This window comes from Dromiciops gliroides, chromosome 3, assembly GCF_019393635.1.
Source record: "Dromiciops gliroides isolate mDroGli1 chromosome 3, mDroGli1.pri, whole genome shotgun sequence".
Lineage (NCBI taxonomy): Eukaryota > Metazoa > Chordata > Mammalia > Microbiotheria > Microbiotheriidae > Dromiciops > Dromiciops gliroides.
Window position 1 is genome coordinate 205,095,580 of NC_057863.1, and position 288,358 is coordinate 205,383,937.

General features: G+C 36.7%; 1 protein-coding gene and 1 pseudogene across 2 annotated transcripts; both read left to right on the forward strand.

Moving 5' to 3' along the window:
• Window positions 1–27,205: 27,205 nt before the first annotated feature.
• On the forward strand, window positions 27,206–198,204 carry HTR1F (5-hydroxytryptamine receptor 1F). Of its 2 annotated transcripts, XM_043997129.1 has the most exons (3): window positions 181,465–181,521; window positions 189,453–189,497; window positions 196,626–198,204. In XM_043997129.1, exon 3 carries the CDS (start codon window positions 196,663–196,665, stop codon window positions 197,770–197,772), a length of 1,110 nt encoding a protein of 369 aa, XP_043853064.1. In that variant the 5' UTR covers window positions 181,465–181,521; window positions 189,453–189,497; window positions 196,626–196,662; the 3' UTR covers window positions 197,773–198,204. The 2 variants fall into 2 exon arrangements, with proteins under 2 accessions (XP_043853065.1, XP_043853064.1); XM_043997130.1 differs by lacking the exons at window positions 181,465–181,521; window positions 189,453–189,497 and adding an exon at window positions 27,206–27,476.
• A 27,995-nt stretch (window positions 198,205–226,199) lies between these two features.
• On the forward strand, window positions 226,200–260,777 carry LOC122747350 (annotated as a pseudogene).
• The last annotated feature ends 27,581 nt before the right edge of the window (window positions 260,778–288,358 follow it).

A 288,358-nucleotide genomic window follows, 5' to 3' on the forward strand; every position in this document is an offset into this window, starting at 1 on the left:
CTTTCCTATTTTAATAATACCCTAACATCTAGTTACATGATTTTATATTTTGTGAGTTTGATCCTCTTAAGTCTTAAAATAGTTACATGCAAGAGGGATGGACCACCTGTCCAACCTGGATCATCAGTCATTCCATAGTCTTCAAAGAGGTACACTTCTAATTGTTTGTACCTTTGCCAACTTTTTCCCTACACAGTGGTATCTTGGCAATCATCTCTGAAACTCTTTGAATTCGATATTTGATGCATTTTGATAAGAAAAACATACTTCCGCACTCAGTGTTTGCTCAGCATTCATCACACTTGCTAAAACCTGTATGAGTCAAGACCCCACCCTGCACTGATGCTCTAGCCTCACTCACAGTATCTTGAGCTCAGTACAGTACCCCACATATTTTACCATGTACTTTTTTATGCTTTTTTTCATTTCAAGTTTTTTTTTGTTGTTGTTGCTCTTAAAGTCATCATGACTATGTAGAGAACTATGTAGGGACTGAGGATTTTATACCCCAACAAGTTTTCAATTTTGGCAAGACTGGTTTATTTTGGAAGAAAATGCCTAACAGAACCTACATCACTCAAGAGGAGAAGGTATTACCAGGGCACGAGCCAATGAAGGACAGGCTAACTCATTTTTGTGTGTGTGGGAATGCTAGTGGAGTTTTGAAATTAAGCCTTTACTAGTCTTATCACAGTGAAAACCCCCAAGTTTTCAAGAGAGAAAATGTGATAAAAGCAAGTTAAGTGTAATGTGGAGGGCCAACCACCAAGCCTGGGGAAACAAGCAGTTCTTCATTGAATAGATGAATGCAGTTTGGCCCCAGGGTAAAAAAAATGCATGAAAAAGAACTGCTTCTGAGGGCTCTGTTAATAAAGGACAATGCTCCAGCTCACCCTCCAGGGTTAGAGGAAGACTTTCTGGAGGAGTTTAATTTTATTGCATTGAAGTTCTTGCCCCCTAACAAAACTCTTCTACTCCAGACCATGGACCAGCAGGTCATCTCAGACTTTAAAAAACTGTATGCCAAGGCCCTCTTTCATCTTTGAGATGGCCTCAGATCCTGAGTTGACTGGAGAAAGTTCTGGAAGGACCATTTCAATATCCTCCACTGTGTCACTCTGATAGGTAAGGCCTGGCATGCAATCTCTCACAAGACCATGAACTTTGCCTGAAGGAAATTGTGGCCAAAAAGTGTAACTCTGAGGAACTTTAAAGGCTTTGAGGCTGAATCTAGCCCAATTTTGGAGGACTTTGTGTTCCTGGATCAGTGATGAAGACATCAAAAAGTTAGTGGAAGAGCACAAAGAGCTTAGCACTGAGGAGCTGCAGGAACTTCAAAAGGAGAGGCAACAGTGGCTGAGTAACTTACTTTAGATGAGGAGGAGGGGAGGGAGAGAGGATCCCCTATTGAACTGTTAAAAGAAATGTGTTCTAAATGGGTTGAATTAACAAAATTTTGTTGAAAAGTAGCACCCTGAGGGGCAGCAAGGTGGCCCAATGGATATAGAACTGGCCCTGGAGTCAGGAGGACCTGAGTTCAAATCCAGCCTCAGACATGTGACACTAGCTGTGTGCCCTTGGGCAAGTCACTTAACCCCAATTGCCTCACTTAAAAAAAAAAAAGTATCACCCTGACAAAGCCCTAGTAAGAAAAAATGTCTACTTGTTTAATGATCAAAAAATGTCTCACTTCAGAAACATTTTGAAACAGACAGAAGCAAGTTTCTCTTGAGAGGTTTCTAGGTATACTCCCTAAATCAGAGTCTCCAACAGGGTTCAGTGGTGTTGAGACAGAAAGAGAAAGAACCATTGTGCAAGTGCTTGATGCTTTATTGGAAGGGGACTCCCCTTCCAAGCAAAAACCTCTCTCCTCCTCCTCCTCCTCTACCTTGCCACCATCGCATTAGGCCATCAACTCCTCTCAGTATAGGCAAAGTGAAGTTAAATATTATTTTATTCTATCTAATTATTTTTTATTTACATCTGTCTAGTTTTAAGGTTTTGCGTCAAAAAATGACACCATCCATTTATAAATTGCCAAGTAAAATGTGAAATTTCTAGGGTTCAGAAATGGATTATTTCATTTTATATTACTCCTTATGGGAAAAAATTCATTTGATACTCATCATTTTCCTTCTGGAACTAATTAATGAGGAGTACCGAGTTACCACTGCACTTGAATTTTATCCATTTTTAAATGAATAATAAATAGTTCTCTCTGTTTCTTTAAACCACAAAACTGATCACATTAAAAAGCAGGATCATCTTACATCCTTTAGAAGATGATTTAAGGCTTCACATTTATGTCATATCAATGCAGCTTTTGAAAATGGCTCATAAACTATTTGAAAAATGTGTTTATACATTGAGATGAAAAGTTTTTTATTAAACCAAAGTTCTTTCCTTATGCCTTCAAGATACCAAACTGTTTACCTATGAAAAAAGAAGTGTTTTACATCCTTTAAGAATAAATTCTTTTGGGGCGGCTAGGTGGCACAGTGGATAAAGCACCAGCACTGGATTCAGGAGTTCCTGAGTTCAAATCCGGCCTCAGACACTTGACACTTACTGGCTGTATGACCCTGGGCAGGTCACTTAACCCCCATTGCCCTGCAAAAAAAAATATACAAAAAAAATATACAAAAATATAAGAATAAATTCTTTTTCTTAACACAAAAGTAATTTTTCTGTCCCTTTCAACACCAAACCACTCCATGTGAAAGAACAGTATGTTACATAAGCAATAAGACAAAGAGATTGAATAGTTTGATATTGAAAGAGACAATCACTCCCAAATAAAAGATACGGGTTATCAAAAAAGGTAAAAGAGACCATTTATATCACATATACAATAAGAATAATCAGGAGAGTCCTCACAACTTGCTGGAATGGGACATTTTCCTTTGGAGTCAAACCTGTTTCCCTGCCACTGTGGTGGACAACATGCTTGGACCACTTCTGTTGACAATGTGCCTGGCTTCTTGCCTAAAGTACCTGGGTGACCATAGGCTTCTGCCCAGTTTTGTGGCCTTGGTGATAGGTGGGGAGGGCTATGCCAAAAAGGATTGTCAACCAATCAAGGAAGAATTACCTACTCAGTAGGATTAAAGGAAAAGGCCAACATCTCTACCCCCTCTCTCCTTCCTCATTTCAAGCATCTTGGGACTTTATGAGCTCTCCCTTGGAAGGGAGAAAAGAGAGAGATTCCCTTTCCCCGTCACAAGGACCAAGGGAACAACCAGATTACACATGTCCTTTAGCCAGGGCCAGACCATTTATATCAACATAAGTGGGCCAAGCATGGGATCCACCAGAAGAGGCCAGAATTTAGGCTGAGCTCCAAGAGATGCACCCCATTCCAGCCTAGGAGTACAGTGGAGGTATCCACTGATTACCTACAGGTCACATAAGATTTCAAAATATTTATATAATTGAAATCTATAAAAAGTAATGAAAACTTGTCCTGTGAGAAGAAACAAATCAATTTCCATCACTACACGCTTACTAGAAGGAGTTTTCTGAATGTGAATTAGCATATTCTTTGAAACTTATAAACATATCAAATTGCCTGGGAGCAATGATAGATAAATGAATTATCCAGGGACACAATGCCAGCATGTGTTAGAAATAAGATTTGAAGCCAGGCCTTACTAACAATGAGGCTAGCTATCTCCTCCTTAAGCTAGCTACCTTTTAAAATAACTTATGATCTCATATTTCAAATATCTTTGATAAGAGTCCACTGTATAAAAAATAGTTAATTGATGGAAACATATATGATCAAGAACCATTCCTCAATAGATAAGTGGTCAAATGACATGAGTTGTTTTTTTTAAGTTAACTTTTGTTTTTATGTCACCTTTGTTTCCATATATGTCACTTTCTCCTCCCCACAGAATTAGTAATTGTAGCAAAGAAATAAAAAGAAAATGTAGAGCAAATGTAGGTTAGCAAAACTAACTAGCATACAAATGGAGTCTTTCAAAATATTTGTAGTTCTACACACATAGTCAGATTCCTCTGCAAAGAAGGGAATTATCATATCAGAAAAATTTGATATAAAGATATTTTACCATCTGATACTTTTCCTCTTTGGCCTAGTTGGACTGATATTGCTTGTTTTGATTTTATGTAATCAAAAATTACTTTTATCTTTTGTGTTCCTATTTCTTGTTTGGGTTGGCCATAGTTGTAAAAATAGCCTGATCCTGTTCTTTTTCTATTTTTATGGTATCTCTTTATTAATATTTATGTTACGTATTCTTAATTTGAGCTTATTGTGGTATATGGTGTAAATGGTTGGTCTAAACTGAATTTCTGCCAAATAGCTTTGCAGTTTCCCCAGAAATTCTTGTCAACTTAAGAATTTTCCTCAAGTAACCACAATTATACCTTCCACATTGCAATTTTTCCCATTGCAGTTTTGACATATTGTGGGTAGGCACAAGAAATTAAAATGGGAATTTGGGGGGGGGGATTTTGCAGAAGCCACAGATGTCACACAAAGGCTAGCAGAAAATGCAGAAAAAGTTTCAAAACTTAGCATAAAATATATGTATAATATTATATAATACCAACATATTTTAACTTTTAATGCCATAATAATTCAGACTTATTCTCTGGAATGAAGGGAGGGCAAAAAAAAAATTGTATGTGGATTTTCCAAATCACAGGGATGCTATGCTTCAAAACCCCTTAGATGCTGAAGGGATAACTATGGATTTATCAGACACTGAGTTCAGTTATTTCTAATTCTTTCTGATGCAGCTTTTCCCCTCTTGTACTCTAATATTTTAGTCAGTATCAAATAGCTTTGATAATTATTGTTTTATGGTATAATTTGAAGTCTAGACATGTTATTCCCCCTTTATTGCTACTTTTTTTTCATGAGGCACTCTGACATTCTAAACCTTTTGTTCCTCCAAATGAAATTAATTTTACTATTTTGTCTCCATCTAAAACCCAGCTCTTAGGAAATTTATTTGGTTTGGCACTTTATCTTCAAATTAATTTAGGTAATATTATTATTATTATATTGACATGACCAAGCCAGGAATATTGAATATTCCTTCAAATTATTTGTCATTCTTTATTTCTTTGAGGAGTTTTGTAAATGAATCTATGGAAGTTCTGAGTATGCCTTGGTTTATATTTATTCCAAAAATAGTTCATGCATTTTATAATTATTTTGAATGGATTTTCTCCAGATTTTGTTATTGCTAAAAATGTTGCTGACTTTTGTGGGAAATGGCTGAACAACTTATAGTATTTGAATGTAATTCAATATTTTTGTGCTATAAAAAATGATAAAAATGAGAAATTCAATGAAACTTTGAGATAAATGACATGGACTCATATAAAATAAAGAATAAACAATGCAAATCAGACAAGAAGTTCTGTAAAGTTCCTTCCAAGTCTAATGTTCTATGATTCTCTGACATGAGTCTGTTTTTTTAATTTTTTTTTTTTTTTTGGTGAGGCAATTGGGGTTAAGTGACTTGCCTAGGGTCACACAGCTAGTAAGTGTTAAGTGTCTGAGTCCGGATTTGAACTCAAGACCTCCTGACTCCAAGGCCGGTGCTCTATCCACTGTGCCACCTAGCTGCCCCTGAGTCTGCTTTTTTTAATAGATTCATTCTTCCTTAGACAAAGACTTCATATTTAGAAAACCTATAGTTAGGTTAATGTTTAGCAATGGTATGAAAACCACATTATTCTTGTCCTCTGAATCTCCTTTGCCAGGTAGAATGTCTAGGTGTGTATTGTGGCAAGTGAAAGCTAAAATGACTGGGAAAACAAAGGTTTATTCTGAGAATATTGATTTATTAAGCAATGAATGGCAATTGCCCAACAAACCTGGACCAGACCTCCTCAGCTTAGGTCTGGACTCCAAATACACTTGGAGACAGACCTTTATTCCTTAAAAATAACCAAATAAGGGGACAGCTAGGTGGCACAGTGGATAAATCACTGGCCCTGGATTCAGGAGGACCTGAGTTCAAATCCAGGCTCAGACACTTGACACTAGGTGTGACCCTGGGCATGTCACTCAACCCTTATTGCCCTGCCCCCCAAAAAAAATAACCAAATAAGGCAAATTAATTGAAAAGAAACAGCACAACATTAGGTGATTTGGGTTTCTAATTGGAGGAAAGATTAAGGACTTTCCAAGTTGGGAAGGGGACCCTTGAATTCAGAAAAAGGCATATCCTACTCCCCTCAAGTTTCTGTGAACAAAGGGACATGGAAACAGTATCTGATTGATTAGTACAGAGCCAATTTTCACTTAAGACTTATGGATTGCTTAAGGTGTACAATTGTGAGAAAACTCCTTGCATCAATTTTTGGATGTGTAAGGGGCTAAAATTCTAGCTAGTCTGTCTAAAATATCTAATGAGTGGTTGCCAATAAATTATAAGATTTGGCAATAGTTTAGACTTTTAAGCATTTATTAAGGAGAATAAGAATTTGGTGAAGAGAGAGAGAAAGGCCTACATTCATCTATCTATCAAAGGAAGAGCACATTTTTTAGCTCCACTCTCCACCAGAGTCCTCAGGAAAGAGAGCGAGAGAGCCAGCCTCACCCCCTCTTCCTCCCACAAGCAAACATCACTTCCTGATGCCAAAGAAAAGTCACATGTCTTGCCCTCAGGCGCCTTCTCCTCATGGCGGAGCTTTCCTACAGTAAATCTCCAGCAGGTGGCGTCATTCCAATCATTACAGATCTGACTGAGTTTCTGGTCAGTATAATTTAGTTCCTTGGTTAAGGGTCTCTAAACAGCAGATAGAGGTAGTCCAGTTTCCCAGCCACGTAAGGCTAGATTGAAACAACACAATAAGTTTTTCTCCCAGTTCCCACAACTGAATTATGTTTCTCAGAAGACAGAATTTGGACTAGACAGATAATTGACTAGAAGCTAAGCTAGCTTCAGAATTGAGTCACATGATGGAGTCAGTGTGGTTCACTCAAGTCCCATAATTAACCACTTGCTGGCCTAATCTTTGTCAGGGAGGGAATCTTTTGGGGAATGTCTAAACAAACAATGTTATATGAATATAATCAAATATTATTTTGCCATAAGAAATGACAAAATTTTCAGTTTCAGAGCAAACTAAAAAGACCTCCATGAACTAACATAAGTGTAATGAATAGATTTAGGAGAGCAATTTAAACTATAATAACATTATAGAGAAAACAACTTTGAAAGCCTTTAGAAATCTCAGCAGCATGGTGATAAATTACAGGTCCAGAGTAAACACACATTGCTGGCCTCAGTTCCTTCAATTTCCTCAGTATGGTAGGGGGTGGGAAGAGATAGAAGGGTAAAGCACAGGCAAGAATATTATTTCTTATTTTTCTTTGTTTCATTGCTTGCCATCAGGATAGCGATTAGCTTCTCTTAGAATGCAATATTATGAATAGAAAGTTGTGATCACTAGATCCATCAACAACAACAAAAGATTCCTGATAAAATTTGGATAATCTCATCTTAAAATGCCCATGATGAATATAAGCAAACAGATCATCATGAAGGATTTTGCAGCTTTTGCATGAACAAGTATTGTAGATTATGAAGGGGTAAAGAAATGCTATGAAGAATTTTTAAATCTTTTAAATGACTAAGACGGACTTCAAGTGAATCAAACCTTAGACAGAAAAGGTAACCTCCTAAGCAAAGGAGAGGAAAATTGAAGAAATTACCTTTCAGGTCTGTGGATAGGGGAAGAATTCATAACTAAACAACTGATATCAAAGATCACAAAACATAATACAGGCATTTTTATTGATATAAAATTTGTTAGTTTTAAATAAATACATCTAACGCCATCAAATTAGAAAGGAAAGAGGTAACTAGTGAAAAAAAATCTTTACAGCAAGTTCTTCTGACAAAAATCCGATATTCAAACTATATAATGAGCTAAATGAAATTTATAAGATTAAATCATTCCCAAACATAAATGGTCTAAGGATATAAATAGTTTTCAAAGGAGGAAATCCAACCTGTTGCCAACCATATAAACAAAGTACTAAATCACTAGTAATTAAAGAGATGCTAATTAAGGTAAATCTAAGGTTCCACCTCACACAAAAAGATTGTCAAAGATGACAGAAGGACAAATATTGGAGGGGCCATAGTAAAACAGGCATACCAATGCACTGTTGGTGGAGCTGTGAATTGGTCCAGCCAGTCCATAGAGCAATTTGGAACTGTGCTCCAAAAGTTATTAAACTATGCATATCCTTTGACCTAACAATATCACCTGTATCCCAAAGGGAACAAAGAAAGAAATAAAGGACCTATATGTGCAAAAATATTTAGAGCAGTTCTTTTCATAAAAGCAAAAAAAAAACCCAACAACACAGTAAACTAGGTAGGAAGCATCATTTGGGGAATGGCTAAAATAAGTGATGCTATATGAATAAAATAGATTATTATACCATAAGAAATGAGAAAATTTACAATTTCAGAGGAAATTGGAAAGATCTCTATAAACTAATTCAGAATGAAATGGATAGAATTGGGAGAATAATTTATACTGTGATGACATTTTAAAGAAAACAACTTTGAAAAACTTTAGAACTTTGATCAACACAGTGATAAATTACAGGTCCAGGGTAAACATTTCAACCACATTTTGCCAGACAGCTGATGGATTTCAAATGCAGAATGGAACCTCCTAGAACACTGCATAATTGTTATGAAGGAATATTAAACTATATGCCTACTTTCCCATTTCTATAAAATTATAAAGATAATCTACATATATACATATATGTATGCATATATGTGTGTATACATATATGTATGTATGTATGTATGTATGGAGAGCATTCTCAATGAAGGTAATAATAAAAAATAAACAATGGGCTTTCACAAACAGTATTCCTGAGGCGGCTAGGTGGCACAGTGGATAAAGCACTGGCCCTGGATTCAGGAGTACCTAAGTTCAAATCCAGCATCAGACACTTAACACTTACTAGCTGTGTGACCCTGGGCAAGTCAGTTAACCCCCATTGCCCCACGCAAAGAACCAAACAAAATAAAACAAACAGTATTCCCACAGCAGACCACATCTTCATTATAAAATTCAGCTGACAGAAAGATTTTAAGAATAAAAATCTCACTTTGCTTATTTTTTTTATTTTAAAAATTGATTTGGTGGATGCAAGTCCTACCAATAAGATTCTCCTCCAACAGTATATATATATATATATATATATATATATATATATATATATATATATATATATATATATATATACACACACACACACATACACATATATACATATATCTTATGCATACATCATAGTTATCCAGTATTTTGTGGGGAGGTAACACAGAGGAACTTTAACAAAGGAATGTTTACTTCAAAAGGTATGATTGCAAATATATATACTCCCACTCCAACACATGGGAGTCAGAATCTCCTTACCCGCTGTACCTCCTCAGTCTCTGGGGAGGGAAACGGATAAGGTTCATTCATGGTTTAGCTCTGTTTTCATAGATCACAGTTCCAGTTTCAAGTTCCACCCATCACTGGGGTGGATAGTCCTAAGTACCCTGACTTTCAGGGTCTCCATGCTGATATGGCTGTTTTACTTTCCTATCTGTAATCCTGGCTCCAAGGTCACCATGGCTCATAATCCTGACCCTGTGGGAAACACCTTAGGCACCTGAAAGTGAGGATAAATGACACAGAACAGAAACAAATACCCCCAAATCCATTTCCTGGAGGCAGGGTAAAAGAGTAAGAGCAGAACAAAAATTAATTAAATTAAATAATAAATAATTTTTTTTTTAAAGAGTAAGAGCAGGAGAAGGCAAGTCCCTTCTCCCTCTCAGCCTTTCAGTTCACAGCCTCCATGCTGGGAGCAACAGATAGCACAGCAAAAAGAAAACAACCAGGAGCAACCAGGCTCCATGTTAGGCAAATTAGGCATGTTCAAAAGCCAGGTTTCACTTGAAGGTTATATCAGTGGAGAACATTTTGTTTACAATCCTCTCTTCATTAATAGTGGCTGAGGCATAAAGCTCAACAAACTTATTCACTGTTATAAAGAAGATCTAATGCAAAATAAAAGTAGAATAAGACTTCCCAACAGAGAAATAATTCAAATGTTCATGGTTGCAAATAGCATCAACCCTAAGAATACTGTTAAGTTTTTACATATATTTTGGAAAATAAAATTCTACTCAAAAAAAAAAAAAAAGACTTCTAGGTAAGATCTGTAATCCAGGGGGTAGCTAGGTGGCATAGTGGATAAAGCACCGGCCCTGGATTCAGGAGGACCTGACTTCAAATCCGGCCTCAGACACTTGACACTTACTAGCTGTGTGACCCTGGGCAAGTCATTTAACCCTCATTGCCTGAAAAAAGATCTGGAATCCAAAGAGCTTGGCCTGATCATAAACTCAGGGCGGAAAGGTGAAAAAGAATGTCTATTTTCCAAAACTTGGTGTTTTTCTGTAGAAAACATGATGGACAACTGTTCCACACATAACTTTCATATAGTAAAACAACAGAGATTGGACAGACAGGCACACACACATATATCTTTGATACACACTGAAAAAGGACAAGTTGGGCTTGGAATTAAAAAATGAGGAGAAAAGGCTGCATCACCTCCATTAGAGTAACCTCAAAATTCTCTTTAAAATAATTATCTTTTTTTAAATGCTTATATTTACTATTACTTCTAGTCTTCATTTCAATTTTATCTTCTGTATCCCACCTCTACTAAGCAAGCCATCCTTCATACAAAGATTTAAAAAAGAAAGAAAAACAGTTCAACAAAACAAGACCAAACCAGCAATCTTCTCTGATATTTCTTAATAGTACTCTATACTCATAGTCTTCTGGCTCCAAAGGAAAATATATTGCTTCTGAGAGGAAGCTGGGTGATTCTAGTTACATGGTGCTCAGAATTATTGTCATTTTTCCAATGATTTTATTGCAGTCATTGAATGCTGTATCAGTACATGAATAGTTTCCCATTTTTCTCTGAATTCCTAATATTATTCACTTATCGCAATGCAATAATATCCTACTACATTCATGTAACATGCTTGCTTTAGTCATTTTCTAATCAAGGAGCACCTTTTTTTTTGTTCCCAGTTCTTTTCTATTATAAAAAAAATGCTGCTATGAATATGTAAGCACATATGGGAATTTTCTGTCTTGGCCTTCCTGGTACCTAAGGTAAAAACATTTAAATCACTATGAGTATAATTATGTTACTTTTCAGAATCATTAGACTGATTCAGTATGTTAGTTTACATATCTTCCCACAGCGCTTCCAATAATAACCAATTTGCCAATTTGCTAGGAGTTTGGTGGAACTTTGGTTATTTTGACTTGTATTTCTATTATTTGGAATAATCTTTCATGTGGTTGTTAATAGCTTGAATTTTTTTTTTTTTGCAGAGCAATGAGGGTTAAGTGACTTACCCAGGATCACACAGCTAGTAAGTGTCAAGTGTCTGAGGCTAGATTTGAACTCAGGTCCTCCTGAATCCAGGGCCAGTGCTTTATCCACTGTGCCACCTAGCTGCCCCCTTGAAATTCATTTTTGAGGAAAGTTCTATTGTATTCTTTGACCAATTAATTTTTGGGAGTGTTTCTTGGTCTCATATGTATGTCCTAAATACCTATGTTTGGAATATTTGACCTATATCAGAGAAAAATCCCATTCAACAGCTTTGTTTCTCCTGGCTGAATAGTTTGTTAGTGCAAAGCTTTTAAATTTCCATTTAAGTGAAATTGTATTATCTTTTCTGGAAACCTCTTTCTCTTGTTTGCTCTAAGAACTTTCCCCGGTTATAGCTGTAAAAAGATACCTCATCTGGATCTTATCTATTTTTTATAGTGAGACTTTTATTAATATTCAAGGTGCATATTCATTTTGAAGCTATTGTAGTATATCATATTAGAAGGTAGTCTGAATCTAATTTCTGCCAAACTGTTTTCAGTTGTTCCAACAGTTCTTGTCAAATAGAGAGTTACATCCCAAGTAAAATATGCTCTAAAGTTTATTGAACACTAGATTATTGAGTTCAGTTGTTTCTGGATCCTACTTATCTAATTTATTCCCCTGATTCATTTTACTTTTTTTAAAAAACAATAAATGTTTTTGTAACTACTGCCTTAAAATATAAACTGAGGTCTGATGTACTATTCTACCTTATTCTTGTTTTACATGATTTCCATTGATATCCAAGATCTTTTGTTCTACTGAGGGAATTTTATCAAGTACTATGAAATACTTCTGTGATAATTTAATTGATAGATCCCTGAATATATAAATTGATTGAGGTAATATTTTAAAATTATTTCATTGGTTCATTCCAATTATAAGTAGTAAAAACAACCTCTCTGATAATTTAAGATGTTCTTCATTTACTTAAATATTTTGTAATCATATTTATATGCCTTGAGTGACTAGGTATATTGACAACCACATATTTTATGCATTGGAATTTATTTTGAATAAAATTTCACTACATTATTGTATGTTAACAATATCTTCATGGATATTGTTATTCGTCTTTAGAAATACTGATGATGTAGTGAGTATACTTTTGAATATTTATTAATTTTAAAAATCTATAGAATCAGTAAAGAAACTAAGTAAAACCACCATTAATTCAGCAAATAGGGCTAATTTGCTCTCCTCCAACATTTCTCCCTTTCATGCCTCTCTTTCTTTGTCTTATCTATCACTAATATTTCTAAATCCATGACAAATAACAATGAGCAGAGGGGGCATTTTTGCTCTACTCTTATATTTATTGAAAAAACTTTTAATGTTTCACCATTGCAAATACTAGCTTTTGGTTTTAGAGAATTTTTTTTATGTTAAAATGGACCTTATATGCCTTGTAAGGATTTTTTATAAATTGTTGTATATTTTCAGCCTTTTTAATCTCCTAATTTATTTTTAATAGAATTTTATTTTCCAAAATATATGTAAAAACAAAATTTTAACATCAATTTTTAAAAAATTTTGTGTTCCAACTTCTCTTCCCCCCTCTATTCCCACCCCCCCACCCACAAGAACTCAAGCAATTCAAAATAAGTTATACATCAATAGTCATGGAAAAATTCCCATATTAGCTAGTTGTGAGAGAAAACACTAAAAAAACCAAAACTTCAGATTAAGGAATTGTCAAAGAGGAAATGGAAAAAAAAAATTTTTTTAATGTGTTTCCATCTGTTTTCAGATACTATCAGTTCTTTCTCTGCAGTTGGGCTGCAATCTTCATAAGTCTTTCAGGGTTATATTGGATCATTGCCTTGCTGAAAATAACCACATGATTATTACTGTTATTTTGTATACAGTACATTTCACTCTGCTTCAGTTCATGTAAGTCTTTCCAGGTTTTTCTGATAGTATCCTGTTCATCATAACATTTATATAGTACCTTAAGCTTGACAGAGGACACTGGTGTTGCTGCTGATTCAGAAGCAGTGGGGCAAATTCCTCTGGCGGGTGTCTGGTGTTTTGGCCTGATTTCAGGGTTAGGCTTTATTTGTGGCCCAGCACAGCCCCCTGAAATCTATCTATAGCTGGAGAAAACTCTCAGCCATATTTTTGTGTGTTTTTCTGCCCCAAAGGTTCTTTTATTGCTATTTTTGGGGTGATTTTATCAGGAGCCCTGTGGGTTTAATGTCTTTCCTCCGCCATCTTGCCTCCACCCTTAATCTCCAAATTTAATCATGTCATTTTGGAGAAATTTAAGGTAGACTTGTGTTCATTATTTTCTTTCTTTCTTTCTTTTTTTTTTTTTTGGTGAGGCAATTGGGGTTAAGTGACTTGCCCAGGGTCACACAGCTAGTAAGTGTTAAGTGTCTCAGGCCGGATTTGAACTCAGGTACTCCTGACTCCAGGGCCAGTGCTTTATTTTCTTAATATTGAGTCATCCTTATATCCCTGATATGATAACAACTTTGTCAAAGTGAGTAAATTATATACATACATACACACACATATATATTGCTATATTATTTTGCCAATTTATTTGAAAGTTTTGTGTCATTGTGGTACAAGTGATTTTATAGTAATCAAATAAGTGATCTTATGATCACTTCTATCCCTTTTTTAGTTAAGAACTCTACACATAGCCAAAGCAATGAAAGTTATCTGATCTGGTTCTCTTATTTTTTTTAATGATATGACCTTAAATATTCAGGCACATATCCATTTTGAGCTTATTGTGATATTTGATATACAAAATTGGTTTAAACCTAAATGGTTTCATTTTTTACTTTTCCCAGAAGTCACTGTCAAATAGGGAATGCTCCCTTAAGTAATTTATGTTCTTAAATTTGTTTTTTAGTTCAGTTGTTTCTGAACTGAACAAATTTATCTACTTTTCTATATTCTAACTAGTACCAAATAATTTTGATGCTTACTGTTTTGTGGTATAACTTTAAGTATAGAAGTACCATTCTATCTTGATTCTTCCTTTTTTGCTGAATGAAAAATTAAAATATGAACAACATTTCTACATTTTAAAAGTTATATTTTTTAGAAAACTTATTCTAAATTTTAGAAAAGAACATATTCAAATGGATCCAGGATCAGAATAATGTGAGTAGCCATACAATAATGCCAACCACAACCTCTCCCTGCCTGCCCATCTTGTTTGACTTTTGTCTGTGTCCTCTGGTCAGTTTACCTCAGTAGATCAACACAACATATGTAGATCTCCCAAAATGGCTATTGCCAAGCTTTTATTTTTTATTTTTAAATGTTTGTTTTATGGCAACATTGTTTGATGATCTCCTATGAGACACTCAACTGTCTTCTAAGCAATACAATGATTCAAGACAATTCCAAAAGACTCATGACAAAAAATGCTATCCGCATCCAGAGAAAGAACTATGGAGACTGAGTGCAGATTGAAGCATGCTGATTTCCCTTTTTTTTGTGTGGTTGTTCCCTATTGTTCTCTTTCTTCTGTCACAATGTAATGTGGAAATATGTTTACCATGATTGCACATTTATAACCTATATCAAATTGCTTGTCATCTTGGGGAGGGGCAAAGGGAGGGAGGGAGAAAATTTTGGAATTCAAAATCTTATAAAAAGGGAAAATTGAAAACTATTTCTACATGTTATTGGAAAAAATAAAATACTATTTACAAAATAAAATAAAATTATTGTTTTTCCATATTCTTTATTACCTCATTAGAGCCATTATATCCCCCCCAAAAAAAATAAAATAAAAGGGGGAAAAAACAATTCAGAAAAAAGAACAACAAATTAACCAAGTACTTCTTACATCTGAGGGTAAATGCAGAGATTCACAACCTTAATTCCATATATCATCAAAGAAAGAAGGAGCAAATATGTTTAGTATTCCCATACTTCAAGCAGAAGTTTATATACATTAAAACTATGCTTATAAATTCCCTGAAGGCAGTACCGAGTCTTCTTCATCTGAGTATCTATTATGATGTCTCACACATAATGTAAATTAAATCAATATTTGTTGAATTAGTTTCATTATAAAAATAAATTATAATAGAAACGTATAAGTGGAAAAATATAGGCATATATTTCCACTAGAAAGGTTAAGGTCTTGTTCTATAATCCTCTCCCAAACAAGATATTCAATTATTTTGGTCTTAACTTTTATTAAATTTGCTTCCAGTATCAGTAGTTTTCTCTGATCAAGGACTCATACAGCATGATATGTTCTATTTCTCCATTTTTTTATGTTCATGTAAAGGCATTTAAGTAATGAGAGAATTTTCTGGGAGTTTTAAGCAACTGGCACTAAAAATATTAGAGTATTGTACTTAACTAAATAACTGCAATCATCAACTTTCCTATCCTGTAAGGTAAACAATCTCATTTTGTATTAATGATTCAAAATTTATGTTATAAAGATGTATTAAAACACCACTATTTGTACTCACAGTGTCTCAAGTATCTGGATTTAAACCACTGGCATGATAGGGTAGTTTTCTTTCCCAGTGTGAAACACCTGAGATCTATCCTCTTTTATCAATAAGTAAACAACAACTGAAAATAATCTCACTGGGACTAGCTCAATGTGAAACTTTTAAATTCAATATAGGATTTACGCCTTTTTTTTTCTTCTCTCTTGCTGGATTTTCAGCTAAGGAGACCTCAACAATGTTGCTATAGGTAGTGCAAATAGCTTTTCAAAATAAGCTTATGGAACCATAGAATTTTAGAATGAGAAGGGGAGCTTAGGCATCACGTAGATGTCATGGCAGATGACAACCAGAGAGGTTCAGTGACAAGGTCACAATGATAGATGAAAGAGTCAATGCTTGGCACTATCTTAAGAGGCGTTGTTTGTTACAAAAAGGAAAATGCTTCTGTTGATAGAAAATAAGTGTAAGATGGAAACAACTGACTATTTCAATCATGGCAGTAACAAGGAGAATGTAGCACAGTAGAAAAGTCATTTGCTATTTTGTTAAGGGATGCAATTCATAGTCAGCTTTGCTTATGATTGAAATTAGTAGTTGTTTTCATCTTAAACATATTTTCTATCAATACAAACATTTTGTTTTATAATCTTTCTGGGCCTCAGTTTCCTGATCTGTGATAGATCGTTCTAAGGTCCTTTCTAATAATTCACATTGTAATAGCAAGAACAAGTTCACATTTAAAAGAACAGGAAAGTTTATTACATATGTTTTCTCAGCCAGTCCTCTCAAAAACCCTATGAGGTGTGTGTTAGTATTATCTTCATTTTACAGATAAAGAAACTAAGGCAGACATGGGTTAAGTGACTTGCCCAGGGTGGCACAACTGGTTACTATCTGAGGTAGTATTTGAACTCAGATCTTCCTGACTCCACATCCAGCACTCTATCCATTGTATCACATGGTTTAAAAAGAAATTTCCTCACAATAGTCCCCTGAGCTTACTAATATTAGAATTTCTATCACCAAAAATAATCATGTGTCTGTACAAGAAAATTGAATATTTTCTTTCAAAATATTGCTGTAGGGTATTCTAAGAGTAAGAGTGGTCCCTGGCGGAAATAGTTTAAAAATCAACATTATGACTGCTAAGAAGATGAATTCTTGAAAGTTATTATTCTTGCAAATATTTACCCAATTCCAGAACTTTAAGATGACGTCAAAGAGGATAGAAGTTAGATTTAGAGTCCAGAACAAAATAAACATTCATTTCTTATTAGGACTTTAGAGAAACAGGATAGCATTTCCCAGGTCATGACTAGAGGGGGCAGTAGGTACTAAGATCACCAAGTTCGGCACTGGAGATCACCACTGGATACAGTAAAGTTATGGGGAACTATCAGATAATGACTACAAAGACAGTTCTAACCAGCTAATTCCATGTTGATGGAATAATAACTCGGTTAATAGAAAGGCATAGACCAAGACAGTCAAAATAGAATGTGAGCTCTCAGTAGGCAAAAATTATTTCTTCTTTTTTTTTGTCTTTATAGCACAATTCCTAGTACATTGAAGGCTCTTCATAAGTGGTTATAGAATGAAGTATGGTATTCTCAGTATGGGAGAGCTAGAACATTTCAGAATTAAACAATGGTAATGCCAAACTAAAATGATAAAGCAACTCATATTTCAAGGTAATTTTAAGTGCTATAAAGCAAGTACTTTCCTTGCAACACTCTGCTGAATTAAGTAGTGTATGTATTATTATCCCCATTTTATAGATGAGGAACCAGAGGTATAATGAAGTTAATTGATTTTGCCAAATGTCATGCAACTCATTAATATCAGAGCTGGAACTCCTATTCAGATCCTTTAACTGTATATTTCTACATAGACTGTTAGAGTTGGAAGGAACTATAGAGATAATCTCATTCAAGCATTTCATGTTGGTATGAAGAAATTGAAGCTCAGAAAGGATGATTAAGGACAACATTTTACATTTATGAAGAGTTTACAATTTTGAATTCATTTCAAGATAAATGATTTGTAAAAATACTTTTCTGGCAGAGTCAAAAGTAGAATCTGTATCTTAACTCCCCTTTCTACTTTATGAAGTACCTTGGTTTTAAAATGACCACCAAATTTATGTAGATGATAAAAAGAATCATATATAAAATTTTGGTGAACCATTATATATCTTCTGCCACTAATTTGTCAAGTGAATGATTATAGAATGTCTTTTTTGTCCTTCTGAAATTGTCACAGGCACTCTACTAAAAACTTTAAAATATGAAAAAAACAGCAGATATTTTTAAAATTTTGAATAACTAAGTTAAAACAGCCCTACAAAAATATATTAAAAGATACAGTCTAAAGGGAAACTTCATAATGATATCCTGAATGAGTAGCTCAAGAAAAAAAAAATCAGAGAATCAATAATGATGTAAAAGAATAACAGAGATTACATACCACAATTTCCGAAATTCAGATAAAGCAGTACTCATAGAAGTAATTGTCTCTGAAAATCTATAACAACATAGAAAAAGGAGATTAATGACTTGAATATACAATTTTAAATGCTAGGAAATTGTAAACAAGAACAAGGAAGCACCAAGGAGGAAATCTTGAAAATTAGATACAAATGGAAAATAAAAAATCATAAAAAATTGATAGATTAAAAACTGAAGGTGGGTTCTTTGAAAGACTAACAAAATTGATAAGCCTTTGGCTAACCTGATTTAAAAAAAAAAAGAAAGAAGAAAATCAAATTGCTAAAGTAAAGAATGAGAAAGGTAAAAAATCTATCAATAAAAGAATTAAGAATTATCACATCCTTTTTTAAACACATGTATTCTGATAAATCTTAAGAATTTGAAATTAAGGGGCAGCTAGTTGGTGTAGTAGATAGAGCATTGGCCCTGAATTCAGGAGGACATGAGTTCAAATTTGGCCTCAAACACTTAATACTTACTAGCTGTGTGACCCTGGGCAAGTCACTTAACCCCAATTGCCTCACCAAAAAAAAAAATTTTTAAAGTAATGGCTGTTTAACTAAAAATATCAAATGCCAAAATTAACAGAATATGAAATAAAGATTTTTTAAGCAGCCCAATTTCGTAAAATGATACCAAATGGTTCATAAAGGAATTACCAAATTAAAAACAAATGTACCCTAGAGGAGATGAACATATAAGTGAATGCTGTTATTCATTTAAAAACAAATGATACTATATTTTATACCCCTAATGCCTAAGACAGAGAGGAAAGAGCTAAGAAAAGGAACCACAGATCAATGCCACAGTGAATGGGGGGGGGAGGGGGATTAAATAAAATCATGGCCAAAAGACTACATAAATATAGCTCCTCCAAAATGTTCATGAAGTAAGATTTATACTAGAAATGTAAAGATGGTACAATGTTAGGATAACAAATAATATAATTACTTAAATCAAAAGAAATGTAGCACAAAATAAAATTATATTAGTAGATGCCTCCCAGAAAAACCTTTGCCAATATCCAACATTCACTTATTCTAGATTCTAGAAAGCATGGACATAGAAGGCGCATCTTTTACTCTCTCAAATAATCAAATTAATCTGTGATCTTCTTTCAGGAATGTCCTCCAATGATATGATGTACCTATCCATGTCTGCCCATCTGTGTAAGCTTTGTCCAATTTTTCCTATAAGTTTGCCACAGAGGGGTCCCCCAAAAGTAATGAAGGCCCCCTCTGATTTCTACTTACATTTTGATTGGAACAATAGAGTGCTCTCATGGTTTATCTGTCATACAATGAGTACAGTAATAAAATGAGAAGAATGGCCATCATAACAACAACAATAACAGCAACAATAGATAGTGGTGATATAGTGCTTTAGGGTTTACAAAGCACTTTACATATACATTTGTATCCTTACCATAACCTTAGGAGGTAGTTGCTATTATTATTATTTTTACTTTACAGTTGAGGAAACAGGTTAAATGGCACAGCTAATAAACAAACATTTAAAGTGAGATTTGATCTCAGATCTTTTTATATCCAAGCTCAACACTATATCCACTCTACTACCACTTTGCTTTCTGAATAACAATAAAACTGTTAAACTGAACACCATGTAATTATCATTTCCAAGCTGAGGCAGATGAACATGTATATATTGTACTAGACAGATGATGATGTATCAGTTAGTTTTGTCAAAATATATATATATATTTTTTTACTCTTTGTTATGTCATGACTCTCTAGGTAGCAGAGGAAAGAGGGTTCTATTAAAAGTGATATAAAAGTGATATAAAAACCAAATGTTTCAATACAAATTTTTAAAACTTTAAATAATACATATAGCACACAATGAATAATCATATCATTGAGCCTGCGCTGTCTAATGTTTTGTACATGCTCATTGCTGAACAGTATTGTAGGGAAGGATGGGTGAGAAATGAGAAATGAGCAATTAAAGCTTCTCTCTTACCTTCTTTAAAGTTTCTTATGTTCTCTTAATTGCCATATGAGATGTCGTTTTTTCCCCTTCAGTCCTTATCCTTCTTGATCTCTTTTCAAAAATTCACATTGTTGATCATGCTCTTGGATATTCTCTCCTCATTGGGTTTTCATGACACTGTTCTCTGGTCCTTCTGCCTATTTGACCAATCCTCAGTCTCATCTGATTGATCAGAGGCAGATAGGTGGTATGGGAGTAATTAGTTGCTACAGTGAAGGGAGTCCTAGACTGGAAATCAAGAAGAACCTGAATTCAAATCCAGCTTCTGACATTTACTTAGATGTGTGATGCTGGGAAAGTCACTCAATCACTGTCTGCCTCAGTTTCCTTCTCTGTGAAATGATAGCACCTACCTACCAAGATTATTGTGAGGATTAAAATGAGATATTTGTAAAGTACTTTGCAAACTTTAAAGTACTATATAAATGCTATTTTCTTATTGTTATAATTGCTGTTAACATCAAGCCAATTAACTTGATGTATACCTCATGATTCTGTCCTAGGCCTCCTTCTCTTGTGTCTTGGTGACCTCATCAGTTGCCATGGTTTTAATATTTTTGTCTTTTATATTGATGACTGTCAGAAAGATATGTAACCCTAATTTCTCTCCTTAGCTCCATCATCAAGTGCTTATTAAACTGTTCAAACTAGCCTAGCAGACATCTCAAATTCAACATGTCTAAAACAATTTATTATATTTTCTCCAAAACCCACTTAAAAAAAAAAAAACACTTCCCTGTTTCTGTCAAGGGAATCACCATCTTTTGATGACCAGGTCCTTATCCTCACTGTCATCTTTGACTCCTCATTTTCCCTCATCCTATATACCTAATTCATCACCAAATATTAATGTTTTTCTCTATAATATCATTCACATAATCTCATTTCTAACAACCATCTTAGTTCAGGCCTTCAGCAATTCTTGTCTGGCCTATTGCACAGGTTTCCCTGCCTCAAGATATCTCCCCAATCTAAGCCATCGTCCACACAGCATAAAAGGTGATTTTCCTAAAGCAAAAGTCTAAATATTTCTCTGCCCTAGTCAATCCCAGTATCTCTAGTTTCAAACTTAAACTCTTCTTAGCATTTAAATCTCTCCATAATCTGGCCCCAATTCAACCCGTATTATTACTCTCTTTCATGCACAATATGATTCACTCAATCTGGCCTTCTTACTGTTTATCATACCAAGCAATGCAAAGATCTCCATGTCTTTGCATTAGCTGTATCCCATACTTTGAAAGCACTTCCTCCTCCCCTCCACATCTCAAATCCCTAGTTTCCTTCAAGGTTTAGTGTAAGCATCACATTCTACAAGAAGCCTTTCCTAATCCTCCCCAGTGATAGATATCTTGCCTTCCTCCTCCAAAAACCATCTCAAATCTCTTTTTTCTCTATTTATACATGTGTGTGTGTGTGTGTGTGTGTGCACGTGTGTAACTTCCCCTGGCTAGAATGTTACCTCCTTGAGGACAAAAGATGTTTCATTTTAGTCTTGCCTCACTAAATGCCTGCCCAGAGTAAGTGCTTAAGAAATGCTTGTTAACTATCCCTTATTGATTGGGAGAGACTTTGGGTTACAAGATCGAAGAAAATATATGAATGATATTTTAAAAATAGAATTATTCAATTAACACACATACACACACACACACACACATGCATGCATGCATGCACGCACGCACGCAATACATTCAGCGCTCCATGAGCGGGTGTGCCACTTTTCATATATTGGTTGGTCAATATATGAACCAGTTAAAGCGGATACCTACCAGTTAAACAAAAATAAGTTATCTATAAAAGGAAAGAAAAAAAAAGTTGTCTTATCTGTTACTTCAAAAGAACTCTAGCCTTGTAGAATAAAGACTTATCTAGCTATATGCTTGTTTAACATTGCCTTATCTTTCTGTCTGACTTTTCTCCAGATAGGCAGCAATGAAGTAGAAAGAACACTTAATTAGCATCACAGGAACTGTGTTTGAACCTTTGTTTCAAGATTCAACTTCTTCTTCTTCTGTAAAATGAACATGGATAATCCAGGGGGGAAATGGCTTTTCATGATAAAGCTGAATATGTTTTGTTTCTTTTTCACTTGATTATGAGCTATCATTTCACTTTGATAGTATAAACTTGAGGTGTCAAACACATACCACACTACTCAGCTGTCCTCAGTCAGATGGAAATGTAATAGGGAAATATTTTATAAATTAAATAAAAATATGAAAAAGATATTATTTTATAGTTTTCTAAATCGATATATCACCTGTGGGGGTCTTATGTATAGTCTAATGGCCTCTATTTTTTTTATTTTGACACCACTGGCATAGGCCTTGATTTAGAAAGGTTTCTCTGGAGAATAAAAGAGAATTTTTATTTAAGATGGAAATGATCCTTAGAGTAATAGGCCAGGTTTATATTTCTATATTTATTCAATAAAATTCATTAAAGAGAAAGTATGCTTGGTATTAGTAAGCCTCCATTACTCCAAGACTCCAGAAAACATAAAATTCATTGGCAAACTTCCAGTTTTACCTTCACTTTTCATATAAAAGTTTTCTTCCATTGTTCATTTAATACTATAGGCAGCCCAAGAGAAATGAGCATGATAGTTTTAACTTAGTGTTAAACTGAGATCAATATTATCAAAACATCACAATTTGTCCCTAATGAAAATCTCCATTTTGGCAGTGGCCCAGGGATTGGAATATTAGTATGATGCATATTAATACATGAGGCAATCCTAGATCATTTGAGAAAAAGAAAAACAAGACCTGGAAATAGTGACTCTTTCAGAACAGTTAGCTAAAGCTTTCACAAAAGACTAAGTTCCTTATGGACATCATTTAGCCAAGACAATATGCCAAATTGTTGTTCTTCGGTTTGTTTCAGTCCTGTCTGACTCTTCCTGACCCCATTTGGGGTATTCTTAGCAAAAATACTTGAGTGGTTTGCCATTTCCTTCTCCAGTTCATTTTACAGATGAGGAACTAAGGCAAATGGAGTTGTGACTTGCCCAGGGTCACACAGCTAGTAAGTGTCTGAGACTGGATTCGAACTCAGGAAGAGGAATCTTTCTGACTCCAAGTCTGACACTCTTTATACTGCATCATCTAGCTGCCCTGATGTGCCAACACATTGACTTATTCCCTTATTTTAACTGAAATGTGAGACTTCACAAAAGTATGTCTAGTGAAATAACATGTAATGCTTTAATCTACAGTTTGCCATAGGTTGGGGGACTATCTTTCTTGAGTGGTATGTAGTATGTCCAATTCACTGAATTATGCATATGTACACTAAATAACAAACAAATTATCTCTAGGGAAAGGTACATTTTCATTGCAAATGCAAAATAAAACTCTTTCTACCAGCAATACACATTTAGAATTCCAGTCCCCCCCACACACATCCAATCCATTGTCAATTCTTATTCATTTACCTCCACTCCATCTTCAGATGTCATTCCCTTGCAACTTTCACAGTTGCCTCATCACTTTTAGAACCCATGCTGAACCCATGTACTAAGTAGTCATTCTGCTTTCAACCTCTATCCCATCCAATCCAAACTCTGCAAGGCTGCAGAACCAATATTCCTAAAATCCAGGTCTAGTTGTGTCATGTCCCTACTCAAGAAGCTACCCTGTCTGTAAAATAAAATGTAAACTATTCAACATTCAAAGTCTTTTACAATCTGTGTCCAGTCTATGTACAAGCTTACTTCACATTATTCCCTCTTACATACTCTATGTTGCAGCTAACTGGCCTGCTAGGAAAACTTCATCTTCTATATTACACATGCAAATAGCCTGAGAATCAAAATCCAGATTTCAAAAGCATGGAAGGAGAAAATAGGGTCTTATTTACAAGGTAGTAGATTCTGGGAGAAGAAGGAATAGTCAAAAAGGTAACACTGGTGCCAGGGGCTGGGGGACAAGCTTCAGTGGCAACAGGCCAAATAGTTGCACAAAAGACTCATTAAATATATAACTGCACATAAGTTAGTAATAAAAACAAAAACAAAATCATTTTTCCACACATTCTGTCCCTAGTTGCTAAAGCCTGATGTGTGTCCCTTCCTCATTTCTAATCCTTAAAGGCCCTAACTTCACCTTCAAGATTCAGTTCAACAAGGGGCAGCTAGGAGGCGCAGTGGATAGAGCACCAGCCCTGGAGTCAGGAGGACCTGAGTTCAAATACTACCTCAGACACTTGACACTTACTAGCTGTGTGACCCTGGGCAAGTCACTTAACCCCAATTGCCTCACCAAAAAAAAAAAAAAAAAAAAAAAGATTTAGTTCAACAGCCCTCTTCTAAACAAGGTATTTCCTGATGCCCTCAATTATTAGTGTTATCTTTATGTAACTACTTTATATATATATATATATACTTGTATTGACTTTGTAAACATGAAATGAAGCTATGAGTTTATATTCAACTCTTCAATGACTAAGGGACATACCAAAGAGTCTCCTTTAACCCTAACTCCCCCATTCCAGGCTATGCAATAACAGGCACTGTAATATACTTGTCACTTCTTTTACCTAAGCATTTTCTGTATCCAGATTTTAACTCAACTATGTAGAAGTCAGGCATTAGCTGTAAGTACACAAAATTTCAATTAGAACAGAGAGATATATCTCTTTAAAACAGAAATTTACCTAACTGGGGGCTCTGAGCTACTGTGATTATATCAGTAACTTTCCATCTGCTGTAAACTCCAAAAACTACCAGAGAATGGAACCCTATCAACTTGAGGGCTATTCTATTTTTCCCTAGGATAAAAACAAACTAATTTTAAAAAAGAAGGGGGATGTTGTCTGTGTAAATAGCAGAAAGGAAGAAGAAAAGAAGAGAAGGTGATAATAAAAGATTATACCCTAACCTATTTCCCAAGGAAGAGATTCAGTTCCAGCTCTTTCTAGAACAGAGGAGCAAACCAAAATGATGGAGTGTATTAGCCAACCAAATCTATCCTCCATGATGACACATAAGTGTTGCACAGCTGGTACTGGTAATACATTAAGACCATTATTATTGAATGGTGGAAAGTTCAATGATCTTAGAGTTAGGTTTGAATTCTAGCTCTCCTATTTAACATCTGTGTAACCTTAGTCAAAATATTTGATCTTCCTAAGGTTCAGTTTTCTCATCTGTAAAAGAGACATAATAAAACTTGCACTATCTGTCATAGAATTGCTGTAATGTAAGCAAACATATTTTAAATGTTAAAATGATATATAAACGTAAGGTATTATTTCTCAATATTAATAATAATACTGATTTCCTTAGGCAAATAGATTCTCTAGTATGGAGAGTCACAAGATATCAAGAATCTTGAAACTAGTAAAACATAACACAAAGCTATGATTTACTAAGTTTTTGTTATAAGGGCTAGGACTTATTAAAACAGAAGTTATTTAGGAAGTATGTAGTTTTAAGGGTTGAGGAAAGAGTGAGGGTATGGGTTAGGTACTTAAGATTACATGAAGAGATCAAATTTATGGTGTCAGAATGAAATAAGCAGAGCGTATCCTACACAAACCATCCCTCATTTTATACATGCAGATTAAACTAAAAAGTTCAGATCCAGCTCTCAAAGTCATAAGAGGAGAAAATAAGATTTTTTTTTTTTTACAAGGCAGTATCTTCTGGGGAAAGAGAGAGTAGTACAAAAGGGACAACTGTTACCAGGATCTGGGAAACAAGCTTCAGTGACAACAGGCTTAAAGGTTGTACAAAAGATTGATTAAATGTGTAGCTGCACATCCGTCTGTAGGGAAAGAAGGAGATAAGATGGAAAGGTGTCCAGCAAAAAGCACTTCCACCCCAGGGATAGAGCTGATGGTAGAGACTGCTAATGGGTTGTGGAAGAAGGTACTTTGTAAAATGTGCATCCTCTCTATCTGCAAAGAGGGAACAAAGATGAGAAACCTTGCCTAGGTTTGAAGGAGAGAGGATGTTGTGATTTCATGTGCCCAGAGATGTCTCACAAGAACAAATTCAGGTTTCAGGATTAAACACTGATCATATTCTAGTACTGTTTGCCCACCTCAGTTTTCTTCACTCCCTTTTTTCTCCTCTTTCCACTCTACTTTTCAGCACTACACTTTTCTTCTTATAAATTGATACCCTCACAGACTTGAGGAATAGATTGACTCTGACCTAACAACAGATCAAAGGAGTTAGAGCTGGACAGAAACTAAGATCTTCTAGCTCAGATCTCACAGTCTATAGGCTAGGAAACTGAGGCCCAGGAGGTATCAAGTAAAGTGCCCAAGGTCACAGGTAGGAAGTAGCAAAACTGAGATTCAAATTCACGGTTTGTGACTTTGAATGTATCTTGACCCCTTAGACCACACTGCCTGCCTCTATCTCTCAACTCCTACTACAGAACTTGACCTCTCCAATTCCTTTTGACTCCCCTGCCCGACACCCAGGGAAGAAGATACACTTTCACTCAAAAAGCCGCCTGGGAATGAGATTCAAATGTTAATCAAAGCCTTCCTCGGTCCCTATTTTCTCCTAAAGACTGTCATTTCCAGATTCCACAAGCAGCTAAGAGCCTGGGCATCTTTCTTAAGTTATAGACAGTCTCTCTCTATTCCCACCACCCCCACCCTCACGGGCCAGCAGTACAAATGGAGGGAAGGAGTATTAGCAAGAAGAAGGGTGGGGAGGAGTGAAAGCAGCCACAGAAAAGGGAGGACAGGAGAGAAGAGGAAGCCTGAGGGGTGGGGGGGTGGGGGGATTGAAATCGTCGCCTCTCTGCCTGCAGGACTCCGCCCCTGAAGCCAGTGCCCCAAGTATCCCTTGCCTCCTTAGCTCCAAGTCCACTGGGGGAAGAAAGCGATCCGCTCTCCAGCAGCAGCAGCAGAGGCAGCAGCTGCGGTGGCAGCTGCAGTTAAGGGCCATCCCCCTTGCCTGCCTGGCATTTTCCAACTCCCACCCCGTCACAGTTCGCCTCTCAAGTCCTCTGCGGGACCTTTCCCGACGCGAAATTTCCTGCTCAGGAGGCTCCAAGCTAACTCCGCGGCGGGGCGTTCGGGAGAAGCACAGGGCAGGTGAGAACGCGCAACTGGGGCTGTGGGAGAACAGGTGGGGAGGGCAGGCTTTCTCCAAGACTAACGAAGCGCTTCCAGGGTTCAGGAGCCTTCTTTTCTCATTGCCCACCCCCCTCAGCCGAGCTCCCCAATCGCATCCACTTGGAAAGTCCTGGAGCACATATGTGTCTACAGGCTAAGTGGCTGCGACATTGCCGGGACACTGGGGCCTTAGGGACTTGGGGGAGGGGAAGGAAAGGGGACTGGAGAGGAGACGGGAAAGGGGAGGAACGTGGAGAAGAGTATACATCTCTGCCTGCCATTACAATCAAGGCTCCTGGGTATCTATCCTCAGGATACCAGCACAGATAATGAGTGGCTACTAAAGGATTCTCGAGGGACCAGAGGGAGGGCAAAGTAGTTAAAGGGATGGGAGTGGAAGGAGGGTCACCGGAGAGGAATATAGTCACTTGCTGTAGTTTGGGGGGGGGGGGAGGCTTAAAGTAGTCAAAATTAGTTTAGCACACACAGGTAAGAAAGAACTACTTAGATAAAAGGGTTTGGTCGGGATAGAGCCAGTCACTAAAATAGTAAAGCCCAGATACCTTCCCTGGAAGCTGCAAATATAGCTGCCTAACAACCCCCCCCCCGCCCCATATTTGTGTGCGTGCGTGTGTGTGTGTGTGTGTGTGTGTGTGTGTGTTGGGGGGGGCGGCTTGGATCAGAGAGAGATTGCAAGTCTGGAAAATGAGAGCAGTAGTTTCACTAGGAAGAGGGGGGCGGGGGGCGGCGGCTTGCAGGAGGTGGGGTGATGCTCTGGAAACACGGAATTAGCCTGATGAGGACATTGAAGATCCTAGAACCGAAAAGTTGTTGGGCTTGAGAGAGGAATGAGATGGATGAGGAGTGGAAATTGGTGAAGCATTTAGGGTTGTTTTTGAGATGCATCAGTATCAGTTTGATGTACCTAGCATTATCTTTACCTAAAAGAGAAAGTGGCTCTAGTACTGTGGTGCTAGAGCCCTGGCTGGGAAAGACCTAAACTTCCTCTGGCTGTACGATATTCCACATGATTTATTTTCTGTTTCCCTGCCTTGGAAAGTGCTTGTCTGGAATCTTTGAAAATAGGGCATTTTTGTTATACGTGGGTGCTATCAACTATTTTTTTTCTAGATTTAATGTGTTAGATTTGTGTCATGTTGAACTTTTTTGACAGGCGTTCTCATGGAGGAAACTAGAAAAGGCACATATGAAACAATCAATAAACATTTATTAAGCACCTCCTATGTGGCACACACTGTGCTAAACATTGGGGATACAAAAAGAGGCAAAAAACAGTGCAAGGGAGTTTCATTATTTTGCTTAATGTTAAATTTAAAACTAGTTTAAAATTATTGAGTATTTTAATATTGGAAGATAAATTGGATTTCAAACTTCTGCTTGTGAGAGGAAGCAAAATATGCTATATTGTGAACCTAACAGCAAGGAGGAAGGGAGTGGGGGATAAGGAAGATGCTGTAAACAAAGGAAATTTGTTGAACAGAATGAAGTTAAGGGTTTTTGACCTTCTTTCTCTCTCCTTCCCAATGCAGTTTCTCCTTCTGATCCCACCCCAGGCATCCAGTTTTATTTCTATTATAGCAATTGTCTTTTTCATCAGTTCCCAATGACACCAATACTAGCTTTGTATTGCAAGGTCAACCTTGAAATACAAGGTTGTTATCCTTGTTCATCCATGCTAACATAATTTCAGATCCAGATTACTTTGTAAACCAGTTGTCTTTCACTAACAGACTAAGATGCCTATTAAAAAATAAATAAATAAAAAGGTATCCTGCCTACTACTAACTGAGTTACCAGATTTCAAGAGATTTGTTTTGTTTTCACCCAAGGACTTATATTCAGCCCTTCCCCTGAATGTACTTCTAATCTGCAGTATTAGCTTGTGCAAATGAAGAATGAAAGACAGAAAGGTATTTGAAAGGGTGTAGGCTTACATTAGATCCAGCAGGTTGTCTACCCCTCCACCATGCCCCTTTTTTACTGATGCACAGGAATGTTTGAATTGTTGCCATTAAAACTTGTTTTTTAAAAATAGGGTGGCTTTTTACTCACCTTTCCCATCAGTCTAAGTGTGTAGATAATAGACTGTAACATCCTTTAATGTATGTAATATTGATTGGCAGACAGTTGAGACCATTAGGAAGCTGCTAATCCTCAGTAGCATGTTTTAAGACACCACTGTTTTTGTTGTTGCTTTGAAATAAAAATTATCATTTTTTAAATCAAATTACCCAAAATTCCTGTGAGTTTTTATTTGAAAACTAGGAACAGTTGTGGGGTTTTTTTAATGTCACTTTCAATGAAAGAATCTGATCTTGTGTGTATGTGTATGTTTTGTAATTGCTATTGAACTCCCACATCAAGTCTGTAAAAGACACATCTTACTCTACTCTTGAATGCAAATAGATTTTTGGGGGAAAAATAAGATGGACAGGATCACATATGGTATACTATCTCACACCTTTTCATTTAAAGACTTTAAAAAGTCAATGGTGGGGGCAGCTAGGTGGCACAGTGGATAAAGCACCGGCCCTGGATTCAGGAGGACCCGAGTCCAAATTCGGCCTCAGACACTTGACACTTACTAGCTGTGTGACCCTAGGCAAGTCACATTGACCTGCAAAAAAAAAAAAAAGTCAATGGTGGCTAAGAAAACCTTTATTACTTTTTGGAGCATGGGCCTACAGTGAATCTACCCTCAATCCCAAATGTGAGAGGAGAGAAAGAAAAGAAAATGAAAGAAGTTGTGAGGCCTTTAGTTTCCCATTTGATCAGCCTTAACCTAGGCAAAAACAGGAAATATCCTTTCCTGTTTCCAAAACGAAAATATCTGGAGACCTGAATTAGCAGGTTACCTCTACTTGACAAGAACTAACCAGAAAGTATAGGTGTGAATTTAAATTGGTAGTCATTGTGACATGAAATCCACTTAAATAATAAATGATTATGTCTAGTACTGAAATCAAACTCCTAAGTGAAGGAAAAGGTGTCTTTAATTGAGATAAATAGGGTCTCAATCCTGGGACACTGCTACACATCTGATGCGGGTGTCTACCAAAAAAAGTATCAGAAGGTTTTTCTGCATTCAGGAAAAAAGGCAGGGAAGGGGCCAGTGTGATATGAGGAGTGTAGCTTGGTCATGATAGGCAATCAGAGCAAGAAAACCCACTTGTTTACCTTCAAGATCCAATTTGCCCCAAGCCTTAAGTCACTTTTGGTGACTACAGTTAGCCCTAGCTAGTTCCATTTATGGGATAAACAGAGCTAAAGATTACCAGGGTGGACCCCAGCCCAACCTAACTGAGAGCAAGCTCCTCAAGAGCAAGAATTCAAGGATATTACTAGGACCCTTTAAAGGGAGGGACAGGGAATATTACATTTGATATTACCAATATTAAAAAGTTAACTTTCCTGTCAATAATAATATTATATGTAGATATGGATATATCTTCAGAATCATTGCCTTGTCTTCTGTATATTTTTATTCTATTTATTCTTCAAGTGTCTGGCACATCCTAAGAACTTAATGAATACTTGTTGCTTTGTTGATTTCTGATTCCTCCCCTTCCAAGTTCAGAATGACTGACTTTTAACATTAGTTTGTATTTACTTTGTATGTGTTCTCTATGAGAGGAATCATGATGTAGTGGATGGAGTTGATCTTCAATACCTGGGTTCAAGCCCCTCTGACACAAACTGCCTTTGTGATTCTGGGCAAAGCATTTAACCTTTCAATGCTCTTTAATGCTCTTTGCTTTTAGAAGTTGCAGGGAAGGTTGCTAACTGACATTGGTAAAGCCCTTTTTCATTTTTTTAATCTGGGAGAAACCCCAAACCAACAAAATCATAGGCTAAGCTGTTAACCCCATGTATTTTTGTATATACCTTGTTCTGGGGCAGCCAGGTGATGAAGTGGATAGAGTGCCATGTTTGGAGTTAGGAAATTTCATCTTCCTAAATTCAAATCTGGCCTCAGACACTCACTAGCTGTGTTACCCATGACAAGTCACTTAGCACTGTTTACCTCAGTTTCCTCATCTGTAAAATGAGCTACTCTGTTATCTTTGCCAAAAACAAACAAAAAACAACAACAACAACAACAAAAATGTGGTCATGAAGAGTCAACCATGACTAAATAACAAAACTCTTTATATGTCTTTCTGTTGTTTCCCCTCCTGATGTCATGGTCTTCTTCGCAAATAAAGGACAAACAATAATAAAACTTTGTCATAATTAAATTTCATTTTGTGACTTTGTACTAGAGTTCCACTCTGTCAAGATCCTTCTGAATCTTGATGCTGTATTAGCTATCCCATCTAGTTTTGTGTCCTCTGAAAATCTGATGAGAATGCATTATAACTTTTAACTTTTTATATTACTAACTTGTATGAAATCCTACAGCATGGCACTAGACCCTCTTGTTTGAGACTAACCACTCTTTGGGTATGGTTGTTGAGCCAACTATGAATGCTCTTAACCACTGTATTATCCAGTCCATATTTCCCTGTCTTGTTCTAACTGAGATCATGAATGATGAAGTGCCTAACAGAAATCTAGATATGTTATTTGTGTGTGTGTGTGTGTGTGTGTGTGTGTGTGTGTGTGTGTATTATTTCAATAGCAATGGTTCTCACCTTATAGACCAGGACCCAATTAAAGTTGTTATAAAAGATTTTCAAATCCATATTAGTCATTCAGTCATGTCTGACTCTTTGTGACACCATGGACCATAGCATGCCAGGCCCTTCTAGCCTCCCCTATCTCTCAAAGTCTGTCCAAGTTCCATTGTTTCCATGACACTATCTATACATCTTATTTTTTAACCATACCCTTTTCCTTTTGCCTTTGATCCTTCCCAACATTAGGGTCTCTTTGTGACCCCATTTGGGGTTTTCTTGGCAGAGATACTAAAGTTGTTTTACCATTTCCTTCTCTAGTTCATTTTACAGATGAGAAAACTGAGACAAACAGGGTTAATTGACTTGCCCCAGGTCATACAACTAGTAAGTGTTTAAGATCAAATTTAAACTCAGGAAGAGGAGTCTTCCTGACTCCAGTCCTGGCACTCTGTGCCACCTAGCTGCCCCTTCAAATTCATAAAAAAGCAAACATATCTTCTATAGACTAAACAGATACGTACACACATGTGGGTTATTTTCACTTGTATGAAGATAGTTAGGATTAATGAAATATGAATTAATTTAAAAGTCTTACTGAATCCATAATGGTTTGTTGTTGTTGTTGTTGTTTTGCAGGGCAATGAGGGTTGAGTAACTTGTCCAGGGTCACAAGGCTAGTAAGTGTCAAGTGTGTGAGGCTGGATTTGAACTCAGGTCCTCCTGAATCCAGGGCTGGTGCTTTATCCACTACACCACCTAGCTGCCCACCATAATATTTTTTTGTTATCTGTTTCTTCAATCTATAGATAATAATATAAAAACTACTTTTGGTGGGAGTCTGTTTTTTTCTTTTTTGACATTTGCATTCCTCATGCTAGAAAAGGGGCAGAAATTACTTGTCTGTGATATTGGTTAGTTTGGCATGATTCTTCCTTGTAGACAGATCCCTTTCCTCAAAGAGAAGTCCAGGATTTCCAAGAATAGGAAGAGTTTACTATTTTTTTTTACTGCTTTTACTGAGTAGGATTTTGGCACTGAGTGTCAACAATGATGCTTCCTCTTCTCCCATCCTGAGTGAGTGTTCTTTGCCCTCTATTGGACCAGTTCCATAAGGTTCTGCCCCTCTGTTTCACTCCCTGCCATCTGCCTTCTCACACCCTTGCATCATCTGGGGGTTCGTTGGCTTCACAAAACCCATCTAAGACCAAGAGGCTTTTCCTCTAAACTACCTGACTCTTACTCAATTTACCCTAAGTTCTAGAATTGCACATTGTGGCTTTGGGTAAGAGAGAGGTGTGAGCAGCCTATAAACTGTCTGATTGCCCCTCTGTACTCTAGTTTATCTTTCCAAGTGCCTGCCAAAGGAATTCTATTAGCATTTATTTCATTGATATGAGTCTTTGGTATTCAGAAACGTACTATTAGAATGCAAATATCTAGGGAAGTCATCACACCTTTAACCTACTGATGTAGGGTTAAGATAGCAACCAGGAGAAGTCCCTCCAAGAATGTGGCACAAAATGGGCAAGAGGAGGAATTATAAATGCCAGATACTTGATAAGGCACTCTTACAGAGAAAAAAATCTCCTTCTTTACTGTTTTTCAGCGAGTAGCAATCCTGATCAGAAAAGAGTCTCCATAGATACCTCAGGACCAAAAAAAACCCCACTATATTGCATGGAGAAAAAACCATTCTTGCTCAAAGCAGAACCAGCTTTTTCTATACTTAATCATGTCTACTCATGTGCAATAATTTTTCTTTAAAATATTTTTATATATAATCTAAGTTCCTCTTGCTATAATTTCATTCCTCTCTTTGGAGGAGTTGGGGGGAAAGTAATTTTATCCATCTTCCATGAACCTCAAGAGAATCAACTAATATGTTTTAGCAGTTTCAGTAAAAAACAAAACAAAAATTAAAACCCCTTCATTTTGTAGTTTTTTTTTTACCAAAAAGAAAATCTGAACTCTTTGTTCACTTTTAAATTTTCCCTTTCTGTTTATGACTTAATTCCCCATTTAGAAATTTAATATGTTCTGCTTTCTTACCTCATTAACAGTGAAAACAAATAAGAATTTTATCTTGGAATAAAAGTATTACATAAGTATAGGACATGCCATTTATTGTAAGTCAGCGTTACTCTCATGTCCCCAGATGTTAAAGACCCTAACCATATTATTGAACAGTGATCATATTCTTTTTGGGCTGAAGTCTTAACAGTACATTGATTCTTCTAGGTCTCATGTTTTTGAAATGATTTAAAATAATTACTACTTGTAGGGCTCTTTCTTTTAATTACCATAACTAACATGATTTCTGGCATTAATAACAAGGTCATTTCAGGAAAAAAAAAGTTCTTAGTTTTTTTTAAAGGGTCACTCAGCATGATACAAGTAGGATAACTAATAGGGCAGTGATACATTTTCACGCTTCCTTGTTAGTTAATGTCTGAAATAATAACTACAAGACTTGGAAAAGAGTCATTTCAATATTCTCTTTGCATATTATCTAGTGCAGAGACAATGATGCGGCACTAATAATTCAAGGCATCTCTTTGACTGTTCTTTAGAATCCTGGCAACTATTCCTGACAAGCCAAGGACCCTTCATTCTTTCCATTTAATTTTAACTGAAATTAATACTTCAACATTTTTCTTCTTCTTGATTCTAGAACTTGGACCTTTTCTTTTCTAGGGGTATTTTAGGGGGGAAAGGTAGAAAGAAGGGATCAGAGCTTTATGCAGTAAGTAAAGACTTTTTGCAGAATTGGGGATCAGTTATTTCAGTCTCACTTAAGAACAACTCTAACACCTAAGCATCTCATCTCTTCTGGCCCTTGCTTTAGTTTTAGCTAAAGCCTTTTAGCAGTTGTTTTCTTTTCCCCTGGGGAAAGAAAAACAAAGCAGAAGAGTCAGTCAGGTACTTGAGGTACAGTCTCACATCTGACTATGAGAGCAGTGTCTGGGGGAGAGAAATCTCTTCATTCTTCATTTGCTGGAAGCCCAAGGGAAAGCTAGCATTTTCTGTGTCCTAATGAAAAAGCCATCTCAAAAAGAAGCCAACTCAACTCAATCATTATAGCCCACGAAGTGGGCAGATCTTCCTGACTCCATTGTCAGTCTGCCTTGAATTGTCTACTCACATGTGGACCCACAAGAAACAAATGGTTACACATGATCTTTAGAAAGGAACCATAACATATCTTCTTCCCCAAGGAACCAAAGTAGGCATGCCCAGCTCTCTAAGAGCTGTCCTAGTCCAGCAGGTTAGGGACTTGCCTAGTTGCCCCTATTATACAAGAAAACATCTTTAAAGAAATTAGGTTAAAGGATAGTTAATTTCCTTCTCTTTTTTTCAGTGTCCTAAAAATGAAAAAAAAAAACCTTTTGTTTACCTTTAGTTAACAAAGTTTAGTACCTCTTTTCGTAGACTGTCCCAATAAGCATATCTAAGGAAGAAGAAAAAGAAAATACTAAGATGGTGTGAATATTCATTAATGTCCCTACATGGCAGTAGATAATTTTATAGTCTTCAGCATTACATTTTAAAGATTCTGTGTAACAGAAGATAAATGATGGTATTCCAGTAAAAGAAAAGGTTCTAACAATAAAAGTATTTACTGAAACAATTCTAAAGTGACTGATAGGAAGTCCTACAACTGGTTATGAACTAGGAAGCTAATAGAAAAGGGTTGGAAGGTGAATCATGAAACCTTTAAATTTGAAATATGCCTGTGTTGTCCCAGTAGGTAAATGCCATAAGAATTTTATGTGGTAACATATAATGTATTAAGTGGTAAGACAACAAGAATATACAAGTACATATATATATATATATTACACATGTGGATAGTTTTATTGTATACATGCACACATGTACATCTCTACAGAACTTTAGAAATTTGTGCTGCAACTTTGTGTAAATATAATAGCTATTTTTTAAATTAATATAGGTAATTTCAAAAGTGTCTTACTTTTCTGTATCTCCCTCCAACATCCTTCTGTTGTCTTCTATACATTTAAATTTTTTTTTCCTATCACTGCCCCTCCACTCCACAAAAGTCTCCTCCCTGAAAAAAAAAAAAACAAAATAAATAAAAAGCCTCTTTTGTAACAAATGAGAATGGTCAAGCAAAACAAATCCACATATTGTCTGTATCTGAAAATGGTTGCTCTGAACCTCCAGTCTGTCACCTTCCTGGCAAGAGATGGGAAACATGATTCACTATTAGTCTTTTAGAGTAGTTATTGACAATTGTGTTCATCATAGTTGTTAAGTCTTTCACAACTGTTTTCCTTTATGATATTGTATTCATGATAAGAATTGTTCTCCTGATTTGGCTCAATTCACTGTGTATCAGTACATACATCTTCCCAGTTTTCTCTGAATAAATCCCTTTTGCCATTTCTTACAACACAATAATATTCCATTATTTCATATGCCATAACACACTACAGGGACAGGAATTTCTATCATTTTACAAGTGAGAAAACATAGGCTCAGTGAATTGACTAAGGTCAGAGGCTAGGTACAAGAGCTGAAAATAGAACCCAAGTCTACAAGTTCAATGCTCTTTCTGTATGAGTTTGATGTGATTTGCTCCTTATCTTCTTTCCTTTCTATGCTCTTCTGATCATAACTGGAAGAATCATAATAGCTTTTCACATATTTCTCTCCTTCCATCATCTTTGTTCTCCCCTGTAACACTAAATGCATTGAAGCCCTTGCTAAAATTCAGAATGCAGTACTCAATTTTTGTTTTTGTTTAATGCTTTACCTTCAATTATTTTATTCACATTACAATATGGTACCTTGTAAGAGTAACTCATTAACCTTTCTAGCCATTGACTGTATTAGGTTAGATTAGTTTGCAAGATTAGCTAGCTTGTGAATTGGGCCCACAAGCCATAAACAGGTAATTATGCATGACAAGAAGGGAAATTTTCTGGTACATCTGGTGCTATTCAGGTGAGTAGCTCTGGTTGCTATGACTGTGTAGGGTGACCTTGAGCTACTAGGAAGCACAAAATGACCATAAGTGTTTGAAGTTTTTAAACATTTTAAAGATGAGCATAACCATCTTCACAATTTGTTTTCCCTATCCCTGGTAGTTATTAAGAGCCTACTAGAACTCTTAAGGTTTTCTTTGAAATTTAAAACAAGATAATACAATTTTTAGAAAGCTATGAAGTGGGGGCAGCTAGGTGGCACAGTGGATAAAGCATTGGCCCTGGATTCAGGAGGACCTTAGTTCAAATCCAGCCTCAGATACTTGACACTTACGAGCTTTGTGACCCTGGGCAAGTCACTTAACCTTCATTGCCCTGTCCCCCTCCAGAAAAATAAAAAGTCAGCTTCTGACTGAATGACCAAGGTGGTTCTTCTCCACTGGCTCTAAGAAGGAGCTTCCTTTGAAGGGATTAGCATCTATTAAAGCACCACCCTTCCTTTAAAGACCAACTAAAGTTCTATGTTCTCTGTACTCCATAAAGCCTTCCTTGGCCCTGTCCAGGTGAAAGTAAGCCCTCCCTTCATAGCACTTTGCCTGAGTCTATTCCTTAAACTTATATCATTCTGTTTTGTTACTTAATTTCCCCCCATAATAGCAGCCATTTATGTGTATATCTATTTGTCACATTCTCATGTGATAGCTTGAATGGTGTGTGTACATATACACACATGTATATGTACATATATATATATATATAGAGAGAGAGAGAGAGAGAGAGACATACATATTTCCTAGAAATTCAACTCCATCCATTCCATTCAACAAACCTTTATTAAATAACTATCTAGGGTTATATCTAAATAGGTATGTGCACATAGACATATGCTTAAATGGGTATTGCATTTATACAGGTGCTATATAATATTGCCTATACAGGTATGTACACATGTACATACAAGTATGTGCACACATATGTGGTGGGTGATGTTTTCATTTTTGTCTTTGCATTCCCAGCACCCATCATTGTGTCTGGCCATCTAGCTCTGTATCCATATCTATGATTTGAAGGGATTAAAATATTGTAGTCCCACCCTTCTTTCAAGCCCTAACTAAAGTGTCATGTCCTCCATGAAGCCTATAATATGTCAAAAACACTATGTCTATTCCATATAGAATAGCTATAACCAAAAGAATATATTGTTAGCCTTGCAACAAATCCAATATTCTTCCTACTATAGCCATACTAAAGCCAAATTACACACAAATACACACCCAGAGGTTTGTGTGTGTATATATACACACACGATATCTACCCATGTATACAAGTCATATTTATGTGCATATACATGCACAAATATGTCTATGTATATACAAATATGTATTCACACACATGTGTATTATATTTATCTACACATATTTATATGTATACTTGTGCATATTGTTGTTGTTGTTCATCCTTCATTTTCTAAAAGGACCAGTGAGGTTTTGACTTGCGTGTAAATTAGATTTAAGGGAGACAAAGTTGCACAAAGTCATTAGCCTCACTCACTCTCCCTGACTCAGTAGCATGACAAAAGTGAAGACAACTGATGATGGCCCAGGTTGCAGTCGAGGGCCTTGATATCTTTAATGCCTGACCAACCTCTAAGTGCTCCACAGCACCTACTTCAGCCACCTTCATGGCTGTTGGAATGTTCCCATTCCACCTAGGAAAATTTTCGCATGCCTAGAGTAGATGCCCCCCTAAGTCACCAACAAGTCTGAATCCTATCACTTACCTTCAACCTGGTTTAGCCTGTCTGCCAGGATGTTTTACCAGGGTGCAGCTGCTGTTCATGCTACAGCTTCTTGGAACCACAAATGAGAGATAGATGAAGATGGATAAGAAATCCTGAAAAGGATTTGGAAAGACCTCACACCAGAGGTGCTAGTACTCCTTGAACAACCCATACACCTCACTTGAGCATACACACATGTATGTATATACATGAATATACATCTCGGAAATATGGACATAGAGTTAGATGATGAGATATAGTGATTGGTTTTATCATCTTAGGTTATAAGCTCAGGGGTAGGGTGTGGTATCTCTGTAATGTGCAACTCAATAAAGATGCATAAACAAAGTTGCATTGTTTTTAATAAATAAAATTGTTTTTCTGATAGTCTAGAATTGAGATTGGTAGTAGTGAAAAGTATGCAACAAGAGAATTCAGAGAACTGCTTCTTGATCTCTCCATTTGACAGTTCCTTGATTAGAGTGATATAAAGCTGGACTTTTTTTTTAATCATCCTTAAAAACCATAGTACTCAGGGGTGTTGAATTTGTTGCAAGGCTGAAAGTTTTTGTTTCTTTGTCATAGCTACAATATATAGAATATACATATTGCAAACTGTTACTTTCATTATTGAAATAAATGAGATGCATAGCTGTAATATAGCTTGACTTATATTGCCACTATCTTTTTTGTTTCCTTACTCTGAATGCTACAAAGGGAGTTTCAATTTTTAAAAAAAGAGAGAGTAAAGAAAACAAATGGTAAGATTTCTGAAAAGTTTGAAACGCTTTTAAAAAATCTCATCATTTGTTGGCTTTACAGATGCAGCCTCAACGCTATTACTTGGATTGCAGATGAAGCTTTGCTGTATAAAGCTAAGCACTGTCGAAACCAAAGGAGAAATCAAGACATTCTTTGTCAAAGATTAAATTCAAATCGTATATGTTCTATGGAAATTCACAGATAACCTTCAAAGATTGGTATTTAAGTGTCCTGGATTTCAAGGATGCCTCATTAATAAGAAGGAAAAATATAATCTCCATTTTACTAATAGGTGTTTTTATAATTTGTTCCTGATTACTGTAAAGAGTTACACATGAGCAGAGTGCCTTTGGTCTACCTGGTACTAGTATTTGTTCTGTGTGTATATATGTCTGCACCAGAGGAGCCTTTAGGAATGAGCACACCTGTTTGTTAAATTTACCAAAAATCTTAGATAAATATCCTTAAAATTATATATTAAAACAGAGGTCTAGGAGATGAAATAATAATAATAAAACAGTAATGTAAGTGAATAAACATCAAGATGATACACATGAATATATGCTATTAATATCTATGTTAAAAATTTTGAAATAATCTGTATAGAATGAAGAACCCTTCCCCAGCCCCTCTTAATTCCAGTGCCTTCACTCTGTTAATTATTTCCTATTTCTCCTGTTTATGGATATATGTGTGTGTGTGTATATATATGGAGAGAGAGAGAGAGAGAGAGAGAGAGAGAGAGAGAGAGAGAGAGAGATAATGTTGTCTCCTCCATTCAAATGTAAGCTCCTTAAGGGCAGGAATTGTCTTTTGCCTCTTTTTTGTATCCCCAGTAATTAACACATTACCTGAAATATACCAGGCACTTAATAAATGTTTATTGAGTAATTGATTGATAAGAATAGCATAGAATAGTAGAAACAGAAATTAAATTAAGAATGAAAACACTTGAGTTCAAGTTCTAACTAGGTGACCTTGAGCCTGGACCTCTGCTTGTCTCTTCTGATTTTGCATTTAAGGTTTTTTGCCTGAATGTAAGCAACTTAACAGCATCCCCAAGATGGACAGGTACAAGTTTGTAGGCAGCTTCATGGAGGAGGGGAAGACAAATGAGTAGAAAGATAAGTTCAACCCCTGTCTTGGTTTGACAAAAGACAAGGACCTCCTGAGAAAAAAAATTGAAAACTCCTAGGAATGTCTTAGTCCAAATACAGAACTTCTAAGTCAAAGAAAATATGCTGCAAGTAGGCAGAAAGATAGAATTCAAATATAAAGGAACCATAACAGAATCACAAATGTCTATGATGCAACTGCTTTAAAGGAAAGAAATTCTTGTAATATAATATTACAAAAGGCTTACAGGCAATCCTGAAAAAAAATGAATATTTCCTATTGGAAAAGAATAGATTTAAAGTAGCAGAGAGGACTTAAAAGCATTCCTGATATAAAGACCAGAGATAAGTAGAAACTTTGAGTTACAGACACTTAGGGACAATATCTTTAACAAAAGATAAATAAGAAAAAATAAAGACATGAGTGGAATTTTAGAAAAGTTAGATATGATAGCTCTTCAGCAAATATTGATGAGAAACAAATATAAAAAGCCAAATATTTCTCATATATATGTGGCACCTTTACAAAAAATGACCATATGATGGGGCATCAAAAACCTCATGAAAATGCAGAAAAACAAATATGTGTTTAGCACATCCTTTGCTGGGCAGACCACAAAAAATTATAATTAATAAATGTCATTTGAAGAAACAATTTAAACTTAAATGGAAACTAAATTTAATTCTAAAGCATTAGGGAATAAAAGAATGATCATAAAAATGATAGATCATTTCACATAAGAAAATGACAATAATGAGAAAATATAACAAAATTGTTGCAGTGCAGTTAAAGTAACCCTTAGGAGAAGTTTGATATTGCCTATTACTTTCATCAACAAACAGAAATATAGATCGATAAATTTGATGTATAACTAAAAAACCCAGAAAAACAACATTTTACATAAAATAGAAATTCCGAAAATCAAAATGAGATAAACAAAAAACACAAAATGAGTGATGGTTTTTTAAAAATAATCAATAGATATAAAATTAATTATTATAATTGCAAAGAAGAGAGGAAAACCATATTGCTGATACTTTAAATGATGAAGCATAATTCTGGGGAAAAATTAGAAGAAACAAAGAAAATAGTTTGCATAACCATATGTTAACAAAGCTGACAAATGGAGTGGATTAATATTTATATGATATAAAAACCCATATAGAAAATTTAAATGTGAAATAATTCATCCATAAAAAATAATTGAGCAATCCACAAAAGAACCCCTGGACCACACATACACATGCACATACATGTGTGTATGTGTATTTCCAGGATCAGAAGGATTATTTCATATGATTATATCAATACATGAGAGAAATTTTGACAAAGTATAATTCTCTTTATTTTCAAATAAATATTCAAATGCAAAGTCATAAAGTAATACAGAAACTCCCAATTTTTTAAAGGACCAGATGGATTTAAAAGTGAATTCTGAGAACCGTTCAAAGAATAATTGCTTCCAATATGACATAAGTTGTGGACAAAACAAGGAAAGACTTTACTCAAAAAATATCAACCTGATCAATAAATCAAGAAGATTTAAATCAGAGAAAATATATACCAATAACTCAAATTAATATTGATATAAAAATCTAATAAAATATCAGCAATGAGACTATAGAATATAAAAACATACAGTGACCAGAATAAATTTTATACTATTAATGCAAGGTTGATTTAATATTAATAATAACAAGAAATAACAATAGTAATTACATAGAAATACAGAGAATTAATTTGACCAAAACACCACTAATTTATGTTTTTAAAAAATTAAAGTATAGAAGTACATTTTTTCTTGACCATACTTAATACACACACACACACACACACACACACACACTGCCTGTATCATTACATTATCTATAATGGAAAAAATGTTAAAGCCCTTTCCAGCACAACCAGGGTAAAGCAAGCATGTGCATTGAGAGCACTGTTATTTGAATTTGTGCAAGACATACTGGCTATAACAATAAGAAAAATAAGTTGAGAATAATCATAGCCAAAAAGGAAACAAAATTATACTTTTTGTAGATATTATAGTTTAATTAGTGAACCCTAAGGATTCAGCTAAAATTAATTAAAACTTTAGTAAAGTAACAGGATATAAAATAAATTCACCAGAAAATCAGCTTTTTAAAAATTTTACCAACAAATCCAACAGGTAGGGATTAAAAATAAATTCCACTCAAAATACTACATACATAAAATTTCTAGGAGTCTAGCTATTAAAACACCCAAAGGATAAATATATAAATATGGATGTAAATAAGAATAAGTATATAAATATGACTACAACACACTATAGATATTATGACTATCATAAATAAATAGGAATATTAATTGCTCAAGGTTGGGTTGTACCAATATAAAGAATGACAATATTAAATTCATATTAAATTAATTCACAAATGCATCACCATATCAATATAACCATAGACTTATTCTAGATAGGAGTGGGCCAGTGATTCATTGATATAAGGAACTTCCAAATGATTAAAACTACCTGTACTAGTACTGGTTTAAACCTATTCTGAAACTTTGAGTCTAGATTATTGTCTAGAACATTGAATGGTTACATGACTTGTCCAGTCACAGATGTATGTATTGGGCTAAAGCTCAGCTCTTCCTGTCTTCTAAGCCAGCTCTCTCTCTATCCACTATGCTAGGTTGCCCCTCTTACTTTAAAGAACTAGACAACATATAGATTCTTTTCCTTTTCCGCTAATTATCTTTGGAAATAGACCAAGCAGTGGTATTGCTGCGTCAAAGGGTATTAGGCAAAAAAAAAAAAAAAAGAACCTATATGTTCTAAATTGTTTAAAACAGATTTCTTTGTTGAGGCAAAGATCTGGATATTGCAGGGAATGGCTGAACAAATTATAGTATATGATTGTGATAGAATACTATTGTCCAATAAGAAATTATAAGCTCAATGACTTTCGAAAAACATGAAATGACTTACACAAAATAATTGAGGAGTGAAATGAGCAAGACCAAGAGAACAATGTCAACAGTAATAGCAATATTGTTTTAAGAACAATTATGGGGCAGCTAGGTGGCACAGTGGATAAAGCACTGGCCCTGGATTCAGGAGAACATGAGTTCAAAATCCAGCCTCAGACACTTGATACTTACTAGCTGTGTGACCCTGGACAAGTCACTTAACCCTCATTGCTCAGCAAAAATATTTAAAAATTTTTTTAAAAAGAACAACTTTGAGTGAATAAATTATTTTGACTATCATAAAGTGCCAAATTAACTATAAAGGACATACAAAGAAAGATGCTATCTGCATCCACAGAAAGAACTGATAAGTAGAAGTATGTATAGAATAATTATATATATATATATATATATGTAAACACAAATCTATGCCTATTTGTGTCTAATGGTAGGCATCTCTAGGGCAGGTATTGGGGGGAGGGAAGAAAAAATAAATTTATATGATAATTTTGTTGTATATTTGAAAGGAATAGCAAGTTGCAAATATAGATTTGTATTTTCATATGCAATCATCTTTTTATTGTATTATGCTATGGAAATGCTTGTTTTATTCCAAAAATCAAAAATATTTTTTAAAAGCTAGAGAAAATAATAACAATTCATTTCGAAGAGAAGAAGTCTAGAATCTCAAGGGAAATAATGAGAGGGAAAAAGTAGGCGGGGAGAGGGGGCGGGGTAGGGTAACAGTCCCAGATCTCAAAATATAAATCTTCCAAACAATTTGCAACTAGTTTAAAAAGTTTATCTTCAGGATACATTAGGTATACAAGGCCCAGGAAGGAATTATTATAATAGTATAGTATTGAATAAATCCAAGCACTTACTATTATCCAAATAGTGAACATTCTGAGGAAAAAATAGGTTCTATTCAGATTACTACAGAAAATTTCTAAAAATCTAGCTCCTAATTCGCATCATATACCAATAAGTTCCACATGATCAAACATAAAAATTCATATCGTGAACAACATTAGGGAAGAGTTCTAGATGAAATAAGGAATTGAGAGAATCACAAAATAGAAAATAGAAAATTTTATAACAAAATTGGTGGGAGGATTACATATACACACACAAAAATCAATGCAGTTAGAACTAAAAGTGAAACAGTTAAGTAGAAAAAATAATTCCACCAAATTTCTCATAAAAGTAGTGTGTGTGCATGTGTAAAAAAATAATAAAATACATAAGAATATAGTTTCAGCTATCAAAATGAGCTTTTAACATGTATCTGACAAACTCCATTGATTCTCTATTATTTCCAGGATAAATTTAACACCCTCATTTAGCTTTTAAAACCCTTCATAACATGACCCTTTCCAGTCTTTTTATATTACACCCCATCACCTTATCACTCTGTGACTTGGTGACGCTGGCTTTCTTATTGTTTCTTGCACAAGATACTCCATTTCCTGACTGAACATTTTTACTGATAATTAACCCATGTCTGGAATTCTTTCCCTCTTCATCTCTGCCTCCTGGCTTTCCCAATCCCCCATAATATTAGTGTCTTTACTCAAGGATTATCTCCAATTGTTTCTTGTTATATTTCTTTGTATCCCAGGTACTTAGCAGAGAGACTAACATACAAAAGATAATTAATAAATGCTGGTTGATTTGATTTGTTAATAGAAAAAGAACCACTCCCCCAACAGACAAGTGGTCAAAGGATAATTTGATCAACTAAAATCTTATCATCACATGAAGATTGACTCAGCTTTTGATGCAGAGCACAGGCCCAGCTCCTTCAGTTGCTTCTTCCCTCTGAATAGAAGGTTAGAGAGCAGAACAATAAACATTTCCCAAAGCCTTCCTTTATTGGGGGCTCAGAACTTTCCAGATAACTCTCCATTCCCCAAACCAAATACTCTCCCTCCCTTATAGCTTCCTTGTAGGACAACTAGGTGGCACAGTGGATAGGGTTCCAGCCTTGAGTCAAGAAGACTGAATCTGGCCTCAGATATTTACTAGTTATGTGACCCTGTGCAAGTCATTTAACTCTATTTGTCTCAGTTTCTTCATATGTCAAATGAGTTGGAGAAGGAAATGGCAAATCACTCCAGTATCTTTGCCAAGAAAATCTGAAATGAGGTCACGAAGAGTCAGGCAGAAATAAAAATTTCATGAACCTACACACATGTATTTTTTTCCCCATTAGATTGAAAGCTCCTTGAGGGCAGGGACTTTCTTTTTATTATTATTATCCAATGACTATATCATTGTAAAGACAATAGTCAAAGACTAAATAATTGATCAATGCAAATACCAATCATTATTCCAAAAGATTGATGATGGATAAATCATGTCTTTTACCTCTTGGCATAGAAATGATATACTAGAGGTAGAGAAGGATTCAGATGGGTTGGGGTTTTTTTTTTGCTTGACTATATGCGTGTGTTATAATGGAGCACTTTAATATTTTTAGAGGGCAACAGTATAAGAACTAGAGTAGTAGTGATGCTCCCCAAAAAGGAAGAAAAGACCTTCAGTGAATAATGAAGAAAAAAATACACAGAAGTGAACAGGCTGAAGTACCAAAGAGTGAATAAACACGCATGTTTTATACTAATAAATTCTTTCTGGGCTTGACCAGAACACAGAAAAGGCGATATCTCTGTACAAACTGAGATCCAAAATAAATCAGATAGTTTCCCTTTTCTCTATTAAAAATGACATGAATAGCCAAATGCTTGGATTTTTCTACATAAAACAAACTTTGATATACCATGTATCTTGCTTTTTCTAGTATTAGAATGAACACAAGAACATAAAATATTCTCTACTGAGCTAATAGTTCATTCGAACAATTCCAAAATAACTAAATACTACTTTAAAATAAATTGTTAAATATATAAATTGATATTCAATTGAAACAACATTTACATTTGCATGTAGGTTTATTTGTATGTATATGTATGTATACTATATACTTGAGTGTATCTGTCATATGTGTGTGTATAATAAAGTTTACCTCCTTTTCAATTAAAGCTAGGAGGTTGTTGTTTTTTTCTTCCAGATTCTGGTAAGAAAAGGCAACTTTTTGTGGTTGTGCAGAGAGAAGGGCTGAAGTAATTGGATTCTCTATACTATAGAGAATACTCTATCCTGTAGAATCATTAGGATAGTCAGTAATCAATAAAAATGTATTTATCAACTAGAATTTCAAGGCACTATGATAAGCAATGAGGTTATTTAAAAAGGCAAAAGACAATCTCTGCCCTCAAGAAGCTCATAATTTAATGGTGAGAGTTGACACTTTAAAAAAAAAAGCTGAAAAGCAAAGGATGGCAAAGAGGGTAGATGGCACAGGAGTATGATGAAGTCCTTCAGCTAGGATGGGAATTATGAGGTGACTTCCCTGGATGCCTTTCTTAACTGGAGCACTAGGGAGGATCTGTCTACCCTGCACTCTCCAGAGTCACCACAAGAACAGGGGATACTGAGGAGATATGAATTTCTGAGTTGGCGCTATCTTGATGGATGATGAGTTTTTGGAGATTATGAAGTCCAAGCAAGCAGCTGGGTGAGAAATGAAGGCTCTTTAAGGCTCAGATAATAAGGAAGTAAGAATCTCAAAAGAGTCTATTTTGAGCAAACTGGATGAGTTGCTTATAAGTAGGTGGTAGTCAGGCTGAAATATTTTTTAAAAATCATCATGCCTCCAACTGTTGTTGTTTTTCTTGTTATTTGCAGATTTAAACAACTGAGGATATAATGGTTAGTGTTAATACACATGACTGTCAATATTTTGTTTTAAGACCTTTAATCATCATTTTCATATACTTGGTAGTTTTTAAAACTATAAAATTGTGCCTTTTTTAGAAATTCCTTTATGCTAATGTTTATCACCAGGTTTTAGTGACTCAAGTACACTTTTCAAAAGTTTAATTTTATTTAAATCAAACCTAATTTGAACTGATGACAGTAATGTGATTACCACATGTGAGAGAACTTCATGTAATCCTGAATCTATGCATACTCTGAGCTCACTGTTACCTACTATACATAACAAACAAGAGTGTTGTGCCTTTCTTTGGGACCAACTCATTCTCAGTGGCTTCTTTTTCTGCTTCTAAGTTGGCAACTGACAAATCTCCACTTCTAAGATGGAGATTTGTGACTAGCTCACAATTCACATTCATAGGTCAAGTTCCTCTAGGAGATGGCTACCACGAATTCAAATTACTCTGTGAGTCCTTACTCATAGAATTATAGCTCATGAACAGCTTCTGACATCTAAATATGCTAAGTTGTCTTGTGGACATCTTTACCAGGGAATCCACTGACATCTCAAACTGAACATGTCCAAAATTGAACTCATTCTTATCCTCACTAAACATTAGCCTTTATAGATCCCCTATATCTAATGATGATTATATCAAATTTCCATTTTCTAGGCTTAACACTACATCCAATTACCCAAGTCCTCCATCTCCATTTATGATTGAAAAAGGATTGATTTTATATAACAGAATATGAATACTATATATGAAATATACTTAGAAATTAATTTTGATCATTTTTAAAAGTTCATAAATTTTTATGTATGCATATGTACATATGTATAACATTTGAATAGTACTTTAAAGTTTGCAAAGAATTTTATAATTATTAAATCTTTTAATTCTCCACCCCAATGGGATATGCTATTGTTATATCCATTTTTTAGCTGAGGAAACTGAGACTGAAAGGAATTAAGTGACTTACCCAGGGTCACACAGCTTAGTGTCTGGAACAGGATTTCAATTCAAGTCTTCTTGACTTCCAAGTCCTATACTTTATCAATTTTGTCATCTATCTCCTTCAAATATGTTTTTATTTGATCAACTCTTCCAGTTTTATTAATTATCATGTCATCAATTTCAGGATGGAAATATGTAATTGATCATGTTATTAGGCATTCCTTAGGACAGTATTCCTAAAATTGTGCTGCTAGGGACCCTGAAACACCTCAAGTTTATTGTTGTTGTTCTTAATGAGCCTTGTATTGTTTATTAATAGGCATTGAAAATAATCACGTAAAAATATTTTATTGCAAGTATTCTTCCAAACTTTTGTTTATATTGAAGGGTTTTATTACTGGAGAAAAGATTGAGAACCAGAGCTTTAAAGTAATCTTGAAAATCTGTACTGTCCTATATTCTCGTAGTTTATACATAAAGCTTAAAGAAATGCTAATGACAAATGTAAATTTGAATAACCAAAAGTCTTGATACAATTTTATACCCATTTAAAATAAGTCCTATCAGCTCTAGAATATCGTATCTAGGTAAAAGGATGATAATATGTTGATGAGCCAGATGTTTTTATTTTTTTCACTTAATAGTATTTTATTTTTTTCTAATTACATGTAAAGATAGTTTTCAACATTCATTGTTGTAAGATTTTGAGTTCCAATTTATTCTCTCTTCCTTCCTACCCTACCTTCTCCCCCTCTCTAAGAAAGCAAGAGATCTAATATAGTTCATACATGCAGTCATGTTTAACATATTTCCACATTAGTCATGTTGTGAAAGAAGAATCAGAACAAAAAGAAAAAAAAACATGAAAAAGAAAAAAACAAAAAGAGTGAAAATAGTATGCTATGATCTGCATTCAGATTCCATATTCCTTTCTCTGGATGTTGATAGCATTTTCCATCATGAGTCTTTTGGAAGCCAAACATTTTTTAAACAAATCTTACCCATTGAGTCCTACACCATCCTTTTTAGATATGTAGTACCACCTTAGACTTTCATAAGGGAGATTTTTTTTGAATTGCTAAATGAATAACTCCTTTATCAGATTTATGATATCCATTTAAAAAAAATAGTTGGCTCAATTTCTTTACTATGAGGTAAGTTAGGGCAAAGAATCTGAGACTTTTTTTTAAGCCTGCCTGGACTGCTTGCCTTATCAAGGTTTCAGTCCAAATAGCTCATCCAACACATGAGACACTGACTTCTAAATAACCCCAAGTACCTAATTCTTTTGTGATACCCCACATATTTGGGGAGCTTATCTGGTATTATTTTAATTTATTTTTTGGTCTGCCTAGACATTTCCTTAAGAGGATATGAATTTAGATGGTTCATTCATGATTACTGGAATTTTTTAAGCATGTCTGGACTGCTTTCCTTAACAAAGTATGAATCAAGATGACTATCTAATGTCCAAGATTTCATGGCACTAGAAAAGAGTTGAGAAAATTATTTCAATAGAAAGGTAGAAAATCATGGATGCAGAATGTTGTATATGCTCTCAGAATAAATGATTATGTGAGTTGGTTACTTTTAAATTGTTTTTCTTTGTTACAAAGAAGAGTTCTTTGAGTTTTGGTAGTGTGGAGAGAGGAATAAAATCCAGAAATGACTATGATATAAAAGAAAAGGGGGCAGCTAGGTGGCACAGTGGATAGAACACCGGCCCTGGAGTCAGGAGTACCTGAATTCAAATCCAGCCTCAGACACTTAACACTTACTAGCTGTGTGACCCTGGGCAAATACACTTAAGCCCAATTGCCTCACTAAAAAAGAAAAGAAAAGAAAAGAAAAGGATATGTGTAAACTTATTTTTGAAGAGTTATTAATGATAAAATTCATCAAATTAGTACTAAAAATATTTCCTTTTATCTTTTTATACCAACTGTTTTCTTTTGAAGATGATTTTACCAAGGTAGGAACAGATTTTGAATAATGTATAGTTGGACAGTCAATAAGCATTTATTGGGGGGCAAATCCAAGTTGGGAGATAAAAGACAGGAATTCTCCTGAGCTCTCCCAAATTCCCCTCCAAAAACTTTTCAATAACATGTCAAATGAATTCTGGAGTGGCTGAACTTATAAAAGGACAGGATAAAACAATTTTCCAGCCAAAGACAACTCAGAAGGACTGAAGGGAAGATTTACTTTGCTCTGGTAAAAGAGGAATGTAGCCCATTGCTGGTGGTGTCTGGACAAGCTAGTGAGAGTCCCTTAACTCCAGCACAGGTCAGCAACTGAGACCCTGAGTCCCTGGCATAAGAGACCAGCAATATAGCAGGCTACCTGTGAGACCACTAACCCCCAGTAAAGCAGATGAGTAGGCAGGCCTAGCAGGCCTAGTAGCCTCAGCACAGTAGTTAAGTTTCCAGGCCCAAAGAGCCCTGCTCAGCAGGCCAGAGACCAGGCCCTGGACCCTGGTGCTAGAAGCTTGGGCCAATTACCCCTGTATTCCAGGAGCAGAGATCAACTTTTAAAGTTACAAAATAAGCTAGAAAGTAATAAAAAGCAAACAAACAATAACCCTGACCATAGAAAGCTATTATGGCAACAGGGAAGATCAAAACACAAATTCAGAAGAGGACAACAGTATCAAAATGCCTATATGTAAAGCCTTAAAGAAAAATTTGAATTGGTCTCAGGCCCAAAAAGAACTCCTAGAAGATCTCAAAAAAAAGATTTTTAAAATCAAAAGAGAGGTGGAAGAAAAATTGAGAAAATAAATTAGAATTATGCAAGAGAATAATGGGGGGAAAGTCCACAACATGGAAACACAAAAAAATGGGGGGGGGGCGGTGTTAAAAAAAATCACTAACACAAACAACTGCTTAAAAAGCAGATTAACCAAAGGAAAAAGAAGTACAAAAGCTAACTGAAGAAAATAATTCCTTAAAAATTAGAATTGGACAAATGGAAACTAATGTCTGTGAGACATAAAGTATCAATCAAATTAAATAAAAAGAATGAAAAAATAGAAAAAATGTGTAATATTTTATTGGAAAAATAACTGACTTGGAAAATAGTTCTAGGCAAGATAATTTAAGAATTACTGTACTACTAAAATTTTTTTAATTAAAATTTTTTTTAATTACTGTACTACCTGAAAGAGCCTAGACAGCATCGTTCAAGAAAATATCAAGGAAAACTGTCTTGATATCCTAGGAACAAAAGACAAAATAGTCTTTTTTTTTAAATCTACTGACCACCTCCTGAAAGAGATCCCAAAATGAAAACTCCCTGCCAAATTCCAGAACTCTCAGCTCAAGGATAAAAGGTTGTAAGTAGCCAAAAAGAAACAGTTCAAATACCAATGAGCCATTGTTGGGAATATACAGGATTTAGCAGCTTCTACATTAAGGATTGGAGGACTTGGAATATAATATACTGGAAGGCAAAGGAGCTTGGATTAAAACTAAGAATCACCAATCTAGCCAAACAACATAACTCTTTGGGGGGAAAATGAACATTCAATGAAATAGAGGACTTTCAAATATTCCTGATGAAAAGACCAGAGCTAAACAGAAAATTTGATTTTCAAATACAATAATCAAAAGAAACATAAAAAGGTAAACATGAAAGAGAAAACATAAGCTTTTCAATAAGGGTAAACTGTTTACATCCCTATATAAGATGATACTTGTAATTCTTAAAAAGTATATCACTATTAGGGTATAATGGGTATACATAGATAGAGGGTACAGGTATAAGTTGACTTTGATGAAATAATTTTTTTTAAATTAAGAGAGAAGAAAGAGGATTGCACTGGAGAAGAGAGAAGGGAGAGGTAGGATGAGGTAAATTAGCTCACATGAAGAGGTACAAAAGATCTATTACACTGGAGAGAAAAAAGGAAGAGAAATGAGCTTCACTTGAACCTTACTCTCATCATATTTGGCTCAAAGAAGGAATAACATATAAACTCAGTCCAGTATAGAAATTTATCTTACCCTAAAAGAAATTACCAGTTATCAAAAATTAAAAGAGTAAATTCACCAAATGAAGAGGAAATTAAAGCAGTGATTAGGAGCTTTTTTGCCTGATTGTATGCCAATAAATATGACAATCTAAATGAAATAGATAGAAATTTACAAAAGTGTAAATTGCCCAGATTAACAGAAGAGGAAATATAATACTTAACTAAGCCCACCTTAGAAAAAGAAATTGAACAAGCCATCAATGAACTAACTCCCTAAGAAAAAATCCTTAGGACCAGATGGATTCACAAGTGAATTCTACCAACCATTTAAAGAAAAAATCATTCCAATACTATATAAACTAGCTGGGAAAATAGATGAAGAAGTAATCCTACCAAATTCTTTTTATGACACAAATATGGTACTGATACCTAAACCAGGAAGAGCCAAAACAGAAAAAGAAAACTATAGACCAATTTCCTTAATGAATATGATGCAAAAAAATTAATAAAATACTAGCAAGGAGATTACAGCAATATATCACAGGGATCATACACTATGACCAGGTGGGATTTATACTAGAAGTGCAGGGCTGGTTCAGTATTAGGAAAACTATCAAAATAATTGACCATATCAATAATAAAAACAACAGAAATCATATGATTATCTCAATAGATGCAGAAAACAAAATACAACACCCATTTCTATAAAACACTAGACTTTCCTTAAAATGATACATGGGACTTTCCTTAAAATGATAAGTAGTATCTATTTAAAACCATCAGTATTATCTGTAATGGGATTAAGTTAAAAAAAAAACCTTCCCAATAAGATCAGAGATGAAGCAAGGATGTCTATTATCACCATTGTTTTTAAATATTGTACTATACATGTGAGCTATAATAGTAATAGAAATAAAATAAATTGAAGAAATTAGAATGGGCAATGAGGAAACAAAATAATTACTCTTTACAGATATGATGGTATACTTAGAGAATCCTTAAGAATGAACTAAAAACACTACTGGAAATAATTAACAACCTTAGCAAATTTGCAAGATATAAAATAAACCCACATAAATCATCAATATTTCTCTATAGTACAGTAATCTAGTGTTTGATAAACCCAAAGATCCCAGATTTGGGGGAAAGAACTCACTATCTGACAAAAATTTCTGGCAAAACTGGTAAACAGTATGGCAGAAACTAGGTATAGACCAATATTTTACACTGTATATGAAAATGGGTATATGATTTAAACATTAAGGGGTGATACCATAAGCAAATGAGGAGAGCAAGGAAGAGTTTACATGTGAGATCTATAGAGAAGGGTAGAATTTATGACCAAATAATAGATAGAGGGCAGTATTGGATGTAAAATGGATAAATTTGATCATATTAACTTTAAGATTTTCACAAAGAAACAAATACAACCAAGATTAGAAGAAAAGGTAGAAAGTTGGGAAACAATTTTTGCAGCTAATTTCTTTGAAAAAGACCTCATTTCTCAAACATATGGAGAATACAAATATTATATATAGAGATATTTTATATACATATAGATGAATACAAGCCATTCCCCAATTGATAAATGGTCAAGGGATATGAGTAGACAATTTTCAGATTAAGAAATCAAAGCTATTTATACTTACATGAAAAAAAATGCTCTAAATCACTATTAATTAGAAAGTCCAAATGAAAACAATTCTGATACCACCTCACACCTATCAGATTGGCCAATATGACAGAAATGGAAAATCACAAATGTTGGAGGGGATATGGGGAAATTGGGAAATGAATGCACTGTTGGTATAAGTTGTGAACTGAGCCAACCATTCTGAAGAGCAATTTGGCACTATGCCTGTATCCCAAAAATATTTTTTGAAAAAGGGGAAAGGACCTACCTATTTGTATAAAAGTATTTATAGCAACTCTTTTTGTGGTGGCCAATAATTAGAAATCAAGGAGATTCCCATTAATTGGGGGATAGATTTACAAGTTGTGGTATATGATTGTAATGGTTGATGAGGCTGCTTTCAGGGGCAAAAGACAGACTAACATGAACTGATGCAAAGTGAAGTAAGTATAACCAAAAAAACATTGTACACAATGATAGCAATACTTTACAATGAACAACTGTGAATGACCTGGCTATTCTCAGCAATACAATGATCCAAGATAATTCCAAAGGACTCATGATGAATAAAATCTATCCACTTCCAGAGAAAGATCTGATGGAGTCTAAATGTAAAACAAAGAACACTATTTTTCACTTTCTGTATTTTTTTTTGGAGGAGGAGGTCCTGTGTTTTTCACAAAATGAACACTATGGTAAAAATATTTTGCATAATTAAACATGTATAACCTATATCAAATTGTTTATCATCTTTGTGAGGGAAAAGTGAGAAAGGGAGAGAGAAAATTTGAAACTCACATTTTTCTTTATATGTAATTGGGGAGAAAGTAAAAAAAAAATTACATAAGCTTGGATTAAATGTTTTGTTTTGTTTTTTATGTCCCAGATACTGTGCTAGGTTCTGGGTATACAAAAAAACAATAAAAAAGAAAGACATTTCCTGCCTTCAATAAGTTTAAGTTCCAGAAAGAACTTACCAATGGGAGGAGTATGTACAAGCAGAGTTAGGATGTAGCTGGGGCATGGTGGCATAATCTGGAGAAAGAATATTGGTTTAGTGCCATTCCCCAAAATGAGCGTTCCCAGAAAAAATCACCAATAGGAAAAAAACTTTTAGGAGTAGAATTAGGAGGTAGCTGAGGCATTGTGGATAAGTCCAGAGAAATTTATAATTTGGTCATACACTAATTGCTTAAATTTAAATTGAATAGGAAATGCTATTCAGAATATGACTGTTCATGTGACATTAACCATGTTTTTTTTTATTAAAAACCAGTGTAACTAATTCCAGAAATTAATATAAGACCATAGAAATGATAATGAATCTTTTCACAGGGAGTGTCCCACTATAAGAGTTCCAACATTTTAGTAGCCATAGTAGCAAATGACACATTCAGCATATGGCAAGAACAGAGGAGTCATTTATAGCAACTTCAGAGGTGGACAGAAGCAATAAATCTTCAGCATATGATGTCTTCAGAGGTAATGTAGAATATCTCTAGCAAGGGAGTTATAGGATCATGCCAAGAGAGTTGCAAAAGGACAAGCCAAGAAACAACAAAATGCAGATGAGTGCCAGGAAAGATAGCTGTGAAAACTCAAGGCCAGAGGAATGAGTTTCCGATGAAGTTGTTCCCTTTTCTCACTAGCAAAGTGTGAGATCACATCTATTTATGTACAAGAAAGAAAGAAGGGGATTAAAAATGAAATTGCTTCTTGATTTTCTCCTTTAGTTTGCTATTCAGTCCTGATTAAATGTTTTGTATTTAATTTATGGTTCTTACCTGAAATGTTAGTGGGTAAAGCAGACTTGAAATTTCTATCAAATAATAACTCCAATCAATGGGTGATTCCTTAGTTTAGTGGGATAGCCACTGAACAAAAATGTAGCTTTATAATTATGAAATCATGGTTTTCTTAATGGAAAGAAAAATGTATTATTTTAAGCAGAACATCATCATATGTGTCATATTTCAAAAATGTCCACCACCCCTGGTGTTCAACAGGCACTAGAATCTCTACTGTAAGGGATTGCAAAGTCCTGTCAAAGATAACTGATGGGCCAAAAATCCATTTCTAAGTTGGGGGGTGTCTACCCCTAGTCTGTGAAGACTTCCCCCAGTAGAATGGGTAGAAGAAAACAGTTTGTTCCAATGACCATGAAGGCAGGTGAAGCAGGCATTCTGAAGAGCCTAAAGCTTGGTCAAACATTGAAGATGCCAAGGTCATTCAATGCATCCTAGGCCATAACTGGTCATCCTGATTTCTGTCTTGCCATTGGCATGACTGGAGAAGAGTAAGGCTTATAACTTGTGCAGTACTGCATCATTAAATCTAATTCATTCATGAGTCAAGATGATACCCTCTGGTGTCATTGGTCCTCTTGAAAATGAAGGACAGAGACTTCTGGGGAAGAGCCAAGACATTGGAGGAAAGGCAGTGAGCTCTTGAACTCATGACATGATGGCTCTAAAAAACATGCAAATAATGCCATTGGACAATGCCTGGAGCAGCAAAACCCACAGAAGAATATTCTGAAATCATCTTCTAACCAAGAACAGCTTGGAAGGTCAGAAGGAGGGAGCTGCTGTGCTGATACAGGAGTAGAGCCCAACCCCACAGTCACCCTGGCACAAATCCAGTCCTAGGAAGGCCTCACCAGAGAAGGAAACCCCCAGAGCCTCTGAATCAGCTGCAGCACCAGTGTTGTCTGGAACTAAGCCCACAGTCTGGTGAGAGGGCTGAGCCCTTGGCAGGGGGGAGACTACAGGGGTCTATGCTGGTGCTGAGGCAGAACTTGGGTTTTTCACCCCTGCTGAGAACCAGGAGGTAGGCTTGAGTAGCAAGTGACAGCAGTATTGTACAATGAGCAATTGTGAATGACTTAATTTACTCTCAGCAATGCAATAGTCCAAGACAATCCCAAGGGTCTAATGAGGAAGCTTACTATTCACCCGCATAGAAAGAACTGATAAAAAGAGCACTTGTGCATTGTATATATATAAAACCTAGTTGCAATCTTGTGGAGGGGGGAGGAAAGGGAGGGAGGGAGGGAGAAAAATTTGGAACTCTAAATCTATGAAAATGAATGTTGAAAACTACCCTTACATGTAACTGGAAAAAATAAAATAAATGTTTGTTCCTATAAAAAAATTTTTTTTAAAGAAAAGAAAAGAAAATGAAGGGCAAGGAAAGTGAAGTGGCATAGTGGATAAAACACAGGCCCTAGATTCATTCAAATCTAGCCTCAGACACTTGACACTTACTAGCTGTGTGACCCTGGGCAAGTCATTTAACCCTCATTGCCCCGCAAAAAAAGAAAGAAAGAAAGAAAGAAAGAAAGAAAGAAAGAAAGAAAGAAAGAAAGAAAGAAAGAAAGAAAGAAAGAAAGAAAAGGACAAATAGCAACAATAACAACATATCCTACACATTTTTGTTATAGGATGCGGGATAAATGAGAAGTGATGACTCGTCACCTTTCTAATAAACACTTACTAATATCTACCTCATACGGGCAGTTCTGGTTCACCTACAAACAATGAAAGATTTTTTAGGAGCTCTACATAATACATGCACAATGGGGTTTCATGGCTTCATCCCCATTTCATGGACTGTTGTAAAAGACAGTAGTGATGCTATTATACATAGGTGGAATACATGGTTGAAAGGTAGCAGGATTAATTCTTTCCCAAAATGGTATCCGACACCCCTTGTTTTGAAATATATTCCAAATGTAACACATTTGTATTTATAATCCTCTTCAGAAATGAAAATACGTTAGAATGTATAATCCATTTAAACAACTATTTATTGGTTACCTATTCTGGATTGGTACCATGTCTAACCAGTAGTTGGTCCTGGTGTCCTTCTTGCTCACTGATTATACTTTTGAAGTTCCATAAAGAATTTTTCTCTTGATGGGAACTATTTGGCAGATGTTCATCAATGGTAGAATTCAGGAGAAGAGCAGGAAAGAATTTTCTACCTTATGTAACTGGAAATACATTTTACTTCTGTCTTCCCCAGTACAGAAATGAGAATTCTACATTATAACTATTAATAACACATGCTACAATAGTAATAGGACATAAATAGGTGATTATAATAAATCTGGGGTTTTTTTCATTATTTTACCTTCCCTAGTATTTTATCCATTCTAACAATTGTACAGCCAACAGTCATGTTAATTATTCTTTCTTGAGTAATTCATATTTCTCTCTTGAGAAAAATTATGCCTAATTCAAAACCTGCTGTTTTATTACAACCTTGAATTTGGTGACAGGGACTTTCATAATCTACTATATTGTTGTGTTGTGTCGTTCTCAAATAGACTGAGTTAACAAAAAGCTTATTAGCTGTGTTCCACTGTGATAGGGTGTTTGAAGCTTTTCACCATTCTTATCCCATATTAATCACCAAATAACTTCATGTTTCCTTAATGTCAGGTTCAAAGTCTTTATCTTGACCTTCAAAACCTGTTTTACCATTTCCTCATCTTCAGTTCTATTCTCACCTTCTTTTTAATCAGAAAGTCACCATTTGATTTTTCTCAGACTGATGCTGAGCTTTAAGTTCAACTATGCTCCCATTCTGTAACAGCTTTCCTTGGTTATTTTTGCATATATTAAATCTCTAATATTTCAAAATCCATTTTGTTCCCCTATCATAGCATTCTCAATGAGTCCTCCAGAATTAGTGATACAGAGAGTATTTTCCCCCAATAGGTCTGCAAATTGGTCTAAGAAATAAAAGTATACTCTGAGATTTTCAGTCAAAAAAGGTAGAAACAATAGGAGTAAAAATGTTGTTTAGGCTAAAAATGCATTAATTAGCGATGCAAAATCTATCAATAACAATAAGTAACATAAGAACATCAAATATATAACAATGATTCATGGGATTTTTTCCTGATCCAATGGTATAAAATGTATAGTCTGGGAATTGCTGATTTGTAGTGAAGACACATTTATATATTATATTACATATATGATATACATACATATACATATATATTCATTTGACTTCTTAACAGAATCTTTGTAATCCTTTCATTCTTTAAAGAAGATACTGCTCCTTCTGTGGACAATTATTTATTGAAAAGAGCAGAAGTAAAAAAAAAAAAGAAAGAAAAGAGCAGAAGTAAGACATATGAGTGAGAAACAGAGAAAAACAATTTGATGAAAATTACATAGAGTTTTGAGGACCTTGACCTGAATGAAAGCATCTTCTTAGAGCCAAGAATATTGAGTGAAGGTGAAAATAGCTATAATGTACTGTTTCTTAGCAGTTAATTTGAATATGACAGCTTTAGAACTTTGAAGTTTTATTCCTGGGAAATTCTGAATCAAATGCTTGTGGACTGTGGGGTGATTTAACTGTGTCATATCTGAGAGAAATGTAATTTTTTTAGTTTCTCAACCAAAGATAAAAGTGAGTAACAATATGTGAGTAGGACCTGATTTGAGGCACACACACACACACACACACACACACACACACACACACACACAAAATAATAATAGAAGCTGACAGAAGCTATATATAGAAATCAGAAACTGAAAAACCAAGAAGTCAACAGAATGTTGATGTGGGGAGATGATCTGATTGGCAGAAAACTTTGATGCTGAAAGTTGGTTTGAGAAATCAAAAACTTCTACTGTTTAAAGAGCTGACCTGGGAAAGACTACCTTACTCATTAGTGATATCTATAGTTTTAGAGAGAGGACATCCCTCAGAGCCTTGCCTACATTGCCCTTTATAGACTGATAAAGGAGAATCCTTCAAAGTCCATAGAACTACTCTAAGTAACTTTGCAGAAATCAGAATTAAGGGAAGTAGTTTTCACTGAAAGAGGAACATGCTGCCTCAGCATCAAGGAAAGGGAGTGCACCTGTGAAGTTCGGCAGAGCCCAGGTTAAAAGCTGTATTTTGCTAAGAGGGCATCATTGCTTCAGAAGTCCAAGTGTAGGCACAATGGATAAAGCACTGGTCCTGGATTCAGGAGAACCTGAGTTCAAATCCGGCCTCAGACACTAGACACTTATTAGCTGTGTGACCCTGGGCAAGTCACTTAACCCTCATTGCCCCCCACCCCAAAAAAGAAGCCCAAGTGTAGCATTAAAAAAAAGTATTTTTATCTAAGAGCCATCAAAACTATCTTTGGTCATTGTTTTTTTTAAGTGAGGCATTTGGGGTTAAGTGACTTGCCCAGGGTCCCACAGCTAGTAAGTGTTAAGTGTCTGAGGCCAGATTTGAACTCAGGTACTCCTGACTCCAGGGCCGGTGCTCTATCCACTGCGCCACCTAGCTGCCCCTTTGGTCATATTTTTAAAAGCTCAGTCACTATTTATTAGAGAAATTCAAATGAAAACAACTCTGAGGCATTACCCCATATTTATCAGATTGGCTAATATGACAAAAAAGGAAAATGACAAATGTTAGAAGGTGTGTGAAAACTGGAACACTAATGCACTGTTGGTAGAGTTGTGAACTGATCCACCCATTCTGGAGAGCAATTTCAAACTATGCCCAAAGGGCTATAAAACTGTATGTACCCTTTGATCCAGGAATACCACTACTGGGTCTGTATCCCAAGAAGATTTTTTTAAAGAGGAAAAATACTTATATGTTAAATAATATTTATAGCAACTTTTTGTGGTGGTAAATAATTGGAAATTGAGGGGATGTCTGTCAATTGGGGAATGGATGAACAAGCTATGGTATATAATTGTGATGAAATAAGAAATGACAAGCAAGATGCTTTCAGAAAAACCTGGGAAGAATTACATGCACAAATACAAAGTGAAGTGAGCAAAACTGGAGAATATTGTACATAGTAACAGGATTATATGATGTTCAACTGTGAATGGCTTAGCTAACGTCAACTATACAATGATCCCAGATAATTTCAAAGGACTTACGATGAAAAGTACTATCTACCTTCAGAGGAAAAAACTGATGGACTCTGAATGCAGATCAAAGCATAAATGTTTAACCTTTATTTTTCTCAATTTTTTTTTGTTTGGTATGTGTTTTTTTCCACAAAATGACTAATATGTTAATATGTTTTGCATGACTGAACATGTATAACCTATATCAAATTGCTTACCATCTCTGGAAGGGAAAGTGAGGGAGAGAGAATTTGGAATGCAATTTTTTTAAACCAAATGTTTAAATTGTTTTTACATGTAACTGGAAAAAAATATGTTTTACAAAAGAGGAAGAACCCAGCAGAGGCTTGACAGACCATTCCCTAAAGAGACCAAGGACATCAAGGTTTATGGTCCAGAGTTAAGCTTGTCCTGGGCACATGGGTCTTCTTCCCTATCCATGTCCTTTTTTTTTTTCTTTTTTCTAAATTTCTGTAAGTTTGTATCTCCTACTTGGAAACTGTGTACATTGATAAAAGAGTGTTATCACAGGCTGATGATGAGGCTATGATTTTTTTTAATCATTTCCTTAAATATTTCATGGTTAAGAGTTAGGAGTATCAACTTGGCTATTTTTGTATAATGGGAATCCCACAGATTAGGACTCAGGATCTACAAGTGTGAATAGTAGATGAAGAGCTCTCCATAACAGGATTACCCACAGGACCACAAAAGTGAAATGCAACAATATGGTTACCCCTTTGAGAAATGTCCTCCAAAGTGGCAGCATTTGTGTACATGAAATGAGCAAGCTAGCCCCATTCTAGAGAGAAAGAAGAGTTAGTGGAGGATTGGGGGGAAGTTGTTCTATGCCCAGTGCTACATTTCTATCTGTATATCATTGAGCAAAACTTCCATTATCTTCTCAATTGCGTATTTAAATATTTTAATTGTGTTTTTTCTGTTTTGGAATTTTAAAAAACACTTCTCTTTTATCATCTCTCTGCTTTTAAATATTTATATCTTGAATGATATTTGTTTTCTTTATTCAAGGCTGTGTTTATTTAGGATGAATTCATCGAAAGTTATGCAAAATTTTCTCTTATCTCTTACCTTTTTAGGTTAAGTAGAACCAGTGTTTATCTCTTCCTTAGAAATTTATTTTAAAAAGCTTCAAAAATTACATTAAAATTACACTTTTGAGGTTTGTTGGTTTTAAAATATACTGTTTTCAATGTAAAATAAAAAGAACCACATATTAAATTTGAGTCAAAATTGAGAAACCAAGGAAATCGCACTTTGTTGGTTTTTTGGTTTTTGGTTTTGGTGGGGAGGGGTTTGTGAGGCAATTGGGGTTAAGTGACTTGCCCAGGGTCACACAGCTAGTAAGTGTCAAGTGCCTGAGGCCACATTTAAACTCAGGTCCTCCTGACTCCAGGACCGGTGCTCTATTCACTGTGCCACCCAGCTGCCCCAAAGAAATAGCATTTTGATAAATTAGACCAAAGACCAGAATATGTGTATATCTATCTTTTTTAAGGTAAATCAGATAAAAATATTATTTTCAGTTCCATAATTTGCAATTTTAACAGTCTTCAATTTAAGCTTAAAGTATCTTTCAGATTGACCTATGTGCTTTGAAGAACAAATGATAAGTTTTTATAGGTTTCAGTTAATTAAATAAAATAAGGAAATTTCAATATACTCAAAATTACTTTTCAGAAACATTAGTATTCTTTTTTTTGTTTGTCTTAAATTATGTGGACTGGATGATAGTATAATGTGTATACTTAAAGAAAGTCCTTCACCTTTATGCTAAAAGTTTTTAAACCTCAAAATTAGTGCCTTTCTTTTTTTCTTTTTTTTGTGAGGCAATTGGGGTTAAGTGACTTGCCCAGGGTCACACAGCTAGTAAGTGTTAAGTGTCCAAGGCCGGATTTGAACTCAGATACTCCTGACTCCAGGGCCAGTGCTCTATCCACTGCGCCACCTAGCTGCCCCAAAATTAGTGCCTTTCTAAAAATGTACTCTTTTCATGAATCCCTGGTGCCAATCCCCTAGTTTTGTAAAACTTCAAACACTGTAATAAGGTAATATTTTGTAGGAAAAAATAAAGTTGAGAATCTTGACAATTTAGAATTCCCTCAGAGGAAACTGACTTCCAAGCATCCCCATTTCTTCACAGAATAGCTATATGTACTGAATACCCCAATGGCCTATTTCCCAATTCCCAAGCATAATTACAAGAGCTTCTAGGGCTGCCTTCCAGATAATGTTAATGACTGAAGTATGTAGGAGAGGCTCACTTCAACTTTCAACCACTCTAGAAAGTGCACCAATCTGTACATCTGAAGAATTTTTCCAAGGAGTAATCAAAGCAATTATATTGCCTCCATGGGATTCTGATTCACATTCAAGTGAGTTTAAATAAACATTAGATAATTTTTAGATCTTCATTCATAGAATGGATGGTAACTCCCATAGCAGTCACAAAACCCACAGTCTCTACTCATAGTGCCCAGATTGGGATCTTGTCTCGGCCTGACCCTGATTGCACTGCCCCTTTCTAGTTATTCAGTTTCTATGCCTGCTTTTGTTGCATTTCAAACTCTGGGGGCAACCCCAAGACATCGGTGTATTAAAGATAGGAACCCTATCATCTGGTCCTGTGATATACTAAACTGAAGGAAGAGTGTTTAGTTTCTCCAGTGGCCTCTTCCACCATCTCCATACAGGCCTCAGAACTATTTCTTAACCTTACAAAGTTACTTGATACCTCATGCGTCTGTGAGAGAAGGAAAGTCTGATTTATTCATTCAACAAATAATTATTAATTAATTTATTATTAAATAATTATTAAGTTCTTACTATGTGCCAAGCCCTTAGCAAGCCACTAGAAAGACAAAGACAAAAATGAAATGGTTCCGGTCTTCAGGAAACATATATTCTCTTGGAAGTTGGGGGACTACATGTTTGCACATAAGTAAGTGCAAAATAATTTCTGTGGTGAAGGCGCTAACAACTGGGGAGATCAGAAAAGGTCTCTTGAAGGAGGTACCTTGAACTGAGCCTTGAAGGAAGCTAGGGCATCTATGAAGTAGAGGTGAGCAGGAAGTATATTATAGGAATGAGGTACAGCCTATACCAAAAGCATGGAGATGGGAGATTAAATGCCATGAACAAGGAACAGCAAGTGCTCTAGTTTGACCATGATGTAGAATGTGCAATGACCCCCTGGAAAGCTAGGCCATAGCCAGTCTATAAAGGACTTTAAATGCCAAATGAGAGTTTGCATTTTTCCACGGAAATAAGAGGAATCCAGTGAAACATCTTGAATACAGGACTCACATGGTCAAACCTCTGTTTTGGGGATATCACCCTGGCAATAATGTAAAGAATGGATGGGAGAGGGAAGAAATTGAGGCAGGAAGACCAATTAGGAAGCTCTTGCACCATTCCAGGCAATGAGCTCTTAAATAAGGGTGACTGAGCATACAGAACGGGACAATTGTGAGAAATATGGAGGTAGAGTCCATAAGACTTCACAATTGGCTGGATGAGCTGAGGATAGTGATGGGAAGGGAGAGGAAATAGTGGAAGATTGCTCAAAAGGTTTGAAGCTTAATGCCTGGAAGTATGGAGGGTACCCTCCATAGAAATTCCAGAAGTTAGGAAAAGGGGAGTTTGGGTGGGGAGATAATAATGGGTTCTCTTTTGGACATGTCAAGTTTGAAATGTTTAAAGGTGAAAGGGAGAAAACAAGCTACTATTTCTCAGGCTCAGGAAGCTCTTTTTACAAATATTACTTCTTTTGACCCTGATAACAACCCTTTGAAGTAAGTGCTATTATTATCTTCATTTTATAGTTGAGGAACCTGAGCAGACAAGGGTTAAGTGACTTGCCTAAGATCACACAGCAAGTGTCTGAGGCAAAATAAACACAGGTCTTCTGACTACAAGCCTAGCATTCTATCCATTGTGCCTTCTAGCTGCCTTATAGGACATATCAATAGCCTCAATTAATGCTTTTTTGAGAGTCCCTTGACTGGAATGATAAATGCTTATTTTCCTTAATGTGTTTTTTTTTTAATTTTCAAGGCTGGACTATAAAAGATAGGCTATACCTAAACAAACCTGATATTTTGTATTTATATACTCTGCTTCAAGCTGGCAGACAAGTAGAATAATGTAACTTTAAAAGCATGAGCACATTCATGGCTTTATAATGGCAATCTTGTAGACACAGATGCAAACACAATTTCCAAAGGGTTTTCCAAAATCCATTCTGTAAAATAATTGATGAAGTAGTGAACTTCTGCCACTCAATAGTGACATTTGTTGTTCCTGTTCTTCAAGCTTGTCAGACTTTAGCAGAAAATTATTTCTTAAAAATAAAAAGTAAAAATGAGTTTCATGCAGTGTTGTGGTAGGATAAACTGTTTTTTCTACTAACTTTAAAGCCATTTCTCTAATAAATTTCAATATCCCAAGCATTAAGTATATAGCTCATTTTTGAATAGGTATTTCAGTGAAAACCAGAATTATCATGGATATTAGAAATTAACTACAAGAATCTAAGATTTTATTTTAGAAACTATATTTTCCCTTCTTCCCTACCTTCCTCTCCCTTCTATGAGATTTCATAGTAGAATTTAAACTTCTGACCTTCATGGGAGAAGGTCATGGGTTGTTGTTTGTCCTTCGTTCTTGAAGAGGACCATGACATCTGGATGATGTCTTAACTTGTACTGAATTGGATTTAAGTGAGGGAGGGCTGAGCAAGGTCATAAACCTCACTCTCTCCTCCAAAACCATCTGGGTCCAGTGGCAAGATATACATACATCAGGACAATTAGACCTGGCCCCGGATGTTTAAGGCAATTGGGGTTAAGTGACTTGCTTAGGGTCACGCAGCTATTAAGTGTCTGAGGTGAGATTTGAACTCAGGTCCTTCTGACTCCAGGCCCAGTGCTTTATCCACTGTGCCACCTAGCTGTACCAACCTTCTCCCCTACCTTCCTCTCCTTTCTATGAGATTTCATAGTAGAATTTAAACTTCTCACCTTCATGAGAGAAGGTCATAGGTAAAGGAGTAGAAGAAGAGAGAACTTGAATTGAATAAGCTCATCATGTAATTACCTTGAAGGGATATAGACTGGAGAAGTAGGTCAGAGCTTGAATTTGGAGAAATTGCAGAAAATCTTAAGAACCAGGTTCAAGTTTAGATGCTGATCTAGATTCTACTAGAACAATTAACAAGAATGTAAAAGAATTAGGTAAGATTGGGGAATAGAAACTAAAGAAGATTCAAGATGGAAAAGAAAATAATAGTGGGCAAGAAAAAGTAAGTTATTTGTTTTTTAAATAATTTGAAAAATTAGAAGGTAACAAATTGATAAAGTGAATTGGTATTGTGGGCAAAATTGGTGAAATGGGAGGTTAGAATAGGTTTGGATGGAAGGTGGTTCTAGCTGTGGAGTTGTTTTTGAGACTAAGGAAGAAGTTTAGTAGGGTGCTCAAGTTATTAAGAGGTCATAATTGACCATAAAAATTTTCAACTAGTTTAGTATTAGTACAATCCATGAGTAACAAAAACAAAGGCTAAAACAAAATCTCAACTAGTATGGGGAGGATTTACTTCCATTAAGTATAAGATGCTTATCTTCTTGCTATGACCTGTTGTGACTGTTATCTGTCTTTAAAGGATAGGCCTACATCCCTTCTAGAGAAGAAGGTAAAGGGACTCAAAAAATGCATTCCCATACTTCAGGTTGTTAGGGATAGTGAAGGGTTCCTAAAGAAAACAGAATCTAGACTTTAACAGGAAAAAGGGACCTGAGGTAGAGAAGAGAAAGCTTGGCCCTGGTCAGGATGTTGTAAAGCAGAAGAGTGTTAGAGGAAAAAGGAAAGGAACAAGAAATATTATAATTAGAACTTTGAAAATAAAGTTGAGGGGCAGCTAGGTGGCACAATGAATAAAGCACTGGCCCTGGATTCAAGAAGACCTGAGTTCAAATCCAGCCTCAGACACTTGACACTTACTAGCTGTGTGACACCGGGCAAGTCACTTAACCCTTATTGCCCCACAAAAAATACATACATACATACATACATATATACATAAATGAATAGATAAACAAACAAATATATAAATGAATGAATAGATAAATAAATAAAAAGATGATAAGCAAACAAATAAATAGATAGATAGATAAATAAATGAGTTGAGCTTCTTGCTGAGAGGATGGAATTGGATGCCCTGAGGAGGAAGAAGCAGCATTTTGTCCTCCAAATAATTGTATTGTAGAGCTTCTGAAGCTATACACTGTGCTTTCACAGAACATGGCACATAGTAAGTACTTTATTAATGTTCCCTTCCCCTTTCTTAACCAGTGATAGAGATCATGCAATAAGACTTAGAGGGAAAAGACAGTAGTTTATCATTTCCAGTTTCTAACTATGGAGACATCTATTGTCTTCCCAGAGCATGTACAAGAAATAAGAAAGGACCTTCCAAAACTCATCAAAATATGACAACAATCCCCTTTTGTTGTACAAATATATGGATATAAATGATATGCCAGAAGGAACCTAAAAGGTTTTATCCACCATCATAAAGACTTGGGCAAGAAACTGAAGGTCACAGGTAACAGAAGAGAAATTTTAACTTGGGATATGAACAACTGGCTAAGAACATTGTATCTGACAATGATATTTAATTATTAAGATTCCTGACCAGAGATCAAGTATGCCTAGAGACAGCTAGTCATAGTGGAAAGTTCTAGACTTAAAATCAGGAGTACCTGAGTTCAAATACTGGCTCAAACATTTATTACCTGTGTAACTCTGGGCAAATTATTTAACCTCTCTTGGCCTCATTTTCCTTATTTGTAAATGGAGATGATAGCAAACTCACAAGTTGTTATGAGGATCAAATGAAATAATAGATGTAAAGTGCTTTCTAAAATTCAAAGCAGCATAAATACCACCTATTATTATTATGATATCTAACAAAGGCTGGTAAGATTGTATCTTACAAATCTAATCAAAAGGACTTTAAATTTAAAAGGATATGAGAAGGAGAAAACTGACATTGTTTATCACCCAGGTTATATATCATAAAGAGTAGCTATAATAAAAAAAAAAAAGAATACAGTTTAGAAAATCCAAAGTTCACAGAAGACAAATCCAAGAAAGGAGCCAGTAATATACACAAGTGCCTAAAATTTAGGCAACAAGAAAAACTGGAGATTATAATGCAAGGGGGCAAATTAGACCTCATAGGTATCTCTGGTAGTATGAAAATCATGACTGTCATGGATGAGTGTAATTTATTTAAAATATGTGTGTGGGGGGCGGCTAGGTGGCACAGTGGATAAAGCACCGGCCCTGGATTCAGGAGTTCCTGAATTCAAATTTGGCCTCAGACACTTGACACTTACTAGCTGTGTGACCTTGGGCAAGTCACTTAACCCCCACTGCCCCGCCAAAAAAAAAAAAAAGGAAAAAAGAAAAAAAAATGTGTGTGTGTGTGTGTTGTGTTTGTGTGTGTGTGTGTAGGCCAAAATCACAAAGGGTTTCAATATTTAATAACTTCTTTATTTTTTGTTTTTAATTTACAATACCATAGAATCATATACAGTATATTTAGAAAATTAATTTATATTACAAGTGAAAAATCAAATCTCATAAGTGGCAAAAAATAAAGAAAATATAATTTTCCAAAAGTTATAGATAGGTGATAGATAGATAGATAGATAGATAGATAGATAGATAGATAGATAGATAGATAGATAGATAGATAGATAGATAGAATGAAGATAGAATATCATTGTAAATGGACTGGACCTGTGATTTAACTCCTTCCATAAGGAACCCTCTTTTGCCAATGCAGGAGTAGCCTGCTCTTCTTTTCAGTAATCTCATCAGCTCCTTTGTGTTCAATTATCAACTCTGTGAAGATGATCCTGAGATTTATCTCTCCAGCCCAAGTCTCTCTCCTGAGACTTATCTTAAAACAAGCACTACTTGATGAACATTTCCAATTGAATGTCAACTTTTTTAGAAACATTTCTTACATAAGGAGAGGCATACCTGTTCAAAAACATTTCATATGTAGAGGATTTCCAGAAACTTTCCTATCAAGTGGTCATTCAGAACTCTTAATAATAACACTTTTGTTTTTATTTTTTTGTTTTGTTTTGGTTTTTTGCAGGGCAATGAGGGTTAAGTGACTTGCCCAGGGTCACACAGCTAGTAAGTGTCAAGCGTCTGAGGCCGGATTTGAACTCAGGTATTCCTGAATCCAGGACCGGTGCTTTACCACTGCGCCATCCAGCTGCCCCTATACCATCTAGTTGCCGCCAATAATAACACTTTTGTATAGCACTTTTAAATTTTACAAATCACATTCCTTACAACAAGCCTGTGATGTAGTGCAAATTCTATGGTACAACAAGATTGGGAGATTATAGAACCTCTAAAATAACCGTATTTTACATTTTGATGATATTATTGTTTGAGTCAGGGCTATTTTTACTGGAGATAGAAAGGACTGGTTAGGAAAAATGACTTGCTGTCCCTTATTTATTTAGAGCTTTAATCACCTAAAAGTTTCCTAACCTGAGTTGTCTATAATGGTCCACTAAACATCACGGAGCACCTAAATTCCTCATGACTGTTTTGTCAATAAGGCAATGAAGAAGACTGAGCCAATAATATCTTGATGTTGGTTTCAATACCTTTTAAGGAAAAACTAGGCTAACTTTTGTAATGGAAGTTTGTCATATGTGCAAGCTAAATCAAATTGCTCCACTGATAATGATGGATGATACTGGAGAAATGGCTTCCAGGAGAATCATGATAATATGTAAGGGAAGTATCTTGCAGACACTTTGGAGCATTTATTGACAATCTTTAACTGGTTCAGGTTGATGAATCATGTGTTTGGGAAGAGACTTTTTTTTTCTTCTATAAGCCATGTAGCTGAAACTGACTTTGTCCTCAAAGAGGCCTCTCAGCTTTATGATTTCCTTGTTGCTTCATTTGGATTTGTGGCTCTTTCAGTGAGAGGCACCCAGTGAAAGAATCCAGTAAGCAGCCTTAAGGCCTTCTTCTTCCCCTTAGGGCTATGTCCTCCCCAGCCCCAGAAAGGGCCCACAATCCCTGGCCTTTTCTCTTTTTTTCTTTTCTAGATGGAACGAGAAGAGCCTTATCAACTAATAAGTTTCAAAGGTCATCCCAGCATCCAAGCATTTAAACTCTAAGGAGTTATATGTGAGAATGGCCTTCAAGACTCTATCCAGGACTCAACTAGCAGTCATATTGCATTTAGACATGTGCTTGGTGGCACCCATGATATGTTGGAATTGAGCTAAATTTTGAACCACTTCCTCGGGTTATGAGGTGGTAATGGAAGAGAGTGAGCCCCAGAGGTATTGGAAGTAATGTTCAGATGTTTATTCTTGCTATATCTGTGAAATAAATATCCTTTTATGCACTCTACCCAGTGATAACTGTTTAAGTAGAACTAGCATGATAGTTAATAGAAATCTAACAAATCAGGGAGAACACAGCTGTTGGGGGTTTGATCTGATGTCAGTAGAGGAGAGATACCTCAGCTCTTCAGGATGCCCTGTATACCTGAGGGGTGATGTAGCCTACCAGTTGCTGAGAGAGTAGTGCCAAAGATTCATGATATATTTGTATGGGGACAGTAGTTATGTTGCACAATTATGGTGTTTGTTAAGCACATAATGAAAAGGGAAAACTTAAACATTTTTTAACTCTTTGATCCCAAATGATTCATTTTCCAGTAACCCAGGATAACAAAAACCTTACTGTATGGTGTGACAGGGATTAGATGATGAGCACAAAAAAAAGCTATGAATGTTTTTAAATTAATAACCAATTAGGAGTGATATTTTGCTCTTACTATATGCATTACAATAAAAAACCTTCTGAAACTGAATGTATTCAAGCTTAAGTCACTATCTTTTATTCAAGAAGACCTTTCATTTAAAGGTTATATGAATTTATAAGAGAATTGCTTTCATTGAATTCATACAGTGGGGTAAGACAATGATGAATATTTTATGTAATAGAATTTGTGAACCTGGTTTTTTTTAAATGATCAAAATGCATGTTCAGTTATTGAACTCATAATGAAAGAACTCCAAAGGTTGCCTCTTAGGTGAATTAAACTATATATATATTTCTTTCAAGTGGTACTAAATTGTGACATTATCAGTGCTTTAGATTATGGTGTATGAAAATTATTAGTAAAATATTCAGTGTTTTTATTAATATCTCAGGAAGCCAGAAGCTCCTGATTAATATGTGAATCAAGAAAAATAAGCCCATATCTTTTTTTTTATCCCAAAGCAAACTCCTTTTAATGGTATAACAAGGTCAGTAGGTTATAGATCTATACCTTAAACTTTGAAATGTCACTGTGTTAGTCAAGGGTACTTTCTCTGGAGATAGGAAGGGTTGGCTAGTGAGTTATGAATCCCTTTCCCTTGTTGTTTGGAGCCTTTAAGTATCCAAAAGTCTCATTATTGGGGGGGGGGGGAGGGGAGGGAGAGATAGGAGGACTCCGTAAGCTGTAAGCTGTGGTAAAATAATGGAATTTGCAGACACCCAGGGGTCTTACTTGATTGATTTAGTAGTTTTTGAATTGGGTGTGAATGAGAAACTACTAAGTACCTGCTTAAGATGATTAGATTTTGAGCCACACCTGGCCCACTCTATTAAACCTAGTTCAACTTGGCCAACCCTAAGAAGGAGTGTCCTCAGAGGCTGTGGACTGAGTCATCAACAGAGGACCCATCTCAGCCACACAACTTGAAGGACCTCCCCTTTGGGGGATGGAGAAAAAAGTAGAAAAAGGGACCCCCCCCAACAGGAAGTAGCTCTCTCTCTTGCCTTAGAGAAGCCTTCCGAGTGGACTGAATTAGCTGAGCTGAAAGCAAGTTTGGGTTTGAGACAACCTTTGCTAGAGCCAGGAATATTATCCACTTCCCTCTTTCCCTATTCCCTTGTCCTTGACCTTATTAATTTCACCTTTTCTGTGTATTTTATTCCTATTAATAAAACCTGATTTGTTTGTGGAAAAGAGGCTATTACTCTCCTTTCTTATTGGCCTGGGAGAAATAACGAAAAAAGGTAGTTAGGAGGGGAGGAAACTTTGGACCTAGAGGTCCCTCATTATTTTCTGAACCCCAATATTACAGCGAGCCACCTAATTAACTCTCCCCATATTAAATTTGGCCCCTACAGAGCTGAGAAAGGATGGTGGTGGAGGTGAACAGTTTACTGGGCCCAGATGTATGGGAGCAGGTGACAAGTAACAAACATTAAGTTCTTAATATGTCCTGGACATTGAGCTATGTAGGTGCTAGGCATCCAAAGAAAAAAGTGAAACAGTTCCTGCCCTTAGGAAGCTTATGTCTAAGTAAAGGAGACAGTGTATGTGGTGTGTGTGTGTGTGTGTGTGTACATGCATGTGCACATGTATATAAAGGCATAGTGAGTATTCTATATGACCTCCTTCTCTCATAGCCAGCCCAGCTACTTATATGGACCAATTGTAGGAGAACCTGTGAGGAGTCTCTTTCTCTAGCACTAATCCCATTCTGGATCTGGGTTAGCCACAAGTGACTAGCATCTCGGTGCCATTTAACCAATTCACATCAATCAGTTTTTTACAGAGGGGAGTTACTTCAAAGGTATAGCAAGAACAGAAATACAAACATCCCCACCCCCATATCTCACAGGCATACTCTCCTCTATACCACCTTGAGAACTATTGAGAGAAGACTCAGATTTAACTCAGTTTCTCCTTAGCATATGTCCCACAATATTCACATCCTAATGTGGCTGTACTGCAGGATGAGTCTTCATCTTAGCTTCAAATGGGATCTACCTTGAAGGTAGATGCTTGCTCCTTGGGATATTGATAACAGGCTAGCTAAAAAACCTAGGAGGGACTCAACTTCCATATTCCAGACAGGTGGCTGTGTCCTGATTTCTCACTCTTCTGTCTTTACCTAAAACAAAACAAAAATGTAAAAATGTAAAAACTGGGCATCTAGGTGGCACAACAGATAAAGCACCAGCCCTGGATTCAGGAGTATCTGAGTTCAAATCCGGCTTCAGACACTTGACACTTACTAGCTGTGTGACCCTGGGCAAGTCACTTAGCCATCATTGCCCTGCAAAAAAAAAAAATTGTAAAAACTGAAGCAAAGAACCAAAAGCCCTTATTCACTGAGCTTTGAATGGAAAGGGTCCAAGTCCTCCTCTCTCATAGCATTGTGTCTCACCAAAATATTACCAAAATGAAAGAAGTCAAACCAAGAAAAGAGGCTAAGGCTCTTCTTGGCTAGTGCCTTTTAAATATACTTCCCAGGCCAATTAAAAAGCCCTCTTCTCACTATATGGTTAGCAGACCAAAACTAGTTAATAATACTATTAATTATATATTATTAATAACTAACATTTATATAATGCTTACTATGTACCAGGCACTATGCTAAGCACTTTACTATTACCTCATTTAATTCTCACAACAACCCTAGAAGGTAGGTTATTATTATTATTATTATTATTATTATTATTATTATTATTATTATTACTACAGAGGTTAAGAGACTTACCCATGGTCACACAACTAATAAGTATCTGGGGGTAGATTTGAACTCAAGTGTTCTTGACTCCAGAGCCAGCATTCTGTCCACTGTGTCAACTAGCTTATACTATGTCTGTGCAATACTGTAAAATGTCTCCTAAATGTACTTCCATTACACATCTTCATAACTTCCCTCAATGTAGGCTTCCTAGTCACTTCTACATGGCCAGTTACATCAATGGTTCTTTACATATGTTCATAAAGGCAGAGGTTAATAATCAGTTCTCTGTCACACACCCATATTCAAACAATATAAGGTAGTTGAGAGGGGTAGTAATAACAGCACATGTTTTTATGTTTGTACTGGTTTCCCTTTAAGAGGACAGAGAGGATACTAGGTTCATTTGCTTCTGTGTCCCTACTGAATTGATTGATATCTCTCTTTTTTAAAACCAGTACCAAATTTAAGATTTTGTAGCTTGGTTTGAGATCTGGTACCAGTAGAACCCCTTTATTCCCACTATTTTTCCCCACTATTTCCCTTGAGATTCTTGACCTTTTCTGCCTCCATATGCATTTTGTTATTATTTTTTCTAGTTATTAAAGTAATCTCTTGGTAGCTTTATTGGTGTGACATTGAATAAATAAATATACTATCATCATTTTATCATATTGACTTGGCCTACCCATGTTCAATTAATATTTCTCCAATTATTTGAACGCTACTAAACAATGCCTACCCTTTGACCTACTTATACAACTTCCTAGCCACCCTCAAAGAAATCAAGGAAAGAAAATAAAGCTTTATATATACAAAAATATCTATAGCTGCTCTTTCTATGATGACAAAAACAAAAACAAAAAAACCCTGGAAAATAAGGGGATTTCCAACAATTGTTGAAAGGTTGAGCAAATTATGGTATGTGAATGTAATGGAATGCTATTGTGCTATAAGAGATAAGGAGAAAGATAGTTTCAAAGAAACATGGAAAGATTTATATGAACTGATCAAGAATGAAGTAAGCAAGGGGAAGCTAGGTGGCACAGTGGATAAAGCACTGGCCCTGGATTCAGGAGGACCTGAGTCCAAATCCAGCCTCAGACACTAGCTGTGTGACCCTGGGCAAGTCAATTAACCCTCATTGCCCTGCAAAAAAAAAAAATTAAAGAATGAAGCAGAACCAAGAGAACAATTTATGCAATAAAAGCAAGTTTGAAAGCCATAAGAACTCCAATCAACATAATAACCATCTGTGATTCCACAGGATTTGTGAAGAAACATTCTATCATCTGACAAAAAGGTAATATACTTGGTACAAAGTGAGACACTGGACACAGTTATTGAGGGAATTTATTTTCCTTGTCTGCATACTTGTAACAAAGATTTTGTTTTTCTTTTTCCTAAGTGAAATGTAAGGGGAGAAAGACAAAACAGATTTCTGTTGCTTTTTTTAATTTAATTTTTAAAAAGAGGACAGAGGGGCAGCTAGGTGGCACAGTGGATAGAGCACCGGCCCTGGAGTCAGGAGTACCTGAGTTCAAATCCTACCTCAGAACATTTACACTTACTAGCTGTGTGACCCTGGGCAAGTCACTTAACACCAATTGCCTCACAAAAAAAAAAAGAGAGAGAGAGAGAAAAAAAAAAGAGGACAGAGAGGTCATCATTGATATTTGACCAGCCCTCAGGAGTAGGGCTTGAATCATTGGTTTGGCTTTCTTCCTTGTAAGGAAATTGGGAGTTGGTACTCAGATCTTATTGGAATTGACCTTGCCCTGTAGAGATGCCTTCCTGATGAGTTTTGCTTACTGCTGTAGTGAATGGGAAAGTAAAAGACAATGTCATTTTATTTAAATTTTATTAGAAATTATATCCTTCTTAATTTTATCACAAGCAAAGTTGTTTTTATGGTACTTTATAGACCATGAGTGTGTCATTGAGTTATAATCCTAAGTATGCTTCCCTGGTTTGTTAGGCATGAACCAGAATAAGGCCAGGCTATAGCAGCTAGGTGGAAGAGCAAAGACTTCATTCATAGAAGGTACCACTGGATGATAGAAGGTTCCACCTGAATGATAGAAGGGAGGATATACCCCCAAATTTATCACCAATAGAATTTGTACTCCAAAAAAATTGAGGACCTCTACTCAGGACAACTAAAAGTGTTAAGTCGTAGAACAGGTAGCAACCTGCTTTGGCAAAGGAAGTTTCCCCATCCAGGATTTTCTTAAATCAGTGAAATCACCGGCATAGTTCCTGTCTACCTGAATACCAAAAGAAAAATCTGCCTCATCAAGGAAATTCCTTTATGTTATGAAGGAGTATTTCTCTTACATGTTCTCTGTTTCTTTTTGTTTTGTTTGTTTTTGTTTTTGTTTTTTGGCGGTGCAATGGGGGTTAAGTGACTTGCCCAGGGTCACACAGCTAGTAAGTATCAAGTGTCTGAGGCCGGATTTGAACTCAGGTACTCCTGAATCCAGGGCCGGTGCTTTATCCACTGTGCTACCTAGCCGCCCCCATGTTCTCTGTTTCTTAAACTACATAATAATAGCTCCTAATAAATAATGGTCCCATAATGACTTTTATTGTCATAACTGTAAATTAAAGCCAAAGGATTCTTCATAATGAATATTTTTACTTAGAAAAGTGGTTGAATTTGTTTCAGTGCTCATCTGTGCATGGTAATAGAATGAAAAGATTTTGATTAAAATGCCCGGATAAGGCAGCTAGCTGGTACAGTGGATAGAGTGCCAGGTCTGGAGTAAGGAAAACTCATCTTCCTGGATTCAAATCTGGCCTCAGAAACTTAGTAGCTATGTGATCCAGGACAAAAAACAGGGCAAAACCCTGATTGCCTCAGTTTCTTGTCTGTAAAATGAAATGGAAAAGGAGATGGCAAACCACTCCTGTATCTTTGTCAAGAAAACCTCAAAAGGAGTTACAGAGAGTCACATAGGACTGAAAAAGGACTGAACAAGAATGAAGTCCCAGCAATAAACTTGATGCCCATCAATTCAGAGAGGATTATCAACAGAAGGGTGGTCACCAGATAACAGTATTTATGGTCATGGCAACTAACAATGAGTGTTGGTGACAGTACAGTCAGAGTGTAGTGCTATTTGTGTTGGCACCAAATCATAAATGAAGTCACAGATCCTTGAAATACTGAAGGTGAATGGTACCTGTTTTTCAAAAAAAAAAAAAAATCAAGAGATCTATCAATTGCTTTACATGGTACATTAACCCATGAATTAATTTCCCCCAAATGCTTCAACTTTTTCATCCAGTATCTTATGTAACAATAGGAATGTGTAAAAACTAAAAATTTCTAAATAAATCATTTAAATTTAAATTTTTAAAAAATATTTTAAATGATTTTTCCATAATTAACATTACAGTTTATCAGTAGTAAACGAAATACTTGTCTCTGGCCTTGTCTGCTATAGAATCCATAATGCTTATGACTTTAAAGGATCTCAAGAGGTCATTTGGCCTCTTCAGGTAAGCTATTGTCCCCAGTTTCTAGATTGGGAACTTGGGACCCAAAGGGTTACCTTATGGCAGAGTTGAGCCTAGAATTAATTGTTTTCAGACCTCCTAGTATAGCATTCTATATATTTTGTTTGGAAAGGGAGTGGGGCACATGTGCAGACCTTATAAGCTTGCTCAAGTGATACAGCCTCTCCATGTGGAGGACACTGGGGAGATGGCTTTCAGGAGAATCACCCTGGTATGTAAGAGAAGTAAGTGCCTTGGAGAGACTGGAACATTCATTGACATCCTATACTTGTTACTGGTTTGCTAACCATGTAATGGTAAAGGCTTTCTGATTTCAGAGATGTTCAAAAAGGCCTATCAGTTACTTCTTTTTTTGCTACATTCATTTCTGAGAGAGCTCAGTGACTCTCTCACAAATCATGCAATAAGGTGAAGGATTTGGGGACCTTCTGTCCCTCTGAGACCACAGGGCTCTTGGCTTTAGTTATTAGCCTTTTTATGCATTATTATCTGTCCTGGGTTGAAGGGAGTGTTGAGTTTCTGACCTTGGGAGTTTCCAAGGTTGTGAGAAAAAGCTACAGGAAACTAGAAGTCAGAATCCAGGCCAAGTTGTACAGCCAGCTCAGCATTGATGAACTGAGGAATAAAGAGCAATCTTAAGGAGTGATTTCATGGACCTCAGCCCAGTTGTGAAGAACCTAGCAGTCATATTGGATGTGAACTTAATGGGCCAATGCTATGAGGAACTGAGCAAAGTTTTGAGCTTAATCCCACTTAGAGACCAAAGTGGTACGAGATGAATAAGCCCAGGATGGGCTGGGGGGGGCGGGGCACGGGGGCTTCAATGGGGGGGGGGGGAGAATGCTTGTAAGTTTGCTCTTGCTATATATTTGGAGTAAATATTTCTTTGTAACAGTTATCTGTTATAAGGTGAAAGGAGTGTGTTAGTTACTGTGTCTTAACTGTGGGAGAACCCAGCTGATGATGGACATTCCAAAAGCAACAGAGAAGAGAAAGATTCCAACCCCCTCCCCCCGCCCGGGGAAGGAGGGAAAGGGGGGAAAGGGGGAAGCAGACCTGGCTCTGGGGGGAGAAAGCCAGAGAGTACAACCCTTATATTGATTTGTAGGTCAGATTCTTACTCCATTGTATTTAAGATCTCTCTCTCTCTCTCTCTCCAGATATGTATGTATATGTATATGTGCACATGTATGTATTTATATGTATATGCACATACATATATAGTTTTATGTGGTCATATAAGCACAAAAATAAGCTTTATATCTTTTAAAATGCATGTATACATACAACTATCTACATATCTAAAACCTATATGCATACCCACATGTATGTATAGTGTTGTCTTCTGTTCATGACAAAATACTAACATACCAAACATTTAGCCTTTTGTACATATATAAACCCCATGAGTTACCTCCCTGCTGTAAGAGCAGTGTGTACCCCACACAGCTTAGGCAAGTTTTCTTTAAAGATATTGAAACCATCCTCAATACTTCTTCATTCCTGGTGCCCCAAGTATAAAAGCCAGCACACACAGGAAGTCAGAGACTCCTTCCTCAGGCTTTATATATGCTTATGACTCACATGGTAACTTGCAAAGTACAGACAGAATCCTGGAAGCTATGCCTAAATGAATCAATTCTGTATACTTACTGAAAATCCTTTATTTTTGTTAACTTCACAAATAGGTGAAAGAATAATAAGCAGACTGTATAAAATTATCATCTGAATGCAATTTTTAAAAATAGAAGCATAAATCAATTGTACTTAGATCTGGGAATTAAACATAGGGTTAGATTCAAGCAGTGATCAATATTGAAGATTTCTGAGAGATGGAAGATACTTGTATTTGGTGTTTATATTTCCTTTAAAATTGTGATCATTTGTTTGTAGCAAGATTGTTTACAATATTTAACTGTATAACCCTCAAAAAAACTAGCAAAAAGAGAAAAAAAAGTAAAAGACCACAAAATTGTACATAAAATCACAAATTTTTATCATTTACATTTCAGTTGATATATGTGAAGTAACAAAATAGTATCAAACTCATGCTAATTATTTATGTTCTCCTTTTCTGTATCTGTATATTTTCCAGATTTTTTATTTATTATCTATCTGTAAATATTTTTGTTTTTATATCTTCTCTGTATTGAATCACCTCATGTATTTTCATATTTCATCATGTTTGATATATTATGTTCTAATAATAATCTGTGTAGTAAACCCTTTATATCTTAGCTGATTAAAAATGTCTGGTATAATAAAATGATGATGCCACTTCTGGCTATACGAAACATTGAATGTTAGCAGACCTTCTGTGCCTGAGGGAAAATGCCCTTTGTATAGTGTCAGTTGAGATAATCCAGAGCAATGAAGAAATAGCCCTACATAGGTTGTTCTACTAGGTCAAACCATGTGGGGACAATAGCAGTGAAGACACTTCTCTCCTCTGGCTAGAATCAAAACTGGCAGAGTTTAACTGTGACTAAAAGCAAGAAAACTGGGAAGTTGTAATTAAAAATCATGGAATATTAATAATGGCATAATAAAAAGTAATGATTTTATATAGTAATGGAGGGTCTATAAAACACTTTACTCACAACAACCTTGTAAGCAAATATAGAGAAAGTATAGAAATCAGGATAATGTGATTTTAAGTCTTACTGAATTGTAAAATATCTAAATAGTTTTTTTAATTGTACGATTAAAACAGTTGTTTTACTTCAGAAGTAGATGTTTCTCTAGTCCAATTAGGCTAGCATTGAGATATATAAACTATCTCAGTCACTTTATCAAGTCTTTGGAGTTGTCTCTAGCAGTAAACAAGTTTTTAAAAAACATGGTTGCAATTGTGTGCTTTATATAATTAATGGTGATGATGGTGATAAATAGCTAACATTTATATAGCACTTTAAGGTTTGAAAAGCACTTTAGATATATTACCTCATTTGATCCTCACAACTACCCAATGAGGCAGGTATCATCATTATGTCCATTTTACAGTTGAGGAACAGAAGTTAAATGACTTTCCCAGGGTCACACACCTAAAAAGTGTCAGAGGTAGGATTTAAATTCAGATCTCCTTGGCTTCAATCAAAGGATCTCCACTTCTGAAGAGACTGCATTATTTTCAGACATCTGTTGATATTTAAGTCAGACAGAAGGTTGTCATTTCTCAATTTCCACATGCCTCTCTATAGCCTATATAACATCCCACCTAATCTTATAATTAAACTCAATGCCTTATAGGAGATGATAACATAGTTGGAGACAGGGGATGGTGGTGAGAGGCTGCAGGTGAAAAACACAGAAAATCATATCGGGAAAAGGTAACAAAGAATAATAAAGGAAAGTAGGTACCTATTCTTAATTTTTTTTTGGGGGGGGGGGGCTGGGCAATGAGGGTTAAGTGACTTGCCCAGGGTCACACAGATAGTAAGTGTTAAGTGTCTGAGGCTGGATTTGACTCAGGTACTCCTGAATCCAGGGGTGGTGCTTTATCCACTGCGCCACCTAGCGGCCCCCTAGATACCTATTCTTTCCCACAAAATGGAGTTTTTCTGATATACCTCCCCTTTTTTGTCTAAAAAAGTTGTTGGTTCTTTTATGTGTGAAAAAGAAAGCCTATCAAGACAAAATGTACATCATTTACTAATATAGGTTTTTCATTTCACAGAGGTATGTTTTTCATAATACCTGTTCTTCAGAAAAATAGTATTAGTCATTTTTAAAAGTTGAGAGCATCATATATGATTTCAAAAGTTAATAAGATACATAAGGGAAGAAAGTATTATATTACCCTTTATAACATAGATGTAATGTCTTATTTACAAATTAAGCATTTCATTTTCTTACTCACAGACACACATACCCCTCACCCCAAACAAAACAACTTTCTAGAGATCATTCCTTCCAATGTTCCAAATTTAGAACTCTCTCCAATTTTTAACACACCTAACAGGACATAAATAATCTAATCAGGGTAAAAACAAAACCTAAATTTTGCAATTAGCCCATTTTTCTGAACTTTATATGCAGTTAGCTAGAAGCATATGTGTACTCTCTATTGGTTTTGGAGGAAAAAGTTGCCCGCCCCACAGGGTGAAAATACTAAATCCCTTGACATTCAATCATTCCATTCAAGATGGACAGTAAAACAGAACTAAGAAGAAATCTCTATTATTAAACAAGCAATACAGCTAAGCCTAGACGTTCTCATAGATGTTTTCTACTCCCTGATTAAAAGCCAACATAGGCAGACCGTTGAATGCCATTAGCAAAGGTGATTCTGACTCTTGCTTTGTTCCCTCTTTGTGATGTTTTCATAGAGAAACAGTGTGCATTATCCATTTGTATCTTTGAACTCATTAGCGCTTTTTGTTCTCCATTCCTTTCCTTTGTGATCTGGATACACTTCAGGCTGTCCTAGAAACTGAGAAACTATCTTAGCATGCTTTAAAAAAATAACTGCCAGAAAAGTACAGGGAATACAATATTACCGGGCAGACTGGAAGAATTCAATTGAAAACAAGAAGACATTGATTGAAAACTGTAAGAAAATGCTTCTGCTCATCCAAAAATCAAACTTGACAAATATTATTTTGAACTGATTAACAGAAATATTTTTGACAAAAAGAAAGTTCTAGGAGCTCTTGTATGGCTCCAATGGAGAATAATACAGGTGTCCAAAGAATAATGTTTATGTTTAATCTCAACTACATAATGTGATAAGCAGTACAATTATAAAGAATATGAACTTTTGGGCAGCTAGATGGCTCAGTGGATCCATGGGCCCTGGACTCAGGAGGACCTGAATTCAAATCTGGCCTCAGACCCTTGATACTTACTAGCTGTGTGACCCTGGGCAAGTCACTTAACCCCAATTGCCTCAGGAAAAAAAAAAGAATATGGACTTTTCAGGTACATGATTTAGACATAAGAGGTGATACCATAGGTAAATTAGGAGAAAAAGGAATAGTCTACCTTTCAGATCTTTGGAAAGGAGAACAGTTTATGACCAAACAAGAGATAGAGTATATTATGAAATGCAAAATGGATGATTTTGATTACATTAAATTAAAAAGTTTTTGTACAAACAGAAGCAATGTATCCAAAATTAGAAGGGATGCAGAAAGCTGGGAAACAATTTTTATGGCCAGTACTTCTGATAAAGGTCTCATTTCTAAAATATATCAGGAACTAAATCAAATTTATAAGAATCCAAGTCATTCGCTAACTGAGAAATGGTCAAAGGATATGAACAGGCAGTTTTCTGATGAAGAAATCAAAGCTATCTATTGCCATATGAAAAAATGCTCTAAATCACTATTGCTTAGAGAGATGCAAATTAAAACAACTCTGAGGTACCACCTGACACTTATCAGACTGGCTAATATGACAAAAAAGGAAACTAATCAATGTTGGAGAAGCTGTGGAGAAATTGGAACACTAATGCATTGTTGGTGGAGCTGTGAACTGATCCAACCATTCTGGAGAGCAATTTGGAATTATGCCCAAAGGGCGATAAAGCTGTGCATACCCTTTGACCCAGCAATACCACTTTTGGGTCTTTTTCCCAAAGAAATCATGGAAAGGGGAAAGGGACCCACATGTACCAAAATATTTATAGCTGCTCTTTTTGTGGTGGCAAGGAATTGGAAATTGAGGGGCTGCCCATCAATTGGGGAATGGCTGAACAAGTTGTGGTATATGAATGTAATGGAATACTATTGTACTGTAAGAAACAATGAGCAGGAGTTCAGAGAAACCTGGAAGGACTTGCATGAACTGATGATGAGTGAGATAAGCAGAACCAGAACATTATACACAGTATCATCAACATTACGTGTTGATCAACTGTGAAAGACTAGATTCTTCTCACCAATCCAATGGTACAAGAAAGTTCCAAAGGACTCATGATGGAAAAAAACTCTCCAAATCCAGAAAAAAAAGGAATTGTGGAATATGGATGCTGATTGGACCATACTATTTCTTTTGGTTTTGGTGCTGTTGTTTTTCTTTTTTGAGGTTTTTCCTTTTTGCTCTGATTCTCCTTGTATAACATGACTAATGCAGAAATATGTTTAATGTTATTATATACATATACATATACATATACATATACATATACATATACATATACATATACATATACATATACATATACATATACATATACATATACATATACATATACATATACATATACATATACATATACATATACATATACATATACATATACATATACATATATATATATATATATATATATATATATATATATATATATGAGATTACCTGCTGTCTAGGGGAGGGGGGAGGGAGGGACGGGAGGGAGGGAGAAAAATTTGAAATCGGAATTCTTATCTAAACAAATGTTGAAAAATAAAATAAATAAATAATTTTTAAAAACCATTCAATCAGAACAGAAATACATATGAAGACAATGAAAACAATATTAGCATACTCCCAAAAAAAGAACCTGGACTTTTAAATAAATAAATTAGTGTGTATATAATATATGTAGGGCAGCTAGGAGGCCCAGTAGATAGAGTGTTAGGCCTGAAGTCAGGAAGACTCCTCTTCCTGAGTTCAAATCTGGTTTTAGACACTTACTAACTGTGTGACTCTGGGCAAGTCACTTAATCATCTTTAGTTAACCCATCTGTAAAATGAGCTGGAGAAGGAAATAGAAAACCACCCCAAATGGGGTCACAAAGAGTTGAATATGACTGAAACAACTGAATAACTAAAATAGTATAGACTCAAACAGGGATCCCTGGAGCACTCCACTAGAGACATCCTGACAAGATGACATTGGACAATTATGACTAATTTTAGAATATGGCAATTTAACCCATTTCAAATCCCTACAAATGAATCACAACATCATTTAACCCACGTGTCCATCTTTTTCCCACAAAAATGGTATAAAATTTCTGTCAATTTTTTTTTCAAATTCAAGATAAATAATATCTACAGTCCTCTATTCTACCCTGTCATAAAAGGATATAAAGTTAGTCTGGCATGACCTCTTTTTGATCAAGTCATAGTGGCTCTTTGTAACTACTTTTTTCTTTGTAATATTCATTAACCGTCACTTTAATGATCCTTTCTAAAATTTTCTCAGGAACCAAAGTAAAATTCACAATCCATAGGTTGTAGTCTCTATTCACCTACTGTCTGTGAAAATCCGAACAATATTAGCCCTTCTCTAGGCCTATGATTCCTCTTTGGGTCTCCACAAACTCTCACTGTCATTGGCTCAGCAGTCATATCTGACACAAGGATGTAGTTCATTTGGAACAGATAATTTTACTTCCCCAGTGGTAGCTAGGCATTCTCTTGCTACACTTTTATTTATCTCAGATAGACTTTATTTTATTCTGTAATTTCTAATGCAAAGTCCCCCTCCCCCCAACCCTACATACTCTGTGATATAGTGACACTAGCCTCCTTGCTGTTCCTCAGAAAATATACTCCATTTCTCAGCTCCTGGGCTGAAATGTTCTCCCTCCTCATCTCTACCTCTTGACTTTCTTAACTTCTTCAAAGACGCAGTTAAAATCTCACCTTCTTCATGAAGTCTTTCCTGATGCCCTTTGATTCTAATGCCTTCCTTCTTTTGATTATTTTTAACTTATGCTTTAAATATCTTGTTTTTATATAATTATGTGCATGTTCTTCCTCACATTAGACTGTGAATTTCTTGTGAACAAGGATTGTCTTTTGTCTTTTTTTCTGTATCCCTAGGGTTTTGCAAAGTATCTGAAATATAGTTGGCTCTTAATAAATATTTGTTGACTGGCTGCCTGAAGAAATAAAAAAACAAAAACTCAGGCAGAATTCAGTAGCATTTCTTCCTCTATATTTTCAATTTAAGTAATCTCATCTATCCTGGTCAGTGGCCCTAACCCTTCCTTGAAACAGAATGGAATTATCCAACCATTGGTGGTTCCTTCAACTTTTTCTGGATAAAATTATCATTAAGGCAAGTTAAAAAAAAAAGTCTGCTCTGCTTATGGCTGAGAAAGAGATCTAGATGTCTGAATAATTTAAGTTAGCTATCACTATAATATTGTGCTTTTGCATCAAGCTCCTGAAAAAATGAGATATTATATGTAACATATTTGGCAAATCTTAAAACGCTATATCATGCTAGTTTTTACGTATTTTTATTGTTGCCTATGCTTTAGACATTTGTGTATAGACATCAGAGACCACAGGTTTTAAATTGACCTTTTCTTGGATTTTGTGTCTGTAAATTTCTGAGTGACTAGGTTTCTATTCTTCCTTTATTGTAACTATTCTGTATTGGATCTCATTATTTGGTAGGCAGTTTTCTCTCCTATCCTTTTCCACCTGCATTTTATCTTCAGGTCCTTTTGATTAGATTTTTAGGACTCTAGGCAAATACATTCTCTCCAGCCTTTATTAGGTGTGCTATATCCCTGTCCTGGAGCCTCTTATTTCTGTATTTTAAACTGTGGCCAAAAATCCACATCCCATTTACATAAACCATCTTATTAACCAGTTGTTTACTTCTCAGATTTTTTTTTCTCTTCTGCCTCTTTTGCAATGGGTGATAACAAGAAAAATACAACCTATTGCTATAATTTTCAGTTTCTTGCCTGACTTCATAATCTTTGGAAATACTTTCTAGTTGCTTATAACAGTAGCCGTTGTGCTCATATGAATCACCAGAAGTGGGTAGTAATCTAATTCATTTTTTAAATTATTTGGTGATTAATCATGCATGATTTTGTGACATCTTTCCTATTGTTTATATTGAAATAAGTTGTCACCTCCACAAAAGTCTTATTTCTGTGATGTATGAAGAATTTGAAAGAGATAACTTCTGGGTAATTAATAATTTTATTAATTATGGCTAGTGAATAATTAATAAATGGGTGATCATTTGGCCTTTTCTTATAAACCAAAGACAACTCATGGAGGCCTCTCAATGCTTATATACCCTTGCAAGAGTGAGTGTTCCCAATAGGCAGAAATCAACTCTGATTGATTAACAATTAATGGGAGAATTCTGAGCATTATAATGAGGGGTAGATCTACTCTAATGAGGGGTTTGGGGACAACTTTAATTATGTCACTCTTACTCCCAGATCAGCCCCAACCCTCAGCAATCTAGACAAAGGAATCTACCCCTTACCCAAACCTATCTATGTAGAACACAATGGGATAGAATTCACCTAGATTAAATTCTCTTTGTAAGGTTTTCTAGTTGGGTAGGGTAAATTCTGAGGGGCTAGGTGGGGTAAATTTTGGGGCAGGTCAGTAATGTCCTTCAAAGGCTGCCTACATAACCTACAGGGGTTTATTTCTGAATAAGGAAATAGAAAAACTCTTAATCTCAATAATTGGTTATTAGTATAATAGAGAAATAATAATTTCTCTCATCTCTGATCTTCATTGTCACATGATAGACAAGCTATGAGGTTTCCATTCAATTGATGTCATATCTTTAAAATGGAAATTCATTTAAAATGGAAATTCATTTGGTCTTGCCTGTGTCAAATTTGTCAAGCCAAATACTTCTGAATGGCCATAGATGCTTCCAGGAGGATGTATAACAGCCTGGGGTTTGTATTTAACTACTTTCAACCAGAACAAAGCTATTAATAAAAAGGAGCATCTCTAGAACCTTAAAATCCATAAGGATTTCTTCTTGACCATGATCTCTATCAGAATCATAAACACTTTTGGCAGGCAACTAGGTAGTTCAGTGGAAAGAGCACTGGCCCTAAAGTTGGGAGGACCTGAGGTCAAATCTCACCTCAGACACTTACTAACTGTGTGACCCTGGATAAGTCACTTAACCTCAATTACCTTAAAACATCCAGGGCTATCTCCAGTCCTACTGATATATATCTTGCCACTGGACCCAGATGATAGCCCTCCCTCACTTAAATCCAATTCATTGCAAATCATGACATCTGTCATGGTCCTCTTTAGGAATAAAGGACAAACAACAGCATACACTTTTGGTAAGCATGCATCTCTTTTATATCTCACCTAATATTGAGACAAATGTGTTGTTTAACAAGGATATTTCTGTTGTTACTTTTTAAACAGTCCTTTGAGTGAACTTGATATAGGGATGGTAAACATCTTGATGGAAGAGAGCTTTTGTGTAACATTTTGTTCTAATAACTTTAAAACTGTTTTTTAATACAATCCACAAGCCAGGAAAGATCTTGTATTCTCTTCATCTTACAGGTAATTGCAAGAATGTAAAGATATGGTCCACTGTCTGATGTTGTTGTTTGTCCTTCATTCCCAAAGAGGACCATGACATCAGGGAGATGTCATGACTTGCACTTAATTGGATTTGAGTGAGGGATGTCTGTCCACTGTGTAATATTCAATCATTAATCAGCTAGTAATTGTTAAATTCTATTCTTGCTGCGTTTCAGCCATTGTGCTCAGTGCTGGAGATATAGCTACAAAGAATGAAATAATCCCTACTTCTAAGGAAATTACATTCCAATGGGGAATATAAGTAAATATGTATGTGTATGTCACAAGCATAGAATAAATAAAAATATATAGAAAGTAGTTAAATACAAGGTACCATGGCAGTGAGCTCAGTTGCAATTGGGGGGAATTAGGAAAAGCTTCATGCAGAAGATAGTGCTTGAGCTGTATATTAAAAAAAGAAAGGGACTCTATGATGGGGAAGTAGGAAGGGAGATTATTTCTAGCATGTGGAATAGTCAGTGCAAACCAATGTGGAATGCATAAGAAACAGAAAGGATATTTTGACTGACACTCAAAATATGGGTGAAAGAGTAACATCCCATGAAGCTGGAGAAATAGGCTGAGACCAGATTGTATAAGGATTTAAAAACCAAACAAATTAGTTTATTTCTTATCCTAGAAACAATAAAAAGCTGTTGAAGCTATTGGAGTGGGAAAGTCACAAGGTCATATTTATACTTAAAATGTATTTAGGTATAGTGTATAGGATGGTTATTGTTGTTTGTCTTTCATTCTCAAAGAGGACCATGACATCAGAGTGATGTCATGACTTGCACTGAATTGGATTTAAGTGAGGGAGAACTATTAACCAGAGATGGCACTGGATATTTAAGGCAATTGGGGTTGCCCAGAGTCACACAGCTAGCAAGTGTCTGAGGTGAGATTTGGACTCAGGTTCTCTTGACTCCAGGGCCAGTTCTTTATACACTGGACCACCTAGCTGTCCTCATATATAAGATGGACTGGATTTGTGAAAACCTTGAAGCTAATATCCTTATCGTGTGCCTTTACTGAATGGCCAAACAATTGTTAAATTTTATATACATGAAAAACAAAGGCATATAGGTCAGTAGCTGTCATTGTTTTACTTACTTTTTATATGAATAAGGCCTAAGTTTTGGTTTTGTTTATTTTTTTTCAAATTGTTGTTTTTTTTCCCTCCAGATACCCTGTAAAATCATCCTTGAGCTCTTTCAATACTGTTTTGCCTCTAGGACATATCTTCTCTATGTATACTTAAACTAATCTAGCTTCTTTCCCCATCTTTGTTCCATTTAGAGTCATTCTATCTCTTCTCTAGACACATGCAGCTCTGTGATATTAGAATACAAAGACTCTACAGTCTTTGCTCCCACAAACAGTATTTAAAATCTTTAAAATTTTCTGTTTTCCTCCTTTCATTTTCATCTTTAAATACTTTGGGGATGACTTTGATTGGGAGATTCTTTTGCCTAGCTTTCTTTAAAATAATTTTGTCCCACTCTGATTCTCTCTGCTTGATGAGGCAAAGCTGCTCGTAATTTTTCATCAACCATCTTCACATAATATTATAAATGTGTTTGTATTCTATACTAGCACTTCCTTTGGATGTCATCATTCTCTGATTGGCGATTAAGTCATATGTTTGCTAAGGTACTTTTTAGACTTTTTTTAGTCTCCTTGTTATTGCAATAGATTTGCATAAACTTGTATAACATCAGTGTAGATGTCCTTTCTTCTCACTGTTACCCATGTTTTATCATTAACAACTTTTAAAAATAGGTCAGGATTGAGTTATTTCAATCACAAGCCATATTTTTTTCATTATTATTCTTTCCTGTAACCTTATATTAATCCTGATTTTTGCTCTAACAAGTCAATGGTTTGTCTGGAAATACACAGATGCTTCTCACTTCAGCCATGAGTCTTTTCCTATTTGCTAATATATAATCTATTTTCTTTTTATAATGTTATTTTGTGCTCACTATATCCAGCCCCTATCTTTTTTTTCTTTCTAAAAGAATCCATGACATGGAGGCATAAGGTTTCTTCATAGTCTGCAAGTCTCTGGCTTTTTTCATTTCTCATTCATGACCTGCACTTTCTAAAATAATCATCACCCTCACCTTTTCCTCCTTTTGCATCAAAGTGTAAATTGATTTAATTCCAGGGGTCTTAATGAATTCTTCACACGCTTTATCTACCATTTCATCCCCTGAAATAAATGTTGATGCATGAACTACAATTGTTTTCATAGTGGTCTACATTTCAGATCTTTGGAAAGGAGAACAGTTTATGACCAAACAAGAGATAGAGAATATTATGAAATGCAAAATGGATGATTTTGATTACATTAAATTAAAAAGGTTTTGTACAAACAGAAGCAATGCATCCAAAATTAAAAGGGAGGTAGAAAGCTGGGAAACATTTTTTTTAATTTAATGTAATCAAAATAATCCATTTTGTATTTCATAATATTCTCTGTCTCTTGTTTGGTCACAAACTGTTCTCCTTTCCAAAGATCTGAAAGGTAGACTATCCTTCTTCTCCTAATTTACCTATGGTATCACCTCTTATCTCTAAATCATGTACCCATTTTGACCTTATTTTAGCATAAGGTGTGAGATGTTGGTCTATGCTTAATTTCTGCCATACTATCTTCCAGTTTTCCCAGCAGTTTTTGTCAAATACTGAATTCCTATCCCAGAAGCTGGAGTCTTTGGGTTTATTAAACAGTACATTACTAATGTCATTTGCTGCTATGTCTCCTGTGCCTAGCCTATTCCATTGATCCTCCACTCTATTTCTTAGCCAGTACCGGAAAGATTTGATGACTGTCGCTTTATAGTAGAGCTTCAGATTTGGTACAGTTAGCCCACCTTCCTGTGCATTTTTTTCATTATTTCCCCTTAATATTCTTGACTTTTTGTTTTCCAGATGAATTTTGTTATTATTTTTTCTAGCTCTATAAAATAATTTTCAGGTAGTATGATTGGTATGGCACTGAATAAGTAAATTAATTTAGGCAGGATTGTCATTTTATTATATTAGCTTGGCCTATCCATGAGCAATTGATATCTTTCAATTTTCATATGCTGCTTCTTTTAAAGAAGAGCTCATGAGACACCTCCTACGTGATCCTACCACCCCATTTTTTTGTGCTCTCTCCCTATTGAAATTATATTGTGAGGGGCAGCTAGATGGCGAAGTGGATAGAGCATCGGCCCTGGAGTCAGGAGTACCTGAGTTCAAATCCGGCCCCAGACACTCAACACTTACTAGCTGTGTGACCCTAGGCAAGTCACTTAACCCCAATTGCCTCACTAAAAAACAAAAAAAGAGAGAGAGAGAGAGAGAAATTATATTGTGTTGGGGCAGCTAGATGGCACAGTGAATAAAGCACCAGCTCTGGATTCAGGAGGACCTGATTTCAAATCTGGCCTCAGACACTTGACACTTACTAACTGTGTGACTCTGGGCAAGTCACTTAACCCTCATTGCCCCTCAAAAAAAATTATATTGTTTTGCTTTGTATTGAACAACTCACTTGTGTACATGTTTCTTCCTACAAGTAGAATGTAAACCTCTTGAGGGCAAGGCTTTTCATTTTTTTCTTTGTATCCATGGTGACTAGCACAGTACCTTAAAATATTAAGTATTTTATAAATGTTTATTAAAATTAATTGAACTAGATTGATTAGCATTAAAGTACTTAGCAGGAACCAAATTGTCACCAATGAATTTTAATGTTATTTCGTCAACTGACAGATGATAATAGAATCATAAACCTAGGGCTAGAAAGAACCTTGGAAATTATCTAGACCACTCTCTCATATTATGGATAAAGAAACTGGGGTCTTAGGAAGATTAAATGATTTGTACACAGTTGTATAGTTAGCTAGCAGCATAGCCTAAATTCAAATTCAGGTCCTTTGGCTCCAAGTTCATCATTCTAACTACATTTCATGCTGCATTCCACACATGAAAGAAACTTTGAAGAACCTATAGGTGTGTGTGTGTGTATGTATATATACATATATTATTAGAAATGTTATTTTTAAAGGAAGCCTGAAAACAAGCTCTCAGCCATGAATGAACCTTTGAAAAAATACAATATGAACCTTTGTAAAAAATATAAAATTAACATTTGACATGTCATGCATACTTATAGAAATTTGGAGAACTCTGCATAGACTTAACACTTTCTCTAGCAATATGTATAATAATTACTTTTCTGCATATATTATTATTGACATCAGCGACACTTTCAGGAAATACACAATTTATTTTTAGAAAAAAGTATTAACAGGAAGTTTTGCAGCATGTAGGGTGGATTTTTTGCTATAATGGAATCATCATGGAATTAAAACCAAGGTAAAAGAAATCAACTTGCCTTCTCAGTTTTGAAATCCACAAACAGGGGCAGCTAGGTGGCTCAGTGGATAGAGCACTGGCCCTGGATTTAGGAGGACCTGAATTCAAATCCGGCCTCAGATATTTGACACTTAGTGGCTGTGTGACCCTGGGCAAGTCACTTAACCCCAATTGCCTCACCAAAAAAAAAAAGAAAGGAAAGGAAAGGAAAGGAAAAGAAAAAAAGAAAAGAAAAGAAAAGAAAAGAAAAGAAAAGAAAAGAAAAGAAAAGAAAAGAAAAGAAAAGAAAAGAAAAGAAAAGAAAAGAAAAGAAAAGAAAAGAAGAAAAAGAAATCCACAAATGGGGCAGCTAGGTGGTGCAGTGGATAAGGCACCAGCCCTGGATTCAGGAGGACCTGAGTTCAAATTCGACCTCAGATACATGACACTCACTAGCTGTGTGATACTGGGCAAGTCACTTAACCCTCTTTGCCCTGCAAAAAAAAGAAAGAAAGAAAGAAAGAAAGAAAGAAAGAAAGAAAGAAAGAAAGAAAGAAAGAAAGAAAGAAAGAAAGAAAGAAATCAACAAACATTTGTTTTTACCATGCTACTGAAGTAGTGTAAAGAATGATGTGATTATTATTAACATGGTACACTGTAGTTCCAAAAGAACTGTCACAGCCATGACCCTATTGGAAAGAACTGCATTAAGACAAGGGTGGGGATAGAAGCTATCATTTGGTCACTGAGGGAATGAGAACTTAGTATAGCAAGTATCCACTTCTGAGTTCTAAGTCTATTCTAAATTCTGCTGTAGCTATTTCTTTAGTGTTTGTATTATTCATGCTTTTTGTTATTATTTCCTAGACCCTGAGTCATCCTTGGTTTTGTGAAAATCTAATTTATGTATTGGATCACTTTGAAAGCCTTTTCCCCTTGTCATCATTAATCTAATAAATAACATTTAAATATATCCTTTATGTGTTCAGAAATCTCTGGAAACCTCATTAATAAATTAAAGGCCAAAAATATTCTAAAATCAGTGACAAAGTGACTTTACTTGATTTGTACCACACAATTCAAATATTTATAACTTGAAAGGAAATTAAAAAGAGGACTCATACCTAAGACAGTTTAGAGTTCTTTTTACTTACAGGGAGGCAAACCTACTACTTTTACTAGATACTTGATTCACCATTGAGAAGTAATTTCTTTAAGTTCTTGCCACTTTTCACTGTAGGCCCATTTTAGACCAAAAAAAAAAAATTCTTTTCTAAATGGAAGTGTACACTTATTCATTAAAAAATGAAGTACCTATTATGTGGAAATGTGCAGAGCACTGTTCTAGGCACCTGACAACAGAAATAGATTTAAGATGTGGTCATGCTTAAGAAAAGACAACAGTACAAATAATTTCATTCATAATTGTACATAATATGTGTGTTGTTGCTCAGTCACTTCAATCATGTTCAATTCTTAGTGACCCCATTTTGGGGTTTTCTCAGCAAAGATACTGGATTAGTTTGCCATTTCCTTTTGTGGCTCATTTTACAGATGAGGAAACTGAGGCAAACAGGGTTAAGTGACGGATTAAGTGACTTGCCCAAGGTCACACAGCTAGTAAGTGTCTGAGATCAGATTTGAATGCAGGAATTCCTGACTTCACACCCAGCACTCAATCCACTGTGCCACCTCGCTTCCCCAAATACATGTGTTAGAAAGTCATATAACAAAATAGGTTAGAAAAAAGGAAAGACCGAAAACAAGAAAACCAACTGGGAGATTATTGAAATAGTCCAGATGAGAAATGATGAGGATCTGAATAAGGCTAGCAGCTGTGGAAATATAAAGGAGGACAGTGGTGCAAAATATATTGTTGAGGTGAAATTGACCAGACATGGCAGTTGATTGGATTTGGAGATTAAAGGGAAAAAGAATCAAGGATGATTATCTAAACTTGGCTGACAGTAGGGATGGTGTTGCCCTCAACAAAAGTAGAGAACTTTAGAGACAGGACAGATTTAAGTGAGAAGATGATGAATTCCATTTTGAAGATGTTGATTCTTATAACCCATCCAGATATATTTTAGATTCAGAGATGGAGGAGACTTTAGAAGTTATCTACTCCAAACCTTTCATTTTATAGATTAGGAAAGGTTAAGTAAATTTGCAAAATTAACTGAGATTCAGAGAGGTTAAGGCACATAAATATTAAGCAGTAGAGGCAATATTTAAACCCATGTTTTAAAATAGCCAGTCTGGTGCTCTTTCTACCACAGGGCAGCTATGTGGAACAGTGGATAGAGCACTGGCCCTCAAGTTGAGAGGACCTGAGTTCAAATCTCACCTCAGACACTTACTTGCTGTGTGACCCTGGGCAAATCACTTAACCCCAATTTCCTTGAACATCCGGTGCCATCTCCAGTTGTCCTGATAACATATCTTGCCATTGGACCCAGATGCTCTATAGAAAAAAGTGAGGCCTGTACTGACTTAAATCCAATTCGGTGCAAGTCATGAGATCTGTCATGGTCCTCTTCAATGGACAAAGGACAAACAACAACAATTGTCTACCACACCTCCTTGAGACAGTGGGCAAAGCAGAACCTGGAGGTCAGCAGAGATATGTTTGGTTTTTTTGTTGTTGTTTTTTTTTATTTTAGTGAGGCAATGGGGGTTAAGTGACTTGCCCAGGGTCACACAAGTAGTAAGTGTCAAGTGTCTGAGGCTGGATTTGAACTCAGGAACTCCTGAATCCAGGGCCGGTGCTTTATCCACTGCACCACCTAGCTGCCCCGAGAACAGGGATTCTTTACCTTGTTAATGTCATGGATCCCTTTGACAGTCTGGTGAAACCTTTGAACCCCTTCTCAGAGTAATGTTTTTCAATGAATAAATTAAAACACATAGAATTATAAGGGAAAACAATGATATCAAAATCCGATTATTAATTTTTTTTAAGTTCACAGACCTCATTATAAGGACCCCTGGTGTAGTGAAGAAAAAGAAAAGGGCCAAGAAATGAGTCTCTATGGATAGGCCCAGTCAGGGAGTAGTAGATAAAGATCTAGCATAGGAGAGAGGTATAAATACACCCAGGAGAAACAAAGTTCTAGAAGCAAAGTAAGAAGAGTTTGTTTTGGGTGGTGAGATGTACAGGTAGTGGTCAACAGTATCAAAACTGAAGAAAGATAAAGTAAGATGAAAATAGAGAAAAGGCCTTTGTAATGAAGAGATGAAATGGTCTAGAGCAAGCACTGCAGAGACTGGACAGATAGAAGTAAGAACAGGTACATTGTTGCGAATAAATACCCCAGCCCAGGCTGCCTCTATCTTAGACAACAACATAGAATCACAGATTTAGAACCAAAAAGGATTGTAGAGGTCATCTAGTCCAAATATCTCGTTTAGTAAAAAGCAGTCAGCAGACAGCAGCAACACTCCCCTGCCAAATGTCATATTCTGCCACTAAGCATCCTAATATCTATGGATAATAAGGATTAAAATCAGCTCAAATTCATGACTAAGCCAAAATCCATGGATATCACAAGATGAGACTCTCAAAAATGGAAGAGATTTACAATTTGTCTAAGTCTACACATACCTGAACAAGAATCACCTCTAAAACACTCCTAATCATTGGTCAATCCAGGTTTTGCTTTTTGTGACAGTACCCATGGTAATAAGGTCTTCACATCCCACTAAGGACAAGCTTTAATGACATCTCCATTTTCCCCTAATTCGGTCATCATTGCCAAGTCTGGTTTGAGTTGAGTATACGCACAACCAGCCAGCTAATTATCAGAAAGTAATTTTTCATCAACTTAACACCTCTAACATTTTCCCAGTAAAAAAGAGAATTAAGTTATCAGTTTAGAATTTCTCCTGTAAGTGACAGAGCTTAGAGAAACAGTGAAAAGTACTGTGACTGTCATAGCAATAAACACCACGTACAAGAGTTTTGATTCTGTCTGGTTGTTTTACTTCTGTTATTTTTTTCCTTGAGGCCTTAGGAATCCTAATTTATGTATATCATAATGGAAAATTCTATCCACATTCAGATAAAGAAATTATGGACTCTAAATGCAGATCAAAGCATACTATTTTCACTTTATTTTTTGTGTCTTTTTTTCCCTTTTGGTCTGTTTATTCTTTCACAACTGTGTCTAATCTGGAAATGTGTTTTACATTATTGAACATCTCTAACCTATATCAAATTGCTTACCATTTTAGATAGAGGGGATGGAGGTACAACTAGGTGGCACAGTGCATAAAGCACTGGCCCTGGATTCAGGAGGACCTGAGTTCAAATCCAGCCTCAGACACTTGATGCTTTACTAGCTGTGTGACCCTGAGCAAGTCACTTAACCCTCATTGCCCTGCAAAAGAAAGAAAGAAAGAAAGAAGGAGTGGAAGATAAAAAGAGAGAAAAATTTGTAATTCAAAATCTTATAAAAATGAATGCTAAAAATTGTATATATCATTGGAAAAATATTAAGTTATGTAATTCTGTACAACAAGCTAATAAAATACATTTCAATGCACTTTTTGAAAGTCATATCTTATTCAAATTCTGTGCACAATATAAAAGGTCGTTCCATTTCAGGAATGCATACCTGAAACAGAGAAATAGGGACCTCATACCATCCACTGTAAAGCTCAAAGTTCCTTTGCCTAATAAAAATTATTGGGGGCAGCTAGGTAGCACAGTGGATAAAGCACCGGCCCTGGATTCAGAAGGACCTGAGTTCAAATCCAACCTCAGACACTTGGCACTTACTAGCTGTATGATCTTGGGGAAGTCACTTAACCCTCATTGCCCCATCAAAAAAAAATGTTGTTTTGCTTAAGTCTTATCAAATTGTACCCTACCCAAGCAAATGTTTTATATTAGACTTTCAGTAGAAGAAAAACTATTGCATTCTTAACATTTGCCCTCTATAACACTGTTATGACGCCTCATAGTGGTCTGAAAATAATGCTGACTTTAAGATTCTCTCTTGGGAAGACAAGCTTCAGCAACTTCTGCCAACCCCCCACCCTGCACCAAACAAACAAACAAACAAACAAACTTCCAAATGAAAGTAAAAAGAAGAATGGGTGGAGATACCTCCCTCATCCAGGCTTCCAGATTAGGGCTTAGGTCAAGACCTCCAATGCTGAGAGAAGAGACAGGTATCCCACTCTGCTCAATTGCCCCCAGTCTGTTTTCTTTGTGTTTTTTTTTTTTTTGCAGGCAATGGGGGTTAAGTGACTTGCCCAGGGTCACACAGCTAGCAAGTGTCAAGTGTCTGAGGCCGGATTTGAACTCAGATCCTCCTGAATCCAGGGCCGGTGCTTTAACCATTGTGCCATCTAGCTGCCCCAGTCTGTCTTCTGTCAGTCCCTGCTTGGTAGTGGGCATCTGTCCCTGAGCCCTGGGGGATGGGGGAAGGCATTGTGTCCCCAGATGGATGTCCTGTTTTCCTCCTCTTACTCTGGATTTTCTGTCCCCAACCCCATATCCTTGAACCACGTGCCAGCCCCCTCCATTCATGGTGCACAGCCGCTTTCCTGACTTTCTGCCTTCCCCACTCCCTTCCCCGAGTCCTCTGGCAAATTAACATTATGCAAAAATCAATTTAATTAAAAAATGGCTTTACATAAAGTAAGACCTGTCTGTTAGTGTCTGAGTATATGTACACGTATACTTGGACAGATGCTATATTCTGTCGAATTAAAAAAAGAAAGTTATCAGGCTAAGGGGCAGCTAAATGGCGCAGTGGATAGAGTACCGGCCCTGGAGTCAGGAGTACCTGAGTTCAAATCTGGCATCAGACACTTGACACTTACTAGCTGTGTGACCCCGGGCAAGTCACTTAACCCCAATTGCCTACCCCCCCCAAAAAAAAAGGTTCAGGCTGAATTATATTCCAGAAACTTCACAATGCTTTCAGTAATCCTAAACTGCTCATTGCTGCCCCCACCCCCCCACAAAAAAAGAAAGAAAGAAAGAGAGTGAGAAAGAAAGAGGGTGGGAGGGAGAGAGAGAGAGAGAGAGAGAAAATTACACCAACAACATCATTTAAGTGCAAATATTGTCCTGATGATACTGACTTTGGCATTTATAAAGCACAGTGGATAGTGCACTGAGCCTAGAATCAGAATGACCTGAGTTCAAATCCTGCCTCAGACACTTCCCAGCTGTGTGACCCTGGGCAAGTCACTTAATCTTTATCTGCCTCAGTTTCCTCATCTGTGAAATGGAAAAACGAATAGCACTTAATTCACAGAGTTGTTGTGATGATGAATGTGATAATATTTGTAAAGAACTTTGCACACTAGCTGTAGCTGTTATTAACATCATAATCACAGATTACAATTTTCAGATGACTCTGAAGATCATGGAAAGTTTTATAGTAGTCATAAATAGGCTGCAACATATTACTGATCATGCTTTATGTCCTAAAAATGGAAAAAGACATAATGAAAGTCATATACAACTGTAAAATAATCAACTAATCATGTAGCAAGAATAGGGAATGATGGATGATGTGCAGCCCATTTGCTTCACTGGTTTGCACAAAATATTAAAAGAACTCATGGAAGGTCTCCAACTCCATGGAGAGATCATCTCTGAGGATGATAAAAAATAAATAGATAACAATAACATAGGTCGAAAAGGCATAGATGGGTTGTGATCTGAATAGATCCAAGTGGTGACCCCAAATCCATTGAAGTATTGAGGCAAATAAGAACATTTTGAAATTATTTGCATGTGAACTTAAGCAGTATGTTATAGTGGAGCAAGCACTAAACTTTCAGTAGAAAGACCTAGTTTTGAATCTCCATCGCAGCACTCACTAGCTATTGGTTCTTTGCATTTTACTGTTCTCAGCTTTCATTTCCGCATCTGTAAAAATAGGCACCATATAAGGTGCATTAATTAACTCAAATGGTTGTTGTGAAGAAAACTTGATGTTAACCTACTTTTCCAGACTTAGTATGCATTACTCCCTTTCATAGTTTCTATGGTTCAGGCAAACTGGCTTCTTCCTATGAAATGTCCCTGGGCCTTTGGATAGGCCAGGTTGTGTTTTCTTTCTTGGAAATAATTGATAACATGAAGTAGCCCACTAATGACCACTATATGCTTTTCCATGGTCTATAATTCTTTAATCTTCTGAGATGATGATGTGGCATGGTTTTGAATCAGAAAGTATCACCAGAAGAATATTTGTGCTTTAAAGATGTTTGGATGTAGGGCAGGTGGTGCTGAGGGGAGCACTAAGCTGCTTAGGATCACTGAAGGCATTGTATAGCTTCCCAAGTCCAGTTCAGCTCGATAGCCTTATTTAATTCAACTCAAGGTAGCAACTGTCCAAGTATGCCTGCATATATACTCAAATACATACATGGAAGGGACGTTTCAATGACCTACCTGTCTAATATCATGTCATTACCTAGAAAATGCCTTCCATTTGCTGGTGATTTCCCCGGCCCCATCCCCATTCCCTGTCCTGTCGGGTATACTTTGAATATATATTTTAATGTAGTAATAATAATGGCTAATATAATAGTAATAGCTAGTTAGCATTTACATAGAACTTTAAGATTTGCAAAGTGTTTTGGAGATATCTCATGTCCATCTCACAACAACCCTGGGAGGTAAGTACTTATTATTATAACCATTCTACAGATGAGGAAACTGAGGTAGACTGAGGTTAAATTGCTTTCCCAGGGTACAGAGATGGTAAAGATATCAGCAGGATTCAACCAGGACTTGCTGACTCCATGTCCAACACTCTATCCAAATAACCACCTAGTTGTCTCTATATTAACATATGTCTATGATGTTGCCTTCTCTGTTAAGAGTATAAGCTAACAGTATCCAAAATGGGAAAAGCTAGGGGGCAGCTAGGTGGCACCGCAGATAAGGTGCTGGCCCTTGGATTCAGGAGGACCTGAGTTCAAATCTGGACTCTGACACCTACTAATTGTGTGACCCTGGGCAAGTCACTTAACCCTCATTGCCCAGGGGGGAAAAAAAAGAAAAAGAGACAAAATGGGAAAGGCTTCCTCAGGAAGTAGTAAATCCCCATCCTTGCAGGTATGTGAGCAGATGCAAATACCTTTGTTGATATAACTGCATGAATTGAACTTGTTAAAAATGCATTCTTCAGATAGGGGTTGGACTAGACCAGAAGTATCAAACACACAGCCAATACCTGACTGTGGCCTGAATCAAATTAAAATCTAATGGGGAGTATTTAACAAAATGAATAAAAATATAATAAAATATGCATGATGTTAATATGTGGTTTTCTGAGTTGATACGTGGCTGACAGGCATCCTTATGTATGATTTAATGGCCCCTGTTTCTATTTGATTTTGACATCTCTGGACTAGATTATTAATTTTCTTCCAACTATAAGATTTTATAGTTAAAGAATATTGACTCATTCTCATATTTTGCGAAATGTCTGAAATATCAGTTTCTTTAACTCCTTTTTCTCAGTTTTGCCTTGCATTTGTTAAGCTGCTGCTAGCTCTTGTTCTCTATTACTCATCCCACCATTTAATTAGCTGTGTCAATTCGTCAAATGAGATGTGTACAGCTCCTGACACATTTTTAGGAACATAATTTTGTTGCTAGGATGTATTTTAGCTCAAAAGTTTGGATTTGTTGAATCTGATCCTTTCTTATATTTCTTTTTCCTAGGAAAGACAATGAATTTTGATCAGATTAACAATTAAGAAGTTCTTTAAAAGATTATTATTAACTAATCACTTTTACTTCTCTAGTTGACTTAAGTTTGCACATGATTGAAAGATATATGTAGCAAAAATTATATCATTCTAAAATGAGGGAAAAAATACTTCGTTCCAAGTATTTGCTTTAGGAGAACACAATGTCTCAGAAATTATAGCATTTATACTAATTGGCACTTCTGACAGTTTGGTATCTCTGAGTCTATGCTGTTGCCTAGGTTTACCTATCTTTTCTTTTTTTTTTTTTTTTTAGTGAGGCAATTGGGGTTAAGTGACTTGCCCAGGGTCACACAGCTAGTAAGTGTTAAGTGTCTGAGGCCGGATTTGAACTCAGGTACTCCTGACTCCAGGGCCGGTGCTCTATCCACTGCGCCACCTAGCTGCCCCTTACCTATCTTTTCTACCTAAAATGATGATGGAGCTATTGATTTTTCTTACCCTACAGAAAAAAAAAAATTGAAATCATTCTTCCCCCTGAGGATTACATCAAAAGCATTAGTAAATTAGGCAAAAAAAAAAAATCACTATTTTGTTTCTAAATCTATTTCTATAAAGCATGAAGTCAAGTAAAGATGTGACAAATACTACATTTGCTTAAGTGGGGAAAAGACCTAGGTTATCTAATTTTGGCATTATTATATTAACCAGATAGTTGCTAAGTCCTTAAATCATAAAGAAACACTAAGATATCAGCATTTCTAACTACAGTCAATATTTCCAGAGCAGCATGAGGCCTGGTTGTGTACTTAGTATTCTGTTCCAGCCTAGTGACCTTGAGCATTTTGCTGGCTCCCTATATGACTCCTTAAATAGGAAACAATATCCATCACAGTACTCCTCGTGTTAAATACAGTCAGATTTAACTTACTTTTAAGTACAAGAAGTGGGATTTGAACCAAAGTCATTCAACTGAAGAATAGGTCTCTTTCCACAGTATCATACACCCTCATGATGTCACTCCCTTACTCAGGTGGAATACTTCTTTAGAGGATATGTCTCTTGTTTTTGTTGTTCAGTCATTTCTTTTGTGTCCAACTTTTGTGACCCCATTTGGGATTTTCTTGGCAAAGATACTGGAGTGGGTCCTTCTCATTTTACAGATGAGGAAACTGAGGCAAACAGAGTTAAATGACTTTCCCAGAGTCTCACAGCTAGTAAATGTCTGAAATCAGATTTGAAGTCAGAAAGATGAGTCTTCCTGACTCCAGACCTGATGCACCATCTGCTGTGCCACCTAGCTACCCCTATTGTGTAATAGTTGATGGGTAAATCCACTTTTGCACTGGGTCAAGCAGTTTATTCCTCAAGGGACTGAGCTACTGTAGATATCTGTTCTGGTATATAATAGCAATAAAGAATATGATAGTAATAAAGAAGTTCCCGAGAAGGAAGGATTTCTGAAGAAAGATAATGGATTCAGTTTTGGAAATGTTGAGTTTAAGATGTCTGTAAGGAAATTCAGTTGGCGGCATCTCATTGACAATTGGAGAAGTGGGAAAAAAGGTCAGGAGCACCTGGATAAATAGATCTGAAAATAATGAAGATGATGATATTACCAAGGGATATAGTAGAGAGAAAAGAGAAGGGGGTTCATGCTTGGGAGATACTCATGATACACAACCTGAAGATTCAGCAAAGGAAACTGAGGAAGATTAGTCATACAGGGAGGGAGAAAATTAAGAGGGAACTACAGTGTTAAAGGTTTCAAAGGTGATATTTATTTTTATTCTGTGTGTGTTTGTGTATATATATGTATATACCTCACTATTATTATACTTATTGTTTGTACCCATTCTCTCCCCACACCAACATACTATGTGTGTATATATGGGAGAGTGTGACCTGGGATTGGGGGAAAATACTTTGTAACTTATGTTTTACTATGCCATTTGAGTAAAAAATTGCATTTTTTAAAAAGTTAATTAAGCCTATTGACTAATTAGTAATGAGAAGCACATCTGTCAGGGTGCATGAGCCAAGTGTGGGGGAGTAGCCAAGAAGACATACTAAAGAAAAAGGAGAGAGTAGAGTCTACAAACTATAGATCAGTGAACTTGACTTCCTGTCAAAATCCTGGAATGTATTACTAAACATTTAGAAAAGGACGCTTTTGTCACAAAGCCAGTATGGAATCATCAAGAATAGGTCCACCACCCTAAGCTCATTTATTTTTTGATAGGATTACTAGATTGGTAAATTAGAGGGATACTTAGGTATGATTCACCTAGATCTTAACAAAATTTATTGCAGCTTCTCATGCTATTTTAAGGAAAACCTGTAGAGATGTAGATTAGATAATACTTTGGTTAGATGAATTCATACCTGGTCAAATGAGTATCACCAAAGAGTGGTCATTAATAGTTTTTTATATCATTATAGAAGAATATCTCCAGTGGACAGTCTAAGGGACCTGTGACTTGCCCTATCTTTTTTACTCTTTTGATAAATGACATTTTTCAGTCAAGAAACATTTATTAAGTGCCTACTTTGTGCAAGGCATTATGTAAAGTGCTAGGGATATAAAAAGGAGTTCACAATCTAATGAGGGACACAACAAGCAAAGAAATATGTCCAAACAGGCTATATACAGGATAAATAGGGGAAAAATTAAAAGGGGGAAAGAGTTAAGAGGGGCTGGGAAAGACTTCCTACAGAAAATTTTAGCTGGGACTTAGAAGAAGCCAGTGAAGCCAGTAAGTGGAGATGAAGAGGTTGAAAATTCCAGGCATGAGGGAAAGCCAGAGGAAATTCCCAGAACCAAGAAATATCGTGTTTTGTTCTTGGAACAGCAAGGATGCCAGTATCACTGGATGAAAGAATAGGTAGTGGGGCAACTAGGTGATGCAGTGGATAGAACACTGGCCCTAGATTCAGGAGGACCTGAGTTCAAATCTGGGCTCAGATCCTTGACACTTACTAGCTGTGTGACCCTGGGCAACTCACTTAACCCCAATTGCCTCACCAAAAAAAAAAAAAAAAAAAGAGTAGGTAGTGAGGAGTTAAGTTATGGGAGGCAGAAGGGGACTAGGTTATGAAGGTCATTGAATGCCAAACAGATGATTTTGTGCTTCATCTTGGAGGTAATAAGGAGCCACTTGAATTTATTGAATAAAAGGATGACATAGTTGGATCTATATTTTAGGAAAATCACTTTGGTGGTTGAATGGAGTCTGGATTAGAGTGGGGACAGACTTGAGGCAGGCAAACTCCTAGTGAGCTACAGCAATAGTCCAGGCATGGAAGTGTCAAAAGAGAGAAGAGAGGAATATATTCAAGAAATGTTGCAGAGGTGAAATCAACAGGCCCTGGCAACAGATTGGTTATGATTGATGAAAGATAATGAGGAGTTGATGATGACATCTAAATTGTGATCCTGAGGGACTAGGAGGCTAGTGTTGCCTTATAGAGTAATGGGGAAATTGGAAGAGGGGAGAGTTGGGGGGAGGACAGGGTGGGATGGGGGGGTGGATAATGAGTTCAGCTTCGATATTCAGTTTGAGATAACCTGAAAGGCCGTTAGAAACGCAAAAGTGGAGGTTAGCAGAGAGGTGGGGGCCAGACAGATTTGAGAATCATCTGTATAGTAGCATAGATGGCATTCTTATTAGACTTACAGATAACACAAAACTAGAATCATTAGCTGGCACTTTGGATTAACCATGATTTAGATCATGACAGTGTAAAATCTTGTGATGATTTAATAGGCAGGAATGTAAAGTCTAACATTTGAGTTTAAATTAATCAATTTCACAAATACAAAATGGAGGAAGCATTAGGAATAAACTTTGTAATTTGATACCTAAAAAAGTTAACATAGTCTTAAACTGTCTTAATAAAAGCTTGTTGTCCAGGACCAAGAAGTGACTGGCCCACAGTACTAGGCCCTGTTCAGACTACATCTAGTATATTGTGTTCAAGGAGAGAGCTTCTGAACTTATCCTGGAGTCTCCGGCTCTAATTTCTTTGCAAGAGATTGTTGAATTTTCAGTTTGAGCATTTATACCTCAGAAATTGGTCATTGCTACAGATTTGGGCTTGATTTATTGTTTGATTGATTTTCAACTAAAGAAAGTATTAATAATTCAAATTAGGCTTAAAAGTGAGTATGTAAACTTTTTTTTTTTAATTTCTGGAGAGCCTATTTGTTAAACATTTACTGTCTCTTGAATGCAGTAGAAAGCTCAAACAATAAAATCATTGCTTTTCTAGAGGCCTGTTTTATAGGGATAATAATAAAATAATACAGTTATACCTTCTACAATGCAGGGGCTAGTGGTACAACATTCATGTAATCTGAAAAATCCATGTAAAATGTTTTGGCCCTCCTTTTATATCAAAGATTTTTTTTCTTTATTTTATGAGGTATGTATAGTACCTTATTGTAAAATCTGGCTTAAGCATTTGGTCATAGGCTGTGTCTTCTGAGGGCCTTCACATGTCATCTGTGACTTCCTCAAATCCCCCCCCCAAAAAATTCTCATTTAATTTCTTATGCTGACCTATGATATATTGAAACTGCAATGGGGAAAGTCACGATGTGGAAGTGATAACTATAATAATAAATGACATTTATATAATGCTTTAAGAGCTGCAAAGTGCTTTCCATATGTTATCTCATTTGAACATCACAGCATTTGATTTCAAGGGGCATACAGGGAAGGATTGATGACAGTGGTGAAGGACCTCAAGATCATACCATATGTTCTAGACCAGTCCAGCAATCCAGACTCAGGACTCCATATGGTTTGCATAAAATTTGAATAGAAATAAATAACAATGAAAGGATCCAATAACGGATTCACAAGAATATTGCTCCAATCTGCCTCCACATTTACCATATCAGCCACCCTAGTGGCAGAAAGACATCCTGCCAAACCTCAGGAGTGGGAGTTCCCCATGGGCTGCACTCTTTATGCCTCAGGGGACAAGGAAGCATATTAATGACTCAAAACCTAGTCCCCCAAAGCAATCAAGTCCTGGGGACAATTTCCTTGCCCTGAAAAAGGAAATCAGCTCATTTAAAGTAAAGTAGATGGGGCAGCTAGGTGGCGCAGTGGATAGAGCACCAGCCCTGGAGTCAGGAGGACCTGAGTTCAAATCCGGCCTCAGACACTTAATACTTACTAGCTGTGTGACCCTGGGCAAGTCACTTAACCCCAATTGCCTCACTAAAATAAACAAATAAACAAACAAATAGATAGATAGATAGATAGATAGATAGATAGATAGATAGATAGATAGATAGATAGATAGATAGATAGATAAATGAAGTAAAGCAGATGCTGTTCCTATTAAGCCATAGGAAATCTGTTATCAACGAGCTGGGCATGTTTGGCCTAGAGAAATCAAGAATCTATGGCAGGAAATAGCTAAAAAGATTTCATATGGAAGAAAAATTAGGCTTCTTTTGTTTGGCTCGAGAAGGCAGATCTAGAATGACAGGTAGGTCACAATGGGTGACAGGCAGTTTTCAATTCTACATAAGGAAAATGTTCCCAATAATTAACAAACCTCCCTTATAATTTTTTTTTTGTTAAGTGGTTTCCATCATGTCTGACTCTTCATGACACCATTTAGGGTTTCCTATGGAGTGGTTTGCCATTTCCTTCTCCAGATCATTTTACAGATGAGGAAACTGAGGCAAACAGAGTTAAGTGACTTGTTTAAGTGACAAGAGTCACACAGATAGTAAATGTCTGAGGCCATATTTGAACTCAAGTCTTCCTGACTCGAGGCTTGGTTTTCTATCCACCGAGCCACCTATCTGCCCCTTCTCATAATTAGAGCTATCCAAAACTGGAACGAAGGTAGAAGGTTGTCCTTCAGTAAAAGTATTCACAAGAAGACTGAAAGACAACTTGTCAGGAATGTTATAGAAACAATTTTCTATCTGGCTGAGGTTGGACTAGATAGCTTCAGAGGTTCTTCCCATCTCTCAGATTCTATGATATATAACTTTTCTGATTCCAGACAGAGCTGCATTTTGAACTCCATTTAGTCATGAAAGGGAATACATTGCATCTCCTCAAACCACTTTCTCTTTTATCTAATTTCCTTCGCTATTAGTTTTGGCAAAGAGGGAAAAAATGTTTAAAAGAATAAATTTTAGCAAAGAATCACATTTTTACCAGTTTAATTCAATTCAGCACATATTTATATTTAGAACCTATTGTGTGCAAAGCATTAGGAGAAGTATGGAGTCATGCATAGATAGAATTGTAATCAGCAAGACTTGGATTCTAGTCCTACCTCTGACATATATCAGCTGTTGTACTATAGAGAAAAGTTGCTTATCTCAGTAACAGACTACCCCCAGACTGTTAGTTACCTGTTATTAGTTAGCAGTCTCCAGAATGGGGCTGTGTTTTCAGCAGTCCCTAAGTCAAGTCAATCATGCCCATAGCCAACTAGCATTTTCTTTAGTCAATTTAGGGGGAGGGGGAAGGAAGATTCCTGGAGCTGTGTCAAATACACACACACACACACACACACACACACACACACACACACACACACACACACACACACACACACTGAGCTAGCTATACCTTGACAGAAGAGTTGAATTTAAATAAAGGAAATAGATGGAAAGTTGGAGTTTTAGATAGCATGGAGGTTACAGTGCATATGAAGCATGCAGTGGAAAGTGAGTAGCCCACTCTAGCTGTGTCTGAAAGAAAAATTAAGAATTGGCATCAGGCTAAATATGGAGAGAAAGGGAGCTGGACAAATCAAAGATAACTCTAAGATATAGAGTAAATAAATATGTGGTCCATCACATATTATTTTGTGATGATTAGTCTTATGTGTGTGTCTTACAAGAAGCTTACTGAAATATGTTCTTTTTGTTCATAATTTTTCATTGATACATTCAATTTTACATAATATTCATATATATATATATATATATGTATAATTTATATTTGTGTGTGGCGGGGGGGGGTGTCCTTGTCTTGTCTTCAAGTGGTTTACTACCTAGCTTGGTGGACAAAACAAATGAACATATGAATTACTTCATACATAGTACAGTTAGGTGTCCTAGTAGATAGAGGATTGGACCTGAATTCAGGAAGGCTTGGGTTCAAATTCAGCCACAGACACTTAGTGTGACTCTGGACAAATCAATTAGCCTCTATCTGCCTTATCTGTGAAATAGGGATAATAGTATCACATAAATCCCAGGGTTGTTGTGGGGATAAAATGAGAAAATGAGAAAATATTTGTAAAGCATTTTGCAAACTTTAAAAGCTATAAAATACTAGCTATTATTATTCTGAAAAGCCAACAGTTACCAAATAGTAGCACAAATGGAGTAATCAAAGAAATATATGAACAAGATGAGGAGGAAGGCCAGTCATGGAATAGGATAACTGATGGACAACCAATCTATTTGTGCCATTGGTTTCTATGTTAAGACATTTAGAAAAAGAGCTCTCCATATGGAGTGGAATCCATCGACTGGGGAAAATACCTATATGCCTGAGATCACAGATCCACCAAAATAACAAAGCAAAACACTTTTTTTAGTTAGCTAATGTGAAATTGGGCAGCCAAGTGGCACAGTGGATTGAGTGTCAGGCCTAGAGTCAGGAAGATTCATCTTTTTGAGTTCAAACCAAGCCTTAGATACTTGCTAGCTGTGTGACCCTGGGCAGGTCACTTAACCCTGTTTGCCTCTGTTTCCTCATCTGCAAAATGAGCTAGAAAAGGAAATGGCAAACTATTCCAGAGTCTTTCCCAAGAAAACCCCAAATGGGGTCACAAACAGTCAGACACAACTGAAATCAATGAACAAAAACAGCGATAAGAAATAAGGTATTATTAAATTCAAATATTCTTAGAGCTGAATTTTGTTTTATTTTTTTTAGATGAAAACTGTCTGCAGGAGTTACTGAGCCTAGCTATCTTTTTGGCTCTTTTAATATAAAGAAGGGAAAGGATTTCCAAATGGATGGACTAAACTGGAATCTACTTAGTCTCATAGATATGAAACTTTAATTCAGCACTCAAAATATGCAGAGTTCAGCTCCCTTTAGAGAAATGTATAACACTGAGCAATTTACACATTAAGCCTCAGATAATAATTATTATTGCTATCTCATTTTTATCCACATTATCAGTACTCAATACATTTTTTGTGTTTACAGGAAGACAACATGGGGAAAATGTAGAAGTGAAGAGCGACAGGGGTTAGAGTAGTGGCAAGAGAAAGAATCCTTTGCCTTATATTCTCACCACTCAATGAAACACAATTGTGTGGCTTTTGCTTTCAGGATTATTTGGGGATATTGGTTTCATTCTTTAAAAATTCATGGTGGGGAAAAGAAGAGCAGAAAATACTCAATATAAACTTTATTTCTTCTTGCTTTTAATATAAAAATCAGTGGTTACCAAAGTTCTAACACCTTGTAATAAATGCCTTTTCAAAAAAAGCAAACATTAAATTGTACTGTGAGATTAAAATTGGATATTAGATCATAAATCTCCCCTACTTAACCTTTCCCTTAATTTATCTCCCAGACTAGTAAATGGAAGAAGCTTCTGGTTTTCTAGTTAGAGCTTTTATTGTATGGTAGTCACAAGGTGATGTTGATTAGAAGGACAGGAAAGTAGAAATACAATACAAATCATCTTAAGTCTAGGCTTAGTCTATATTCTGTATAAAACTCACCAAAACCCAAGGCCACCTTTGGGGAGAGAGACCAAGTCAAGAGGCCGAGTCAAACTCCAGTCCGCGTCTATCTGTGCAGCGCAGCCAGGAGACCGGCGAGCAGGAAAAAGGCCCCACTTACGTTCTCTCCTTGCCTTTTAAGCTCGCACCCCAGAAGTCGAGTGCTCAGCAGGCAATCTGGCATGCGACTGGTGTGCATAGCTCATGCTGTTGGTCTCCTCCCCAAAAGGGTGGTCCTAAAAAAAAACTGGCGTCTCTCCATTATCTAACCAACCGTTAAAACTTTTTACCACAGTACTCAATCAATGGTTTGTCTAGGTACCAAAATAAAAGTTGTTTTTCTTTAAATTTCACAAGTAATATTGTGAGAATAAACATTTATTTTGGATTGTTCTTTGGAGTACAAAGAGATTTTTTTAATCTTTCAATAAACCATATGATTAACTATAGAACTATATATATTTTGGGGGGTTGGGACAATGAAGGTTAAGTGACTTGCTCAGGGTCACACAGTTAGTGTTAAGTGTCTGAGGCCGGATTTGAATTCAGGTCCTCCCGAATTCAGGGCCGGTGCTTTATCTACTATGCCACCTAGCTGTCCCCAGAACTATATATTTTTAAAAAGCTGTACCACAGGGCAGCTAGGTGGCACAGTGAATAGAGCACCGGCCCTGGATTCGGGAGGACCTGAGTTTAAATCCAGCTTCATACACTTAACACTTACTGACTGTGTGACCCAAGGCAGGTCACTTAACCCTCATTGCCCCCCCCCAAAAAAAGAAAGATAAAAGCTGTACCACTATAAAATTAATCTGGGATACTTTTAAAGAATGCACGAATTAAGTTTTAAAGTTATTTTTTAAATTTTTATTACATGTCCCATATATTTAAAGATTCTTGACCATGTAATCAAAGTTTTAACTTTGAAATATGCTGGAAGGTATGATAGGTGACATTTTATGCAGGCTGGGTGGGAAAAGAGTTATTTCCTTCCTATTATCATAAAATGAGACTGCAAATCTAATTCTTCAAAATGAAAAAAAAAATGCTTCCATTGTCTAAATTTTCAGTTAAAACGACCAATTGAAGAGGCATTATACCTTAACTATATTTGAAATCCCTATTCAATGAATGTCTTATTAGTAACTGCATGTTTTTGATATGCTAATATTATGATTAATAATGATGGTTACAGTTATGCATGTCCAGATTAAAATTTATTAATTTTATATTGAGCATAAAGATTAAAATGTATTAATTTTATATTGAGTCTAATTTATAACATTCTCATCATAACCCACATAAAAAAAACCACTTGCTTATAGATGAAATAAATATGTAATGGTATCTTCTTTGTGTTTCCCAAATAATACACGTCCTAAGCACAACCAAATCCCACTTTTTGGAGCTTTTCCTGATTGCTGTAAGCATGAAAGCTATCTTTCTCTTTAAACTCCTACATGACTTGTCGTATGTACTACAAACTTTAATAAATAACATATTGTATAACATATTGGGGAATGGCTGAAGAAATTACAGTATGTGAATATAGTGAAATATGATTGTGCTATAAAAATAATTAAACATTCAGTTTCAGAGAAAACCAGAAAGACCTTTACAAAATGATTCAGAATGCAGCAAACGGAGCTAGGAGTACAATTTATACAGTGATAACAGCATTACAGAAAAATAAAAATTAAAAAAAAAACTTGAAAAGACTGTAGGACTCTAACCAACACAATGATAAACTATGAGTACAAACAAGTGAAGATGAAACATGCCACTCACCACCTGACAGTGAGGTGACAAACTTAAAATACAGAAAAAGAAAAGCAATTTCAGACATAGTTAACTGGGAATTTATTTTGCTAGATTACATAGAGATGTATTGAGACATCTTTCCTTCTTTTCAAAAAAATTGAAAGGGGGGCAAATTAATAAAAATGACTTATTACCTGCAAAATAAAAATAATAAAATATTTATGGTGTGTGCCTAAAAAATGTGCCACAAGTAGGTAATATACTTACATTGTTATCTAAATTTTTTATCTTATATCACTAAGGAGATTATAAATCCTTTGAGAATGTCATTTTGTTTTCTAACATGCTTCTGCTTTATGGGGCACAGCCATTACATAATTGTAATCATTATTTGTTGATTTATTGAATAGACTGATATAGTGCATGATGTACATTGTGCATCTGCTTAAAAATCTTCACCCACTGCCCTGATGAATTTCTAAGAGACCAATAGACAGAGTGATTTATAAAAGTAGATTTATATCTGTAGGAAGAAATTTTATAACAGAAATATTTGTTGGTAAAAAACCATGCAAAATTTTATTTATTTGGCCATAAATTTAAGGAATTGTATTTATTATTATTAGTGTTTCTTTTTTCTATACAATAAGCAGGATATTGTGTTGCCTTAATGACACAAAAAAATGTTTTTCATCTGAGTGAAATGATTCTAGTATAATTGATTGGGACTTTCTTGTTTTAAAATTATTTTGTGAATTTGTTGGTTTAGTTTTATGTTTCAGTACCTCTATATTTAAGGAGTGTTGGTAGTTCTAACTATGGTTATCATTCAAGAGAATATCTCTCTATTCTTTTTCCACAATAAATTTTTGTTTGGTTGGTTTTTTTCTTTCTTTTTTTTTTTTTGTGGGGGCAATGAGGGTTAGTGACTTGCCCAGGGTCACACAACTAGTGTCAAGTATATGAGGTCGGATTTGAACTGAGGTGCTCCGGAATCCAGGACTGGTGCTTTATCCACTACACCACCTAGCTGCCCCCTTCCACAATAAATTTTACTGCAATTTGTTTAAAAGAGGTCCATTTAAAAATTGGCATTAGTTGCTTTAAGACTTTCAAATGAAAAACAAATGGAGTTCAATTTATATCATGATACCCTTTAATAACATAAGACACTTTAACCAAATCAAGCAGTTCTTTTAAAAAATGTAACAAACAGGTAATCTCAAAATGCTAAGAAGCTGGCATTTGGATTGGGTGTGGGAGGAAAACATTTCTTTTGTTCAGCTCTGTTCCTTGAGAGCTTGCTCTTAAGAGTAACTACATAGGGGCAGCTAGGTGGCACAGTGGATAGAGCACTGGCCCTGGATTCAGGAGGACCTGAGTTCAAATCCAGCTCAGACACTTGAAACTTACTTAGCTGTGTGACCCTGGGCAAGTCAGTTAATTCCAATTTCCTCACCCCCCCCAAAAAAAAAAGAGTAACTATATACCTGATATGATTTCAAGGGTCATTAGAAAATTTTCCATTTTCCCCCAAAGATTTAGAAATTCATTGATTTGACTCACCCAAATTATGCAGCCAAGTAGCATGATAGGTAGCAGAACATGGGGTCTGTGTAAAGAATTAATTGTTATTTGAGGTTTTTATGACCCCATCTTTTGGGTAGAATTTAAAAAACCCTGGCACGCAAACTGGTCTGGGGCTCAGGTGCCACGACTCCACAACAGGCACACTGCTCCACCCACTGGCTGTAGCCATCGCCATGGCACTGGCACCTCACATCATCACCACTCGCCAACGCCTACATGGACCTGGCAAAATTATAATGACTGGAAGCCCAGTGAAGGCAGTCATGTGACTGTCAGTCAGCACTTCCAGCCAATTGGCTTGGGGCTGTGTGTAGTCAGCCTGGGGTCTGCTGGGAAGGAGAAGGGAGGAGTTTCACCATTCTAGCTTGAAGCTGAAAAGTGACAGGATGCAGCTGTGTGTTCTCAGCTGATCCCTGGGCACTGGTGTTATTCAGGTTGTATTGTTTCCTTTCCCCCATTTTTTTCCTTTCCCTTAATTCTACTGATCTTGCTTGTGTTTTTAAATTCATTCTTGTTAATAAGCCCTCTTCTGTTTTTGAGGGAGGCTGTTGGTCTCCTTCCTTGCCCCAATTTTGTGGTGAGCTACCTAGCTAACACTCCCCAATTAAAATTTGGCCCCTACATCTGGAAGACTTGAGTTCAAATCCAGCCTCAGGTCAAGTCATTTAACTCAATTTGCCTTAGTTTCCTCATCTGTAAAATTTGAGTAATAATAGCACCTACCTCCCAGGTGTTTCTGAGATTAGCATATGTAAAGGGATTTGCAAATCCTTTTTCTTTTCTTTTATTACACAGTATACTTATCTTAGCAATATAATGATTTAAAAATACAAATGCCGTCTGCTCTAAATCTCCATGCACTTAACACATTATTTTTCTCAACAAATATTCTACATTTATTCCCAATAACAATGTCAACAGCAGTCCTACCCTACTAAGAAAGTGCATCTAAACACTTTTTTTAAATTAGCAAGATGATACAATGTATTTTGCTATTTCTTTTTAGCACTATGGTGTGTTGACTGAGTTTTAATTGAGGTCACCATAGCACATGGAATAAATTATATTGAAAAACTGTGGCCGACCATAGCATAAATATCCTTTTTGTTGTGTTTTTTTTTCTTTTTTAAAAAATTACTGTACCCACCAGTAGCTCCCTTGAGCAAGAGTAAATAAATAGAGGGAGGGGGTGGATAGACAGATGGATGGAGGGAATGAATAAATGAATGAACAAGCCCCCGAATAAATCCCTCAATACATAACTACATAATCTAGCAAAACAAATTCCCACATTGGCCATGTCTGAAAATGTCTCTCTGTGTTTTAAGTTTATCACCTTCTCAGGAGGCATGATAATGAGTTTTGTCTTCTTTCTTTTGAACTCCAAGTTAGCTTATCATTGCATTAGGGTTCCAGAGTGGTTTGGCAAACCTAAAAGCAGTATATAAATGGTACCCAGTTTAAAATGAAAATACCCAAAAGAGAAGTAGCACTAAGCCTTATCAGCCACTTGCACGATGGTATAAAAATGTTTATATGATTCCTTGCTGAGGATAATTGTTTGTAAAGGGTTAGTACTAGGTGTCTAAGTGAGAAGCATTATAAAAGAGCACAATAGCTTGAAGGTGAAAAACAAGAGTTTGAGTTGTATACAACAAAACTTAAACTTTTTCAACTTGTGGCCCCTTTTTACCCAAGACATTTTTACATGAGCCCAGGTATATAAGTATATAAAATAGATACATATATATAACCTTTTACTCTTGCCAAATTTTTCACAACCCCCACATTCAGTTATATGACCCACAGTTTAAGAAAATAAGGTATAAAAGACAGATTTTGCCTTCTTTTAAAATTTTGCCTTCAGCAAATTTGAATTACAATTCAATAGCCAACTATGGAATTGATAAAATTATTCCTAGGATTGATAAATGCTTTACTTAAAAGTTTCAGGGCAATTCTGTGAATTTAGGGGAGAAATATTGGCTTACAATTATGTGTTGTCCCAATAGGATTTGATATAATAAGAATAGCAAGCTCTTCTATAGTACTGCAAAGTTTGCAGTATACTTTATGAGTATAATCTCATTTTATACTCACAACAATCCTGTGAGTTAGGATTATTATTATTATCCCCATTTTGCAGAAGAGAAAACTGAGACAGAAAGATTAAGTGACTTGCTTAGAGTCTCATGGCTAGCATCTGAAGCTAGATTTGAACTCAGGTCTTTCTAGCTCAATCTGGCTGCCTCTATTGACATTGACTTGATATTTCAGATTCTCATTCCTTCATCTCTTCATCTCAGCCAAAAGAACTTCTCAGGCTAAATCCAAAGAATCTTCTTAGTTGTATGTATACAAGTTGTAAGCAGGGGAAAAAACTAACACTCAAGAGTCCCTAAGGAAACTGTTAGTGAAAGAAAATAGGACCAGGATTAATTCGATCATCCACAATGCAGTCAAATTATTTTCTTGTCTCTTATAAACCATTGCTTATTTTACAACTTACATTGAAGTTTTTAATAACAAGAAAACTATTGTGCTCAGTAATTGTTAACCTATTATATTTATGTTTCATAGTTCTCAAAAGACTATTGCATATATGATCTAATCCCATCCTCATGACAACTCTTGTGGTAGACTTCATACAATGAGGAATCTGAGGCTCAGAGGAAGTTTTTGCTTACAAAACCAGTAAACCAGTAAAACCAGTGACTAGTAAAGCACAAAACAGGAACCAGAGCCCAGCACCACATCCGTACTTCTTGTTGTTCAGTCATTTTAGTCATGTTCATTTAGGGTTTTCTTGTCAAAGATAATGAAGTAGGTTGACATTTTCTTCTCTATAGCATTTAACAGCTGAAGAAACTGGAACAAACAGGGTTAAGGAACTTGCCCAGGATCACAGAGCTAGTAAGACTCTGAGGTCAGATTTGAACTCAGGTCTTTCTGACTTCAGACCTGGCATTCTATCCACTGCACCACTTAGCTGCTACTTCTATTCAATTTTACTTGTTTACCAGGTAACTCTTCTATCTGCTTTTCATTGGTGGTGCATAAAGCCAGTTACTCTTTTCTCCTGCTATATTTCTGAAATTCTTTCCATTCATTAAGACAAATAATTACTTCAGCACATTTTTCAACCTGGATCCCTTCCTTGATCTACAAGTGTCATTTTGCCTAATTAATCCCTCTGGCTATTGAGTAGTGCCTAAAGGAAAAGGTACTATAAAATGCAAGTCAAGTTGTATGTTCTTTGTTGAGTTCCGAATTCATCATAATTCAAATGCTTAGAACCATGATTGGCACATAGTAGGTAGTATATAAATGTTTATTCCCTTTCCCTACACCCAACTTCCTTTGATGCCTGCTTTTTTCTACTAGATATTATAGAATCATGAAAGGGCAACATTTACATTAAATCTTTATGAACATTAGATATATATAGATAATATGGATATAGATATGGAAATAGATATGGATAGAGAGACAGAGAGAGAGTGAGACAGAAACATGGAGAGAGAGAGAGAGAGAGAGAGAGAGAGAGATGGAAATGACAGAGACAGACAGACAGACAGAGAGACAAAGAGAGAGATAAATTGCCGTGTTTGCTAGCAGCAGGTACCTTTTACACAAATGGAATACCTCATAGTTGAGACCCAGGCTGGAAATTTCACTGGAACAAATGTTTTGAAGGCAGCTGGGAATTTGGAGAATTATAGTTTTCTCCTCTTAGCCTGGTTATAGGATGTAGAATACATTGATGGGATTGAGGATTTGAAGTAGGAGATGTTGAGACATATGGTGCTTGAGCAGAAGAGGGGCTCAGAGAGAAAAGCAGCACCCCAGCAAAAGAAAAGGGGGCCACTGGCTAAAAATTAAGAAACTGGCCAGAGACTAGTTGATAGTATAAACTTAAAATGTTACCAAGATCCATATTTATACAGAATTTTGTAATGTTTATGTGGAATCTATCACTGCTGCCATTCAGCAGCATTCACTTATGAAAGTGATCAAAAACTTCACAATAACCAATGAAGAGGCCCCATGAAATAGAGATGGATAGAAAACCACAATCAGAGGAAGGAAGGTATGGGTTTAAGTCCATCCTGCTTTTGATACAATCTAGCTATAGCAGAGTGGGCAAGTAAATCAACTTCTCAGTGTCCTCAGAGAACTGTCTGACAATAATCTACAGGAAAAAAAAATGCTGATCTTCATTGGTGGAAAGAATTTCCATATTGGGATTATTCCATACCAATGAAATCACAGATCCATATGTAACCAACAATAAAAAATACCATACAAATAAACTCACAGATTAAACTGATTGTGTATTTTGATACCTTTTATTACTATGACAAGTTTGGTTAAAAAATAAATCAACTATAACAAAAGTAACTGTCAAAATAAACAGAAAAATTCAAAGTGAGAAATGATGAAATTTAAAGATGCCTCACTTTGACCAATAAATTATAAAGAAGCTTTATGAGATGAGGTGACAGTGGAGGTAGTCTTTGTGTATTTCAAGGAAAGAATAGAATTTATGAAGGAAGGAAATAAGGATTCGTTACATACATACTATGTGCAAGTCACTGTGCTATAAATATTACATATTTAATATATAATTATCATCTATGTTGTATATTATACATGATTATTATAGCATATATAATGTTATAGGTATATAATATATGTAATATAATATATAAAGTGCTTCATAATTACTATTTCTGTTAATCTTCACAATAACCCTGATAGTCAAGTGCTATTATTATCCCCATTTTACAATTGAAGAAACTGAGGCAGGTATACTTAAGCTCCTTAGCCAAGGTCACACCATGAGGAACTATCTGAGACGGAATTTGAATTTAGGTTTTTCTGACTCCAGGTCCAGAACTCTATTGACTGAACCACCTAGCTGCTCTAGATATCACTAGTAACAAAGTTTGAATCTTAAAATCAATTCATAATTAATGCTGCCAAGTCAACAAGTCAGTAACCAATTTTTATGATGTTCTAGGTACTGGGACAAGCCCTCAGATTACAAAGAAAGGCAAAAACAGTCCCTGCCCTCAAGGAGTCCACAATCCAATGGGAAAGAAAACTTGAAACTATGTACAAACAAGATCTATACAATAAAAATTGGATATAATCTAAGAGGGAAAACACTGACATTGAAGACAGGGAAAAGCTTCTTGTAGAAAGTATGCTTTTAAATGAAAATTAAAGCGGAGAAGAAAAGGGAGAGTATTCCAGGCATCAGGGATGGCCAGTCAAAATAGCCGGTCAAAAGACGGATTTTCTTGTGTGAGGGGGTCAGTTCACTGGATGAAATAGTAATGGTGGCCATCAAGGGGAGGAAGGAAAAAAATAAATTTACATGATAACTTTATTGTATATTCAAAAGGAATAAGGGGAAGCTAGGTGGCACAGTGGATAAAGCACCCGCCCTGGATTCAGGAGTACTTGAGTTCAAATCCAGCCTCAGACACTTAACACTTACTAGCTGTGTGACCCTGGGCAAGTCACTTAACCCTCATTGCCCTAAAAAAAAAAGGAATAGCAAATTGAACATAGTAGGTTTGTAGTTTCATGTGCAATTATCTTTTTATTATGCTATATTATAGAAATGTTTATTTTATTCCATGATTTAAAAATAAAATAAATTTTTAAAAGAAAGAACACAGAGGGGAGCAAGGTACAAAGAAACTAAAAGAGTTGGAAGAGACTAGATTATGACAGGCTTTTAAAACCAAACAAATGGTTTTAGATTTGATCCTGGAAGCAATAGAGAGCCACTGGAATTTATTGGATAGGGAAATGCTTGATCAGGCTTATGTTTTAGAAATATCACTTTGATAGGTGAGTGAAAGATGGACTAGAGCTAGAAAACACCTAAGGCAAGGAGGCTAATCAGAAAGCTATTATATTCTAGGTGTGAGATGAGGGCTTGTACTGTATTAGAGGAGATATTGGAAAGGAAGAGTCAATAGGATTTGGAAACAGTTTGGATAAGGTGTAAGTTGTGGAAAGTGAAGGATGACATCAAGGTTGTGAACTTGAGAGACTGGAAAAATGGTGATGTATTTGGCAGTAATAAAAATGTTAGGAAGAGGTGAGAATTTGGAGGAAAAGGTAATGAATCAAATTTTGGACATATTGACTTGAAGATGTCTATAGGATATCCAGTTAGAGATGACCAATAGAAATTGGAGATGCAAGACTGGAGGTCAAGAGAAATATTAGAGATGGATAAAAATAGTTGAGTCATCAGCATAGAGAGGCTAAGTGAATATATGGAAGCTTATGAGATGACCAATTGAAATATTAGAGAAGGAAAAGAGAAGAGGCCTTTTGGAGACACCTTTGGTTAGTGGATATGACCTGAATGAAGATTAAGCAAAAGAGACTGAAAAGAAGTGGTCAGACAAGTAAGAGGACAAACAGAAGAGGAGAGGGCCATGAAAATCTAGAGAGAAGAGAATATCAAAGAAAAAGGATACTTAACAGTGTCAAAAGCTATGTATAACTTATTTTGAAATGCTTGAGTTCTAGTGGGTGGTAATGGAGGAGGAAGAGAAGTTGGAACAATTTTTTTTAAAAATTGATGTTAAAATTTGTTTTTACATATATTTTGGAAAATAAAATTCTATTCAAACTAAAAAAAAATACAGCAAAAAAAAAGCTATAGAGCGGACAAGACAGATGAAAATTGAAAAAGGGACATTAGGTTTTGCATTTAAGTGACCATTGGTAACTTGGAAGAGACCAAGGTCAATTTAATGATGAGACTAAAAATTTCAGAAGAGGGAGGGAGAAAGTTGAGGCACTCATTATAGATAGTTATTTCAAGGAGTTTAGCCACAAAGGGAGGAGAGATAGCAGATGATAGCTTGAACAAATGGCTTAATGGTTCAAGTGAGGAATTTTTTAAAATGGGAAAGATATAAGATTATTTATAGAGAGCAGGCAAGCAGCCAGTAGACAGGGAGAGATTGAAGATTAGTGAGAGTGGGGAGGATGGGAAAATCTCTTGGAAAAGACATTGTGGTAAGGAATTACTTATGCATGTATATTGAGTTTACCTCAGCCAGGAGAAGGACCACTATTTCACATGAGACAGGAGTGAGAGAGGAGATGGTGACAGAAGGTATAATAGTGATATGAGGGGAAGAGGAGGGAATAGGAGGACTTGTAGCAAATGGTCTCAATTTTCAGTAAAATATGAATGAAAGCTATTAGCTAAGAGGATAAAGGAAGGTTTGAAGAGTTATGAAAAGGTTTAGAAAAATTACTGTGGCCAGTGGGATGATGAACCAATTAGAAATGTATTTTTTTTAATTGGCTTAGGGGGCAGCTAGGTGGAACAGTGGATAAAGCACTGGCCCTGGATTCAGGAGGACCTGAGTTCAAATCTGGCCTCAGACACTTGGCACTAGTTGTGTGACCTTGGGCAAGTCACTTAACCCTCATTGCCCCACACAAAAAAGATTGACTTGGCAAAATCAGAATTATTGCTTTTGATTGAAAGTTGCAATAAATTATAATTATATTGTTTATACAACCTAACATTGTTACACACAAAAAGAAAATCATAAAGGGGTTAGGGTTAATTCCATTGGCAGTGTTATAAATGAGAAATCAGTTCCTGAGAAACCAAACTCCCAATGTTAGAAGCTCAAAATAGGAAAAGTGAACATTCCACTCTGATGTGGTACAATGGAAAAAGCATGGGATTTGGCATCAGAGAACCTATATTCAAATTCCATCTCTGACACTTACTATCTGTTTTACTCTGGGCAAGGCACTCTGAGATTCCATTTCCTCATCTGTAAAATGAGAGTGTTGGATTAGATGGCCTTTAATATCCCTTGCTGCCAATTATTTCTATGGGGCAGGTCACAGATTCTGCCATTTGTTAACCTTTTAACTTCTATTAAGATTCAGATTTCTTTTTTTGAACCATTTGGGAACATTCTACTACAGTTCAGTATGATCTTGAGAATCCACAGAATTCTGTTCTTCATCAAGTTTTGGTTCATTTTCCTTTGTCCTTCAATATTTATTTGAAGAAATTTGGAGTCACTGGATGTCTTGGTAGACACGTTCTCTTCTGTTTCAACATAGTCCCTATTCATTTATCTCCTTGTGCTCTGGGTCCTTAACTGAGTTTTCTTTCTCCTGAGATCTTTAACGATCTTAGTCTTTTTTTTTTGTTCACTTCTGTTCCCATATCATTCATTTTCTGACTTCCTCCCCTTTGATGTGCCACCCCACCTTCACCCCTGGGGGTTGGGGAGAGATCTGGGATAGACCCCAGAGCTTTTTCCATATTTGTGAATTTGGGCCTCAGTCTCCACCCATATTCACGAATTCATTGTCCTCAGTCCCTACCACATATGATTTCTAGATGGACAGTAGTGACCCCAGTTGAAAATTAGTCCCCTCTCCTTCAAGCTGGATGTAGCCTTGAATGTATGCTAGTGTCCTGACTCATCCCTCAGAGCTGTAGTTTTCTGGCTGAACACTGACAATCCAGGAAGAAAAGATTCCAACCTTCCTATACCTGCCCTTCTTCAATAAGTGGGTGGGCAGAGTTGAGGTTTATTACTCTTTGCTATAAAATGGTAGGCTGAGGCAGGCTCCATTGACAGACATTTGTAGCAAAAGCAGCAGGGAAATTGCTGAGTGAATCCCAGAGGAGATAATGATGGGTAGGATTTTATGCCCTACAAGTATAGTGACTGGTGAGGGAAGTGGTTGTCGAGTGTACAAGGGATTAGAGTTCTCTGCCCTTAATTCATAAGGTTGTTGTCTTGTTAGGCTTCTTTGTGTCTTAGCCTGTAGAGACAGCTATAATTCTCTATTGCTGTAACATAATTTCTCTTCAAGGAAGTTTTTTGGAGTTAATTTGGACTGGAAAAAATGTCTAGTTCTCAATTTTGCTGGTCACATGAACTGGAAGTTCAATAAAGGCATAATTATACTTTCAGGGTTGTTTTGGAAGATAGCATTTTGTAAAACTTACAGTACCATTGAAATATAATCTATTATTATTTGCCTACCTAACAGGGTTGTTGTGAGACTCAAATAGATAATATATGTAAAGCATTTTGCATCAGTTATTATGATCCCTTAATCTTGCTATATGACTGACTCATCTTCTTCCCTAGTAATAAATCACTCAGATAACAATCTTCATCTCATTTCTTCTGTACAAATCCACCACATACCTCTCCGTTGTTTTTAGACTGGCCTTCAACTCTAATTCTTTAGACATTGTGGTGGTCAATGACTCATAGCCACATAGCATTAATGGAAGAAAAATTATTGTTAAAAATATGAGCCTTTGGGGGGGGTAGCTAGGTGGCACAGTGGATAAAGCACTGGCCCTGGATTCAGGAGTACCTGAGTTCAAATCCAGCATCAGACACTTTACACTTACTAGCTGTGTCACCCTGGGAAAAATCACTTAATCCCCATAGCCCCACAAAAAAAAAAAATGAGCCTTTGCCTCAGAGATCAGATTGAGGTCAATAAATGCACCAAACAATGCAGACTCAAGATGTATCTTTTCATTTTCCCAAATGAATAGTGAGTCGATTGTAGGAAAGACATATTGGGATCAGCCAAGTGTTTTCAGTTCCTTTCCTATTCCAATCAAATACAGTCTTCAGATTGCCTATTATCTGCAAAAAGCTTAAGAGAGAAGGCTATGCTTTCAAATGTGGAAACTTCACCTACTGGGTATTCTTGGTTTTTTTATTGTTTCTATTATTTTATTATTATAATTTAAGATTAAAGTATTAAGCGTTTTACCTTTAATTGATAAGGGAATTTCGTACAGAAGGATGAGTTAATAACAATGGTACAAGCCAAATATTTCAGAAAGCTGGAAAGTGCTGATATGAGTAAGTAGTGTTCAATAATATGTGACATAAGTGAAGATTCAGGTGGATCTTTGACCTCATAAATTCAATCTCCAAAAAAAAACACAAACTCTAATCCATCTTTGCTGAACTATCCTTTCTAGTTCTTGTCTATATCCTCCCATTAGTTCACCACAGGTAGCCCATCCAATCTCTGGAGGTCTTCCTCCCTTTATCCTGACAACACAAGGGTAGCAATGGAGGGATCTATCTGTTCCTTTTTCATTCCTCTCCTGGTTGCCTTTTGTCTCCCTCACGCACATAAATATCAGTAGAATGCTTGCATTAAAAAGATAGGCCTGGGGGGCAGCTAGGTGGCACAGTGGATAAAGCACCAGCCCTGCATTCGGGAGTACCTGAGTTCAAATCCAGCCTCAGACATGTACTAGCTGTGTGACCCTGGGCAGGTCACTTAACCCCCATTGCCCTGTAAAACAAAAAAAGATAGGCCTTCACCATCATGAGAAGAATGGGTCATTAAAGGAACTTTGTAATTTCCCCAAATGTGGTTTAGCCTGCTCTCCTCAACCCATGGCCCAACTGGTTATTCATCTGTATTGTCCATGCCAATCCATATTGTCATCTGAGCAATAAACATTCTTCATCCACTGACAGTCCTCCTACTGTTCACCAAACTGGCTTCTATACCCTTCTGTACCCCACTTCCATGATCCCAAGGTGACCTTAACAATTCAGAGTACATATTGTTTTAGTAGCCTCTGGAACACAGGAGGATACTTTGAACCCAGCTTGATTGTAGTTTATTTGTTAGGGTGGCAAAAGGGCACAGCACTACCAATTCTTACATATCCAAATGTGAAATGCCAGTGGGGGTCCAGTTGTAGTTCTTGATTTGAGATAAATTTGAAGGGACACAGGACTGGTAAGGAACATGTAATAAAACTTACCAAATTCTTACTTCCTGGAAACATTTTTTTTTTTGCAGGGCAATGAGTGTTAAGTGACTTGCCCAGGGTCACATAGCTAGTAAGTATCAAATGTCTGAAACCAGATTTAAACTCAGGTACTTCTGAATCCAGGGCCGGTGCTTTATCGACTGCACCACCTAGCTGCCCCAACAAATTTATTTTAATGCCAATATAGGACAGCTCTTTTCCACTCTTTTCCTCCTTCCTTTGAGCTAAACTCACAATTTGATATTATTGACCTGGACTTCCCACTTGATTCATTACCTTTTCTTGAATTTCATGACATTACTCTCCCATGATTCTCCTTTTACTTTTCTAATCCTTCCCTACTCTCTTTCCCTGATCCATTGTCACCCCTTACCTCAACACTGTCCTCTAAGATTCTGTCCTCAGTATACTTCATTGTATGTATCCCTTGCAGGGATTTATGTTAGTAATTGGAAGCCAAGAAAATACCCCTACCCAGTGAAAAAACAGGAGAAATAAATCTTAATCAGGATCAAATCATAATTAAAACAAAAGCCAGACAGGATCAAGGACCAGGGTTTCTCAGAAATGACAAAATCCCAAGGATTAGGACAGAAATTATAAACCTGAGGATAGAAGAGACATCTCAAGGCATGTTTTATACAAGATCATACCAAAATACATAGTCTTTCAATATTCAGCCACTCAAGTTGCCTAAGGACTAAAGTGCATGTACTCTGGAGTGGACCCTATGGGCCCATCTCCACATATACCCCTTGAAGTTCAACTCTTGTTACATCTGTTCAAGTTCCAAATTCTTTTCTTTTAATATATTTTAATAGATAAATAGAAAAGGGACTGGGAGAATTTTGTCATAGGACACAATGAAACTATGTGTCACAAAGAAAATCAAAATTTAGGAATGCTCCACTTTAAGAACTCAATCATCAAAAAATGTCCAAGGATTGTTATTTAAAGATAGTCCAAAAATGTTTAATTTCTTTGAAAGCATATTGAAAACACAGACTTCACAAATAGATTTCAAAATGTCACTTCCTATAAATAGAAATAGTATTATGTAAATTTAGAAGTGAAAGTACAATGGAATGTGTTTTTAACAGAAACAAGGCACTTCATAATGAAAATGACAGAAAACCTTTCCCCATCCCCCTTAATTTTAGTGCCTTCCCTCTATTGATTATCCCCAATTTATGGGATGAGTGCTCTAAAGAAATACAATCAAGCACCAAGTTAAATTCAACTAAGTGGGCATTTATTAAGTGTCTACTATTTGCCAAGCACTAGAATTATCTGAGACTCTTCATTTTGTTTTACTAAGTGGTGCCAGGAGTCAGGAAGATTCATCTTCCTGAGTTTAAATCTGGTCTCAGACACTTACTAGCAAGCAAGTCACTTAACCCTGTTTGCTTCACTTCCTCATCTTTAAAATAAACTGAATTGGATAAATAAACCCTACATATCCAAGAGTGGAAGGAATACAGAAAATTATAGGGAAATTTCCATGGACAATCTCTCAGACTGTGTATTTGGGTTGGAATATTGCTGTGGTGTAAATGATGAGCTGGTTGACTTGGAAAGGCATGGAAGTTGCGTAAGTGTATTTGTGTATTTAAGTGTATGTGTAAAGATATCTATGTATATGTATATATATCCACATACACATAATTGCAGCCTTCTTTGGGGGAGAAGGGGAAAATAATAAAGTAAAATGTACACAGCAGAGAACAAAAGAAAACCAACAGGGAAGCAAAGAAAAGCTAGGCAGATTTGCAAACAATGTGTAATATTTATTATATAGGTTTTCCTGAAATGAAAATTTGTTTTATATTGAATTCTTTCCTGTGTTCTGCTGTGTACATGGCAATATTTCTTTTCTTTTCTCATTTTGTATGTAAGTCCAATTTTTTTAATTACAAAAAAATAAAAATAAAATGAGCTAGAGAAGAAAATGGCAAACCATTCCATTATCTTTGCCAAGAAAACCCCAAATAGTGTCTGTCACAATGAGTCAGGCACAACTGAAAAATGACTGAACATATCCCAACTACTAAGTAAACTTTGATCAATAACCACCACATATATCCACTAAGTATACAGATTATGGAACAAATCCTCATTTCTTTTGCTCCTATTTAGAGCGATGGAATAGGTGACAGATGTTTCAGTTCAAATTATAAGGTGCTGAATGTGATTATGGTCACTATCTCCCCAACAGCTTTCCTTTGGTGGGAGGAGATGGGAGAGGGAGGGACAAGAATTTTTAAAGCACCTACTAAATGCTAGGCATTGTGCTAAGCGATAAGTCACTTGGTCCTCACAACAACCCTGTGAGGTAGATGCTATTGTTATCACTACACTAGAGTTGAGGAAACTCAGACAAAGGTCCAGATTTGATTTCAGGTCTTCCTGTTTCCACATCCAGCACTCTATTCACCAAACTACCCAGCTGCCTCGATACTTTTCCTGAAAGATCATGTCTCATTCCTATCCTTCCATAGAACCAAAGGAAGGGGGACTAACTTAATTTTTCCTTTCCCACCTTTCTTCTAACTTTTATTAAAACTTTACCCCCAATCAATATTATGTGACTAGTCCCACTAAAGCCTTTTTCTAAAAGATAAAAATTCCAAATTCCTTACAGAACTACCCATAACAGTCACCATTGAACAATGCCTCCTACATAGTCATGGTGCTTATTCAAAATGAGCGTTGATTGAATTAAATTCTAAAGCATTAACTTAGTATGTTTAAGTTTTTTTAAATACCTTGTAAATTTTTAGCTGCACTAAAATATTCCATCAGATTCTCTGTAATTAAATTTTTAAATCAAAACCATAGGAAAATTCTAAAATGAAGTGGAGCCCAAGTGAGTCAATGTAGCTCATTGTGAAACACCTTTTTGGTATCTCATTTTGTACTTTTTTTTAAAATAGTAAGTGGTTTCTTTAAATAGCTTTCCATTAAGAGCAAAGTATAAGTAATGAACTGAAAATGAAATTATTTTATCATAAAAATGAACTACAAAAGCAATGGGAAAACTATTATAAGATTAAACTTTATAGTATTTTAAATGGCCATAAAGTTGACTTTTGCCAGTGCCCTCTCCATCCCACATAGCAGAAAATGGTATTAGCATGGCAAGCTTAACATAGTGCAGTCTTCATATACATAAGCCTTAACATAATAACTAAAAATTAGATGTTCTTTGTATAATCTATGCTTTATTAAGGAAAATTACATCCTTTAAATCCATCATTTAAAAGATATAACATCATATTATTTAATGGATGTCTTCTTTATTGAAATAATCACATTCATTTCTTTTAGCAGTCAATCTGAATCAAATTTCTACAACTACATATATTCCAACATAATGATGTACTTGTTTATTCAATAGTTAAGAATTGACTCTGCTACAAAATGTGCTGATTATTTTTAAGCACATATAAAGAGATTCAACCGACAAGTTCAAACCTTAGGAAATGTAAATAGTACATATAATTTTTCTACACATTTGGTGTTTATCTTTTATAATTTTAATTGATATATTTTGGGTTTAGATCACCTTCATTTATTTATATATACACCTCTTCCCTCTCCACCAACAAATGTCATTTGTAATGAAGAATAAAAAAAATTAAAGAGGAGAAAAAAATTGAGCAGAACTAAAAAATGCATTAACTATATTTGACAGTATTTGTAATGTTTCATACTTAAAGTCTGTCACCTCCCTCAGCCCCTGCAAAGATGAGAGAGAGGTACATATTCTCAACTCTTTGCCATGACAAAGCTTGGTCATTATGATCATATACCATTCAGTTTCTCTTTGAGGGACTTTCTGCCCATCTCAATATACAACATATTCATTTTGCATATTTTCTTGATTCTAATTATTTCATTCAATATAAATTCATACAAGTTTTCCCATGCTTCTCCAAATTTTTCATATCATTTCTTAGAGTTCGGTGATATTCTATTGCTTTCATATACCATAAATTTGTTTAACCAGTCCCTAAACTATGGTCACTCATTTTCTTTGCAATTCTTTCTTATCACAAACCAGTTGTTAGGTATATTTTGATGTGTAGAATCTTTCTCTCTTTTACCTCTATTTCGGTATATACATTGCAGTGGAATATCTGGGTTAAAGAGTATGGACATTTTACCCCAACTGCCCCACCAAAAAAAAAAAAAAAAAGAGTATGGACATTTAATCACTTCTCAGCATTATACTAAATTTCTATGCAGAATGGTAGGCCCAATTTGCAACTCTGCCAACAAAGTATTAGCGTGCCTGTCTTTCCACAACTCCTCCCATATTAACTATTTCCATCATCATCTCTGCCAGTTTGCACAGTTGTTTTGATTTATATTTGATTTGGTACAATTTTTCCATATGGTTTTTATTATTGCAAACCGTTAATAGCTGTTAGTTCATATACTCTAACCATGGGGGTTTGGTTCTTGGTCTTACTGATTTTATTTATCTTCTTTTTTTTTTTTTTTTTTGCAGGGCAATGAGGGCTAAGTGATATGCCCAGGGTCACACACCTAGTAATTGTCAAGTGTCTGAGGTCAAATTTGAACTCAGGTCCTCTTGAATCCAGGGCCAGTGCTTTATCCACTGCCCCACCTAGCTGCCCTCTAATTTTATTTCTCTTAGATATAGCAAAATTCTTTCCATATTAATTCTTTCACTTTTTATCCTAGTTGCATTATTTTGTTTGCACAATAGCTTTTATAATTTCATGTAACTAAATTGCATTTTATTTTTTGTGATCATCTCTATCCTTTTAATTGAAAATTCTATACCAGCCATACATTTAGTTACCTGATCTGTTTTTCTATTTTTAATGATGTGACCTCAATTTTTTTCCAAGTAGATGAATTAGCTATTCAAAGCAGTCACCTTAGTAAACTGTAGTAAGATTTAGAGAAATGAGATCTGAACTATTAAAAATAAATAGCTTATTGCATTATTTGAATAGAAATTATTTTTCTGCTATATTTTTAGTTTAGAAAAAATTATTGTAGGTTGTTTGGCCATCTGAGTCATTGTCAGCTAGCATGAAATCGTGTGTCAATACAACCCTTTTATTGACTAGAGATGTTATAGTATAAAAGAAAAAATATTGGACTAGAAGCCTATATTCTAGATGCACTATTGCCTCTAGCTGTGTGAATGACAATGGACAAGTCACAATTTCTCGGGGCCTCAATTTCATTAACAGTAAAATAAAATGATTTGTATAACATTACCTCTACAATCCCTGTCATTTGTAAGAGTGGATAATTCTGTAAATATTACAGAAGAAAAGGTGGAAAAGGCCAGTATACAGATACCCATAGAATACTACTAGCCAACAGGAAAGTTTATTTGAGAAACCATTTAATTCAGGTGGAAGCCATGTAGTATGGTTCAATGAGCACTCTTTTTAAGACTTGGATTCAATCATGGTTCTCTGGGCATTTGTCTCCTTGTCTGCCATATTGGGGGACAACCGGGGTTAGACTATATGATTTCTAAGATCCCCTCTGGTTCTGAGATTCTCTGAGCCTGTGGTTATATAAATACAAATTTTGAGTAGTCAAGTTCAAGTTTAGTAAGTGAATTTAAGTAAATGTTTAAATAAGCATTTGGAGTTCCACAAAATTGATTGTTCAGTCATAATTTTTATCGTAACAGAACTGCGATTTCTTTGGCATAGGGAAGGGGTTCTCAAAATATGCTCTAGGGACCCCAGAGTGGTGTCCATGAGGTCAAAAATGCTTTCACAACAATATTAAGATGCTATAATTTATAATATGCTAAGTAATGATAGATATAATCCAGATAAATGAAAGCTGTTTGGGGACTCCTTGATAATTTTTAAGATTATAAAAGGGTTCTGAGATGAAAAAGATTGAGAACTATTATAGAGAATGCCCAATGAAAAAAATTACACTACCAATGCAGATCAGAAACTGTTCTGCAGCTTGCTGTCTTAGATTTCCTAGGGCATTAAGACTTTCCAAGCATCACACAGACAAATGTGTCAAATGGGGGACTTGAACCTAGGCCTTCCTGACATTGTAGCTATCTCTCTAACCATCCATCATGTGATGCTGTTTCTCATTTATAAAAGCAATTTACATCTAAATAGCATTTTAGGGTTTACAAAGAACTTTCATGACAACTGTTGTTGTTGTTTGTCATTTATTTTCTTTCTTTCTTTTTTTTTTAATGAGGCAATTGGGGTTAAGTGACTTGCCCAGGGTCACACAGCCAGTAAATGTCAAGTGTCTAAGGCCGGATTTGAACTCAGGTCTTCCTGACTCCAGGGCCGGTGCTCTATCCATTGTGCCACCTAACTGCCCCATTTATCCTTTGTTTTCAAAGAGGACCAATGACATCACAGGTGATCTCTTGACTCGCATGTGAATTGGATTTAAGTGAGACAGAGTTGCACAAAGTCATCAGCCTTACTCTCTCTTCCTGAGTCATCCAAGTGACAAGACAAAAGTCAAGATGACTGATGATGACCAAGGATGCATTGGATGACCTTGGCAACTTCAATGCCTGCCCAAGCTCTAAGTGATGCACAGAGCCTCCTTTAGCCACCTTCATGGATCTTAGAACAAATTGTTCTCATCTGCCCATTCCTCCAGGTAGAGTCTTCCTGTGCTTGGAGCAGACATCCCTCTAACACACTGACAGCAATACCATAAGAAAGGTAGGATGTTACAGTTGGGAAAATGTCAGTGTGGATAATAAGCACATAGTCAAATGTAGTAGTATATATAGACTTATTACAGATTCCTGAATTGAGCCATTCAAGCAATTGACAGATTTAAATGTACTTTTTGTCAGTAATGTACTTTTTGTTAGTTCTATTCAGGTACCTTTGTCAAAACCTCATTATCTTCCCACATATTGATTCCTTCCCTACTGCTCTCAAACAAGCCCAAGTCTCCTTCATCCATAACCTTCACTAAGTCCTACCATTTCTTCAAGATACTATTTTATCTCTTTATTGTTTTTTAGCCAAATTCCTCAAAAAAAAAGCTATTCGCATTTGCTCTATTTCCTCACCTCCCTCACTCCTTGCCCTTTTCCTTTTCTTGACCTTCTGACCTCCTGTCTCAGCTAAAATTCCACCTTCTACAGGAAACCTTTCCCAATCCCTCTTTATTCTAGTTCCTTCCCTTTGTCAATTGTTTCCATTGTATCCCGTGAATAGTCTGTACATAGTTGTTTTCATATTTTCTTCCCCATTAGATTGTGAGTTTCCTGATGGTATGTACTATTGTGGGTTTTTTTTTCTTTCTTTGTATCCTCAGAGTTTAGCATAGTGCCTGACACATAGTAGATGCTTAATGCATGTTTATTGACTGATTGGCATCATCACTCAATTGATAATGTTCTCTCCAAAGTTGCCAATGGTCCCAATTGCCAAATGTGAAGGTCTTTTCTCAGTTTTCCTCCTTCTTGATCTATCTGTTGCATTAAACACTGTTGACTATCCTATCTTCCTAGATGCTTTCTCCCCTCTAGGTTTTCATAATGCTCCTTCCTCTTGACTCAGTGCCTGCTCCTTTTCACTTCCCTTTCCTCACTCATTATCCTCATCATCATCATCTTCATTTCCTATTCTCTTTAAAATACTAGTGCCCTCTCACCCAAATTATCTTGCATTTAACATATATATGTGTGTGTGTGTGTGTGTGTGCGAGTGTGTGTGTGTATACAAACATACACACATATGTATTTATTAACTTTCTATTTATGAGATATAGGTGTAGATAAATATACTTGTTGACTTTTCCTTTTAGAATATAAGCTCCTTATGAATAAGGATTGTTTTATCCTTTGTACTTATACTTAGGATAGTGCCTGGAACATAGTATGTGCTTAGTAAATAACTGTTGCTTTATTGTCATAGTGTGCAATTGGCCCTGGATCCTCAAAGGCTATGTAAATGGAACGCTATAAAAGGTTCTACCATTCTGGAAAGGTTTAATGTATGGTCCTGACAACAGACTGCATTGGCCTAGATAGGAATGGAGAGGCTTGTTAAAAAGCAGGCTGCCCACTTGATGATGAACTCTTTGGCTATGGCAACTCACAAAACAAAGAAAGCTACCTCAATATGACTCTCATTTCCATGTGACCTTACTTTCTTTTTCTGTAGTTTTGGTGACAGAGTGGCAAACGTGTGTGGGGGGGAGGCAGAATGTGCTGAGAAAGAGAGAGACAGAGAGACTAGGTTAGGTCTAGAGCTATTGGTTTCACAAGTTCCCTTTTATCCTTCACCCTTTCCACACCTTCATAGCAAATAGTCACTCAGAACACAGTAACAATCATCTTTATCTAGAAAGAAAATCCATTTTAAAAGTACAGAAAATAAATAGACAAGATTTTTTAAAGCTAGTAATGCCTAAGGATAATGGATGCCACTTCATCAGACAAAATGAAATAGTGAAGAGACAGAAGAAGTTAATACATTCGATATTTTTCTAGGCTGATTATTCTTTAAGTGGTTCAGTGAGCCAGAAAAAGAATTCAAAGGATTATATCCAAGTAAAGGTAGTAGTACTCTTCACTTGCAACTGACTCATTACAGATGCATCCAGGTCTTCTCTCATCTCCCTGGAGAATTAAAGTTACCCAGGTGTGCCTCTACCAGCAAGGTTCCTACTTTATGTGATCATCCCCTCCTTCCAACTGTTAAAAATGTCGCTTCCCATCATCCCACTGGTCCCTAGGAGCTACATTTTAATAACCTAGCTTTTAAGACCATCTATAACATTAGGTTAACTATTGTTGCTTTAAATGAAGATCCTGTACTATAACCAACTAGTGGACATTCCACTGAAGGAACTGAATCATATAAATGTTGATATCCTTGTGATAATTGAAACCTAAAAACAAAAGAAAGTCAAGGAATCAACACACTTATTTTTATCATGTACATGAAGACAAGAAGAAATATTTTTTCATCCACCTTAGCTGGAATTTTCCCCATCCTTATAACTGCCTCCTGGCTTCCTTGGCTTTGTTCAAGTCGCAACTAAAATCCACCCCTCTACAAAAAGCTTTTCATGATCTCCCTTAATACCCATGCTTATGCATACATACATACATACATATATGAGTGTGTACTAAGACACACATACATAAATTGTGTACATACATACATACATGTATCACATATACATATAGATCTTGCTTATACATAATTTCTTGTATGTTATTTCTTCCTTTCCGTTGTGAGCTTTTTGAGAACAAAGACTATCTTTTGACTTTCTTTGGATCCCCAGCACCATGTGCCTGGCACATATAATTTAACAAATGCTTCTTGTTGTTATTGTTTTTGTTATTGATGCTGATAAGATACATATGTTTCTCATGATGTATTTGCAGAAGGGCAACCATGAAAATCGCACCTTCTTTTGTTAACATATATTGTAGGGGTGGACACTGAGGAATTCTGCAAAGAACTTAGTAATACCATCCAAATTAAATTACCTTATAGTTAACTACTCCATGGCTTCATTACAAAAGTAGGCAGAAGTGAGGATGGGAAAACAATATTTTGGAAAGCATAATTCAAAAGTAAAAAATGAGAGAGGTCATAGTCTTATAGACTATTGGCCTCATGCCTATAGATCACAATTACTTTATTTTAGAGAAGAGTCTTAAGGCACTAGTTATGATGAACTCCAAATTACATCTCAAAAAAGGGGGAAATGACTATATTCTATCAGACAGGAAATTACTATCTACTAATGTGGAAGTCATTTCTGAATCATTTGTGTACAGTCAGACCATTGGCTTGTTAGAGAATAACTCAAAAGCCATACAAAATAAAAATAAGATGTGGCATACAAGTGAAGAAACTCAACCTGAGCTATCTAAACAAGTTATTGATGAAAAATAGCATTGGATATAAACCAGACTGATACAGATCATCATGATGTCCTAAAGAAATTTAATTGATATGGTTTCTCAAACTGAAAACCATGAGTCTAGAAATAATTTTAAATCAAAGACACGATCTCCTTATCGAGAGATTTGGCAGCCCAAAGGAACAAGTTTTGAATGGAAGCTTATTTGCAAAAACCTTAAAGGAGAGGAATAGTCTGTAGTGCCTCATAAAGTAGTGAAAAACAGCAATGGGAAAATGTAAAGAGAAAATTGAATGAAAGACCTCGTTAAGTTAGATCATCCCCAAAACATTTAAGCATGAAACTAGAAAAAACAATAAGATGAAAAATGGAAGTCTGTTGAGATTTCTTTAACAGGCCTTTTTTTCCTATTAAAGAAAATGGAATGATCACATTTGATCCTAACATCAGAGTTTCTAGCATGCTGAATAAGGAATTTGAAATGACACTAAATAAAGATGGAAAGAATAGCTGGAGTAGCCCAAGTAGAGAGGGAAGAGTTCTGTGCTGGAGGGGATGCAATTCTGATGACACTGAGGCATTGATTCTCAAGTTACATCTTTGGAAGAATAGTCTACATATGAATTGAGGCCATCCTTAATAAAGGTGTAGGGATGGAACAGCAGGCTTCAGAAAAGTTATTCTATGGACAACCAAGTCTTTATTGTCACACAATGGACTGAAAGGTACAAGGGATACAAAGTCCATTATGATTATTTATGAACTGTTAAGAAGAAGAACAAGAAGGAGAAGGAGAAAGAGAAGGAAGAGGAGGAGGAAGAGGAGAAGGAGGAGAAAAGAAGAAGGAGGAAGAGAGGAGAGGAAGAGGAAGAGAGGAAGAGGAGGAGGAGAACAAGAAGAACAAAAAAGGAGGAATAGGAGAAGGAAGAAGGAGAATAAGGAAGAAGAACAAGAGGAAGTAAAGGAAGAAGAACAAGAAGCCTGAAATAATCTCCTCTAATTAGGTGGGTGTTTGCATTGTACTAAAATGCATGCATTTATTAATACACTAATGGTATATGCTAGATTTCTTTGAAATATATAACAGAAATAACTTTTAACACCAAAGATATTTCCTTCATCACACGGATCAGAATTTAAATGGAAGGAAGATTCTCCCTAGATTCTCAGGTAATCTGGATGCTCCTGTCTGTGGGGGACATTGTGCTAACTGCATCATGACCTGAAACATGACTATCTTCTCAATTAGATTCCTAATTACTTAAAGGAGTTTGACTTATCACTCCACCAGGCAAAACCAAATGGATTAAGAAAGGCTTTTGTTCAAACTACAGTTGGATAGACAACCATGGAGCTAGTGGATCAGTATATTCACCTTAAATATAACAAATAGACAATAAACAGGAGTCATAATTGGATTGAGGCAAGCAGACTGGGTGGCCTTTAAGAAATTGTACAATGTTTTTTTAGTGATTTTGCATTTCCTATTGAAACACAGGCTCACATTTTTAACATTAGTATTCTTCTGGTGATGTGGTTATCGTTGTGTCATAAAATATCACAGCCACCTAAAATTCAAGGTTGAGCATCACCCAAAGTGCAGTAAGGAGATATAACCTGGGACATATTAACAATGAAAAATTGCACAAAAATGGCATAGTATGGGCAGATTAAGAAGGAAGATAGGGGTAACTAGGTGGCTCAGTGGATAAAGCACCACCCTGGATTCAGGAGGACCTCAGTTCAAATCTGGCCTCAAACACTTGACACTAGCTGTGTGACCCTGAGCAAGTCACTTAACCCTCATTGCCCTGGGAGAAAAAAGGAGGGTATTACAGGCTTAAAATAAAGGTAAGGAATAACTGATGGATAGTCTGCATGTTCCATTAGTATCTGAACAATGTCAAGAGATCTGGATAAAGGACCCAGCATGCTTAGAGTACATGACTAAGTGCCACTCAGAATGGAAAGGTGTGTATCAGTCAGGACCTGTTCCAGCAGAGTTGGTACATCAATCATCAATGGGAGCACAGACACATCAAAGTATTGAAAGTTTCTTATTTCTAATAATGCAGGGAGTGGGGTGGTTAACTTCACTGTTTTTAAATACAGACTTCACTATATATTTTAAAATCACGGCATTTTACTTATACATGAGCAGGGGAATCAAAGATTGAGCAGAACTTGACAATATGACCACTTTTAGGAGAGGAGTATATGGGATTGTGTTGACCCATTTCAGAATTTCAGAGAATGGTGAAGACTTTGTTTTCCTCCCACATTCATTTCTTGGATCCATCTAAGTCCCTCTTCTGCATCTAGTTTTCCTCTTATACCTTCCCCATTAGATTCCTTCATTAGACTGTAAACTTCTTGAGAGCAGGGACTGTCTTTAGCATTTTTTTTTTTTGCATCATCAGCACTTAGCTCAGTGCCTGAGTGGCTGCTATAGCGGGCGCTAAATAAATATTTATTGACTGACTGACTCCCCCAAACAGGAGCTCAGTCGATTTATGTTACCTCTGGTGGTCTAAACACCCCATTCACCAAAAGCACTCCACCAAAGCCTGCTCTTACCCAAAGTGTCTCATCATCTAAAACTAACTTGTGCTTCTCACCCTCCTATTCCCATCTTCCAATGAACCTCCCCATTTCCTTTTGTGCCAAGCCTTAAGAAAGCTCCCTAATTAAGCTACACTGATTTGTTATTCAGTTTTGAAATTCCCTGGTATAAGTCCCTCTTCCTAAGCTGCGTAGAGACTAGCTTCCTTTTCAAACATTGTATCATTACATTTTTATACTGTACTAAAAATGAAGCTGTCTGCTTAGAGTTAAAAATAATTTTTAAAAGGCCCTACATAATAGGTGGCTTTCCTTTAGCTACCTTGTTATCAGAGTAAAGTATCACCTGTCACCTTCGACTTCTAATGAGCCCTAATGTCTGCCTCCCCAGAGGAGCTACCCTTTTTTTCCTTTCTTTTCTTCCTGGAAGACCGACAGCCAAGGCTTTGCTATGGCTAGTACTTCCTTGGTTCTCAGACCACTCTGAAAGCCTCCTCAAATCAAAGACCTGAAAAATACATAAAATCTACTTTTGTTACCATTTCAAAAAACAAACAAAAAAACAGCTAGCACATCTGTAAGTTGCTTGCTACTCTGAAAGTAATTTTGAATAAAATTAACTTTTGACCAAGAGTTTTTGGCTCCCTCTGAATCTTGCCTTAAAGGTCTCACCTTTCCCTTTCGTAAATCTTATTTGTTAATTAAATAAGAATTTCCCTATTCTCTAGGCAGTCTGGAACTGAAGAGTCAAGTCCTAGGTCCTCAGGCTTCTTTGCTGCCCCAATGCTGAAGAGGGCAAAGCCAGATTAAAGTGTAATTGAGAAATATTTAACACAATATAAATAAAATATAATCGAACATAGATAATGTTAATATGTGGTTTTCTTAATCAATGTGTGGCCTCAGGGATCACAATATTAGGTTTAGTGGCCTCCCTTTCTGAGTTTGATTGGTCCAGAATTTAATCCCTAATCCATTCTGAGCTTTGAAAGACTGATAGTCTCTGCCTTCATCCTCAGAAGGGTTTTCCTACATGAACCTCTAATGATAGAATGTGGAAGTTCTATTTTGAGCATTGAATGCCTTCTTTTAAACTAAAAGTTCTTAACCTGGGGATGTAAGTAAAATTCTTAGTACCAGAACAAATCCAAAACCACAACCAGAACCAGAAAATTTAGGAATCAATGAGGGTTTATTGAGTTCACCAGGAAAGAAGTTCACCCTACCTGCACTGTCTGGCAGAGACTCCCCAAAAGAGGAAAAGGACAAGGCTTATAAAGGCAGGAGGTAAATTGCGTACCTCTTGATTGGATGGTGCTTGTTGCTGGAGGTGGGTGAGTTTCTTGTATCCCCAATCTAATAGATAGAACTGTTCCAGAAACTTGCTGTTTAAGCAGAAAGGAAGATTACAAAAATGGAGGGGGCTGCAATTCAGTCAGACATGTTAAAAAAAAATTCTTTGTCTGGGCTTTCACCCTGACTAATGAGGCAAAACTCAGGGCAAAGAGGATTAAAATGAGTTTATTAAAAATAAATCAAGGTAACAACAAGTTGATCACTGGAGATCAGCAAGGGATTCAAGATGGAGCCAGCTTTTATTGATGACTTGTGTGATGAGATAAGGAAAATTCAGATTGGTCCATTCCCCCTAAAAGGGGATGAACCATTCATTGAACCTCAGCACCTCCCCAAATGCTAGTACATGTGGGTTAAGAGGTAGGTGGTACATAGTAGATAATAAAAAGACTGTTGACTGGGTGGTGACTCCCCCAGCAGAGCCTCCTTCAACTAAGCCTCCCCTAACATTGATTTATGAGCTGGACTGGGAACAGTGGGTCACTGAGTCAACTTCAGGAAAAAGGGAATTGTCTTGGTTTTCTCTGCTACCACAATTCCCTTCAGTGATGCCTCAAAGGCATCATCTCCATTAGTCCAAGGCATCCATGGAAGAATCGATACAGACAGTACTCTTTGAAACAGAAGTCACTCTGTGATATTGTACAAGGATAGGACTTCTCTCAGGAATTCCATTATCTTGGATCTGTCTGTGGATGAATCACGGAAGGTTTGAGGAGATATTTTCTTGACCATCCCCAGGCTCCTGGTCACTTGTGGAGATTCTCTAGGTAATGCTGGTAAATCCTGATAGAGAAAAGACTTGGTATGATTTAGTAAAACTTGACCAGATTGTCTTTCCAGTGCTCAGTTCATGTGGTAAAAACCAGTTGAGGGGCAGCTAGGTGGTGCAGTTGATAAAGCACCGCCCCTGGGTTCAGGAGGACCTGAGTTCAAATCCAGCCTCAGACACTTGACACTAACTAGGGGTGTGACCCAGGGCAAGTCACTTAATGCTCATTGCCCTGCAAAACAAACAAACAAACAAAAAAATTAATTGAGACCTTATGGAGCTAATCTTATAAACAACAGAGGTATAGGAAGGACATCAAAGTAGGTTACCTAATAAGGTACCTTATATTTGCATTCTACTATAGCAATCTAGAGGTGCAAGGGTATTGCAACAAGATTCATTATATAATATGTATTTGTGTATGTATATATATGATACTATGATACTATACTACAATACTATATTACTACTACTATATAAAGCATTATATATAATGTCTATTATATATGTGTATATGTATGTATATAATTTTTAATTGTAGTTTGACCTGCCATGGTTAAATTGATTTGCTAGGAAAGGAAGAAGGAGGAATACAATTGTAACAACATAAAAACTGTTCTTCTAGGCCTGAGTCATGCCTGAAAAAATGTTTGTTTCTGAATTTTAAGTTCATTGTTCTCAAGCAAAAGGTGAGAGGCATATTTTATCTTCAGTCTTCTGGACTAGTGATTTTCCATTGCTTTGATAAGATTTCTAAAATCTTTCAAAGTAGTTTTTCTCTTCAATGTTCCATTTGTCTAATTTTTTTCTCTTAGTGAAGCTCACTGTGCTCTGTATCACTTCATAAAAGTCTTTCTAGTTTCCTCTGAAATTATCCATTTCATAATTTCTTATGACACAATAATATTCCATTCCATTCATATATCATAATTTGTTTGGCCATTCCCCAATAGGAGCACAACCTGGTAGTTGCTTTTTTTCTACTACAAAGTACTGCTACAAATATTTTTGTACAAATTTTTATACATACGTTTCCTTTTTTCTTTAATCTCTTTGAAATATGGGCCTAATAGTGACAAATACAGATCAGAAGGTATGCACAGTTTAGTAACTTTGGGGGCATAATCCCAAATTGCTTTCCAAAATTATTGGATCAATTCACAACTCCACCAACAGGGCACTAGTTGTGTCCATTTTCTTACAGCCCCTCCAAAATTTATCATTTTTCTGTTTTGTTATCTTTGCTAATCTGAAGATTGTGGAGTGAAACTTCAATGTTGCTTTAATTTGCATTTCTGTAATTATTAGTGTTTTAGATCATTTTTTTCATTCGGTTATTGATAACTTGGATTTCTTCCATTTAAAACTGCCTGTTTATATTCTTTGACCATTAAAGTATTGGGAAATGGCTCTGATTATTATGAATCTGAATAAGTTCTTTGTATATCTTGGCTATGAGACCTTTATTTTCCTGCAAAGATTTTTCCCCCAGTTACCTGTTCTAATTTTTTATCCATTTTATTGATTTGTGCAAAAAAATCATATTTTTATACAATCAAAATTGTCCATTTTATCTTGTGTGATCTCTCTATTGGTTGTTTAACTATGAAATCTCTCCCAGCCTTCCCTACAAAGGTAGTCCAAAATGGTAACATTTGCACTTGATTTCAAAATTTTCTGAATTTTATCATTCTCCCTCCACTAAAGTGATAGTTTTCATAGAAGCGATCTTCAGTCTTCAAAGGCAATGCCAAAGGAGTACAAACTATGACATATTTTATCAAACTGGAAAGATTTCTAGAATAGACCCAAGCCCAGCAATGAGTGTTTGTTTTCTGAGGACCAGACTAGCTAACTTAAAAGAAGCTTATTATCATCAGAAGGTAGACCACTCACAAACACATTTGGATTCTCATCTACGAAGGCATGGGAGACTTGTGATCTTTGTTGCTTGAGAGAGTAACCTTGCTCATGAAAACATAATTCCTTGAAGTTTTTATCTTTTTTATGGTTACTTCTTTGTATTTTCTACCATTCTAATGCTTCCAAATCTTCTGGTGTAATTGTAAATTTGAATAGCTTCCATTGACCATGTAGGAGGATGATAGGAAAGGAAGGAGGAACACAGAATACACTAGGAAAAGCGATCCAAGGGACTCCATACTTCAATTCAAAAACTACTGCAAAACAGGTCAAATGAAACTCAATCACAGTACAGTTCAAAATAAGTTTTAAAGTTTAGAATAGACTACAAAAAAGGCTGATGACATTCCAAAGTGGATCTTGATAAATTACCATGCCAACAATTAGCGAAAATAATTTTATCTTGGATTTTCAAGGCAAACAATTGAAAAAAAAAACCACCTAAGTGTGAATCACAAATCATCAACTGTCATCACACACACACACACACACACACACACACACACACAAACACATTTTGTGATACTCTAATTGCAAATATTCCTCTACCTGTGTGGCTTACCAGCCTTTTCCTTTGATCTAGGAAGCTAATGAGCAAACTGATTATTTCATGATAAAAATTCTGTTTGGTAGAGTCAATTCTGTATATTCAAAAAGCAATATGGGGGGCAGCTAGGTGGCACCAACCCTGGAGTCAGAAGGACCTGAGTTCAAATCCAGCCTCAGACACTTAACACTTACTAGCTGTGTGACCCTGGGCAAGTCACTTAACCCCCATCACCCCCCCCCAAAAAAAAGGCAATATGGTATAGTGTAAAGAGCATTCTTGAGACCTGGATTCCTGGGTTCAAATCTCACCTCTGACACTGGCTATGGTCTCCCTGTCTCAAGTGTCTCCCCACTCCACTTGATCCACCACTCAGCTGTCAAATTGAGCTTCATAAAGCTTAAGTCTGACAGTACCACACTCCTACTCCCCACACCCCATTCATTAAACTCGAGTGGCTCCCTATCATCTCTAGCATCAAATATAAAATGGCCTTGCTTCTACCTTTCCAGTTTCTTATACTTTACTCACCCCCATTTATTCCATGATCCTATGACCCTGGCCTCCTTACTGTTCCTTGCACAAGACACTCTATCAATCTCCAAGCACTTCCACATGCCTGGAATGTTCTTTCTCATTATCTCTGTCTCCTGGTTTCCTTCAAGTCCTCAATCAAATTCTATCTACTTTAAGAAGTCTTTCCTGAAGGAGCAGCTAGGTGGCGCAAGTGGATAGAGCACCAGCCTTGGAGTCAGGAGGACGAGTTCAAATCTGACCTCAGACACTTGACACTTACTAGCTGTGTGACCCTGGGCAAGTCACTTAACCCCAATTGCCTCACCAAAAAAAAAAAAAAAGAAGTCTTTCCCGATCCCCCTTCATGCTAGTGCCTTCCCTTCACATGATTATTTCCAATTTATCCTGTCTACATCTTGTTTACACATAATTGCTGACACGTTGTCTCTTGTACTTTTTCTTTTTAATCCCAACACTTAGCAGAGTGACTGGAACATTAAAAGGTGCTTAATATATGTTTATTGAATGACTGTGGTAAAGTCACTCAAATACCCTAAGCCTCAGTTTCCTCATCTGTAAAAGGAGATAATACATATAGTATCAGCCTCAAAGGGTTGTTGTAAGGAATAAATGGGATATCCACTTTTCACTATTTAAGTACTCTATAAATGTCAACTATTGATTAATTGGGAGAATATTTGTATATTTGTATGCACATAGGCTAAGCAAAAGTAGGCATCCATAATAGAACTACATTATTAAACAAGTATTGATGTTGGGATACTGAATAATAGCCAATAGTTCAATGAAAATAAATTTTATTTAGCATACTCTATACAATAAAGTTTCAGTAAAAGGCTTACATGGCTCTGGCTTTATAGAGTGATAGGGTTTTTTTTTTTCCTTTTCAGTGCTTGGGAAAGACATGGAAGGAGCAATAAATTTTGTGACTGGTTTTTGTTTCAGTAAATAAGTTGCTAACCTCCTACCAGACTCCAAATTAGTCTCCCTGCCTTCAAATCAATCCCTACTCCAGTCCATTCTGCACAGTGCTACCAAAAATATTTGCCTTAAGCCATATCTGACCATATCATACCTTTACTCAATTACTTCCTGTGGCTCCCCATTGCCTCTAGGTGGTCCTCTTCAAGAACAAGGGAACAGCCACAAGGATAAAATAAGAGTTCTTCTGTTTAACTTTTGAAGCCCTTCACCATATAGCTGCAACAAAGCTTTCTAGCCTCATTGCACATTGCTACCCTTCCCATACTCCAATGTGATCCAGCCAAATGAGCCTTCTCTCTCTTCCTCACACCAGACACTCCATCTCTCAACCATGCCTTTGCTCTGTTTATCCTACCTGCTTGGCATGGACTTCTTCACTTCCACCTTATGAAATACCTCTCTTCCTTCAAGATCCAGCTCAAGCTTTACCTTCTACACAATGCTTTTTCTGATCTTCCCAAAAGCTAATGCCCTCAGTGGCCAACTACCTTGCAGTTATCTGCTTTGCATTTATTCTCTCTATATTTATACTCATTGTTGGGCAGCTAGGTGATGCAGTAGATAGAGCACTGGCTCTAAAGTTAGGAGAACCTGAGTTCAAATCTCACCTCAGACACTTGCTAGCTGTGTGACCCTGGGCAGGTCACTTAACTCCAATTGCCTTAAACATCTGGGTGCTATCTCCAGTCATCCTGATCTATATCTTACCACTAGACTTAGGTGACTCTGGAGGAGAGAGTGAAGTTGGTGACCTTGCACAACCCTACCTCACTTAAATCCAATTCACTGCAAGTCATGATATCACCCTGATGCTGTGGTCCTCTTTGAGAATGAAGGACAAAACAACAATTTATACTCATTATATGTACTCATTTATGTACTCATTGTCTCCCTGATTCTGCCTATGTTTGTATTCCCAGTGCTTAGTACAGTGCCTGGCACAAAGTAGGTGTTTAATAAATGTTTGTTGATTGATTGATGCAAAGTTTCCCAAATCAAGGAAGTAGAATGTTATAAGTTTTAACAAAATACAGCAGACACACACCTTTCTCTCTGATTCATATGCTACCAAAGAAAAGACAAAATTGTAAGTATTAACAAACTTTTAGTAAATGCTTGAAAATATTTTAAATTAAGTAAATTTCAGAACAAACGAATCTCACCTTGATATTAGTATGGTTAAACTTGGGGTATAGGATAAAGAGGGTTGTTCAGGGATACTAAGGACCTGGGTTGAAATCTAGTTCTGCCACTTCTTGTGTGACATTGGCAAGTCACTTAGCTTCTCTGAGCCTGTTGCTTCATCTGTAAAATGAAGAGATCAGACTAGATTAACATCACTAAGATCCTTTCCAATATCAAATCTTATGAGCTCCAAACAAGCATCCATTGAAAATTAGCATATACTTGGATAGTCCTTTTTTTCTCCAATTTGAAATACTGATTTTCAAGTTCAAAAGAAAGTTTTCTTTCCTTTGGAGCAAATAGATTGATATGTTTTGTTTTGTCTTGTTTTTTTCTTGGGTGTTTTGTTGTTGTTTATATCCGTACATAAAAGAATATACCCGAGCACATTGAGTAAATGTTCAGTATTCCATAAATGGTCATGTCGATTTAAATAGAATAATTGGGGAATGAGTATCTGACTGAGACTTACCAAGTATATCATACATCACATTATTAATTTCTGAAGAATTATAATGCAAAAAAGACACAAAACATTGAATTTTCTTGACATTCTTTAATATAGTTTAGTTTTGATGGGTCAGGAGATCCATTTAATTGGTGGCAAGAAATTAAGCCAAATCTCTTTAATTTGTTGCCTACTATGGTTGTTCATGTATTCTTTTTAACAAACCTCTATATCTATGTGCTTACTTGTTAATGCATGATTGTCCTCCCCTCCCGGCACTCCAAAGCATTTAAACTTTTCAGTCATATCTAATGCTAATAAATAGGAGTTCACAAACACCCATTTACATTGAAAAGCTATAGGCTACATATGAAAGATGTAATAAAGTTCTGATTCTGAGTCATCCAGATTATTGATTTAATAATTCAGTGGTTTGGCAGCTAGGTGGCTCAGTGGATAAAGCACTGGCATTGGATTCAGGAGGACCTGAGTTCAAATCCAACCTTAAACATTTGACACTTAGCTAGCTGTGTGACCCTGGGCAAGTCATTTAACCCTCATTGCCCTGCAAAAACAAACAAAAAAAGGAAATAATAATACAGTGGTTTGAGTTGTAAGTGATTGTGAGGGCACTCTCACTCTAAGGAACAAATTTTGGTCCTTTTTTAAAAAAAATGTTTATTACAGTTGGTAATATTATTTTCCTTTTTTATGAAATCAGTTTTTCAAAGGTAGTAGCAGTAATTTTGTATTATTATCCCTAGGAATATTAGCAACTTTAGTTAAAATTGCCTTCATAACAACAATAATACTCCTTATATGTCTATCTTCCTTGTTCTTTGCTGATACTAATTTATAACTTACTTAGGTGGGTTTGTGATTTTCTAAAGAGCTGTTTTGTCTTTTGCCTTCAAAATTTCCCTACAATGGGTATTTAAATAGAGGAGAAAATAATTATTTGAATGTAGGAATATTTTGGAACAGTAGAGGTACTGGCAACATGCCTGAATAATTCCTTTCCCTATAAGAGATATTTTTTTCAAAAGTGTGGTGGCCAAATTTTTACTTGATGGCTGACCCTGTTAAAAAAAAAAAACTATTTATATAAGAAACGCATGCTTTTTTTTTAAGTGGCGTATAGAACTATAAATATTTCAGGGTTTATCATGTGAGCTGGCCCTAAATGTGAATATCAAGCACAGATTGCATCAAATAATTTTTATTAATATTTTTAAAAACTTTGTTGGGCAGCTAGATGGCGCAGTGGATAGAGCACCGGCCCTGGAGTCAGGAGGACCTGAGTTCAAATCCGGCCTCAGACACTTAACACTTACTAGCTGTGTGACCCTGGGCAAGTCACTTAACCCCAATTGCCTCACTAAGAAAAAAAAATAACTTTGTTTACTCTTCCTTTTTCTTGGCATTACTCTTCCCTATTCTTGACAAGAAAATAAATTCATAGGTAATTAATATTCATGTCAGGAGGCAGCATGGTGACATGGAAAGAATGCTGGATTTGGAATGAGGACCTGGGTTCAAATCCTAGTTTTGATACATATTATGGCTCTGTGGCCTTGGACAAGTCACTGAGACATTCTCTGAGTCTCAGTTTTCTGAACTATAAAATGAGATTATGTTAAATGACCTTGAAGATCCCTAGCAGCTCTAAATACATGCTCTTATGATATATGTGTTTGGATGTTGTGTTCCCAGTTTACAAAGCTTTCTTTAGGAATTACTACAAAATACCTCTGGGTTTCAAGTTCCAACCTTTTGTTTTTGTTTGTTAGAGGAACAAAGAAAATTGAAAAAAACCTAACATTCAATTTTGTAGTTTCTGGAAAGCAAACTCGAAGTTTACTTTTATAATTTCAACTGGTTTGATTGAACTAGACTGTCTCTTCCCCAATAAGAGAGCTGCAAACTGAAAGTTATCTGAGAAATTACAAGACAGCAAGCAAAATTCTTGTTTGGAAAGAAGGCATTGGGTAAGCACAGAGGCTAAGATATTTCAAGAAGGCAATTAATATGCCTTTTATCCATTTGTCTGGTTTCTTTAGTTTCATTTAGTGCCAGAGACTTTAATATTAAGGAAAATACCTCAATGCTGACAGAAAACAAAAAAAAATCAGCAGCACTTGAATTTTTATTTCCCTAAACATTTTTTTTAATTTTTATCTGTCCTTTTAGGATTCCAAAATATGAGATAGTATGGCTGTTCTAGGAATTTCTTAGATTGCTATCCTCTGAATTAGAGTTGCAGAATTAATTTGAGGACCCAGCAGTTTCAGAAATTCTCTTTGGCTTGCTTTTTAGTTATAAACTTAAAAACCTTACCCTTGACATTATTATAATGTTCCCTAAGCATAGTAGAGAAACAGGGTTACAAACTATTGTTCTTTTTAAATTGTCTTCAGTGCAATCCTGATTAGTTCTAATTATTTAGTCTGTGATTTGGGAATATGTATGCTTTTAAACAGTGTTTGCCAAGCATGCTTAATTGTCTGAGGGTGATACACTTGCCCATGTTATTCTTAATGACTTATTCTCTGGAGATTGAATACACTATAAGGTAAAATCAACAAAACAAACCAATAGTGTGGATTATCTGTGATGAGCAAATCAACCAAAAACATAGAGAAGAAATGTTTAAAATGATGCATTTGGAAGCAAAAGACCTGAGTTTTAATTTTGCTCCTGCTTTTACTGATTATGTGGACTTGAATCAATTAATCACTCAACTTCCCCGAACGTGAGTTTCCTCATATGTAAAATGAAGGGTTGAATTAGACAGTTCATGAGGAACTTCCAGCTGTGAATCTATAATCCTATGAACTTTCAAATTTAGACTTGGAAAAAGGTACATATGGTGGGGAGAGTAATTGAGAGGGAATGACTAAGAGAGGGCTAAATTCACCCACTCACAAATATAGAAAGACTGGGGCTTACATAACTAAAAGCCAGATTTTTCTTTAGTCACCACACCTCCTCACTTCTCCTCAGTGTTCTGGGGAAACTTTGATCCCATACAGTGAATGGCATATAGTTAGTGCTCAATAAATGCTTACAGAATGACTGTCACTTTAGAGTTAGTGGTTACTGTCAAAGAAAAAGCTGATCTGCCCATGATCCAATATTACAACTCTAGTATTTCAGTCATGTAATGGTAACGATCTCGTGGTTCAACCCTTTCAAGTTCTCCAAGAGTTTAGAATCAGAGTCAGAATTGTAAAGAGCCTCAGAGGCCATCTGGTCTCTCCCCTTCTTTGTACTGATTGGGAAACTAAGTCATAATAAGTTCACACAAAGAGAATCAGGAATGAGGTGTGAACCTTGGCACTCTGACTACAACCAATCAACCAACAAGAAATTATTAAGTACTTATTATGTGTCAGGTACTGTACTAAAAAGAGGAAGCAACAATCCTTGCCCTCAAAGAGCTTACATTTAATAGGAGAGAGGGGAGATGGCATATACATATACAGGTATATTGAATAAACATAGAAAGTAGATTCACATTAATAATCTGGAACTCTTTCCACTTTGCCAAATTGCCTCTTTTATATACAATATCTCATTTGAGCCTCACAACAGCCCTGTGAGTTAGATACTATGGGCATCATTTTCCCCTTTGACAGACAAGGAAACTGAGGCTTAGAGCATTTAAATGATTTATCCATTCTTATACAACTAGTAACATAATGATGGCAGCTAGGTAGCACAGTGGAAAAAGTATTGGCCCTGGATATAGGAGGAACTGAGTTCAAATTTGACCTCAGACACTTGACACTTACTAGCTGCGTGACCCTGAGCAAGTCACTTAACCCTCATTGCCCCACCAAAAAAAAAAAACTTCTTAATGACCCAAGTTAGCATCATATCTACAGTTCACTAATATGTTTTTTTGTTTGTTTGTTTTTTTAGTGAGGCAATTGGGGTTAAGTGACTTGCCCAGGGTCACACAGCTAGTAAGCGTTAAGTGTCGGAGGCCGGATTTGAACTCGGGTAGTCCTGACTCCAGGGCCAGTGCTCTATCCACAGTTCACTAATATGTACCTTGTATAAGTACACCAACCTATTACCCTCAGAGTGATACAATATACTGCCAGAGTCCCATATGTCTTAAATTGGGGAAGAAAATTTGGGTTTCACAATTTCCAAGCTGTGTCATTTGAAATTTTATGGGGGTGCCTATCTCTGTACCAAGTTTTGGGGAACTTTTAATATATTGCTACATATAAATTAGAGGCTATAGTACCAGTCTTTGGGCATTAAGCATTTATTAAAGCATAGTAAATATTAGTAAAGAGAGAGCACATGGCTCTGAAAGTTCAGAAGCCCTACATACCTAGGATAGAGGGGAGAGAGCATGGACCAAGTGCCTGCTTCCTTCAGCACCCCAGGCCAAGAGAGTGTGTGTGAGCATAAGCTCCCTGTGATCCAGGAGAGGGGGCCCTTTCACACTGCTCAAAGGTAATTGGTTAGCATCCTACAAATCCATCGATTGGCATGACTTGAGGGTGGTCTAGGTGAGTTAACTTCCTTTAGGTAGTCAGGAAGGTCAATCTACATTTCCTATTAAATTCTCCTGACTCTGGGTCCCCCAGAACCCCATTATTTTCTCACAAGGCTAAAGTGTTTTTGCTACCAGAGTTAACCTGACAACAAACATTTGTTAAATGTGTATCATGTGACAGGTACTATGCTAAGTACATTAATAGAAAGGCAAAAAATTCCTGCCTTTTAAGGAGTATTCATTCTTTTAAAAAAATTAAAATATTCATTTATTTTTATAAGTTTTTATAACCTTGACCTTTTACTGCCCTCTTCCCCCCCCCACCAAGTAAATAGATATTTTAAAATCAAAAATAAAATCCCCATTACAAACATGCACGGTCCAACAGAATAAATTCTCATGTTAGCTGGATCTGAAAAAAAAAATGCATGTATGTTTCTGTACTTTAAGTTCATTACCTCTCTGGGAAAAGGTGAATGAAGTGTTATATCTTCAGTCTTTTGGACTTGCGGTTTATCCCCGCATTAATCAAATTTCTAAAGTCTTTCAAAGTTGTTTTTATCTACAATTTGTTGACATATAAATTCTTCTAGTTTTACTCACTTCATTCTGCATCAATTGATGTTTCTGAGATTATTCTAAAATTGTCCATTTTGTGTTATCTAATAGCACAATAATATATTGCATTTATATACGATAATTCCCAATTTGTGGCTACTGAAAAAAATATTCTTTTATATATTTGTACACCTAGGTCCTTTTTCTTTCTTTGGCCTTTTTGTGGTATAGTCCCAAAAGTGGCATAGCTGGGTCAGAGGGTACAAATTTGAATCAGCTCCTCATATATCTTAGATAAAAGACATTTAATCAGAGAAACTAGCTGCAAAGCTTTTTTCCCCAGTTACCCATTTCCCTCCTAATTTTTATTATATTAGATTCATTTGTATGAACATTTTTTTATAATTAAAATTGTCTATTCTTCTATGATCATCTTTGTTGTTTTATTTAACTTGCTTAATTTTAACTGTTCCTCAATCTACAGACCTGAAAGGGTAATTTTTGTTTTTGTTTTTTTTTGCTGTTGTTGGGGTTTTTTTGGGGGGGGGGGGCAATGGGGATTAAGTGACTTGCCCAGGGTCACACAGCTAGTAAGTGTCAAGTGTCTGAGGTCAGATTTGAACTCAGGTACTCCTGACTCTAGGGCTGGTGCTTTATCTATTGCGCCACCTAGCTGCCCCCCTGAAAGGTAATTTTTTTTTTTTTTTTTTTTTTGCGGGGCAATGGGGGTTAAGTGACTTGCCCACGGCCACACAGTTAGTAAGTGTCAAGTGTCTGAGGCCGGATTTGAACTCAGGTACTCCTGAATCCAGGGCTGGTGCTTTATCCACTGCACCATCTAGCTGCCCCCGAAAGGTAATTTTTAATGATCATACATTCTTTTTTGGTTTTTGGTGGGGCAATTTGGGTTAAGTGACTTGCCCAGGGTCACACAGCTAATAAGTGTTGTGTCTGAGGGCAGATTTGAACTCAGGTCCTCCTGAATCCAGGGCCGGTGCTTTATCCACTGTGCCACCTAGCTGCCCTCATTAAGAAGTTACTAGCTGTATAAGAATGGATAAATCATTTAAACGCTCTAAGTCTCAATTTCCTCTTCTGTCAAATTAACTCACAGGGCATCATACATTCTAATGGGGGAAACAACATGTAAATAACTAAATATACATGTGGTATATACAAAGTAGATAGAAGATAATCTGAATGGTAAATTTCAACACAGAGAAATGAAGGATGTGTTTCAGGGATCCTGAATGGTAAGAGCAAAAGCACACAAATTGGATTAATACTATGTCTGCAGAGGTGATTATGATGGAATACAAGAGAGTCATTCAACAGACATCCATTAATACCTACTGCCAGCCAGTGTGCTAAAACTAGGGACACAAAGAAAGACAAAAGATAGTCCCTGTTCTCAAAGAGCTGACAGGAGACAACATGTAAGCAACTATTTACAAACAAGGGTGTATATATTACATCCTCTACAAGGTTATAAAAGATAGTGACCTATGGGCATTCAAGGAGGACTAAGACTGCTGGTGTGAGGGTTTTATCTACTCATCCACCTTTGGTGTCCACCTGGCACTTAATTCTTACCTGTGACTCCAGAAAGCTGTAGCATGTATAGCAGGTATAGCCCAGTAAGCTGTCTCAGTAGATTAGTTAAACCAGGTTGAGGGTAACCAATGGTCCACAAACCAGTCAGTGAGCTAGAAGGGTCTACCACAAACATGTGAAGATGTCCCCTGGTGGAATTGGCAGATGATAACAATTTGTTCCAACAGCCAGGAAGGTGGCTAAAACAGGCTCTGAGGAGCACTTAGAGCTTGGTCAGACACTGAAAATGTCAAGGTTATTCACTGCATCCCAGGCCATCACCAGTCTCCCTGACTTTTGTCTTGCCACTGGACTTTGATGACTCTAGAAGTGAGGCTTTGTGCAACTCTGCCTCACTTAAATCCAATTCACGCATGAGTCAAGAGATTACCCTCTGATGTCATTGGTTCACTTTGAAAATGAAGGACAAACAACGATACACCAGATAAATCAAAGAGAGAGGATATCAGAATTAAGTTGGGTGGGATTGGGAAAGACTTCTTGAAGAAGGTGGGACTCAATGAACTCTAAGGTCCCTTCAAACTCTAGATCTATGAATCTGTAATAATAAGAGGATCTTTGGAAGTACATGACTCATAGGAGTGGTCATATAAATATATATATATATTTTACCCCTAGTATTTCCTTCCCTTTCAACTCTTTTATACTTTTCTTACTTGACTCTGATGTTATTTCCTTTTTCTTCATGTTCTGACAAACCTACACACATACATACACATGCAAATGTATTTATGCATATATAATAAATGTTTATATATTTGTGGATGTGTGTAATATATATGTATTTATATGTGTGTGTGTGTACATATATGGATTTTATATTGATGGAACTCCAGGAATAGTCATTTCTGGGGCACACTATCTACTTCTCTTGGATAAGTTCTGATATCTTCTCTAGAAACCTTTCACATAGAATGTATTTCCTCGGGGTAGCTAGATGGCACAGTAGATAGAGCACCTGCCCTGGATTCAGGAGTACCTGAGTTCAAATCAGACCTCAGACACTTAACACTTATTAGCTGTGTGACCCTGGGCAAGTCACTTAACCCCAATTGCCTCACACACAAAAAAAAAGAATGTATTTCCTCTAACCCTCCAGGAAACTACAGAGGCTTCATATACATTGGTGTTTTGCATATATTTAAGGTGGTGCTTTTTTTGAGTGTATTTCTTTTACTTCACACTTTGTTGTTGAGCAGTTGTGTCTGACTCTTCAGGACCCTATGGCCCAGAAAAAAAAGTCATCTTTATTCTTTATCTTTGTGCTATTCTTCTCTAGCAATAAAATGTTAAAATATATTTGTCTTTAAAATCTAAATATAAATTGTAACCCCTCCTTCCCTGAAGACAACTTACTTGTTCAGCAAATGATACTGTGAGAATCAGGGTACCACCCCCTGCTGAGAAAGACATTGTGAGAACCAGGGTGATGCACCCCTGAAAAGAAAGCAATCCTATGCATCTGATTAAGCCTAACTCAGTTTCCCCTCAGCATACTGCATTGGCTGTCTATAGAGCCAGGAAGTTTGTCAGTGCTCATTTCTCTTATTTCTCTGTTCGTTTATGGTAACCCCCATAATTATCTCAGGTGTCATGATAAATACAATGTTGGATTTGGCCTTGACATCTGCTGCCAGTTATATTAGATCCTTTAATTTCTCATAATGGCATGGGGATAATAAGGCAGATGATGCAAAAAGTGATGAAACAAAGATAAAAATTATTTTCTAAATTAATATTATAATTGCCTTCTCAATTTATTCTCCACAGGGGGGGAGTGTAGTAATATTAAGTTTTAGAGAATGTTTCAATTTTTGTTTTTATTATATGTTTCATGTGTAACAACTGGACAATAATTGTAAAATTTCTAAAAGATTCTGAATTTCCTTAGACATGTTTTTGAGAAGTCTCATTGTTTAATTTGGTTATTGAAAAGCTATTTAAAGTTGTGTTAAGAGCAATTTTGAAGGAAACTTTCTATCTGATTACTAGTATCTGAAACACCTGAGAGACTTAACATCGGAACTTAACACCCAGAACTCTACAGCTGAAACTTGTTAGTTGATCATCAGTATCCATACCTGAAAGACTTTCATTCCACAACTATACCCAAGAGAACATCCCAAGAATCATCTGAGAAAAGACTTCCAAAGACTTAAATGGATATTTTCCTGTTTTCCTTTTCCCCAGTGCATACACTGTTTATAATGTGCACTTACTAAAGGAGAGTGCCCCCTTTAGCCTCTGTTAATGTATCAGTCAATTTCTTTTCTCCTTTTTCATTCCCTTTACTTTGTTATTCATAAATATCTGTAATGTTATTGCTTCATGTAAGGAAATGATGTTTCTTCATGAAGCACAGGGGGGAGTGTGAGAATCAGGGTGCCACCCCCTGCTGAGAAAGACATTCTGAGAACCAGGGCAATGCCTCCCTGAAAAGAAAGCATGTGACTAGCATCCGGAAGTTGTCTGGTGTCCAGAAGTTACATCTATTCATAGACTGCCTGTAAGTCATGTCAATCAATGGACCAGGCAATTATCTTGGAGCTGTGTGTGGGGACCACCCCTCTTCCACTGGAACAGACTGAAGATTGCCCTTTTTGTTCAGGAACCAGTGTGTGATGGAAGAAGCAGGCAGGGTAGACAGATCTCCTAATTTTCAGAACTTCATGTGTTCTCCTTTATAAGGCAACCACAAATTAGATTTTAAACATCACAATACATAATCATAAATCTTATAAAGGATGAACTCCAGGATATTTTCCACATTATAGGCATAACCCACTTGAACAACACAATAATTAATGCATCATAGCCAAAAGACAACTTGGTACAATGTATATGTATCCTTGGAGTCAGGAAGATCTGTGGTCTAGTCCTTCCTCTGGCAAAAAATAGTAATGTGACCTTAGGCATGGAAACACATTTAATTTTTTTTTTCTTTTCCTCTTTGACAATTCCTTAATCTGAAGTTTTGGGGTTTTTTACCGTTTGCTCTCACAACTAGCTACTATGCAAATCAATAAACTTTAAAGTACTCCCAGGTAAATCTCTAAGATTACAAATTAGAGATAAAATGAAGAGGCAGTTTCTTCACCAATAGAATCACAAATCTAGTCAAAAATAAAAATCAAGTGACCAGCAAGGTCGCATAAGCAACAAGATGGTAGACCAGACATTTTCTCCCACTCCTATGACCTCTCAAATCTCTCTAAATCAGAATTATGTACCAAAGATAAAGCAACTTCAGTTGTCTCCATGGTCTAGGACACTCAAATTCCAAAAGAAAATTTTAAAAACTTAGGAAATGGGGCAGCTAGGTGGTGCAATGGATAGAGCACCGGCCATGGAGTCAGGAGGACCTGAGTTCAAATCCAGCCTCAGACACTTGACACTTACTAGCTGTGTGACCCTGGGCAAGTCACTTAACCCCAGTTGCCTCACCAAAAACAAACAAACATAGGAAATGACACTGACCCTAAGTTCACTCAGCACCCCTCTAAGGCTCTGGCAGCAAGGCTACATGAGCAGACCAAGAACATGATGGGGGCTTACTTGCACTCTGGTCCCCCTTCCCTTTTTCCCATGTCATGGGGAATCTAGCTCTAGGTTGTGGAAATTTCCTTAGGTTTTAACATCGTCGATGAAGTTGGGAGATAGTACAACCATTTAGGAAAGCAATTTGGAATTTTGCAAATAAAGTGACTAAAATGTCCATACACAGGAGACTCCAAGGAAGCAATTGATTAGGGGGGAAAGTCCCTATATATTCCAAAATATTTATAGCAGCATTTCTTGTGATCACTAAGAATTGGAAACATAGTAGATGTGGTACATGAATTTAATGGAATATCACTGTTCTGTAAGAAATTATGTGTGTGATGAATACATAAAATCATGGAAATAGCTATATGAACTGATGCAGAGCAAAGTAAGCAGAACTAAGAAAATAATACACACAGTAACTATAATAATATAAATGTAAAGAACTATGACATTAAAAAATCAAAAGTAAATATAGCATAATTTTTAAAACTAAGTGGTACTCAAATGAAGAAACATGAGAAGACACCCCCTCCTTCAAGGAGGTGAGAGGTCGACAGGTATTACACATCACATGTATTTTTGGAGTTTTTCTTTTCTTTTTTTTTTAATTAATAAAGTATTTTTTTCCGTTATATGTAAAGATAGTTCTCAACTTTTGTTTATACAAGCTTTACAATTTCAGATTTTTCTCCCTCCCTCCCCTCCCTTCCCCTTCCCCTAGACAGCAAGTAATCTGATATAGGTTATATATATACACACATAATAACATTAATCCTATTTCTGCATTAGTCATGTTATAAGAGAAAAAATCAAAGCAATGATGAAAAACTTCAAAATAGAAAAAAACAACAGCATCAAAAACAAAAGAAATAGTATGGTTCATTCAGCATCTATACTCCGCAGTTCTTTTTTTTTTCTTCTTGGATTTGGAGATCCTCTTCTATCATGAGTTCCCTGGAACTCTTCTGTGCCATTGCATTGGTGAGAAGAATATAGTCCATCACAGTAGATCAACACTCAATGTTGATGATACTGTGTACAATGTTCTTCTGGTTCTTCTCATCTCACTCATCATCAGCTCACGTAAGACCCTCCAGATTTCTCTGAACTCCTCCTGCTCATCATTTCTTACAGCACAATAGTATTCCATTGTATTCATATACCACAACTTGTCCAGCCATTCCCCAATTGATGGGCACCCCCTCAACTTCCAATTCCTTGCCACCACATAAAGAGCAGCTATAAATATTTTTGTACATGTGGGTCCCTTTCCCCCTTCCATGATTTCTTTGGGAAAAAGACCCCAAAGTGGTATTGCTGGGTCAAAGGGTATGCACAGCTTTATCGCCCTTTGGGCATAATTCCAAATTGCTCTCCAGAATGGTTGGATCAGTTCACAGCTCCACCAACAATGGATTAGTGTTCCAATTTTCCCACAGCTTCATTTTTGGAGTTTTTCAATGTAATGATCATTTGTGCTAACTCATTTTTTCCTCTCCAAAAAAATACTATTTATCATAAGAGATGTCTATATGGGATGGAAAGAATGGGAAGTACATGGGATACTATGGGTTATGTAAGAAACAGAAAATATCAATAAAAATTTATTTAGGGGCAGCTAGGTGGCACAGTGGATAGAGCACCGGCCCTGGAGTCAGGAGTACCTGAGTTCAAATCCAGTCTCAGACACTTAACACTTACTAGGTGTGTGAACCTGGGCAAGTCAATTAACTCCAATTGCCTCACTAAAAACATATATATATATATATATATATATATATATATTTAAAAACAAATGCATATGAATTGATGTTATAATAATCAATTCAGTAAAATTAAATACAATAAATATTCCTTAAGTACCTCTTATATGTGAGATAAGCTGCTAAAGAATAAAAAATATATTACCTTTGCTATTAAGACACTAACAATCCAGCCTCAGACACTTAACACTTACTAGCTGTGTGACCCTGGGCAAGTCACTTAACCCCAATTGCCTCATCAAAAAAAAAAAATTAACCAAGACACTAACAATCTAGTTGGAGATACACAAATTAGAAAATAAGTCTAGAGGCAAGTAACAGTCTGTGACAATGTAAATAGTTTTCTCTAGGGGTATTCCTTAGGGTTCTGTCCTTGGTCCTGTTCAGTTCAAAATCTTTTCTATGACTTGGAACATAGAAGGGAGCCTGTGTAAATATTTGGATGATGATGTTGAGGTGACAATGATCAAAAGAAAAATCTCAACTGGCTAGCATGATGGACCAAAACTAACAGGAAAAAATTTTATGGAGATAAATGTATATGTAGTATTTCATTAAAGTTTTTAAAATCATTTGCGCAACTAGATGATAAAAGATTCAAGGTATAACAACTCACATAAAGACACATTTTGTTCTCTTTTTATATTGGTCACAAGTATAATATAAGCCAACAGTGTGATTTAAAATGTCTCTACCCAAAAAAAACTACCACAATCTTAGACTGCACTGGAAAAGGTATAGTAACCAAAAATAAGATAGGGCATAGTTCACACAATTTTATTTTATCTAGACAAATGGACAATGGACAATATCCATTTTTGTTGTTTTCACTTTAAAATGGTATTTAAACTAATCTGATATGTTTTTTTCTAATGGTTTATACACTTAAATATTCACCTAATTAACATACTAAATATCAAGGTTGCTATAGCAAAATTCTCTTTAGCTGCCTTGCTAGGAACTACTTTGTTTTAATTCTTTTTTTTTTTATGAGATGCTCCAGAATGTTAGTGAAGGACATTATCATGGGTTGTAAAACTTCTGTTAGTAATAAGATTTATTACTTTGATTTTGAGAATATTATATGATGTTTTGGTAATGAGATTTTCTAAGTGTAATAATTAAATCTTTGAAGTGAAGTCATGTAAGACAATAGCATTGTGAGGATTATGGGTCTCACAGATTAAATAGGTATGACTCAGTAACATAAACAATGAAGAAAATTCTTTTTACACCACAGTATCCCCAAATGAGTAGAACTCTTAAGTAGTCAAGACTATTAAGTTACTAACTAGCTCCTTTTTATATGGAATATTATTCTGATTCAGGATTTAAGCCTTTGAGGTGTATTCCTAAAGTTGAACATTCTTTATTACACTGCCAAATTCTTTCATCCTGTTATCATCTCCCTTTAAAAACATACTGTTGGGGAATGGCTAGGTGACACAGTGGATAAAGCACCGGCCCTGGATTCAGGACTACCTGAGTTCAAATCCAGCCTCAGACACTTGACACTTGACACTTGACACTAGCTGCGTGAGTGACCTTGGGCAAGTCATTCAACCCTTATTGCTCCACTAAAAAAAACAAAAAACAAAAAAAACATACTGTCTGTGTGATATCCGGCAAATCACAACTTCTCTGGGCCTCAGTTTCATCATGTGTAAAAATAAAGGAGTTAGATACAATGGCCACTGAAATCCTTTGCAACTCTAAAGCTATATGCCATTAATTGTAGTAAGATTTTCAGTATGCTGAGAAGAATATTGATTTAAGAAAAAAGTCTTTCCTTCAGCCATGAGAGATTGAACAATAAGTTTAGTCCTTATTAGACTGTGAAGAGTATTTGGTTGATACAATTCCCATGTGGGTTTGGAAGCATTTGTAAATATTCTATAAGTGATTCTAGTGTATTGAGAGCCTCTTTGATTGAATGTGTAGGTTAAAACTAGGGGTGCATTCAAAAGGCACTAGTCAACCAGATTCTCTTCCTTCTCTTTGGTCTGACATTTTCCTATGTAATGGTGGTTCATTGAGAGAAAAAAGACGGTGCTATTGATGGAAAGAGACCTTGTGCACTTCCTATATAGGGTGGCATGAATATGGGCCTTGATTCCTTTGCCTCAGTATTCATTCTTTCATTTTAGTTAGAGATTGGAGGCTACAGCCTTGTAAGTTTTGAAAGGTCAGAAGAGCTAGCCATCAAGAGTTCTTAAAGTGGAGTTCCTGCTGAGATTTACATCCCCATAGTCCAAATTTGATATCTGTAAGGAATCACCTTTGGGTTCCAAAGGAGACCTTTTTTCAAATGGATAACTTATACAAGAGCTTATCCAGCAGCCATGCTCCATTTGGCCATGAATTCAGTGTGGTTAATGCTATGTAGAAACTGCATAGTCTGAGTTCATTCTTGTAGTACAGAAGAGAATGTGTCCCCCATGGGATAAGTGGAATATTTGTACTCCTGTTCTTGCTGTATCTTCAAAGTAAATGTCCCTTTGTAAAGTTAATTTATGTTCATTGGTTAATTGGAAGTGGGATGCTCAGCATTGCTGGATAACAGTAAGTGGACCATACCAAAATGGGGGGTATGAGCTGATAACATTAGAGAAAAAGATACCCCTCCACCCCAGAATCCTGTGAGTTCTAACTAGCAATGTAGCTAGACTTGCTTCAAAAGAGTAAGGAGAGGACTTGCTACATGTTGGACTTCATCCAAGATAAAACTGGTCATTTTTGGAGATCCCTTGAAAGATTCCCTACTCAAGACTTTCATTATTGGAGCCCTAGTTTTGGGAATCTACTAGAGAAAACTGCCAATTGGCAATTTTTCCCCTCTTTGTTTTAGGCTATAATTGCACAGCTTTTCTCCCACTTCATGTTTCCTTTACAATCCAGTTCTTCTTGTAGAACTTTGCATTTCTATATTATTGAATGCTGATATTGAAACTAACATGAGAAGTATGGACTTTACATCACTAAAATGCTGGTGCCTCATTGAGAATTGTTCATATTTTTACTGTTGCTTTTAAATAGACCTAGACTGCTATCCTTATTACAAGGTCCTTGTGCCCTGTAAGTCCATAAAGTATAGTCTGTCTGCTTACTGAGAAATCTCGAATAATCAACCACTGAGACTTGGTCTTTTTTTTTTTCTTGGAAGCTTTCAACTGACTTTATTTGTTATTTTCTCTGTCCTGTTGTCAAGTGTTCAAAATTCCATTTTGATTGCCCTTGCTGTGGCAGGGATCCATTGGGAAAGATAGCAAGTGTCATTTAGAATAAGAATCCCCTAAAGACATTTTGGTGTGTCTTATATAGAAAGAGATTCTTAGCTGGCTAGCCTTATCACTTGAAGGAAATAAGGAAGTTAGGAAACCAAGGAGAGTTAGTTTCTCACTTGAGAGTAAGGGAATGACTTCTAGTTGACTCTAGATTTCTAATCCTTATGGGAAGAGTCCCATGTGCTCTGATATTTCTGTAAGGTAGATTGCTATATTTACTTTCCTTCTAAGATGGGAAATGATTATTATCTTTTCCTTTGGAGTTCTTCAATGATTAAACCTTTATAAATGTGGGTCCAGGACAGGGACCATTGATGGAAAAAGAAGAGGAAATACTCTAGCACCCTGGGTTAACGCAGAACCAGTTTTCAGGACACCAAGCTAAATCAATTTTGTTTCTCACTTGAGGCTCAGGAGTAACTTCCACTTGAGTCTTGGCCCTAAATCCACTTGGGTAGAGCACCAGATGGTCTGGGGGAGCCACTTTCCTTCTAAGTCAAGATGCCAATTTTCTTTTGTCTTTTCTTATTGTCTTTAACTTGGGAAAAACTGTTCAGAGCACCAAGACAAGCACTTGTTGAGCACAAATCAAGTTATAATTTTCATAAACTCTGTGAAATGTTCTTTGTTGAATCTGCATAACTTTGTATTTGAGGACAAATGTAATTCTTCACTGTTATAAGTAATACTGTACCAGACTGCCATAGTTATGGTTTCAGATTCTTTCTTGTATGACATGAATAAAGCAAGTGCCTATTTCCAGTGTGATCAGGGGTTCACAGCTCCTTGTTGACTGCTTCCTAAACCACTCTATATGTCCTGATCCTCAGTTTAAAATGTATTCTAGTTGTCATAGAAATAAAAGGGGTCACTTTGAGTACCTAAAATAGTGCCTACATCAATACCTGGTAGGAAATATTTCAGTGCTAGCTCAGGACTCCATAATCTAAAATCAAGATGTCAGATCTATCTATAACTGGCAGAAGGGAAATGATGATAGACCACATTTACATAGCCCTTTATGGCAACAAGGCACTGACCCTCATAATAAACTTCTGAGACATCCAATGTCTCATTTTCCACATGAAGAAACTAAGGGTCAGAGAAGTTCAAGTGACATATATACAATAACACGGTTATGAAAAAGGAGAGACAATTCAAATTCACATCTTCTAACTAAAAGTTGACCCCAAATATTTTCCATTTTTGCTACACACACAATTTTTCATGGAATTCTGTTGTTCCACCTTAGAATATTCCCTTCACTGGGGGGAAGGAAATAAGCATTTAAATATGCTAAGTACTTCACAAATATAATTTAATTTGGATCCTCATAACAACCTTGTGAGATAGGTGCCATTATAATACCTATTTTCTATTGAAGTAACTGAGATAGAGAGAAGTTAAAACATTTACTCAGGACCACTTGTCCAGTAAGTGTCTAAAGGTAGACTTGAATACAAGTTTTTCTGACTCAGACCCAATACTCTATGTACTGTGCAACCTGGCTGCCTCACCAGTACAGATTTATAACCATCCCAAGTCTTCTTATCCTATGTGATTCTTATCTATATCCTTTTCTACTTCCTCCATGGAAAAATTACATAGCACACTGGAAGCCTTCCTCTAGGTATTTAAACATATTTTAGGGAGGAATACATTTTTTTAATCCAATGACATTTTTTCCAAAGACATCCTTGATTAGGTTTACATATATTAACATAAAACTACCTACAGGCAGAATAGGTTAACAAGACCCAACTCTAATTTATACAGCTCAGTTGATGCTGTGTTGAAAAGGATTCAAATGCATTTCCTCCCCAACTCACTTCTCTGCAAGCCACATATGAACTAGAAAGGTAAGAATGATGCAGGAACTGCTGCTTAGGCCATTTCTAGACTGTTTGGGTGGTATATAAATGGTGACCTTTTGGTGACAAGCAGCCCAATGTTTCTAGTTAAGCAATAAAAGCTTTTAAAATCTTGCCACTACAAAGTCAAACAAGGGAAGAAATAGCCTTAAAACTGGAAAATTGGCTTGAAAGCTGTGGTGAAGAATTTAATATGAGATTGAACTTTGCTGTAGGTAGAAAATTTGAAATGGATCATAGAGTGCAAGAGCTACTTGATAGCTAGATTTTGCTCATACTTCTGTTTATATGAATGAAGTACCTAGTGATTTAGAGGGCAAGGGAACTTCTCTGTAAACTTATTCACCATAGACACCAATTCACTTTTATCCAATAAAAACATGGAAGGAGAAGGAAGCAGATAGTCTAAACTGAAAGATAAGCTGATAGCTAACTAAAAATTGAGATTTTTGTTTTACATAAACAGCCACTGACATTTGGTTAAATTGTTAAAAATTGAAATTGCATTTAAAATACCATATGGTATGTCAGCGAGCAAATGAATAGAAATTGGTATTTGCAGCTTTCAGTTGTCAACTAAAGCTAGAAAGATAACCTTAATTTTTTTGGTAAATTGAGGATAAATTTAAGACCTACATAATAATTAAGACCAGGCAGTTGACATTTACTTAGAACTGCAATCTTCAAGAAAAAGAAAATTTAAAAAATAATTGAAGAATCATACCTTAATTAAATTTGGTCAGCTGCTTTGACAAAGAGACTGATAAGCTTCCTTCTAATTTCAGATACTATATTAAAGAATAATTTCCTTTTTGGAATTCATATATTAATTCATTTTTAAAATTTATACTCCACTAGAGGCCAATTTATAAATTTTTGCTCCACTGTTCTCAAAATGTGTCTCATAGGATCATAGATTGACAACTGCAAATAACCTAGGAGTCATGTAACCCAATTCCATTATTTTACAGATCAGAAAACTAAGGCCCAGAGGCATTAAGCAGTTTATCTAATTATGGTCAGAGATGATTTAGATAGCAGAGAAGATAGAGTGCCAAACCTAGTGTCATCAGGTCTCATCATCCTGAGTTCAAATCTGACCTCAGACACTTACTACATGCCTTTTTAAAAAGGAGGTCTGATTAATTAGAGAGAAGCTATAATCTAGTGTTTAATAAAGCAAGCAATCTAGATTTTGGGGATAAGAATTCACTATTTGACAAAAACTACTGGGAAAACTGGAAAACAGTATGGCAGAAACGAAGTATAGACCAATATCTGTATACTAAGATAAGGTCAAAATGTGTATGATTTAAAGATAAAGGGAGATACCATAAGCAAATTAGAAGAACATGGAATAGTTTCCCTATCAGATCTATTAAGAAAGAAAAAATGTATGACCAAACAGGAAATAGGGAGCATTATGAGATAATAAATGGATAATTTTGATTATATTAAATTTTAAGTTTTACACAAACAAAACCAATGCAACCAAGATTAGAAGGAAAGTTAGAAAGTTGGGAAACATTTTTATAGCAAGTGTCTCTGATAAAGGACTCCCTTCTCAAATGTATAGAGAGAACTGAGTCAAATTTATAAAAATATATTATTCCCCAATTGACAGAGAGTCAAAGGATATGAAAAGGCAGTTTCCAGATTTTAAAAAATCAAATCTAGGGGCAGCTAGGTAGAACAGTAGATAGAGCACTGGCCCTGGATTCAGGAGGACCTGAGTTCAAATTCAGCCCCAGACACTTGACACTTACTAGCTGTGTGACCCTGGGCAAGTCACTTAACCCCCATTGCCCTGCAAAAAAAAAAAAAACCAAACAAAATCAAATCTATCTAATATTACAGAAAAGGAAAATAGTAAATGTTGGAGGGGGGAAATGGAACACCCCTGCATGCTTGGTGGAGTTGTGAACTGATTCAACCATTCTGGAGAGCATTTTGGAACTATGCCCAAAGAGCTAAAAAAAACTGCATACCTTTTGACAGCAATACTACTACTAGGTCTATGCCCCAAAAATATTTTTTTTAAAAAAAGGAAAAAGGATCCATTTGTACAAAAATATTTATAGCAGTTCTTTTTTGTGTTAGTTAAGAATTGGAAATTGTGGGGCTACCTATCAATTGGGGAATTGCTGAAGTTGTGGTATATGAATGTAATGGAGTATGATTGTTCTATAAGAAATAAATAGGATGCTTTCAGAAAAACCTGGAAAGATTTCCATGAATTGATTCAAAGTGAAGTGAGCAGAAGTAGGAGAACATTGCACACAGTAACAGCAACATTGAATGATGATCAACTATGAATGACTTAGCTGTTCTTAGCAATACAATGATTGAAGACAATTATAAAGGACTGACCATGAAAAATGCTATCCACATTCAGAGAAAGACCTGATGGAATGGGGATGCTAATCAAACCATCCTATTTTGACTTTCTTCATTTTTTCATGGTTTTTAGGTGTCTGTTTCTTCTTTCACAACATGTCTAATGTGGATGCATGTTTTACATGATTATACATATATAACCTATATCAGGTTGCTGTCTTAGGAAATGGAAAGATGATGGAGGAAGGAGAAAAATTTAGAACTCAAAAACACTTTAAGTGAATATTTAAAAGTATCTTTACAGGGCAGCTAGGTGTCTGGGTGGATAAAGCACGGGCCCTGGATTCAGGAGGATCTGAGTTCAAATCCTGCCTCAGATACTTGACACTCATTAGCTGTGTGACCTGGGCAAGTCATTTAACCCCTCATTACCTCACAAAACAAAACAAAACAAAAAGAATTTAAAGGGTACCAAAAAGTGTCTTTACATGTAATTGGGAACAATAAAATACTATTAAAAATATGCAGAGATTGCTATAACAAAATGTCTTCCTGCCACAGCAATATTTAGTGAAAAGATCTTATTAATTTCAAAACAATAGAGGCATTTATGGTAGACTTTTCTCTGAGTTGGATAGTTTTATTGAATTATTTATATTTTTTTCTTATAAAGGAAAGCACACTGGGAGAGAACAGGGTGAGAAATATAGGTGATAGAGTAACAAAAGATAATAAAAATATAAAAAGAGAAATATGATGTGAGAAATAAGATACTTGGCATATTATTTTTTATATTTGTATTCATTTCTACGTTGATTCAAGAAGTATCTGAGTGCCTACCATTTACTCAGCTAGGTTCAATGAGGTATACAGAAAAAGAATAAAATAATGAGATTTAGTACCTTTGTTCAAGGAATCCAGGAGGTGTGGAAACATTAAAAACCTTCTTTTGAGTAAAACTGGTAATATTAAGAAATAATATTTTATTTAAAGCCCTTTACAGTCTACTGCAAAAAGCCCTTTGAAAAGGTGGGTGATAGTTGGAAAGGGAGGAAAAAACTTTTTCTTATTTAAGGCTGATGTACAACCTTTTAAAAAAGAGTAACTCTGTCTTGACCATATCATTTCCTGTCCACCTACCAAAAGTTATCAGCGCTAGGACCTACCCTTTTTGATTGAGAAATTATTAAGATATTGATGTAAGGGAGGAGGTTCCTTTGTTTTACTCCAGGTACGAGGGAAATAGTCCAGGAGAGAATGGTGGGATGTGAACATGCTTACTCAGTGACTCTGGAATGTTAATCCAAACTGTCTTGTTCAAGATTCCTATAAATGTTTTCAAAAATAGTCTTGAGGCAGAGAGAGTCTTGTTGGAAGGCATGGGAACTATGCCAATTTAGACCTCTCTCCATATTAGAAATGACTTAGGGGCAGCTAGGTGGCACAGTGGATAGAGCACTGATCCTGGATTCAGGAGGACCTGAGTTCAAAGCCGACCTCAGACACTTGACACTTACTAGCTATGTAACCCTGGACAAGTCACTTAACCCTCATTGCCCTGCACACACACAAAAAAAATGACTTAGATATAGCGTAATGATAAATTGAATAAAACTTTGTACCTGACAAGTCTAAATAGGAATATATTATCATCCTCATCTCCTTTGTCTCCTCATCCTCCTTTTCCTTCTCTTCTTCTCCTTTTCCTTCCTTTGTCTCTTTCTTCTTCCTCTCCATCATCATCATCATCACCACCACCACCAACCATCATCACCATATCATCAGCAGCACCATTAGGACAGAAGAAATAATGTCAGGATCCACAGTTACTCAATATACCACTCTCTTTAAGTCAATCTGTTTTCCCAAGGACATATTGTAGAAACCCTGGTAATTAGAGATTGGGGACACTGATAGCATAGGAATTGAAAACCAACCTAAATTAGATAATGTTTGTCAAAAATGAAGATTTATGGGGCAGCTAGGTAGTGCAGTGGATAAAGTACCAGCCCTGGATTCAGGAGGACCTGAGTTCAAATCCGACCTCAGACACTTGACACTTACTAGCTGTGTGACTCTGGGCAAGTCATTTAACCCTCATTTCCCTGCCAAAAAAATGCAGATTTCTCACTTTCAAGTAAATTTACTCTGTTCATGACAATAAAAATGAAGTTACAAACTATTTAATGAGAATATTTTTGCATGTAGAGGTCCTCCAAGCACTCTAAAAATGAAATTTGTATCCAGTGACAATGAATTCATATATTATTAAATAATATCAAGGAAATTTGTGGCTAGAAAAGGAGTGACTATATAGTAAGAACAAAGAATAATACAATGGTACCTAAAATGTGGCACTTGTACTCATGAAAGCTAAAAAGAACTAAAGGATGCACTTTGAGTAGATTCTCCATGGAAGATCTATTTAAGAAAGAATATGGATAAGAATCTTACTGGACAAGGCATAGATGGGTTGTGATTTCTACCCAGTGGAGAAAGGATATGAATTAATAAGCTTATGGATCCAATAAAGTAGTGAGTATCATGATCTGCCAGCTCTGGTCATAGAGTAAAGGATGAAGTGGAGAGATGATGGATGAGTGATACAAAATGACTTTCACTGAACTAGAAAAGAAAATGTAATGAATCTGTGAACTAACTAGGTTGGTGGCTGTTGGAACGGAAAGGCTAGCCCAGATTTGTAAGAACTTGAGAAAGTTTAAAATATAAGCATTATACAGCACTAGGCGCAATCTGTAGTCTAGATGGAATTAATAGCAACTCCATAAAGTTGAATAAATGAGGATGTTCAGTATTATCAAACTAATGCAGCTTTTTCTGAAGGATTTTTTTAAAAGCAGGGCAATGAGGGTTAAGTGATTTGCCCAGGGTCACACAGCTAGTAAGGTATCAAGTGTCTGAGGTCGGATTTGAACTCATGTCCTCCTGAATCCAGGGTCAGTGCTTTATCTACTATGCCACCTAGCTGCCCCCTTTTGAAAGATTTATAATTAACTTCATTCTGTTCCTCTAGCAGAGGTATAATTAGCCATTTCTGAATTAAGGACAAATACTACAAATCATGCCTAGGACAAGTAGAATGGTATGGCCTTAACTGGCATTTGCACAGAGTTTTAAGGTTTGCAAAGTGTTTTACAATGTTCTCCTTTGATACTCAACAACCCTGAGAAGTAAGTGCTATTGTTACCCCCATTTCATAGATGAAAACAGGCAGAAAGGTTAAATGACTTGCACAGGGTCACACATAGTGAGTACCAGAAATTTCCTAACTCCATGTCTGAGTTGGGGGGGGGGGGAGTAGAAAACCACTCTATAAGGAGGGAATGAGAGATCATAGAGCACCAGCACAAAGTCAGGGGTGGAGAAGAGAACAGGGTAGAGGCACTAACCTCAACCCCTCATTGATTTCTATTTGAGCGCATTATTCTTTCTAACTGCTAAGATATGTTGTTTCTCTGCTTTTGAAAGAATAAAATTTCTGCTCACCACTCTAAAGTGAATACCCTTGAGCAAAGCCCCAGTCAATCTGCCCTAGTTATAGCACTATCCTCCAGAACAGACAAGGAAAGAATTTAAACAAAGTCCTCCCCTTTCTCTAGCCCCTTTCCTTAAAGTAAAGTAGTTAAGTTGTCAGGCTCCTCGCACTCATTAGGGGACATTCATAATGGCACTTTGGGGCAAGAGCTCTTAATTTTTTGCATGTAGTGGATCCCTCAATAATCTGGTGAGGTCTATTGACCTCTTTTCAGAATAATGTTTTTAAATGCATAAAATACATAAGATTGCAAAGAAAACCTTTTACATTAAAATTTACTTATCAAAATATTGAGAAAAAAACAGATTCAGAGACCCTGTTTAAGAACTCCTGTCTCGGTTAGGGAGGGAAGGGAGGAGGGTGGCCACGTGGAACAACCCTGGCAACTTGCCTTGTAAATCAAAGCAGCACTTTGCAAATCCCTTTTTTGGAAGCCATGCTTACTCATTCTGAAGTGACATAGATTAGCACCAAATTAAACAATAGCATTAGAATATGTAGCTATAATGGTAGTTTTAAATAGTACGCAATCATAGGTTTCAGACAGGAAAAATCTAGAATGACAAAGGAAAGGAAGATTATAAAAAAATTGTTATTCAAGGTCATGTAAAATTGTTGTGACCTCTCTACATGCCACATTCACATAACTGGTCATTGCCACCTTCAGAGCATTTCCCTATTCTCAATATTCCACACAACTTGAAAATTTCTTTCCAACTCAACATTTCTGGCATTCCATCTTTGTACTGTCCTCCCCCAGAGTTGTCTCACAACATCTTTCTGAATTAATTTGGATTCTCTTTTATGTTCACATTGCCACCAAAAGGAGGAACTTTGATTGCTAAGCATGGCCTTTAAAATTCTATCACTTGAGGAACTTACCTTCACCATTGATAGGAAAATAACAGTCTGTCACATCGTGATTCTTTACGTAGTGAGCTTGCTTTTCTTCTTATGACAACTGATATTAGGTAGATGTGGCAAATTATTTACATTTTAAACTCATGACTCAATTCAGTTAATAAGAACCAATTTCATTGATGATCCAAGAATTTAAAACAAGCATTTGATTGATTAATTATACAGGCTTATGTTTAAATGAATCTTTACAAAGCAAGAGAACTTTTCTTTCCTGTCTCAGAAAAATCTCTCCAGTACTTTCAAGAATTGTTAATTAACTTTCATAGATTTTTAAATAGATGTTTTGGATCATTAGAGATATTAAAGAAGCCATTTGCCCACATCAGCTTAGAAAATGTTTTCTTTTTAGTTTGCATAAAGATAAAGCACAGCCCCATTCATAGCAAAAAGCAAACAGGAAGAATTTAGATAATTTTAAAATGTTTTGATGGAGTCTACCAGTAAAAACGAATATTAGATTTTTTTAATTACTGGGGTATATTGCAAATCTTTTTTTCTTCTTTCACTTCCATGCTTTTAAATTTTTTCTCATTGATAATTTTTGTTTTTATATCCTCCTCATTTAGGGACACATCACTCCCCTGGTCCCCACCTAGTGTGCCATTTCCTGTAACCAAGAATTTTTTTAAAAAGGAAAAGGAAAAGAAAAGCAGGTCAGCAAAAGCAATGACCATATCAATCGAGCCTGATGGTATGTGCAATGTCCCAAAGCCATCATCACCGTGCTCCCACACAAAGAAGGTGGGAAGGGAACATTGCAAATATTTTGAATAGTGGTTGAAAAATCGTAGTAATGACACAAACAGAACCGGAAATGGCTATAATTTAGAAAGATGCTGAACTTCAAATAGAAGTATAGAAAAGGAATATTTTATTAATTTTGAAGGGAAGCACTTGCAGCTGGAGGGATCAGGAAAGACCTCAAGTAAGAAGTGGTATTGGAGCTGAATTTTGAAGAAAACTAAGGATTCTATGAGGCAGAGATGAGGAGGGCAAGGAAAATAATGCATATGAAGAGATGGAGATGAAAGTTGGAAAAGAGAGATGAGGAAATTAGGACATTTTCAGACCCTTTATGGGCGTGAAGGGAAGAAATGTATAAGTCTGTAAGCATTGGTCAGAGCCAAGTTATGCAGGATTTTCAGGGATTTCACATTTGATCCCAAAGGGAAGAAAGAGGTAGTGTAGTTTATTGAGCAGGAGAGTGATGTGTTCGGATGTACTTTATGACTGTTACTTTGGAAATTATATGGAGGATAGATTGGAAAAGGGAAAGATCTGAGGCAAAGACATCAATTAGAATGCTACTGCATGATGGAATGGGGATCTGAACTAGGGTGATGATCATGTAAGTGGAGGAAAGGGATGGATGCAAGAGATATTGCAAAGATAGAATTGACAAGACTTCAAAACTGATCAGATATGTGGAATGAGGCAAGTGAGGAGTAGAAAATGAGTCCAAAATTTTGAACCTGAGTGAGAACATTTCATATAAGTGTATGTCACATAAGTAATATCTTCTTGTAAATCAGTAAGATATAGACTAAGGCTCATAGTCTCAATTTATCTTTACTTGAAAGTTCTGAGTTACTAAACCAGCTCCATATCAAGACCACATCCTAACATATTTCTAATTGAAACCATTGATTTCCAAACCACTTAAATGTTCTCTGCTATGTAGTTGAAATGAATGCAGCTTACCTTACCTTTAGCAACAGATTGCCTGTCAGCCAATTAGGTGGAAAGCTAGGTTAGAATCCAGGTTTCCTGGCTACCAGGTTTCTCTTCCCACCATAACAGGTTATATAAGTATAATTTAAATTTATTAACAATATTATTATTGCATTCTCATCTTTTTCAATAAGGTTCAGATTGAAACAGCCCTTAGAGAAGTTGCCATTAAACGTGCTCAGGTCTCCCCAGTTCTCAAAAATCCTTCTCATAATTCATCCATCTCCACTAGCTATCATCTCATATCTTGTCTACTCTTTGGTGCTAAACTTCTTGAGAAAGCTATATACAATAGGTGCTTAGATTTCCTTTTTTATCACAACTCTCTACAATCTGATTTCCCAATTTTATAACTCCACTGAAACTTTTCTCTCCAAAGTTATTAATGATCTCTTAGTTGCCAAATCCAATTACTTTTTCTCAATCCCAACCCTTCTTGATCTCTCCACAGCTTTTGACACTATTGATCAGCTTCTTCTTCTTGATAATCTTCTCTTGTTAGGTTTTTGTGTCATTACTCTTTCCTGGTTCACCCTCTGACTATATGACCACTCCTTCTTGGTCCCCTTTACTAGATCTTCATCCAGGCCACACCTGTTAACTGTAACTATCCCAGAAGGCCATCTTCTCTTCTCCTCCATACTATTTCACTTGGTGGTCTCATTAGCTCCCAAAGATGTAACTATAATTCCTATGCTAATCATTCTCAAATCTACTGATCCAACCCTAACCTCTCTGCTAACTTCAAGTCTCTCATCTCCAACTGTCTCTCTGTTGTACTCTCAAACTGGATGTTCTATAGACATCTTAAACTCAGCCTGGCCAAAAGTGAACTCATCCCCTCCTCCAAATTGCTCTCCTCTTCCCAGTTTCCTTATTATTGTTGAGGATACCACCATCCTCCTAGTTATAGAGCTTACAACCAAAGTGTCATCCTCAACTCTTTACTCTCCCTTTCCATTTCTTAACTGTTGCCAAGGCTTATAGAAATTGCTTTTGTAAAATCTCTTGCCTATCCCCCTTTCTCCCTTCTACAATTCCTACCACCCTTATCATCCAAACCCAGACTATGGCAAAACCTTGCTTCAAGTCTCTCCCTCACTCCAGTCCATTCTCTACTCAACTGTCAAATTTATTTTCCTGAGGTACAATTCTGACCATGTCATCTCCCCTACTCCCATTAAGTAAACTCTAATGGTTTCCTATTACCTATGAGATCAAACATAAAATTTTCTCTTTTGCATTTAAAAGTTAGGCAGCTAGGTGGTACAGTGGATAAAGCACTGGCCCTGGATTCAGGAGGACCTGAGTTCAAATCCGGCCTCAGACGCTTGACACTTACTAGCTGTGTGATCCTGGGCAAGTCACTTAACCCTCATTGCCCCACAAACAAAAAACAAAAACAAAAAAATCCCACATAAAACCTTCAAGTTATAAAGGCTTTGGGTTACAAATACCTTATCCACCTTTACCTTTCTAGTCTTCTTACACTTCACATCACACACACACACACACACACACACACACACACACACACAGAGTCCTCTGTAACTCTGACATTTCCCTCCTTATTGTTCCTCAACAAGACAATGCTTCTCCCCACCATGGGCATTTTTACTGGATGACCCCAATGCCTGGTATGTTCTCCTTCCTCATATACACTTCCTGGATTCCCTGGCTTCATTAAAGTCACAACTAAAATACTACTTTCTACAGGAAGCCTTTCCTAATCTCCCTTAATTAGAACATCATTTCTCTATTGATCACTTCTAATTTATTCTGGATATACCCTGTTTGTACATAATTGTTTGCACGTTGTATCCCCTATTCGAATGTGAACTCCTTGAGAGCAGAGACTATCTTTTACTTTCCTTTGAAATGCCAGCACAATGGCTAGAATATAGTAGGGGCTTAATGAACATTTATTGACTGACTGATTGCTTATATCCACCATACACATCCCAATTACTCTCTGTGCAGTATTCATTTTCAATTCTTTGAAGACATGATGCCAGATCTGTATTCCAGATTTCATTGCCATATAACAACACTGGTAGAATATTGATACTAAAAGAATGGGCCTTTGCTTTCATGGACCATTATTCAGGTGGATAAAATAACTTCTTATAGTCTAATATAGGAATTAGGATATAAACACATGCTCTTTAGGCTTACTGAATGCATCTTCAGTATAACTTTAGTATTGACAAAATAGGGAAGATGGGTACCTCGTCCTATTTTTTTTTGCAGGGCAATGAGGGTTAAGTGACTTGCCCAGGGTCACACAGCTAGTAAGTGTCAAGTGTCTGAGACCAGATTTGAACTCAGATCCTCCTGAATCCAGGGCCAGTGCTTTATCCACTGTATCACCTAGCTGCTCCCCCATCCTATTTCTACATAATTTTTATATCCTCTGCTAGCTCTGAAAGCATTTTGTTCTCTGTATCTTATGTATGAGTCACTATTCTTGGGAAAAAGATGTTTCTCTGGTTCATTTAATAAATAATATTTAATTAACTGATTGATTTATAAAAAGTGATGACAGTTTTATTACTTATAAAGAAAATATACAAACAGTCCTTGATTTTTCTAGTGATCCAGTTTGTGAGATTAAATAAATAAATGAAAGATGAAGCATTAAGTATACACTTGTGTTCCAAGAACTGTACTGAGCATCTGGTATACAAATATAATCAAGTTTATATCCTAATTTGGGAAGGTGAGGTGGTGACAATACATAAAGGAGAACTAGAAAGCAGAAAGCAGGGAGGTATGCACTCAGTAACATGGTTTAGAAATGGCCTGGAAATAATGTGGATGTTTGCTCCTGGGAAAGATAAAAAGAATGCTCACCTATCAGAACCTAGCATCCCAAGTACTGGGTCCAAGTTTCTGTTGAGAAGGGGATGAGCAGAATGGCCAGAGCCCAGGTACTGTGCTTTGGAAATGACTGGGAAGTGATTTGGAGGCCTGATTATTACCACCAAAAGAGTTTCAAACACAGCTAAAAGAATTAAAAGAAATCTTAGTTCTGAAAGATCACAAGATTGGAAGTCAGGAGAACACCTGATTCTGCCCAATGATTTGTTATGAAGCTTCAGTCAAACAAGTCCCTCAAACATTCTATATTTATAATTTTTATATATAAAATATGGGAATGTTGTTCGTTATCTCTAAACTCACTTACAACTCAAATTCTATTAGCTTAAGGAAGGAGGTGAATAGAATTTTAGAAAAGTTAGATATGCTAGACCTCTGGAGAAAATTAAAAAGAGATAAAAAGGAATATACCTTTTTCTAAGTGGTATTGGCACCTACACAAAAATTGACTACATATTACAGCATAAAAACCTCACAATAAAATGCAGAAAGACAAAATTATTCAATGTGTCCTTCTCAGATCATGATGCAATAAAAATTGCATTTAAGAAAGGAGCCATGGGAAAGATAGATTAAAAATTAATTGGAAACAAAATTGTATTAGCTATATTTTTAAGTCCCAGTGATACATTGTCTTACATTTGCATAATTTATCTTGGCAATTTAAATATATATATATATATATATATACAATGTCAAAACTCAATTCATTTATCTTATAACATATATTACATTATCTTCTTCCAAATAATTGTATAACATAAATCATATGACTTTAGCCCAGGGATGTTGTACAGTTCAAATAAGATAATGGATGCAAAGTGTTTTGCACACCTTAAAGCAGAATATAAGTGCTGGTTATGATTATTATTATTAGCTGATAGTCACCAGGCCTTGAGTCTAGTGATGACTTCATTCCCTGAACCTTCTACTACCTTCCTCTTGAGCTCAAATGAAATATTTAGAGAGCAATACAAGGGTGTGGTACTAAATGGTTAACAACCTGGCTCTCTGGAGGGGAAAAAAAAAAGTATACACACATGCTTTTAAGTTTAATCTGAAATATTAACACTTTCTTCAGTCTAGAAAATTAACAAACTATAAATCAAGCCCTGATTTGTAGCAATGATGATTTCTGAGTTACAAATGCTCACACTCAGATTATAGAGAACTGTAATAATAGTTTTTTAAAGTAATTGTACTTAAAAATATGTAAAGAAAATAAAACTTGAGATGTCTTCCTTGAATCCAAAAATCCATTCTGATAATCCATCAATTAACAAAGAAGTAACTTACTCTGAATGTCACTATACCAGAAAAATTGTCAATAGATCAAGAAGCTATGCATTCATCGGTGGCATACTGATGCAGAATATAACCCAACCATAAATTAAAAAAAAAAAAACTTGAGGCACTTGAATCTCAGAGGGATTAAGTGATTTGCACAAGGTTATAGAGATAGTGTCAGTAGTAGGAAAATTTTCTGACTCCAGATCTAGCACTTAGTCACTATAAAGTGGCACTAGTCTTAATATACTCAAAAATAAACCCGAAAACTTTTTTAGAACATTTGTGTGGTAGATGTAAAATATTTTAAAGTGAATTCTCATAGTCTTTCTTTTCCGTATTATATTGGCCCTTAAATATATATCATCTGAGCCTCTGTTTCCTCAACTGTATAATGAAGCTGAATTAGGTAATCCTTAAAGACCTGTTAAGATCTTTTATTATTCCAGTATTCTCATTCAATTATTGAACTGTTACTTAATTTTTCCTATTTCTGCTCTAACCTATTAGAATTTATATTCCTTGAAAGCAATAATTTTGTCATATCTCCCAATTTCAAGTATGCTTTCTTGCTTAAGACATTTTACTAATTAATTAATGACAAATATTTGTGAAAGAAAGGAACTGAGAAAATACAAAGTATCAGTACTATAATTTGAGTAATGAGAGTATAGTTTGAGTATTGAGACTACTAAAAGGCTATCCTAATCACAAACTTTTAGAGTTCTGGAAAATAACCATAAAAATAAACCTCAGGTTGGCTAAAATTTTGGAGGTCATAAATTGTTAAACCAATTATTATATTTCCATCATTTTACTGTGAAATTCAGCTCTGCCTGCCTGAAGTGAAAGCAGTATCCCAACCTCCCTTTCCTCCATGAACGTTAGGCTAGTTTTTCAATAAAGGTAGTGAATTCATCCTTGAAATTTAATTGGCTAGGGAAACTAAAAGCTCAGGATTTTAATATTACTGCTTGATTTCCTGAATATAAACAGTTTCTCTCTAATGCTTGGCCGGTAGACCACAATGATGCACAACGAGAAGGCAGGGGACTCTCTTCAGCTCAAGGGTCCTTACTATGTACTCTTGTCAAATATCCTTCCATTTCTATGACCAAAACAAAACAAAACCTTCTTTTTAATAGTTGAGTACAATTCAGGGGACTAGCCTGGATCAGGCCCAACACAGAACACCACTCAACTCAGTACTAATAAAATTGCTTCCTTTAAAGTGCTCTTATTAAGTAACAATAATAATAGGCATTTAGGTGGTACTTTTTTTTTTTCAAGGCACCTTGATTTACGTTAACTCATTTGATTCTCACAATAGCCCAATAAGATAAAGAGTAAAAATGGAACTTTTTTCCTGCTTTTCAGATAAGGAAACTGAAATCCTGAGAGGTGAAATGATTTCAGAACCACAAACAAACCTTTGCTCTAGGTCACCAACATATAGAGAGCACCAAAAACTTAAAGAATGAATTTTTTTTAATTGCAGAATTTTAAAATGTTATTTTGACAGCACTTTCATGCTTTCAGCAACTTAGAACCAACTGAACTTAGTACATAGACAGAAAGTATAATTAAACTAGAAAGTCACCAGATGGTGAGCTCCTCTCACCCAAATGCTAACAGTAGCTTCAGAGTTTTGTGGGACCTCACAGGGCAATGATTTCTTGGGGTTTCTACCCATAGGGCCAGTGTCCTACAGACACCATTGCTATTCTACTGAATCTGTTCTAATTATTTATTGTATTATTTTCAAACAATCAATTACAAAGTCATTTGAGAGTCACTTCGCACTGCTAAATGACAGTGCCCTGGCACTGTCTTGTATTGCTTGTTCTGGGGGCCAAAATACCAATTATGACTTTTAGTAATTGGCCCAACATCAAATGGAAAGTAGGTGGTTGGCTGAGAACTAGAACCCAGGTCTACTGATTCCTAATGCTGAGTTCTTTCCAAAACAGGTCTGGCCCCCATAGGGAAAAAATATCCAAATTTAGACACTGTCATGCACATTTCATGGACAAATTGCTGACCTCCTTTCCACCCTCAAAAAATGTACTAAAATTTCTATTTCAACAAAGAATTCTCCTGACAAAGAAATAATGGACTTAGAGTATGGATTGAAATATACTTTTAAACATAGTCAATGAGGGAATTCATTTTGCTGGACTATGCATATATATTAAAAGGGGGCTGTTTTGGCTTGTTTTTATCCCAGTAAGGGGAAAGGGAGGCAGAAAGGAATCAAAATAGATTTTATTAATGGAAAAACAAAGTAATTTGAAAAATGTTATCAGAGAAAGCCTATTTTAGCCTGACCAAAAAAAAAGTAGTTATTTTCATGATTGTTGATGGCTTTATAAATTACCAAGTGACTCATTTGCTAAGCAGTTTTCATTGTACACATGTTTGGGGACATCTGGATAATTAGAAGATGAGCAGTTCTGAGTATTGTTTAGAGTATAGAACAACATATTTTGATTCTTACAAATTCTTCCTACAAACCCACCTTCTTTACTTTTCTATCACTAGAAAATAATTCTTTTGACTTTTAGCATTGCCTCTTTTACCGTCCTCCCTTAAAATGTAAATATTTTAAAGGAGGGGTAACAATGGTCTATCATTAGTCAATAACACTTTGATGTATATTAATTTATCAAAAGATTGTAAATTCCTTGAGAACAAGGATTGTTTTTGTACCCCAAGTACTGAGTATAGTGTCTGGGACATAGTAGGTACTTAATAAATAAGTGTTAATTATCATATTCAAATCATAGTCCTGAAGAAGTAGGAATTTTGATGACTAAGGTGAAAGGATATTTTTAGACTTAGGACGCTGTCTTAGGAGAACAAGCTTGAGTGGGTAAGAATAATAATTCTAGAGCATGAGGGGAAATAGGAAGAAAGATAAAGGTACTCAATGGTGCAATTTAAGGATGCAAAAAAAAAAAAAAAAAAACCTGTTTCACAATTCTGCCTAGAGCTATACCTAGCTATTATATATTATAAATGCTTTTCTGGAGAAAATTAAAACAGGCTTCTCTGAAAGAAACTTCAGCATTTTTCCTTCCTACTTAAAACCTATGATTCTGGTGTGAATATAGTTTTGCTTTTAAATAAATATCAAAGTCTGAAATTCAAGGCAATCTCCTTAAAAGGGTTGGAACCACAGTTAATATAACATAAAATTAATATAACATTAATAATTGGGTTACTTTTTTATTTTATGCTAATTACCAGCAAGTTTGGAAATGAACTGGCGGTGACCCATCCACAGGTGCAAAGCTTTTACAAGGTGACTAATTAGGGTTAGAGGCCTAAATAGCTATAGACTAGTGTTAGTCTTTGCCCTTCAAAGGAAACTAAATACCAGCCTAGTTTGGGGGAACTAAAAAAAAAGTTATCTGAGTTTTCTTTCTAGATCTTTTTTGACATTAAAATGTTAGTCAGCACCTACAGATGAATACAGCAGATGAATTGCTGTGCTGTTCTTAGTAGAAAAGTTGGGAAATAACCTGTTTTTCTTTAGTTCAGAGAATAATTGCACAAGTGAGAAAAACAATATGACAAGCAAGTCGAAGAGCAACTTTATTTCATCTAATGTTAGTAGAGAGATTTTTTAAATTTATCTCCCCAAACTCCTTGGAAGGCTGCATTTCAGCTAGTATGGTACTTTACATTGTAAAGTTTTAGAAAAGGAAAGGACTTTAGGGGTCATCAAGCCCAAACCCCACATTTTACAAAAGATGAAAATAAAGTCCAGCTTGGATGAGTGATTTACCCAAAATCACTATTGCTATTTTAGTCAACAAGGATTTACTGAAATATACAGTAATAATAACTTTGAATGAGAATGGAATGAACACCCGTAAAGTAGATGTAGATAGCAGAATTAATTTGAAACCAGAATCCAACAATATGTTGTTTACAAGAAATATACTTGAAACAGAGAGACACAATTAGAGTAAAAATAAGGGGCTGGAGCAGAATCTATTATGCTTCAGACAACGTTAAAAAAATAAAAGCAAGGGGAGCAATTATAACCTCAGACAAAGCAAAAGCGAAAATAGATTTAATGAAAAGAGGTAGGTAGGGAAACTATATTTTGCTAAAAGTCACCATAGACAGTGAAATAATATAAGATATAAACACATAAGTGCCAAATAGCATAACATCAAATCCTTAAAGGAAAAGATAAATGAGTTAAAGGAGGAAATACACAGTAAAATTATACTAGTTAGGGACCTCAACTTTCTTCTTTCAGAACTAGATACATCTAACCATAAAATAAGCAAGAAAGGGGGCAGCTAGGTGGCACAGTGGATAAAGCACTGGCCCTGGATTCAGAAGGATATCGAATCCAGCCTCAGATACTTGACACTTACTAGCTGTATGACCCTCGGCAAGTCACCTAGTCCTCGTTGCCCCACAAAAAAAACAAGAAAGAGAGAGAGAGAGAGAGAGAGAAAGAAAGAGAAAGAGAGGTAGGAGCTGGTCTATGAAACAGCTACCAAGATAGATAAACCATTGGCTAATTTGATTTTAAAAAGAAAGAAGAAAAAGAAGAAAACCAAATTACCAGAATAAAGTATAAAATGCCCAGATTAACTGAAGAGGAAATAAAATCCTTAAATAAGCCCATCTTAGAAAAAGAAAGTGAACAAGCCATCAATGATCCCTCTAAGAAAAAAATCCCCAGGGCCAAATGGATTCAAAAGTGAATTCCACCAAACATTTACAAAACAATTTATTCCAATACTATATAAGCTATTTGGGAAAATGGGTGAAGGAGTCCTACCAAATATGTTTTCTGACAAATGTAGTGCTAATACCTAAACCAGGAAGAGCCAAAATAGAGAAAGAAAAGTATAGACTAATTTCCCTAATGAATATTGATGTAAAAATTTTAAATAAAATACTAAGAAGGAGATTACAGCAACATATCACAAAGATTTTACATTATAACATAACCTAGTGTTCTACAAACCCCCAAATCCAAGATTAGGGGACTGGTTATTTGACAAAAATTGCTGGGAAAACTAGAAAACAGTTTGGCAGAAATTAGATATAAAATAACATTCACATTGCATTCCAAGATGACGTCAAAATGGGCACGTGTTTTAGACATAAAGGTTAATACCATAAACAAATTAGAGAAGTGTGGAAAAATTTACCTGTCAAATCTGTTGATAAGGGAAGAGTTTATGACCAAACATGAGATAGAGAGCATTGCAGGATATAAAATGAATAATGTCAATTACATTATATTAAAACATTTTTTGCAAAAACAAAAGCAATGCAACCAAGATTAGAAAAAAAACAGGAAGATTTTTATCCCAAAGACATCCCCAAAAAGAGAAAAAGAATTATGTGTACAAAAATATTTATAGCAGCTCTTTTTGTGGTTGGCTAAGAATTAGAAATCAAAAGAATGCCCAGCAATTGGGGAATGGCTAAACAAGCTCTGGTGTATATATATGATTGTGATAGTATATTATTGTGCCATAAGAAATGACAAACAGGATGATTATATGAACTAATGCATAGTGAAATGAGCAGAACAAAAAAAACATCATACACAGTGACAGCAATATTGTTTGATGAAGAACTGTGAATGGCTTAACTATTTTCAGCAATACAATGATCCAAGACAATGCCAAAGGACTAATGGTAAAGCATACTATCCACCTCCAAAGAAAGAACTGATATTGATTGAACATAGACTGAAGCATGCTTGTTTTTCACTTCCTTTTTTCTTTTATTCAAGTTTTCTTATACAAAATGACTAATATGGTAATGTTTTACATAATTGCACATGTATAACTTACATCTGATTGCTTAGTGCCTCAGGGAGAGTGTAGGGGAAGGAAGGAAAGAGGGATCAAAATTGTAACTCAAAACTTTAAATAAAAAATGTTTATTATTTTTTTTTAAAAAAAGAAAAAAAAGCAGGAAACTGAGAGAAATTTTATAGCAAGTTTTTTTTTCTGACAAAGTCCTCATTTCTCAAATATATGGGGAGCTGAGCCAAATTTATAAAAATAAGAACCATTCCCCAACTGATAAATGGTCAAAGGATGTGAACAAGCGATGTTCAGAAGAAATCAAAGCTATATACTGGTATGAAAAATACTCTAAATCAATATTGATCAGATAAATGCAAATTAAAACAACTAAGAGGTGCCACCTCACACCTATCAGATTGGCTAATATGACAGAAAAGGAAAATGACAAATGTTGGAGGGGATGTGGGAAAATTAAGACACTAATGAACTATTGGTGGAGTTGTGAACTGATCCAACCATTCTGGGGAACAATTTGGAACTATGCCCAAAGGATTATAAAACCATGAATGCCCTTTGACCAAGCAATGCCACTACTAGCTCTATATCCCAGAGAGAGCAAAGAAAATATGTACAAAAATTTTTATAATAGCTCTTTTTGTGGTGACACAGATTTGGAAATTGAGTGGATGCCTATCAATTGGGAAATGGCTGAACAAATTATGGTATACAATTCTGATGAAATACTATTGTGGTATAAGAAATTATTAGTGGGGGGGGGCAGCTAGGTGGTGCAGTGGATAAAGCACCGGCCCTGGATTAAGGAGGACCTGAGTTCAAATCCAGCCTCAGACACTTGACACTTACTAGCTGTGTGACCCTGGGCAAGTCACTTAACCCCCATAGCCCCGCAAAAAAAAAGAAAAGAAAAGAAAAGAAAAGAAAAGAAAAGAAAAGAAAAGAAAAGAAAAGAAAAGAAAAGAAAAGAAAAGAAAAGAAAAGAAAAGAAAAGAAAAGAAAAAAGAAAAGAAACTATTAGCAGTATGCTTTCAGAAAAACCTAGAAAGACTTAACATGAATTGATACAAAGTGAAGTGAGCAGAACCAAGAGAATGTTGTATACAGTAATAATATTTATGTTGAGCAATTGTGAATGACTTAGCTATTCTCATCAATACAATGATCTAAGTCAATTTCAAAAGACATATGAAAAATGCTATCCACCTTCAGAGAAAGAACTGATGGAGTCTGAATGCAGATTGAAGCATACTTTTTTACTTCCTTTTTAATTCTTAGGGGTTTTTTTGTTTTTATTTTCTTTTGCCACATAACTAATATGAAAATGTTTTACAGGATTTCATATGTAAAATCTATATCAAATTGCCTTCTTGAGTTGGGGAAAGGGAAGGGAGGAAAGGAATTTAGAACTCAAAAAAAATTTTTTTTAATGTTAAAAAAAATTACATGGGACAGCTAGGTGGCACAATGGATAAAGCACCGACCGTGGATTCAGGAGGACCTGAGTACACCCTCTGACACTTGACACTTATTAGCTGTGTGACCCTGGGCAAGTCACTTAACCCTCATTGCCCTGCAAAAAAACAAATTACATTTAATGTTTCAAAAATAAGAGAAAAAACAAATAAAACAAAATATATGTGTGTGTTCATTCTTTAGGGTTTTCTAAATAAATCATTATATCAACCACCAAAAAAAAGAAAGAAGAGAAAAGGTAATAATTTTATTTCTTTTTTGCCTGTGCTTATTCCCTTGATTTTTCTTAATTTTATTGCTATAGCTAATGTTTCTAGAACTACATTAAATAGTAGTGGTGATGGAAGTTATTTCTATAAACATTCTCAGAAAGACATTTCAAGGCCAAAAGGAAAAAGTTTTGCACTCAGTTCATTAAAGTCGCAAATGTTCAAAAATAATCAATCGCCATTTATTCAGGAGCTTATTATCAAATCCAAGGCTTTCCAGCTATCAGGTTTAAAATTTTGTTTATTATAATCGCTTTTTTTCTTGATGCTGGGTAAAAACAAAGTAAGGTATTCAAAAACATTCAGACAAAGGTGACTAAAAAGATAAGACAGGTTTGATTCTATTTTCTCCACATCCCAGTTAGTAGTCTTGTTCCACTGGCAAATGATTCGACCATATTGCATCTAAATCAGATTTACATCTAAGCCATCAGTTATCAAAGTATATTCCAAGGCCCCCACTTTTTCAGGAGGTCTGCAAATTTAGAAGTATTGGTATAATAATAAGATATTTTAATTTCTAATAGAGTCAACATCAATATGAGACATGGCCCTTCCTCTCCTGAAGTTACAGTCTAGACACAGCTGTATTGCACAATGCTAAATGGTAAGTTTATCCAAGGGTTGCAAAACAAAATGCTATGTGAAATCACAAGGAGAAGGTCATTATTCATAGCAGAAATCAGGAAAAACTTCTGAGATTTTACAGTGGTAACTCAAGGCCCCAGAGCAATTTGCAGCCCACGAAATGCACAGTAACTAATATTTATATGGCATTTTTCGTTTTGAAAAGCACTTTAATATATTAACACATGTACACAACTTAATATTTAACTTTATTGCATATATTAATTTACATACATTAATTACCTATATTACATATATTCTTTTGATTTGATCCTCACAGCCCTGGAAGACAGATGCTATTATCATCTCTATTTTACAGATGAAATAATTAAGATTGTGACAGGTCAAGTGACTTGCCCAGTGTCACATAACAAGTTAAGTGGGATTCAAATTCAGGTCTTCCTCATTCTAGTTGCAGCACTAAATTCACTATGCTACCCAGCTGCCAATTCAATTACCTAGTCAGTAACTTCATTGAGTTTAAGAATGTTAGGAATAAAATCTATGAAAAAAAGCCAACAAGTACAACCCACTAATTTTACATATGAGGAAACTGAGGCACAGATTGGTTAATGGCTTGTCCAGGTTCACACAATAGTAAGTATCTGAGGCAAAATTAGAACTCAGGTCTTCCTAACTTGAAGTCTGGCATTCTAGCTATTATGCCATTTAGCTGCCAACTTGATTACCCAGGTACTCGCTTTTTGTATTAGGATATTTGATATAAAATAATCTATAAAATAACATAGCCATTGTAGTTCCACCTTTACTCCCAACTCATCAGCAAAGGCAGGCATATTACTTTTAATTGTCAACAAAAAAAGAAATTAATATTACTAATTATTTGCTTTGTTTCAAATATTTGGAATACAAACCATCCCTTGTTTATGATAACCATATACAGTAAAAGTTTTCTTATCAATTTTATTGGCATCACAGATTTTGGTACGAGGAAATGAGAGGTTTGAACTAAATGTACTCAAGAACAATTTAAAATGATCAAAGTGGAGTAACATAATCCTAATCAAGTCATAAAATATTAATAGTTAAACCTTCAAATAATTGATCATCAAGTTGCAAAAAAAGTCATAAAAAGAGATTACTCATACGGAGATAATTACCAACTCCCAATGTTACTTTCTCTTATTTTATTTTTAGGTTAATTATGAGAAATAGTCTTTCATAGGTTTTGGTTTAGACATCTTGCTCCTACCTACATCTAAGGCCACTGAGGGTCTAGCATATGCAAGGATCCAAATCAACTGATCATATTGTAAATGCTATTCATCTGATCAATATGTTTGACTAAATTTTATGTTTTCTACTCATATCGTTAGGCTAATTGGTTGTTTTAAAATTTCACATTAAACACATGATGAGTTCTTCTTTCAAATTCTGGCTGTCCATCTCCTTACTGACTAAACAGAAACAAGAAACAGCAGCAGGTACAAAGTGGGATTGTGCTCTCCTCCTCTGCTTCCTCTCTATGTGACAGACATGTCTAAACTGGCTGCACACTGCCCAGTGACTATGAAGAAATTTTCTCAGAGATTATAGTTGACTTTAATGTTTTTTGCCGAGAAACAGAATAGAAAGGTGTCAGTTGCCAGCAATCTCTAAGAGTCATTAGAACTAATGCATTGGAAATGAACAGAGTGTTTCAGCAGGAAGATGTGCCACCAGCCATCCATGGATAATATATTTATACACTGCTCATTGAAAGTTAAAATTGCCTAGTTCTTTCCAGGCCCCCTTAAGACTTAGTTGAAGCTGCTTAATGAGTCACTGGATTGCTTGTGGAGGACAGGAACTATAGCAAAGTCGGCAATCTTCCCAACGGAATGTTCTCTTGTGAGTGTAACTTTCCCACAGAACCTAATGATATATGCTATCCCATATATGTCATTTCTATTACAGTAAATTTTAAATGAAAGGCAATCAACAGGATGATGATACCATCATAGAGTGGTAAGACTATCCATCTCATGTGGTTTAAAAGACAGTACAATCTACATCTAATAAAGATGTCCCTTAGGTAAGCACATGAAACAATATAAATACGTGCTTTAAAAAGACCTTTATATGTAATGATTCCTCTATTTATATATGCAGGTATGTATTTCTTCATATACACATGTATTATGTGTGCATGTGTGTATCCACACATATACACATATGTGTTTAAAAATATGCACACAGTAACACCTTACTTGTATAGAGGTCATTTATCCAGCAAGTTCAACTACCCAGAACACACTAAGAACCAGCTCTGTGAACAGGCAATTCAATTTAATAAACATTTATTAACTACCAACTAAGTGCCTACTAGGCACTGAAGATAAGAAAAAAGAAAAAACACATAAAATAATCCCTGTTTGGAAGGAACTTTTATTCACCTTATAATTAACTTTTATTACTTATATCCTGTAGTCACTAACTGTAATCCCTCTGATAAAATGGGGCCCAGGCAACCCAGACTTCATCAGGATGGAGTAAATGCTTCCTTGCTAATGCTCCCTTCAACTTCCTCACTCCTATTTGGACACTGATCTACCCACCTCCACCTCCGAGAGAGAGAACCCAGAATTCCTACTCCACTTAAACCCTCAGGTCCACTTTTTTCCTTCCTCAATAGTGGTTGGCCCCACACTGCAGAATGGATTGAGCAGCCTGTATTGCTTTGTTGATCAGGGAATCACCAACAATATCATCCATGTAAAAAGATGTTTTAAGATCATGGGTATCCCAAGGGTTAGAGCAATGATGAGGCTTTTCCACCTATTCCCCAACATGTAGCAACAATTTTTCTCTAAATGAAGTTAGGCAATAAACATTATCCCCACACTACTAAAGGTAAAAACAAACCCCTATGTGCAATTCACAGATATTCCAGTGGGCTATACTGAAGGAAGTGAGGCATTGTAAGAGATGAGCTACAGCCAACCTGATCTCAGATGAATGAATATGAAGGAACACAGAAGCTTCCAAGATCCCTGTCCCTGCAGATTTGAGGGGCACCTTCCTTCAGGCCTGTAGTGTTTCTGTTCTTTCATATTGATTCAAGCGCTGGTATCTTTATGAGTGTTACTGTGTGTCTTTGGCAGCAACAGAGTTTGATCCAGCAATGCTGATTAGTTCCTGCCTATATAAGGCAGCGGGGTGGGGGGGGGGAGCAGGGGGGAGGGGTCGGAATAGCAAAAGTCAATTTCTGACACCAATCCTTAGCAATAATGCCCATGCTTGTCATTGACAAGTGTCTCATTCCTGGACAATCTTTTCTACACTCATGACTGGTTTTGAGACAACTCAGTCTTGACACATATGCAAGACCCTCAGTAGCTTTAGATGTAGGAAAAGGATGTCAAAGGAAAACCTATGAAAGAATGGTTCTCATAATTAATCTACAGATAAAGTAGAGTAAGTCATATTGGGAGGTGGTAATTATCTCAGGATAGGTAGTCTCCTTAGGTGAGATACTAATAACTATCCTAAGAATGACACCGAGAGAAGTTACTCCTACCTTATGGGTGTTGGGACGAATGTGCAGAAGTTTCAAGAGAGAAAAAAAAATCTGTAGAACTTTTGACAAGCAAATGTGTGTGCTATAAAAGGAAGCTAGGTACAAATATTTTTGTACAAATAGGTCTTTTTCTCTTTGGGGGGGATCTCTTTGGGATATAAAGCTAACAGTGGTATTTCTGGATCAAAGTTCTATAGCCCTATGGGCATAATTCTAAATTGCTCTCCAGAATAGTTGGACAACTCCACCAACAGTGGATTAGTGTCCCAATTTCCTTACATCCCCTCCAACATACAACTAGAGATCAGATGAATACCCATCAATTGGGGGATGGTTTAAACAAGCTGTGGTAGTGATGGAAAATTATTATGCTATAAGAAATGACAAACAGGATAATTTCAGAAAGGTCTGGAAAGACTTGTATGAACTGATATATAGTAAAGTGAGCAGAACCAAGAGAATGTTGTGCACAAACAGAACAATAAATATTGTTTGATGAGGAACTGTGAATGACAGCTATTCTCAGCAATACAATGATCCAAGACAAAGGACTAATGATCAAACATGCTATCCACCTCCAAAGAAAGAACTGATGTTGATTGAACACAGACTGAAACATGCTATTTTTCACTTTCTTTCATTTTTTTTCTTTTCTTCAAGTTTCCTTGTACAAAATTACTAATATGGTAATGTTTTGCATAATTCCACATATATAGCCCATATCTGATTGCTTGCCTCCTGGGAAGGGGGAAAGGAAGGGAGGGAGGGATAAAATTTGGAACTCAAAACTACAAATAAAAATTTTTGTTATTTTTAAAATAAATAGATGGATTAAATTATTTTTTAATTTAAAAAAAGGAAGCTAGGCATCACAGTGGATAACATGCTGGGTCTTGAGTCAGGAAGACCTGAGTTCAAGTCCAGCCTCAGATATTACTAGCTGTGACCCTGGGCAAGTCATTTAATGTTTGCCTCAGTTTCCTCAACTGCAAAATGGGATAATAATAGCACCTACTTCCCAGAGTTGTTGAGAGAATCAGTGAAATACTATTTGTAAAGCACTTAGCACATAGCATAAAATAAATAAATTCTTATTTTCTTTCCTTTTGGACAAGTAGCTGTTCTTCAAAGAAAACTTTTTAACCAGTAACATGAGAGCAAAAAGGATTACAATAAGCTATAATCAATATAAAAGTTCCTTCTAGTAAGAAAAAGAATCTCTTCAAATGGAAGTTACACATGCAGTTTTAGTATACAATAAGCAGTAATAATAAAAATACTTTAATCCATCACTTAGCCTCACTTCTACAAAAATTCAGGCAGAATTTCAATTATGAAATTCAACCATGAGACAGTTCCCAGCAATCAAAATAAGCAATAGCTTGGGACGGGGGGGTGGCAGGGTGGGAAAACAATGGGAAAGGGATAGCCATCAAGAAGGATAGAGAGAGAGTATAAATGGCACAAAAGTTATATAATTCCTACTTTTGCTACAGTTCTGCCCCCAGACATCAAAGCCCCTCTTTTCATTTCCCTTAAACTCTTCAGTTGTGGGAGGAAGATAAAAATGTCACTAACAGGTCACATTTAGTCTAGAAACCAGAATATTCTGACATGGCTTTTTAAAAAGCATTTATATACATCAAGACCTAATGAATATCACAAATATTATATATCATCTAAATGAGATTGTTAAAACAAGCCAGTTTACCTAGGAAACAATGGACATTTCTTCAATACATTATTGCTTTATACACATGTTTATATACAAACAATGGAGGCATTTGCACATATCTTATAGCATCAAAAACAGCATTGAAAGAAATTTCATTAGACTATAGTAGGATTGGTAAAATTATCAAATATTTCTTATTTTAATTTTAAGATAGATAATTTCAGGGGCAGATAGGTGGCGCAGTGGATAAAGCACCGGCCCTGGATTCAGGAGGACCTGAGTTCAAATCCGGCCTCAGACACTTGACACTTACTAGCTGTGTGACCCTGGGCAAGTCACTTAACCCCTATTGCCCTGCAACAACAACAACAACAAAAACAAAAAAAGATAGATAATTTCCTATGGAATTTTTATTATGACAAAACCATAAAAACTTCTAGGGAAGTTCTTGTATTGAATACTCAATTCAAAATATAATTTCAAGATAACCTTTTGAAGGAGGCTATTAAACCAACAACAATTTAATAGACAAATAAAAATGTAGAGTTACTTTTAAGTATGACTTTTCATAATGGAAACTATCAGCATTTTAAATGTTCCATATAAATGGAAATAATGGTAGTTGGACATTTTGTTCATTCCAATGGATTGTAGTAATCAAGAAAACACAAGTTTATTTTATTAAGCAGACAAGGTAAATTTTCATAATGTAAAGCAATGGGAGAGGAGAGCAATAATGGAAATGAAGTTTTTACCCTATTTCATTTCATTTCAAAGGAACAGCTTCTCAAATTGATTAAAGGGTGCAAATGCTTCCAGGGCAAACAGCCACAGATTGGGAGGAGCACTGACCAGATCACTCTGTTCTCTCACTTAAAATGATAGAATTCTGAAGCTGAAACAACTCTTAAAATCTTTAGTCTCTGTTGTTTTACAGGTGAGAAAACTGAAAGGGCTAAAGAGGAAAGGTAGTTTCTTGCAAGTAAACTATTTCTGGAACCTTTCCCATATCCCATGGACTGGAGAGAATGAAAGTTAGATATTGGTTTACCCATAGAGAGAAAGGTATGAAGATATCAACAAGAGAGGAAGACTGAGCTGCATGAAGAAAGCAGTATATTAAAAGACATGGAAACATGAATTTCCAGCTACAGAAATGAAGAAAATATGTCAAGGATACAGAAGAAGGAGTTAGATGAGATTGGAGGGTTGGAGCAAAGAGCAAAAAGTTTGGGGGTGGGGAAAGGGCACAGAACAGAAACCCCCAAAATATTGGAAGAACTTTGCAAAGAGTAAATCCAGGATTCTCCTTTCTTTCTCCTAGAACTGACAGAAACAAAGAACAGTGGGGACATAACAGCAACAGTATAAGGGAAGCAACTGGGCAAAAAGAGTTTTGACCAACTCCTAGGAAACTTCCTGTTTTAAAACAGTGTTTCCCAAATCCCTTTGGCCACACAAAATTCTGAAGGTTGAAGCAAATTGACAGCTCCCATCAATACTGATCTGGGACATAAAATAACCATAGGTAAAAGGCTGGAAGGAGGAGTCAGGAAATTTTTATAACAAAATAGAGCAAATTAAACCAATTTTTCAAACAGGAAAGTGTTGCACATAAACATTTTATTTACATATATACATATATACTTTCACATTTAATATTTTAGAGGGGAAAATATTTCACAAATAGAAGCTTTATCATGAAATTCTTTTGCTTTGCTTTTTTGAAGACTTCATTGAGGAAGAAGCTATTATTTCCTGAGGTGATCCATTTCTCTTTGGGATAGCTCTAGTTATTATGAAATTTCTCCTTGCATCAAACCTATATCTGCCTCTCTGCAACTTATTGATCCTTGTTGTGTTCATAGGTACCAAAAAGAACAAGTCTAAACCTTTTCCCAAATGCTAGCTTTTAAATATTTGAAAACAAGTATTATATCTCTGCCCCCCCTCCCAATCTCCAAAGTCATGCCTTCTCTAAAGTAAAAATCTTTGTGTCCTTCCTACAAAATAATCTCAAGACCCTTCACCAATCCTTATTATTCTCCTCTGGGCCCTCTCCAGTTTATCTATGTCCTTTCTAAAATACGATGCCAATTCACATAGATGCTTAAAAGCCAGAACTTTTAGGCTCTGTGTTTCATCTAGAAATATTCTTCAGTTACCTGGAAAATGAACATATGCTGATATTTTGGGCTTAACCATATGTAGTCAACTCCATTAACCACATGTGAATTATGTACTTTGTGGGTAACTTTTAGCAAATTTCTCAACAGAGGCTAGCTTTCTCTTAACGAAAACATAATTAAGAAGAAAAATATTTCTCCTTACCACAATAACAATTTATATACACACACACTCTAAAAGAGAAATAGAAATGAGTTATCATATGGTATTTTGAATTATCTGTGCCACTCTTCACTCAGGCACTATGAACTCTCCATGGTCTGTCCCTGGTCATCAGTTTTGCACCCAACTTGAGTTTCAAGCCACAGTGTCAGCTGCAACAAATAGAAAACTTTGAATACAAACACCCATTGGTAGCCTTCCATCCCACCAATAGCATAAGAGAAACGATTAGGGACGTCAGACCAGAAGTGTCTACAAGGATGAAGAGGGGTGGGTAAGCATAATTTGGGTTTCATTTAAGGTCTTTATGCCTGGATACTGTTTCCTTTTTCTTTATAAGCATCTCATTGATCTCTTTCCTCATCAGCACTTCCAGGAAGAGGAGTGGATATTAGAAACTTTTACCTTAAAGGTAAGTAGCACAAGTGTCATTATTCCCATTTTACAGATGAGAAAATTGAGGCACATTTGAATCTGCATCTTCTGAAGGCAAAGCCAAACTTAGACTATACTATGCCATGTATTTTTTAATTTAAATATGAAAAACATGGAATTAGAATAGGAAGGGATCTCAGTGGACACATCTGCCAAATAATAAGGGAGGAAGAATAACCTCTGCTACACCACATCTGACAAGTGTGACCCAAGGCCCAATATTCCGAGCTCTTACCTTTCATAGACCAGAGGAGGAGGTAGAGGAAGAGGAGGAGGAAAGAAAATATTGACTAAAAAAAAAAGTTACTTCATTAGCAATGGCAATGTTTAAGATTGCAACTTCTAAAAAGAATTAAGATGCACATTTTGGAAAACTCTTTAACAGTTTTAATGAGATGTTTCAATTGGTTCCATCTGGGGCTGTTGTTTTGTTTTGTTTATCTATTTATACATCTTATCTAGTCTAGATTTTTTTCACCTTAGCTATTAATTAAAAGCTGAGGCCCCTTTCTTCTGCAATTACTCTTCTTCCCATATTTCTCAGGTATTTGTCCTTAAGACTGGCATAAAAAGTTTAAAATCCATTACACTTCCAATTGAAATCCATTACCATAATGCCGGGACAAATTCCAGCAGTCTAAAATTTACTGCTGTAGCCATTAGACACAGGGTACTATATAGGGTATTTGGACAAGGGAAGCACTTATTGAAGTGGTGGTGAAAAGACAAAATCTTATATTTCTTTGGCTCATTTTGCCTCATCCAGAGTTTCCCTGGGGAAATATCTGAATCTAGTTTGAATGGCTGATGTCTATGTCTCTAGAGAGGACCACCTCTTCATAAGAGAAAAAAAGTGAAGGAGGAGATAGGGAGAAGTATGGAAGGGAAACATAGTTGGAGCTCTTATATAATCAGACCTATACTGTCCAAATAATTCACAGTAATATCAAAGATTAAAGCACAGATTTTTTTGATCCTTCATATTATGGCTTCTATTTCTTGCTACTTCACCCAGATTTAGGGTATGGAGAATATATTGAGAGATACACACATACACACACACACATACACACACGTGTGTATATATTGTGTATGTGTATATGTATATATAAATGATATATGACCATAATCTCCATACCTGTGTATATGTACATACATGTAGAGATGTGCATATGTGCATACACACTCGTGTGTATATATTAATGTATACATACATGTGTATGCATGCATGTACATAAACATATACATACTTTGTAGAAGTCTAGACATTAAAACTCTTGAACTTGGGGCATGCTAGAGAGATAACTTCATGGCTGGGAATGTTTACAAATGCTCTTCATCTCCCTAGAAGACTAGGGTTCAGTCAGGAACTCCCATTACTTGAACATATGATTCCCCTTTCCTGGTGGAGAGATGTCCTGGTTGAAAGCATGACTGGATCATAGCTCTGGGTGCCTATACCTGATTCCAAAGAGACAGTATTTATATAAACTGGAAATAGGAAGGAGGTAGCTGTATACTACACATTACAAATGTATACACATGAGATGATGGGTATTCAAGTAAAAGTCAATAGAGGGCGGGGGGGATAGTGATTTTTATCATTTAAGTATACTACAGATTACCTGGACAAAAAAAGAACAAGGTGAAGGGTTTAGGGAAAATATATAAATAAGTATGGCACAGAGAAATGATGGGGAACGTCAATTTTCCAGATACCTCACCTCTCTCTCTCTCTCTCTCTCTCTCTCTCTCTCTCTCTCTCTCTCTCTCTCTCCCAAAAGCAGAGTAGCTAATAACTTCTTGACTTGTCTTACTGATAATTTTGTCCTTCCAAATGTGAAGGAATCAACAAAGGGAAATGACTATTTTGAATTTGATTCTCAATAACATGAAGAAATTGCTTGCTGGGATAGAAATGATGAAATCCCTAGGAAAGGAAGTGACTGGTCCTTTCAAAATTTTATGATAAAGGACAGGAAATACAGGCTAAGTTTGACATGAATCCTAGATTTTGGAAAAATTGATTTTAAAGTGTCTAAAAGAAAGATGAGTAGTATGTTATGGACTAAAATGCTACAGGGGAAGTTGACCCAGAAGGGTTGGAGCTGTTCAGAAATGATATTCAGAAGCCAGGAAGGGAAACAATTAAAATGAAGGAGAAAAAATGGGATTTGTCTGAACAGACAGTTGTGGATGCACAGAAACTCACCAATCAATTTAGGAGCTAAAAAGAAACATATCAAAGATGGCAGCAAGGCCAAGAAAAAAAAAAGGATAAATATAGGATTCTGGTTATTTTAAGCTCCAGGAGAACTAAAACTCAGAATGAGCTGAGTTTGGTAAACAATGCTGAAGGCTTAAGGTTTGGGGGCTTGTTTTTGCTTGTTTGGTTTTTAATTATAATGAGAGAAGGGAAAAGACCTTTTGGGGGGGGTAAGATAGTAACTGACAACAGAGAGAAGGTGGAGCTGGTCTGATCTCATTTTTATTTGGTTTTCTCTACCAAGGAGAAAATACCCTTAGCACTAGAAATAACAGGGCAAAAAATTACTGATGAGAAGCCGATTGATGATTGATCCACAATAAGGATCTACTGAGAGAGCATCTAGTTTATAGGCTTATAGAATCATAGATTTAGAACTAACCCCAATGAATTCAAATCATCTGGCAATAAACTACCTCCTCTGATAAGAAATGACAGATGTAATTGTTGGTATGTCCTTAGATCAGTGGCCACAACTCTCCTGACTATGGCCCCAAACAGATTGAAAGAGAATTGGGACAAAAACAAAAAATTCACCATATCCAAAAGATAATTGGGAAATATTTGACAAAATAAATAAAAATGCAATAGAATAGATTATGTTAATTGTGGCTTTCTAAGTTGATATGTGGCCTGCAAATGTCCTCATGTACATTTGTGGGCATATTTCTATTTGAGTTTGACCCCACTGTCTTAGACCAAGAGGCTGCTTACCAATCTCTGGGGCCATGGGATGGTCAGTCAGTCCATTAGATCCTATGCCAATTTACAGATTCTCCAGAGGGACCAAAGCTCACTCACATGAGGTCTCTGGTCTCTATCCTGAGTTCAGTCAGTCAGGTAACAATCATTTGTTAGTCAATCCACAAGCATTTATTAAGCAAATATTTTGTGACAGCCATGTGCACAATCTGAAAGAGTTATAGAAGATATTTAAGAAAACATGTGCTAATAACTAAAGCCACGAATATGGATACAGCCATTCCTGATGAATAATATCATCAAGTAATGTGGATTTGCTAAGAAGGCATCTTGATACTGAGAGGACATAAACTGGATTCTTGCTACAAGACAAGAAAATTCATTCCAACTGTCCCCTCTAGATAGCCCTAGCAAACACAACATTCCTGAAAACCTGTCTAAATTAGTCTCATTTTAATTATGTAGACTTGGAAGCCCAAGGCTCAAACAAAAAGAAAATCATCCCTTTCAAAATATATTAATCATATTTCATTACATCCCAATTGCTTTTAGCTGACTTGTAATTATGTAGTAATACCCAATGAAGCAGAAATTATAAGGCAATTAAGCATGTGTGGAGAGTCACTCTCATGAAGGTTAGGGCAGCTGCTTGATATCAACACGACTTGTAAAATAAAACCTTGTTTGCAATAAGGGTCTTTATGAGCTCTGCTTGTCAGTGTTTCCCTCTCTGACAAGCTACATTGCCTCAGCAGCACTGCGTTGTTTTAAATCCCCCAAACTAAACTTGTTGGACGTTTTAAAAGCAACTCAACACATAAGTTGCTATATATATATATATATATCCCCTCAAAGATCTGATATGCATCATATCAGCAAGGTGGCCTAGGGGATAGCATGCTGGACTTGGAGTCCAGAAGACTCGAATTCAAATCCTGTCTCCTACACTTACTAGTTACATGGCCCTGGAAAACCTTTTTTGGCCTCAGTTTTTTTATATGTAAAATGGAGATAATAGAACCTACCTTACAGGGTTATTGTGAGGATCAAATGAGATGACATATTTAAAATGCTTTACTGGGGCAGCTGGGTGGCGCAGTGGATAGAGCACCAGCCCTGGATTCAGGAGGACCTGAGTTCAAATCTGGCCTCAGATGCTTGATACTTACTAGCTGTGTGACTCTGGGCAAGTCACTTAACCCTCATTGCCCCACCAAAAAAGAAAGAAAGAAAGAAAAAGAAAAGAAAAGAAATGCTTTACAAACTTTAAAGTGCCAAATGAATATTATCACTGTTGTTATTATAAATCATAATAGTATTATAAATATGATTATGAAAGTAATTTTCAATCATTTAAATGAATAATTAGTGAATCAAATGTATTTTTAAAAAACTAATGCTAGTGCTACTAATGATAATAACAATAAGAAATGTTTCATAAAATCTTGCAATACTAGAGATATTCTGAAATGGGATTTGATTGTGAACTATCTCTTTCTAGACATGATATTTTGACTGTGTCAGCTACTGCATGGGCTCAACAGCTCTACCAAATTCCTACTCCATTGGTTCACAGTGATATAGAGGTAGCCTTGAGTTTCTGAATTTTGTACCAGTGGAGTTCCATCTCTGGCAAGTTCTACCATAATAAATAGGCTTCTTATACGAGTCTAGATTCTTACTGTGGATCTGTCTTCTGATGGCCAGGTTAGCTAAAATCAGAGTAGCTCATCACACAACAGCCTGGTACAGGGAAGAGACTGCTGAACTTCAAGCGATTGGATCTGAGTTCCCATCCCAGCTCTCCCACTTATTATTACTTGTGGGACTTAGGACAAATCCCTTCACCTCTCTAGGTCTCAGTTTTCACATCTCATAAGCTGAGGGAGTAAGAATAGATGGCCCATTGTAAATGAGCCTAACACTCATCAGAATTGGCTCAAGGAGGGAATAACATACACACTCAATTGGGTGGAGTAATCTCTCTAACCCTGCAGGAAAATAGGAGGGAAAGGGGATAAAGAGAGAGAGGCAAAAGAAGGAAGGGCAGATTGGGGGAGGGGACAGACAGAAACAAATCCCTTTTGAAGAGGGATATGATGAAAGAAGATGGATAATAGAATAAATATCATGGGGAAGGGAATAGGATGGAAGGGAAACAGTTAACAATAGTAATCATGAAAAAGGAAAAAGGGGGGAAATTGTACAAAAAATATTTATAGCAACTCTTTGTGGTGGCTAAGAATTGAGAATCAAGGGAATGTCCATCAATTGAGGAATGATGGAAGAAGCTGTGCTATATGCTTGTGGTGGAATGGTCTTGTGCTATAGGAAATGACAAACAAGATGATCCCAGAAAAACCTGGAAAGACTCATGAACTGATGTATAGTGAAGTGAGCAGAGCTGGGAGGACACTGTGCATAGTGACAGCAGTATTGTTCAATGAGCAATTGTGAATGACAACTACTCTCAGCAATGCAATGATCCAAGACAAACCCCAGGGACTAATGACAAAGTTTACTATCCACCCCCATAGAAAGAACTAATAAAAAGAGCACTTGTGGATTGTACATATATAACCTGGTTGCAATCTTGTAGACGGGGGAGGAAAGGGAGGGAGGGAAGGAGAAAAATTTGGAACTCTAAATCTTATGAAAATGAATGTTGAAAATTACCCTTACATATAACTGGAAAAAATAAAATAAATGTTTGTTATTGAAAAAAGAAGAAGAATAGATGGCCCATTGAAGTCCCTTCCAGTGATAAGAGTTATGATTCCAAGATACTCTTGGCTACAACAAGACCAAAAAAAACAATTCTATTTGCTCAGACTTGAAGGGTTTCAGTCCTCATAGTAGAGGAAGTAGCCACACAGATAAAACCACAGAGCTTTCAAATATCAAAGTATATTCTAAACAGAAACTAGATTTGATATGGTTTAAACTCACATGACAACAACTCTATCCACTATATCACATTGCCTCTTTTAAGGCATATTAAATTCAACATCTCTTAAACCATTTTAAATTGCACTTAAATGTATATTAATGCCATACTCAACTTTTCCTTCTTATCTGTGAATAGAGGAAATGAAACTAATTAAGGAGATAATGAGCTAAAAGAACAAGGATTTTATATAGCTATGCTGTAACAATATGAGTGTAGGGATTGGATCTGTGATTACATTGGCATAGGACTTGCAAAGTAAAGGAACTCTCCCTACCAATGTAGGGAGGCACATCTCATTTTCTGAGAGAGTTGCCTAGAGCGCCATGAGCTTAAGTGACTTGTCGATGGTCACACAGGCAGTATTTGTCAAAAATAGAACTTGAACCCAGGTCTTCCTGACTCCAAGACCAGATCATTATCCATTATGCCATGCTTAATTGCACACATATTTGTATGTAGCCATTGAGGGAATTTGTTTCGATTGAAAAATGCATATTTTTCAAAAAGAATTTTTCTTTTTTTTCCACTGAGGTAGAGGTAAGAGGGAGAGAAATGGAGGCAAACTGATGTGAAATGTTGCATGTACCTTCAGATGAGGTCACTGTGTTATTAGTTTTACTTAACCATTTTATTACAAGAAGCTTCACAAAGTGGCAATAATATGTAAATATTTCTAGTTTTTAAAAAAGCATATCAATAAAACAAATATCCCCCAAAAATGCAATTCAAGGATTATTATCTCATTTATTTGTAACCTTTTCAAGTCCCTTAAAATACTAGTTCTATCCCTTACAAACTCACTTGTATTTAACCATTTAACTTGTATTTGTTTTTTATATACTTCTATATATCCTTGCTGTCTCCCACATGAAACTTTAAGATTTGTTGTAATTCATTCATTATATTTGTATTTCCAATGTCTAGCAAAGTGATGGGTACATAATAATTAATAAATATTCATTGATTAATTTTCATATTGTTCTTTGCATATTTTCATGTTTGTCTTTATTGATAGTGATGCTCAAAATTTAAAAAAATTTAAAAGAGCAATAAGCACATACAAGGTTCCCAAAAGTGTTAATGAAGTTTTAAGCTAATAAAAACTTCTGGGACAGCCTCTGTTTATTGTTAAAAGGAGAGAAGACATTTGAGCATTGTCTGAAATTTTCTTAATTCTTTTACTGCAGGTATCCATTTACTCAAGAAAATTCATCTTTTAAGGAAATGATGGATTTCTTAAATTTGACAGATCAAAACTTTACCTCAGAAGAAACATTCAATCGAATGCCATCTAAGATTCTGGTCTCACTTACTCTGTCATTATTGGCACTGATGACAACTGCTATCAACTCCCTTGTGATCACTGCTATAATTGTTACCCGGAAGCTACATCACCCTGCCAACTATTTAATCTGCTCCCTTGCAGTTACTGATTTCCTAGTGGCCGTCCTTGTGATGCCCTTCAGCATTGTGTATATTGTGAAAGAAACTTGGCTTATGGGTCAAGTAGTCTGTGACATCTGGCTGAGCGTTGACATTACCTGCTGCACATGTTCCATCTTGCACCTTTCAGCTATAGCTTTGGATAGATATCGTGCAATCACAGATGCTGTTGAGTATGCCAGGAAAAGGACACCTAAACAGGCTGGGATTATGATCACTGTGGTGTGGACTATTTCAGTTTTCATCTCCATGCCACCTCTATTCTGGAGACACCAAGGAACCAGCAAAGAAGATGAATGCATAATCAAACATGACCATATTGTTTTCACCATTTACTCGACATTTGGAGCTTTCTACATACCACTGGCATTGATATTGATCCTCTATTATAAAATATACAGGGCAGCAAAGACATTGTACCATAAGAGAAATGCTAGTCGGGTTGCCAAAGGAGAGCTGAATGGTCAAGTACTCTTGGAAAGTGGTGAGAGAAGTACTCACCTGGTCTCTACACCATATGTGCAAGAGAAGTCTTTATCTGACCCTTCAGCAGACTTTGATAAAATACAAAGCACTGTAAAAAGTCCCAAATCAGAATTAAGGCCAGAAAAATCTTGGAGGAGGCAAAAAATTTCTGGAACAAGAGAGCGGAAAGCAGCCACAACATTGGGGTTGATCTTAGGTGCATTTGTGATCTGTTGGCTTCCCTTTTTTGTCAAGGAGGTGATTGTCAACATATGTGAGAAATGTCAAATTTCAGAAGAACTGTCTAATTTTTTGACATGGCTTGGCTATCTCAATTCTCTTATAAATCCATTGATCTATACGATCTTCAATGAAGACTTCAAAAAAGCATTTCAAAAACTTGTGAGATGTAGACATTATCTTTAGGAAAATAATAGTATTGAAAGTTTTTGTGTCTATTTAAATACATATGTGTGCATTTAAATACGTTGAAATTTTGTGTGAAAAGGAAATATTTTAAGACTGCTTCACATTTTAAATTCTATATTGATCAGAATGTTTACTGATGAAAGATGGTTTTATTTGACCATCATTACTGGGTATTGGAAATGAAAGAATAGTTTTATGCAAAATGAAAACAGTATTCAATTTTCATATTCATTTTTATATGTTAATGGAACATATATTCTATTGTGTTGATGACAGTAGTGGAGGGAAACTTTTTGGTAGCAATCATACTCCTTAATCTCCAAGTCAGAAAGTGTTTAAAAGATAACTTCATAAATTGCTGCTCTTCATTTCATTTCAAAACATTGCTATGTTTTCTCAGTTCACCATCTCTGCCCCATGTGTTCCACTTCATCTGACAAAAATAAAGGTAGAAGAATAACTTTATTGATCAAGAGACTTAGATTTATCATTGAACTTTGTCTTTCTCAAGTGGTAAAGAACCATAAAAGGAAAACAGTGATGCATTGTTTTGAATTTGAATTCTTGTTTGAGATTCATAAAAAGTTATATTATCCTCATTTAAAATGCCATCAAGAATATATTCCTCACAAATCATGATTTTAAATGAAAGAATTATCCTAGTAATAACTTAAGAAAAATTTATATATGACTCTTGCTTACCTATAAATACTTTTGTAAAGTCTTAGAAACCCAAGATGACTCAGCACAACTACTTTATTATGTAACACATTTTTTTCTAAAGGAGAAGGTATATTTAATTACTGACCATGTTGGCAGAATCCAATGTTAACTGATCATGAAGGAGTATTTTACATTTTAGTATGAATGAATCTTTTATTTTTGTGACTAGAAACATTTAGCAGTCTGTATTGAACTCCCCAACATTTGTCTTAGCAGGCTGTATGGTTTTTCCAGTTGAAAAAAATAAACAAAAAGATATTCACCTTTTGGGGGGGAAAGAGGGGCAATTGCAGTTAAGTGACTTGCCCAAAGTCACACAGCTAGTAAGAGTTTGAGGCTGTATTTGAACTTAGTTCCTCCTGACTTCAGGACCAGTGCTCTATCTACTGTATCACCTAGCTGTCCCCCCCCCTCACAAAATAAAAAAGATATTCATCCTAAGCTCAAAAAAATGAGATCATCCCCAAAATTCTGTCTCCCTCCCTTATATTTGGTTCAAACACCAGAAGAAGGGGGAAAAATTAATTCCTATTAGAAATTTGCTGAAAACTTTGTTCAATAATCTCCAGTGAAGAAGGTATTAAACAGGGAACAATATGTTCACCAAGTATCCTCATTGACCATCAAAGATGTCTTGTCTAAGGAACAACAACCAAAAAAAAAAAGATGGGGAGGACACAGGAAGAAGAAAAAATATATCACCATTTAAATTGTAGGGCAGAGTATATCCTCCATAGTAGGCAGGAGATGGGCAGTGTGCATCTGCTGTTCCCATAGTTGGTATCTGCTTCTTATTTCTCTGTACTGAATGTGATTCTAGAATCTATCTTTCTGCTTAGTCTTTTAGAGCAAATGAGAAAGAAAGCCTTAGTTTGCCTTCCCAACATTCCTGGTCTGCTAAGAATCCTTTAGACTCACAGGATCACATATTTAAAGTTAGAATTGACCTCAAAAGCCATTGAGTCCATCCCTTTCATTTTTCAGATAAGGAAACTGAAGCCCAGATAGATTAATCAACTTGCCTCAAGTCCTATAGATAATATCAGAGGTGAGATTTGAACCTAGGTCTTTTGACTCCAGAGCCAGTGCTTTTTCCATAACCCCATGTTAGTGAATAAAGAAGAAGAGACAATTATGTAGTGTGAAAGATTTTTGGAACAAGAGAAAGGAAGACAGCCACTACTTCAGGGTTTATTCTAGGTGCATTTGTGATCTGCAGGCCTCCCTTTTTTGTCAAGGAAGTAGACATCAAAATTTGTGAGAAATGTTGCATTTCAAAAGAGCTGTCTAATTTTTTGACATGGCTTGGTTATTTCAATTCTCTTATAAATCCATTGAACTACACAATCTTCGATGAAGACTATAAGAAAGCACTTTAGCAACTTGTGAGATAGACATTACCATTAAGAAAATGTAGTCTTGAAAGCTGCCTAACTTTCACAGTGGTGTGTGAAAGTAGTATTTCAGGAATATTTTACCCTTCATTGCCAATTTTTCTCTCAGCTAAGACTGTCCCCTTTTTTTTTCTAATTCTCTTGAACTAGATGTAGATTAGCAACTTAACTGCAAGTTTTGCAAGATAGAGTTCACATTCAATAGTTTTCATAGCAACCATCTTAGATCTGTCTACTTTAATTCATGCTGAATTATTTGAATGACCTTATCTCTGTCCAGCTACAATTGTTTAAAGATACTATTAGGTATTTTAGAAGCAATTTAATTAATTTTTGAGTCCCTGATTTTCAGTTTATATGCTAAATTTAAAATTTCACATTCACAGAAGACTTAAGTCAACTATCCATTGTGTCATGTGTCTCTTCAGTGAAATCCACAACCTTAAAGCAAATAGTCTAAACATCTACACTAGAAAAACAGAATGCATGAAAAGCATATATTGCCCATATTATGTAAGGCATGCATATTCCAATGAATGGACAACCTATTAAATTAGTGTATATTAGTATATATGTGGTTGATATAGAGTATAAAGAGCTGACCACAAAGTGAAAAAAAACTTGGCTTTAAATACCACTTCTGACACATACTAGCTGTTTTACCTTAGGCAATTTATTTAATCTCTCAGTGTCCCTGGCAACTTTCTAAGATTAAAAGTTACAGTGAAGATACCAGTCTGAATTGGTAGGAGGAATTCCTTATTAGAAGCTCTAATGTAGTGATGAAATCACAGGTCTGGCTTTTAAAAAGTAACTATTGTAGATATATATGGTGACCAATATATGTATAATGTGAGATACATCATCCACAAAAAACAAACACATATGTATGTAACTTTGGGCATTTACCAAAGATATGCAATGAAATGGGCCAGGAATATAGTAGGAGGAAGAGATTAAGGCTGCATTACATTGTGAATTGTGCAGTAATTTCAATGATCACAAACTGGTCACTGCTATAAAAAAATTCCTTTAATAATAATATTCTTCCAGTGGTGCTATGTGATTCTGCCATCATGGTATTTCATTATTCACAAGAATTATAACTTCAAGTAACCCAAATTTCAATGAAAGACATATGATGGTTATAAAAAAAGCTGTAGCAATGTATCCATTAATTACTTATATATAAAAAGGAAAGAAGAAAATAAGCATTTATTAAGTGCCTACTTTGTGCCAGGCATTGTTCTATTCACTTTATAAATATTATTCCATTTTATTCTCACAATAGCCCTGGGAAATAGGTGCTATCATTATCATTTTACATTTACATTTGAGAAACTGAGGGAGAAAAAGGCTAAGTGACTTGCCCAGGTTCACATAAGCTGTATGAAATCAGGTCTTACTGACTCAAGGCCCAGTTCTCTATCCACTACACCATCTACCTGCCAAAGTAAAGTAGCAAGACAGAAATGATCAAAGACATATAGTATTTGAGGTGGGGGAGATGTGGGCTAGTCCCTAGCTTCTTATATTGTGGTTCACAATCTCTATATGAGGTAACTAAATGTGGGGGTTGTAAAACAATGGCAACATTAAAAGGTTATGTATACCTATTTTATATAACCCAGGGTTATGTAAAAATTTCTCCCGCAAAAAGAAGTCACAAGTGGAAAAAAGTTTATGAAGTCATTAGAAAGAATGAAAAATAACCAACATATAGCTTTAGTAGTAAATTTTTAATCCCAAAATCCTCCCCACCCATCACTCACACTGCCTCTGGGGGGAAAAAAAAAACACAGAGGAAGGCCTGTAGTACCTTAAGTCTATCTTGGACTTGTTTGGAAAAACAAGTTGGAAAAGTTTTTAGAAAAGAAATGGGGGCAGCTAGATGGCACAGTGGATAAAGCACTGGCCCTGGATTCAGGAGGACCTGAATTCAAATCCGGCCTCAGACACTTGACACTTAGCTGTGTGACCCTGGGCAAATCACTTAAACCTCATTGCCCCGTAAAAAAAAAAAGAAAGAAAGAAAAGAAATGGACAGGATGAGAGGCCATGGAGACATTAAAATTTACTATTATTGTAGGAAGTACATGCACAAATGAAAAAATGTCCAAATTAGACATTTAATGGACATTTTAAAATACATCTTCTCTCTTAGGAATTATTGCTTCTACAATGCATGTTGGAAGGCCTTTTGACAATCAATTTAACTTTAACATTAGGAAATAATACTTTGCCTTTTTAGATGGTTAACTCTATATAAAAGAATGCTGTATCTGTGTTTGAATCCCAGCTCTATAACTAATTACCCATGTGACCTTGGACAAATCATTTAAGTTCTTTGGACCTCAGGTTCCTCATTTATAAAATTAAGGTATCAGCCTAGATGAACCCTGAGACCCCTCTTAGATCTCTACCTTTCTGGTATATGATATATGATATTGTAGAAGGATTCTCCCAAAATCAGAACAATAATCCCTAAACTTGATAATCTCTATGTACTGCAAAAGCCTTTGACAAATAATGAAATACTGTCAGAGAAAGTAAACACAAATTATTGTTCTAGGTTTGCCTAAGGCAAAATTGAAAAGTGAGAGAAACTTTTATTTGATGCTCTAACACCTCTTCTTTCTGTGAGCTCTCCTTTTCTCCAACCCCTCCACTCCTAGATACCAAGGGCCTCATATTCTCTTCCTCCAGCATAGGTTTACCTATTCTGATGTTCCATTTCTCATAAACAGATGCCGAGGCCCTATATATTCCTCTTCTCCTTCCCTACCCCAAGGCATGCACATTCCCTCCCATCCACATAACCTTAATGGCAAAATATTTCACTTTGCTCTGTTGAAACTTAAAATGGAAATATCTATGGAAGAAGAAAAAAAATAAAATGAATGAGTCTTGAATAAAAGAATTTCAGGCACTATGGCAATGGTGGAAAGATTTTTAAGTCAAAGAATCTTTTAGTGATGCCATTTGAATCCCAAAGAGATTAACTGGCCTTTGTGTTGGCTGAACTACAGCAGTTCTACCATGAGCTAAACCTATATACAAATCCAAGGAGGGGGAAAGATGAAGTTTCAGGAAAGGTTTTTTCATCTCTAAGTGCTTAGGGGTGATTTGAATTCATTATTTCTCTACATAGAAAGCTAGGTTTTCCATCCTATGGGACTATGACATAGTATGAATTGTCATTTCACCTTTCATTTCTCCCTATTCAGTGTGTACAGTTAAAGGCATCCCTTTGGAGGGGAGGGGAGGGGGACCATGAATCATTAAACTCTAATTATGTTATCTAGGGTGTTAATAATGCTTACTTTGTCATTACTTTATAAAGTACATGAAAGACATAGTTTGCATCTCAAAATGCTTTTTTTTTTCCCAGAACCTAGAATCAACTTCATTCTCAAAATGCAGAATTTCCACATGACCCAAAACAAGATATCTAGAGCAAGAATTACTTTTCCATCTTCTTGTAAGCAAAGTAACAGTAAAAATTCAAACTTCTCGTCAGTCAAGAACATGTGTATGTGACATATTTAAAAGTGATAACATGAAGGAAGAAAAATATATATAAAGTATAAGATTGGTTAATTTCCAGATAACATAAATAGAAGTGTGGAGGTGTGGTCTTATTAAACTTGGAGTCAGAAAAAAAAATCTGCTACTAACTCCAATCACTGATGAAAACTGTGATGATGCTTCTAAACTTTCAAAGTTCACAAGGTTGAAACTTGGTCAGTTCTGTTTCTGCATATTCATTCCCTGTTTTTGTTGGTCCTTCATTCTTGAAGAGGACCATGACAATGGCATGATGTCATGATTTGCAGTGACTTGGACTCTTTCCTCCAGAGCCATCTGGCAAGATTTATCTCATGATAACTGGAGATGTGGAAATGTTTTTTAAGGCAATTGGGGTTAAGTGACTTGACCAGGGTCAAATAAGTGTCTGAGGTGAGATTTGAACTTAGGTGCTCCCAACTTCAGGGCCAGTGCTCTATCCACTGTGCCACCTAGCTGCCCCTCTATACTCATTCCTAAAATCACAGCAGAAGAATTACCAAAAACCAAAACTAAGCAAAGCAGAGCTGAGATGTGCTCATGGGCACAATTGAGGAAGGGCATCCATCCCCGCCATTCACTCAGCATTTGGAAACCCAGAAGAGATCCTGTTTCACTTGCTTCCAAGAAGGAAAAGCTAAGATAGATATAATATTCCTTTTTTTGCGGGGCAATGAGGGTTAATTGACTTGCCCAGGGTCACACAGCTAGTAAGTGTCAAGTGCCTGAGGCCAGCTTTGAACTCAGGTCCTCCTGAATATAATATTCCTTTTTATATGAGATCAATTTCATCTTATCACCTCCAGAGTCATTAGTCCTTCTGGATCCTCAACCATTTAGAAGTTTTTTGATGTTGCATAATGCTAACCATTTAGTCACCTATGCCTGGAAATGGGTTCTCCCCAAATTTCTGCTTGGTTGCTTAGACTGGAACAAAGCAGAGATATATCTGTATATGGTCTAAAAATTGGGCTGTGGCTCAGCTCATCATTATATTTTGCATGTGTGAACCACTCAATAAACTAAACTCAATTGACTATTTATAGTGCCTCTTAAATGCAAATACTCCCCATAGAATACATGTCCCATAGGAGAAAAATGGGCCCTCTCCCATATTCACTAGGCTTATTCCTGATGCAAGTGGAAAATTTTGAGATGGTTATAATGTGGCCTTATTCCCATCTTCCAGGTTAGGCATGTCCCCGGGCTCCTCTAAGAGACAGTTGGGTGTGCCCAGAAGAGTCATCATGCTGCTTAACAAACAATATCTTTAGTTTCTCCCTGAATATCTTAAAAGTGAAGCAATGATTAAATGCCACTCTTCCTGGGGAGAGACAAATTGTCCATGTGTTTATGAAGGCCTGTTCTTCTGACCTAGATATACAAGATAAAATAATCAGACCGGCTATATTTTTCTAAATCTATCACAAAAAATAGGAAAAAAAATCAGCTTATTTTGTAGATAGTTAATACCTGTAAACATCTTTAAATGAGAACATTTACATCAGTTAGTAGGTTTTTGGTATCATCCTATCATTCTAAAATTGTTGTTCAGTCATGTCCAACTCTTTATGACTCCTTTTGGGGTTTTCTTGGCAAAAATACTAGAGTGGTTTGTCATTTCCTTCTCCAGCTCATTTTTCAGATGAGGAAACTGAGGTAAACATGGTTAAGTGACTTGCCCAGGTTCACACACCTAGTAAGCGTCTGAGGCCAGATTTATACTCACAAGGATGAATCTTCCTGACTCCAGGCCCAGTACTCTATTAACTGTACCACTTAGCTGTCCCAGCATCCTAAAATGCCTGCATTAAAACATTTATTTTGAAAGAGATATCGGGGCAGCTAGCTGGTACAGTGGATAGAGCACCAGCCCTGGAGTCAGGAGGACCTGAGTTCAAATCTGGCCTCAGACACTTGACACTTACTAGCTGTGTGACCCTGGGCAAGTCACTTAACTCCAATTGCCTCACTTTAAAAAAAGAAAGAAAGAAAGAAAGAAAGAAAGAAAGAAAGAAAGAAAGAAGGAAGGAAGGAAGGAAGGAAGGAAGGAAGGAAGGAAGGAAGGAAGGAAGGAAGGAAAGAAAGAAAGAAAGAAAGAAAGAAAGAAAGAAAGAAAGAAAGAAAGAAAGAAAGAAAGAAAGAAAGAAAGAAAGAAAGAAAGAAAGAAAGAAAGAAAGAAAGAAAGAAAGCGATATCGTCATTGCTACGACTTAGACAGACAAGATCAGAGCTGAAAGGGATGGTGGCGATCTAGTCCAATGCTCTCATTTTGCAGATGAGGAAACTAAAGTCCAGAGTGGTGAATTTCACAAACACAAGTTCATCAGAATTCAAATCCAGAACTTTATTTGGGTCCTCAATAATCTGGCCCCACTTTCCTATTTCCCACTATTCCCTCCAGTCAGCTCAAAGCTTCATTGTCCCGAGCACCAGTCGTACTTGTTCTTGCCTCAGAGATTTTCCTTATGCTTTTTTTCTCCTGTTTACCATTTTCTCCCCCTTCTCCATCTCTGTCCAAACCCTTGGTGTCTTTCAAAGTTCATGTTGATTCCTAGATCCTCCACAAAGTCTTTGCAAATTACTCCGTACTATCATTGATGTCTTCTGAATCCTACATCATTTAATCACTCTCTACACCACACAGCTTAGCACTCAGTGACTCTCTGGTTATTTCATGTATGTTGATATCATCATCCCATTGGATGGTAATTATAAGCTATTTGAGTATGTCTTATACTTCTTTTGTATCCCCCATAACACTTAATAGTATCTACCGTGGGCATAGTTTATTTATGGATGCACATATATAGCACACTGTGTTCTATGTAAACAGGCCTATTTTTACTTGGGTCATAAAATTAAATTTAAATAGTACATTATAGGGTCTTCTTTTGATTTAAATAGAAAAACAACCACCTTTCAAATATTAGAGAAAATTTTAGCTATGGTTAAAAGTAATGGATTGTGAATAAGCCTTTTTTAAAACAGCAAATCGGTAGATGTACATGCAATAAAGCCAGAATTCTTTTAAATTTGCCTTAAATAAGAATAGTGCTTTATTTAATATTTTAAAACAGATACTTTTAAAAAGGGACTTGTTCATGCCAAAACTTAATTGTTCTCTAGCCCACAAAAAACAAAATGTCATTCTTATTCCCTCTTCCCCAATTTGAATCATTACTATGTACCAAAAATTGAAAGGTAGAAGGTAGGGAAAACAGTAGGCAAAGATTCACTGGACAGCTGTGTCAAAGGTTAATCATTCTGTAATCATTGAAATTGGGGATGTTTTCTTTGTTTCCTCTGATGTCACAGTTTTGTTATGGTTGTGTTAACTTTAAAGTGATAGCTAGCTATGTCATAGAAAGAATTAATTCAATAAAGACTCTACAGAAATATTTCCCTTCCCTCTTTGCTAATATAAGAGTAACCAGATTGAGTCAAGGCAGCTCTTTAAAACTTATAGGGTCTCCAACAAATACCTGGTGGTCACATTAATTTAGGGAAATCCAAATACCAATATATAGGCCAGGGCTTCTTGATTTTTTTTCTATTTGCAAGCCCTTTTCACCAGAGAAATTTTTTATGGCACCCTGGGTATATGTATATAAAATAGGTATACATAATCTTTTATGGTTGCCAAATATTTTGCAACCCCCACATACAGTTATGTGACCCCATATGGGGTCTGGACCACAGTTTCAGAAGCTAGCCTCTAGGCTATGTGCTTCAGGAATTCTCCTAGAGGCCAATGTCAAATGACCCTTCACCCAACACACCGGGGTGCTATCTATAGATGTGAAACAGATGAATGAGTGGTGACTTGAGATAGTAGGATTTAGATTTCAGAAGGAACTTAGAGATCATTTAGGCTAAAGGACTTACTTTATAGATGCAGAAATAAAAAGCTAGAAAGGATCATCTTATTCAGTTGAGTGACAGAACTGGAATTTGAATCCAGATTCTGTATCTACAAATCCAGTGTTCTTTCCATTCTACCACAAAAGGAGTCTTGCAAGACTACTTTAGAGTATCTTTATTCTTTTCATTTTGATATTATAGACTATGGGATCTGAACTCATAAATGGTCTTCTGTGTGCTCAGGTCAGTATTTCTATCATAACATCATATTAATCTATAGAGTTAAGATACTACACGTTCTGTTGTAAAACAAAGAAGTTCTCAGTAAGAGAACTCTAATGCATGCCTGATGCCTCTATATTAAGAATTTGTCTTCTCTTCATCCTTTTCTGAAACATGCAATATGTCCTATGTGAAAAATATTTGGAAGATCTAAGTTGATTGATTGCTCCTTCCACATTTATTTTCCATAGATTAGGGTCTGTTCTGCTGTTTATATGTATGCCTTTAAAGCAAAGTCAAAAAGAAAAAAAAAAGAAAATTCACTATTTCTTACCAGTATTAAAACTTCCCAGTAATGAAGAACAATGTAGTGTTTGCTTTTAGTGAAAAGACATTACAAAAGCCATCTTTTTAAGTTGGCTTCAGAAATATTTGAGATCCTCCATCCAACCAAAAGAATATGCTCAAAATATAAATTATTTATAATCTCTGAATAATAAGATTTGCTTCTTATATTGGTACAAGAGTTAAATATGAATTGTATTGTTACTTTTGGGTAAAATAAGGTAACATGAAATAAAACATTCTTCAAGTGATGAGTTGTGTCTTACTGGATGATTTCCAAATATCATTTAGAATTTTATTAAGGATAAATTTCAGAGAAAAAAATAGCGAAGAATGAGTAAGAGTTGACCACAGACATAAGTTTCTTGTGCTTCCATGAATTATTCCCTCATTCATGTCACAGAATGGATAGTTTCCCCAAGCTGAGAGAGCATAAAGTTCATGTTAAAGGTGATCTATGGTTCTTCATCTCACATGACTCAATTCAGGAACTTGATATTCTCATACAAAAGTCAATTTAAAACAAATACAATTCAATTTATTTTCCTCAATGAGCAATCAGTAAAAAGTGGTTACTGAAATGTTCTATCAGTGAACCACTTTAAACTGCAAATGGAAAAGAAAAATTGGAGTTCTCTTCCTTTATCACTCATCCTTCCCATTTACCCTTTTCTGAGCTCTATCTTTTGAAGAATTTTGAATTGGGTTGTTTTGCATTGGGTGCCAGACTTAGAGAAAATTGATTCGCTTCCATTTTTTTCCTTCAAAATAAATCTTCAGATAGATCTTGTGTGTGAAAGAGAAGATCATAAGGAAAGATCATAACACAAAATAAATCAATACATGTGATGTGCTTGCATTTATCCTATCATAAAAGAATGACATCTCCATTTTTTTGTTTGTTTAAAGAAAACACCACTGGAAGGATACAAATTGAAAATGTGTTGCAACCTATTGCCAGGAATTTGTTGCTAGATAAATTGTACTATATTTCCTGGAGATTTTTCTTTCTTCTCTTTACAAAATTTTACTCAGTTTAGTATGTACTCCTCTGACTTGGGTAGTGGAGCCTTTCTGAGTTTTTGTGGTTTGACTGGTGGGGAGCTAAATGGAACTCAGAAGCCAAAAGTCTCTTTTTCTTCTACCTACAGAGATAAAGCTCCTTGCTTTTGGCAATACATAAAATCACACCTGTCTCCTAATATCTGAGTGAGGAAGTTGGCCCATATTTGCAGGGTACCACTGATTTGGAGCATGCTCTGTCAAAAGAACCCAGCTGTGTTAATCTACTTCCATCTAGGGCCTGACTGTGAGTACATTGACCTATGGCCTGTACAAACAGCGGTATTGTTCATGCAGAACTAACTTGACTACATAAAGAATGTGAATTTGTGGGGGTTTTTGTGCTATTGCAAAGCTTGCTGGTAACTATTTTTGTGCACAGTGGAGCTATGTGTTCAGTCTGCAGGGCATCTATACAAATTGTCTCCTATACTTTGTCAGCTTAACTCATCTGAACTTAATTTGGTGATATTAGCACAATAGGAGTAACAGTTTGACTGCCGAGGGATATAGATACCCATATCATCTCTCAACACATTCTTAAAATGCCTTACAGATGTCCACTATAGTATAACTTGCCCTATTGACTGAAGCCTTTTTTTCTCTTCTCTTTTCTATTTTTTCTTTCTTTCCTTCTTTCCTTCCTTCTTCCTTCCTTCCCTCCTTCCTTCTTTCTTTCCTTCCAATAATAATAATAGCTAACGTTTATTTAGCATCTACTATGTGCCAGGCACTGTGCTAAGTGCTTTTGACCCTCACAACCACCCTGGGAGGTAAATGCTATTATTATCCCCATTTTACAGATAAGGAAATTGAGGCCAAGATAGGTTGTGGCTTGCCCAAGGTCATGCAACTAGTAAGTGTCTAAAGTTGAATTTGAACTCAGATTTCCTGACTCTAGGTCTAGTGCTCTATCCACTTCGTCATATAGCTGTCCCCAACTTTAAAAAAAAAAAATCTTAGAAAAGGATGAGGTAGGAATTATGCCACTTGAATAAATAACTTTGAGAGGAAGACATTTTTAAATTAATTGCTGACAGTGCTCCTGGGCGGGGAAAAAAGAAGGGGATACTTAAAGTCCTTTTAAAAGTGTCTCCTGGGGGGAAGCTAGGTGGTGCAGTGGATAAAGCACCCGCCCTGGATTCAGGAGGGCCTGAGTTCAAATCCAGGCTCAGACACTTGACATTTACTAGCTGTGTAACCCTGGGCAAGTCACTTAACCCTCATTGCCCAGCAAAAAAAAGTAAAAGTAAAACTGTCTCTTGAATTACACAATATCAAGGAACTTCATGTCTTTTCTGAATTCGTTTAATTGTTTCAATAATTTGTTTATGTGTGTGCTTGTTTTCAGAAGAGCCAAACTGACATTGTTGAGGTAGAGGTAAAAGGCCTAGGTAAGAACCAGGCTACAACACACTTAAATTGCTATTTGCTTCCCCCTACAGGCTAATCTGAAAATTACAAACAAACTGGTGCGCTCTATAAGCTTTATATGTATAAGTACAAGTAAGGCTTATAAAGTTAGGCTATAAATCCACCTCCCCCAAGCAAATCCAACACCAACAAAAAGACTAAATGTAAATAATTCTTTTCGTAAGACTAATGGATTTACATTTTAATACTTATTTAATATTAGTATAAATATAGATATTGCATCTACATTGAGAAACCACCATGTGACCAGCTCTGTGCTAGGTTCTAAAAAAAAAATAATACTAATAATAATAATCCAGATGATAGTAGATAGAGCAGTACAGGGAAGGAGTATTTAATAAGGGCCTACTGTGTTCCAGAGACTATGCCCACATTCTATATGACTGTTTCTCAAGCTACTGACTGGAATATGGTGCGGTCATTTATAAGAAAAGTCTGTGAGAATCTCACAAAGCATTGAGCTGGGTATGGTTCATTAGTACTTCCTTGTCTTCCTTATTATGCTCCCTGCTTCTTCAAAATGTCTCCTGCTGGGGGGTGGGGGGTGGGCGCAGCTAGGTGGCTCAGTGGATAAAGCACCAGCCCTGGATTCAGGAGGACCTGAGTTCAAAACGGGCCTCAGACAATTGACACTTACTAGCTGTGTCACTTTACCCTCATTGCCCCACCAAAAAAAAAAAAGTCTCTTTTTTTACTATTGTTTCTCCTCCTCTATTCCCAGCCCCTTCTTTAAAAATTCATTTTCCAAAGGTCATAAGTTTTAGAACTGGAAGAGACCTTTGAGATCATCTAATCTAAACTCATCCTTTTACAAATGAGGAACTAGGGGGCAGCTAGGTGGTACAGTGGATAGAGCACCAGCCCTGGAGTCAGGAGGACCTGAGTTCAAATCCGGCCTCAGACACTTAACACTTACTAGCTGTGTGACCCTGGGCAAGTCACTTAACCCCAATTGCCTCACCAAAACAAACTAACTAACTAACTAACTAACTAACTAACTAACAAATGAGGAACTAGAGGCCCTGAGGAGTGAAATGCTGGGATTTAAAACCAAATCTTCTCATGCCAGAGTTCTTCCACTATACCCTGATGCTTCCCTGTGAGGCCACTCCCTACCCCCTACCCCACATCTGTAGACAATCTTCATGAATTGCCATGGTCATAAATTTAGCACCTGATGATTGATGTTGTGGTGATAAGCCTCTCTGAATGTAGCTAGGTTTTGGTCTTCAGAAAACAGACATACAATTGGTTATTGACCCATAATCAAAGTCTGTCTGAATCTGTAGAACCTGATTGAAATTATGCTTCAGTTATACAGCCTTTAACAACCCAGGATTACACACACACACACACACACACACACACACACACACAACATGAATGTCAGCCTCTACCTTAGAAAAACAGATTATATCTCCAAGGAGAGCCTGATCATTTCTAAAATTAACAAAACCCAGAGCTGGGGGAGAAGAATTGATGGAAACTCGATATACATGGTTACTTGGACCTTACTTTCAAGTTACAAAATAAGATGAAAAGTGAAAAACTCATTTTTTTAATGCTTCATCTCTCTTATTCCCTTTATTGTATCAAAAGTTCTTTTTTTTCCTCCTCCTCTTTGACACCCAACTTTGATTCAGCTTTCTCTTTCTGAAACATTTCTTTACCCCAGGGCAGAAGGAGGGAAAAAGAAGGAAGACAGAACCATAAATAACATATTAATGAAGGTTCTAAATGAAACTTGGGGAAAGGGAATTTACTTGTTCTAACTAAATGTTGTAGTTTGCTGCCTCTTGTTGGTAGAAGATGAAATTACTTAAGCACATGAAATGGAAAAAATCCTGCTATCAAAGACTTGGGTTGTTTATTATACACATACATAAAAATGAAATGTTCTCATCTCCTTTGTCCAAGTTGGCCAAACACATGAACAATTGCAATTCTGCCTAACATCTATGTCTAGGACTACTAATTAAAAGAACATCAGGCCAAGTAGAAAACCAAAATTACATAGGAAAATAATTTCTATGGGGAAGAGTCAAAGTTTTCTGAAAAATTCTATATATTTTACAGGCACAATATTTAAAATATCATACTCTTTACCAAAAAAACAAAGCATAGCAAAGGTTCTCATTTAAAAGATAAAGGGAAAACATAAACATAAATTTCTCCGGGCAGCTAGGTGGTGCAGTTGGATAGAGCACTGGCCCTGGATTCAGGAGGACCTGAGTTCAAATCTGGCCTCAGACACTTAATACATACTAGCTGTGTGAGCCTAAGCGAGTCACTTAACCCCAATTGCCTCACTAAAAATAAAAATAATAATAATAATACAACTTTCTCCCATCAAATCCCATTGATGATTTAGGTATATAGCAGTGAATTACCTGAAGCCCGTAGAGAAAAAAAATTAAACAAAACAAAAACAAAGCCCTTTGCCCAACGTCACAACTAGCATCAGAGGGGGGACTGTAAGCCATATCTTCCTCACTCCAGGAATGGCACCCCATCCTCCAAACCATGATACCTCTTAAAGAAAAATCATCACCAAATAACTAGAAATATTTTTTTAAAAGAAAGATGGTGGAGGAGAGTTAACATGGGAATTATTCTTGTATTTTATGCTTTTTATTCTTATCAGAATCTTAGCAAACATCTTTCTGGATTGGCTACTGGACATTGTTAGGGCAAAAAACTGGGCAATGCTCTGGGGAATCCCATATTCCTTTTGTAAAAGAGATTGGTCAGATGAGTTCCCTAAACAGTTTGATGTGTTTTCTGGGAGATAATCTTTGATGATTTTGATTTCCCACATTTCTCTCCCTCTGGAGAGTCCTTGCCTGCTGCCATCTTGCCAAGAGGATATAATTCCTGATTAAGTTTCTGTGGGCAAAGCTACCCCCAAGATGATTTGTTTAGTTGAAACTCTTATGATGATATATTCTTGTTGGAAGATATACCACTCTGGGCTGGCTTATATGACAGCTGGCAGAACATTTTCATCTTTCCCCTTTCTTCCTAAGTGTTTTGTTTGGGAAGGAAAGGTATTTCTCCCTTTTCTCTTCCCCCAGGAACCCTTAACATCTAGCTGCTTTATGGCAGAAATGTATGGGAGCTAATGTGTGTGTTTGCCAATAGCTTTCTGAGCACAGGTATGAAAGCAGATATCTGAAAGTGGACTTTCCTACTCCAAGAAATAGCATGAAGAAAATCTGTACTTTGCTCCCCACTTTAACCGTGAGTGATTCAAAAGGTACAGGTCTATTGAGGAGATTATTTGTTCAGAAACCCCAAAATAGCTTTGCTTTCCGGGGGAGAGGCCAAACCACAAGGTGGCGTTACAAGGCTGAAAGAAACTGTATAGAAGGGAGAGAAGTATTTATTTGATTGAAATGCCAGGATATCACCCTTCTGACAACTTCGCATCACCTCCCTTCCAAAAGGAACTATAATAAATGCTTTGTTTTCTTTCTGTTGTTGGGCTCCTCTAAGTCCTTTGTGCCTGATGCATTTTCTGCGTGTATAAAACAAAGGCTATCTTTTATCCATTTGTTCCCTTGGGTGCCTTGAGTTTCCACCATTTGTGAAAACCTAGACATCAACTATACTTGAAGATTTCCCAGGGGTTAGGGGTACAATGAGCCAAAAAGACAATATGTCCCTCTTGGGTCATCCTCCAAGACTGAACCTGGTCAAGAGCCAAGGGGACCCAGAGCCACAGAATACATTTGTGTAAGGTCCTGTTCTTTTTATATATGAATGTTTTGTTTGCCAGAAGGGGGCAGAAAATGGATGTTCATTGAGGAAAGTCTCTTGAGACAGTTCCAAGAACCTGAGAGAAAACTGACTCTATATAACTGCCTGAAAGCAGAAATATGACTGAAGGATGGATGCAGTGCATTGTTGCCCATTGGTTCACTTATATATGATTTTTCAGGGTTTTGAAAAATATAGCTGAGAAACAACAAATCAGAGAATTGCTTGCGGATAGTGGGAAAATTTTATATTGTTGTTTGTGTTATATATGACAGATCTGTAGACTCAGTTTTCAACCTGAATTGGGAATGTTCTAAAGCATTAGAAGCCAGATTAGGGACTACAGAAGATGATAATAGGAATCCAGAAGACAAAAACTAGAGATCAGAAGAGAAAATGAAGTTGCTGCCAAAAGAGAGAAGTTTGTCAGAGACACCCCTTCTTTCTCATCCCCCCTCCCCTCCTGCTTGAAAAAATCAGGGAAGGAGCATCAGAAACCGTGAGCAGCTACTTCTAGTTGAGTCAGCCAAGAGACCTTCCCCAGGTGATACAAACTCGATACCTGATGGAGGATGAATGCATAAAGCCAGATCTTCTTGTTGTGGAAAAATAGATGGCCTGGCTTATTGCTCTTTAGCACGGACTAGAATTTGAGAATTGACCACCCAGCAGATGTGGTTGTTTCTTGGAAGAAAGCAGATTGTTGTTGCTTTTGTGACATTTTGCTGGGATTGTTGCCCTTTAGCACCATCTATAGTCTGAGAGAGATTGGCCCCTGAAAGGTTTTATCTACATTGCTTCCTACTGCCCTATCTGGCTTGAAAGGAAGAAACTCCTGAGAAACCCTACAGATATGAGGATCTTTGCAGTCCTCCAGCATAAGAAAACTGCTTGTCAACTGAAAAACTTAACATTGCTTTAGAACCTAGCCAAGGAAAGCAGACCTGGAGAGCTTTAGGGCTTGGGTTTAGGGATACTACTTTCTTGAAAGAATATAGGGGCAGCTAGGTGGCGCAGTGGATGGAGCACCAGCCGTGGAGTCGGGAGGACCTAAGTTCAAATCTGACCTCAGACACTTAACACTTGCTAGCTGTGTGACCCTGGGCAAGTCACTTGGCCCCAATTGCCTCACAAAAAAAAAAAGAAAGAAAAGAATATAATGTTGTTTCACTGAGCTGAATACTGCTTCAGAGGTCAAAAGTATCAGAGAAGCAGCTTTGTCTAACAGGAGAGTGGGAAAGCTTAGAAGAAGAGCAAGTAAAAGAATCCTCTCTAAGTGAGACCCTCTGGCATCCAGGCCTGTGGTCCAGTCATAAATTGCCCCTAGACACATAGGTTTTCCTACCCCTGTGCCTTGTCACTAGGTAAGTATAGACTTACTCTCTTCCACATATACTGTGTATATTGGTGGGTGAAAATGACCCAAATTTATGAGTGAATGTTATACTTTGATTATTCCTGCTTTTCCTGTATTGTATTAAATGTTTCATGTTTAAGAATTAGTACAGTCGGGGAAGCTAGGTGGCACAGTGGATAAAGCACCGGCCCTGGATTCAGGAGTACCTGAGTTCAAATCCAGCCTCAGACACTTGACACTTACTAGCTTTGTGACCCTAGGCAAGTCACTTAACCCCAATTGCCTCACCAAAAAAAGAAGAAGAAGAAGAAGAATTAGTACAGTCATTGCAATTGATTTTGTGTAAGTGATAAGTGCACCAGTAGGGGGTTCAAGAATTCTAGTGGCAAGTAGTAAGCAAGTATACCTCCTCCTGCTAAGGTTACCCCTGGGATTCTGAGAGTAAATATCACCCACATAATCTCCCCTCTGGGGAATTACCCCAACCTAGTGTATAGGTAGGATGAGTGAGCTCAGAGAAAAAAAAAGTCAGAGGAGAGTTGAGTCAAGCACCATACCTGGGCTAAACTTGAAACTTTCACTATCAGAACACACTGATTTTTCGACCTGCATTGCACTCATAAGGTAAAGTAGAAAAGGGGGCAGATTCATCCAATCCCACTGGAGCTTGAAGATGATCTGTCTGATTCCATCTCACATTGACCTTTCCTCTTTTGAATTACATGTAATCCCTTTTCTCCTCTCTGTGTCTATATCCTGCTCTCCCAACTCTTGTTGCAGCCATCTAGAGTCTTCAAGGTCATTTTCCCAATGACCACTACCTGCTTTACAATCTGTCTTTCCACCCCATCCCCTGCCATCATCCTTAGGGACTTCATTATTCACACAGATGAGCCCACTAACAGTCTGGATAAACATTTTGTCAACCTCTTGAACTCCAAAGACCCCATTTCAACCTCATGGCAAGCATGGCCACATATTACAATTCATGATTTCTTGGAAGTATACCACCTCTAAATCCTAGAACTTTGAAATTCCACCTTCTGATGAAAATTGCTTATCATCCCATGTATCTTATTATTAAATCCCAAAATTTAAATACCAAACTTTCTGTTTCTCAACCCACCTGCATCTTCCAGAATATCTGCCATCTGATTTCACTTGTCTCCATATCCCTCTTTGATGCTATGGTTAGTCACTTTCCTCTTTCACCAACTACTAACTGAGAATCCCTGGCATCACTAGTCCATCATTCCTTAACTGCAAATTCCATCTCTGAATTAACCCCACCTTCAAATTTCACGGTTTTTGCTCCAGAATTGCTGAACTTCATTGAAGAAAAAAAATCATGAAATCAAATCAATTTCACTCACCACAAATTTATATCACATCATCACAAGCAGGTCTTTATTGTTATTCAACAATCCTTTTACCCTATTCTTGTAGACACAGATAATCATTGAAGCTGTGAAAGCAATGTTGTTGTTATTTTGTCCTTTTGTTCTTGAAGAAGATCATAACATCAGGGTGGAATGGAAAGAATTCTCACTCCCTAGAAATATAGGACTTGGGTTCAAATACTACCTCTGACACTACCTTTGTAACCTCCCTAGTCCTGAAGTTCCTGATTTGTAAAATAAGGGGTTTGGACAAGATAACTTCTGAGACCCCTTCTAGCTCTAAATTTCTCATGTTATAATTTCAGAGATGGAATAGACCTCAGTAACAATTAAGTCTAACCTAGTTATAGAAGAGAATACCTTAAATGAGGGTGAGGCTACTATCCATTCATTTAGCCATAAGGGCATACTGTGTAATTTAAAATTCTAAATTTGGGTTCTAATCTGTTCCCCCAGTTTTGGGGGAAACTGACTAAAATCACTGATAAAACGAGTTTAGGTTTTTAAGGGTTTATTGAAAGATAGAAAGAGAAAGATTGAGAACAGAATTCCTACAGCCTGGCAATCCTATCTTTCCTCAATTTTCCTGTGAAGTCCTCTGGAGTCTCTCTCTCTCTCTCTCTCTCTCTCTCTCTCTCTCTCTCTCTCTCTCTCTCTCTCTCTCTCTCTCTCTCTCTCTCACCATGGTGAAGTCAGGAACCAAAAAGAGACAGAGCTCTCTGCACAGGCCCTCCTTCCTCCTTCCTGTCCCCTCCCAGAAAATGGGAGGCTCCTCAAGTTGATTTTCTGGGAACCTTGATAGACAGTACCCATGAGCAAACGTCACTTCCTGATGCCAAGGAAAAGCCACATGGCCTTGCCCTCAGAGGCATTCTCCTGATGGTGGAGCTTTCCTATAGTAAGTCTCCAGTAGGTGGCGTCATTCCAATCATTACAATACCAAAGCCAGCTCAAACTAGAGAAAACTAATTGTTAATTTTTCAGTGTGAGCATTTGCACTTCAGAAATTGGCAAATGCTACAAAATAGTACTGTATTTATTCTTTTGTTGATTTCTAGATTAAACGAATGTTAATAACACCAATTAATATTACAAGTGTGTCAAGGTACATTTTTTTTTTTCAGCAAGCTGGTTGTTAAACATTTACCCTGGGTAGTCCATTCCACTTTTGGATGGTTCTAATTATTAGGAAGTTTTCCCCCCTTATACCATTTCTAAATTTACTTCTTTTCAAAGTCTATGCATTGCTCATAGTTCCTTCTTCTAGAGCCAAGGATAATCCCTTCTATATAATATCCCATCAATTTCCTGATATCTCAAATCATCTTAAGTTTTCTCTTCTCCAATCTAATCATCCCAAATTCTTTCATATCACATGAATTGGAAATTCTTCATCATTCTGTTTATCTTTCCTTGGATATTCTCCATTTTACTAATATAGTTTCTAAAATTGTATTAAATATTAGAACCAGGACCGAATATATTCTGATTATGGTAGAGTACAGTGTATCTGTGCTATCCCTGGACATTCTGCTGTAGAGAAAATGGATAAAAGCCTGTGTGGTGGGGTAGCTAGGTGGTACAGCAGATAAAGCACCAGCCCTGGAGTCAGGAGTACCTGAGTTCAAATCCGGCCTCAGATGCTTCACACTTTCTAGCTGTGTGACCCTGGGCAAGTCACTTAACCCCAATTGCCTCACCAAAAAAAAAAACAAAAAAAAAAAACCAACAACAACAACAAAACAAAAACCTGACCTCTAAGTAGCCTTAGAGGTCAAAGAAACAGCTGTGGGATTTTGTAAATAGAGACAAATACTTGGGATAGCAAGGATGAGCCTTGCTGATTTCTATTCTGAAAGAGACCTCCATTATCTTAGAGATTTCCTGCCCTAGTATAGTCTAAGACTATTCTCAGAGAAATATATCATCACACTGGAATAAATTTGATCTATGTAACTCCAGAAATCCCAAGGTGAACACCCCCTTCCCCAAATCACCTGACATTATGTCCCTATTATTCAACCTCCTAAATAAGAAAAATGGATGCTGATGACTACCTGATAGGCCCATATTATACACTATAATTTTACCCTAAGGATATTTAAAAACCTATATATGAATATCTCCTGTTCTGCATATCACTATCTACCTGGTAACTTTCATTAGCTAAGGCTAATTAAACTTTTTCTCTTCCAGTGTTGCTTCTTGATGTATCCAGCCGAGGTGAAAGGAATTACTCTCCAACAGGATCTGAGGACTTCTGGGTTGACATTTTCTCGAACACTGAATGCATTATAAAACACAATTAGCTTTCTCAGTTGCTATATCACATTGTTGACTTATACTGAGCTCACAGTCTCCTAAAACCTGAAATATTTTTTCAGATTAAACTACTATCTCATGGTACTACCTACATCTTATCCTTGAAAAGTTGATCTTTTGAACCCAAGCATAAAATTTAACATCTATCCTTATTACATGTAATCTTATTAGAACTGACTCAAAGTTCCAATCCATCAAGATATTTCTTGATCATGACCTCATCATCCAATGTTAGTTATTCTTCCCAGCTTTGTGGCATTCGCAAATTTTATAAGCATATATCCAGGCTTTTTTTCTAAGAAATTACCCATTTTTTTCTCCTTTCATTTCTTTAGTGATGAATTCTATAATTTCCCTAGTAATCAGTCAAGCTTAGTATCCTCTCCTATAATTTGTAGATACTGTTCTCTTTTCTTTTGTTTCAAAATTAGAACATCCACCCTTCTCCAATACTGTGATTACTTTCTCCTTCATGATTTTTCAAAAATTGATGACAGAGACTCAGTAATTACATCTTCTAGTTTTTTCAGTACCTTAGGATATAGTTCATCTGAGGAACATGGGTCTGGATAGGCCCAACAGAAGCAGGGAGTATCACCTTTAGACTTAAACTTAGTGGAACTAATACTGTTGTTCATCTGTTTCTGAAGAGGATCAATGACATCTTGGGGCAATGTCTTGATTTGTACATGAATTTAAGTGAGGCAGAGATGCACAAAGTCCTCAGTGCTCCACAGCACTGAAGCTTTAAGTGATTTTCCATGCATATTAGCTTGGGACCTTCAATAAAATAACATTATCCATCTCCAAAGAAAGAACCAATGGTGTCTAAATACAGATTGAAGCATTTTTAGTCTATTTTTTGTTTTCTTTCACAACCTGACTAATAGAAATGTTTTAGATGACTACACATGTATAACTTATACTGAATTGCTTGCCTTCTCTAAGAGGGGGGTGGGGGGAGAGAGGAAGAGAATTTGGAACGCAAAGTTTTAAAAACGGATGTTAAAATTTGTTTTTACATGTAATTGGGAAAAAAATTAAAATTCTAAAAAGAAAAACAATTTAAAAAATAAAATAACATTAGCCACTCAACATGAAAGTCAGTGTTATATTACTGCCCATTCCACCAGGGAAAGCCTTCATATGCTTGCAGTAGATACCCTTCTAATTCACCAACAGGTTGAGGCCCAGGATGTATGGGATATTCTGGGAGGCCTATCACCTCTGGTGTGAGGGCTTATAAATCCTTTTCAAGGCTGCCCATCTACCTTTGGTATCTACCTGTCACCCAAATTTCACCTGTGGTTCCAAGAAGATATAGCATGCCCAGTGGTCACACCCTGGTAAAACCATCTTGGCAGATGGGAGGAAGGTAGTAGGTAGGTTCAGGTTTGGAAATGAACAGGAAGATTACTTCCCTTTAAGACTACTCTCTTATTCCTTCTCTTCTGTTCCCCTCTTCCTACAAGAGGCAGAAAGAGCTTGAGATCCTAGATGGGATAAAACCAGTCAGTTCTTCAATGGCTCCTGAGTCAGAATTCTCACTCCTAATGGTACACTACCTTTCCTGCATCCCCTCTCCAACTAACACATACATATTATCTAGACAATGACTGACTGTTTGATCTAGGAGGGAGGGAAGCTAGCAAAGTTTGAGGATGGGGAAGAGTACAGCTATATAGGAACTGAGCTAAGCTTGGACCTCCCTGAAATGTTGGAGGGTAGGGGATTGTGCCCCCAAGGAGGTGAGGAAAATGTTTTATATGTTTTGTTCTTCTTATACCTTTGAAGTAAATATCCCTTTGTAAAAGTTGATCTGATGTTAAGTGCTTAAATAGAACCTGAGTGTTAGTCACAGGGCCTCTAAAATGAAATGACACAGTCAGCAGGAACTCAAGCCAGTGTCTGAGCAGAGAGACTTCCCAGCCCTCTCAGAAAACTAGAGAATCCTGTCATGGTATAAAATGTAACAGGCTTGGTAATGAGAGAGTGAGGCTAGAAAGTCAATTACTACACCCATATCAGTCATTTGTTGTTCATCAGTAGTATCCAACTCTTCATGACCCCATGGATTATATAGTATTGTCCCTGAGGTTTTCTTGTCAAAGATACTAGGGTGGTTTGCCGTTTCTTTCTCCAGTGGATTAAGGCAAATAAAGGTTAAATGACTTGCCCAGGGTCACGCAGCTAATGTGTCTGTGAGAAATAACATGGTGTTTTTTCTCAGAGGAACCATATCCTGATCATATATTATTATTTCCCTAGTTTCTAGCTTATATCTTACCATTGTGTAACATCAGGGACATGGAAGTTATACCATAAATCTTAAGCCCCCCAGCTTGAGCTCACTGTCAATTTGTGATCAGAGTATGCTGTACATCATGCCTTCTCTGATTGGGTTAGATGTTGTATCTAGATTGTAAGTCCTGACAACCAGCCAGTGGGAATTAGACAGAGGTAGGAAGGGGTGTTGCATTAGGAACATATATTATACTTGTTTCTGAACTTGTGCGCGCTCACTTACTATACGTGGGTGTGTGCCCTTTTTTGCAAAAAAAGAAATAAAGTCCCTTTCTTCACTCTTGCTTTCTGACTCCAGGTATTTATTTTGAGTAGCTTGTCTTTTGTCCCACACACTGGCTGCCTTTGAGTTACATTAATGGTTAGAGCCTTCATCCCTTCCACATACTCTAGGCTCCAGCAAACATGGGCTATTCTCTTCTCTGAACACATGCTACACTCTCTCCCATTTCTTTGATCAAGCTATTTCTTATGCCTGAAATGTTCTCCCTCACTTTCTTACACTTTTGAGTTCCTATCCATCCATTAAAACCTAGTAAAGAGGAGCACCAGCCTTGGAGTCAGGAGTACCTGAGTTCAAATCCAGCCTCAGACACTTAACACTTACTAGCTGTGTGACCCTGGGCAAGTCACTTAACCCCAATTGCCTCACTTAAAAAAAAAAATTAAAACCTAGTAAAGAGAGTTGCTCTTCAGTGAATCCTTCCTTGGATCTTCCCAAGTCAGGCAGGTGTGGTTTTAATCAAGTCAACGTTGAGTTAATCAGCGGAAGTCAATCACTCTCAGTAAATCCAATCAGTCCAAATCAATCTGGGGCCTTTGGGTGTTGGCAAAAGCCCATTATTTTCTTACAGACCCCACCTGTGCTTCATTAAGAAACAGTTTCCTTAAATGAAACAATCACTTTACAGATACTTATGAATAACAATGTAAAGGGAATGAAAAAAGAAAAGAAATTGATGCATTGACAAAAACTAAAGGGGGCAGTCCCCTTTAGGAGGTGAATATTACAAATAGTGTATGCAATGGGAAAAGGAAATCAGGAAAATGTCCATTTAAGTCTTTGGAAGTCTTCTCAGATGAGTCTTGGGATGTCATCTGGGTGTAGTTGTAGACTTAAATTCTTTCAGATGTGGATGCTGATGATCAGCTAGCAATTCCCAGTTGGAGAGTTTTGGGTGTGCTTGTAGAGAAGTCTCTCAGGTGTTTCAGATACTGATAATCAGCTAGAAAGTTTCCTACAAAATTGATCTCAACACAACTTTAAATAGCCTTGCCAATAACCAAATCAAACAGAATTCTCAAAACATATGTCATGGGGCAGCTAGGTAGAGCAGTGGATAAAGCACCAGCCCTGGATTCAGGAGGACCTGAGTTCAAATCCAGCCTCAGACATTTGACACTTGCTAGCTGTGTGACACTGGTCAAGTCACTTAACCCTCATTGCCCCACAAAAAAAGAAAAAAGGGGAAAAAAAAGAAAACATATGTCTAAAGAAATTCAGAAAAAACAATCGAATTTTTTTAAACTTAACATTACTGTAACACCCCCCCCGAGAATAAATTGAGAAGACAATTGTGATATTAATTAAGAAAAGAATTTTTATCCTTGTTTCATCACTTTTTACATCATCTGCCTAATTACCCTCATGCCATTATGAGAAAGTAAAGAATCTAATATAACTGGTAATAGATGCCAAGGCCAAATTCAATATTTTGTCCATCTGAGCAGCTAGATGGCTCAGTAGATAAAGTCCTGGATTCAGGAGGGCCTGAGTTCAAATCCGGCCTCAGAGCCTTGACACTTACTAGCTGTGTGACCTTGGGCAAGTCACTTAACCCCCATTGCCTGGTCAAAAAAAAAGAAAAAGAAAAGAAACATTGTATCCATCATGATGTCTGAAATAATTATGGGGTTACCATAAAAGAACAGAGAAGGAAGAGAAATGAGCACTGCCAAACTCCATGGCTCTGAAGACAGCCAATGGAGTATTTTGAGGGGAAACAGAGTCAGGCTTAATCAGATGCATAGGATTGAGATGTCCATGGCATCAAGCATATAGGAGGGGGAATCGAAGCCAGGCATAGAATGAGATGGCATAGCCCAGCCGTATGGTGCTATGTGGGGGGTGGGGGGAATTAAACCAAGAGAATCCAACCTCAACTCTTGCCAATGGCCATTCTCTTGGCCTTTCTCAAGGCAGTGCACTACCTGGACTTCTGCTCTTGTATGTATTCCTCTCGTGGATGGCTGGCATTTTGTCTGCTCAGGATCTGATAACTCAAAATAAAGGCAATTAATGTCTCAAATGGTAAATTCCCATAATCCAAGTCTCATATGGATTTAATAACTGAGGATAATGATAACAGCAAAAAAATGTGAATTAGTTTTATGACTCAGGATATAATATACAATAATTACAAATAATAATTACAAATGTATAATCACTATCACATATCGTAGATGGTAAATGTAAATGACTGACATTATTCGAGAATCAATGTAAGCTGTCTATGAATCCCTATATGTCTATTTTTCTTAAGCTTAGTAAAAATAATACTTCTAGAATTAATTTACACTTGCCATGGCAATCAACTTATCAAGGAAATACTTTATAGAATTTGATCAAATAATCAGCTGGAAAAACAATTTAGAATATGGGAGAATAATACTTCCAGAATTAATATTGTGTTTTGTTTTGTTTTGTTTTGTGGGGCAATGAGGGTTAAGTGACTTGCCCAGGGTCACACAGCTAGTGTCAAGTGTCTGAGGCTGGATTTGAACTCAGATCCTCCTGAATCCAAGGCCAGTGCTTTATCCACTGCGCCACCTAGCTGCACCCAATATTGTATTATGAAATCAAGACCATCTTGTATTGGTTCAAAATAAATAGAAAGATAGATGAATAGAACAAAATACACATGGAAGAATAAAAGACAATGAAATTTAATAGCCTAGTAATTTTAAAAAACAATGTAAAACATACTGTGGAAGCTGGATAATTCTAAATGCATGTGAACTTAATATTAATGAGAGTATTACAAAATATAAATTTGATTACATGAATATAAAAATCTTTTGCAAATATGCCTCCTTTTTTTAAACTAAGTATATAATTACTTTTGTGAAAAATCAGAACTTTTTTTTTGGTAATGCAATTGGGATTAAGTGACTTGCCCAGGGTCACACAGCTAGTAATTGTAAAGTGTCTGAAGCCGAATTTGAACTCAGGTCCTCCTGACTCCAGGGCCAGTGCTCTATCTACTGTGCCACCTAGCCACCCCAACATATTCTAATACAAGTTAAAGCAATCTTTAAAAATGAAAATCTCTATGAAAATAAACCCATACTATTAATTTCAAAATGTAGATGCAATAACATAAAAAAGAAACCTTTATGTAACATTTGAACTGACATTATTTCTCTGAGTGAATCTAGAACATTTTTTATTTTGATATCCCAATCTCATATTAATATCTTGTTGTCTAATTCTGCATTTTTGCAAAATATGTCCCCATCTATGGCAGTAGAAGCAGATTTCTGAAATATGATGATGATTGTCTTGTACATCTTTATTTGGCCAAAGTTCCTCTTGTTTTTCTTTAACCCCTTTATTTTCTTGTTGGTCCTTTCATAATACCAATGCTTTATAAGGTTATTAATTAAAGGCAAAAGCAGATTAACAAAATGATTATGAACAAAATGAGCATTTCTTGAATTTAGAGGGTTTTCCTCTAAGGTTGGTTTGAGAGAATTAGAGCAGGCAGAAGTGGCGCGTGGTGGGTGGCAGGTGGTGGGTGATGGGTGGCTCTGGTAACTGAGTAGAAGCCAGAAGTGCAGGTAGAGGAGCTAGCACATGTGCTCAGGACCCAAGGGGGGTGGATAAGATCTTAGTGGGAGGATCAAGGGGTATGGTCATGGGAGGAGCAGTAGGTGGTGCATGGGGAGGGTGAGGAGGGGTCCCAAGAGGAGGAAGAGGTGGGGACGGGACTACTGCCCCCATGTGCTGCTTGGCCCAGCATTCAGTTTAGCCAAATGGCTTGGAACCCCAGGGCTATTTGGCTTTCTAGCCTGAGAAACAGGCTTGGATTTGAACTCAGCTTGGATCCCCCTTCTCTTATATCCCCTTGTGTGAGCTCCTTGCTTGCTCTACTCCAGAATTCCCAATAAATTAAATCTTTGGGGAACTTGAAGCACAGGATTATTTGCAAATCTCTCAATGTTCGGGGATCAAAAGATCCAGAATCCGGGCACTGGTCCCATAATAAGCTAAAATATTCTCTATGCCACCTAAAACACAGTTTGATTAAGCTTTCTTTTTTCCATGCCTGGCTGAATCAGTAGCTTACACGAATTCCATGCTGTAATTATCCTTTCTAGGTGTGGGAATTAATTGTGATTTGGGGACCCTGCCTTTGGGCTGAGATTAAAAAGCCTTAGGCCCTCAGGGTTTTTCTATGTGTGAGAGGGGCTGGTACCCCTCCCCGTCCATCTCAGCAGAGCTGAGAAGCCCCATGAGCCTTAGGGGACCTCTGGCTGGGGAAGCCCCAGCTCCCTCTGCCCTGAGGGGATCTACCCCAGAGATCCCAGGCTTGCCCTGGCGAGGCCCTTGCAGAGGTCCCAGGTGCGCAGCACGGGGCACAGTCCCCTCGAGCCCTGGGTGTGGTACGCATGGCTAACTTGAGCCTGGCCATGGTTAGTGCGGCCAGCAAATTAGCTTGGGATGTGCATGGGCGCAGGGAGCCCAAAGGTTAAGGGGAGAGAAGGGAGATATATAGCCTGGGAGTAGAGATGCGGGGAGGTTGGTGAGAGAAGAGACACTAGGAGGTTCACAGGAATATGGAGTTAGGGGCTTTTCAGGGAGGTCGGTGAGAGTAGAAGCACTTGAGGCATTGAGCGTGGCAGTACAGAGAGGGAAGTTAGGAGGAAGTAAGGAGGTGCAGGGGGTTCATCGCTACAGCTGACAGAGAAGGAAAAAGAGCTAGCAAGAAGGTAGAGAGGCTCCGGAGGAGAGAGGATACTAAGGGGTTTTTCAGGGGGTTGACAAAGCGAAGGGGGCTTGGAGTTAGAAGAAAGGAACTGAGCAGTGAAAGAGAAGCAGGGGAGCTGGAGTGAAGGAGAAAAAGAGTGAAAGTTGGAGAGGACTGAAGGAGAACAGGTCCTAGCAGGCAGTGGCCAGCACACCCTTAGGGGAGAGAAAGTTTAAAGCTGACAGGTCATATTTTAATTTTGTTATCCTTTAACTCTAATTTTACTAACCTAAATAAACCCCATATTTTCTTTAATTAAAAGAGGCATTTTAGTCCTTTTTTTCCTTATCAGTCTGAAAGGGCAGTGGGGGAAGGAATGGCCCTAACAGACTGGCTTAAGAAATGTAATAGCAGTCAGATAGCCAGCCAGTCAAATATCCACAGATTAGCTCCAAGTTAGTAAAAATATCTTTACATAGGGGAGAGCCCTGTATTATATAGTATTATATAGTAGAATTTGGTATCTTTAGTCCCCATATTGTAATTCAAAATTTGGCTTACTAAGACAAAAATAAAAATAGAAAATCCATAAAAACAAGGCATTAACATGATCACCACCCCCCCCTTTGTCTGATTAACCAGACTAAAGTTAGAAAAAAGCAGGTACTTAGGAAGTACTTAAGTAACTTTTAAAATTTAAAGGGAACAGGCACATAAAATCAGCAAGAATAGGTGAGATATAGAAAGAAGAAAAAAAATGCACCAACATGGAATTTCTTACTTAGCTTCTTTTGCACAGAAGACCAGAAGATTGAGAGCTTCAGCACCCCCTTTTGTGGTTGCCAAAACTGTGACATTTAAATTTTAATGTGTGGTCACCTTACTTCTGGGTCAGAAAGTTAAGAAAAGGCCTATCTAGCCTAAAGCTCCAGCCTGGGCTGCTTCTTCCTCAAGTCCTCCACCATGAGCCTGTCCATGCAATGAACTGCCAAGTAACTCTGTGTGTGTGTGTGTGTGTGTGTGTGTGTGTGTGTGTGTGTGTGTGTGTGTGTGTGTGTGTGTGTGTATGTATACATACACATACACATACACACACACACACACATATATATATATGGAAGCTTTTATGGGTCCAGAGGAGAGGCGGTCCTTACACACAGCTTCAAGCTAATTGGCTAGCATCAACCAAATCTATTGGTTCACAGGACTTGAGGCTGGTCCTGTGTTGAGATCAGAGTTCACAGCCTCTGAGAACACTCCCTCTTGGGAGTCTGGCAAGTATGGCTTTAATTAAGTCAACTTTAAATGAGTTAATCATCAAAGTCAATCATTCTCAGTCAATCCAGTCAGTCCAAAATCAATCTGGGGCCTTAGGGCGTTGTTGGCAAAAATCCATTATTTTCTTACATCAATCTCTTAAACCTTGTCCCATTCAGATCTCATGCAGAACTTTATTTTGGAATTCTGTAATATACTTATCAGGTGATATTGTATGTTTCTCTTTTCAGTATTTCTCTTCAGAGGTAGTGTGCCATTGTAAATAGAATATTGGGCTTGAAGTTCAGAAAGACTTATTTTCCTGGTCTATCTTCTTGACATCCATTTTTCTACCCCCTTTCCTCTCCCACAATCCATCTCAACACATACACTATACACACACAATGGTAAAAATGAAAAAAATCTCTGTCTTTTGACTTTGTACTCTGAAGAATTTGTCTAAAATTCTATTTTGGGTACTTGCTACTTTCTACTTACTTGCATCATTATCTAGATTAATTAAATCACAACTTCTATGAAGTCTCCATTTTTTCCTCTGTAAAATAAGGGGATTGTATTCTAGTTCTTTGTCTAATCTCTTGATCTTTACATTAAAATTTGGATCTACCTCAGTGACTAGCATGATGCTCTGCACATAATAGATGCTTAATAAATACTGAATGATAATAGTCAAACTTAACATACTCAATTTAAAAGGAGGATTTGTGCCTCATCTACAGTCAAAGTGGAGGCAACAACATTAAAATTGCTACATTTTATTGTTAGTCCTACAAAAACCCTCAAACTCTTACCTGGGATCTGGTAGCCAACATAAAATTCTAGCTAATATGAAAACATAATATTCTAACCAAGATGGTATGGTTGATGTCAACAGACTTGATTGTGCTCTGTCTTACCCATTCTCCATGACCAGTAAAGTATGATTATCTAATAGTCAGAACTGTCTAAGGCAAAATTTATCTTTTATCAGCCTAAGCTTCCTTTCCTGATCCCCTCCGTAGAACTCTCCCACAATATGTGTAATATTCAAGTGGAATATAAAATCACCACATGACTCCATTCTCCATTTTGGACATTCAAGAAACTATCAAAACCTGGTTTAAGGGAAGATTCTAGTATCTATCATTCACACTTTAGTATGAGAACTGTGTAAAAGAGACATCTGGGGTGGCACTGTGGAGCACTGGCCCTGGAGTCAGGAGGACCTGAGTTCAAATCTGGGCTCAGACACTTTATACTTATTAGCTGTGTGACCCTGGGCAAGTCATTTAACCACAATTGCCTCATCAAAGAGAGAGAGAGAGAAAAAGAGAGAGATCTGAACAGGTGTGGAAAATATTTTATGAGCTTTTCAGCCCTTCTGAAATCACACCATTTAGGCAGGGATATTGGGAGGCTCAAATGAGGCAATATAAGTGGCAGTTGTTAGTATTATTATTAGCCTTTAGCAAGTAGGCCTCCAGTCTAAGACTCATTCCCAGAGCCTTCTGCCACACTCCTGAGCTCAAGCTATGTTAGAACAATACAAGGGTGTGTTGCTAAATGCTTAACAAACAGGCTCTCTGGAAGAAAAAATGTATTCACACATACATTTTAAAGTTAAATCTGCATCATTAACACTTTCTTAAGATTAGACAATCAACAAAACAATAAATCAAGTCTTGATTTGGAAAGACTGCCATTTTTGAAGTAAGGGTGTGATCCTACACCATTTAAGGAGCATTAAAGGAATTCTCATTATTTCCCTCCTGGCAGCTTTCCTGGATTTCATCATTTCCAGAAACAACATTATGAAAGATGGAATCCAATCCCAAACTCACACCTCCTCAGCACCCTCTGCCCTTGGGGCACCTCCCTCCTCCTTCTGATTAGAGAGGCTGGAGAATGGATATTGAATAGCTCCTCCCAGTTCCTCTGCTTTTTAAGGATAGCACCCAGGGAATTCACCTCATCATTTCCCACCCAGTAACTCTTCTGAACTCATGATTCTGCAAGATGAAATCAACTTGGAAACCCACACCTCCTCAGATCATTTGCCACCCAGGGCTACATGACTTCATCATGCCCCTGGGCTGGGTAACCTCCTCCCCTAGTCCCTACCCTTGCTTTTTAGCTTTTTTTATGTGTTGTCTCCACAATTAAACTGTAAGCTTCTTGAGAGCAGGGACCGTTTTATACCTACTTTTCTATCCCTAGTGTTTAGCACAATGCCTGGAACTTAGTAGGTACTTTATAAATGACTGCAAATATTCATATTTAAAAATTAACAGTTGGCTCTCAAAAGCAAGTTAGAACTGGCTCTAGCATACCCCTACATGTAGGCAGCAGTCCACTTTACCCACAAATGAGGCCATCCTCCATCATAAATCCAGAATTATACATTCCCAGTTATTAATTCATACTTGGAAAACATCATGACTACTATATGCTCATGTCTGAATCTGCTTCTATACATGCCTGGGAAACTTCCATTTCATTAGTTTTTCTAGCCCTTAACCCAAGCATCTAAGGGGAGCATAAGACTTTAAGAGGCCTGGAGGGATAGTGATAGAAACTATCCCAATTCTGAATCATTGGGGAAAACAAATTGAACTGAGACAAAGAGAGGGGCAAGATCAGGAGAGAGGAACAATGCCCAGTAAGCTGAGAATGCCGAGCCTAGCATTTTCTCTTATGGCTTTCTTATTCCACTTAAAGCTTGAATCTTATAGAAGTCACAAAATTTAACACATGTCAAATTGCTTGCCTTCTCAGTGGGGGAAGGAGAAAGGATGAAGAAAATTTGGAATTCAAAATTTGAATAAAAAGAATGTTAAAATTGTTTTTACATGTAATTGGGAGAAAATAAAATATTTTATTTAAAAATAATAATAACAATATTCAAGTCAAATCAACAAGAATTATTAAGTGTCTACTATATAATGGGCATTGGACTGAGCTCTGTGGGTACAAAGCAAGGTAGAAATAGTCCTTGCCCTCAAAAAGGATCAGGGAGACAGCATGCAAACATGAATATGTTATGAATATAAAAGATGTAGCTATAGATGATATAAATATAAATATAGATATGTGCTGCATATACAGCGTGAATTGGAGGTAATCTCAGAGGGGAGGCATTGAAGGGGACCAAGACAGGCCTGTTGCAGAGGATAATATTTTAAGTGAGACTTGAAGGAGTCCAGGAGAACTATTAAGCAGAGACAAAGAAGGGAAAGTATTTTAGTGATGGGGGACTGTTAGCAGAACATAAAGGAGACCATTGCAGCTGAATCATAGAGTACATGGAGAGGAGTAAAATGTAAAAAGTCTGGAAAGATTGGAAAAGTCTAGGTTGTAAAGGGCTTTTAAAGCCAAATAGAACACTTTTGATCTTCAAAATAACCCTTTGAGGTAGTCAGATGCCACTATTATTATTGCCACTTTACAAATTATGGGGTCATACAGTGAACAAGCATTGTAACTAGAACTTGAACCCAGATCTAGTCAACCCAGAGTGTTTCTACTATCCCATTATCAAACCCAGTATACTTTGAGTTGTCAATTCAACCCAACCTACCCATGCCAACGATGGCCTATAGTCTGATTTTTGTTTGATGGACTGCTTGCTTTTGCTACATACTTTTCAGCACAATCAATGAAAGCATTTTGCCTACTAGCTGCAGGAGTTATCTACCGGAATGCACTACTACCGTCATACTTAGGAGCTGGTATTTGGCATTCACTCTTCATGTATCCACTCCTCAACAAAAAGCAGTGACTCTTAGTGACCCAGTTACAGATCTGAGGAGTTAGACAAAGCAAAAGTTTGACAAACAGTTGGTAGGGAAAGTCATCAAAATCAAGCTTGGTCTGGGTCAGGACAGAAGTCTGGTCTAGGGGTTGATTGGAGTGTGAGAATCACAGTGCCACCCCCCTGCTGAAAAAGGCAGTGAGATCCAGGGCAATGCCCTCCTAAGGAGAAAGCATGTGACTAGCATCCAGAAGTTACATCTATTCATAGAACCGCCTGTAAGTCATGTCAATCAATGCTACCAACCAATTAGCTTAGAGCTGTGTGTGGGGACCACACCTGGGTGGGCTGCAGATAGTTTCCACTTGAGGAGTAGGGGGGATTCCTTTTTTTTTCCATTAGAGTTCATGGTAGCAGCAGCAGGTGCAGGGAGCTAGGCTCTTTCTTTCTGAACTCCATGTGTTCTCTTTACCAACCCCAATATACTTTAATAAATACTTAATGCCCAAAGACTGGTGCTGTATACTTCTAATTTAAGGCAACAACACAGTGGATTTTTAGTCACACATTTAGATTTTACTGAATATATATCAACCCAGATGGCTGATATCAGTGTCAATGTCAGAAGCAAAAAAATTCATCTCTGGAAGCAGCCAATGTACACACAATTGGCCTCAGAGGATGAAATGGATAGTTATGATCCTGGGGATTCAGCAGATCTCTTGTACCTAGAGTCCCCAATGTACTACCTTCCCCATCTCACTGAGACTGCCTTCCAAATAAGAATCAGAGGATTTGGAGCAAAAGAAGGTAAAGTTATTGCCTCAGCATATCTGGATTCTGACACCAGGTTAGAGCTACCTTGTGCCATGGGGGAAATGCATGTGGGGGTCCTTAGGTATTCCTCTGTAAAGAATTACATTCTTGCACACAGTCCAATTAGAATTAAAATGATCCTTTATTGGGTGCTAGAGAAAACGACCAAGGGATATGTCAAAGGTTTCACCCCTGGGGAGGGGAAGGCTTAGAAACATCTTCCTCCCAGAACAAAAGGAAGGCAAAATGCTTTTATAGAGGATAGATGGTGTAACCACCTGAAAATGGAAAGTTCCTTTTGGGGGTGGGGTGGGGAAAGATTCCTAAGAGTCAGGGAGACTTTTTGTTTTTGTTTTTGTTTTGTGGGGCAATGAGGGTTAAGTGGCTTGCCCAGGGTCACATAGCTAGTAAATATCAAGTGTCTGAGATCAGATTTGAACTCAGGTCCTCCTGAATCCAAGGCCAGTGCTTTATCCACTGTACCACCGAGCTGTCCCCGGATTTTTTTTTTTTTGTATTGATAGTCCTGACCTCTGACATTATCTAGCCTAACTGACTTTCCTGCTATAGAATTTTATTTCCCCTTACTTCTTAAGTGTGTCCATACTGATAGCTAGTTGGTCAGTTTAAACTTTAATAGTCCCTTGACTCCTTGATATGTCTGTCCTGCTATCTGGTCATCCTAAACCCCATGTTACTAGTAATATCTGAATGTCCCTATTTAAAGACAACACTTGCACTTGATAGCAAGCCTCTGTTAGTACAACATATTTTGGGGAATGAATCCGAGTCATTTTCTTTGACCTTAACTGGACCACTGCCTTGTGATTGTCTTGACTTCTCAGGTCTCTGTCACAGGCACCGAAGAGAACAACTGCGTATGCATCATCTGACCTGCCTTATTTTCTAGATATGACCTTACCTGCCTGATCTGACTATTCTATTAAGGGGCATTTACTGAAATACTCTTGTCTCAATCTTGGCTCAAATTTCCCTATCTCAGCTACTCCTCACCTTACTGACCTTTAGGGACTACATTGTCCTTATTGGTTATTACAACAGCACATGGTTAGGTGGCCCACTACAACTCACCAGTCCTGTCTATGCTTCCCACTCCACTCCGACCATTTTCTTGTTATCCATCCTGATATGACGAGCCAGGCTTTGTACCTCTTCACCAGTTTTTGTTTTGTTTTGGTTTTTTTGGTGAGGCAATTAGGGTTAAGTGACTTGTCCAGGGTCACACAGCTAGTAAGTGTCAAGTGTCTGAGGTCGGATTTGAACTCAGGTCCTCCTGAATCCAGGGCCGGTGCTCTATCTACTGCACCACCTAACTGCCCCTCTTCACCAGCTTTTACCAGGATATTCATTTGTCACTTCTGTCAGCCTGATCTCCACCTAGTTTCAATTATTCATAGTCCCTCTCCAGGCCATGTCCCTAGATTAACTCCACCCACACCAAAGTCCTATGAAGCAGATGGAAGGAAAAGATATTAAGCAGTCAGAGGCAGTAGTAGGTTTGGTAATGAAACTAAAAGCTCTTCCCAATAAGTAAGTTCCTTGAGGGGAAGGATAATGTTATACTCAATTTTGTATTCCACAGCCCATAGAATTCCTTTTGTAGATACTAGTAAACATTGGTTTAATTAGACTGGTCTATGTTAGTAACGGGCACATAGTAGTCACTTAATAAACACTGACTTCACTTGTTGCTTGGATATCTCTTGGAAGATAGATTGCTCTAATAGCAGTAATGACAAATATTTAAAGTAATGGGACTTTTAACCCCAGAGCCCCTGGTTCATTTAGTTTGAATTTAATTCTTAATTGGAACTCTAATTGTTAAAGTAAACTAATCTATTCATAACAGAATTAGTCAATATGAGAATAGAAAGTAATTTTCCTAAACCTAAAAGCAAGTGATATCCTTGCGGGGTGGGGCGGGGGGGGGGGGGGAAGTTAACATCTTCTGGTCTGACAGTGCTATAAAGAAGCATCTACATCCCCAAAGGTTCCAGCAGGCTGGTCAATGGGATCATCATTTTCTTCATTATGTGATTTAGCTATTAGGTATCCTATTTCTTTAGGGACAAGGCCAGGGCTCTAACACTAATTCAACAACCTTTTTTATACATTAGCTTTACATATTAGCACAACCCGTTTGACAGGCTGCTGATCCTTTGACTTAAAAAATGCTATTTATTGCAGGTCAATGTATAGTTCAGGGATACCACAGAAACTCTCTGAGGCTATTCAAAATGGCACATAATTTTAACTGCTCATTTTCTCACCTGTTGAATTTTTAGTCATGGATCAGGACTCTAAGATATTTCTTAAGAGATACCGATGGAGTGGGAAGATGGTGACTCATTTAGTACCCAGAGGAACCTAAATCCTTATAAATACCTCCAGTTTAAAATGTACCAGGTTTAACAAAAAGAAAAAAGGAAAATAAGCTGTAGACACTGCTGCTCAGCTCAGGGCTGTACAGAAGGGCTGGTGGAATCCTGCAGAAATCCCAAAGTGGACAAGCTAGAGCAGGCAGAAGGTGAAGAACAAAGCAACTGGAGACAGATTCCAGCAATTGGAAAGGAAACTGAATGCAGCCTTAAGTTGCACGGCACGATAAGACCAGAGGCAAAGTCCAGCCCAAGAGTGGCCTGAGAACCACCAGTCAAGAACCTAGCACCAGGGGAAGCCCTGGAGCCCAGGAGTATCAAAAGCTCAGTCCTAAGCAGAGCACAGCTGGCATTGACTTGTATTGTGGCAAGAGTCAAATCCTACAGTCAGAGAGGGAGAAAAGCCCTAAATGAAGAAAGCTGTCCCATGGCAATAAACAAGGAGTCCCAGGCAGGGCCCACTTTGGGGGAGGCCTGGAGGTCCCTACTATAGCAGGAGAAAAAAAATGCCTCAGTGACATGGCTATCCAGAGGCCTGGTCACAGTAGAAGAAAGGTCCTGAACAGCAGCCAGGAATCACTGACCCAAATTAACATCCAGGCAAACTGGGCCTGAAGCATAACAGAGCAAGGCCGAACATTTCCTGCAGAAGAGGGACCTAAGCCTTAGTCACCATAATCAGGACCAAATAGGTCTTTCCCACACTATTCAGGAGCTCAAGAGTAAAACTTCCAACCTAGACACTGAAGCTGCTATGTTGAACAAATCAAGAAAAGGTTGACTATTATGAAGAAATATCTTAGACTGTGAGGTGCCTCAGAGGTAAGCCTGGAAAGAAAGAGGAACCCCACAAGTCCAGGAAGATGTGCAATGTTGGTGAAGCTGTGAATTTCTCCAGCCTTTCAGGAAAGCAATTTGTAACTATGGACAAAAAGTCACTAAAACTATACATACCTTTTGAACTAAGTGTACCACTAGTAGGTTTTTTCCCTGAGATTAAAGAAAAAGGAAAAGGAAGTATAATCACAAAAATATTTATAGGAGGTCTTTTCCTTGTAGTCAACAATTAGAAACTGAAAGGCCCTCCCATATTGGGAAATGGCTAAACAAAAACATTTTAATTAAATATTATTGTGTCATAATGAACAAAATGGACAGTTTCGGAGGTAAGTAGAAATACCTCTGAACTGATGTAAAGTGAAATGAACAGACACAGAACAATTTCTACAATGACAATACCATAAAGAGCAATAATTTTTAAAGACTTTAGAATTCTGATCATTGTGATGACCAGAGGACTAAAGATGAAGCACACTTCCTACTTTCTGCTACAGAAATGATAGCCGATGTGGAATGAGGCATAAATATTTTGGACATAGTGTGTGACTATTTTACTTAACTATGCATATTTTATGTGGGTTTTATTTTTCTTTATTCTTTTAAATTGATCAAGGGTAGCAGTGGAGGGAAGAGATAAATGCTCACAAAAAATGAGAGCTCAGAGAGATGATGATGATGAAGAAGAAGATAGATGATAGATAGATAGACAGACAGACAGACAGACAGACAGACAGACAGACAGACAGACAGACAGACAGACAGATAGATAGATAGATAGATAGATAGATAGATAGATAGATAGATAGATAGATAGATAGATAGATAGCCAAAGGGGTCTATGATTTTTTTAAAGGTTAAGAACCTGTAACCTACTTATTATAATATCAATACCATGCTCAAGATTTCTATAGTGTTCCAGTTGTGGTTCTACAATTGGTATAATGGATCACCCAGAGCCTGAGATTTTAAAAACACATTTCATAAAAACATATTCAAGTATCTCCTGGGTAAAAACAATCAGGGCAGCTAGGTGACACAGTGGATAGAGCACTGGCCTGGAGTCAGAAAGGACCATCTTTGTGAGTTCAAATCTGGCCTCAGACACTTAACAAGTTGTGTGACCCTGGACAAGTCACCTAAACCTGTTTACCTCAATATCCTCATTTGTAAAATGAGCTGGAGAAGGAAAAGCCGAGTCACTCCAATATCTTTGCCAAGAAAACACCACATGTGATCATGAAGAGTAGAACATGACTTGAAAAAGAACTGAACAACAAAAGCAGTTCGGAAGATTAAAGTAGACAAAAGTTTCAGGCAAGGATGTGAAAAGTCATCAGTAGTGAAGTTCCCTGGGGTCCTAGGAGTTCTCTGTCAAAGTCTTAAAAATTGCTTTTATAATCTTCTTGCCCAAAGGACCTATAACTGGATTCCAAATCGATCTACCTGGAAGCAAAATTATCTCAATTGGCCCCAGGTCGGCAACACAGCTTCTTGGCTCAACAATTGCAGCTGGTGTTATCAGTTTAGGTGGGTTGACTACCTCTCCAATTCCATTAATATCCTGGCCCCAAATACATGTTCACCCTTGCATTTGCTTCATGCCCAGAGCTCTTCCATTGCAGGCCATACGTGTTTTTAATCATGTATTTTATGCTATGTCTCATACAAGTCATAATTGACAATTTGTTTTAACCTATTTATACCCACTTTGATTTTTCTGAGACTGATATTCCATGACTCACAACCATATAGAGTAATTAAAATTGTATTCGTTTTAAAGAGATGGGCTTTTGCAGCAAGGAGCATTATGATATCATTAAAAGCACTACATAGTTTCCCAATATTGATCCATCTCACTCTCCTCTTCCTATTCAATTCTGGGCCCAACTCGTTGTGCTTCATTCCATGTCTATGAACATGAACAACAAGAAATTTATCCAGTGGTGTCAAAATCTGGTCACTATGCATTCATTGGATTATCCGGACTTTAGATGCTGTCTAGCCCAGTCCCTTAATTTTACAGAAGCCCAAAAAGATTAAGTGATTTGCCCAATGTCACATAGTTTCTAAAAGGCAGACACTGACATCAAACTTAGATCCTGTGACATTAAATTCATCACTTTTTCTACCATATTCTTCACGCATTTTTGTTTCATTCTGCTTTGTTTTGGTGGCTTGTTAGGCCAATTTCTTATTAATTTCTATGCATCTCACTCAATAGGCCCTATAGCATTTGAGGGTTTAGTGCAACTAAAACAATATTATTTTCAAATTGAAGCTTCTAGATAACCTCGTAATATTGTGGAGTTCCCTCTTCCATTTGGATTTGCACAAGGAATGTGCCATGTATCAAAAACCTCTTTGTGGAGCATGTTTCCCTCATTTATATTTTATATTCAGAAAATCATCGCAAAAAGTTATCTCTTTTGTTGTATATACAGAGGAAGGTTATATAGTCATAATGTATTCCTGGGAAATATCTTGTTGGAAGAGAATGTGTAAGGCTATGTTTTGCTGTACTAATGTTTTTGCCTTTCTTTGTACTACCAGATCTTAGCACAGTCACTAGCACATAGTCACATAGTAGGTGCTTAATAAATGCTTGCTTTCTTCTTCTTCCTCCCCTGTCTCCTCCTCCTCCTCCTTCTCCTCCTCCTCTACTTCACCTTTCACAACAGAGGTTAGCACATGAGGTGGAATTACCTTCGTGGTGGTCATTTCCCTTACCCTAACCCCCAGTAAACTGAGACAGGTGCTGGTGAAAAAAAGCTTCATGTTGCCTCTAGGGGAATCATGAAACCAATTCAGCCAGCTCCTTTAAGCACCACCCTGAGGCAATCTTGTGCTCCATCATTTAGCTATTTAGAGTCTTTATAGGTCTTCTGATTTCCTCTACTGTGATAATATCAGCATAGAAATGGTTCAGTTCTTGTGGCTTTATATTAACTCATTAGTCACTGGATTTCACATTTAAAGTATCCACTTCAGAATTATTGTTTATAAACTGTCTAAACAATATGATTCCAATTGTTTAAAAAATATAAATACTTTAGGGTTCATTTACATACAAATTTTGAATATGCTGATTATGAACCACTTTTATTTCTTCACCAAAACATGTAATTTTCTAAGAACAACAATATTATTCTGTCTGGACTTACAGAAAATAATAAACAGCCTTTTTTTTTTCTTTTTAAGTACCTAACATTACTGATGAGAAAAGTTCACATGACTCATTTCTCAAAATGATTGTGCCTCAGAGAGCAGTCCACTACATACCTTGTAATTCAGGCTTTTCAGTAATGTCAACTAGCTAGCCTGACCCCCTAATTAGTGCAAATTGCAAAGGTTTTACTTAGGAGAATAATTGTAGTTCCCAAAATGGCTTAAAGTGATTTTCCATGCATACTGGCTTGGACCTTCAATAAAATAACATTGGCCACTCAACATGAAAGTCAGGGTTATAGTACCTTTTTAACAACCTATTCTTTTAAGTCATATGGTTCATGAATGTGAAATAAAAATAATTTTTATTTTAATATTTTTCCTACTTTAACCTGTAAATCGAATTCATTTTCACTATAGCTAGTTTTAAATGTTTAGTATCAGTGTGCTAGTGAAAGATAGCTGCTGTGGTGGTATTTTACTCAGTCTCATGTTTTGTGTCCACAGAAACCACATAATTGCTAGGTTCAACACAACAGCTGCCTGAGAGTTTCACTCTACTCAGAACAATTTGAAGTTTTTCTCTATTACTTACTTATTAATACATATAATACATATATGTATATGTATCCTAATGTAGCTTCTCCCTTTCTTTATAAATTATATATACTTTGTATATAAAGAATAATAAATTTTATACAAAGAAAATAGAATATAGATAGATAATATATGTATTCTAATGTGGCTCTTCCTTTTCTTTATAGATTATATATTTTTGCAATTAATTTTATCTTAAAAGTAATAAATTTTATGCAAATAATTTTACATAAGAAATATATGTATATATAAAACACATAAATTATATAATATACACACATACAACATATACATTATATATTATAAAGAATATATACATATTCTAATATAGTTTCTCCCTTTATTTGTAGATTAAATTAATCTCTTAACTGCAAAGAAAATAGTTTATATTTCTATATACCTTTGAGAATAGTTTCCCTAGACCCCCTACCTTTACCTGTCAAATCCCTAACCACTGAAGATTTTCATTAACTGATGTAGAGTGAAGTAAGGTCAATCAAGGAAACAAGGTATACTATAACTACAATAACATAAAAGAAATCATAAAACAAAGTCAAATGCTCTATAGTTGTAATAATCAATTTTGGCCCCAAATAACTGCTGAGAAAATGAGACTCCTTTTTTTAGAAGTGGGAAACTATAGGTGAGGAATATCATATATGCTCACACAAATGGTGGTTGTTGAACAGTTTCTCTTAAGTGCTTTTTTTTCAATGTAACAAAGAAAGGTTTTCTGGTGAGAAGGGAGCTATATTTAGAAATGACTGTGATGTAAAAACAAACATAATTGATAAAACTTAAAACAAAAAGTGTGCCCTTCTTAAAGACCAGCTCAGATGCCTCTTCCAGCAACAAACATGTATTAAGTGCTAGACTAAGTATTTAGATATAAAGGCAAAAAAATAGTCCCTACTATCAAGGAATTCACATTCTGTTGGGAAAGATAGCATCTAAGTAACAGAGTACATATGAGATAGACAGAGTCAGTGGAAGGTAACCTGATAGGAGAAAGTACTAGGAACCTGCGCATCATCTACAGAAGGATAGACTTGAATGACAGGGCAGCTAAGTTGCAAAAGTGAACAGGCAAAGCATTCCAGTTATGACGGATAGCTATTGAAAATGGTATGGAGATAGAGATGGAGTTTCTTGTTCCAGAAACAGTGTTGCTGGATCATAGAGTGCATGAAAAGGAGTAAAGGTTAAGACTGGAAAAGTAGGAGCTATGCAAGTTATAAAAGAGTTTTAAATGTAAAGCAGAGAGGGCTGTGGTTATATAAACAATAAGATGGAGCACTAGACATTTCTCTGATCTCCACAACTTTTTAAACTTCTCCAAGATAGAAAAGATGTACCAAAGATTAAGTAACTTTAGCTATCTCCATCGTCTGTTGTTGTTCAGTCGTTTTCAACTCTTCATGACCCCATTTGGAATTTTCTTGGCAAAGATACTGGAGTAGTTTGCCATTTCTTTCTCCAGTTCATTTTACAGATGAGGAAATGAGGTAAATAGGGTTAAGTGACTTGTCTAGGGTCACACAGCCAGTAGGTGTCTGAGACGCATTTGAATTCAGGTCCTCCTAACTCCAGGTCTGATGCTCTATCCACTGCACCACCTAGCTGCCTCTTTCCATGTCTAGAACACCAGGAATCCAAAAGATTTTTTAAAAACCCATGACTTGATGTTCATTGACCCTGACTTCACTCAACCCCTTGCTCACTTCTCATACTACCAGCAGTGAAGCTGCACTAGTAGACCCAAGGACCTACCACACTGGTGGAGACCCAGTTTCAGGCTGCAGAAGTTCACTCAGAGAGGACAGACAGCCTTTCAGTCAGCAGCCCTTCAGAAGCAAAAACCTGCTAGGGGACACAGCTCTGTAGTACCAGCATTGCAAAGCTGTGAACTGCCAACGCTAGGGCAGACAATCTCATAACACCAGTACAGGAAAGCTCTGAGGTACCTGGAGGAGGGGGTAGGGGTAGGGAGAGAAGACATCAGGATTTCACATGTGTATGGGAAGGAGAGTAAAGCACTCCACTAAGCCTTAGGGAAAGCACACAGCATCCAACTAGGACCAGTTCTGACCATGCAAGTCAGTTGAGGCAGAGGCAGGCTGGTGAACCATGAATTGTCCAGACTCCAACGAGACAACCCTCTGAGGGGACAGAGTCAAAAAGTAAATAGAGAAAGATGGGAAGGTGGCACTGAAATTACCAAAAATCTCAGGCTGAAGAAAACACAAAGACCTGGAACACAAACAGATAAATCAATAGGAAAAAATAACAACAGAAGAAAATATGGCTACTACACATACAAGCTTTAGAGGGGGCAACTTCTTGGGGCAACTGGCACCTGGGGGCATTGGAGAGCATGGACCCAGGGAAAAGATTGGAGGCAAATATGAGGGGAAAAAGTAATTGGGTAGAGTATAGATAATCAGTGGGAGGCATGGTGGGAGAGGGGCCCTACCATGGGGCAGCATCACTTAAATCCAATTCACTGAAAATCATAACATCCCCTCTGGATGTCATGGTCCTCTTGAGGAATGAAGAACAAACAAGCAACATTATGTGAGTTTGAGCTAGGGACCCAACTGACAAGCTCCAGTTGGGCAATGCAGTTCCCTCGATCTAATTTCTCCTTCTATAAAGGGAATCATACCTTTCCCTGCAGGTGCTCTGTCCAAAAGAATATAAGTTTTGATTGCTTAAACCTCAGAAGATGTCTGGAGGTTTATGGCCTAGATTTTTTAAGGACCAAACCTTAACTCCAAATCACTTTGATTCTCATAGATTGACCAAAAATAGGTCCCAGTCTCGTTGGTCATTGTTTGGCTTCTTAGTGGCTCAAAGTGAGTGTAAATATCAATTGTTTCTGTTTTGGCTAGAAACTCTGAGGGCCTTCCCCTACCAGAATCCCTTCCTTTCTTTCTTCCTTCCTTCCTTTCTTCCTTCCTTCCTTCCTTTCTTCCTTCCTTCCTTTCTTCCTTCCTTCCTTCCTTCTTTCCTTCCTTCCTTCCTTCCTTCCTTCTTTCCTTCCTTTCTTCCTTCCTTTCTTCCTTCCTTCCTTCCTTCCTTCCTTCTTTCCTTCCTTCCTTCCTTCCTTTCTTCCTTCCTTCCTCCATCCCTCCCTCCCTTCCTTTCTTTCTTTCCTTCCTTCTTCCTTTCTCTTTCCTTCTTTATTCATTAATTAATTAATCCATCCATTCATTCATTCATTCATTCATTTGTTTTGACTAGGTAAAGTAGGCCATTCTTTGCCTCACTTCTTACCTAGCCTTAATCACTGAATGGGCTTTGCCTCAGGTAAACTGAGACTTGGAAAAGACCTTGGCTTAAAAGGCAAAGGTCTCCCATTGCATCTAAGGCCATCTTCCAATGTATATCTTGCCACTGAACTCAGATAACTCTGGTGAAGAGAGTGATGCTACTGACTTTGCACAGCCCTCCCTCATTTAAATCCAATTCACCACAAATCATGACATCACCTCCTGATGTCATGGTCCTCTTTGAGAATAAAGGACAAAACAACAACAACAATCCTCTCTGCAATAATAGACATTGTTCTGGGAGTGAGGCATAATTGAAAAGGGGAATCTATGGGGCATCTAAAAAGCAATAACTAAAACCTCCTAAATGAGAATCTAGAATGGATACATTGGAAGTTTTGATTACATGAGGAATGCAGAGAAGAGAAACCAGATCATTTTAAGGGTCATGAATCAAAGAATAATGATCTTGAGTAGAGAGAAAGAGATGATAGATAATAAAAAGAGTAAGAGAAATCCTTTTTGGGAAGGGAGCATAAAAATTAAATTTAAAAAAATTAATAACAGGGCTAGCTGAAGGGGAGGAAAGGAAGGGAGAATCTATTTGACTGAGAGGGAAAAAAGAGAAGAATTGTATCACCAGATAAAAGGAGGAGTGAAAAGGGAACTAATTGCCAAAACTCCAAAGGGAAAGGGGTAAAAACTTAAAGGAGGAGATTAGGCAGGGATGAGGGGAAGAGAGCCAGTGACTGGAAAAAAGCACCTTACAAAAGATTAAGGTAAGTAACAGAAGAGGGGGGAAATCATAACTTGAAAAAGAAAACAATATTACAGACAGAGAAAATATGTAAACAACTCTCATAGCCTTCAATCTTAATGATTAAACAATCTAATAAAATGAAAAAGAGTGAAAGATAAGAAAAATGCTAAGAAACATATTTAAAAACAAAGATATACACAAAATAAAACTAACTTGCTAACTTGACCAACAACAAATATTTATGAACTGATTTCTCCAGATTTAGAGTTAATAGTGAAATAAAATTTTCCCCCGTGCATAAGTAATTGGCCCATAAAGAGCTGAAATCTGAAATCATGGCCTCAGGAGAACCATGTTTTTACAAAAGGTTAATATGAGAGGGGCAGCAAGGTGGTGCAGTGGATAAAGCACTGGCCTTGGATTCAGGAGGACCTGAGTTCAAATTCAGCCTCAGACACTTGACACTTACTAGCTGTGTGACCTTGGGCAAGTCACTTAACCCTCATTGCCCCACAAAAATAAAGAAAGAAAGAGAGAGAGAGAGAGAGAGAGAGAGAGAGAGAATCATTGCTTAAGAATTAGGATAGAACATATAGAAGCTAATGACTTTATGAGAAATCAAGACACAATAAAGCAAATCCAAATGAATAAAAAATAGAGGGAAATATGAAATATTTCATTGGAAAAACAGCTGACCTGGAAAATAAATCTAGAAGAGATCATTTAAAAATCATTGAACTACCTGAAAACTATGATCAAAAAAAGAAATTGTCAGGGAAAATTGCCCTGATATTCTAGAATCAGAAGGTAAAAAAGAAATTTAAAGAATCCACCAATCACCTCCAGAAAGAGATCCCAAAAGGAAAACTTCCAGGAATGTTATAGCCAGATTCAAGAGATCCCAAATCAAGGAGAAAATATTGCAAGCAGCTAGAAAGAAACAATTCAAGTACTGTGGAGCTAAAATCAGGATAACACAAGATCTAGCAGCTTCTACATTAAAGGATCAGAAGGCATGGAATATGATATTCTGTAAGGCAAAAGAGCTGGGATTACAACTAAGAATCACCTTCCCAGCAAAACTGATCATAATCTTTCAGGGCAAAAAATGGGACTTCAATGAAAAAGAGGACTCTCAGGCATTTGTGATGAAAAGACCTGAACTGAATAGAAAATTTGACATTCAAATACAAGACTCTAGAGAAGCATAAAAAGATAAACAGGAAAAATAAATCATGAGGGAGGTAAAAAGGTTAAACTGTTTACATTCCTACATGGGAAGATGACACTTCTAAATCATAAGAACTCTCAATAATAGGGCAGCTGAAAGGAATATACTCAGATAGAGGGCACAAGTGTGAATTGAATATGAAGGGATGATATCTGTAAAGCATTTTTTTTTTGTTTATCCTTGTTTTGGTGGGGCAGGCAGGGTGAGGTGGCTTATGTCTGGGGCCATATTTGGGCTCAGGGATTCCTGGGTCCAGGGCTGGTGCTCTGTCCACTGTGTCACCTGGCTGCCCCATTATGACATCTTTAAAATAAAATTAAAGGGTGAGAGGAATGCATTGGAAGAAAATAAAGGGAGAGGTGGAATGGGGTAAAGTAGCTCACATAAAAGAAATACGAAAAAGTTTGTGGAGTGGAGGGGAAGATGGGGAAGGAGCAATTGAGTGAGTGAACCTTACTCTCATCAGAATTGGCTCAAAGAGGGAATAACATAAACACTCAACTGGGTATAGTAATATATCTTGCCCTGCAGGAAAGTGGGAGGGGAAGGGGATAAGGGGGGAGAAGTGAAGGAAGGGAGGGCAGATTGGGGAAGAAGGCAACAAAATACTTTTGAGGAGGGATCGGGTAAAAGAAAATAGAGTAAATATCAAGGGGAGGGAATAAGATAGAGGGTAATACAGTTATCAATAGTCACTGTGAAAGAAATGATAAGCAGAATGCTATCTGAAGACGTTATGAAAAATGCAATTCATCTACAGAGAAAGAACTGATGGTATCTGAATATAGACTGAAGTATAATTTTTTTGTTAGTTCCTCTTCCTAAAGTTATTTTGTCTGTTTTCTTTCACAACCTGACTAATGTGGAGAAGTTTTGCATAACTGCACATGTGCAACTTATATTGAATTGCTTGATTTCTTAGGGAGGGGCAGGGAAGGAGGGAGGAAGAAAATTTGGAACACAAAGTTGTTAAAAATCAATATGGAAAAAAATCGTTTTTTACATGTAATGAATGCACTCTATCACTGGGAATAAAATATCTCCTCTCAATGGAAAGTGTCCCTGACCCCACTCAAGAGGAAATTGCTCATTTTTCAGGGAAGCCAGCTAGGAATAGAGACATGCTCAAAGCACTAATTTCTCCACATATTGGCTTCTTCCCAGAGTATTTCTCTCCCTTCAGGACCTCTCACTGAAGATAACCTGGAACTCCTCTCTTGAGGCCAGTATCAGGAAGACCCGGGTTCTCTCCTATCCCAAGATCTTTCCAACTGCCTGTCAAGTAGGCACAGATCATCAAGTAATCTTTATCCACAAAAGAGTCTTATGCAAGAGTTTTCATAAACAAAAACTAATTAAACAAAAATAACAACAAACTCAAGAACAGAGGTTATCTTGGAAATGTATACTTACCTTTCCCAGGAGGATAAAAGGAGATAAAAAGGGGAAAGGGAAAAGTATAAATATTGGCATTTTTGACAGACAGAGGCAGGAACAGTCTTCCACATGGTTTACCTCTTCCAATCAGCAACAGATACTCCCTCCTTCCTCCCTCCCTCTCTCTCTCTCTCTCTTTCTCTCTCTCCCTCCCCCCACCCCTTTCCCTCCTGCAAGTTGAAAAGTTATTTTTTTAAACACTGTCTTTTCACACTGGTGTAGTCTTACCCTTACCAGGAGCTCACATAACAGAAATTAAGAACTTTAGTTTTGCCAACAGATACCATTCCCCAATACCCTATACTATTTCTCCCTGGGGCCAGGAATTTTGTAATCCCTTACAAAACCAACTGTAGTACACTTGACATTCGGGATTTTATATCAGAACATAAAAATAACAATAGCATTTAACTAAACAAGGATAATTAATCCAATGTTCCATTTGTTCCAAGCACCTTGAAGTGTCATTTACAGGGGAAGGAGGTAGATAGATAGATAGATAGATAGATAGATAGATAGATAGATAGATAGATAGATACACACACACATACATACACACATACATAAAATACATGCAATTGGGCAGTTAGGTGGCACAGTGGATAAAGGACTGGACTTGGAATCAACAAGACTCATTTTTATGAGTTCAAATTCAGCTTCAGACGCTTAGTAGCTGTGTGACCCTGGGCAAGCCATCTAGCTCTGTTTACCTAAGTCGCCTCATCTGTAAAATGAACTGGAGAAGGAAATAGCAAACCAGTATCTTTGTCAAGAAAACCCCAAATGGTTGGACACTACTAAAATGACTGAACAACAATATGCAATTGACGTAGGATGGTTAAAGATATGATTTGATAGGCTACTTCATTGATTATATTTTTAGATTGTCATAATAATTATAATGGTGATAATATTAATAATTAATATTTATGTAGCACTTACTATGTACCAGGCACTGTGCCAAACACTTTACAATTATTATTTCATTTTATTACATTCAGGACACGTAGTATCTATAGACATGTCTCTACATATCCATAGAACATGAGCAAAAATGTATAACATCAGTTAGCCTACAGAATAATAAAACATGTAGAAATAACAGCATGTGTACAAATAAATACACAGCAAAACCATGCATAGTTAACAGAATAATATAGCTTCAATAAATGTATGATATAAGTACAAAAGCAAATAAATATGAACAAGAAAATAATGAAGCACTTTTCAAAGCATTCAGTAATTAATGCATGCATTAATAAATATGTTTATACAACCATATTACATGGGTAAATGTTAGTATTGTCATCTGCCTACATGTGTAAAAGTAACTGCAGTTTCCCCTGGGATATCATGTTAGTCTAGTAACAGAGGCACCTAGGCTTTCTTGTCACCTGGTGACTTAGCAGCCCCTATACCTGACCTGGTTGATGGTCTAGATTGGTCCTGATCATCATCAGTGACAGGTGCTTCTAAAAAATCAAACATGTGAAGAACCCTGGAGGCTAGCATAGTTATTATACACTCTATAATAGTGGTGTACTACTATGATACATAGGGTCCCAACAGCTTCTATAGCTGAATACTAGGCAGAAAGGGGATTGCCTATGGATTCAATCATTTCACCTTATTTGAACTGGTTGTTGACTACTCTACTGAACTGTAGCACACAAAGTCTTCTTCACTTGAAATGTCAGTTTCTGAGCCCATTGTCTGGTTTGGACAGGCTTTGAATTACTTGCAGGTGATTTCTTTTGTTCTGAATCTGATAAGGTAAGTGGTCACCTGACTCTACTGTTTATCAAGTAGTCCCAACAATTTATCTCTAGCCAGTAAGAAGTTGGGGCAAATTTTCTTTACAACCCAGGCCCCAGTCAGTCTCTGGGGCTACTTTGTAAAGAATCCAGCTGCCTAGTCTGTCCACAATTATATATGGAGTAGCTTAGCATTCATCTGTTCACTTACATGTCCCATTAACATGATGATTTCCCAAGAAAATTCTATGTCCTTTTTGAAGGTTGTGACAACAAATTCAAACTTCATATTGTCATTTGTTTCTGTCAGTGCTCTGAGTTAAAGTTGCAGCTAGGTGATAAGTTTCTTTTATCTTCATCTTCAGCAAGGATGCACTGGTTATGATTGTCTACAGTCTCATCATTCTTATACTTCAATGGGTATCAGCAGGTAAGGTGGAAAACCTGTGACATACATATATACTAGAAAATTCACATGTTAGCTCCACTAAGATTTTGTTCTGGCCTCAGTGTCCCAAAAATATTCAACTGTTTGTGGTGTAAATACTTTAGTTATAGATCCCCCTGGAAGTGGAATGATGAAAGTTGAGATGATGCCAGTCAAATCTAAAATCTTGAGCAGTTTGCTTTCTAAGTCTCCATCTTGCTCTAAATTAATCTTGGTAAGAAATCTATACATTAAAAATACTTCCAGGGGCAGCTAGGTGGTGCTGTGGATAAAGCACTGGCCCTGGATTCAGGAGGACCTGAGTTCAAATTCAGCCTCAAACACTTGACTATACTAGCTGTGTGACCCTGGGCAAGTCACTTAACCCTCATTGTCCTGTCAAAAAAAAAAACCTTCCAAAATACTGTAGCATCTTTGGAAACTTTCTAATACCTAATTGGGTATGCCTGTGCATACTCTGAGACATATTCATTCACCAGCAACAAATGGTTTATGTTCTATATTTTTCCAGGGATATCAAGTCAACATAGACAAGTTCCAGAGGTTTACTAGTCCTTATATTCTCTAAATAGTTGGCACAAGTTGATAATATTATTCTTTGTGCATAATAAGCAAATGTTTGGTAATATTTGCAAGCATCTTGGACTAGTAAAAGCTTTCAGTCTCAGCTGCCTCAGTGGGTACAATAACAACACCTTCCTCCCATGGTTGTTCTTAGAATCAAGTGAGAGAGGATGTGTGAAGTGCTTTGCAAACCTTAAAGCACTATGTCTAGACCCTGATTAGTGAAAATAATGAATTCTGTGAAGTAGTTGCAGGCATTCAAATTCACACTATACAAAGTTATAATTATGTAAAATAGTCATTGGTTCCAGCCTAGTGGGAAAATGCCAGAAGAATTCGAATAATGTGATAACTTCATGAGATTCATTATTTCCACTAATCAGAAGGTAGTAACTGCTAGCTATTATCCTTATTATCACTCAGTAACATCTCTTCCTTTGAAGATCTTCCTATCAAATTTGTCAATGAGTCCAGATTATGGCAGCTATTGTACAATAGTCCCCAGGTCATTTCTTCCTTCTTTCTCACTGTCTTCTCTTCCTTTTCTTCTCCCCTTATACAACAGTACTTTAACATTCATGTTCATGTTCCCTCAAAAATCCTAACCTCCAAAAATCTTCTCAAATCTCATGATCTACTACTTTCTCAACCATATACAGGGACATCTTGCCATCACCCATAAGTGTTCCACTTTCATGAACAAAAACTCATTCATTCTTCTATCTGATCATAGTTCCTTATCATTCCTCCCTAAGCCTCCTAAACATACTCTTTGTCCTAATTGTGGCCTCCAGTCTCTCTAATGGTTGGCACTTTCTCAGGCCATTAGCTTTACCTCTCTCTCTTTACTATTCAAAAATGTAGTTAACTTGTTTATCTTCATACTATCCTCTCTTGAATATCTTACTTCCTTGTCCTATCACTGATCATGTCTTATGAAACCCCAACCATAGATGACTCTCATGCTCCTTCTCTCCTACTTACACATTGCTGATCACAACTGGAGGAAGTCAAACAATTGAGCTGACCACATGCACTAGAAATTTATATTATCTAAACTCAATTGAGCCTTCATGAAAGCCAAGCAATCTTTTCACTCTTTCGCGGTGGGTTCACTATTCCATTTCCCAGAGAAGCTGTTCCAAACCTTCTCTTCTCAAACTTCCAACATCTCCCCTAACCCACTCAGCTGACAAATTTATTTCATACTTACGAAAATCAGAGGCCTTTTCCCAAAGGCCCGTTATTCATCTCTTTTCTTTAGCTCAAATTCATTGGCATCATCCCTGACTGCCTTTGTCTTTACTCCAGGGCCCAAAAATGAGGTAGCCCTTCTCCACACCAAGGCTACATATGTCTTTGAACTTATCCTTATATTTCTTTTTTAGAAACTTCAATCATCCCATCTCTCTGAATAATCTTCAATTTCCGCAGTCTAGAAAAATGCCCAAGTCTACCCCATCCTTAAAAGCCTTCAATGTACCCTACCACTCTCCTCAAGTTAATTCCCCTGGGTTTAATTATCATCTTTAGGAAGATGTCCCTAAAAAGTGTCTATTTTGGATCTATATGTCCAGTCCCAAACTCTCTCGAGTTGCAGTTTCACATCACCAACTGCCTATTGGATATTTTAAACCAGATATTCCATAGACATCTCAGATGTCCAAACCAGAAATTCTTATCTTTATTTCCAAACTTGTCCCTTTTTCAAATTTCCCTATTTCTTTTTTTTTTTGAAGCATCACACCACATGTCTCCTAGCTAATTTCAAACCTTATGTGAGAAGAGAAGCATCACTCCATCTTTCCAGTCTTCTACTGTTGGGGTGTAGAGAAAGGACCTCATTCCATCAAATTTCCAATGTAGTCTCCTGCCTTAAGGAAAGAAAGCATCATCACTTCTGCTCTAGATTCTGAACCCTTGCCTGAACTGTCCAAGGCTCTGAAAGGATTTTAACTTCAGGTCATAATACTTCTGACTTTGAAAATATTTCTAATTTTTTTCACTTAATAATTAACAAATTCTTGCCTGGTCGTACTTTCCTAAGAGATCCCAGTATCTGTTAGGACATCATCCAAACCCTATTCTTCACCCAGACTATCCAATTCTTTTATTCCTCATCTCCTCAACTCACCTCTCCAAAGTCCCAAACAAACATCCCTTCTGTTGTGCCCTCTGGAATACCTGCTCCATGGATAACAAACTTACTTTCCTCTTAAATATTTTCCTTTGGCTCTTACTGGGACTTGACTCCCTCCTGATGACACAACCTCCCTGGTCACCCTTTCTAGCATTGGATATATTTTTCCTTATTCAGTAAGGAATTAGAATACTCCTTGATCCTCACTTCGACTTCCAGGTTCTCCCTCTACCTCTATCACTCAGTAATATCCTTCCATCCCATCTTAGCCAAACACAAAGAGAGTCATACTCTTCCTATTGTCATCACCCCACAAATGTACCACCTCCATATTCATAAACTCTGAAGTCTCTTACTGATTAGATATAGGTATAAATATAGATAGATATACACACATATACAACAGTGTATGTGTATGTATATATACACACATAGATTATAAATATATTAGAAAAGGAACTCATTCATCCCAATCAATGGCAAAACAAATCAAAGAAAGTAAACATATGAGAATATATACCAAACAATACATAGTGAAGTAGATCTCCCATTGAGACCAAGGTAACTCAGCTCAACCTAGGGAGAGAGTCCCAAATCTTACACAAGGGAAAATTCCCTGAAGTCTCAAGTGTAGTAACTGGGAATGCAGATGTCCTCAAAGTTCTACATGTAGGCTTCTTCCCAAAATCTTTTTCTCTCTTCATTAACCTGAAGAGATGTTGGCAACATAGATCTTCTCTCTCGGAGCAGGAAGCCAAAAAACAAACCTGAAGAGGACTGAAGAAACCAAATCATTCTTCTCTTCCACTCTCACAGCTGTAACTTGGGAGATCTCCACCAATTAGAGAGGGTCTCATTCCAATGGGCTTTGAGGCTTGGTTGGCTTTCTTCCATGGGGCCATTTGTAGTTTCTTGCAAAATTCATCTGGGATAAGTCTAAAATGCATAATTATACAGTAGAAAAATAGACACCAGTGCTTTAAAATAACTATTTCTTGTTTTACTGTTAGGTTCATTTGATTATGTTTGGTGTTATGTTCACATTATAGCAATGTCTGTTTCTTAATTGTTTTGGCGTATATATCATTGCTTATAGCTAAGTTGTATTATATATGTAGTCCTCTTTATTGTGTTACTAATTGGAGCTAGCTAACTTTACTTTATTAGTTAGATATGCCTGTTGCTTTTGATTGATTGTTGTGTACTATAAATGTACTCTGCACATCAGCATTTGCCAATCACACTCTTCTCCTTAATGCCTTCTTCTCTTTAGGTTTTCAGAGTACCACTCTCTCCTGTTTCTCCTTCTAGTCATCTAACTGCTCCTCCTAGGTCTTCAGGATCCTCAACTAGGTCACGCCTATTAATGATGGCTTTCCCACAGGGCTCTGTCCTAGTCCCTTTTCTCTTCTCTGTCTATACTACTTCACTTGGTGATCACATCAGCTTCTATGGATTTAATTATCTTATGTATATGGATGATTCTCAAATCTACTTATCCAGCTCTAACCTCTCTGCTTACCTCAATTCTCACATCTCCACCTGCCTCTTGAGTTGGATGACTTGAGTTAGATGTCTTAAACTCAACATATGTAAAACTGAATTCTTTATCTTTCCTCCCCAAATCCTGCCCTTTTCCAATTTTTTATATTATTGTTGAGGATACCACCATCTTCCCAGTCCCTGAAATTCACAACTTCATCAATCTCAACTCCTCTCTGTCTCTCACCATTACCCTCTCATATCCAATCTGTTTCCAAGACCTAATATTCCACATTTGCAACATCTCTCAAATATGATCCCCTGACCCTGTCACCACCCTGAGGTAGGCACTCATCTCACTGCGCCTAGAATATTGCAATAGTACGGGTGGATCTGCTTGCCTCAAGTCTCTTCCCACTCCAGTTCAGTCTCTTTTCAACTAGCAAAGTAATTTTCCTCAAATGCAAGTCTGACCATGTCACTCCCTATTCACTAAACTCCAGTAGCTTCCTATTGCCTCCAGGATCAAATACAAAATCTTCTGTTTAGCATTAAAAGCCCTTCATTACATAGAACTCTTGCTTTTTTAGTCTTCTTATGCCTTATACCACTACCCCTACATACTCTTTGATCCAAAGACACCTGCCTCCTTCCTGTTCTTTGAACAGGACAATCCATTTCTTGGCTCCAGGCGTTTTCCATTGGTTGTCCCCTAGTTCTGGAATGCTCTTCCCTCCTCACCTCTGACTCCTCACTTCCTTAATTTCTTTCAAGTCCAGGCTAAAACCCTACCCTCTAAAAGAAGTCTTTCTCAATCCAAATTCAAGGGCCTTCCCTTGGTTGATTATTGAGAAAGTGAGAGTTAGAAAGTGTATATGAATGATAGACATAGATAGAAAGAGATAGATTGTAATCCCCTTGAGGCCATGGACTGTCTCTTGTCTTTCTTTGTATCCTCAACACTTAGTACAAGGCTTGCCACATAATAGGTGCTTGCTAAATTCATACCTATGGATTGACTTTGATGTTACAAAAAGTCTTGCTAGAAATGGTTTGTTGTTACAGTTCTTACCTCCTTTGGGCATATGTCTAGCTGCTGAATCTCTGAATCTATTTGTATGTACATTTTAGTCATCTTCTTTACATAATTCCAGAATCATAAACCCAATTGGCAGCTCTGCCAATGGAATAGTACTCATCCCCCTTTTTTTTCCACTCTGTATGTGTCGTTATTTTTGCTAATTTGCCAGGTATGGGTTGACACTTCAGAGTTGTTTTGATTTGCATTTCTTTTACAAAGAAAGACACTTAAACTTTGAAATTATCATTCCTCTAGAAAAAAGTTTAGTGAGCCAAATGCCCAAAAGCCCTCTTCCCTTAATCATAGTAACCATGTTACAGTATACTAGATCATGTAGATACTTGTTAAACTGCCACATTTTAGGTGAACAATAAGTGCTCGATGCTTGTTTGACTGATGCATTATAATAGGTGCTTGTATCTGAAGTTGCTGAGAGTCTTTCTCTAATAGGTATGAAGGCTTAAATTCCTTAAAAATCAATCAGGTGGGGGGCAACTAGGTGGCATAGTGGATAAAGCACCGGCCCTGGATTCAGGAGGATTAAGGACAAGTCACTTAACCCTCATTGCCTTGAAAAAAAAAAAGAAAAAGAAACGAAAAGGATGCTTATAAATAAATTTTTTTTAAGTGATGATCTTAAACATGCAAAAATGCTTGAAAAGCATAATCCTACCAAAGAAGTGACATCAGCAACAGAGCTTATCCCTTCTATAAGCAAAAGGAATCTAGCCTTAAATAGTATCATTGATGAAGACTTGTCCTGATCCCTTTGTTTGAAATACTAATGCTTGTATAAACATGAAGAAGGCTGGTCAAGGACCAGGAATTCTAAATACTTGTAGGTAGTTTCCCCCCCCTCACTTGGTCCGGAAGTATCCAAAGAAAATACTTCCTACTAAATCACCTTTTCAATGTTTGGAATTAACCCCAAGAACATAAAATAAGTTCTCAGCAGGTAGACATGAGCATGGACATCTTAATAATTAAGCTTCAAAGACTGGAGCTGCATCATGCAACTTGATCAATTGATGCTCAGAAGGATAAACTTTTGTCAGAGGAGTGACCCTCTCTGTGGTCTCCAAAAATAAACTGTGAGGCAGCTCACAACATTTGTCTTTGTCTTTTTCTGTGCTTTCTCATCCTTGAACTTCTAGACTAGATCTTTAACTGGGTTGGGCAAGGAATTTTTACCTGTTCTCACCAATCCCAGAAACAACAAAATTGTGAATTGACAAAGAAGCACCTGGTGAGCAGCCATCCACTTGTCCAGGCAAGCCTGGGAGCAGGAGTTCCTGGACCTCCAGTTCGTGTCTGTCTTCTGCCATTGTTTCCTTTTATGAACACAGGTCAAAGATCAGAGGTCTCAGGAATGAACACTTCCAGTGTTAGTGGTTCTCTGGTATGTAATCCGGAGTTGGAAAGTTCTTATATTCAAGAGTTAGGTACATGCTTCCCAGAATTTTTTTTTCCTTGATAGTGCACTTCTGAGAAAAGAAAGAGGATCCTCACCAGAGTATTTCCCTGTAGCTGAATGACTAAAGCTTTGCCCTAGAGTGGGGAGGAGGGAGGTGAAATCAGATACATGGGCCTTGCCCACCCTATTGTTTCTAAGAATTGCTTAGCCAGGCTAGAGCTGAAGTGAATGTAGAATATTTGTTCATTGTTTCCTCAACATGTCTCTACATTTTAGGAGTTACCTAATGATTATTTCTGGGCAGCTAGGTGGCACAGTGGATAGAGACCTAACCTTGGAATCAAGAAGATTAGAGTTCAAATCCAGCCTCAGACACTTAAAGCTGTGTGACCCTGAACAAGTCACTTAACCTTGTTTATCTCAGTTCTTCAACTATAAAAATGAGCTGGAGAAGGAAATGTCAAACCACTCCAGTATCTTCACCAAGAAAATCCCAAGTGGGGTCACAGAGAGTCGGACATGACTGAAATGACTCTTAACAATAACAATGAGTTATTTGAGTGCTTTATGTTTCTATATTTCTTTGTGGGTTCCATGAATCCTTTGGGTATATTATATATTTGCTGCAGTGGATAAAAATTAAGTCAAAATAAAGATAGGCCCATCTTGTACACTGATACCTATGCTAAAACAGGGAACGTTTTAACAGTAACCTAAATATAAGATATACCGCAGTTTTGTTTTTAAAATTTCCCTGGAGTTTTTACTCGGAGGTGGGACCAGTGAGCCAAAGAAAGACTTTTTGGGATCAGGTGACAGGCTTGGACCCAAGTTCATGTGAACTCAATCTTCATGGGGTTTCTAAGCTATATATAAGTGATACCTACAAAAAATATTGGTTAGTAAAATTTCAAAAAAAGTGTTTTCCCTTAGGTGAGTTGGTGATGCCTTGCACAATCCTGTTTATATTACTCATTTTCTGAACAAATCTTTTCTTCATATAGAGTATATGGAAGTACTTTAGCCCAGACTAGGTCAAATGACCATACATTACAAGTTAGTGGAACCCAAATCATTGAGATTTTCTTCTTTGTGTGAATGTTAAGGGTCTAGTCAATTCAGTGAAAGAAGAAGTTGATTTACTTGAAGGTACTCTGGAAGGGAAACAAGCATATACTGATATTGTTTATTGACAACATACCTACACAATCCTAGTCCCTAGCCCCTTCTTGTATTGTATTCTTTTCCATTGTTGCTTCTACTGTTAACCTCCCCTTTATCTTAAATCTATTCCTTTTATATTCCTTCCATTTTCTGGTACTCACTGAAACCTAACTTTATTTTGATGATACTACATGTCTCCAGGTCCAGTGACTCCTTTCATATCCCTAACACAGGGATACAAGAATGAAATGATTTACTCCTTTTTTCCCTGTCATTTTCAAAACTTCTCTCTACTAATGTCAATCAACAGCCACCTTTCTGCTATTAAAGTGTACTTGATCCTGTCCAGATTCTTATTGCTCTTATCTATGGAAACTTAGGTCCCCATAAAAAGTTTACAGTCTTATTATTTTACTTTAATCCCTATTTGCTTCAAAAATCTTGACCTCCTAGTTCCTCAGCCTCCCTAACTTCCAAAGTAAACAATTTCCAGTTTACCTCAACACCCACAGTTGTCATACCTTGGATTAGTAGCACACACACACACACACACACACACACACCCCTAGGTTCATTGCTTCAGGTGTCAGAATTCCATTTATAGTTCTGTAAGGTATGGAACAACTCTGAATTGGAGAATTATCAATATCTTTAACATCAAGACTGATGAATGATTATTTGGTATGTTTAATGTGAATCACAACCTGTACAGAGAAGAATATTTTTCAGGCATGATGAGGAACGATGGCATTTCCCTCTATGAACTAAGAAATCAATAAGTTTGAGTCAAAGCAGGCGAAGAATAGAAGATGGCATAATTTGGGCAGATGCATGGTTCCAAAAATCAGAGAACTCCCTGGATGAAAGGATGGTACTTGAAATAAGAAAGAGGAAAGGGATCTGGCTAAAGCCATAATAATAATAATAATAATAATAATATGCACATTCTGGATATGTGTAATTTCAGGGAGTTTGCAAAGATAACAAAAGCTATGGTGACATATCCATATGGTTTGAAGTAGGATAGTATAGTACATAAAGCTCTATACTTGGAACAAGGAAGATCTAAATTCAAATCCTGCCTCAGATCCATGTGATCCTGGCAGGTAAGTCACTTAACCTCTCTAGATTCCAGTGTGAGAAGATAAGGCAATAAGGCAGTCAATATATGGTTTTACAGATTGAAGCGGTATTGTGAAAACAGCAGATCAGAACACTTGGGGTCAGGAAATGCTTATTAATGGTTTAATTCCATTCAATAATTCTTTTCATGGAAATCATAAAGCAATGTTAGAAAACTTTGTCTTGGATTTTATCGTGGGTTTTTTTTAATGTTTACAGGAGCAGGGTTCTTAAATTCAAAAAATACTTTTTAAAGGAGAAGCAAAATAATGCAGTTAGAAAAAACTGAGCTATAGTTTTTCCATTGCTCTTGAAAATCATTTTCAAAAACATCTCTTTCCACTCTCCAAATTTTAATTGGCTGAGTCTCAACTTAACCAACACCACCCACCCTCTCATTTTCTGAATCTTCCTCCATCTTAAAGTTTAAAAAAACACACACACAAGAATATGACATACACACATGCTTAGATCTTCCCCTTCTACAATTTCCTACAAAAATTAAACAAAAGGAAACAAAATAGACCAAATGTCTGAGATTTCTTAGACCTGTTCACCGTTTTTCATTCAATCAGCTTCCTCATTTTTTCTAGACTGTCTCTGATACAAATAAAATTAGTGGATATTTACTTTCTCAACTATTTTATATGAGACGTAATACCTCTTATTCTCAGATTGTTTGGTGGGAGTTGTGTGTTTGAGGTGTTTAGGGTTTTTTTTTGGGGGGGGGGTTGCTATCACTTTATGTCAACTCAATCCAGAATCCTAAAAAAAAAAAAAAAAACAACACTATAGTACAATCACTTTAAGTATCTGAAAAGCATTACATATATAGAAAAGCATTCAATATCCCTACTGGATATCATTTATATTACTATACCAATACAGATAGTAGAAAAATGATAATACAAGAAGAATGAAGAGGAAGAAGAGGAAAAGGAGGAAAAGAAGGAAGAACTAACTAGAAATTAGAATTATGTACAGCTTATAAAGCTCTTTGTATTCCTCTGCCTTTAGTCTAAATTGTCTAATTCATTAGACTTGTGGAGGAGTTGACTGAAGTCTATTAAACAGTCCCTGAGAAGATTCTTGGGGAAATGGCATATATTAAACAGTCATCTTTTTGTTCATGAATGCTGTAATTCAAAATTTCACTCTAACCACTTATCAGACTTCAGGATTTTTCTTAAATTACTTTCTGCACAAGACAACAGAGTGTCTCTTTTTATTTGATTATGAAAAGCAAAGTCAAAATATCTATAGACTTTACAATGGATTAGACAGGTTTTTATGAAAAAATAGATGAATACTTTTCTTAATGTTATTTGTCAAATATTAAATTGTTGGTTTGGTGGCACTGAGGCTTCTTCAGTATATTTTTCATATATATGGCCATAAACACTTTAAAATTGTGATGAGTGGGAGAAAAAATCAATGTTATTTAAGGGTTCCCAAAAAACAGAGAGGGAATTCTATCCAAAAATTTTTGCCTGTCACCTGAGGCCCAAAATTCCCTTAGTGGGAAATAAAACCTTTTATTCCACCATTAGAAACAAAGTAAAACATGAAAAAAAATCCCCTATGAACAAAGTTTTCTTAAAACAAACAAAAAAAGAAAATATTCTTAGCGATACAATGATCCAGGACAATTCTAAAGGACTTATGATGAAAGGTGCTGTCCATTTCCAGAGAAAGAACTGGTAGACCCTTAATGCAGATTAAAGATACTTTTTCTTTACTTTCTTTATTTTTCTTGGGTTTTTTATGTCTGTTTTCTTGCACAACATGACTTACATAGAAATGTGTTTTGCAGAACCACACATGTATGTCAAATGGCTTTCCTTCTCAAAAGGAGGGAGAGGAGAAGGAGGGAGGGAATTTGAAACTCAAAATTTAAAAGAAAAAAGTGGCAAAATTGTTTTTACATGTAATTGGTAAATGAAATATTATTTTTTAAAAAAATTAGCAAAGATGGGAAGGAAAGTTTTTACCTCCTCAAGTAAATTTGATGTAACGATGGTGGAGGTTGGGCTCGTAGTGATGTTCAAGGCTTACCTGAAGCAATGGCTTTTGTACTAGGATTCGAAAGGCTTAGGCAACTGGGAATGGGGAAAATAATCTCCAGTCTGTAGCCATATGTTACCTATGTATCACTGATCAAATGCCACCTCTTCAAACTGCTATCTTCTCCAAATGTCACAAGCTATAATTTCCTTTGAACATCCATCCCAGAAAATGTGAGGTATTTTTTATTTCAGTGGGCCTAGAAATCTTGCCCCATTTGAGGAAATGATGAACACTAATAAATATATTGTTATGCTGAGAAACTACTAACACTTTTGTTTTTTAAGTTCAGCTTCCAACTACTCTATATGTATCTTATAAAGTTTCTTAACTTTTTGTGATTTATGGCATGGTGCAAGGCTGTGTTGCAATATTACATCTCCACTTAGGAATGTCTCTAGTTCTGTAACAATTCTGCCACTTAATCCATCAATATATTTGTCAGATGTCAACATTCTGTCAACAAGGACAAGGCTTCCAGCCCAACTAGAAGTTATAAAAATCTCCAAAACAGATCTGGGAGGTGGAAATGTTACAATCTTCTGAAACTCTCCAGGTCTTACAGACTCACTCATACCTCTGTGGCCTGAGTAAAAAGGCAAGTTTCATGTTCAGAAATTATTTTTGTCTTATCTTTAGTATTCCAGTCTTCATTTGTATTGTCTTGACCATAACCATTTTTTTTCCTGAATGGCAATGGTGAGCAGCTGGCTAGTTAACGAGTTAGCTGTTTTGTTGTTGTTTTTTTTAAACTACTGTTCTTGCTGTTTTTATAAGTGCAAGAAGTGAGCACTGAACTATGCAGGAATAAATAACCCCTCCAGTTTCCCAATTTACGAGCAGGTCTTTGCTTGTTTTCTAAGGATTAATTAGGCTGTTTTACAAGAGTTTGGTAGTGCTGGGTGGTTTTGGTTTTGTTTTTATTTTTGTTTTAATCACACTTCCCTTTACCAACCTATTTTACTGTGGGTTTGAATGATCTTTGAAATGTTAAGACTTCCACACACCAACAGCCACTAGAATATCTTTATTGTTGAAGTATGCTCTTTAAGAGTTACAACTTTTTCATGTTTCCTTGGAGTAATATTTATTCTTTAAAAACACAGAATTGGCTCTTCCTCCTCCTCCTGCTCTTGCCACTGCTGCCTCTCCCCACCCCCATCCCCCACCTAGTTTCCTTGGAATGGACCATCCTTGTGCCTCTTTTGTGAGGTGAGACCCCTGGACTCACCATAGTTGACAAAAAGCCCAAATAAGGAGTCAAGACTGAAAACAAAAATCACATTAATTTGAAGGTGGCCGGACAAGATGGTTCATGCAGTGGTGCAATTTAAGATTAAGAGGCACACACAGTTTAGTAAACTAATGAAAACCTATTGTGAACAAGGTTTGTTGATGAGGCAGATCAGACTCTGATTTGCTGGGCAACCAATAAATGTAACAGATACACCTGCACAGTTAGAAATGAAGGATGAAGATATGATTGTTGTATTCCAGCAGCAGATAGGAGGTGTTTACTAAAAAGAAAACCTGCAACTCTACTCCAGAACTGTGCTCCAAAGGAAAACAATACGTTCACAATTAGAAAACCAAGATTTGGTTCATCCACATCCTCACTACTGCAATATAGTTTTCTCTCTTCTTTTATTCCCATCTCCTATGCCTTTATTGTACTTAAGGTAATTGGTGTATGTGCATAGGCATAATGGGTATTTTTTAAAAACTAAGAAGTTTTGGGAGTTTTTTGACTGTTTTTTCTCACAACCTAGCTAATGTGGGAATGTCTTCCATGACTACTCATGTATAATTTATTTTGAAATGCTTGAGTTCTAGTGGGTGGGGGGTGGGAATAGAGGAGGAAGAGAAGTTGGAACAATTTTTTTTAAATTGATGTTAAAATTTGTTTTTACATATATTTTGGAAAATAAAATTCTATTCAAAAATAAAAAAAAAAACTAAATTGCCAATGGTATGTTTTGATCAGCATCAAATGGATATGGGAAGGGAAAACACATTGGTTCTGTAAAAATATCTCTTTTCTCTATTAGTGGCATGTTCATTAAACTTTTATCTTTACATTGCAGTAAGTTATTTTGCTCTCACTGTTTAACAACAACAAAACACACACATGCAAAAAGACCCTTGCATACTTTGTTTGATTGTTTAATTACAATGTTTTCCTTTTATCATTATAAAACCAAGGATGATTTTATAACTTTTTTGTATGTAGCTTTTATATGTAGGACAATCTCTGTCTCTCAGAAGGGATAAATTACTATAAAGAAATTGATCCTAGATAGTTTTCCATTCAAGTCAAACATCTTGTTGTTTAAATAAACTTCTTGTTTAAAATTTAAAACAATAAAAAAACACAGAGTTAAAAATATAGTTAAAGAAAGCAATGAAATGTGTGTGGTACAAAATTTAGACCTCAACTAATAGAAAATTAACTAAGATTACAGAAACCAGCTCAATCCAGTTCCATCTGGTCAAGGTCAGATGTTCTAAGTCAGCCTATTGTCAGTAGAAGCAGACATGCCTGACCAATACTGTCACAGATAAAAATTTCTGCTTGCCCCAAGCAATTAACACACCTCTGTTCTATAGGTGCTAGGCATTGGGAGTACAAACATAAGTATTATACCTATGCTACTCTCACTAAGTACAGTTTAATGAAAGGAAGATAAGAGATTACACAGACAATGGTGTGAACGTGACATTATTATAGAGGAGTTCAAAGACATTATTATGAGAAAAATAAAGGAGTAAAATATTACTTTCACCTAGGAATGTAGGCTCAAAGAAGCCCTCATGAAAGAGTAACTGTAGATTTAGAATTCCACAGACAGAAAAGATGGGAGTCAGGAGTCCATTCAAGACATAGGTGACAGCATAAAGAAAGATAAAAAGGGAGGAGAAGGCAGAATGAGAACAAGGAATTAAAAGTGTGTCATTGTGGCTGACATGTATAACATATGAAGGAAAGTAGTATGAGATAAGGTTGGTTAGATAGGTTGGATTTTAGATGCTCTAGGGAGGGAAAAGGAATAAGCATTTATAGAGTGCCTACTATATGCCAGGCACCTTGCATGCTTTACAAATATTATCTCACTTTATCCTCACAGCAACCATGCAAGGTAGGTGTTGTTTTTTCCTCATTTTACATTTGAGGAAACTGAGGCAAATATAGGTTAAGTGACTTTTGATGAGTAAAACTAAATGTGTGGTTGCCTTCAATTAGAAGCTTTTAGCACCAGTCTTTGGGCATTAAGCATTTATTAAAGAATAGTAAAGAGAGAACAAGTGGAGTTCAGAAAGTTAAGAAAAAACCTAGCCACCCTAGAGTTCTGCCTGGCCTTCTTCTTCTCCTTCCCCACTGCCACCAACAGGAGGTTCCAGAAACAGAACAAGAGAGCCAACAACCCTTCCTCCTTCTGCTTCCCTTCCCGCCTGCCCCCCATCCTCCAAGCTGATTGGTTAGATTGGTTCATTGGACTTGAGGGTGGTCTCCTTGTTGAGTTCAAAGTCCTTAGCTTCTAAGAACAATGCCCTCTTGAGGGCCTGCCAGGTGTGGTTTCAATCTAATTAACTTTAAGTAGGTTAATCAGCAAAGTCAATCACTCTCAGTCAGTCTCATTTAATTCAGTCAGTCTAGATTAATCTCCTCTGTTTGGGGCTTTTGGGCATTGACAAAAAGCCCATTATTTCTTATATTTGCCCAGGGTCAAACAGCTAGTAAGAGTCTAAGGCTGGATTCCTGATTCCAGGAAGTACTCTATACTGACTGCCTCCAAGAATGTCGGGATCAGCAATTTATATTTCATTGGTAAGTAGGTAAATTTGTAAATGATTGGTAAATAATGAGACTAATAAGGAAATGTATTTTGCTTGACTATACATGTTTGTTCCAAAAATCATGTTTTCTTTCTTTCTCCTGTGAGAATTGGAATGACACCCCCTGCTGGGAAAGATATTGCAGGGAAGCTCTGCCATGAGGTGAAAGCATATGATTTAGAAACCATGTGACTTTAGTGTCCAGATGTGACCTTTTCTGGGGTTTTGAAGGTCAGTTCAGCATCAGGAAGTGATGTTTGCTCATGGGTCCTGTCAATCAAAGTTACCAGCCAATTAGCTTGGAGGTGTGTGTGTGTGTGTGTGTGTGTGTGTGTGTGTGTGTGTGTACAGCCCTTTTTTCCTGTTTAACAAGAGGTTCTAGGAGAAGCAGAGGAGGGAGTGGGGCTTTATGGGTTGGATACTTTGGCTTGGCAGGTGGGGAGGCAGACTAGCAAGAGCAGACAGATCTAATTCTTCTTTACTAAACCCTAATATACTTTAATAAATACTTAATGCACCAAGATTGGTGCTATATGTTTTCTAATTTAAGGCAACCCCTCATTAGATTTTATACATCATAGCTAGAATTTTAGCCTCTTATACTCCATTGGGGGTAGTGGAGATGATAAGGGAAAAAGAGATAAGGTAAATCTTTACTTAAAAGTTTTTAAAATAAATAAATGCTATTTATTTAAGTTTGACAGTTAAGAAAAGATAGGGAGAAGTGGGATCACATGTGAATATGCTTGCAGCCATTTGGAAGAAAAACACTAGGGTAAAATCTTACTAATAAAATATGCACATTGAACAAACCATTCAGAAAATAGATAATCTAACATTTTTAGTAAAGAAAAAATAACCTATCTAATTGACTGGCAGGTGGTTATTTCATTGACTTTCAAATAATTTTTATTAGTATAATGCTGAATTATTGAATATGTATTCAAGTCTGTGTCAATATTTTCTGTTATTCAAATAGATGATTTACAATCAATATGCTGTTTGTAAAGCATGTTATTGTGAAGTATTAGTTTTTACTTACTACTTTAGTAGATGCTGAATGGTGAAAAAGATCTATAGCTATGGTAAGTATATAGTATGTAAGACAGTTCTGACTTAAAGCAATTTTTGCATGATGTGAATTTGCCAGTAGATGTGGGGAAGAGAGGGAGGAAGGCAGGAAGGGGACCAGCACATGAATCCAGGACACATGAGAGCTGGGTACAGATGAGCAAGAGTAAGAGGAGGAACACACAGGGCTGGGGCCAGCCACTTAGGGGCCAGGTTGGAACCAGAGGAAGAAGAGGGGGGAGGCAGATACATGCGGGGCTGAACACAATCACAGATAGGAGAGAAGAGGTGACAGGCAGGGTTGGACATCCAGGCTGGTGGGCGGAGTTGGGCAACAGTCTCCTCTCTCAGAATAGGTCTTGAGCCCAAGCCTCCCCCCCTTTCTTCTGCTTTCATTTGGAGGGTGTTTTGGTTTGGTTTGGTTTTTTTGTGGGAAGGTAGGAGTCCATGGAGCAGCAAGCAGGAACAGAGAGAGCACAGTATTGTCAAGTTAACCTAGGGGTTTTTTTGGCATGCAGATTTCTTTCAGAATTCTTTATGTAAAGTAAAATTTGCATAATAAGCAAAAACTATCTGAATTTTTCTTTTTTTTTTCTTTTTTTGTGGGGCAATGAGTGACTTGCCCAGAGTCACACAGCTAGTAAGTGTTAAGTGTCTGAGGCCGGATATGAACTCAGGTCCTCCTGAATCTAGGGCCCACAGTGCTTTATCCAATAAGCCACCTAGCTGCCCCCTATCTGTATTACTTTTGAAAGAATGTAAGATCAAAAAGAAAACTAGAATGAAGAAGTTGGGCCTCTGTTTTCAGAAAAATTTGGGGTCATTTAAGTAACTTTGCAATTGGCTGTAAGCAATCTAGCCCACTTTCTTTTTTGTTTCTTTGGTTTGGTTTTGGTTTGGTTTGGTTTGGTTTGTTTTTTTGCAGGGCAATCAGGGTTAAGTGACTTGCTCAGGGTCACACAACTAGTGTCAAGTGTCTGAGGCCAGATTTGAACTCAGGTCCTCCTGAATCCAGGGCTGGTACTTTATCCACTGCTCCACCTAGCTGCCCCAAGCCCACTTTCTTAATCCTGTTTAATTTGGGGACCAATTTGTTACCCAGTTCATTGTCCATTTGTATTGCCTTTCATAGATACATGAATGTATTCAGGCATATATCCAAAAATATATGCATGCATACATAAATGCATATACAATATATACACATGTACACACTAATGAACAACTCTAAAGATTGCCCATCTAACTGCATGTCATAATAGATAGACACCCACTTGGTATTTCCTATGTAAATCATTGAGTCAAAGTCTTATAAGTGGTTGAAAATCTTTTCCAGGAGGCTCTGCCATATTTTGGGGCTTGGTGCAATGAGCATCAAGGTTTTTCTGAAGGAGTAAGCAATCCTGGTTAAGTGATTTGCCCAGGGTTATACCACTAGTAACTGCCAAGTTTCTGAAGCCAGATTTGAACTGAGGTCTTTCTGACTCCAAGGGGAGGTGCTCTCTCTACTTCCCCACCTAGCTGCCCTATGCATCCTTTGTTATTCACAAACAGAACTATCCATAGGATCACATCTCCTAATGGAAATCCCTCTTCAATTTCTACTTTGTGCTAGAGTGTTGTTGGATGGCTTTGGTATACTATAATTTCTGAGAAATTAAAATGAATAACACAAAGAGGTCAATAGAAAGGCATATGGAACTACAAAAAAAGAACTGGAGGATGGGAGCAGCTAGGTGGTGCAATGGATAGAGCACTGGCCCTGGATTCAGGAGGACCTGAGTTCAAATGCGGCCTCAGACACTTAACACTTACTAGCTGTGTGACCCTGAGCAAGTCACTTAACCCACATTGCCCTGCCCCCCCCCAAAAAAAAGAACTGGAAGAAAGAAATGTATGGTTGAAAAAGTCTGGTCATGCAAAAACCAATAATAACCAGACAGCCTGCACAAAAATTCCTGGAATCATGATCTCAGAAGAAAGAGGGAAAGAGACAGTGTGGCATAGTGGATAGAGAGCTGGCCTCAGAGTCCAAAAGACTGGCTTGAGATCCCACCTCTGATGCTTATTGGCTGTGTGACCCTGGGCAAATAATTTAACCTCTCAGTGTCTCCCCTCTGTTCTCAGGCAACTCTCCTAAGATTTTAATTTGCAGAACCATTACAAGACTGTCTTGGCAGAGGGAATACCTCAGCAGGAAAGTTCTTTACACAGATGAAATCATGTATCCAGTAAAACTAAAATAAGAAAGGCCCCTAGTAGTTTGGTGGTATTCCCTGTGTCAAAATTACTGAAGGACATGAACAAGATTAGCCCAGAGTGGGCAGGCATGGATGTGTCACAATATACATAATTGGAGAGAACATCCACTCTTGATGAGATGAAACTTAAATTTGGCATTTGAATAATATGGAAGAAAGTGTATTGGATCTCACTTTTTAAAAATTCACCTCACTTTGATTGGGAAATGTTTAAGCACATTATGGTGTATTGGAAGGTTATCATGCTATAAAAAAACATGCAAACAAAAAAAAAAGAAGAAGAAAGGGGCAGCTAGGTGGCGCAGTGGATAAAGCACAGGCCCTGGATTCAGGAGGTCCTGAGTTCAAATCCAGCCTCAGACACTTGACATTTACTCTCTGTGTGACCTTGGGCAAGTCACCTAACCCTCATTGCCCCGCCAAAAAAACCCAAACAAACAAAAAATCCATGGTTATAGAGAAATTTGGGAGGATGTATAAGAACTGGTATAGAATGAAATAAAAACCATGAAAACAATATACCCCAACTGCAACAATATAAGAATCAACCTTGACCTTAGAGTCAAAATGAGGGAATTCTCCTCCTTCCTTTTGCTTGAGAGTTGGGCAGTGTTGCCTACACCATCAGACACATCCAATATGATGGCTGGTTTTGCTTAATGATTTCTCTTCATTACAATGGAAGACTTATGGGAAGTGGGATCTATTGGTAAACAAATTATGTAAAAGTAAAAGTTAAACAATAAAGCCTAATAAAATAAATTAGGGGAGAGGAGAAAAATAAACCAGATGCTTGATATTGAAAAGGACATCAAAAGGGGATATTATGTGAATTCAGAGAAAGAATCAGACTATAAAAACGTTGTGAACTTTTTCTTAAGCCAATTCCTATAATGTCTTATAATTTTTTATATAAAACCCTGACACCCACCTCAAAGCAGTTCATCAAACAGGAATCTGCCTCCTGGCTTGTACCTTCTCCAATGTTGGGTGCCTCCAGGACAAGGTGCTCATTACCTCCCATTGCCCAAGGACTTCTCCACTTCAGACCTGGCACCAGTATCACCTGATTAGAATCCTATGTCTCTTCTGGCTTTGCCGGGCCACGAGGCACCTCCCTGGACCTTTAAGGACAGAACAGTAGCAACTGGCATGAAGATAGACATTGAGGGAGAATCTTGAACCTTATCCTTCCCATAACTCCTTCTTTCAGTTCTTTCCCAGAGCATAACCCATTCATCAGCTATCCTTTTCTCCCTTCCCTATCTCAACCTTGTGATGAACTACAAGGTTCATAATTTAACTATTCCTTGTACTTTCACTGATCATCCATTGTCAAATCTCTATCCTGGATAATTCACACCATTTGCTTCCTTCTCTCCCATTCACATCCTACTGAATGGAGCTAACAGACATAATGAAACTACTGCTTTTGTCTATTAGAAATTTAAGTTATCTAATTTCAACTGGGCCCTCGTTCCAGTCCTATTATTTCATTATATCACCTGATGTTGACAGTTCAAACTACATATCCTATAGGCATCTGAAATTCAACACATCCAAAACAAAACTCACTATATATTTCCCCAGACCTTCCCCTCTTCTGAATGACCCTATTATTGCCAAGGATAGTACCATCTTCTTAGTCACCTAGGCTTATAAACTTTCAGCCAGCTTCAACTCCTCACTCTCACTCACCTTAGGTATCTAATCTATTGCCAAATCTTAACATATTTCTACTTTCACAATATTTGTCATATATATAAACATACATATATATATATACATATATATATATATATAATCCCCTTCTTTCTACTCATTCAAGCCCTAGTTCAAAACCCCATCATCCCTTCACATTATTGGAATAGCCTTCTAATAAGTTCCCCAGCCTTGTTCCCCCCACACTCCAATTCATTCTTCATTCATGTGCCAAAGTGATTATTCTAAAGCCTAGGTTGGACTAGATCATTCCTTATTCAATAAATTCCAGCAGCTCCCTATCACCTCATGGGCATGCTGTTTAAAAAAGCTCAAGAGACATAGCTTATAGGTAATTAGTCATTTTAGTAATAATGCTAGCATATTACCAATAAAATGGATCAGTGACACTCTCAAATGACCAAGATCAATCATGGTGGTAAGATCACAGTTTATATACTCTTGAAAGAGTGGGTGTTTCTGGGGGTGGCAATCAACTCCGATTGGTTAATAATTACTGAAAGAGAATGAATATTATAATGAGAGGTTCATCTACTCTAAACGGGGACTGAGGGAATGAAACTTTGATCATGTCATTTACTTCCAAATCACTCCCAGGCAGAACACAATGGGGCAGGAGTTTCATCTCAGATTAAATCCCTTGTAAAATTGAGTGGGGTAACAATGGCTAGATTGGGGAGACTGTTAATCCTATCTGCTGTGTTCAGCCCTGTCCTTCAGAGACTGAGCTTTGAAAAGAGGACTTTAGAAAAAGAGGGAAAACTCTGGATCACCCCAAATCAATAGTTATTAAGAATCATTTTTCTCAAGGATCAAATATAAAATCCTTTTTAAAAAAATTCTAAAGCTCTTTACCACCTATCCCCTCCTTCCTACCTTTCCTATAGGCTGTCTTCTTAGACTATACTACCCCCCATTAAGTCTACAAGCCAGCATTACTCTGGCAGGTGAGTGGAAGATTTTGTGTAGTCAGGAAAGACTTGAGACAGGGACTGTTTTTACCTTTCTTTAAATCCCCTTTGCCTAGCACAGTGCCTGACATATAGCAAGTACTTAATAAATGCTTTTTGATTAAGTGCTTTAAGTAACATAGCATTTATCATCTGGTAGTAAAAAATAGTGTATTGAAAAGATTTTGAATTTTATATTTCTATCTTGGCATGCTAGAATTGAATAATATTTTAGTAATTTAGTCATTCATAAGGAAAAAATTAATATCTAGTATAATATAAAGTTTGCCGATATAAGGGGTAGACATAAGATCAATTTTTTTTAGGATATAGGGCAATGAGGGTTAGGTGACTTGCCCAGGGTCACACAGCTAGTAAGTGTCAAGTGTCTGAGGCCAAATTTGAACTCAGGTCCCTCCTGAATCCAAGGACAGTGCTTTATCTTCTGCACCACCTAGCTGCCCCTTTATTTTTTAAAAACACATAAATCAACATATTTAAAAGAGGTGGAATGACACAGTGGCTAGACTGCTAGACTCCGAGTCACAGAATTTAAGAGCCGAAAGGAATCTGGGTGTCACAGTGGATAGAACCCTGGGCTTGGAGTCAGGAAGACCTGAGTTCAAACCTGGTCTTAAACACTAGCTGTATAACCTGAGCAAGTCAACCTCACCTATGTTTGTCTCAGTTTCCTCAACTATAAAATGGAGATAATAATAACACCTACTTCACAGGCTTGTTGTGAGAATCAAATAAGATAATATTTGTAACCCATTTAGTCCATTGCCTGGCACATTTTTGAAACTATATAAATCTTGTTCCCTTCTCTTCCCTCAGAGATCATCTAGTACAAGTGGAAAATAATGAGACATGTTGGACTTATCTTTGGAATAGCCAGTTCAAAATGTCTAATAGTCAGTTCAAGATGAGGGACTTGAGTACAGGAGAGAGACTAAGTATGTATATGTGGATCTCGGAGTCATCTGAATGCAGAAAATAGTTAAATCTGGAGATAATGAGATCCTCAAGAGAGAAAGTGAAAAGAGAATAGAAGAGGGCCCAGGATATAGCCTTTGGGTATGCCCACAGTTAGGAGTGGGATATGGATTCAGCAAAGGAGAATGAAAAGGTGCAATTAAACAAGTAGTCATTCTAAGGGAGAGAAGTGTCAGGAAAATCAGAGTAGAGAGTATCCAGAAAGAGAGGGTAGTCAAGACTTTGATACAGAGAGGACAAGAAGGATGAGGACTGAGAAAAGGCCATCAGATGTGAGTTAAGTAATCACTGGAATCTTTGGAGAGAACAATTTCAGTTGAATGGCCAAAAGTCAGATTGCCAAAGAGTGCGAAATGATTAAGAGGAGAAGCGGAGGCAATGATTGTTGGTTTTTCTCCTAACAGTTGGACTGAGGAAAAGAAGAGAGATAAAGGACAATAGCTTGAGAGGGACGGATGGGTTTAGAAAGGGCTTTTTAAGAATGGTAGAGAGGGCAGCTAGGTGGCGCAGTAGATAAAACACTCCTGGATTCAGGAGTACCTGAGTTCAAATCTGACTTCCGACACTTGACACTTACTAGCTGTGTGACCCTGGGCAAGTCACTTAACCCCCACTGCCCCGCAAAAAATAAAAAAAAATTAAAATAAAAAAAAATGGTAGAGATCTAGGTAGAGGGCAGAGAAAGAACCAGTAGGTAGAGACTGAAAATAAAAGAGAAAGTAGAGATGATTAGGCGGGGGGAGGATGGTAATTTGTTGGAGAAAGGAATCAATAAAGTCAGCAAACATTTATTAAGTGCTTACTATGTGCCCAGAACTGTGCTAAGGCTGAGATACAAAGAAAAGGCATAATAGTCCCTCCCCTCAAAAAGTTCACAATCTAATGGGAGCCACAACACATAAACAAAAGCTGGAAGGGGGAGAGGAGGAGAGGAGGCACAGGAAGTAAGAGCCTGATGAAGTCCTGCAACTAGAGTGGAAAATTATGAGGAAAACCCCCTGGGTGCCTTCTTTAAATGGTGGAGGATCTGGGAAGAGCTCTCCAATGTCTACTCTCCACTCATTCTCTCCAATGAAAGGGAGGGAGGAGGGGCTTCAAGGGTCAGGGAGTTCTGAGGGAGTGTTTCAGAGTTGATATTATCATGCAGAATGCTGAATTTCTATAGACCCAGAAGTCCAGGAGAGCAGGCAGGTGAGAAATGAAATGGGATCAAGGGTATATGTAGGCCAACAAGTGGTTGGCCCTGATGATATGTAGGCCATCTCTTCATTAAAGATTGAAGTAAAGGGGGAGAAAATGGGGGTGTAGCTCATGAGCTGTAGAGAAGGGGAAAAGAGGAAGTCCAGGACAAATGATCACTATTTTCTCAGTAAATTAGAGGGCAAGTCTTCAGTTATGAGAGGGAGGGTTTATATAGGTAAAGAGAGAATAAAAAGTTCAAAACAATTTCAGGGGGGAGTAGGATAGGGAAGCAATTAGGAAACAGTAAAAAAAGAAAAGTTTTCTCTATGCTTTGAGGGCCTGCTTGAGATTAGATCATATAAATTTATAGTGAATCTAATCCACGGAGTAAAGTGACTTTTACCAGCTCTGTTTAGCAGCATGGTAAGTAGTATAGAAAGCAGATAAAGGGGATAATTCAGGACTGGAGTTTGGCAAGGTATAAGCAGCAAAAGGACAAGGGAGAAAGGAATTCGAGAGTAGAGGCCAGCATACAATTAAAGTGGTTCACTAAAGGCCTGAGATTTGGAGGGAAAGTGAAGTGGTGATGGCCTGGGAGAGTCCTTAGGGGTGGAGCCCACAATCCTTGTATGTGGTCTAGGTCCTAGAATTTTAAATTAAAAGGGATCATAGAATTAATCTAGTCTGATTGGGTCACATAGGAAGTAAACAGTAGAGATTTGAATTCAGGTCCTCTGACTCCTAAACCAGTATTTTTTCTCCTACAAATATCCTTTTAATGTTCTATTCCATAGGAAAAGACTAAATGTAATAGAAAGTCAATTGAACATAACTTTAGGAGGTCTCTGAAAGCTGGACACAGTTGAACAACAACAAATGATAATCAGGTGCTTACTGCCTAATGAAGGTTGGGAGGAAGAGCATTGTCCCTTAAAAATCATACATCCAGAGAGAGGCGGACAAAGAAAGTCAAACAAGTCAAACTCTAGGTCTAGATGGAATTTTGTTTGATTTAAGAGAGGAAAGAAAAACGAATACATAATGAATGAAATGAAGAATAAGGATCTTACTATTTTTATTCAGATATTTCAAAAAGAATACATAAGCATGGAAGTACAGTTGATAATTTCAAAGAGAATCTTATGAACCTTTCTCTTATTTTAACTTGGAAAAAGAAAGTTGAACACAAACACACACACACACACACACACACACCTAAGTTTAGTGTAGAAATACATTAAAATTACTAGGGAAGTAGAAGCAATAGCTAGCAGATAGAGTGGAATTTAAGGGAGAGGATAGAGTTATAGAAAGAATAGTCAACTAGAGTATGGAATATAAAGGTAGGATTAAATGAAGAGCAAGAAGCAGCAGCCTAGACCTTGGTCAGATAAAAAAAGTAAGATAAAATTCATAGGATTATAGATAACTAATGTTGATCCCATTCTTTTAAAGATGTTCCTTTTTTTAACTTTTGTAAAAGGAGGCAGATATAGTTAAAGATAAGAAAAGCCAAACAAACAAAGCCAAACACCAAATCATTCTTAATCATTAAATCTCTAAATGTGAATGTTATAAACTTACCCATAAAATGGAGAAAGGTATCTTAATGGATTAGAAAAACAAACCCCAGTACTGTTATTCACAAGAAATACACTTAAATTATAAAGGATCTCATAGTTAAAATAATACTCTGAAGTACAATCTATTGAAAAAAGCACAGGTGGAAATCATTATCAAGACAAAAGTAAAAATAGACATTGTTTAATAGAGATAAGTAGGAAAATTACATTAAACTTTACAGTAGGAAGGTTGTGTTTTTCCATTTACTACAGAACCATTTCAGTTCTTTAATTAGGAGTTTATGCTTCTAACCTCATCATTCAACCAAAACTCTTCTCTCCAGTTACCAGTAATTTACTAATTGATAAATCTAATAGTTCTTTCTCAGTCCTCATCCTCTCTGACCTCTCTGAAGTCACTGACACTTTCTTCTCCCTAGGTTTTCATGAAACTGTTCTATTCTGGTTCTCATTTTTGACTGATCCTTTTCGCCCATCTTCGCTGGGTCTTCATACCTTAGCAGTGGGTTTCCTGTAAAACTCTATCCTAGACCTTCTTCTCTTTCTCTACTATATTATTTCTCTCAGTGATATTATCCATTCCCATCGATTCAATTATCATTAGTATACTGGTGATTCACAGATATGCTTATCTAATCTTAACCTATCGACTCACTGACTTTGGCTCAGTCTCCTAGGGCACACCCAAACCCCTAGGAACACAGGCAAAGTTTCATCATCCATTCCAGTAGGCCATGACCATTGGAGCAGCCCTTGCTACAAGTCCCATCTGCCCATGCCACCTTTTATTACTGAAAGAGCTTATACTATATGCTTTGGGCCTAGGCCTGGAGGGCCAGTATTGATGTTGCTATATTCATGTCCCTGCTTCTTCCTCTCATAGCAAATCTCTCTAACCAGGGCAAATTAAGCTGTTTTTGTTTTCAGATGAATCTCTTACTGTTTTCAATCTGAAACTATAGCCAATACTTATTCTCAACAATATGCGATGCTTAATAACTGAATCCACCCAAAGCTATGATTGCTGTTTAAGGTTAGACCTTATGGGACTGTAATTAATATTACTCTCAGTCTGATTCAGGTATGATCATTAAGAAATGCTATTGAGCCAATAATCTATGATAAGAGTAAGCCTATGAGGTTGACATCTATGAATTGTAGGTGGAATTCTCATGGGGAAGGGGATGGGGAGGGTAAAGGAAAGTGACTCATCATGGGCTGAGATAGGATTCTCCTGACTTGATTTCTCCAATATGACACTTTTTTCCTGAATGGAAAGTTTGTCACCTGGCTGACTCTATGCTTGATGATAACATTTTCTCTCTCTTTCTCTTTTTGTTTGTTTGGTTTTTTTTGTGAGGTAATTGGGGTTAAGTGACTTGCCCAAGGTCACACAGCTAGTTAAGTGTCAAGTGTCTGAGGTCAGATTTGAACTCAGGTCCTCCTGAATCCAGGGTCAGTGCTTTATCCACTGTGCCACCCAGCTACCCCTCTTTCTCTCTTTTTTTAATAGCATTTTTTCCAATTGCATGTAAAGATAGTTTTCAACATTCATTTTTGTAATATTTTGAGTTCCAAATTTTTCTCCCCCTCCCCAAGACTGCAAGCAATATGATATAGGTTATATATGTACAATCATATTAAACATATTTTCACATTAGTCATATTGTGAAAGAAGAATCAAAATAAAAGAGAAAACCACAAAAAACAACAAAAACAACAACAACAAAAAAGTGAAACTAGTATGCTTCAATCAGATTCCATAGTTCTTTTTCTGGATGTGGAGAACATTTCCCATCATGGGTCCTTTGGAATTGTCTTGGATCATTGTATTGCTAAGAAGAACTAATTCTATCATTCATTCTTGTATTGCTAAGAAGAACTAATTCTATCACAGTTGCTCACACAATGTTATTGTTCCTGTGTACAATGTTCTCCTAATTCTGTTCATTTTAGTCAGCTGAATCAGTTCATGTAAGTCTTTTCAAGTTTTTCTGAAATCTGGCTGCTCATCATTTCTTTTCTTTTCTTTTCTTTTCTTTTTTCTTTTTTTTGGCGGTGCAATGAGGGTTAAGTACCCTTGCCCAGGGTCACACAGCTAGTAAGTGTCAAATGAATAAAGTCACATTTGAACTCAGGTCCTCCTGAATCCAGGGCCAGTGCTTTATCCACTGTGCCACCTAGATGCCCCCACTCATCATTTCTTATAGCACAATAGTTTGCATTACATTCATATACCACAACTTGTTCAGCCATTCCTCAATTGATGAGCATCTCCTCAATTTCCAATTCTTTTCCACCACAGAAAAAGCTGCTAAAAATATTTTTGTACAAATAGGCCTTTTTCTCTTTTGGGGGAGTGTCTTTGGGATATAAACCTAGCAGTGGTATTGCTGGATCAAAAGGGTATGCATAGTTTTCTAGCCCTTTGGGCATAGTTCCAAATTGCTCTCCAGAATGGTTGGATCAGTTTACAACTCCATCAACACTGCATTAGTGTTCCAATTTTCCTACATCTTCTCCAACATTTATCATTTTCCTTTTTTTGTCATATTAGTCAATCTGATAGATGTGTGGTGGTACTTCAGAGTTGTTTTAATTTGCATTTCTCTAATCAATAGTGATGTAGAACATTTTTTCATATTATGATTGATAGCTTTAATCAATAACATTTTCTCAAAACAACTGGCTATCTATATGACTTTTCCTGGAATTGACATGAAACTGGGTGAACATTTTTCCTCTACTATAGCTGTGTCTCTATTTTCCTTTTTGTTTTGTTTTTTGTGGGGTTTTTTTTGGCTGGACAATGAGAGTTAAGTGACTTGCCTAGGGTCACACAGCTAGTAAATGTCAAGTGTTTGAGGCCGGAATTGAACTCAGGTCCTCCTGAATCCAGGGCTAGTGCTTTATCCACTGTGCCACTAGCTACCCCTCTATTTTCATTTTATGGCAAGTTTCTATAATAATGGCAAGTAATGAGTATGAACACATCATCAGATGTTTTATCAAATAGGCTAATATTGGAACACATCTGAGCTTCTATAATAAGATACTGGTGTATAAGATCTGAGCCATTCAGCCTAAAATTATAGAACTTAAGTATCTGGCCTGGTCACCTGCCTGCTAACTAATTACATATTCCTGTATAAGATAAGGTCTTTCTATGTTTCACAATGTTTTGGGAATAATTATACAATGATGAAAGGATTTGTGAGACCAAAGTATAATTCTATTATTTAGTGAGGTTAACATCATAAATGTTTAAAACAAAGAATTTCAGCACAATCAGTTATCTTAAGAGAAGAGTGACTTATGGTCTAATTTTTCTCAGGGTTATTATTTAATGTGTGATTAACACTTGGATAGAGTGTTAAGCAAATTACAAGAATTTTGAGAGGGTTTGAAAGCAGTGGTCTATATAATACCTAGTTCATTTGAACATGGTTATTAACTGAACATATTTTACTATAGACAACCGTGTTTACAATCAGAATGAAGTGTCTCTTAGGTAAATTCATTTGTGACCAACATACAAAGAATTCTGTTACCTACGTAGATATTAAAAATTTCATCCTCTCAAATGAATCAAAGAGGGGGGAAAGGAGAGAAATTAATATTATACTATTATGTTAATAACTACTTAGTAATTTGTGATCCACCCTTTCCCTTTTATTTCTATTAAGGCCCAACTCTTGAAAAGGTCAATCTCTGAAGGGCATGAATGAATGATGAGATTGCTCCTAGCCCCAAGGCACATGCTTAGTTAACTAGGATGGATAGGATCCTACCTAACCAGGGAAACCTAATTTCTGCTCAGAGTATAAACAGAATCCATTCTTGGGGAAGAATCCCATGTCCTTGATCCCATCTCTGTTAGAGTTTAGGGCAACTAGTTCATGAAAGAGAAAACTAGCCAGAGAGATCTGGCTTGAAATGGTTTCCCCTGCCCAGATGCCTTGAGGCTTCTGAGTCTCAGGATTGAGCCATATTCTCAGCAGGAGGAGCTGAAGACTTTTAACCCACCTCATTAAATATCTACCAATCAGGATTGACTTTCATTTGTCAGAGGAGTTCCATTTCAGAAAGGAGTTAAAATGATCCAGAGCCTCCTTTTGCATCTTTGGTTACTGAGAGAAACTACTGACCATGAATTGATTGATTACCAGCTAGCTTAATTAATAAATTATTAATTATCCAGAAACTCTGTCTCTTGGGACTTTTCATTTGTCACAGCACTAGAGATTCCATGTGTTGATTCTACTGAGATTTTTGTTCTCGTCAGTTCATTCTTGTGTCATTGAAACATTTAGACTCTGCATCTCATTATGTATATTAAGATATAATTCTAAATTTCCTGAAGCCTGTGAAAGTTCCCAGTTCTTTCAGCAATTTGTTCTCAAAGTCTCTGCCTTTGTCAGAAGGAATCCTGGAAAAGAATCTATATGCTAAGAAATACTTCTCCCCAAACTCCTCAGCAAAAACAGATGCTTTCTATTCCCTTGTTGCATATGCCTATGTATACTTGGCTAAATGACTAGTCACCATGAGGACATGGTCTTATTATCTGCTTCCAGAGATTAAAAATTCAATACAGACAAGTTCCAAAAGTTTGCTAATACACTTATTCTCCAAATATATCACAGATTGGTGATACTTTTTATTTGCCCACATCCAGCATAGTTTTCATGCTAGTTAGTGACATCTAATTCTAACTTGAACCAATATTATCTTTTCCTTATAAGCTCCAGAATTCTCCTTTGACTCTTATGTCCAAAGTCATCATGTAGTGTTTTCATGGCTATAGAGTAATTTGTGATGAATAATACCAACTATTATCTTGTACCATGTATAGGATCATTCACAGTCTGGGACAGTACTAGAATACATAGCTCCAATTTCTGCCACTGTCTCAACAGGTACCTATATGTGAATGGAACCTGAATCCTTAAGCATTAATTGCATGTTTCTTTTCCTAGATAACTTCTCATAATCTTTCATTATTCAAGTATTCTCCCTGCTAGTCATCCATAGTCAACAGAGGTAGGAAGACTGGTTCAATGAAATAAAATTCACATACATTGCTAGTATGCTATCTGTTGGAAGTCCCATGCTCTCAGCTATATGAACAACTGCTTGTAGTGTTTTTAACTTGGTATCCTATATAGTCTTTATATATTCAATATCACCGATGCTTCAAATTACTTTTGGGACAGAGCAACTGTAACCTTATTGGTTTTCCCTGGGTAATAATGTATGCTAAATTCATAGACAGCTACCGGTGTTACCCATCTTTGACATTTAACTTGGCATTTGGTCAGAGGAGAGGTCAATGAATTCTTGTAAGCTCATCCCTGTAATTTTGCTCCAAACAAAATAGTCATGGAACATTTTTGGTAACAGCCTACTTCAAAGTCAAGAATGCCAATTTGTGAATAAGGCATTAAATCTTACTTTCACTTATTTTTCTGATGACAGACATGAGTGACTTCTGGTGACTGTAATGCTCTTGATACAAGAAACCATTAAGCCTTCCAACCTATAATCTGTATGCAGGACAAAAAGCTTATTTTTTGCACTGCATAGGCCAACTGGTACATGCGTGAAGTAGCTGGCTAAGTTTTTAATCATAGCTAATAATAACTGCTAGTATTTATATAGTACTTTTTTACATTTGTAAGACACTTTATAAATATTATTTCATTTGATCATCACAACACTGTGAGGTATTGTTATACCCAGTTTACAGATGAGGAAAATGAGGCAGGGAGAGCTTAAATGACTTGACCAGGATCACAAAGCTAGTGAGTACCAATGAAAGATTTGAAGTCACATCTTCCTGATTATAAGTTCTATGCTCTATCCACTTCACCACCTGGTTGCCTCCTGTCTTTGAAAGCTTGTTCACATGTTTTTGTCCATCAATCTCCAAATGGCTTTGCAAATTTTGGAGTGATTTGACATTTCTTATGCTTTTGTTTCTAGGTCTCTTTAATCCTCCATTCATGAGTGATATATTCAGAGGTTTAGTAATTGAAGCACAGCTTTGTTTTTGTTTTGTTCTAACAAATTTCTGATAACTGCCAAGTTCGCTCCTGTTTATGAATGACACAGCACTGGTTGCATCAAGCACCAGAACATTGAAGAGCCTCTTGAAAGGGCCCTGTAACCACTTAAAGTAATTTGGCTTATCCATACCCAGAGAAAAGACCAAGAAGAAGAATGACTTGCATTCAGAAGGACCCTGGAGAACTTGTCCATCATTATGTGAGTTGGGCCCAGAGTTGAAGAGGAGAGCAAACAAATGCCTTTGGGAATTTGCTCAGCTCTTTTAACAAATGCATGAAAACAAAGGTCCATCTTTCTATTACTAACCTTGCATGAGTCTTACTATATGTCAGTGAAATATGGAATATAAGTGTCTCCAAAAAATAAAAAATGAGTATCACACTAAGGGCAACAGAGAGGTGCACAGTGGATGTGAGCAGGCTGTGACATATAATTAACGAGGAATTCTGAAGAAGTAAAAGATACCATGGAATTGTATGATAGAGGAGAAGATGGACTGCTGATGTGGCAAGGATAAAGGATGATAGGAAGATTGCCAGAGTCCTCCCCCAGGACACCTACAAAAGGGCCTCCAGTATATTGTTGGACCTCTAAGGACATGAGTAAGAGTTGCTCATGATGGGCAGGGAAGAATGGGCTGCCATTTGCATCACTGGAAGGAACTACTGATTAAAAGTGATCATGGATCCATTTGAATATTTAGCCAATAAATCCTAGAAAAATGTCTATGATTTTAAAGATTCTGAGGGTACGGCTAACTGAGGGATGCATCAGTCTTCCTTAGGTCAGTATTCACAGTTTTATGAGAGAATATATGAGCTGCTTCTGTGCTGAGGCTCTGCAAAACTAACACTTGTTAATGAACAACTTCAGGCCATTTTCTTTCTAATGTAACACCTTCATCATTGTCTCCTCATGTTCTTTTGGTGCCTTTCCAAAGATAATGAGATCATCTTAGATCTACCATCATCCTAGTTATGCCAATATTTCTAGATAATTCATGTCTCTGTTTTCTCCATCAGCCACTGCAAAGTACAGGTTCCTTTAAGATGCCTTGGGGCATATGCCCAACCTGGTAAAAAGTTGCAGATGAAAGAAATGAAAGAAGTTTCCTCCTTGTTTCCTGTCAAAGGAATTTGAGAGCACTTAATAAATAAGGTTAAGACTAAAAACCATTGGCTTTATAGTAGATGATCCAGAGCACTTTGGTATGGTGTGATGTCCACTTTAGTTTATTCCAAATGTCTACACATATTTACATCTTTCCATTTTTCTTCTGGTCCTGGAAACTACTAAGTGACTTAGTACATGAGAAGAAGTTTTTGTGCCTATCAAAACAATCCTTCCCAAGCTGAACCTTCTTTGCAGAGGTACCATAGACAACCATCTCTGTTAGTATTTGCCTTGCTTCTGCTAACTAGTGTAGTGAAACCTATGTCTCAAGACCAATAAAATGACAGTACAGCTTGTGGTTGTGTATCAGGCCGTCACAAGTTTGCTGGTCTAACTTTATTGACTTTCTCAGCTGCTTTGGTGCCTCTCTATTTTTGTCTTTGTAATCAGGCATCCAAAAGGGCTACAAGTTCAGAAGATTTTGCTCTTTTACACTGAACAACAGAATTGATAACTCTAATATGTGCTCCTAGAGGATTTTCATTACCACCATATTGTATCTTAGGTTTTGCAGACCTTCTTGCTATGTGTTTATGAGCTGTTTGACCCCTAGGTTCTGCACTAAGCAAAGAGCTATTCATTAAAAGCTCTCCTCCAGGGGGCAGCTAGATGGCACAGTGGTTAAAGCACCGGCCCTGGATTCAGGAGTACCTGAGTTCAAATCCGGCCTCAGACACTTGACACTTACTAGCTGTGTGACTCTGGGCAAGTCACTTAACCCCCATTGCCTAAAAAAAAGAAAAAAAAAAAAACCTCTCCTCCAAAAAAAATTTTTAAAAAGACCATCAATATACTGCTCTTTTCTGACTCTGGTGCCTGTCATTGCGGCACTGTATCCAATTCCATCTAATCCAATAAACATTTATTAAGTGCCTACTATCTGCCAGTCACATAAGAAGATAGTCTGTCCTTAAAGAGTTTACAACCTAATAGGTGAAGACAACGCAGTGGGGCAGCTAGGTGGCGCAGTGGATAGAGCACCAGCCCTGAATTCAGGAGGACCTGAGTTCAAATCTGACCTCAGACACTTAACACTTACTAGCTGTGTGACCCTGGACAAGTCACTTAACCCCAATTGCCTCACACCAAAAAAAAAAAAAAAGGTGGGGGGGGGGATGAGGGGGGGACATGGAGAGAGGTATCCAGCCTGTGGGCATCTTGTTCCTTGGAGCTGAAACCAGGCAGAGCAGCAAATTCAAAACGAGTGATCAGAAAAGTCCAGTCTCTGTCCCTGGTAAAGAAAGACACTGGGAGGAGTTTGGCACTCTATCCTCTAGTCCTCCAATCAGAAGGGAGAGGTAGATGAGGGAGGTAGTGTCAGTCAAGTTCTGAGTAGCATGGTGATGAGATTAGAAGTGATCAGTTTAACCTGGGAGGGACATTTTCTTCTCTGGAGTTGAAACCTGGAAGAGAAATAGATGCAGAATGAAGTGTATCTCTATTTGGCTAAATGCTGGCCCAATGCTTAGGACAGAGCCTGGTACACAGTGCTTAATAAATGCTTGTTGACTGGGTGACTGACTAAACCATGCTTTTCATGATTATTCCCTTCTGGAGAACAATTTCTGCACTGAGAAGATCCCTAATCCTGACATTTCTCTATCTAGTCAGCTAGGTGGTGCAGTGGATAAAGTACTGGCCCTGGAGTCAAGAGGACCTGAGTTAAAATTTCACCTCAGATACTTACTAGCTGTGTGACCCTAGGCAAGTCATGTAACCCCAATTGCCTTACACATCTAGGGCCCCCTCCAGTTGTCCTGATATATATCTTGCCACTGGACCCCATATGGCTCTGGGGGAGAGAGTGAGGTTGGTGACCTTTGAACAGCCTTCCTTCACTTAAATCCAATTCAGTACAAGTCATGATATCACCCCAATGTCATGGTCTTCTTTGAGAATGAAGGACAAGCAACAATCACCAAGGAAGTGTTCTTTTCAGAGTTAAACATGACTGAGATTTTGAGAAGGCAGATCTTCCTTACTCATGAAAGATTCTACTTTAAAGCAGCTATCAATTGGTAAGGAAGAAAAAAAGGCTTCTCAGAGGGTAATCTGTAGATTAATTTGCAGGTATTATTTCCTACTGTCAGTAAAACAGGAATTTGTAAATGATTAAATGGTTGTGGTAATTCGTGGAACATTTCCTAAGTGGTGTAGTCTTCTAGGATTGACTTGACTTAAACATTTTCTGCAATCCTCTAGGTCTTAATTAATCATAAAACAAAATTGAAAAGAAATGTAATACATTTGCTGATGCTCATAGACTCATCAATGTACCACATCAATTAATAAAATCAAGAATAATGTTTTGCATAAGCAGTATTTCCATGAATGCAGCAGATTGACTATGAGAAAAAGAATTTTCCTTATGAGAATAAGAAAAACACAAAATGGGAATTAAAATGGGAAAGAAGCAGGACTTCCCTAGAATTAAAACTTCAAATATTACAGTGAATAACTTTTTCTAATTATTGCTTTCTGCATAAAAGTTCATATAATATATGAAATCAAAAAGGGGAAATGTATTTTAAAAGAGAAAATAAGAGAAAATAAAATTTTCATTTTCAGGTGGGAGTGAAATGGAGTTGCATGTGGGGAGAGGACATTCAGGGGGAAATGCCACCAAAGAAAAAAAACAAAATCATGAAAAAAGACAAAACTTTAAACCAGGATTTAAAATATCCAAATGGAAAAGTGAATAAGCATAAAGATATTTAACATTAGATATCTGAAATATAAACATACAAGAAAAGTGAATGAGACAGATTTTCTTCTGACCAGAGGTATAGGAAGTTGGGCTAGGAATTAGCTTAAAACTCAAAGCCATCACCAAGGATTGCAATCCCAAGAGGAAAAATAAAATAACTTTTCAAAAAAAATTAATTGCCAAGGACAAACATCCATGTGAATTGATACCAAGTCACATATGTAACAGTACTGTAAGATAAACCATCACAAATAGAGTGAGGAGCTCTCAGATCCCACTTATGAAAACAGTCTTTATGTCTTCTAGTACTATTACTGGGTAATATACTACTAATGCATGGCTAAAATGGTTTCTTTTACTTATCTATGTGATGATAGTTTAGGTCTGTAGTCTGTCTTTCTCTTATAGGAACATAGGGATTTTCCTGCCCCTCCCTCTTCAGGAAACTGAGGGTAAAAGGGAATAAAACATTTTCCATTTCTTTAAAAGGATCAAAAATTCTTCCTAAATCTTGTCTTAAGCCTCTATCCAGCACCTTTACGTACACACATACTACCACCACCCTCAACACACACATGGACACAAACACACAAAACAATTGCAATACTATCTGAACTGTGTCAATGGGATTATCACCAGAGTAATAAAAATTTGAATACTAGCTGTTCTTCACTTGCAGCTGAAGAGAGTTAGAGATAACCTATCTCTTTGTCTCTTCCACCAGGAAAAAAATCTTGGCAACAGTTTATCAAGGCTTTAAGCTTTTAGCTAAGTACCCTTTAAGAGGCAATCAGGGGGGCAGCTAGGTGGCGCAGTGGCTAGAGAACCTGAGTTCAAATCCGACCTCAGACATTTGACACTTACTAGCTGTGTGACCCTGGGCAACCCCAATTGCCTCACAAAAAAAAAAAAAAAAAAAAAGAGGCAATCAGGAGCCTGACCTGGTGGTGCACCCATGTAATTCTTGATTCTGGGGAGGCTCAGGAGCTCTGAGCTTCAGTGGACTAGACCAATAAGGTGTCTGTGCTAAATATGGCACCAAAGTGATGAAGCCCTGGGATGAAGGGAGACACCAGCCTAACTTAAAGAGGTTAAACTGACCTCAGGTTAGAAATAGAACACATCAAAGTTCCTGGGGCAATCAGTAGTGAGATCAGGCTTTCAAGTGATCACTGTGCTTCCAACCTAGGTGATCTAGAAGACTCAGTTTCAAAAACATAAACCAAAAAGAAAAAAAAGAAAAAAAAACAAAACAGGTAATGGGGGAGGAAGCAAATGCTCTTGTCTACTCTGTAGCTGTCTCACCCAGCACTCCCATCAATTCTTGTCAGGGTGGGATCACTCCTTGCCTTTCAAACACCACTGTACACAACAGCAACAATCTGCCAGTCCTAGGGCACAGAAAATTTCATGCCAGGGGTACCACTCTAACTCCCAAATCTAGGCCCACATTTCTGTGGAGTTTGTTTGGCAATTTCTATTTATTTCTCTTCCAGTGTTTCCTTTCAATATCAAGTCCTTCTAAACTCTGGGTTTAAAATTAAAAGAATGGTTTGTTCAGTTGTCCAAGAACTTATGGCGTCCTTGCCAAAATGATGTGGACAGTGCTCATTAGCTGGCCAGCAGGGAAGTAAAAGTTACATGATGATAGTCTTTACATATGAAAAGAACTGGTGTAGGGGGCTGGTGGATAAAACACTGGCCCTGGATTCAGGAGTACCTGAGGTCGAATCCAGCCTGCCGCTTGACACTTGCTAGCTTATTCCCCATTGCCCACAAAAACAAAACAAAACAAAAGAACTGGTGTATAATTCCAGAACATTATTGCTGTAAGGAACCTCAGAGATCACCTAGTCCAGCTCTTTTTTGCAGTTAAAGAAATCTCCAAAGAGAGGAAATGTTTTGCCCAGTGAGTTAGCTGATCTTAGAATGTAGGTCTTGACATCCAGTCCTTTGTTATTTATATTATACCATGCTACTTCTAAATAAGCAGACCTTTCCGTCCTGAACACAGTTAAATTTAAAGCTATGACCATTACTTATAGCGTCTGTCATGGTATATGACTCTACTTTTTAGATTCATTAGTTGACTGGAAACTTTTTAATTGAAAGAGATTTGCTTTCTCTGACAGTTTACATGCTATCATCTATTTGCTCCATTTATTTCTTAGAACTCCTCAACTATACCACACTTTTTAAAGTCACATTTAGGAATATCTATAAAATATTATTTCTGACTTAGCAATTAATACCTACAGATTGCATTTTAGAAAAGACTATAAATGTAAATGTTGGCGTCCTGTTATCTAAGAAACACATCCCATATACATATATGTAGCCCAAGGGTGTGTGTCATGATGAGCATTGTTTCAGCAGTAGTTGATGCACTTAAGCAAAGGACCTAATTAGTGATCTTGCCTTGTCATTGAGATGAATGAAAAGGCCAAGCCACATAGTTTCTGGGTAATTAACAATCAATTTATTAATTAGGCTAGAAAATAATCAATAAATTGATGGTCAGTGGTTTCTCTTGGTAACCAAAGACAAAGACCATGAAGATGATGGAATGCTTAAATATCTTTGGAAAAGTGGGTGCCTCTGACAGGTGGAAATAAACCCTAACTGATGAACAATCAATGATAGGGTGGACATATTAATGAGGAGTCGGGTTAAAAGTCTTCAGCTCATCATGCTGAGAACCGACTTGATCATGAGAGGCACTTTGGACAAAGAAATCTCCACCCAGATCACTCCCTTGAACAATGAGAGGTTTCAAAGGCTTGAACCCAATGCTTTTAGGACTGGAATTTACCTAGATTAGATTCTCTTTACTTTTTAATCATAAATAAACTCTCCTAGTTGGGTGGGGTTTTGCCCAAGATTGAGGAGAACATTCTAAGAGGCCAGTCTCATCCTCAGCTCCATCCTTCAGAGACTGACTGACCTTCAAGGACTGGTCCCTGAAAGAGGAAATAGAAAGGAAAAAAAACCTAATTTGGCTATAAAATATAATAGAAAAGTAATCATTTCTTTCACCATACAGTCTTCATGATGCTTGTGAAAGTACAAGTCATACTCAAACAATTTAGTTACTACTAATGATGTGGGGTGGGTTTAATTGATCATATTGATGGAGGTGTCCCAAAGAATTACAGAATTCAGTGACTCACTTTCCCGTTTTATTGCAATACTGTGAGTGACCACAGGGAAAGCACCATGGAGGTTTCTCTCTAATAGGGAAAGAGAAGACAGTTATATTTATAGTATGGATAAATTGATTATCAGTCTCATTATAATAATCTCTACCTTAGGGGAGTGCAGGGAAGGGCCTATGCTAATTTGGAATTCCTGGGGGCTTAAACCAACCTCGGAGGAGGTGGGTATCTTTTTCCATGGAGGTGTGTTTTGGGGGTTTACATGTCACAAGGTGAACTGGGGACAAATTTGGCCTTTTCTGCACGTTATATCAACTTGCCAAGGTCAGAGTGTCCCTATGTTTTTCATTCTTAGGCCTATTTTCTGGGTTCCATAACCGTCTCTTTATGTTTTTGTTGTAGTTAAGGTCTTATGTTTTTGTTATGAGTGGTGATTAATCGGGGTAATTAATAAGAGCCCAGACCTCCAGGTACCAGTTAACAAGAACCTAGGCCCTGACTTTGATGAGGACCCAAATCTTAAATTATTCATTAATCCTGTTCAGAATGGGGGTCTGAATCCTTCTTAGAGCTTAGATCTAAATTAGAGCTCAGATAAGTTTGTCTGTTAATCCCTTCTTTACCTCCTATATCACCACCACCACCACCACCAACACTACTATTACTACAATAACAACAAAAGACCTAGAACTTAGTACAGTGCCTAGCACTTGGTAGGGACTTAATAAATGCTACATGACTGACCTTCAAGTCAAAAAAACACTTATTGCTAAGTATTATAGGTGCTAAGTATTGGTGATACAAAGAAAGATAAAAGATGGTCCCTGTGCTCAAGGAGCTCACAGTCTAAAGGGGGAGAAAACATATAAACAGCTATGTACAGAAAAACTATAAATACGATAAATCGGAAATCGTCAACAGAAGAATTAGAATTAGAATTAGAATTAGAATTAGAATTAGAATTAGAATTAGAATTAGAATTAAGGGAGATAAGGAAGGGCTTCCTATAGAAGGTGGGATTTTAGCTGGGATTTTATAGTAGTCAGGGAGAGAGAGATGAAGAGAAAGGGCATTTCAAGTATGGGGGAAGGCTAGTGTATATTCTCAGAGTCCACAGATGGAGTATCTTGTTCAATCGACAGAAAGCAAGTTAATATCACTGGATTGCAGAGTTGTCGTTTACCTTTCCTTCTCCAAAAGGGCCAATGACATCAGGGAGGTGATGAGATGACTTGCAAGTGAATTGGATTTAAGTGAGGCTGTGCTGTACAAAGTCACCAGCTTTATTCTCTTCTCTGTCAGCCATCAGAGTAAAAGGGGGAAAAGGCAAGGTAAGGTGTAAGAAGAATGTGAAGATGGGGTGGGGTAGATTATAAAAGACTTTGAATGCCAGAGGATTTTCTATTTGATCATTAGAGTGATAGGGAGCCAGTGAAGCTCATTGAGAAGGATAGTCAGTGGAGGTTGGAACAGAGAGGATAAAGACATAAAGAAAGGAGACTACCCAACAGGCTAGTCCAACAGTCCAAGTGTAAGGTGATAGAGACCTGCACCAAAGTGATGGCAACATCAAGGGAGAAAAGGGGGAATATGCAAGAGATGTTACAAAGTAAAAACCAATAGGTCTTTGCAATATATTGGATGTGGGAGGCATGATGTGGATGAAGATTCAGCAAAGGAGACTGAGAAAGGGCAGATAGGGAAGAGAACCAGGAAAGAAGTATCCTGAAAACCTAGAGAAGAAAGTATGAAGAGGGTGATTGACAGTGTCAAAGGCTACAATAAGATCAAGAATGATGAGAACTGAAAAAAGGCTATTAATTTGATAAGGAAGAAAGCATTGATAATTTGAAGGAGCAGTTTGGACTGAATACAAGATTGGAATCCAGACTATATAGTTAAGAGAGTGAGAGAAGGAAGTGGAGGCACATATTATAGATTGCTTTCTCAAGTTTAGTCACAAAAGGGAGAAATACATGGTAATAGCTAGCAAGGATTGATAGATTAGGTGTGTTTTTGAGGGGGGTGGGATGGAAATATAGTTTGCAAACTGTAGAAAGAGAATGAAAATAATATAAAAGAGAGGGAATGATAGAGGGAGAAATCTGTTGCAGAAGGCATGGAATGCAATCACTTCAGCACAGAGAGGGGTTGCCAATGGTAAGGAGTATAGCCACTTTGCAACATGAAACAAAAGTGGAGGAGATAGTGGCAGGAGGCATGTGCATGATGTGAGATGAGGCAAGGAGAAGAGGGAGTTTTAGGTCAATGCTTCTTTTTTTTAGTAAAATATAAGACAATGTTCTCAGTTTGAGAGGGTGGGGGGCGATGGGACCATAGAAGGTTTGGGAAGAGATGAAAAGATTTGGAAGAGCTGCTGTAGTGAGTGGTACAGTGAG

What these genes read in the sequence shown, in the direction of transcription:
- HTR1F (XM_043997130.1), top strand. Translation starts at nt 196,663, where the DNA reads ATGATGGATTTCTTAAATTTGACAGATCAAAACTTTACCTCAGAAGAA.